The sequence below is a fragment of the Leopardus geoffroyi genome, chromosome B3 (assembly GCF_018350155.1).
Source record: "Leopardus geoffroyi isolate Oge1 chromosome B3, O.geoffroyi_Oge1_pat1.0, whole genome shotgun sequence".
Lineage (NCBI taxonomy): Eukaryota > Metazoa > Chordata > Mammalia > Carnivora > Felidae > Leopardus > Leopardus geoffroyi.
The window spans coordinates 115850427-116138784 of NC_059337.1; the positions used below are offsets into that span (position 1 = coordinate 115850427).

At 43.6% G+C, this 288358-nt stretch overlaps 3 protein-coding genes, 1 long non-coding RNA gene and 1 pseudogene across 19 annotated transcripts in view; 1 reads left to right on the forward strand and 4 right to left on the reverse strand.

The window, feature by feature from the left end:
* Window positions 1–3625: 3625 nt before the first annotated feature.
* SLC8A3 (solute carrier family 8 member A3) lies at window positions 3626–148827 on the reverse strand. Of its 9 annotated transcripts, none has more exons than XM_045448146.1 (8): window positions 147841–148576; window positions 126204–128049; window positions 23688–23794; window positions 15946–15963; window positions 11875–11999; window positions 11234–11333; window positions 9312–9587; window positions 3626–4466 (listed from the first exon to the last, which is right to left on the reverse strand). In XM_045448146.1, exons 2-8 carry the CDS (start codon window positions 127985–127987, stop codon window positions 4456–4458), a joined length of 2421 nt encoding a protein of 806 aa, XP_045304102.1. In that variant the 5' UTR covers window positions 127988–128049; window positions 147841–148576; the 3' UTR covers window positions 3626–4455. The 9 variants fall into 9 exon arrangements, with proteins under 9 accessions (XP_045304102.1, XP_045304097.1, XP_045304099.1 ...); XM_045448141.1 differs by lacking the exons at window positions 3626–4466; window positions 147841–148576 and adding exons at window positions 4844–6951; window positions 148719–148827; XM_045448143.1 differs by lacking the exon at window positions 3626–4466 and adding an exon at window positions 4844–6951 and having other exon boundaries at window positions 9312–9584.
* A 13266-nt stretch (window positions 148828–162093) lies between these two features.
* LOC123581988 lies at window positions 162094–219859 on the reverse strand. 6 transcript variants are annotated; one of them, XR_006704133.1, is made up of 7 exons: window positions 218735–219859; window positions 218360–218447; window positions 217506–217633; window positions 215916–216097; window positions 175348–175478; window positions 163864–164287; window positions 162094–163507 (listed from the first exon to the last, which is right to left on the reverse strand). It is a non-coding gene; the product is annotated as an uncharacterized LOC123581988 (long non-coding RNA). The 6 variants fall into 6 exon arrangements; XR_006704132.1 differs by lacking the exon at window positions 217506–217633 and having other exon boundaries at window positions 218735–219855; XR_006704131.1 differs by lacking the exon at window positions 218735–219859 and having other exon boundaries at window positions 218360–218727.
* A 2431-nt stretch (window positions 219860–222290) lies between these two features.
* Window positions 222291–239161, reverse strand: LOC123581991 (cytochrome c oxidase assembly protein COX16 homolog, mitochondrial). Of its 3 annotated transcripts, none has more exons than XM_045448150.1 (4): window positions 238904–239161; window positions 237124–237195; window positions 231614–231676; window positions 222291–222619 (listed from the first exon to the last, which is right to left on the reverse strand). In XM_045448150.1, the coding sequence occupies exons 1-4, from the start codon at window positions 238970–238972 to the stop codon at window positions 222422–222424; spliced, it is 402 nt and encodes a 133-aa protein (XP_045304106.1). In that variant the 5' UTR covers window positions 238973–239161; the 3' UTR covers window positions 222291–222421. The 3 variants fall into 3 exon arrangements, with proteins under 3 accessions (XP_045304106.1, XP_045304107.1, XP_045304108.1); XM_045448151.1 differs by lacking the exon at window positions 222291–222619 and adding an exon at window positions 228380–228718; XM_045448152.1 differs by lacking the exons at window positions 222291–222619; window positions 231614–231676 and adding an exon at window positions 228380–228718 and having other exon boundaries at window positions 238904–239119.
* A 6411-nt stretch (window positions 239162–245572) lies between these two features.
* On the forward strand, window positions 245573–246580 carry LOC123581989 (annotated as a pseudogene).
* A 6049-nt stretch (window positions 246581–252629) lies between these two features.
* Window positions 252630–288358, reverse strand: part of LOC123581990 (synaptojanin 2 binding protein) — a 37105-nt gene continuing 1376 nt past the window's right edge. Inside the window, exons 2-4 of the mRNA XM_045448149.1 lie at window positions 268841–268977; window positions 259023–259118; window positions 252630–257045 (exon numbers count right to left, since the gene is read on the reverse strand). Coding sequence (XP_045304105.1) covers window positions 256905–257045; window positions 259023–259118; window positions 268841–268977 — 374 coding nt within the window. The 3' untranslated portion in view covers window positions 252630–256904. The remainder of the gene's footprint in view (window positions 257046–259022; window positions 259119–268840; window positions 268978–288358) is intronic.

The following is a 288358-nucleotide window of genomic DNA, read 5'->3' on the forward strand; positions in this document are numbered from 1 at the left end:
TAAAGTATTTTACCACAAATAAAGTGAAAGGAACATCGCCAGGGTGCCTGCCAGGTACTGGGCACTATGGTATTTGCCTTAAAAAAAATGGTTCATTTAATCTTTGCAACAATTGTACATTTGTATTGAGGAAACTGAGGCACAAGGAGGTTAAAGTCACTTGTTTAAAATCCCACAAGTGTAAAAATGGTAGAACCTGTAGCACCAACATGTGAAAAGCCAAAAGGCAGATACTCAAGCCTTGACCCCATAGCAGGTGTCACATGTACAAATACTTACAGGGGCCAGGTGAGTCATGTGAATGATAGAGGTTGGCTGGGAGGGTCTCTAGTGATCTGACAGCACAAGCGCTGTCTACGTGGGGTGGCCGCTTATCAGTTCCATTGGATTTCCACATGATAATGCCCATGTAGTATTTTAAAAAATTTTTTTTAATGTTTATTTTTGAGAGAGAAAGAGCACGAACAAGGAAGGGGCAGAGAGACAGGGAGACACAGAATCCAAAGCAGGCTCCTGGCTCTGAGCTGTCTTACAGAGCTTGAACTCACGAACCACAAGATCATGACCTGAGCCAAAGTCAGAGGCTTAACTGAGCCACCCAGGCTCAGTCACCCATAATGCCCATGTAGTATGGCCAAAGAAGCCAAAGTCCACGTTTTTACACAAAACGTTTTAGTTTCAAAACATTAATAATTATTCCCAAAAAATTCCCCACGTTGTTGACCAAACGTGTCAAGCTTCCTGGCTACCAGGTTTTAACTGCTACCCTATGGTCATGGAAATAAAATTTGATTGAATGAGGATCCAAGCCAGAGGTGTTGATCATAGCAGAAGAATGAATAGTTATCACACAATGTAGAGAAGCAACGCCATTCATGTAATATGCAATTCTAATAAAGGGGACTGGGGAGAAACAGAGTGACAACCAGTTCCACTGATGTGGATATCAGGATGAACCTGAGATACAGCAAAAAGGACTAAGACTAGAAATCAGAATCTGAGGATTTTGAGGCACCAGAATAGTTTCCCTTGGGTCACCTCCTTTCTAGATATTTAAGAAAGAATGATGAGGGGCACCTGGGTGGCTCAGTCGGTTACGTGTCTGACTCTTGACCTCAGCTCAGGTCATAATCCCACGGTTCATGGGTTCAAGCTCCGCATCAGGCTCTGCACTGACAGTGCTTGGGATTCTCTCCCTGCCTTTCCCCCACTCTTTCTCTCTGTCTCTCTCAAAATAAATAAACTTAAAAAAAAAAAAAGAAAGAATGATGAATTCCCTTTGAGTTTATGAGTAAAAGCTAATTTCATTTCTTATAAGACAGTTTGATTCCCCTGTAGTCTTCTGAAAATGTCATTAAGTATCACATGATTTACCTACTAGGGCAGTTTTCCAGGAATCTCTTTGGGGTACTCTTTCCCAAGATGTTTTTTGAATCACCCCTTCTCTGGGGCCTGGTAACTTTCCATCATTAATTGTAATTAGACTCCTTGATCCAAATCACTTTACCATGGTGTAATTTCCCCTTTGGAAATTTCTACCAGTTTGGCTCCTACTGGAACATCAGTCCATTCAGCTGCCTCTAGAGGAAGCTCCTTGATCAGCAAGGATGGAGACAAAAGGGAGGAGAAGGGAACTGAAGGAGAATAAGAGGGCCAGTTGCTGGCTGATTTCTTTTGCCTTCCCTTCCAGACCCTGGCTGCTTCCAAGGGACTCCCTCCCTGGCTAGATCAGCCTCCTGGGGGTCTTGTTCTCTGTTCTGGTGTTTGTCGTCAAAGGCCATGATATTCTGGGAAGAGCTTAGATTGGGAATCAGAAGACTTGTGTTTGTGTCCTGCTTCGATGATCTATGTACTCCTGGCAATCAGTTAGGCACTCAGAACTTCATTGATAAAATCAGAATAATATCTACCTCTGTGGTTCTTATCCAGCTGAAACACATGTATATAAGATACTTTTTGTAAACCATAAAACTTCACATACACATTGGTCAGATTGCTTTTGGCCGTTGATACTATGCCTGGATGGCTCTGTTGGTTAAGTATCTGACTCTTGATCTCAGCTCAGGTCTTGATCCCAGGGTAATGAGTTCAAGCCCCATGTTGGGCTCCACCCTGGGTGTGAAGCCTGCTTAAAAAAAATTCTGCGGCACTTGGGTGGCTCAGTTGGTTAAGCATCCAACACTTGATTTTGGCTCAGGTCACCGAACGTGGTCTCATGGTTCGTGAGTTTGAGCCCTGTGTCAGACTCTGTGCTGACAGCTCGGGATCTGCCTGGGATTCTCTGTCTCTCTGTTTCTCTCAAAAATAAATAAATAAATAAATAAATAAATAAATAAATAAATTTTATAAAATTCTATCTTTAATCACAGAGGGGTTGTGGCAGAGGCACACATTCACAAAAAGTTCATCCTCCTATAAAATAGAGCGGTCACTGGGAAGTGTTTGGCCAGCTAGGTCTGTATTTTCCAGTCTCCTTTGCATTTGGGTGGGATAAAGTGATTAGTGGTTACTAATGGGATATAAGCAAAAGTAAATGAGTGCCGCTTCAGAGCCAAAGGTGATTAGAAGTCTGTGTTCCTTCTTTAATTTTCTTCCCATCTTCCACTGGATGAAGAGGGCTCTAAGGCCTCAGAGAGTGGCCGAATCGCAAAATGAAAGGAAATCGAGTTCCTGAATCATCATGTGGGAGAAAGCCACCTGCTACCTGGGAACATCCTCACTGGATTATCACGTGAGTGAGAAACAAACTTTCATCTTGCTCAGGGTCTGCAATATTGGGGTTTATTTGTTATAGCAGCTACCATTAGCCTAAGAAACGAATCAAGGGAATGGGAATGTGTGTCTCAGGCAGTAAAAAGTGCTGAAGATGGACGTGTGCACAATGGCCGGAAGTGTCTTTTTTCACACTAATACACAGACCATAGGGCCAAGGTATTTCAAAAGGACATCTGCAGTGCCGTCAGATAAGGTGGATAGGCAGTTTGATGTTACACACACACACACACACACACACGTGCACGCACACGCACACATCACTTAGTGTGTATATTCCAGAATGCCAGTGTTAAAGATACAGTAGGCCTCCGAGGCCATCTCTTAGGACCTTATGTGTAGTTCAGGAAGCTGACCCAGATGGAGACAGCGGTGCAAGTCCATGGAACTAAGCAGTGGTGGCATCTAGACCGGCACCCAGGTCTTCAGATTCCCAGGCTCTTCTTCTCAACCCTCTTTCCCATTCTCTCTGGTTTATCCCCGCTTCTCCCTTGACAGAGTCTACCATCGAGATAACCCAGAAATGACTCCAAAGGGGGGAATGATAGGTATGAATGGATTTCATGACGTTACACCTACCATGTAATCAGCTAAAGGGCATTTTTCATTGTCAACGTGGTGGCTGGCAAAGAACGAAGCGAGCCCGTTAGCCAAACCCTTCTCCTCGCCTACTTTCTTGTGTTGTTCTGTGTCCTCTTGAACTCTACCTGCCAGCCATGCCAACCATCATTATTCCAGGGCCACACCAGACCCTGTTCTATCCCTGTGCCCTGGAGCGTGCCGCTTCCTTCTGCCTCTCCTTCAGCACCAAACCCCCTCACCAAGGTAATCACTGTACTCTTCCTTCAAGACCCTACTTAAAGGTTATATTCTCCGTATGATTTCCCCAGTGCTTCCAGGCTGAGTTGGTGTTTCCCATGGCACCTGTTTATGCCATTCCTAGAGCACTCATGGCATAGAAAGGTAATTTTTATTTCTACCTTGCTGGTTCATATGCTTCAGAGGCTCCTTCCCATCACTTCGCTTTTCAGAAAGGGCAATAGCACATACAATGCTGTCACCCCTCTTCTTGCCTGAGTTGTTCAGACCAGGAATTCGGACAAAGCTACCAATCCACAGGCACTCCAGCCCCATGATGCAGCCGGCTACAGAGGATTCTGCCTTTTGGGAGTGGCCCTTTGAGGATGGGGGTGGGGGGACTGGTCACATTCACTCCATTGAGAATTCACGCCCAGAGAAAAAGAGGGATGTCCCAGTCGGTTGGGGGAATGGAGCTGTACATTCACGACACAGTGTCAGGACTGGTGGCGGTGCCTGACCCCGTGTCAGACAAGCACAGTAGAGGGAGCACCTCAGAAGGGAGGGGAAGCAGCTGGGTCTGATGGAGAGAAGAAAGCGAGGACCGGGGAGACGATGCCACTTGGGGAATGGGGAGAGCGGACTTGGTTCCTGAGGGCTTTCAGCACCCCATCACCAGCTGTGGTTCTGCCTTGGCTTCCACGAGAGCCCCCACCGGCCCTTTGCAGCACTGCCCCCCTCCACTTCTCGGGCTAAGTTAATGGGCTTCTGTTTCTCATAACCAAAAGAGTCTTGGTTAAAAAAGTGTTACCTCCCCCTCTGGACTATGAGTTGCTTGAGGTCTTCCTTGTATCACCAGAGCGTAGATCGGTGCATAGAAGGTGTTCAAAATCCACCTGTGGAATGGGCGACGAGTAAACGCATGAACGAATGTGCCTCTTGGTAATCAATGCAGGGCGCCGTTTGTCCGGCTGGACTCCTGCCCCACCATGCCTCTCTGATTCAAAAGGCTCTTTCCTGTAATCACCACAGTTCTGCTACCTCTGTACCCCAGTGTCCAAACGTCTAGCTTCTGACAGGTGGCATTTCCCTGAAGGATTTTTTTGCTTTAAAAATACTGGGTCTGGCACACTGGCATCTGAGGGGACAACAGATGTCAACAGGAGATACAAATAGGAGAAGACACTTTCACCTCAACCACATCTGCTCCAGAAGAAACCCCACGTGGCCCCCTGGACCTTTTCCTGAAGAAACATGGGAGAAGCAAGCTGTATTTAGAGAGATATAAGTATAGCTTTTATTTTTTTTTTTTAAACCAACCCAACATTTCCACTGGCAACTGTCAACATAGCTTATGACGTGAGCACTGTTTCTTTTTTAGTTATTTTTTTCTTAAAAAAATGTGTTTAAAATTAAACAGGTGTTTTTTAATTTCTTTTTTTCCCCCCTTAAAAAATGTATTTATGTCAATGCAGAAAGCCTAAAGATCTGTGGGCAGTTTTGTGATGATTTCATATGTGTGTTCATGTGTGTGTGTGTGCGCACGCGTGTGTGTGTTTTAAAGCCAGGTCCTTTTCAAATTTGTTGGGAAAAGGTCTGTAGGCCACGGCAATCTCTTTTTCTATAAACCCAGTCTCCATGGGATGACAACAACTAAGATTCCTCTTTACTGGGGCAAGAAACAGCCCACAGGCTGGAAAAAGAGCTTCATGAGGTTTAAAAACAAGCAGGAATGTGGGAGAGATGAGAAATTCCAGTTCTTCTCTTGAGAAAATGCTCTCAGACGTGACCGGAGGGTCCAGGAGAGGTGGAAGGAGCCCCTTGTTTTCTTACCAACCTCTAAGTTTTTGCATTACCTCGAGAAATACAGTCAGACCTCTTGATGTGGCATGTTAGAGAGCAAGGGGGTGGTGAAACTGACATTTCTCCGAAGCACTGACATTTTAAATACAATCTTTCCTCTTAAAGATCTCGCTAGGTGGACAGCTCTTCTCTGCCTCCCATGCGAAGCCAAAGATACTCAAGAAGCCATCTACTCCTTTTGTTTCCCCAGCTGCCCTCCTCTGTCATCACATACCATTCCTATTTTTGTCCCGCATCTCCTGCTTGGCGGGTCTTCCTGCAGAAGGATAAACATAAAGACACGGACAGAGCAGACACAGCGAGGCGGACAGAATCAACTGGAAAGGCAGGGAAGGGAACCATGACCTTGTGTTTTAGACTGGATCTGGACATAAGCACATAAGGCTCCTCCTGCCCCCATCTCAGGCCGAGCCCGTTCTTCCGCGCCCTGCGTAGGTGTGCAAACATACTTCCACCCAAACACTCTCACTCTCCAAGAAAAGGAGCCTGGGGGGCAGGACCCTGATGAAGCCGAGAGACCCAGAAAGAGGGAGAGACTGAGGGTGAGAATCCTTGCCTCTACCTGTCGGCTCAGACCGCGAGCTCCTTCACAGCACCTGTTACTGACTTCGGAAAGAAAAGACACAACGAACAAACAGTGAGCAACATCTGCCGGGAAAATGAAAACGAAAGCAACCGCAACAATACCATGAAACGAAAAGGGAGCCCCAAAGCAGCCACACGGATAGGCCTCGTTTCCATCCTGGCCAGCCGAGTCAGAGAGCAGGGATGAGCGGGACCGGACAGACAGGGGACGCCCTATCCCCGGGGAAGGAGAAGCAAAGGAATAATCCAAAGGCGGTGAGAGGCTCTGACCTTTGCGGTGGGTCAGGGACACGGGTGGGAAGATGGAGAGGCGGTGGATTTGTTGCTGTTGTTGGTTTGTACTGAATTAAATACTTTGTAAAGTGGGTGTTTCCTCCACTCTGTTCGGTTGGTCAAGACTCTGCCCTTTCAGTCCGCGGCCGGGGCCTGGGTCGGGTGAGCTTCCTGGGGCTGGGCCCCTGCCTCTGCGGGGGGCTGCTCACCCGGAGAGGGGGGCGAAGCGCCCTTCTCTCAGGAGGAGTCCGGGGCCTGTGCTGCGGAGGCCCCGCGCTGTGGCTCAGAACCCCCTGATGTAGCAGTAGGCCTCCAGCGTGGCAAAGAGTATATAGAGGAGCCACAGGCTCACAAAGAGCCACGTTGTGGCCAGCTTGCAGCCACGAGGGCCGCCCAGCTCCCCGCCCAGGTGGGGCCGCCGACGGTACAGGAGCACACTGACGCACACGAACGCGAAGATGGTGAAGAGGGTGACGGAGAAGGCCAGCGTGCCGGCGGACACGTAGAACTCCTGTCCCTGCAGGGCCCAGTAGATGGCGGCCACGGACCAGGCCAGGCCGATGCCCAGGAAGACGTTGATGGCGTTGCTGCCCGTGACGTTGCCGATGGAGGCATCTGAGTACATATCCTGGATGGCAGCGGCTTTGCTGGCAAACATATCTGGAAAAGGGCAGAGACAGCAGGAGCTGGAAGGAGCCTGAGATGCGGAGGGCCCACCTGTGTGTCCAGAAGGCTGAGCTCAGGAAGGAGAGGCAAGGGCTCTGTCATGAACAGGCTGTGTGGCCTTGGACAAGTTACCTCACTTCTCTGGGCTTCAGGTTCCTCATCTGCTGGAGTGTGAAAGGTCCCTGAGGGCCTGCTGGTGCTGATATTTACTGAGTGGGCTTGCTGTTCCTTTGGGGTTATTTTTTTAGTAAGGGGAGTTTGCTATCCCACCATCTCCCCCAGGGAACCTTGGCCTCCTGGGAAGCTGCTTTGTGTAGATGCCTGATTATAACCATCACGTGGGGCATTCTCACGGAACACAGTCGTGACCCGATGCCCCCGGACTCAGCAGTGTGTTAGGTGCTGGATTTACGGGGACAGAGGACACGCCAGGGAACCGTGAGGTATGGGCTCAAAGAAGACAGGGCTCTGCCTTTGTAGTTAGTATGTGGGGCACAGAGCCCCTCAAGCTGTTTGACTTCAGATGCTGGCATGGATTGTAGGCATTGGAAGGACTGTCAGGGACATCTAGCCACCCTTTTACTGCACAGGTAAGGAAAATAAGGGTCAAGGAATCTACCCAAGGTCACGTGGGAAATTAACAAGACATTTGGCCCTAAAAACCTCATGGAAGGGTCCTCTGTCTATCGTCATCCTTCATCCAGAGAGTTTTAGGCCAAGCCACGAAATCAGCGAAGCGGACCATCACATAACCTTTTTCAAGCCCCTAATGCTGCCAGCTGCTCCCTGGACCAACTGCAAGGACTTGGAAGTGCCCCAAGCTCCCTCCTTGCCTGCTTGTCCCAGCTTGCCTCCTTGTTGCCAATTTTCTCAGATCTCCTAGAGAAAACCTCTTGTCTTTTCTTGCCTATGACCTTGATTTTTCACCTCTGATCCTCTGCACTTTCTTCCCACATGTGTTCCTTTTCCCCTGTGATAGTTCTTCTCCTTCCCCTCTGATGGTTCCAGTCCCCAGAGGCCCGGAGAACAGGAATCACAGGGCATCTCCTCCACAAAGCCTTCCATGGATCATCTGTCTAATTTCTCACCACCCAACACATTTCCAGGAGAGCCAAATCTCTTGCATCACTAATGTAGACATAATCCCACTGCTCTGTGCTGGGGCTTGGGGAAGAGGTTTTCCCGGAGGGTGGTGTCAATTTAGCTACCCTCCAAAAGGATGTGTTCTCTCAGTCCGGGAAGGGGTTCCCTAGGTCCAGCCAGCAGGGTCCTGTCTGATGGGACTCAGCCGAACCCGCTTGTCAGAGGATGCTCTCTCTTCCTTGCTGTGGCAGTGGGGAGGCACCCTGGCAGGAGTTCAGGTTCAGATGCCTTGGACACCCAACTGAACCAAGTAAGAAGCCGAAGCTAACACAGCCCTCTGCCTACTAACTGCTCCTTGTCATTCCAGCCCAGCTTCCATAAGCCTCTCTTGGAAGCCATCCCTGATCCAGCCCAGGCCCCCTGTTTTATGCTTGCACAGCACCTCTACTTGTCCTTCATTGAACTTATCGAGATGGTTTCAATTGCAGTAGTTGAGTGTGGTTTCTGTCACTAGCTGACGGACTCCACTCAGAGAGGGGAGCACGTCTGCCCTGCTTCCCACGATTGCCTCAACAACTAGCACAAAACTGCATCGGGCTCAGTAAATATTTGTCTACTGAATGAATAAATTCATGCCTATTCCTGTTCGCCTTTGGGTGTTTATAAGAGAAAAAAAGAAGGTGTAATTCATCACATGCAAGGACAACACCTCACTAAAGTTGCCTCTCCTGTGCCGCCAGGAGACACTTTGTACCCCACAGGTGTCCCTCGAAGGGAGGAGGCCAAGAATGCTTGGAAACATTTCGAACGTGGCATCTTCAGCTGGGCCAAACTTCTGTCTCAGAGACCGCCAGAGGGAAATGGAAGAAGAACAGAATCTATGTTCTTTGAATTACGTTGTTTGTGGCGCTCCTACAACGTGGAGGTTAAGAGAGTGGACCACTTACATGGGCAGTTGACTTAACTCTGTGCGCCGCAGTTTTCTCATCTGTCACGTGGGGATGACAACTATGTCTAGTAAATAGGGTTTTGGTGAGCATCACAGGGATAAAACATGTCAACTGCTTAGCATACACATCAGAAGTACTCAAGCAATGTTAGCCCTCGTTGGCAATATCATCAAGAATACCTTTGACTTTTGTGCACCTTAGGGGGCAGAGGCTCTATTAAGCTCAGATCTGAGACAGCAAGGAAGATAATGAGGCAAAGTGTAGGGGTCACCTGACCCTGGTAATATCCTCTTTGCAAACCCGAGCACCCCTCACTCTTACCTGGCACAGAGGTGCCGAATGCCACAAACACAACAGCCGTGACTGAGTCCTTGAGGCCAATGGTGCAGCCGAAGTGGGAAGCCAGGTCCCCGATTATGGCTGTGAGCATGCCAATGATGAGAATGGACACAACGAAGCAGGCCCAGCCATGGCAGTACTCTGTGGGGGGCACGCAGGCAAACAGCACCTTCCAGAAGACCGTCAGAAAGTGCATGACGTAGTCAAAGCAGGATGGCAGCCTCTCCTCTCCTGACTCGTCCTCATCCTCGTCCCCTGCTGGAGACAAGAGAAAACAGGCCCAGGAGAGGGCAGCAAGGTCAGATCCCCACTCATGAGGAAGTCGAGTCAACCCACATGACAAGCATTACTGGCTGGCAGGAGACCTCAGCTCTCTCCTGAGGAGCGGTGTGGGCCAGGGCACGGGCACCAGAAAACAGCTGGGAAACGGGACCTGAGTTGGGGTGCCCCACTGGTCAATGTGAATGCAGGGCACCGCGGGAGACTGGGAAACAGAGGACAGGGGAATAGGGAGAAAAGGGAGAGAGAGAGAAAGAGACTGGGGAAGAACACAGGAGGGCCAAGGCAATGAAGCAGAGGAGGGTGGAGCCGGCTGCGTCAGGTTGCCTGCGTGAAGAACAGCGACATCAGCTGTGTGTCCCCTCTTCGCTGGACTGCTGCAATAACCTCGTGGTTCTGGTTGTTATCCGTCCCTAGAGGGGCGGCTGTCATTCCAGATCATGCAGGCATACCAGAGAGCCCGCGCCATCCTCCAAATATCCCATGGGACAGAGCAGGCATGGGCCCCATGGTCCTTGCCAGGAAATGTGGGCAGAGTTGCCCATTCAGCAGTCTGGGAGAAGAGGATGCGCTGAGACACGCTGGCACCTTGTCCAGGGCAACCTCTGTAAGGTTTTGACGCCATCAGAGGAAGCTGGGTTGTGAAAGAGCAGGAGTTAGGACACTTGAGTTCCAGTCACAGCTTTGCCAGGAAGAGCATCCATAAGCTGGGAGTAAATCACCTCTTGTTTCTGAACCTCAGTTCCCCCGTCTGAGAAAGGAGGGGGTTACATGACGTGGCCTATACTCTGTTTATTGTCTCTGTAGGGTCAAAGCAAGGTCACCAGAGAGGAAACTGGGAGTATCTGAAGCGGGCGACATGAAAAGTGGGGCAGCCGCAGCCACAGCCACCCTGTCTTCCTGGCCGTACTTCTGCTCTGGCTCTGGGGCCTTAGGGATATGACCCTGTGGGTTGTTGCTATGACAGCAAAGCCTCATGAAAGCAGACAAGGCTGGTGGAGCTGGGCAGTACAAGGGGGCCTTGGTGATGCCAGGAGGCGCTATTGGCGGTGGCGGTGAGACCTTGCCTGGGACCCTGGCTGTGCTGTGGGCCACCACTGAGGGAATCTGTCAGTACATGCCAAAGGAGAGGTCTGGAATCATCCCGGGTGGAGGTCTGTCAGAAATCAAGGCATAGATTTTACAAACTCCGGACCCCCACATGTCTAATCAAAAGAGTCCCCTATTATACAGAAAAGGAGGACCAAAGTAATGAGAGGAAGTAATAATGGAAACAGGATTTTAATCAGTTTGTGTTGGTACCAGATGCTATCATTCTATTTACTTTGCTGAGAAAGGTCGAAATGGTTCCTTTTTCGAATGAGGGAATTGTGGTTCAGGGAGGATAACTTGTTCCAGGTCACACAATGGAGCCAGGATCTGAAACCAGAAATAGCCATGCTTTTTTAGCTACCCCATGATTCTTTTCCAAAGTGACCCAGTGAAACAGGCGAACATCAAGGACTAGAGCTGGGGCACAGAAGCCTTCCCAGAAATTGGTAGCTGCTGATGGGGCTGTGTTCTCCCTTCTCTGGTGTTGCCTGCTTCTCCCAGTGAGGCTAGTGCCCGTCTTGAGACCCTCTTACCTGCGCTGACAGTGATGGCCTCCATGAACTGGTCCCTCCAGGAATGGGTCCCCACAACCATGGCCAGGTTTGTCTTCTTGATCAGTTTGTCCACCGTATTCTGTCAGGGAGAGAAAAACTTGGAATCATGAGATTAGAACGCTCAGAACTGTTGAAGAGTCTGGTGCTTCAAGGGAATGGAAAATGTCTTGCATTCCAGGCATGTCCACATGGATTCTCAAAGTAATGGCCTTGGATGATATCTGCTGGGTCAATCTTTCCACTTCCCTTTTCTTTGGTTGTGATGACGGATATTGGATACTTAGAGCAATACAGTAGAGCGTAACGGTAATGAGATCAATAAACTTTGCCCCGGAGCAGAAAATTTTAGAATTTCTGTTTTTAAAATGCAGTTAACAATAGTGATAATACATCCAGGGGCTTTATAGCCCATTTATTCTATATGTTGTTTCCTCCCAATATTCCTAGGATCTAAGTGGCCAGCACTATTCATTCCATGTTACAAATGGGGAGACTGGCCCTGGGTGGTTAAATGATTTGTTCAGTTTCAACTTCACACATTCAGTGGTGAAACTGGAACAGAACTTCTATCTCCCACCACATTACCCTATTATTCAATTTGAGCTCACTTATAGCCTGACCTTGAACTCAAAGGACTCTTCAATGATGACCTCTAGTTTGGGGTGTTCGCCCAGTACTGGCTTTCCCATTTCTGCTATCCTCTTGGCCTCCTCTTCCTCCACAGTCAGCTTCCTGTCTGTCACCTCTGCAACAAAACAAAATCAGACTAGCTTTAGCACATTCGCCACTCCCTAGGAGTCTAAAGGTCAGAGTGTGAGGCATGGGTAGTGGGCACAAAGCAAACTGCTCTTGAGAATGGGTCCTTTGTGTACTTTTTAGTGACTCTTTCTACACCATGCTGAACATTTTAGAGCCATCAGACCATGAGAGGGTCCCTTTCAGGCCTGGGATAAACATTCCTATTTCCATTTTATACCGGGGTGAGCAACCTGACCCAAAGACCTTCGGAGAAACAGCACCTAGTAAAGTCACCATGTCATCTGGTGAGATATTGGAGAGTTGGGAACAAAAGGCTTTAACAATTTTGTATTACTGGGCCTGACCGTTCAACTACTTAATGTAAAAATTCTTGGGGGTCAGAACCACACGTTAATCCAAAGGGTATGTCTACTGGTTCCCATTAACATCGGTTTCCAACACCACTGGGGTTGTGCCCTCTATAAAGGAGAAAGGAGGAATATCTACACTCCATACAAGTGAATGTCATCCTCATAATGAGAACTTGGAAGATTTCCTGAAAGATTTCATGATTTTCCAATGAAAGATCCCCAGGATTTCTGTAGGAACCAGGCCCATTTCTTCTGGAACAGAAATACTTGTTCAATCAAAACCCAAAGGAAGCTCTTCCTTTACTTTCTTTTGAGGCATTCCCTGTATCCCTCAGCATCTTGACTCATTTACCAGTGGTCCCTTCTCATGTTGAATGGTGGGAAAAATTTTCCACTTCAGCTGGTGAGTCCATTTTGAGACCACTTCACCATGAAGACATGTTTTCTGGATTAGAGTGAAACAGAGATTGAATCTTTTTATTCCCCTTTGATTAGGAAATTGCTCTTGGCAGCCTGTTTCTTTCAGAGATCATTTCAACATCTTTCCTTCCAAGTCCACATTCTTACATGCAATTAATTCTTTTATTGAGTTCCTTAATTGCTTTCATTCCACACAGTGAATCTCCTACGGAAGTCCTTTGGTCCTTGGATAATCTCAAGGACAAAGTGGGTCAGAGGCCAGGGAGGTCTTCTTTTCTCTCTAACTTGGGAATCGCTGAAGCGTAGGGACAGGTGAGACTCGAGCTCTTGAAGTTGCAAGGAAAGGAATTCACTGGAAAGACGATAAGCCAAGAGTATAAGTTACCAGAGAGGCTGTTTTACATAAGGATTTTCTTAGTTGTCGTGAATGAAGATGGTAAGAAAGTATGTAGACGATTCCTGAGCTGGCTGTTTTACTCAGTGCTTCTGGCAACAAACAGAAGGCAATCCCAAAATGTTTGGGAGCTGTCCGTGGTGCTGTCCTCCCGGTAGTGTTGGTGACGGCTTTCGGAAGCAATTATTTCTCCAGGATCAATGTCCTGTCTATTTCTAAGTAAACAGACACCCTCTAGCAGCCTGATTTTATTCAATTCATTGATTCTGAGTTTTTAATGAGTTAATTATGAAGGTAAATCTGGGTGCATCCAGGGTTCTGGCTATGAAGTCAGTGATCGTAGAAGCCAGACTGCAAGCCACTCTGAGAAAAAGCCTTTAGGAAAAGACTTACAGATTCTTTAAAACCATGGGTACTTTTTTTCCCTCGACTTTACATTTTGGCACCATATCACAATGGCTATCCTAGCAGTGACCGTATTATTCTATTCCTCCCTCCCCAATTCCCCCATGTCATACTTTACATGTGCCACAAGAACTTTATTATACCAATATAATGAGCTCTCCAGTGACATATAAATGTACCTGTCTAACCCCTTGTCTACCTATCAATCTGGCACTACATCCGTCTGGCAGGATATTGATCTACCTACTGACCTGTCCACCCCTGTGGTGATAGTCAGTTTTTCCATCTAGCTTTTTGCAAAAATCTCTTTGACAAATAGCAATCCTTTATCTTTGGCTCTCCCATAGCTCCACAGAGGTACTCCATATAGATCGGTTAAGTGATTGATTCACATGCCTTTAAATCAACTCTGATTTAGTGTCTTGGTTTGGTAGTAATTCCTGCCTTTTCCTATTTTTATAATTATCATTCCTTTACATTTAAATTCATTTCTTGAGAGAGTGATAAGTCTCAAATCTAAAAGACCATAATGATTCTGATAATTTGTTTATGTAATTACTGAGAATTTCAAGTGAAGAGAATAAATGATAGGTGATTTTGACATTTGGGCTGACTGAACAAACTCTCAGATCTCAGAAAAGGGGGAGGGGGAAGAGAGAGAGAGTGATAGAGAGAGAATATGAATAGGATGAAAGATTGAACAAATATTGGAGGAACAAAGAGCTTGCCAGGCCAGACAAGAATAGATGTTGTGAATGCTCTACAGGCATCCTCAGGAAGAAATGGGGCGATGAAACTAATGCCCTCACTCCCAGGTTCCTGAGCTTGGCGGGGTAGCTCAGAACGAAGCGTATCTACTCTCCATCTTTCACCGCCAGGCATTGTTAACCATGTTTGCCTGTCCACCCAGGAAAATTGAAACAAGAATTGGAGATTTACCATGAATGTTAAGTCTAACCATGGGCTCCTAAATGAAAAGTTTACAGACTGAAAGATCTAGAAAATGACACCTTCTTTTCCTATTTCAGTTTCTACTGGTATTTTAGCAAATATGTTAAAAGTACAAGAAAGCCTAAATTAAATCACAAACTTTGTTGTGTGCGTATGTGTGTGGTTGGCGGTGGGGGTGCACAGAAGCAAGAGTTGTAACAAAGAAGCTCAAACACCTTCTCAGGCAAGAAGGTAAGTGGAGAAGTAACTCCCAATGCCATGGCATTAATACCCTGGGGGACTGGTGAAAAATATGGAGTCAGAGGTAGTTCTTATCCTGTTGGTCTAGAGAGGAAGCAAGTGGCCAAGGAAGCTAGAGTCATTTTTTTTTCCAGAAAGTAAAAATGTAGGGGTTTCCCTATTTATATTGTTATTCGTGTATAAGGCTGCCAAGAAGGCAAATGTCCTTACTATATACACTGCCCCTTCTCAAAACCAGGCTGCAGCCTGTATGTAATTTTGAATACTAGCGAATTCTGTAAGTTGTTTTGCTTCTCAAATGCTCTTAAAATTTTTTTGCATGCTCAAAGAACTGATGAAATTTAAAATGCTATCTTAACTTACATTGAGACATCTGGTATAGCTCACGCTGTCTATACTGAGAGTTAGAGTATTACTGATATGCTGGAAATGCTTGTCTATCTGCTCGCGAAGTTGGATGTTGTTTATGATCTGATTCCACTGACGCAAGCATGCTCTCAAAGAAGGTGTATGTCCTACAACAGAACCCAGATTCTGCATGCGAATATGTCCACAGTAAATTCTCCAAGATTTCTATTTTCAGCCAGATAATTGTCCCCACCACCCATCATATCCTAATTCTTCTTCTTGTTCATGGCACCTGTGACTTCAAGGGTAAATGACAAATGAACCAAAGTTCTAGCAATTTAGGTCTCAGCTGTAATGAGATGCAACATCTCCAGGATCAGTAAAATTCCAGATTCTTCAAAAAGTGCGTTTCATGTTCTCACAGCAGCTCCTGGCTGTTTTTCCCCGGTTCCCTCAAGATCAGAGTATTTTCTTTCGAATCCCATCATGACCCTATCTGCTCCTGCCCCACAACATGAGATGACAGATGATTAAGACTCAGAAGTCTTGACCCACTATCTCTTTGGTAAGTTTCAACTCTCTTCCTGGTCCTAGAGAAGACCAGCTATGCCTTTACCCACATCCGCTGACAAAAGTGGTGCTCACTGAATTGTCAACTTCCTCACAATTACTTCAAGTAGGGAAATAAACCTCTCAGTCCTTAGGAGAACTTGTCAGGTTAGCTCGAGCCCGCAGTTCCTATTAAATAAATCAAAGGACATTGGTCTTAAACTAAATAATGGCACTGGCAAGAAGTAGAAAAGATGGGGCAAGACACCTCTTACCTGGAGACAACAGGAGCGCTGTTTGCAAATGGATACCAGACAAGGGGAAGAAAGAAAAGGAAAGAGCATTAAGGTCCCATCCTGAAAGTGTCCCCAGGCTTTGTGGTTGCAGCAGTATAAGGAAAGCAGTGAGCTTAGTGGGTGAGAGCTCTGCAGCCACATGCAAAAGGCAGCATTTGGAGCATGCGCAACAGCAGCAGCAGCAAGAGGTATGAGCCACTGGAGGGACTGCTGAGCACCAGAGCCCTGCAGCCTGACTTTCCCCCCGGACCTTCCCTGTAACTCTTGGGGACTAGGGAAAAAGCAATGAGGATGGGAGGACCATTTGAGTGGAGCAGGGACAGAGTTGGTCATTCATGATCTTCTAAGGAATCAGGTTATCATGTCAGGTTATCAGGCTATCATATCATATCATACCATATACCATGTCATATCATATCTGTGAAGGAATGAGAATCCAGTTACCAGGAAAACTGTAGAGGTCGCAACCTTGCCAGCGTAGCTGGCTTGTCAGTGGAGAATATGACCCTGGGGCTTGAACAGGAGTTCAGCGTGGGCAGTGGCATAAAATAGTGAACAGTGCTCAGTCCCGCGGCTTCTATCCCTAACCTTATAATCAGATCATGCTTAGCTTCTCAGGGACTGTAACATTTCCATGGCCATAAATAGCTTCCTAGCTACCACACTGGCCAGAACTTTTGAGTTCCCCTCAAAGAATGACCTAGTGAAAAGCTAAGTTCTGCAGAGTATTTTTTTTGAATGGTTTATCTTTTTGTAGATACAGCCTGGAGGTTAGGGCCATGGACTCCTACCATTTGTATCACGTGTGCCCAGCAAAGTCACTGCAACTAGGAGGTGTTCAATAAAGCTTTGTTTTTTGCCACATATTTTGGCAATTGTAATAGATCCAGTGGTGCTGCATCTCTGGATGCTGGTCTTTTCGTTCCAGAAAGGATAGGCTAAACCAGAGTCATACTGAAAGCTATTTGTAGATGAAAGATGACAAATAGCAAGGCCCCTACATGGACTGGGAAGCTGGGTTAGACGTACCTAACACAGGGCATCCCTAGCCCCTGCACTGTACTTATGTTAAAAAATTATTGTGACATACCACATTTTCATCTCATTGGTGTCTTAGCACAGCCCCACACTCCCTAGCTCTTATCAAATAAAAGTCTGGGCACATCCTACCACATAGTCTTGGTAGAGCTGGTGACTGATGGTGCTGAGGAAGGAGTGGGGCTGGTGTCTGTGAATTGTTTCCTCTAAAAATCTCTAGGAAGGCAACTCAGGTCTATGACCCATCATCGCACAGTTGCAACCACTGAAGACACATGTGGATCAAGAATCTCTACAGTACATAAACAGGGCAAACAGGTTGACTTTCTGCTTTCTCCCATATGGAAGTCCAAGGGAGTAATAGATGAGTGAATCTCCTTGCTATATTGAGATAGATAGAAGGATGACAGATAGATAGATAGATAGATAGCAAGAAAGCTTGTTCATTCTGCTCCTTCTATGGATCTGCATGGAAGAGCCTCTCCTGGCCCCCAAGTTCCAGTGGAAACCAGAAACCTGAACACATTAGTGTACCCATGTTGGCAAGACAAGGGGTAGCTCTTCCAAAAAGGTCCCTGATGCCCTGGTTCTCACTCAGATGTCCCTCCCAACACCAGGCTCATCTCTACCACAGTGAGAGGGCTTGCAGTCAGCTAGAGCTGTACTACTCTCTGGTCATTGTCTACATGATTTGAGACTTTCCATTTAGCAGTTATAGATGGGTCAGCAAGATCCAGATAGGCCAATTCTGAGTGACATAATACCTCCAGGGTGTTTTTCCTGCTGCTGCTGATGAGAGAATCTGCAGCTGAACTTTCCCCTGTATTGATCCCCAGGGTCAGGTGAGCATCATTTATCCCTGCTCACATACCCCAGGGACATACAGGAAATAGCATAGTTCTGTGAGTAATTGGAAGCATCTGGGCAGCTTGTCAGGGTGAGCCCATTGATGTGGTAAGAGAGGGCAGGAACAGGCCCTATGACTGGGGGAGAACGCTATCCTTTCCACATGAGGCTTTCAGTGTCCAGGCCCAACAGCCTTGACCATGCTGCTCAGTGTTGATCTCAGATGCCTACTTCTGGACTCGGGTGTTTACTCTATGCCAGGGCAACCGTGTTTCCTATTCATCCTCCCTTTTCCCCTCCTCTAGCTCGTCTAGAGCATTTAATTTCACCTCTCAAGTCTGTTTTGTTTGCCAAGAATAGAATCTGCTATTTCAAATACAGGCTTTTTTTTTTTTTTTTTTTTTTGTAATGCAATTGTCATTTTGACCATGCAAAGTCTATGCTGTTCTGAATGCCTGAGACTCTCCCATGCAGCAGTGATAATGAAAAGCAATTTCTACTGTACAGCTTCTCACCCTGAGAACACCAGGAAATTCTGAAAATCAGGATGGGTTTTCATTTGATTCTGAGTCTAGACAATCAAGTTGTATGACCTTTTACCTTATGGTCTAATGCCAAAATATGGGAAAATCTGAAGAAACTGAAATTAGACAAGAGACCACGTCTGGAAATGCACATATTTCCTACTGGCATCTTCCATTTTGGCCTCTTGGTCACCGGGGAGATCTGGAGGATACCTGCCTGCTCACCTACTCCCTCTCCAGGACTAAGCTCCACTAAGCCTTTGCTGACATCTCGTTGGACAAAGAGCCCAGTTCAGAAAAGGGGGTGGGGGTGGTGGGAGAGTCTCAAATGGAGAGTAGACAAAGGCATTTTTGCATTTGGCTGAGTCTCTTGAAGAGCACAAGGTGTATCTTGGGTCACTCTCTGTCCTGCTGTTGATCAGGGTTTATTGGGGAGGCAGAAAAGAAAAGTCTCTTTAATGGTGGAATAAAGTCACGGGTGGACTTGTAACCCATTCTTCTTGTCTGGAGCCACTGCCTTCTTTCCAGCTACCCTGATCATTTGTGCTGCTTTCATTTGCACCTAGGTAGCAGAGACTGTGGAAATTGATTAAGCTAGTTTACAATGGCCTTAGATGTCTGCTGCATCTAACCAATCATGAAGATGCAGCAGACAGCTAAGGCCATTGTAAACTAGCTTACAATGGATACAAGGGAGGTGGGAATGAGGTAGGGCAGGTATTGAGACGATTTCTGAGAATATTCTCAGAGGTAGTAACTGGAGGATCGGCAGGAACATAATCTAAGCAATGGAACTAGAGATTTTTTTTTTTTCCTACACTCTGGAAGTCAGGTTCATGGCGACATCTTATCAGGTGGCGAGGGGAAGATGAGTAATGGAAGATGGAGATGGCTTTTGTCTCTAGAACACTAGGCATATCCAGACCTGGGTGGACACAGAACTGGTCAGATTTGCAGAGACAGTCCCCAGAAGACAGTGAGAACTGATCAATCATACCTGTCGACAGCCTTCAGGAGTACAGTTGCTGGATTTTTTAGCAACTGTCCTTGAATGAAAGGCTTTATGCTGCTCTCTGTCATGTGAATATGAAATAACTGAAGAATAATCATCCTTTTTTGAAAAACAAGTGGGTCTCACTGTTCCATCTTCCATGAGGGTCCCAGAAGCATACCTCTTCTGAAGGGGAGTGTGAATGTCCTTCTCTTGGTATTTCCCAAGAGCACCCTTTTCCATTCCCACATAGATTCCTCCAACACTTCTGAAGTAGTGGTTTCCAATCATTTTCTTCAAGGGAGGAAATCTTTCCTTACATCTTCCTTGGTTGCAACATAATCAGTCCCTGAGTAATGGAGCCCTAGCAGGTATTCCAAGATGTATGTCTTGAGGAAGAGAGGAGATGAGGCCACTTCTCTGGTGTGGGATGAGGGTTATCTTGGGATCTGGGTGACATGCCTATTTGCAGATGCCAAGCAAAGGCAGACTCCTGTGGGCCGTCTTGCTTCTCAGGGATCAACACCAACTACACCATTTAGAGGCCCTTCTATTAGAAAACCCATTGAGTCAACACTCTGGGCCTGCTCAATATCATTCCTTTTCCGAGGCCCTCTGGCTGGGGAGATTCCCATACCTGGAATTACTTCCTTCTTTTTGCAGACTCTCAATTTTCTGCTTTAGGGATTGCACTGTCCTCAAGTAGTCTAAATAAAGTTCTCTACCTTGGGCTAGGAATAGAGGTGGAATGAGACGGGATGGCTATCAAGTGGAGGAAGAATAGTTCAGGACTCCAGATTGTATGACCACCTCAGAAGCCAGCTGTCTCTCAGAGAGGTCTCAGAAGCTGTGGGCTCTGACAATTGGTATACCCTTTCATACCATGGTCTCCCCAACTGTGAAATAGTCAGATAAAACACTTACCTCCATGAAGGGCAGAGGGGCCTATGAACCCCTCTGCAAGTGAATAACCTGCCAAGCACTCAAGGAAGGTTGGGGAATGCAGCAGAAAACTGTCAAAGCATCATTGCAACATGGGCCCCAGCCCCCAGCCCAGACCCTTCCCCATTCAATCCAGGCTCGAGGGTAAGGGGTGGGAGGGGAAGAAGGCAGGGAAGGGGCACAGACATGCATGGCATCACATTCCTTTCTTTTTCTTCTCCTCCCCACCCACCAAGGAGTTTCCACATTTACAGGTTACATGTATGTGTGGGGGCTGTGGGGGAGAGTGCAGGGGACAGTGGTGATCAGATCATTGGAGCACAAGGCGGAAGGAAGTAACTCAGTAGGGTAATGAGGAGTTCAGGCTGCAGCGCTGTCCAGAAGGTGGGAAAGGAGGACTTGGTAATCAGCTAAGGCTAAGAAGGCAGAGATGACACCGAAACAGGGTGAGAGCGAGAATACAGGAGGGAAAAGAATAAAAAAGTCCATTGGTCAAAAAGAGGAAAAAGGAAAAGGGAAGAAAATGGGGGGAGAAAAATAGAGTTGCTTTTTGCTGCTGTTGCTTTTCAGTTAAATTTTTTTTATCTTTCTTTTTGTTGTTGTCGTTTTATTTTGTTTTGTTTTTTAAAGAATCTCACACCTGATATTCCACGTTCCATCCATTTCGGTTCACCAAGGACAATGAAGAAATTCTCTTGCCTTTCGTATTCCTCCTCATCTACTATTTTAACCCTTATGGTTTTCCTGTAGGGACAACAAGAGAGAGAGTGTGTCGACTGGGTCGGTAGGTTGGTTTGTCATTTGGAGCACAGCCTTTAAAATCATTCCCCATCACTCCTGGTACATGCAGCCCAGTCCCGCCATGGTGGCATTTGACGGGACTATGGTGGATTGTATATTTCTCATATAAAAAAAAATGGTCTCAGCTTTTCTTGTCTCCTTGGTCGTAGTTGTCCTTCTGGGTATGAAGGAAAGGGAGCCAGGGGACAAGGAAAAGTGGGCAAAGGAAGGGTTCCAGGGGGACAGGAGGGAAAGGGGAAGGACAAAGGGGGTGATGGTGGGAAGGAGTCAGTTTAGATCCTGCTGATAGTTAGTAGGAGGTGAGTCAGGCAGCGCATTCCATTGGGTGTCACATGGTAACTGGCATTTCTTTGGGAAGCAGGTAAATTACCGACCCATTGGAAATGATTCTTCTACAACAGGAAATGTGTCAACAGTGCCTAGCTGGGGTCTCGTTTTCCTTCCTTGTGTCTATACTCACTTCTTATGTGAGACTCATAAAGAAAATTTTAAAGTATTTATGAGGAAGGGAAACGAGAGAGAGAGAGACAGTGAGAGAGAGAAAGGAAGGCAGACTTCTATTATCTTTGTCACTCTTTACCTCAGGGCTTCAGTGGTGGGAACTAAAATAAGTATGTATTAACTACAATATGATATAGGACTGCTTTAATATTTATGGCTGATGCACTCCTGGGAAAATGTAAAGAAAATGATAGAAGTCATCAAATTCTAAATCACCTTTATACTTCTATCACATAGGGTGATATGTCCCAAGGCTGGCTTCCTTAAATGCTGATTATCTGGGCTCTGGGGGAAAAGGTGATGGAGGTTCCGATTCATTTCTGGGTTATCTCAACAAAGCATGTTGTCTTTTAAAAACAAATCATTCAGGGAAGCAAAGTTTCCTTGAAAATCACTCCCCTCCGAAGACTGGCATGACGCTGGTTCAGCCCTGCTGTCGTGGGAGAAGTTGTTATGGGGCCTGGATCATCCCCATCTTGGTCCTTCATGGAACCACAGTGGGGCTGGCGGGTCTCAGTAGTGAACCATGATTTTTCTTTTCCCATCTTGGTCCTTCATGGAACCACAGTGGGGTTGGCAGGCCTCAGTAGTGAGCCATGATTTTTCTTTTCCCATCTTGGTCCTTCATGGAACCACAGTGGGGTTGGCAGGCCTCAGTAGTGAGCCATGATTTTTCTTTTCTGCTTGCTTTGTTTTTGGCCTGGGACCTAAATGCTCTCTAAAGGGCAAAGAGGTGCTAACAAACAATAACCTAAGATGTCTAATCAGAGCCTCTGATGTTCCCCTTCCATTCTGAAGACGCGCTCAGCTTTGCCATCTATAAAGTGGTAGACTGATCTGAGATGGTTTGTTGAACACAAGATTTGGTGTGTGTTTGTGTTTTGTGTGTGCGTGTTTCACAAGTACATTTTCGGTCACCCTTTTTGGTACTATTTTGGGACATCTTTACATACCTTGCTGAGTAGACAAAAGACAAAGCTAAATGACTAACAAGAAGAATTTTCTAGGAACCTCTCTCTAGGCCCTAGATATGGGAACCTCGGGCTGTCTAAGAAATAGGAGCCTGGCAGTTTTTCCCCTGCAGGGACTCTGCTGTGGGTTGGAAATGGGGTGCTCTATGACCAAGGGCATGGCCTGGAGGGACACGATTGATGGCCCTGCCAGGGAAGGAATGCTTCCCCGAATACTGGCCGCTCCCCTCTACATAGATGGTCTGTCCAGAAGAGGATGTTCTGACCTGCCCATTGGAAGACCGGGATATGTATGTGGTCATTTACATTGAAGTCAAAGGCTCCATCTACTCTGAGAAATCCTGTGATCTTTTGGGAATGCTTCCACTCAAGTCAGAATCCCCTCTCCCACTATTCTAGCTCGTCTGCCACCTGTCTACCTGGATGCTCTTTGCAGGGAAAACAGAGTCCAACAGGTAGGCCTGCGACCTAGACCTGGAGCTCAAACCTGTACTTTCAGCTCAATCAAGGTCAGAGAGAGAAACACACCTTGACAAAAGGACTATGGTGGAAAGGATGGCTCCTAAGGGCTGCTTTGGGGAATGGGATGAACCACAAATAGAACCCAAGTCCAAATACATTGATTTTCAATGTCTGCCCATGGGCATCTGTGCTGAGCATCTGGGCCAGTTTCTCAAGTGCTGCCCTCCTGCTGGTGCTGTGCTATGTGGTCTTTTTCTTTCCCATATATAAAGCCATCCAGGAGAAGCAGAGAGCCGCACATATAATGCTCTGGGCTCTGGGGGACTTTCTCTCTCTCTCTCCCCACTCTCTGTTTTCCCCCATATCCATTTCCCCATCCCACAAAAACTACCACCGACTCTTGAACATCCTTCTTATGGATACCATGTGACAGGCTGGCAGGTGTTAGGACAGAGCTAGGATCAGAGAGAGGAGAGGGAGAGGTGGAAAGAAAGGAAAAGAGAGAACAAGAAAGAAAACAAAGGAACGTGAACCAGAGAGGTAGAAGAAAGGGGAAGAGAAGACAAACGGATTGGAGACAGGAAGAACCAGAAGAGGAGGGAAGAGAAGAATGTTAACGTTAGTGTGGAGGACAGGGTACTACACCTTTCTGAAAACTCATATCCACCATGCGGGGGCCCATCATCTCAATGAAGTAATTCTTGTTTTTCTCATACGCCTCATCATCAATTACCTTGATGTGAATTGTTTTGCTGTGGATGGAAAAATAAGTATCATAAGCAAGGAGCACAGTGGGGGGGGGGGGGGCAGCCAGCTGGGAGAAGGAACAGGAAGAGAATGAAAACAGTGAAAAGATCCGGAAAGGTCAAAGTGTGTCCCCAACACCACGAGGGCACAGAGTAGAGGGGCTGCCCCAGACCCCCTTCCAGGTTCACTGGGCTCCTCTTAGGCTTTGTGTGGCTTCGTGGCATGGTCAGACTCGAAGACTGGAAAGTCAAAAGTTTTGGGTTCTAATCTGAGATATGCCACATAACCCTGGACAAATAACGTAACTGATACACAAACAGGCTAAATAATGCTTACAGCATCCCAGGGCAGTCATCAGAGCACTGAAGTAAAGATATATCACAGCTCAAGCACTTAGGTCCTCTGTAGTGTTTGTTTCCTTAGCCCTCTTGCTTTGAGGACAAGAGAGAATTTTTTTTTTTTAAGTTTTTGACTTTTGAAATGAGCAGGTGTTGCTCTGAAAGGCTCATGTTATAGAAAGGACACGGATGGGGGGGCACGTTGGCCTGTGGGAGTCTTGCCTGGAAATAGAAGGACTTTTCCCTTTCTCTGTGGCAGTGACTACCACGGGGAAGCCAGGAGGGCCATGTGGCTCAAGTCACGCATTCTGGTAATTCATAACTGGGTGCAGAAACTACAAGGCTACCTGCAAATGAACGCTGCAGCCCCAGGGGTGCGCTGACTGGATCACATTAACTCTAGGACACTCTGAATCACGGCTGCCTTATAAATCCTACAGTGATTTTGTGACTAACACAATTATATTGTTTTTATGTTAAAAGATGTTTCATTAATTTAAACATTGAAAAATATAAACCAATTTAGTAGTCCTGATTTGCATTTTTCTCTTTTCTTTTCTCCCTCCCCCTTTCTTCCTTCCTTCCTTCCTTCCCTCTTTCTCTCTTTCTCTTTCTTTCTTTCTTTCTTTCTTTCTTTCTCTTTCTTTTTCTATTAATAAAAGCTTTAAAAACAAAGATGGACCTGGGCCTCTCCCAACCTTTGCTTAATAATGGGGACATTTCAGGACCAGACTCCACTTGAGGCCTTTCGCAGAGGGTATGGGACACTGGTGGAGGGGCGCGCATGCAGCTGAGTCTCCCCTCAGCAGCGGGATGAAGGGATGCACACAGGAACCCCTGGGCATGCGCTCTCTCAGACTTGGGAGGCCTGAGGCCTGCCCTTTGTTGAGGAGGCTGAGGCCTTCAGCACCTGCCTTTATTTTCATATAAAGTAGGAATATCTTTATACTCTGACTTGGGACAACCTCTCTGCTCTCCCAAGCTTTCCTGAGTCACTGTTAAGAGTGCTGGATGTCTACAGAGCTTCCTCTGTCCACATTGTGGATCCTACAGAAACAAATGTAGGTCTGTCATTCCTGAAGTGAATTAATAGCAGTTACTAATACATCCTGGCCCCCTCCAGCCCACTGTTTCAAAATCAAAGACTCCAAACCCACACCCATCCCTATCCCATACAATCCTGGCTAGTCACCACAGAAAGCATGAACGTTCAAGCTCTGAGAGGCCTCTCTGGCCTTTCTTCCTTGAGAGCAGCGGCACTGGTATTAGAGACGAGGACCTGAGATCAAATCCAGCCTCCAATTCTCACTAGCTGGGTGACCTTGGACAACTTGCTAAGGCTCTTCAAGTCTCATACGTAAAGCAGAGTACGAATATCTACTTCAGAGCGTTCTTTTTTTTTTTAATATGAAATTTATTGTCAAACTGGTTTCCATACAACACCCAGTGCTCATCCCAACAGGTGCCCTCCTCCATGCCCATCACCCACTTTCCCCTCCCTCCCACCCCGATAATGCATGTGAAGTGCTTGGTGGGGTGCATGATCCTTAGTAAGTGTTTACTAAATAGCAACTATTATTCCTTAAAAGTAATATGACCCCAATATGGTGTCTGAAAGTATTATATCTCCAATCATTAAGGCAGAAAATAAGGGGAAATCAATACATAGAACTGGTGACCCAAGACATGGTACAGGTTGGAAACAGAAGTCAGGTCAAGAAAGGACTGGCTAATACAGGATGATGGACCCCAAATGAGCTCTTAGAGGGGCTTGTAATGTTAAGGGTGAGAGCATAGATACTGACTCACATTTGTCAAATTGTGGCCTTGTCAGCGACAAGCTCTGGGCTGGACAGACCACATGTCATAAGACATTGTGCTTGTGATTTTTAGTGAATGGATAAATAGAATAAGAGATGCCATCGACAACTCAGTGGAAGACAGGGCAATGAGGAAAGACATTAGTGGTGGCATAAGGAAGTGAGGGTAGCTGGCTGGGGCCACTGGCTGGAGGGTGTAGTGAGGGGAGGAGATGGGGTGTGAGACTCCCTCACTCAGATCAGTCACGGGGAAGGCATCACATCTGTTTGGAGTTAAGGCGTTACCTTGCCTGGAAGCATGAGAAATCCCTTCCAGCTCTAGAAAACCAAGTAAGCTTTCGGTTCTGCCCAACCCAAATGAAGCCACAAGAACATTTAAACTGAGTGAGAATCACCAGCCAGGTCTTGAGTTCTCTTTCCAGGCGTGTTCTTCCTCATTTCAGTCAACAGCAACATCGTCTATCCAAACCTGGGATCACCCCTGATCCCTTCCTTTTCCTCACCCTTCCCTCTCGACCCCACCTCAACCCTAATACATCTGCCACCATCTTTCCCTCTGCTACCAAGACCTAGAGCAAAACAACATTGCCTCTCCCTTGAACTTGGTAATAGCCTCCTAAGAGAGATCCCTGCCTTTGCCGCTTCCTTCAATTCCTAACCCCATAACAACCCAGGATTGTCCATTAAAAATGCAATCTGGGGGCGCCTGGGTGGCTCAGTCAGTTAAGCGGCCGACTTCGGCTCAGGTCATGATCTCGGGGTCCTTGAGTTCGAGCCCCACGTCGGGCTCTGTGCTGACAGCTCAGAGCCTGGAGCCTGTTTCAGATTCTGTGTCTCCCTCTCTCTAGCCCTCCCCTGTTCATGCTCTGTCTCTCCCTGTCTCAAAAATAAATAAAACGTTAAAAAAAATTTTTAAAAAAATGCAATCTGAGTCCCATCACACCCCTGTAATTGGAATAAATACGAAGTCCTTATCATGGTCTATAGTATCTTAGATCATCAGCTGCTGGTGACCTCAATGATTCCATTCATAACGTTCTCCCCTTGCTTGTGAGACCCAGATACACTGGTCTTTCTTCCTGTTCCTTCAATTTTTAAAAAAAATTTTCTACGTGTATTTATATTTGAGGGGGGACGAGGGGCAGAAAAAGACAGAGACAGAATCCAAAGCAGGCTGTGGGCTCTGAGCTGTCAGCACAGAGCCCGATGCAGAGCTCAAACTCACAAGCCGTGAGATCATGACCTGACCTGAAGTCGGATGCTTAACCAACTGAGCCACCCAGGTGCCCCTGCTTCTGTTCCTTAAATCAAGCCCCTTCCCACTTTGGGCATCGTCCTTGCTTGTTCTCTGTGCCTGGGTCTGTCCTTACCCTCAATCTTTGGGTCTCCATGTAAGCATGGAAGGCCTAGGAGAGGCCTTCCACGGTCATGTGACCTTCTTCAGTATCTTTCCTCCCCATCGTCTCTACCTCCCCGCCACAGGTCACTTTCCCTCGTGTCCCACCTGCTTGTTTCCTCCAGTGCACTAATCACAGCCTGAAGTTAGCTGGTTAGTTTGTTAACTTACTTGCCCACAGTCTGTCCATACTGGAAGGTAAGGGCCATGGTGACAGGGAGCCTGTCTCACTTGCTGCCCCCGTCCTAGCACCCGGCACGGAGGAGGCCCTCGTTCATGACTTGCTGAGGGACTAAAGGTGGATTTCGAACACGCCTGAGAACACATCTGCCTCTTTGCAGCAAAAACTCATTAGGATCAACAACAAAAGGCTATTCTGATAGAACGCCTCAGGATTTCCAGAGGGACAAAGAGACCAGAAGCCCAATGTCATCCATCTAAACCCTCAGCTGACTAGCCCGCTCCATTTGTCTGTCTATGGGAGAAGCTCTACAACAACAAGCCGGGACTGAATGCATGGGGTGAGGCTGGGCAGGGCTCTGACCTGCCCTGCTTCTCCTTCCAACTTTCTGCTGAGGGAGGAGCCAAAGCACTTAGCACGTCCAGCTAAGACTGGGCTACACTGCTCGGAAAAGATGTCCCCGGGGGAATCTCCCACCAACAACAGAGGGATTAGGAAACCCACTTCTGGGCTGCCTGGCTGGCCTCTCAGAACATTCCTTTGCCTTGAGGACACCCAATTCCAAATCAGGCCTCTGGTCCTCAGGGTACTGCCAAGGGAAAGGCGCTCTTTAGCCACTGAGTTCCTTTAGGGTGAAAGGGAGAGGAAGCAGCATTTCTTTGTTGAATGGTGAATACTGTATTGGAGAAGGGCCCTGTGGATTTGGCTTTATACAAGGAAAGAATCTAAGATAACATATACATTTACAATCTCAACACCATGGGAACTTTCTTATTTCATTCCCACGTCAGCCGAATAACATAGGTATTATTGCTTCCACTCTAAAGAGGAGAAAACAAATTCTCAGAGAGGTTCAGTAACTTTCCCAGAGTCACACAGCTCGTACCCAGCAGAACTGGGATTTTAGCACATGTACCTTATTACTCCTACAGTTTGTTTCCTACAAGCAGGTGGATCAACTCTGGATGCCAGCCCTGAGCTGTGGCCACAGTGAGGAACCACAGAGGTCTCCCATTTAAATCCAAGCGGCAGGTGAGAATTAAGGTTAACACGCGGATCTGCATTGCGTTGGTGAGTAGGTGGCTTCCTAACCCTTTGGCCTCCCTTGCTAGAAGTAGTCTCTAAATAGTCTCTGACTTGGTGACTTCTTCCCTTCTGATTTCTACTAAATGACTCTTCACCACATCGAGAAGGGTCCTTTTTCATTGTTTCTAAATGTATCCTGGCTGCTCCAGGCCAGCTAATGCTCAGAAAGCTTCCTTGAGCCGGGGCTGTGGGACAGAGCTGACGGTGGACCTTTCAGCTTTTCTGGGGCAGCATTCAGAAGCCTTACATCTCTGTGTTGAGATATTTTGAGTCTTCTTTCTCTCTCTAGTTAGGCACCAGAGCAGACCCCTCCTCTTCCCCTGGCAGGTTTCTGGCCCTGATTTGGGGCAGAAAAGCCCCTCCCATCTCCAACCACACCCTGACAGCCCAACACTGACATTCCCCTCGCCCTTACCAAGGTCTGGGGGAAAGATTCCTTGTCTCATGAAAAGGTTTATAGTGCCCTGATTGATTTCCTCTTGAAAACAGGTGTTCATAGGGTCCCCAAAACAGTGCTTCTCAAATTTTGACGTGCCTATGCATCATCTGGGATCTTGTTAAAATGCAGATTCGGATTAAGTAGGTCCAGGGTGTGCCTGAGATCCTGCGTTTCTAACAAGCAACCAGTACACCCCCATGCTAGTGTCGGTCTAGGGCCCAAGACTCCTTGGAGGAGTCTCTCTGATTCTATTAAAAACTTTGGGAAAATAAGAGAGCTTCTCAAATGTTAGTGCCAGTCAGGGAGAAGGAGGCTGGAATCAAAGGCTAGCGTTTCAGCCAAAGGCTGGAGTTATCAGGTCCATTTTGAGACTACATTTTGAGGGGTAAATTGGAGTGCACCCAGAGTAGGGTGACTAGTATGGTGAAGGGTGTAGAAACCAAGTTTCAAATTAATTTACTAATATTTATATGGTGCTCGCCTCATGCCAGGCACTGTCCTATTCAGAAACTTTACTTATATTAGTAAATTAATCCTCACGACAAACCCGTAAGATAGGAACGTGCCAGGTAAGGCGCTATTCTCTCTGCGTGTACTATCTCATTGAATGTTGACCATAACCAATGAATTAGATACTATTTTTATCTCTATTTTATAGCTGAGGACCTGGACGCTCAGAACAGTTAAGAGACTTGCCCAAAGCCATAGCTAAATAAGGGGCAGACTTGGGATTTGAACTCAGTGTGGGTCTCAAGACTGTGCTTCTAAATGAGGTCTGATGTGTGGACCCATGGGAGAGAGGTCTGTTGCAGAAGATGACACCACTGGGGCTGTCACAAATACTGTTTCCAAAGCACCGAGGCCGTTGGCAGGGAGGCAGGCTTCGACTCTACCAAGTATCATCACATCAATAAGATGAACTGGCTTATAAGGGAGTGGCTGCCCCATTCCTGGTGGTATTAAAAAGTAGGTTGGTGACCATGCATGAAAATGGTCCTGGAAAGGACTCCTGCATGCTATAGAAAGTCAAGTAGATGACCTGTAAAGGTCCATACCCAGTCGTATACTGGTAAACCAGCTGTCTGGGGGAGAAAAAAAAAAAAAATAGGAACTCTGATTTGAGGCATACGCCTTCCATAGTGTAAATACTCCCACTGTAGTCAATTTCAAGCTACTAAGTTTTAATAACCAACTTGCAAAATTCCCAAACATTTAACGATAAGCTCTTATAAACTAGTAGGATTTCGTTCCAGCACACCACTGACAGTGTCAGAGTCTACTAAAATGTTTAAGAGATGTTAGGATGACAAAAGGTGGTTCTGATTGATTTACAAAAGATTTTACCCATGCTAGTGTTTCCTCAAAACGGGTAACTATCTGATAAAGTATGGTATGACTGGGTTTATTCAAAGAAACCTTTGGAAAAAAGACTCGAAGATTTGGCTTTTAAATGAAATCTTGCCATTTACACTGACATGGATGGAGCTAGAGTGTATTATGCTAAGCGAAACAAGTCAGAGAAAAACAAATACCATATGGTTTCATTCATACATGGAATTTAAGAAACAAGACAGATGAACTATAGGAGGGGGGAAAAGAGAGGGAAACAAATCATAGGAAACTCTTAATGATAGAGAACAAAGGGTGGATGGAGGGAGATGGGTGGAGGGATGGGCTAGCTGGGTGATGGGTACTAAGGAGGGTACTTGTTACGATGAGCACTGGGTGTTGTATGTAAGTGATGAATCACTGAATTCTACTCCTGAAACCAATATTGCACTGTATGTTAACTAACTAGAATTTAAAAATTTGAGAATAAAACAGAGATTTGGCTTTTAAAAGGAATGTGGGTGGGTGAGGAAGCTGTGGTAGGTCAAATTTCTAAAAGTTCCATTGAAGATGTTCTGTCCTAATCCCTGGAACCCATGAATAAACTCTGGCAAACTTCCATAATGTTACATGATATAGTATATTATATAGCACAGTTGAAATATCACTCCCATAATGTTATATGATATGGTATATTGTTGACCTTAAAATAAGGAGATTATCCGGGTGGGCCTGGTTCCATCACATGGGCCCTTAAAAGCAGGGAGCTTTCTCTGGCCCAAGAAGAAGGGGAAGCCAGAGATTTGAACCATGAGAAGGACTCAACACATTGTTTCCAGTGTAAAGATGAAGGGTGTCACATGAGCGGGAATGCAGGCAGCCTTCAGCAGCAGAGTGGTCCCTGAATGACAGCAAGGAATGAGACCTTCAGACTCAAAGCCCCAAGAAATAGGATTCTGTCAACAACCTGAGTGAACTTGGGAGGCAGGCATTTCCTCAGAGCTTCTAGACAGGAGCCCAATTCAGCCAACATCTTGATTTCAGCCTTGTGAGACCCTGAGCAGAGAACTTAGCCACACAGTACCAGAACTTCTGAACTACAGAACTGTGAGATACTAAATGGATATTGTGTTAAGCCTCTCAGTTTACGGACAACGTGTTACACAGCAATAGACAAGGAATATGGGAGGCTTGCTTATTTTACAAAGTCAGGAACTGAGCCAAATGATCTCTTGAAACTGTCTTACTGTATCTATTTTGTAATCAGAATACTTCGTCCTGATGGCAGGGCCACTGCTAGGCTCTACAGCACCTTTGTACAAAATGGAGAAAAGATACAGCCCTGGAGATAACACAGCCTGGCAAGGGCAGGGCGCCTTCCTCTGGCTTGCATAGCCACACATGGTGCTGGGCTTGGCATGGAGAGAACTGGTTGGATTTTTAGCCTCCATTCAAGGGTCTTTATGCAATGCACAGCCTGCACAACTGTAAGCAGCAGCCCTGCTTGGCAGACTCTTGTGTGATTCACTCACTACTCCACACACATACCGGAACCAACAGCCACATGGGACAGGCTGAGGCAGAGAGATGGATTTTGCTGAAGAACTTACTACAACTTGGGGGGCGGGTGGTCAAGTGGGTGGGAGGGTGGGCAGGCAGGGAGGTGCAAATTGGGAGGGAGGGGGTTTGGGTGTGCATGGAGGAGCATGCACATGATCTCTGCTCTTTGGCATCTATTCTGGACCCTTCCAAGCTGCTTGTAGCTTCTTTATAGCTATGACTACCTGAGCTGATCAGAGAAAACCCACAAAGATACAGCTTCCCCTAGGCAAAACTGTAGGAACATTTTGTCTCCACTTTTAGTTAACTCCTGACTGCTGGGCATGTCCATGGGCACATACCCACAAGTTTGATGATTTGGTGGTCATTCTGTCCATTCTGGAATGTCTGGGCTCATAACTGGGCACTGTAGCTCATGACTGATTCACTTGCTCTCCCAAATATCCACTTCCCCAATGCCTGAAGAGCTTCTTACCTGTGGCTAAAGGGAAAAGCACATCTGAGATGACTGTATGATTACAGATCTAGGCTTTAGGATATGGTCAGAGGCAAAGCGGTACCAAAGTCTCCAAAGGGCCCACTCACTCTGTCTCCCAAAGGTCAGGGCAAAGTGATGGAACTTTTATTTCTTAGAAAAAAACATTTTTTTTTAATGTTTATTTATTTTTGAGAGAGAGAGAGACAGAATCTGAAGCAGGCTCCAGGCTCTGAGCTATCAGCATAGAGCCTGGCGCACGGCTCGAACCCATGAGCTGTGAGATCATGACCTGAGCTGAAGTGGGATGCTTAACTGACTGAGTCACCCAGGCACCCCAGAAAAGCAGTCTTCTAAAATAGGCATCCTTTCTTCTGAAAGCTGTCATGCCTTGTAGGGCAGCTCTACGGTAGAAAATATTTTACATAATAAATTTTTATTCTCTCCATTCTTTCATAGAGGATAAAGACTGAACCCTTCATCCCAGGAATTGAAAGCTCTCTGTAGTGTCCGTCCATCCATCCATCCATCCATCCATCCATCCATTCCTTTATCTTCTCACATTTCCCCACACAAACTCTACACTTCAATTCTCCTCATTATGCTCAAAACATGCCATGCTTCTGCTCACCCTGGAGATATTCCTTCTTCTCTCCCTTTCTCCCTTCCTTCCTCCATCCATCGCTCTATGGACCCATCTATTCATCCGTCCATCCATTCCTTCATAACGATAACACTGAATAATGAAACCACTTAATGAAACTGCACTAAACTGCATAATAAAATACTTCACTCAGCAAGTATTTATTAAGCACCTAATGCATGTCAGACATGATTCTCAAGCAAGAATTTCTTCCTTAAGAGTTCTGTGTAATGGGAATTAACCAAATGATTACAGTAAAATGTGATCAGTGTGATGATACGAGAAAAATAGAGCTGAGGAAGCACATGGTCTAGAATGGCCTCACCAGAGGAAGGGATATTTCAGCAGAGTCCTGAATGAAGATTCAAGTTGGTTTGGCCAAGAGGAGGAGAAAGAGTCTTCCAGAGAGAGGAGATGCCATGTGCAAAAGCTTGGTGATGAAAATATACATGGTGGCTTCAAGGTGATGAAATGAATTCAGTTTGGCTAAAGCACCAAGAGTGAGAGGGAGGAAGTGGGAATAGATGAGTCAGGAGAGAAGGCAAGGTCAAGGACATAGAGGGCCCTATGAGCCACATTAGGGAGTTTGGGATAGCCTGCCCTCCTCTCTACCTATCTAGGTTCCCCTTATTCCATTAAATATTACCAAGGTACCGCCTAGATCTGGAGGAGGCTCTTGAATATCCAGCCCATGCTGGGCTCTAAGGTTTTGACTATTGCACTAGACTAATCATGTATTGCCTGATGCATTTCCTGGCAGCTTCACAAGTAATTATCTTGCCTCCCAAGCTAGGCTGGATTTCAAGGGCTCGGAATATGTCCTGCTCCCACCTCCTTCTTTGGTTCTTCTTCAGGGCTTAGCTCAGGTCTGGGTACAGAGTTCCAAAATGCTTGCTGGATAGATGGCTCCTGATTTATCCATCCATCCATCCATCTATCCATCCATTCACCTGTTAGAGTAGGCAATTAAATAGACATGAGGAGGAGGAGAGAAAGGAGCATAACACATGGACAACTTCCAGGCACCACCCAGTCTCTGCCCAGACACAGCCCCATCTCCCTTATACCAACCCCTTTTGCAGTTTAGCACAGATTGACAGGCAGAAGATACAGGCTACAGAGACCTGCCCAACTTTGGATCATGCACACTTAAGAAAGTTATGCACACATATCCACTAGTAACCCTGAGGCTATTATATCATTACAATACCATTTGCATTGTGGTTTGGCCTCCCAACCCCACCCAGAGGGTTGTGCTTAGGAGGCTCATGGGAAGATGACACAAAAGGTTGGAAGGGAAGAAACCAAGGCAGATTCAACGGTGGAGCAATGATAACAAAATGGGGGAGAGGAGACCAAAACAAAAAACAAAAAAAACAAAAAACAACCCATAAAAGAACACAATGAGAAACTCTGCAAGCTGCCACCCACCCTACGGTCAGCAAGCTTCTCTGCTTCTGGAGTGTACTATCGCTTTCTGCTAAATAAAAAACCGTTTGCAGGGCACCTGGCTGGCTCAGTTGGTTAAGCATCAACTCTTGATTTCGGCTCAGGGGACAGCAAGGAGCCTGCCTGAGACTGTGTGTCCTCCCCTCTCTCTGCCCCTCCCCAGATTGCACACATGCTCTTTATCTCTCTCTCAAAATAAATAAACTTTATGTATTTTTTTAATTTTTAAAATTTTTCTTCGATGTTTATTTATTTTTGAGAGACAGAGCGTGAGTGGGGGAGGGGCAGAGAGACAGGGAGACACAGAATCCGAAGCAGGCCCCAGGCTCTGAGCTGTCGGCCCGGAGCCCGACATGGGGCTTGCACCCACGAACTGTGAGATCATGACCTGAGCTGAAGTCGGACGCTTAACCAACTGAGCCATCCAGGTGCCCCAAAATAAATAAACTGTAAAACAAACAAATAAAAACCCTTTGCTACTTTAATTCTCTGTTGAGTCTCTTGACTGAATTCTTTCCTTGGAGAAAACCAGGACTAAGGAATCCTACCACCCACCACCCCCGGGAACACACCCACTCATTATTTATCGGAAGCATGTTCCTGCTCTCATGAATCTTACACTCTTGTGATGTGAACGTGCACAGAAAACATCCCTTTTGCTGCTTCCCTTTGCTTGTGTGGAATTTCCACAAGGTAGGGGGTGCTGTTCAGCTCTAGGAAATGTACTATCTCGATAGAGGAAATCAGCTTACTCACGTGCCACAGGCAGCCCCAGGTCAGTCTTGCTTTGACCATATCACAGACCTCAAGGAGGCTCCTAAGCTTGACTACTTCTCACGGCCACCAGGCAAAGATGACAGTGTGTGGGTGTGCGCGCGCACATGCTCGCATACTGGGAAAATTAATGTGTTCATGCATTGTCCAATTACAAGAGTGCTCTCATCTCTTTAAGTCGTGAGACAGATTTCTCTCCCTCTTCGCTGCGCTGTGGCGGGGAGGGCTTCATGTTCCTGATTGTGCGTGTGTGCAGGTGAGTGGGAGCATGATGGGGTGGAGTGAGGGTTAGGAAGTTCCACTGTATGTTAGGGGGAGAATTTGGCCTTCTTGAAAGTAGTCTCTGTAAGGGCCTTGCCCAGTTACTCTCACGAACTGTGAGATCATGACCTGAGCCACAGTCCGATGCTTAATGGCTGAGCCACCCAGGTGCCCCAGGGATCTCATTTTATTTTTTTAATTTTTTTTTAACGTTTATTTATTTTTGAGGCAGAGAGAGACAGAGCATGAACGGGGGAGGGGCAGAGAGAAAGGGAGACACAGAATCGGAAGCAGGCTCCAGTCTCTGAGCCATCAGCCCAGAGCCCGACGCGGGGTTCGAACTCACGGACCGTGAGATCGTGACCTGAGCTGAAGTCGGACGCTTAACCGACTGAACCACCCAGGTGCCCCTTATTTTTTAAGAATGATTCTGATCCGGGGTGCCTGGGTGGCTCAGTCGGTTGGGCGTCTGACTTTGGCTCAGGCCATGATCTCACGGTTCGTGAGTTCGAGCCCCGCGTCAGGCTCTGTGCTCACAGCTTGGAGCCTGGAGCCTGCTTTGGATTCTGTGTCTCCCTCTCTCTGCTCCTCCCCCACTCATGCTCTCTCTCTCTTTCTCTCAAAAATAAATAAAGCTTAAAAAAAAAAAATGATTCTGATCCAAGCAGAAAAGAGAGAAGACTATATTGTATGGACATGAAACTTCAGATCCAAGAAAAACCTTCTAGTAATTAGGAAGAGAGAAGGGCTGGTTTCTAAGGACCTGAGTCAAACATTGTCAAAGCTCCTTACGTCCTCCTTAATTCCCTGTCCACTAGAGCACATATAAAGTCCATACTGTTGGTGGATAATTTCTAGAGATCCCAGTGAATAACAAGTTCTGGGAAGATTACCGTCCCCGGGCTGGGGGGAGAAAATCCTTCAATTAGAGACTTAACTACATGGAAGATCAGCTTATTCTACAGATATTTTCTTGACTGAATCAATCAGGGACTAAACTAAGGCGAAGCCGCAGCCTTGAACAACGGCGGTGGCTCTGTTCACACACAAGGCAGTGGGAATGCCGCCCCCTGGGGTTGTGCAGTGTAGCAGTGGCTCTGGGTGAGGAAACAGCACACCGGTGACATGTCAGCCATTGTCACCGTGTGAGTGTCTTGTGTTGTGGGTCCCAAAGGAGTTGTTAGAAATTTCTGCCTGTAAGACTTCTGAATGAACTGTTTTCCAGTTCACTGGAAAGGGCTCTTCCCTTCTTCTGCCAGCCAAATGGCAAATTCTTGTTTTGTACCACGCAGAGGCAAAACGGGGCCCAGGCTGTCAAGGTTGGGAGCCAGAGGGCCTGAGTCCCAGCTTCATCTCAGCTGCAGGAGTGCTGAGCACTGTGTCCCCTGCTCTGATGTGACAACCTAGCCTGCTGCTAATTTCACAGAACCTGGCGATCTTGTCAGGAACGTAGTAGGCAAACTTCTTGGAGGACAGAGTCTAAAGGCGGAAACTGAGATTTTCACAAGGGTAAGGGGAATAAAAATCCTATTTGCTTTGTGTTTAAAGCTCTGACATTCTGCTGATGGTCAACAGAAGAGGCTGATACAGAATAGAGAGTAACAGATCCAGGACCAGGACCGGGTGGGGGGGGCAAGTGAGGCATGGTGCAGAATTTAAGGGTACGCCAAACCCTTGATCAGCAATCAGATAAGTGGTAGTTTTTTTTAACCTTTATTTATTATTGAGAGACAGAGAGAGACAGAGCATGAACGGGGGAGGGTCAGAGAGAGGGAGACACAGAATCAGAAACAGGCTCCAGGCTCTGAGCTGTCAGCACAGAGCCTGACGCGGGGCTCGAACTCACAGACTGCGAGATCACGACCTGAGCCAGGGTCGGACGCTCAACCGACTGAGCCACCCAGGCGCCCCTGGATAAGTGATATTTTAATGAGCCGTTTTAATTTATTTATTTATTTGTTTTTTATTTTTTTAATATGAAATTTATTGTCAAATTGGTTTCCATACAAACACCCAGTGCTTATCCCAACAGGTGCCTTCCTCCATGCCCATCACCCACTTTCCCCTCTCCCCTGCCCCCCCCCCCCCCCATCAACCCTCAGTTTGTTCTCAGTTCTTAAGAGTCTCTTATGGTTTGGCTCTCTCCCTCTCTAACTTTTTTTTTTCCTTCCCTTCCCCCATGGTCTTCTGTCAACTTTCTCAGGATCTACATAAGAGTGAAAACATACGGTATCCTTCTTTCTCTGTATGACTTATTTCACTTAGCATAACACTCTCCAGTTCCATCCACGTTGCTACAAAGGGCCATATTTCATTCTTTCTCATTGCCACGTAGTACTCCATTGTGTATATAAACCACGATTTCTTTATCCATTCATCAGCTGATGGACATTTAGGCTTTTTCCACAATTTGGCCATTTTAAGAGTGCTGCTATAAACATTGGGGTACAAGTGCCCCTATGCATCAGTACTCCTGTATCCCTTGGGTAAATTCCTAGCAGTGCTATTGCTGGGTCATAGGGTAGATCTATTTTTAATTTTCTGAGGAACCTCCACACTGTTTTCCAGAGTGGCTGCACCAGTTTGCATTCCCACCAACAGTGCAAGAGGGTTCCTGTTTCTCCACATCCTCTCCATCATCTACAGTCTCCTGATTTGTTCATTTTGGCCACTCTGACTGGCGTGAGGTGGTATCTGAGTGTGGTTTTGATTTGTATTTCCCTGAGGAGTGATTTAATGCACCATTTTTCAAAGTCAGAATTAATGCAAAAGTCCACGACGAACAAAATATCACAATCCACTTGCAGGACCCACCTCACCTTGACCCTAATCCAACGTTTATTTATTTTTGGGACAGAGAGAGACAGAGCATGAACGGGGGAGGGGCAGAGAGAGAGGGAGACACAGAATCGGAAACAAGCTCCAGGCTCTGAGCCATCAGCCCAGAGTCCGACGCGGGGCTCAAACTCACGGACCGCGAGATCGTGACCTGGCTGAAGTCGGACGCTTAACCGACTGCGCCACCCAGGCGCCCCGACCCTAATCTACCCTAGTGGTCATTGGGTGCCTTCTGGTGTGACGGAGAGAATGTCAGCTTGAGAAGCAAAAGACTGGAGTCTGAGTTCAATGGTTTAACTTACTGCCCTATCTTTACTGCTTTCTCCCTAGCCATGCACGCTCTCTGCGTGTATCCGAGGGCAAGAGGCCTCATTTCTCTCCTGGGATTTTTTTGTGGGTCATGATATGAGCATAAAAACACAACCCTTGCTTTTGGAAACTGCAGGTCCCACTCAACTCAGTGTGTATGTATGTGCGTGTGATGTCAAGTAGGGCTCCTACTTCACTCTCCGGAGCTAACAGCTTTAGGCTTCCGGGAAGCCAGCCAACTTCCTCAACCTTTCAGAGTCCATCACTTCATCACAGCTCCCCCTCACCTGTCCTTCCTTAGCTGAGGAAGCACCTGCCCTGTGGGACAGGCTGGATCTCCACAGCGCTCCCTATTTTTAGACAATAGGGAAGGATGGGGGGGTGGAGGGTGGAATGTCTTCTCTGAGAACATTGCCTTTGCACTGGGCTCTGGACAGATGGCGGCCAGCTCTCCGTGGCCCCCCGCTTCTGCCTCCCTGACCTTGTCGGTCCTGGTCCACTTTTCCTCTCTGCCATTCTGCCCAATGCAAACCACCGTCACATCTGGCTGAGACCCTTGCAATAGCCATCCAACCCAGCTCTCTGTTTCCATTCCTCTTGCCCTGTTGCAGTCCATTCTCCCCTCTACAGCCAGAATAAACTGTTACAAATTTATTACAGAAAATCATAACATTCCCTCCTTAAACCTTCAATAAGTTCCCCTTGCACTCAGCGTAAATTAAAATTGCATAATGTAGCCCATGAGTTCTGAGACACCAGCATACTCAAAATCATCTAGAGGGCTAGATAAAACACAAAATGCTGGGTTCCATCCCCAGAGTTTTGGATTTAGGAGGTCTGGGTCAGGGTCCAAGAATTTGCATTTCAAACAGGTTCCCAGGCAATGCTAACCGCTGGGCTTCCTGCTCCAAAACCACACTGAGAACCTAATCAAGCCTGGAAAACTCAACCTTGCTTCCCCACAGCTCACCTTCTACCGTTCTTCCTCCAAGACAGTTGACACTCTATCCTAGCTGTGTTTGCCTTCTGCTTTCTCAAACCCATCAACCTCATTCCTGCTCCAGGGCCTTTGCAATAGCCGTTTCCTCTGGCCTGGAGCTTTCCTCCTCCAGATATTCAGCTTAATGTTACTTCCTTGTCCACCCAGTGTGACTGGCTCTCCAGCTACTACCCATCAAATCACCCTGTTTTGTTTCTATCTTGTTTATTTATTTGTTTGTCTGTATATGGCCTGTTTCCCTCAACCTAATGCAAGTTCCATGAGGGCAGAAACTGTGGCCATCTTATTTACCAGCACCTGAAACTATCTTTGGCACATAGATGGTACCCACTATATGTTTGTTTGTTCAGATGAATGAATGAATGAATAATGGATACTACCAAGTGGGGGAGCCAGAATTTGAGCCAAGGACTGACTGCAGAGCCTATACCCTTAACACTTGCCATGTGATGACACTCATCCAAGTGCTGTGACAGAGCTAAGGCTGGTCTCCCTGACTCCTTCTTGCCCATACAACTCAGTTCCCTTCAGAGCACAGACACTGGGATATTCTTATGAAAAGGTCACTTTAATCACTCTCCTTTCCCTTCCCAAGCAAGTCTAAACTCCCTTCCTGGCCTTCAACACCTGCATGAAAGGAGTCACCTTGGCTAGAACCTGGCTCTGCTGTCACTTCAATTACTCAGTCATGACTTCATTTAAGTATATTCTCCATTGTTCCTTCCGGTGACTGATGCCATGAAAATAATCATTCATTCTGTCATTTAGTGGTTCGGAGCATGGGCCCTATGGTCAGAGATACAGTAAAATCTTAGATGGCAAGTAACTTGTTCTGTGAGTGTTCCGCAAGACCAGCAAACATTTCTAATAAACTTAAACTTGATAAACGAGCCATGTCCTGCAACAGAAGTAGTACATGACGCCGAATGTCACATGATCATAAATGAACCAATGGTTCTCTCTCTCTTGCTGCAGAATTGTGGGTGATCATCAATGCAATGTCACATTTCCACAAAATCCTCAAAAGAAGGCAAGACCAAGTGTCATTGGATAAGTTCCTTGTTAAAGTTGCATGAAAAGAAAGATTCCTTTGAGCCAATAGATAGCAGTGATTCTGTGACAGTGAAAGCTGTCCTACCCATAATCCCTCCTGTCTCTTGTCTCTCTCACACCAGCCACGAAGCTTTTCAAAGGTAAGTACTCGTTAATTTATTTTTCTTTATATTTTGTATTATATTACAGTATTGTCATCATTTTTACATGGATATGGTTGAGTTGTAGAATGAATCATCTGAGTTTCCATTATTTCTTATGGGGAAATTCACTTTGATATACAAGTGCTATGGATTATAAGCATGTTTCCAGGATGAATTATGCTCACAAACCAAGGTTTTACTGTATCTGGATTCAGGATGCAAGAGTTTTAGGACCTGGCAAATTACTTAGTCTCTATGAGTCTCGGTTTCCTTGTCTGAAGTGGATATAATAATAAAACCCACCTCATAAGGGTTTTGAGAGGATTGAGACAATGAAGTAAAGCTTGTAGCATGGAAACTGACATATAATAAGCAGTCAGAAATGTCACTTAGTATGGTGATGGTCTGTTGTTTAAGTAATAACTGGAGCGACCAGTAAAAGGATTACTCTTTCCCGGGGCACCTGGTGGCTCAGTTGGTTAAGAGTCTGACTCTTGATCTCAGCTTAGGTCATGATCTCACAGTTCGTGGGTTCGAGCCCCGCATCAGGCTCTACGCTGACAGCATGGAGCCTGCTTGGTATTCTCTCTCCCTCTCTCTCTCTCTCTCTGCCCCTCTGCTGCTCGCGCACTCTCTCTCAAAATAAATAAATGAACATTTGAAAAAATATTTTTAAAAAGGATTATTCCTTCCCTAGTCTCCAGGATAAGGTCAGAAGAGGGTGCGATGGTTGGAAGTTTGACAAGGGCAGGGCATTTTCAAACTCCATGGTTGGCCTGAGGAACAATTATAGACAAAGGAGAGGACTGGAGAGGACTCAGCATCCCCTCAATACCATTCGTCACTTCACATCACTGCATATTGATCTCAGCCTGTTTTAGGAAGGCTGTTCACAAACGGGGATCATCTCGCCCCAGCACCTGCCCTCCCCAGTGTTACTGAATGCCTTTCAGAGGGCAGCCTTGCCTACTATCCAACACTGCTTTTTGTTCTCTCCTGGGGCTGAGGCTGTTCATTTACATATTTTTATCCCACCCCATATTTCATGAAGAGAGAGGGTCTTGTTCGAGTCCCCACGGGAGTTTGTGTGGAGGAAACAATTGTGTCAATCTGTCCTACTGAAGGCTCCTCAACCTTGGAGAAGTTCTCCACAAGAGGTCAGGTAAGTGGAGGAAGCATTTCAATTCACTTCCACCTAGCCTGATCCTGGCTGTTCCTCTTGACGGCTAAGCCCCTCATCCACACCTTTTCTTTTCCCAGAGATGCAAGAATTTGACCTTGTAGTCCCAATCAGTGCCAATTTCTGAAGCCCCCACTCCAATGACTTCTCCTGATTGCCCTCCCTCACTCTGTTGGCCTGGCTGGCTGGCCCAGCCCAGCTTGGCAGTGGGAGAGAGTCTGCTTCCCTCTCACCGCACATCTGTTTTGCCTCCAAATGCCGCCTCTCAACCCTGTTCAGGGCTGGAAGGTTTGCCGTCAATACGCATTTCGAGCACAACACGTGCACCCTTCTGTCCCGGTGGTGGAAATAAAATGCGCTTGGGAAAGCCTGGCCTCACAGAGGCACAAGGACCAGCTGACAGGAGCCAGCCCAGAACACCTCTGGAACCCTCGGTTAAAGACACGTTTGTTTATACCGCACATCTGTGGGCAGCTGCCTTTCTGATGACATTCGGGGCACGGAACAGTCAGGCAGAGTCGTTCACCTGAAACAGAAGGCGGTGACACTCTGGGGTGATCAAAGAAAACATACCAACAGTGACAGTAATATAATACATTTAAGATTCTGCGTCTGCCTGGAGGGCCTTTCATCAAGGATTCCAAAGCACGTTCTCCAGATCTTGCCCATTCATCTGTATGGCATCCCTGGGAAAGAGCTGGCAGGTAGGTAGGAGCACACACTATAAATAGAGTACCGTATCATTATCTTTGATGCGAATACTATGTATTTAGACAGCATTTCTCTGAAGAGCTAAAGGGCTCCACACACATTAGATTATCTAATTCTAACTCATTCATACGGCAGCCCCCACACTGGCTGCCTTGCAGGTAGTCTGGAAAAGCTCTGGATCCACAGACACTCACCACCTTGATCGCTTCTCCCTCCTCCCTCGCCCCTGCTTAATTCACAGGCACTTCCCAGCGCCGCTCCCGCTAACGCTCAGGAGCCAGTACCATAGCTTGACTCACCCTGTGTACGTGCCACACGCTTGGTCTTATGCCAGTGATGCCAAGGGCCGTAGGAAGAAGACGTGATACGTGTTCTTCCTGTGGGCTTTCATTCGGGTCCAGTTTGTTGAGTTTTGAAAGGCTCATGTGTACGGACTTCGTGATTACTATGAAGATACAAGTCAGGGAACAGGGGGCGCTGACCACACAGGCCCCCGGTCGAGGCTAAGCTACGAGGATAGCCCCTCTGTTCACCTTGAAAATGCACATCACCTTTAACACTGATCAAGAGGGAAAACAAAAACAAAAACAAAAAAAAAAAAACTGATCAAGAGGACTTTCTTCCGTTGTAAGAGCATCTATATTTCCCCTCCACTGATACCATCAGGGACGTCAGGTTCTTTGGTTTACGTACTCGTTGTCCACATCACCGTCGTGAAGAATCAATCAAGCGTGTCATTATTGCCTCATTTGTCTTCCCCACTGTCCTAAGCAGTAGGAGGGCAGGGCGGTACTTGTTTTAAGTACAGGCGCGTAATAGAACTATTTGTTGAATGACTGAATGAGGGAATGAGTGACGGTGTGAATCCCAGCGAGCATTCTAATCATGCCCTTTGTTGTACTGGTTTCAGTTCCATTTTAGGGCATCATAAAGGCCTCCGCTCCCACTCTGTGTCGTCACGCACCGGGGAAATGCAGTCTCACCAACGCTTGATCCCCTCGGCCCTCAAGGAGACAGAGGGGCTGCTTGTGAAGAAGCCAAATATTTTCCCTCTCCTCTCTGTTCCCACCACACTCAGACGAATCTCACCTGGCCTCAGCTTGGTTATATGACTTTCTCAAAAAGCCCACTGTCCCCAGCAAGCTCTCCCACCTGCGCCTGTATATGTAGTGTGGTGGGGAAAACACATGACCTCTGGGGTCCCAGACACCGGAGTTAAAATCTTAGCTCTAATGCTTACAGCTGTGTGACCTTGGCCAAGTTCCTAAGCTCTTTGAGTTTCTGTGTCTTTAGCAGTAACATGGAGATGATAACATCCACATCGGGTGGTGTGCAGGCTAAATGAGAAGACACAGCAGCAGGCTCAGTAAATCACTATTCCCTGCCCTTCTCTTCTATCCTCGACCCTTCCTTTGACTCATCCTCCCTCCTGGCTGCCACTCATCCCTTGGATGCTTCTAACTGTCACCCCCAAGGTTTTAGACTCCATGCTGGAAGTGTTGAGACTCAGACTATATTTAGACGCCTTAGCTCTTTTATCTTTTACACCACTGTGTTGCTATGGTGATGGCTGGGAGGGAAGGAGGAGGACAGCCTGAAAGGGAAGATGGAGCTCAGCCATGAAGATGGGTAGATCTGGCTGGGGACTGCTCCCAGTGAACTGGTGCTCTCCAAGGACCCTTACTGTGTATTCCATCCTCAGGAAGTGCACAAGGAGACAGGAGGAGGCCCTGCCTCGTAAAGGTTCTATAAAGAAGAATGACGATTGAAAATTGCTCGCTCTGCTGGCCCCGTCACAGCCTTAGCTTCTGGAGCCTTCCTCAAATGGTTTCTCTATCAAACAAGTCCAGAATCAGAAAATGGGTTTGGCAGGAGAGTGGCATCATGATGTTATAGTTTGGAAGATGCTCAGACCAGACTCCTTCCCAAGAAGAAAGTCCCCTTTCTTGCTGCTGAATGTGGGGAAACTCTTGTCCCGCTCAGCTCTGAAGAACTGGTGGAAGAAACAAAGAGATCAGTGGAGCCACATCACAGCACGGGATTGTCATGGATTCGGTTCGTAGGGGGAACTAAAGTCACACAAGGGCAGAGAAGGATCCTTTATCCATAATCAAAACTCTACGTGCTCATTGGATTTGAATGTGAGCGTGGCAGGCCCTAAGCTGATGACAAAAGCTTACACTGTAGAATAAGCCAGTTTTCATAAAGGTACTACTCACACATCATTTCACTGGATCCTAAAAACGGCCTGATGAAGTAGAATTATCTTTATGTGAGGAAATGACACAGAGAGATTGGCAACCTGCCCAAGTCACACTTTTAATCACACAAGATTTTAACTCCGGTGTCTGGGACCCCAGAGGTCATGTGTTTTTCCCACCACACCACATATACAGGTGCAGGTGGGAGAGCTTGCTGGGGACAGTGGGCTTTTTGAGAAAGTCATATAACCAAGCTGAGGCCAGGTGAGATTCGTCTGAGTGTGTTGGGAACAGAGAGGAGAGGGAAAATATTTGGCTTCTTCCCAAGCAGCCCCTCAGTTTCCTTTGAGCTGGTAAATGGCAGGGCAGGGATTTGAATCCAGGCCACCTGTGCTCCAAATCCAGTGTTCTTTCCATACCAGTGAATATCACAAACAATTTCTTAAAGCTGAAGAAATTTGTGTCAGGAAGGAAGCCTACAGTGAAGTATAACCAAGCATAGCAGTCAAATCAGAGGTGCTGCTGTTGAAGTGGGGTGGGGGGGGTACCTCTTGGACAATCTCTCCTCCCAGCCTCACATGCTGGGAGAGAAAGTTTTCTCAGAGTGCAGTCATGGAAGCACCCATATTACAAACGTCTGGGGTAACTGTTAAAAGTGCTAATTCCCAGAGCCCAATCCCAGATTCTGATTCAGTAGATCTGGGGATGATGCCTAGGAAACTACATTTGGACAAACATCCCAGGAGATTCTTATAAACCACTAACTTAACTGGAGGTAGACTAGCAAACTCTTGAGCCAAAAAATTGGGAGATGGGACATAACTGTATGACCTCTTTCTCTTTTCCTATCTGATTTCGCAAGTGCATTTATAGCAGCCTAGCCTGAGGCATCTCAAAACAATCAGGCTGGACTGTTTTTTGGTTTCCAACTGCCCTTTGGGCCTCCGCCAGTTGCTAAGCCCTGGGCTCTAGACTACAAGCTGGTCATCAGGGTCCAGATGAAATCATAGCCATTGTCTGACCTTGGTGGGTCATCATTGTGCCTAACACAGCAGATATGCATCCAAAGAAGCTCTAGGTCAGGGTAGGAAGAATGGGTACCACACGCAAGAGCACACAAGTAATGTTTATCAGGTGAAAAGTCCCAAAGGAGCATGTGAGATTTGGACTACAATATACTTATTGGCCAAGAGCAAAGTCTGGAAAAATATACAGGGATGTGAAAGCTCACTCGTTGATTTTTCACTCACTGAAGGGTTGAGAGAACTGTACAACAAAGGAAGGAAGTTCTAATGATGCAGCTGAAGGAGGAAGTCAAGATTAAGCTAAGGTTTTTAGCTTCCCTGTGTTCTAAAGACCTAATGATGCCCCCCTCCCCTATAAGTAATGGCTTCCTCTGCTCCGGACACTATGGTTTACACAAATAAGTCATTTAATCCTTCCTAGTGTCCTATGAGGCACTATTAGAGTTTCTAGTTTGCAGGTGAGGAAACTGAAACTATTAGAAGTTAAGTAATTTTGCCCAAGGTTATTCAGCCATAAGTGACAGAACCAGGGTTTGATCCCAGTGGTCTGATGCCAAGGCCTGTGAATACTCTTACCCAAAACTAGCCCATAAAATAAGTGTAAGTCCAATTAAGTTATCATGGTGAGGGTCTTTTCAATCTCAAATTATTTCAATTTTTCCCCAATTTTTGGGCGGGGGGGATGATCCCTATTTAGCTGATATTTTTGAGGAATCCGGTACTGGGTAAGTGAAGGAATGTCTCCAAGAAGGTTATTTTCCCAATTTTCCTCCCTTTCTGCTTCCTGGTCTTTCAGTAGATTGCATTTAAAAAATTTTTTTAATGTTTACTTACTTTTGAGAGAGAGACAAAGCACAAGTGGGGGAGGGGCAGGGAGAGACAGAGACACAGAATCCGAAGCAGGCTCAAGGCTCAGAGCTGTCAGCACAGAGCCTGACGTGGGGCTCGAACTCACAAACCGTGAGATCATGACCTGAGCCGAACTCGGACACTCAACCGACTGAGCCACCCAGGTGGCCCAGCAGATTGCATTTTTAAAGCTGTCTTTTAAAAAATGTGTTTTAAAAAACCCCAACAACTAAGGACTACAATACATTTATTATATAAGTCCTGCCTGTAAGGCAGAGCCACTGTCCCATCTGCCCCAGAAACTTTCCCCAGTGACTTGGCCCACACACCGCCTCCCATTTCTAGTTTGTAGCAACCACTTGGCATCCAACACCCACAACCTCTCTTCTCCCATCCTTACTGTCCTGTGAGCTCCATGGGGGCATGGCCAGGTTGTACATCTCTGTTTTTCTAGCGTTTGGTTACAGTGAGGTTAACTTGAGCCACTGAGCATTCATAAAGGAACAGGAAGTTGAACGAAGGGAAACCAAAATTGAAGGAGGCCAAGGAATTATGGGTACAAGGGGAGGTGAGAATGGGTAGCCTGAATTCACCCGCTTCCTGCGCAATTTTAATATAGGTGGAAACACTCTTGAATACATCTTTCCTTTCCCATTTGTATGATTCTCCGGGATCATAATCTCCTCTACTTATCACTTGTCCTGGGGTTAAGAAGGGATAAGTAGGAGAGAAAGGAGGATAAGGACTGAAGGAGACATGACCTAAACTGAAATCATGATCCCAGCTTACGATCCATAGGAAGTTGGCTGATTCTAGTTTTAAAGCACTCCTAAATTCATTCGGCAGCTAATGGACATTTAGGCTCTTTCCATAATTTGGCTATTGTTGAAAGTGTTGCTATAAACATTGGGGGTACATGTGCCCCTAGGCATCAGCACTCCTGTATCCCTGGGTAAATTCCTAGCAGTGTTATTGCTGGGTCGTAGGGTAACTCTATTTTTAATTTCTTGAGGAACCTCCACACTGTTTTCCAGAGCGGCTGCACGAGTTTGCATTCCCACCAACAGTGCAAGAGGGTTCCCGTTTCTCCACATCCTCGCCAGCATCCGTGTTGTATGGAAACCATTTTGTCAATACATTATATTTAAAAAAATAAATAAAATAAAGCACTCCTAAATTCAGATGCAACATGACTGGTTTCTACTGCGCCATTTTGGAAACTGACCTGGTTCCTCACCCCAGCATGTCCCTCAGATTCTGGCCACATACATACAGTAATTCATTTTTTCAAGAATTCATCCCTCAGGCATGCGGCCCTCTGCTTGAGATTTCTTCTCTCTGGATAGCCCTTTACAGTTTATGAAATGCTCTTTTATGTATGACCATTCAAGAGTTTCCCAACTACCCTGTGGGGTAGGCAGGGCAGTTATCAGGGACCGCACCCTGCTTACTGCTGAAAATGGAATTGTGGGGTTAGTTTGGGTCTATTTCCTCTCTCCCAAAGGAAAACGAAATCCTATTAGAAAGGCAGCTGGCGAATGTCTTAATTTGGGGAGAAAGAAGAGAAAGAGATGAGCCAAAGTTAGTGATAATACCAGACAGCAGACAACTGACCATGTTTTGCATCCCTAGCTGCCTAAGTACCAACTTCCAACACAGGAAGAGTAAGGAAGGAATGCCAGTAATTCTTTGCATTTGCACTGGGTGCTTCTGTTTACAGAGTTATTTCATTTTATCCTCACAACAACCTAGTGACATCTGTGTAGTTACCACCACTCACATTTGAGGGGTGTGGCAATTGAGACCAGGAAGAAGGAAGAGATTTACCCGAGGTCACACAACTGATAAATGGCACTGCTCGGATTAGGCTCACATCTTCAGATGACAAGCCAAGGATCTTTTCAATACTCTATTTTTCCTTCCTCCAAAGAGCTCTACCCAAGCCATACCTGGGGATTCTGAAGGTAACAGAAGCAGTGACAGCAGCACTGACAATTAGTTGCTGAATCGGTTTTAATTAAATGATCCTGAATAAGATCATCTCATCTTGGTTATTTTCCAAGATGGAGGTGGTATCCCACATGCTTAGGCATCTTCTTTATTTCACAAACTTCCCTGTCTTGCTTCCTACAAGTGGCTGTAAAGTTGCCTTTTTTTAACCATACCCTCCATTAAGAGTAGTTTCAATGCTTTTCGCTGCCAACTTTCTTGGGCTGGAGGATAGAAATCCTGTGGGTGGGTTGTTATCTTTTCTTTTCACCCTGTTGGTCATTATTCAGCCAAGCTTAATACATTTCTGCCTTTTCATTCCCCACCCCCCACCACACACACACACACACACACACACACTCTGTCTAGTCAAGTTTCTAAAAAAGCAAACTTGTCATTGAAGCCATCAGACAGAGAACTTAGCATTTTCCTCACATGCACACACTTTCAAAGTATTTTTCCATCTCTCTCCTGGGTTCAGTCTCTAGAGGAAATATGGTATCCGGGAGTGTGGCATTAAGAGAGCGGAACATGGAATATTTTCTGGAATTGCTAATGCCTAATTGGGATTCATCAAATATTCACTGAGGAAGACAAGAAATGGAGTTGGGGAGAGACATTAGGGACCCGCCTCAGGTCAGAAGCTGGACTGCGTGGTGTAAAGAGCCCTCGATCTCCAGAGTTCTAGAATTCTGTTTCCCAAATGACACTTGAAACGTTTGAAACGGAAGACAAAGAACAGTGGACATGTTAGTACAACGATGGAGGAAGAAGAGGCACTGACATGCTTTATAAGGCAGACAATGGAAGGGAAGACATGACTAGACAAACTTGGGGTGGAGGAAATGGGGGAAAGTGAGAGCTTTCCTGGGCTCCAGAAACTTAGTCCATTTACACATGGCTATGAGCGTGTTATGGGCAAAGAGTGTGATAGGTTAGGGGCTGAAGGAGTTACAAGCATAAGTAAGACATTGTTTTTTAGCTCAAGGAGCTTGGCATGAAGCAGAGCACAAATGTAGAGAAACTGGCCTAGAAGATCTGGCCAAATTCAGAGTTACGGACTCCTGTCTGTGGCCCTTTCACCCAGGCTCTAATTTTAGGAAAGAGAATGGATTGGCACCCCATTTTCCATGCGTGAAATGAAACATACAACACATACACAAAACCACAGAGTAGTAGTAATAGTAACAATAATAATAATAATAAAACACATAAAAGCAGATTATAATTTTCTCTTTCTTTCCACCCACTCTCCTAGGCTCTTTGTGGTGTTGACACTGAAGATGAAACACAGACCTGATTTCTCCTGCATAACGATATTTGTAGTTTGTGTTGGTGACTATTTAGTGTGATGTCCCTGAGGCCCTTCTCTTAACTTTAACCTGCCCAACTCCTCACCTGCGTTGACCCACATTGACCGAATCCCTACAACAAGGCCAGTACTGTGTTTGACACCCAGTCAAGCATCATAATATGATGGTAGAGATAAATAAAAAGAGTCCTTTGAGAATTCACAGTCGAATGGGGAAGGCAGACATGTAAGCAGATACTTACACTGCAAACTCAGTCTGATTACGAAACTGGGAAGGACTCGGAAGTTCCTATAGGTCTCAAGCCACACATCATTTCATAGTAACACCTATTACTTACATATCATTCAATAGTTTCCAGGCATCGTTTCACATGCCTTACATGTGCTGACTTAACAAATCTCCACAATCCAACAAGGTAGAAACTATTATTTTATTCACTATCCTTTCAGAGATGAAATAATGGAGGCACAGGGCAGTTAAGCCACTTGCCTAAGGTTGCACAGCTAATAAATGACAGAGACGGAATTTGGACTGAGATAGCCTAGCTCCACAGTCCCTTAACTACCATACCATACTGATGAGATAATAAAAGTTGCTCTCCAGGGGCGCCTGGGTGGCGCAGTCGGTTAAGCGTCCGACTTCAGCCAGGTCACGATCTCGCGGTCCGTGAGTTCGAGCCCCGCGTCAGGCTCTGGGCTGATGGCTCAGAGCCTGGAGCCTGTTTCCGATTCTGTGTCTCCCTCTCTCTCTCTGCCCCTCCCCCGTTCATGCTCTGTCTCTCTCTGTCCCAAAAATAAATAAACGTTGAAAAAAATTTAAAAAAAAAAAAAAAAAAAAAGTTGCTCTCCAGTGAGACAGAAGGAGATAGTGGCCTCTGTCATCCGCTATCACCTTTGGGTTTCTCTGGCTTCTTTTCAACCAACATTTATCGAACATTCCTGATGTGCCAGGCACCATGCTAAGTGCTTTCAACACATCTCACTTAACCCTCATTACAACCAAGTGAGGCAGGTGCTAACACTATGCCTTGTCACAGACTGAACATTTATATGTCTACCCCCAACCCCCGCAAAATTCTGGAGTTTCAAGAACAGTAAGGTAAGATCTTCCGGTTTCCTTGGCTTAAGACCAGCCACACCACATTCTTCACCCGGGGAATGTGTTTGTATCCACGTCTTGCTGAGACTGACTCAGAATGCAAAACCCAGGCCCCCTACTCCACCGAGCCAGTGCTGAGTTAGGAGAGCTGGAGTCCCTTGTGGTTCCCAAGGTCCTGAGTGACTGGAGCCTGGGACTGCTGCTGCGGTCACCTTCCACAGGTGCCCACCGTCCAACGCACAGGCCTCACCCACCATCTTTGATCATTATTTAAGAAAACAAAAATTCTCCAAGGATCGCTAGCCACCTAACAAGTTTTTAAAGCCATTACAATTGCCCAAGGGGAAAAAATTCAGGATCATTCCTATCTCCACATGTCCTGGCCAAAGTCCAAGCTAGAGTATTATTAGGATAACCATCATAAAAATGAGAAAAGGAAGATAGGTTAATAAAGAATAAGGAGCCGGCCGACAGGCAGATGATACTCTGAAGGAGTACTGCCTTCCTAAGAAGGCTCTTGGGTTGCTGTGCAACTCCCGTTCATCTCCTGAAACTTCCTGGACCACTGGCTGCGGGTGCACGATATCTACTGATGGCCCAGCAGTCACGTAAATGCTGTCCATCAATGGCCATAGGGGCTTGTGTCCAACAGGTTCAGGCACTTGCCACTTGATCTCATTTATCTTCACTTTTTTTTTATTGCTTTGCTCTAAAAAAAAAAAAAAAAAAAATATATATATATATATATATATATATATATATATATATATATATCTCCTGAGTGCTACAGTCTCCTCTCTTTCCCGTCTTACGCAGCTACTCTTTATCAAATACTCAATTCCGTTTTCTGGGTGCACAGAAAAATCACTTGAGCTGCCATTCACAATTTTGGCTCTTAAGGCAAATCAAACAAATTCAAAACAATTGCTACAAGAGCTAAAAGGCAAAAATAATTCAGCACCAACTTTTACACACTTTGGCTTCATGGAACTTGAGCTCCATGTGCTGTCATCCCCACTTTATACAAGAAACACAAGGGTCAAAACTTTGCAACCCGTGTGATTTCCACGTGGGAAATTAACTAACCAGTCTTCCAAATAGTCATGGTTCATCTACATTTGCAAGGAAGTGTGCTGGAAGCTGACAGAGTATAAGTCAGATTTTGTGCTCACCAAGAGATTACAGTATATATAGTACTTGATAGTTATAGAACAGCTACAGCAGGAAATGTGCAGGCCGTGCGGAGAAGGCTTACTTGGTAGGTATGAAAATGTTCTTGGAGAACTACCCTATGACCCAGAAACTGCACCACTAGGCATTTATCCAAGGGATACAGGGGTGCTGTCTCGAAGGGACACATGCACCCCCATGTTTATAGCAGCACTATCAACAATAGCCAAAGTATGGAAAGAGCCCAAATGTCCATCGATGGATGAATGGGTAAAGAAGATGGGGTACATATACACAATGGAGTATCACTCGGCAATCAAAAAGAATGAAATCTTGCCATTTGCAACTACGTGGATGGAACTGGAGGGTATCATGCTACGTGAAATTAGTCAGAGAAAGACAAAAATCATATGACTTCACTCATATGAGGACTTTAAGAGACAAAACAGATGAACATAAGGGAAGGGAAACAAAAACAATATAAAATCAGGGAGGGGGACAAAACAGAAGAGATTCATAAATATGGAGAACAAACTGAAGGTTACTGGAGGGGTTGTGGGAGGGGGGATAGGCTAAACGGGTGGAGGGCACTATAGGGAACCTACTCCTGAAATCATTGTTGCGCTATATGCTAATTCGGATGTAAATTTAAAACATAAAATTAAAAAAAAATTTTTTTTTAATGTCCTTGGAAGAGCTGGGATGGAGCTGCTCGTTAGAAATACATATGATTCCTGGGGCGCCTGGGTGGCTCAGTCGGTTAAGCGTCCGACTTCAGCCAGGTCACGATCTCGCGGTCCGTGAGTTCGAGCCCCGCGTCGGGCTCTGGGCTGATGGCTCAGAGCCTGGAGCCTGTGTCCGATTCTGTGTCTCCCTCTCTCTCTGCCCCTCCCCCGTTCATGCTCTGTCTCTCTCTGTCCCAAAAATAAATAAACGTTGAAAAAAAAAAAAAAAAGAAAGTTTTCCCAATTATCCAGATAATTCAGGTCTAAGCGAGTTTTTCTCCCCCTTAATTTTCTGAATAATTGTCTCCGTTGCTTCTGACTTTGAAGATCTGCTGTGTGGTTTTTTTTCTTCTCCTAATGACTATTTCTCCTTTTTTTGAGCATATTTTCCTAACTCCAGCTGTTAATTACCTCATCACACAATCAGGCCATTGTGACTTCTGCAGGCTGCTTTATGCAGCAAGATGCTTATTTTTCTATTGGCTTCTACTGTTTTCCCCCAAAAGGTCATTTCTTTGACCAACACATTGACTGGCTATTGATCCATCCACATTTTACCAGATACATTCTTGCTTACTCTCACTCCTGCCTCCTATAAGTTGATTTTCCATGTAAAGTCTGTGTTCTGAATTTTCTTCTCCTCCATTTCCAGTGACTCTTTGTGAGTCCTCAAACATATTACATAATATGGACACATCCTTACACCTGCTTGTCGAGTCCAAAAGCACTGGCCCTTCACAAGGACTACCTTTTACCCCTCGAACCTAAAATCAGCCAATATTTTCCTAATTGGAGTGTAAAGGTTTATTTAGTGAAATTGCAATTGTTTTTCAGGGTTGAAATATAAATGCATGAGCACTTTGTGAATCTCAGAATGTACTTTCCTATTCAGGACAGACTCTTTGGTCTTTGGAAAGAACGTGTTGTATATAGTGGTCCTTACTCTAAATACATCCCCTGTACTAAATTTTTGCTCCTTATGGAATTACCACAGGGGCACCTGGGTGGCTCAGTCGGTTGAGCGAGATCAGGTCATGATCTCGTGGTTAATGAGATCAAGCCCCGCATCGGGTTCTGCGTTGACAGTGCGGATCCTGCTTGGGATTCTCTCTCTGCTTCTCTCTCTGCCTTCCCCCACTCCCACATGCTCTCTCTCAAAATACATAAGTAAACATTTTAAAAAGGGAGCGAATGACTACAATACATCCCTGATGAATTTGTACAGTTGGAAGTAGATTTGCCATTGAAGTGTGAAGCTGATCTCAGTTGCTTGAGTTGCCCTGGTCAATTCTGAAAGTCCCTACGTGTAGCAAAAACTTCCTTCGTTCCAGGGAATGGGTCTTTGCCCCTTGAGGGGTCACGAACCGTGTTGATAATTCAGATGCCTTTTACCAGAAAAACGTACTCTTACACACAACGTTCCGTATACGATTTCAGGGGGTTCACGAGATCCTATGAAAAACCAGCCACTGATCCCCTAAAGGTCCCTGGGCTCCAAGTTAATAACTCCTAGACTAAGGGCTACAGTTCAGTTGCTGATGGGTGAGGATTTCAGTAACCTCCGAACGTGCAGAAAACAGCTGCAATGAACATGTGAACGGCTGGGCGTTAGCTACAAGTCCCGGCAGGAGCTGCACGGCTTGCGTACCGTCATGCCCAGCATGGCATTGGGTGAGCTGCCATCCTTCCTTCTTCAGGGCATCAAGCGCTCTGCTCATTCCATTATGAGGTTTTATTTTATGGCAGCAGAGCTCTGATTTGATGATGGGAGTCAGCACAAAACAGCTCCTTTTTTTCAAACAAAAATTTGCCTCCCAGCCACTTCAGCTAAAACAAATGCACTTTATAGCAAGAGGGAGGGGAGGGGAAAAGGAGGCTCCTGTGTTAGGACATCTGTGCTTTCTGCTAATCCACCTCTTGTTCCCCACAAACCTCTAGCTCCTCAATTTCTCTAATATCTTACACTCCCTTGACTGCTACTCACCTTTATTAGATCTCATGTCATTTTCTTGAGGCTGGTGTCTGAAAATCCTAGATCAGTGCCCATCTTCTGAACGTCTGGTATTTATCTCACTCCATATTGCTCGGCACATATCTGATCTCTGAGCCGCACACCATTCCCTTGAAACCTAAGCGGCAGCTTGGTGCTTTTGATCATTCGAGTCAACATCTCCGATGTTCCTTCCCAACTTGAGACAACATAATCTCCCTCCTTCAATATTTTTTTTTTTATCTTAGCTGACCTTTAATTTTTGAAAATATGTTTAAAACTGTGACCTGAAGGACATACCAACTTAGTAACCACCGGTTGCAAACTGCACCATAATCTAGTCTGTCTACCTCACCATCACCCTCAGAACTGCATCTACTAAGATTTTGTATGTACAAGGAAATTCATTCGTTACTGGGATGACTTGAGATTTTTCTCTCTCTTCCCAAAGGACAATCATCTAAAACACCATCAGGTTAGACTGTTTTCAAGCCACCGTTTCTCACCACGTTGCTTGCTTCCCAATACTTCCTAGCCCTCATACTTCGTTCAGGTTAGTCTTTGATTCTACTCCCAAGCAAATTTTTTCAGAGTTCTTATGGTCCTCATCCCACAAATATTTTTGAAGAACTTTGTTCTTCAATCCTTAACATCAGGGCTTTACCACCCTCCCTCTGTGGATTTTTGCCAATGTGTTTGTTCCTGGCTGGAATTCTCTTCCTCCTTTGTACATCTGAGTGATTCCCAGTCATCAAGTGTCCCTCAGCTTTCCTGATGTCCTTCCTCACTCCAATAGAGACCCACATGGATGCCCCTCCTCTGGCTCTCAAGGCTCTTATGTCCTAGGGCTTAGGGTGCTGTGTCATAGCTATTGACTTACTTGTCCAGAACCACACTCCCCACTAGAGCAAGAGCTCCTTAAGGTCAAGGACTGGGTATTATTCATCACCTGGAGTATCAACCTCCTTCTTCCAGCCCTCTGCTTTGGGGTATTGCTCATTCCTCTACTTCTAACCATGTAGTTGAAACGGAAGCTGCCCTCTTCTTACAGATCCTACATCCCCGGCAGAGTGAATGGTCTGAGTCGTTTCTGACACAAGAGGGACAGCCTGTCTCCAATATTTAAGCTAAAGATGTGAGCCTGCTGGCTGCTTGCAACTGTCTCCAACTCAGTGAAGGGAGCCAGTCTGAAAGAAGAAAGCTGGCATGAACGGAGAAGAAAGAAAGAATTCCAGAGGCATCTGAACGCCTGGTGGCGGTCATCCCTGGGACTGCCATTCTCATGCTTTGCTTGTGCGAGCCAATGAATCTCCCTTCCTCAACAACAGAACAGCAAGCTGTGTTTCTGTTATTCGCAACCAAGTAACATTCCCTGCCTTTTTCATCTCTTTATCTCCAGTTGCCAACTCAGGATTTGGCATTCAAAAGGGACTCCATAAACTTAGCTCTTGTTAAGTTTAAAGCCTGAAATCATGTTCGTTGCCATGTGAAACCAAAGACTAAGGCAGGAGTCAACACACATCATACTATGCTAGTGTATCAGGGTCACGCCTTAGAGCTATAGTGATGACTCCATACACATTCCAAGCATCTGTTTGGGTCTGAGTTTGTTCTCTTGGTATCTGATCAACTGGCCTGAAGAAATGTTGACTGCTTATTTGTTGTCCAACCAAGAGTAGTCAGCTTTTCTAGGATACAGCCCTGAAAGACAAAATGAGGAAGACTGCGTGCATACATTTACAATAATGGGCCACGTGACTGCTCAAATGGCCTTCTTTTCTTTTTTATTTTTTTTTTAATATTTATTTATTTTTGAGAGAGAGAGAGAGAGAGAAAGCATGACTGGGGGAGGGGCAGAGACAGAGGAAGACACAGAATCCAAAGCAGGCTCCAGGCTCTGAGCTATCAGCATGGAACCCGATGTGGGGCTCAAACCCATGAGCTGTGAGATCATGACCTGAGCCCAAGTCAGATGCTCAATCGACTGAGCCACCCAGGCGCTCCCCAGTTGGCTTTCCATTTGCATGGTAGGAGAGAAGACAGTTGAGATGGACACTGTTTACCAGCTGTGGGGCTCTGGAAAAGCAATTTTAATTCTCTGGGCCTTGCTTTCCCCATTTGCCAAGTGGAGGGACTTGCCTCACATACCTCGTGGGACTACTGAGAGGATGAAACGAGAACACACACCTGGTGGCATTTTGTTGTTGTTGTCAAATCCTTTCGATGGGAATCATGTCAGGCCCTTCTCTAAACACAGAGGCCACTGCAGGGCTGACAGGGCTGCTTTGATAAACATATGGCCTAAGGCAGGGTCACTGCTTCAAGAGCAAGGAGCTGAGGTGAGCTATCCCATGTCCAACATATCCACCTTCTTTCCTCTCCTCTTGGCTCAGTGGTCATACAAAGCTTCTACACACTTCCCACTCTGCCACTGCTCAGAAAGCCTCTCAGCTCAGCCTGTGGCCATGAAAATGGATGCTGAGTCTCCTGTCTCCAGGTTCTGTCCCTTGGAATACACTCGTAGGTATCTGAGTTGGGCTGAACCTCAGTGAAACCTGACAGACTGTTTCCTCACAGGCTCCCATCAGCCTCCGCAATGTCCAGGATGCCTCTGCAGAACACAGCCAGCACAGTCTAAGACCCGGTAATGACAGCTGGCCAGACGGTGTGGGCCAGCATGGGCAAGCTGCCCGGGAGCCCCATCCAGTTCTGACTCTGCTTCCTTCCTTGCTGACCTCTGCAAAAGTAGTTTCCAGCAGCTTCCCAGTCTGCTTGACTGGAAAGGGACATCTCTGACACCTATTCCATGGCCTCCCCTCCAATAGGACGCGGTGGTAGAAAGACAGAGCCTCTGGAGACTTGGGTTTAAATCCTAGCCCTGCCACGACTGTGAGAACTAGCATATGGAACACAACCTTTCTGGGTCACATTCCCAGTCTGTAGAATGGGGATAATAAGGCCTGTATTACACTGCAAGAATGACCAGCCATCACATAGCTGCCCAGGATACAGGAGGTGCTCAGTAACCGAGGTTTCTTTTTCCATCCTTCAATTATAAGAGCCCCCATCATTGAGAGACCGTCTATCTCTTGCAGAAACTTGCATGCAAACCTGAATCCACAAATAGAAATACTTTGAAATAAATTTGGGGGGTGGGAATCCATTTCCCTCAACCTGCTGAGACCCAAAAGCCATGTTCTGCATTCCCGTGGCAATAAGAGAACAGACAGTATGAGCTATGCTCCTTCCAGGCATGGGAAGGGGGCCGGAGGGGTAGTGGGGCTCACTTTGTCGGCATTGCTCGGGATGGAGACAGTCTGCTGCTTTTGGTGGGGAGGAGATCTGAGCTAGGTACAGCTCAGCCAAGCCCTGGGGGCTGGCAGTGTGCGACAACAACAAAAATAATTCCCATCTGCACAGGCTGCTTACGCTTTCCAGAGCACTTTCCCTTCTTTCATCTGTTTTTCCCCTACGATATCCATGTGAGATGGGCATTATCGTTCCCATCTGACAGATGAGGAAATGAAGCAGAGAGCAGAGTATCACAAGTGGCTGTTGGGAATCAGAGCGCTGCTCACATCCTGGCTCAGCTGTGCGACCTTGAACTCGCTGCTGACCCCAACTGCTCGTCTGTGACATGGATCTGAAGGCACCAGTCTCACAGGGTTGTTGCGAGGTTCGTGAGGGTTTGTCACATGGGAGAAAGGCCAGAGATCTACCCCCCTCCCCCACCGCCAGCCAGGCTCGTCCTGCACCTCAGTTTCTCCATCTGTCAAAAGGACCTTTTAAACCATCACTTACCCCATGACAGCCTCCCTGTTTGCCAGAGGCCTGGCCACCATGTCTTTGTTTCCGTTTCCGTGCCCTTCGGCTGGGCCCCCGACCCACCGAATGTGGAGTTGTAAGGCTACTGTGGCTGCCTGAAATGAGGCTATGTCAAGTTGGAAGTGCTGACGCAGGTTTTTCCATGTGCAAGATGAAGCAATGAAAGACAGTCTGCAGACATGGAGAGAAAGGAGGCGAGATGTAGGGAAGCAGGTGAGAACCCATTGAGTTCCAGAGGAAAAGACAGGGAGGTGCTGGCAACATCTCAGTTCCTATTTTCAGTACCTCAGGAGGCACATTTGCCCTAACTTGAGTTCTGCAAGATTCCCTTATCTATTAGGCACTCAACTTCTTATTTTTTTTTTTTTCAACGTTTATTTATTTTTGGGACAGAGAGAGACAGAGCATGAACGTGGAAGGGGCAGAGAGAGAGGGAGACACAGAATCGGAAACAGGCTCCAGGCTCTGAGCCATCAGCCCAGAGCCTGACGCGGGGCTCGAACTCACGGACCGCGAGATCGTGACCTGGCTGAAGTCGGACGCTTAACCGACTGCGCCACCCAGGCGCCCCAACTTCTTATTTTTTTAATGTAAGCTAGCTTTGGTGGATTCCTGCTTCTTATAACCAAACAAGGATAATATGTGTGTGCTCTTCCCACCTTGCCCTTAAAGGGCTACATCGCTGATGAAATGATAGCCATCGGCTATTCTTGGCGGTGCCCAGCTGTCACAGCACCCAAGCACAATCCTGGACTTTAGGGGCTACAGCTGAACACAAGCCACTGACAATGAACAATGAGGCCAGTGCAGCTCCTGGACAGTTGGCCTCTGCTTTATTGGGCAAGAAGACTGCAGCTAAGCTCTCTCAAACATTTCCTTGGGCATTTCCAAGTGGGAGGCAATACGGAGTGGTGATTAAAAGCACAGGTTCTCAGGGTGCCTGGGTGGCTCAGGCGATTAAGTGTCGGACTCTTGATCTCGGTTCAAGTCATGATCTCCTGGTTCGTGAGTCTGAGCCCCACGTCGGGCTCTGCACTTGAGATTCTCTCCCTAACTCTCTGCCCCTCCCCCTCCAAAATAAATAAATAAACAAACTTAAAAAAAAAAAAGAAAGCATATGTTCTGGAGCCACACTGCCCAGTGTTGCATCATGGTTTCAACCACCTACTGGTTGTGTGACCTTGAGCAAGTTACTCTATCTCTCTGTGCCTCAGCTTACTCATCTGTAAGATGGAGAATATTTGTGGTACTTAGCTCATAAGGATATTGTAAAGACTGAGGTGCACAATAAATCGTCAGTATAGGTCCCCTATGGTTTTCAAGTCCTACACAGAAGACAGAAAGCACTTGGAGGAGAGGCTGTGGCAGGTGGCCCATGAACGGGTTTTGGTTTCATCTTCTCCACTTTGGTTTTATGAGGGTTGAGGAGGGAAGCTGGTAACTGCAGAGAAGACCAAGAGGGCAGGTTGAAAAAGAGATACTCAAAGAGACTGGCTGGTGAAGAAGGGAAGCAGCTTGCCAAGTTCAAGGCAGGACCCCAGAGCTCTCCCCTGGGAGAGGAGTACAAGGAGAGAAAAGGGAAATGAAATGCTGTCCTGAGACAGGAGAAGCAGAACCATGGGGCCAGACGAAGAGAGGAACCCTCACTTCTGGAGTAGGAAGGCAGGGCTCAGTAACACAAGCAACTTTAGGGAGCCATGAGGGCTCAGGAGAGATAATGCAATAAAACCAGCTGGAAATTCAGGAAGAATGGCAATGCAGGAGAGTCAGAAGGAAGCTCATGGAAATCTTGATCGTAAAGATTTTTATGAATTTGGATACCGCCCTCAGAAAACCTTTGAGAAAAAAAAAAACAACAACACCTCTTTGAGGATGAATGAAATCCCAGCAGCACATCCGCAGACTACGTCCAGCTCATCAATACAAAGTTGCTATAAATGGTTCTGTGCACAGAGAGTTGTGGAAAATGTATGACAGGCCGATGACACGTTACTGATTTAGGACTGCAGACTCTCAAATCAGGCTCCTTGGGTACAAAACCTGGCTCTGCCACTCATTAGCTGGACGAACTTGAGTAAGTTTCTCTACTCTGTGCCACAGTTTCCCTGTCTATAGAATGGAGATGGGAAGTGTCTAGGCATTAGAAATGCCTAAGAAAAGGAAAAATGAGTTAACATGTATACAATGCCTAAAACAGCATGTAGCCACATAGTAAGGGCTCAGTAAACATCAGCTGCCATCTCTCTCTGGGTGTTTATCTCTCTATGCTATACATGGATATGCACTTGTACATCTCTCTCTCTCTCTCTCTCTCTCTCTCACACACACACACACACACACACCCCAACACACACCAACAGCTCCAATGCAAACAACCAAAACAGTTATTAAGAGCTCTCTCAAGTGCAAGGGCAGGCTGAGGGCATATTACGGCCAAAGGGCAGAAGCAACAGTTCTGAGAACCTCAGCAGCCAAGGGATGGACTTGGTTTCAGGTTCCCATCACACTCTATGCCCTCTCTCACCCCCAAATCCTGTCTTTGGGTGGAAACCTGCAATGAGTTGAGATGTCCCTCTGCCTGCTATCACTCTGGGGCCATTCCACACTATAGACCCCAAGGGCACCAGCCCTCCCCTCTGTTGTTATTCCTTCCCTGCCCCCTCCCCTCCCTGGTAGGGAATCCCATGAGCAGCATCTCAGTCAATCACTACCCACCCACCCCCCCCACCCTGGTTTAAGTGACACCCTGGCTGGGGCCAACTGAGCTCATGGAAAGGGAGATCAGAGGTTCCCCTGACATGTGACCAGTACAGCTGTCATGGCAAGTGTCCACAGGCTTCCAGTGGGATGGAGCTCGCCAGGAGCAGTAGCCCCAGCCATCCAAGAGGAGTGTTCCATCCTTCCCACCCTTGGCGAAACCCTCTCCTCCTTGAGGTTTTCTTTCCCTTTCTGCTTTTTTTTTTTTTTAAATCTTCTCTCTGTCCATACTGTCCCCTCTCTCTCTCTCAATCCCTATCTCATTACGCAACTGCATGGACTAAAAATACTTCTGGCAGCCGTGATCAAACCCAAACTGAGCAAGATGCAGATTTAATGAGGCTTCCATGGAAACAAGGTTCCTTTTGCCAGGCAGAAGAATGTGTCTGAGCCAGGGAAAAGGGGTGGGCAGGGAAGCTTGTTGTGAGGAGACAGAGATGTTGGTTAGATGGGACAGTGGGGAGTCAAAGACAACCTTTTGGCCCTGAAGCCTTTTCTGGAAGGGGTTCAGTCCCATAGTCGGGGACTGCACCCACTGGAGATGGTCAGCTGCCCCATCAGCAGCAGGGGAAGAGCCACACTGTGTGAGCTCAGCAAAGGGAACCTCAGCCTCTTCTGGGCAGGAGTTAAATATTTATCACGGGAGTTTCTGAAGCAATCAAACACTTGGCAGCTGAAAAAAAAAATAAAACATAAAAATAAAAGCTGCTGACTCTAGGGTTCCTGATAGTGCTCTGATTATAACCAAGAAAATACAAAGGAGAAAAGTTGAGAAGGGTCAGATGTGAAGACAGTTTCTTCCCTGTACATTTCCTTCTCCCAAGAGGAGGCATTGCCGTCCAGCCTGCGTGTCTCTGTGCTGCTGGAGGCATGAAGCTCCTGAAGAATCTAGAAGGGAAAGCTCAATCCATCCAGGGCACAGCTGCCAGGTGGTTAAATGACCCCTGTCTTCATCTCTCCAGAGCAGGGGTAGCACCTACTGTAATCCTGCTACCTCTCCTAGGCCCTTACTATTTTCTCGCTATTTTCCACTGGAAACACTGAGTTTCATATCCTGAGAAGCAGTGCGTGCACTGATGAAAAGCAAAGATCAGCAAACTATGGCTGTGGCCCAAACCTGGGCCAAATTTGGCCCATGACCTGTTTTTGTGTGGCTTGTGATTTCAAAATAACTTTTACGTTTTTAAGGGTTGTAAAAGAAAGATGACTATGTGACAGACACCATATAATCCCTGCAAAGACTAAGATATTTACTATCAATACTTTACAGAAGCAGTTTGCCAATCCCTGGTTAAGAGCAAAAACTATGGAATCAGACAAACAGATTTACGCTCAAATCCCAGCTCCCCTATGGACTAGGCTCAATGAATTTATGGACTTTATCTCTTTGCCTCTCAGTTTTCCCAGTTGGAAAATGGACTAAAAGTACCTATCTTACAGAGAATGTAGGTACCAGCTTAGTTGCATATAATGCTGGTTGCATAAATGCTTATAATGCTCCCTTGGTTTGCACTAAGTATCAGATATGCATCATCATCATTGCTTCAGGAATTCAAATTCCCAGAGTTCTAGGGTATTCCATGTATGCAGGGATCCTGGGCTACAAGGAGTCTGACAAAGGCTCTGATGATACGCATTTAAAGCCAGAACTTGCTGCTCACCCAATCACCACCTTACCGGCTGTGCTCTAAGTCCCGTCCCATTATGCACAAGACCTACTAAAGCCACTGTCGTCATGTTAAGAATTGTGTGTTGACCTACCTGTGGTCTTTGGAATTGTGAAATGGGAGAAGAGTGGCAAAGAACATGCAGTGAGAAGTCGGACAATCTTTCACAGTGCGAAACTTCTCGGGCCTACCTTTTTCTCATCTTCGCCTTTCATAGGAGATTGAATAGGTAAATGAGTTCAAAACCCTTGAAGAGACACTAGCGCTGCATTCAGTCATTCCTTGGAAGAAATAATGAAGGTGCTGAGTCAAAGTGGTGCTGAGAAAGTAGAGCTGATAAGGTCAAGGTTAGACCTAGAGCGGCCACGCAGCTTTGTGTGGTCAAAAATTCAGATGGTGTTCCCAGCCAGCTGTCCTGTGAACCCCCGCGCTGGAAAGAGAAAGTGGCTAGATAGAGGATGTAGACCTCAACATGTTCACTTCTACCCAAGGACAACACACAAATGACTGCAGGCTTTCTCTGGACGGATGGTTGACTTTTGGCACAGTCTTTGTTCGCTTTTCTAAAAAGAGGCATTCGAATTTTTGAAATACATAATTGCAATGAAAAGGCCCAAGCAACTTTAAATCATAACTGAATGGCAAAGAGCTCTATAAGGCCAAGAATGGGAACAGAGAGACTGCTCAGCGTGGGAATGGACAGGAACACAATGACTGCAAACCTACACAGAGCATCCTCTGTCCTCACTGATGGTTTTGAAGGGCTTAAAAAGCCAATTTCCAAAAGAAGATTATACTTTATACACATTTTCCCCTATGAAGTTAGAAAGAACCCTAGGAGAATGGGAGACTAAGGGGTCTTATGAAGAATTCCAGATTAGATGCCAGGAGGCTCTTCTAGTCAGCTTTCTGCCTCTGGCAGCATAAGCCTAGCATATTATATGGATTTTCCATGTCTCAAAATCTTTATCTGTTAATGGTCACAAACCTTCCTTATTGGGTTTTGTGAGGTCCAGAGGCGTCATGCAGGAACCCCTTCTTTGCAAAGTAAAAAAAGACTATAAGAATGTAAGGTGTTATATTTATTATCAATGATGAAGCGAATAGAAGATTTCAAAGACAGAGGTAAATTCATTTACTCAACAAGTGTATATTAAGTACCTACTGGGTGTCAGGCACTAATAAATACTGGGGATGTGGAATAAATAAGGGAGATGGGATCTCTGTGCTGCTGGATCGTGCATTCTAGAGGCAAAGACGGACATCAAACAAATAACCACATAATTACAATTTTAATAAGTGCTTTGAAGGAAAAATACAGGGTGAAACAAGAGCACATAACAAGGGATGTAACCTAGACTGGCTGGGTCAGAAATGGCCATCCTCAGGAAATGACATCTCTCAGATGAAATCTGAGGAAGAGTTGCAGTGACCAAGGCAAGAAGATAGTAAAGCATTCTTTTTTAATTTTAATTTTTTTTTTTTTAGAGAGAGTGCCTGCATGAAAGCACGAGTTGGGGGAGGAGCAGAGTGAGAGGGAGAGGGAGAGAGAACTTCAATAGGCTCCATGCCCAGTGTGGAGCCCGATGCAGGGCTCAATCTCACAACCATGAGATCATAACCTGAGCCAAAATCAAGAGTTGGACACTTAACGGACTGAGCCACCCAGGCACCCCAGTAGAACATTTTTAAGGTGGAAAGAACAACATGTGAGAAGTGCCTGGGGTAGAAGTTCACGGAAAGCAAGAAGACTAACAAGGGGGTAGTGTATATGGGGGGAAGAGTGGTACAACAAGAAACTAAAGAAGCAGGCGGAGTCCATGTCATGTAGGGCCTTGAAGATGATGTTATGGATCACAAATGTATCCTAGGAGCAGTAGAAAGCTACCAGTGGGTTTGGGGCAGGAAGTGATATGGCCCAATTTGTATGTAAAACAAGATTCAGGTTAAATTTGTGTGTCTGGCCATGACACAGTAACTGGAACAACCAGACTTGACTCCCACTGAAAACAACCATTAAACTGGACAAAATATTTGAAGAAACTCTCTTTACACACTGAATGACAAACAGTACAGAAATGTGATCCTTGAAAGAAAGAAAAGACATGAACCAAGCACCATAATCGCACCACAGTCGTCCAGCCTTCCTTTCTGGGACTACTCTCCTGTTGTGGAGCAAGAAGATGGAGCCCAAAAACTGTGGTAGTTTAGCTCAACTAAGGAGTCAGAGATTAGAATTCTGGGTTGCTGAGGTGGCTGAGCTCCTCAGGGCAAAGTCCCTGAAAAGGGGGAGTTATACAAAGGCCGAGGGCCCAGAAGTCTGCATGGAGGTTTTGTGCAGGTCCCTCGCAGAGAATTGGGCTGCACAAGTATGTGCAAGATTCCACAAGGCCTGAAGGGATCTTCTCCTGCAGGCCTGAGAGCTGAGTAACAAAAACTGAGATCAGGCCACACTGGGAAACACTGCAGCTCCAGCCCAGCCAGAGTGGTAAGACCCTACTGAGCATCTCAGGCGTTAGGAATAAGTGTGGTAGAAGAAAGGACCATACCATAGATCAAGGGCCATACCCTGGGGCTAAATTTAAAACTAAAAGAGGCCCATCCTAACAAAAAAATAAGACTAAGCTTGAGAGGAACAAAAGTTACGGCAATGTAACTACTTTCCAAACAAAATTCAATACTCTTTAAAGAAAGATGGCATTATTCAAACTGTTTACAATATCCCATTTCAATGTCTAGCATACAAAAAATGATTACTAGACATGCAAAGAAACCAATAAATAAGAAAAAATCCCTCAAGATAACATAGATGTTCAAATTAGCTGACAAGAACTTGAGAACAGCAATTACAAATATGTTTAAGAGCTTAAATGAAAATGTATTATAATGAATCAACAGACGAAGGATCTTAGCAGAAAAATGGAAACTATAAAAAAGAACATAGAAATTCTAGATCTGGATAGCTTTGATATCAGATTGGAAATGGCATAAGAAAGGATAAGTGAACTTTGAGACAGATCAAGGTTAATTTCCCAGTCTGAAGAACACAGAGGAAAACCTTGAAGGAGGTAAGATAAGAGGGAAGGAAGGAAGGAAGGAAGGAAGGAAGGAAGGAAGGAAGGAGAAGAGGGAGGGAAGGAAGGTAGAATTTCAGTGATTTGTGGGACAACATTAAGTGGTATAATCAATGTGTAATTGGAGTCCCAGGAAGAGAGGATAGGAACTGGGAAGAAAAAAGCATAAAATAATGGTTTATGATGGTTTAAACTTTCCCAAATCTACTGAAAAAAATTATCTTGCAGAGCCTAGCGGTTCAGTGGACTCCAAGTAAAATGAATGCAAAAAACAACACTTAAGCATATCAATGCACTGATAGCCATAGAAAAAGAGAAAAATCTTCATAGCAGCCAAAGAAAAGCAACATGTTATACACAGAGAAGCAGAAAATAATGGATAACTTCTTTCATAAATAACAGAACTCAGAAAACAATGGAACTCAAAGGAAAGGAACAAAACTGACAACCTAGATTTCTATGCCCAATAAATATATATTTCAGAAATGAAGGCAAAATAAAGGCTTTTTAAGATAAATGAAAACAGAAAATGTTGCCAATGATCCTGCTCTAGAAATGCTAATGGAAGTTTTTCAGACTGAAAGAAATGATACCAAGTGGAAAGTCTACAAGTAAGAGTGAAAAACATGACAAATATGTAGGTAAGAACAAAATACTATATATTTTTTCTACTCATAAAATCTTTACAACTCACATGAGGGCTTAAAGCAAAAGTTACAACACCATATTGTGGGTTTTATAAAGTATGTAGCTATAATATGTATCACAACAATAGCACAAAGGATGGAGGGATGTAAAAGGGCATAGACTTCTGCAAATTTTTACATTTCAGGTAAAGTAATATATAGTAACTCTAAGTTGACTATAATAAGTTAAAGATTCGTATTGTTATCCCAGAGAAACCAATTAAAAATAATGCATAGAATTATAGCTTTAGGGGCGCCTGGGTGGCTCAGTCAGTTAAGTGTCCGACTTCAGCTCAGGTCACGATCTCGCGGTCCGTGAGTTTGAGCCCCACGTCAGGCTCTGGGCTGATGGCTCAGAGCCTGGAGCCTGCTTCCGATTCTGTGTCTCCCTCCCTCTCTGCCCCTCCCCCGTTCATGCTCTGTCTCTCTCTGTCTCAAAAATAAAAATAAACGTTAAAAAAAATTAAAAAAAAAAAGAATGATAGCTTTAAAGCCAACAAAGTACCTAAAATGAATACTTAAAAATGTTAAAATAAGGCGATAAATGAAGAACAGCAATGAAAAAGATGAGAGAAAGGACAAATAAGAAAATGGTAGACTTAAATATAACCCAATATATTAAGAAGCATGTTAAGTAAAAAGCAGAAATTGTCAGGAGTAAAAATAATCAAGATGCAATAACTATATACCGTTTACAGGACAAGCACTTTACATACAAAGACAGAAATAGTTTGAAAGTAAAATAATGGAAAATATAAACTATGCAAATAATAAGCACAGGAAAGATGAAGTGACAATATTAATATCAGGCAAAGATTTCAAGACAAAGAGTATTACCAGAGATAAAGAAGGACATTTCATAAATAATAAAGAGTAAATTCATCAGGAGATACAGCAATCATAAATGTATATGTGTCTAATAACAGAATTTCAAATTACATGAAATAAAAGTGATAGCACTAAGGAGAGGAATGGCCAAATCCATAATCATAGATGTAGATTTTTAACATACTTATATTAGTAATTCATGAAACAAACAAAATTCTATAAGGATATAGATGATCTATAGATTATCAATCATTTCATTGACATTTATAGAATTCTATACCCAATAACTATGGAATACACTTTATTTTTAAGAGCACATGAAATGTTCACCAAGATAAACCATCTATCTGCTAGGCCAAAAACCAATTCTCAATAAATTTCAAAAGGATGAAACTTTTTTTTTTTGAGATAGAGAGAGAGGGCTCAAGTGATCAAGGGGGAGAGAGAGAGAAGAGAGGGGGCACGAAAGAAGGAAAGAGTCTCACAAGGGGCAGAGAGAGGGAGAGGGAAAGAGAGAGAGAAGCGGGGCTCATGAGAAGCAGGCTCACCTGAAGCGGGGCTGTGTTCACCCTAGGCGGGCCTCGAGCTCACTTGAAGTGGCACTCAAGCTCATCCAAAGTGGGGCTTGAACTCACCTGAATTGGGACTCAAATTAACCAACCATGAGATCATGACCTAAGCTGAAATCAGATGCTTAACTGACTGAGCCACCCAGGCACCCTCAAAAGAATGCAACGTTATAGAATATGTACACTGACCATAGCAGAAATAAATTATGTATCAATAATAATAAGCTGTGAAAGCTCCCAAATAGTTGGAAATTAATATCATACATCTAAATAAGCTATGGGTAAAAGAGGATCATAAAGAAAATTAGAATATGTTGAATTTAATGATAATGAAAACACAGTGTCAAAATTTGTGAGAGGGAAATTTATCAGTTTAAATATACTTATAAAAAAGCTTCAAATGTACTTGTTAGAAAATAAAGTTTCAAAACCAATGATGTAAGCTTCCATCTCAAGAAGCTAGAAAAGGATGAACAAATTAAACCCAAAGTAAGTAGAAAGGAGAAAATAATAAAGATAAGAAATCAGTATAACATAGACAAATAGGGAAAATGAACAAAGCCAATGGTACTTCTTTGAAAAGATTAATAAAATTCATAAGCCTCTATCTAGCAAGAATTCTTGAAACTAAATGAGGGGATATCACTACAGATCCTACAGACAATCAGAGGATACTGTAGGAATATTATAAATTTAACAACTTAGATGACATGGACAAAATCTTTGAAAAACACAATTAAAAAACTGTTACAAGATGATATAGAAAACATAAGTACTATGTATTAGAGAAATTGCATTCTTTATAAAAAGCCTTCCTATAAGGAAACTAAGTTCAAATGGTTTCACTGGTATATTCTAGCAACCATATAAGGAAAAAATAATTCAAATGCTACACAAATTCTTTCAGAAAGGGGCACTTGGGTGGCTTACTCAGTTAACATCTGACTCCTGATTTTGGCTAAGGTTATGATCTCATGGTTTGTGAGTTCAAATCCCACCTCGGGCTTCACTGACAGTGAAGAGCCTGCTTGGGATGCCCTCTCTCCCTCTCTCTCTGCCCCTATCCCACTCACACACACACACACTCTGTCTCTCAAAATAAATAAATTTTAGACAAAAAAAATTCTTTCAGAAAATAAAATGGAAGAGTACTTCTTGACTTCTTTTGTGAGGCCTGCATAACCTTGACACTCTAAGCACCTGAAAAACTTTACAAGAAAACAGCAGACTGATATCCACCATGAAAACAGACACAAGAAAATCCTTAACAAAACAGTATTAGACTGAATCCATCAGCATTTAAAAGGGACAATATATCAACGACCAAGTACAACTTATGCCCATAATATAAGGTTGGTGTACATGTGAAAATCGATCAATGTAATTAAACCATATTAACAGCTTTAAAAAGCAAAACCAGGGTGCCTGGGTGGCTCAGTCAGTTGAGCCTTCAACTCTTGATTTTGGCTCAGGTCATGACCCCAGGGTTGTGGGATTGAGCCCTGCATTGGGCTCTACACTGAGTGTAGAGCCTGCTTGAGATTCTCTCTCTCCCTCTCTCTCTCTCTCTCTCTCTCTCTCTCCCTCTGCCCCTCTCCCCTGTTCATGTACTCTTGCTCTCTTAAAAAAAAAAAAAAAAAAGCAAAACCATATGATCATCTCAATAGATACTGGAAAAAATTTGATAAAATTTTTAAAAATGCCAATGGTTAAAATGAATTATCAGTCAATAGAAATAGAAGGAAAATTCTTCAATTTAATAAGAGGAATTTATGAAAAACTTATAGAAGACATCATATTGAAGGAGACTGGGAACAAAGTTAGGATGTTCATTCTTATCACTCCTATTCAACATTATACTAAAAGTTCTAACTGGTGCAATAAAACAAGAAAAAAATAAAATTCATGAAGATAGGAAAGAAGTAAAACTGTTTGCAGACAACATAACTGTTTATATAAAAACCCTAGGAAAAATATAAAGCAACTATCAGGTGCTAATAAGAGAATTTAGAAAGGTCATAGGACAAAAGGTCAATAGACAAAATTCAATTGTATTTTTATACACTAGCAGCAAAAAATTGGAAAATGAAAATTTGTTTAATTTAAATTTTTATTTAACACAGTATCAAAAGCAAAAATACTTTGGAATAAATTTAAGAAAATATACGTAATACATCTCCAGTGAAAACTATAAAACATTCCTGAGGGAAATTAAAGATCTAAACTAATGTAGACACACATCATGTTCCTAGATTAGAAGCCTCAATCTTTTTAAGATTTTAATTCTGAAAGGGACCTATACATTCAACATCACATTTCCAATTATAATCATAACCACTTTTTAATAAAAATTGATGAGCTGAGAGGCACCTAGGTGGCTCAGGTGGTTAAGCGTCCGTCTCTTGATTTCGGCTCAGGTCGCGAGTTCACAGTTCATGGGTTCAAGCCCTGCGTGGGGCTCCTCACTGACAGTGCGGTATCTACTTGGGATTCTCTCTCTCATCCTCTTTCTGCCCCTCCCTTGCTTGTGCTCTGCCTCTCTCTCAAAACAAACTTTAAAAGAACTGATAAGCTGATTCTAACATGTATATGGAGATGCAAAGAACCTAGAATAATCTTTGAACAAGAATAAAATTGGGGGATTAACACTTCTTACTAAAAGGCCACAGTAATTAAGCTAGTGTGATACTGGCAAAACGACAGATCAATGTAACATAATTGTGAGTTTCTCATTTCCACTGAGGACAAATGGATAGAAAAGGGATCATAACTAAAATTGTTCTAAGAAAATTAGGTTACCTGGAATACAAGAAGAAAATGCATGTGAACAGTTTGTACTCTGTGCAATAATTAATTGCAACTCTTAATACTACAAAGAACAGCAACACTGAAAGAGAACTATCAATTGTATGGATAACATTGACCATCACTCTTTCTACTCTTAACACATATGCATCTCATTTCCTATCTGACTAAATCAAATTTATTTTGCAGCTCCTTTGTGCTAATACTCTCCCATGCATTTTCTTTTTTTTTTTTAATTTTTTTTCAACGTTTATTTATTTTTTGGGGGACAGAGAGAGACAGAGCATGAATGGGGGAGGGGCAGAGAGAGAGGGAGACACAGAATCGGAAACAGGCTCCAGGCTCTGAGCCATCAGCCCAGAGCCTGATGTGGCGCTCGAACTCACGGACCGCGAGATCGTGACCTGGCTGAAGTCGGACGCTCAACCGACTGCGCCACCCAGGCGCCCCTTAATTTTTTTTTTTCAATTTTTTTTTTCAACGTTTATTTATTTTTTGGGGGGACAGAGAGAGACAGAGCATGAATGGGGGAGGGGCAGAGAGAGAGGGAGACACAGAATCGGAAACAGGCTCCAGGCTCTGAGCCATCAGCCCAGAGCCTGATGTCCCATGCATTTTCAATTTTCTTTTATGAAATAAATATCCATGGAAAAACAGACTGTTTTCAGTATCTGTAAATTGAACTCAAGTTTTATCATAGAAGGAATTTGAGTAGAGATGCCTTTAGAAAATAATCATCTTTATAATACAAATAATCATCCCATACATTGTTGATTTAGAAAATTCATGTATTGGGGTGCCTGGGTGGCTCAGTCAGTTAAGCATCCGACTTCGGCTCAGGTCATGATCTCGCAGTCTGTGAGTTTGAGCCCCGCGTCGGGCTCTGTGCTGACAGCTCAGAGCCTGGAGCCTGCTTCCGATTCTGTGTCTCCCTCTCTCTCTGACCCTCCCCCGTTCTGCTGTCTCTCCCTGTCTCAAAAATAAATAAATATTAAAAAAAAAACAACAACAAAATTCATGTATTGTTAACCCTGTTTTAGTAATTTGACAATCATGATGGTGGTCAGGTTGCTGCAATCGTAATGAGAATGGAGATTACTTTGTAGAAATGTGGCCAATGTGCCTTGGAGTGTGCCGGCGTAAGATCATGACACCACTGGAGCAAACTGGGAATTTCATAATGATGGACGATCCCTATGTTTGATGTGATTCAGTTCTTTATTCGATATCTCTTCTTCTACCTCTGTTATAGGAAGCTGCACATTGTATATCTCTTTGTGTCTGCAGCCCTATCAGACTGTGAGGATTTACTTGACTTTGAAATTTTTGTTTTTATGTTTATTTACTTTTGAGAAAGACAGAGACAGAAGGCGAGTGGGTTAGGGGCAGAGAGAGAGGGAGGCACAGAATCCGAAGCAGGCTCCAGGCTCCAAGCTGTCAGCACAGAGCCTGACATGAGGCTCGAACTTGCGAGCTGTGAGATCATGACCTGAGCCGAAGTCGGACGCTCAACTGACTGAGCCATCCAGGCGCCCCAGGATTTACTGGACTTTGAATCCTCAGTGCCAAGCACAGGACTTGACCTATGAGAACCCAGAAGAAAGATTTCCAGTAGGACAGCAAGAATGCCAGCAACAAAGATTTCAGCTGGGTCATAAAGGTTAGGAGAAAATTGCCTAGAGCCTTCCTGGTGAAAGGACCAGACAGGACAAAGTTGACAAGAGGCTACAAGTAGTTTGGTTTGGAGGAGCAAGCATAACAAAGAATAGGTAGGAGCTGAGGCTGGAAAGTTTAAGTTGGGACCAGCTGTTCTGACATCAACAGAACACTATTCAATCTGATCGTTTTGTATCTCTTCCTACAGAAAACCAAATAACCACGCCCTGATGACTAAAAAGGGACAGCATTTGGTGAGCAGCTTCTTGCTTCCTCTCCAGACTAAAAGCGGTATATAAATAGGAAAAAAGATAACCAATCAGTCACAGTGGAGCCAGCTACCTTATACATCCACTACTGTGGCTGACAAATTTTATCAGAATCCTTGAATAGAATAGAATGTCTCACACTCAGGTTGTAATAAACGTTGCCAGCAGCCACTGAGTGCTTGTAGACATGCATCTATACATCAGATCTTATCAGCAAGGGCACCCAAGGCATTTTCAGTCTCAGCGTGGGGAGATATTTGGCTGGCCCAGTGCATAAAGCCTTGGGACATTTCCAGTAGAAGTCAGCCTTTTGATTTGTAGAGATACTGCAGTAGATTAATTCATGCCAATGCTGTTCAGTGGGGTCCTAACATTCTCACAACAGCTCAGAAAGCCAGAGCACATCCTTTTATGTAAGCTGCTTTCTACAACAGGGGTGCAGGATGGGGAAGTCTGCAAACTCAGGGCAGAAGTCATCATTTCTGCTCATTTGTTTATTCCAGAAGTGAGTCCAGCAGAGCTCCACCTGGCAATCCTTGCAGATTTGGGGCTGGAGTGGAAAAGGATTAGAGAGAGGATGAGGGACCATAGTGGACAAATTTTGTCACCCAGATAATTTCCCTTGTCCTTCCTCTCTATTTTCCTTTCCAAAAACCTCCTTTGCCTCATTCAGGTCAGGTCTTAAAATTCTCTCTCTCTCTCTCTCTCTCTCTCTCTCTCTCTCCTCTGATAGATGTTTGGCATCAATGGATGTGTCTGTCCTTAGCCTTTTTTTTTCTTGGCTGTGCTTACAATGACTTCCTAAAGGTCTGTTTTCCACCCCCTCATGTCCACTGCTATGGAGGCTCTCTGATGGCAACAGCTTTGCCCGTCAGGTTCATTGTCATCTCCTCAGTGCCTGGTACAGCCTTGCATGTAATAGACCCTCAATAAAAATCCACTGAACAACTGGATGAACAGGCTGTTGTTTTTGAGATTCCTTTCCAGTTCTCTCCAGCCATCACATGGACGTAGTGAAGACAGGCTCCACTGTGTGACCCAACTGAAGGTTGTGGATTAGGGAAAAGGGCTCAGCACCTCCATTCCTGTTTTCACCCTTACAAACCCCTATCCCAACAGGTTGTCTTCCCTTGCTGCCTTGTCTCCTTCTGTAGGCAGATCGCTGGGTTCCTCCCAGGGAAGAAATGCCCCCGTTATGAACCAGAGGTCTGTCCCACACAGTGTTTGGCAGGAGGACCCGCTCTGAATTAGAACAGCTACTGCTTATGTTGGCGTAGTACAAGTTATACAGGAGTTTATTTACTTTTTAAAGTTTATTTCAGAGACAGAGAGCGTGAGTGGAGGTGGGGCAGAGGGGGAGGGCAGGGGATTCGAAGCAGGCTCTGCACTGACAGCAGAGAGCCCACGCAGGGCTCAAAGAGATCATGACCTGAGCTGAAGTCGGACACGCAACTGAACCACCCAGGCGCCCCCGAAGAGTTTTGTTTTTTTTTTAATGTTTTATTTATTTTTGAGACAGAGAGAGACAGAGCATGAACAGGGGAGGGTCAGAGAGAGAGGGAGACACTGAATCCGAAGCAGGTTCCAGGCTCTGAGCTGTCAGCACAGAGCCCGACGCGGGGCTCGAACTCACGGACCGTGAGATCATGACCTAAGCCAAAGTTAGACGCTTAACCGACTGAGCCACCCAGGTGCCCCCCGAAGAGTTTATTTAAGAAGCTGCCATCCTTAGATGAATCACCCTGTAAACAGCAATCATATTATTTAAAAAAATTTTTAATGTTTATTTATTTTTGAGAGAGAGACAGAGTGTGAGCTGGGGAGGGGCAGAGAGAGAGGGAGACACAGGATCCGAAGCAGGCTCCAGGCTCTGAGCCGTCAGCACAGAGCCCGACATGGGGCAAGATCATGACCTGAGCCGTCAGATACTTAACTGAGTCACCCAGGCACCCCCAATCATATTATTTTAGAATGTGTAACTACCTTATGATTTTCCCTGGTTTCCTAGTGCATTGAGAAGAAAATCTGAACTACTCACTGTGATCTCAGAGGCTCTGTCTAGGTCTGTACCTAAACCTTTGTCCTGCCATACTGGCCTTCCCTCATTTTAATTTCTTCTCCAGGCTCTTCTCTGCCTCGGGGCCTTTGCATTTGATGTTTCTTCTGCCTGGATTGCTGTTTCCTCAATAGCTGCCTGTGTAACTTCTGCTCTTTATAAGCTGCTTTCGAAGGGTCTTCTCAACATAAAGTGCCATAACTGTCATCTTAGTACCCTTTCATTTTCCTCATAGCACTTTTCACAAATCGCAATTTTTACACCTATTTATTTCTTACTTAAAGCAGCCTTTTCCGGTGGGCCGGAAGGTCCTCAAGGGGAGGAACTTTACTTTTATCACCTAGCACTCTCGTCACGCAGCACAGTGACTGACAGACGGATGATTCTTAAGGAAGTGGGTGGGGGACAAGCCAAGGCGGGGGGTTTCTGGTTCTGTCAGTTTGTTCTCATGTGGCCGCTCAAGCCTGGTTGTATTCGTATCCTAAAGCTGTCATCATAAATTTCCACACATCGCGTGGCTTGAACAGACAGAAATCTATTGTCTCAGTAGTCCCGGAGATCAAAGGGAGGCGGGGCTGGGATCCCTCCAGAGGCTCTAGGAAGGTATACTTCCTTGACTCTTCCCACCTTCTCGGGGCTGTGGCCCCCACGTTGCTAATGTATCACTCCAGTCTCTGCGTCTGTCATCACATGACCTCATCCCGTCTGTCCGTGTCTCTTTTCCTCTTGTAAGGATGGAAGTCAGATTGGATTTAGGCCCCACCCTACTCTGGTGTAACCTCATCCTAACTTACTGCATCTGCAACGACCCTATTTCTAAATAAGATTACATTGTGAAGGGGACATAAACTTTTGGGGAACACTCTTCTACTGAGCACGCTGGTCTTTGTGCTCAGGGCGAGTCGAGCATGGGGACGTGTTGGAATGTTGTGTCTACAACTGGACTCCTGCGGCCGTGATGACTCGTGTGGCAGGTGGGGACAGCCTAAGGCACTGGCTCACTGCAACAGAGAGCAGACCCTGCCTGCTTCTTCCTTTTATACTCTCATATTTATAAAGTCATTTGTATTCCAGAAAGGACTGTTATTTAGCCATTCTTACCTCAGTGTTAATCCCCCAACACAGAGAAAATGATCCTGCCAAAGGGAAAGGGAGATTAAAAATGAGGCGAATTAGTAAATTGTTAGCACCATAACCACAGGCTAAATCGACATGCACAGACAGAACCAGGATCGCTTAAAATTGGTTCAAAAATCCACCTCTGTGCTAAGGGAAGCAACACATTTTAAAGCGTGCCATTAGGTCACTTGTCCATCTTGTTCAGTTATAACAAGTTCAAGGTCAAACCAGAATACGGCAGCCTAACCTGACGGTGGCACAGGGGACACTTACTTTTTCTGATGTTCCTAGGTGTTGGTGGCATTTTCCTCTCTGAAGACTCATGAATTCCTACCGCTAGAATAACTTAAACTCTGCCCTTCCTAGATGGTCCTCATAACGCAGCGAAGTCTTCTACCTTTGTTGAAATCAAACACAAACGGAGGCCAGACAAAAATTTCCTGAGCAGACCAAACCAGTTTAGTCATACAAGCCAAGCTTAATTTAGCTTATTTTGCAAGACAAGTGAGGCTAACTTGACCTGGGTGCTTCTTGCAAGTGGAATTTAAATTGTTTCCCCAAATTGACATGAGGTAACCACTAACCAGTTCCCTCTCGTTTAAGAAAATTCTCATATAAATCAATTACTATGGAGAATAAACACTCAGTGCCTCCATAATACAGAAGCTGCCTAGAACAATACATCTCTGAGCCTCATTCCATGTTTTGGTTGGAGTGTTCCTGTCTTTTCAGCGTGTGCGCAATAAACTTATGCTAATTATTACGTCAGTGATTCACTGGTTTTACTTCCGGCTTTTTTCTCCCCCCTAAGCTTTTGATACCTTTTTCTCCAAGAGAGTTTGTAAACGGAGCCCTAGGTTCTTGGATACTTGGTAGGACAGGCTAGGCTGTATGAACAAAGATAAGTCTTGGGGGCAGCAAAAGAGTTCAAGCAGGAAGAACTTAACCCTTTGTGGACCAGATGACATTTCGCACTTGTGGGGCGTTAGCACTGCTAATATCTGAGGATCATCTAGGATTTGAGAGCTGGAAGAGACATTTAGTTCAACCTTCTCATTTTGCAGATGAGGAAACTGATGGGGGAAGGAACTAACTCAAGAACACATTTAGGGCTTTTAGCTGAGCAGGGAATGGAGTCAGGTCCCTTGTCACCAGTCACCTTTCCACTGTGCAACAGCATCCAGAAGAAAAATGTAGGTGCAGAAAAGTGAACACAACTCTCATATATAGCTGCTATGATTTAATTGGCATTCTCTAATCCCTGTCCCCCACCCCGAAAAATCAGGCCCAATAATGCAAAAGGCTAAGATTTTGTGAGACTTATTGGCTTGAAAAAGCATTCTCTAAACATCTCTTCTCCCTGCTCCCATCCCTACCATCCTTTGGCAATTCCATTAAAAATAGCTTTGACTTGAAATTGGCCTGGAGATCATCACTCTGCAATTATATAAGCCCTCAACTGAACGTATTATCATACCAAGCAAACCCCAGATGACTATGGTGGGGCTGTGCTGTCTGAGCCCAAAGCCAAATCCCTGCTGGGTCTGCAGATGCGATGAGGATTTCTCAGACCTACAGACGCCTCACCTAGGCAGGAGTGTGTGTATGCATATGTGTGTGTGTGTGTGTGTGTGTGTGTGTGTGTGTAGATGTTCCAAAGTCCAAGAGGTGGAGCTTCCTAATCTCAGCCTCTCTCTATGTGTCATGGCCAGGCAGGGCTGATATGAAGTGGACTTTGCAGGCTCCACAGGGGGCTGATGAACGAGGGTCTGGTTCCCTGCAGGATATGACCAGGAATTCTCTACACGGAGATGACTTGAAAGATGGAGTCACAGATTCTGGAGATGCTTGTGCTCTAAGAACATTCAAAGATCTTGTCTGTAGACCTCTGCCCTTTTCTTCTCAGATGAAAGACCCGTGACCCCATGGGATAAAGTGACATCCAGGAAACAGCAAGAGAGAGGCAAGAGTTAGGCCTAGACACCATGGCACTTCACTCCGTGCCCAATGTGCTTTCCTTATACCAAGCTTCAGGATGTGTAATCTTTTTCCCCACTCCTCCCCCACCAAAATTTGAGAAAGGAGCCCCTTCCTCCAATAAGGTGCTAAACAATAAACTTTTGCAAAAAGTAATCCAGACACCAGCATTTTCATTGCTAGCCACTTGTCTGGGGTAGTGAGCTGGTTAAAAGAAGGGATTCTTTCGGGGCACCTGGGTGGCTTAGTCGGTTAAGCATCCAACTCTTTTTTTTTTTTTTTTTTTCAAATTTTTTTTTTTTCAACGTTTTATTTATTTTTGGGACAGAGAGAGACAGAGCATGAACGGGGGAGGGGCAGAGAGAGAGGGAGACACAGAATCGGAAACAGGCTCCAGGCTCTGAGCCATCAGCCCAGAGCCCGACGCAGGGCTCGAACTCACGGACCGCGAGATCGTGACCTGGCTGAAGTCGGACGCTTAACCGACTGCGCCACCCAGGTGCCCCAGCATCCAACTCTTGATTTCAGCTGAGGTCATGATCTCAGTTTCATGAGTCTGAGTCCCGCGTTGGGCTCTGCACTGACAATGTGCAGCCTGCTTGGGATTCTGTCTCTCCCTCTCTCTCTGCCCCTCTCCTCCTCCTCTCTCTCTCAAATAAATAGATTAAAAAAAAAAAAAAAAAAAGATTCTTTTGATTTGAATCCCAGTGCCTCAGTCTTCCCATCTGCAGAACAGGGTCAATAATGCTCTTCCTTCACAAAGTTCTTATGAGGAGTAGGTGGATTAACTCATGTGAGGCACTTGGCACAATCCCTGGCACACGGTGGTACTGACCAAGCCACGCTGCTCTTACTGCTACTAAGCCCAGACACGACAAGGAGGGAGACTAGAAGAGCAACAATCAGGAACTCCAGCAGGAGGAGGGAAGGGTGTTACAAGAGAATATGAAAATGACAGGTGGTTGCAGATGAAGAATAAGTGTGGCTTCAAACAAATCACATTTTATTTTATTTTTTTTAATTTTTTTTTCAATGTTTATTTATTTTTGGGACAGAGAGAGACAGCATGAACAGGGGAGGGTCAGAGAGAGAGGGAGACACAGAATCGGAAACAGGCTCCAGGCTCTGAGCCATCAACCCAGAGCCCGACGCGGGGCTCGAACTCACGGACCGCGAGATCGTGACCTGGCTGAAGTCGGACGCTTAACCGACTGCGCCACCCAGGCGCCCCAACAAATCACATTTTAAAACAAGGCATCGAAGAGAAGCTTCTCCAAGCCAGCGAAATGTCTCAGTCCCTGTGTACATCCTGCCCTTACAGACGGAGGAACCTTCGGGAAGACATCAGGGTTGGTCATTCCCCAGCAAGCTGCCTGCTGCCCAGTAGCCCAGCCTACAACAGGCAGATCACAAGTGCCCATTGCTTCCTACCCTGCTTCCGCTGACATTTGACTCCTTACGTTCTTCTCTTATTCTGGAACAAGGATGGACAAGAACCGCTTACTGCAGAGGAACCACCCAAACAAGTTCTGGGGTCTTCCGAAGTTGCTCTTGACTCCTCCCTGCCTATAGCTCAGTCCCCTCAACTCTGGCCACTGGTAAGCTCTACGTTCAAGTCTTTATTTTCTCCTCGCTAGCTTCTTGCAGATAATCCTTCCGGGGGCACAATTCATTCTCAAGAAAGGATGCCTGTTCCTTAACAACCTTTCCAACATGTCACCAAAGAAGACTCCAAAAGACATCATAAGAGGCCTTTTTGAAGGTTCTCCCGCCCTCAAGTCTGGGGCTCTCAAGAGGAACCTGGGTTGGGGCAGAGATGATGTGGGTGGGAGCAACAGGGCGATGCAAGTAGAAAGAACATATGCACGTGTACACAGATACACACACACACACAGACACACACACACACACACACACACACACACAACTGGTCTTCTCGGCACACAGTAAAATATAGCTTTATTGGATATAGCCATTCAAATATTATCCTTCCCTTAAATATTTGAACCTGGAACGAGTTTAGACTTACTCTCCTACCATATGAAACCTCTAAGGGAAAGGAATGCTGAGCAGTTCATGCTATCTCGAACATTCAAGAGCTGTCAATGCAGGGATCCTACAGGACACTGCTCAGTAAAGTCCTGAAGCTCCACTCTCTTATGGAAGTGCAAAGGTTTTTGTTGGGAATCGTTTCCATGTGACACATTTTGCTTTTGGGAAATCAGCAATCTGGGCACAAAACCAGTGTTCTTCCCTCCACTCTAGCGACAAGAGCCCTGGACAAAAAGCTCGATTTCCAAGGATGCCCTTAAGTCACTCATGCCTTAGGGGTAAAAGCACTCTCAGTTTTCTGAATATTGATTCCTTCACTAGGTAAATGGGAATAATTTGACCTGCTGTCCCCTATACGGGTCCCCTAAGCCTTCATGTTTCTATAGGGAATTAGGGAACTTTGTGAGGGCCTTGTTACAGTCAAGCAACACTGGGGATCCCATTGTTATGGACTAGATTGTGTTCCCCCTCAAAATTCGTATGTTGAAGGCCTAACACTCCCCGAAGTGATATTAGGAAGCGTGTGATGGGGGAGAGGGTGGTAAACTGGGTTTAGATGAGGTGATGAGAGAGGAACATCCATCATGGGACCAGTGCCCATATAAGAAGGGGAAGAGACACCACAGCTTTCTTTCTCCACCATGCAAGGGAACAGCGAGAAGGCGGCTGTCTACACCTCTGGAAACATGCTCCCTCCAGACATCAAATCTGTCAGCACCTTCATCTCGGGCTTCCCAGCCTGCAGAAACGTGAGAAATAAATGTCTATTGTTTAAACCATCCAGTCTAGGGTACTCGGCTCTAGCAGCCCAAGCTAAGACATGCATGCATCTGATCTGTTCACCCCAAGAATCATACAACGTCTTAGCTGGCAGACTACCTCAGATCTCATCCAGTTGGACTTTATGAAGGATGAAACCAAGGTGTAGAAGGGAAACGTAAACTGCTGGAAAAAAAAAAAAAAAAAAAAAACCACACAGAAGCTCCCAACGGTGGCACGTAACCATCATGAACGGAGGGCTCTTGAGTTACGGCTTGAATTTTGGATTTGCCGCCCACTGCTGTGTTATGCTTGCACTAGCCATGTTATGCCTCACAATCGATTTTTCACCCTTTATGGGTTGTTGTGAACAGTAACTGAAATAATACTTAGCACACTGCCTGGTAGATAGTAAGTGTTGCATAAAGGCTAGCTACATGTGGTAGAGACCGGTAAAGACTCAGCCTCCCCTTCCGGAGTGTAGAGCTGTTGCTGGAACATGGCTGACCGGCCTGGAGTTACATTTCCCAGCCCCTCTTGCCTCTAGGGAGGGCCACAGGACTGCATGATCACCAGAGGAGTGCAGGTGGACGCGATGTGTGCCACTGCTGGGCCAGCTGGGTAAGCAACGGGTGCACAGGCTGCCCGCCTCTACGGGTTGGATTATGCCAGAACAACCTTGCAGCCCCAAAATGGAGGCTGTGAGATGGAAGCTGTGAGATGGAAGCAGCTGACATCCCTGAGTAGTGGCTTGGAGGAGCACTACCCGTCCAGGACATGAGACGTGGCTTGAGTGAAAAATAAACTTTTACTGTGTAAGCCAATGAGATCGGGCACTGTTAGTGCAGCTAGCATGAAGCACCCTGACCAATATGCTATTGCTATGATCACTAAAGTAGACAAATGCTCGGAAAATGAGAGGGCAACCGGAGGGTCTAACCAGTGTGACTCTTGCCTTTAACTTCTAAGGGTGGGAAAGGTGTACATTTGCAACACCCCTACTGACACTAATCCTCATGCTCAAGGGCCTACATTCTTCGGCTATTAAATAGCAGAGGGCAAAGCGGCAGAGTCCAGTCTGGCTCCGTCCTGCCCGGAGACTGACAGCCTTCCTGGTGAGTGATAAGAGGATTCTAAATGATCTCAGCCCTGGTGGCACGCTCCTGTGAAACCCCTGGCAAGACTGGTGAAAGAATTAGAAACACCTCAGGAAGGGCAACGGCAGGGAGGCACTCAGACAGCCCGGTCTTCCCTTCACCGTGAGCTTGCTTATAACCAGCGACATAATTGAGCCTCAGTTTCCTCATCTGTAAAACGAGGCACTGAAGGCCCAAGGATCCTTTCGGCTCTAATGATCTGGGACTTTTACAAGTTCACCCATTCAACAAACATGTATTGAGCTCTGAGCTGGGTGCTGGACGGACAAAGATCTTTAAGATACGGTCTCTGACCTCAAAATGTTCACAGTCCAGAAGATGTTCACAAAATGTTCACCGTTCACAGCGCCTGTCGTGCGGTCAGGCGTGATGGAGGTGGCCTTTATGCTGTGTTCTCTGCCCATGTGGCTGCTTACAAGCTTCGTTTACCACCTTTATATAAAATACAAAGGCAGAAGGGGAGAAGGTCTATTTACAAGTCAAGTACCCTAAGAAAGGTCTTCATTCTGGAGCAGCCCAGAATCTGCAACATGGCAACAATTCAGAAAAGTCTCTTTTTTTCCCCCTAGCAACTCCCGAGCACTGCATTTTAGACGCCCCCAAAGGAGCCCCTTATCTCATACTCCCTCATCAAATAAAACTAAGGCCTAGAGAGATTAAATAACTCATCTGAGGCCATTTACCTGAAAATGAGGTCAGGTCCAGGCTCTCTTTGCCCATCATCTTGATCATGGCCTTGGAAAAGAAGGGAAATTTGAAAAAGCTTCCCTGCTCTACACCCATGGGAGTCCAGGTGAGCGTCTCCGCTGCAATGCCACCCAGCCCCCTTGCTTGGAAAAATCTCTGGATTTCTTTAATGGACGCCCATAGTTCTGATGTACGGTCGCTGAGAAAACTTGAGACCAGTTGCTTCTTTAAGTCTCCCAGGCTCAGTTCCCACATACTATACCTCTTTTGATTATGTTTAAAACTCCAGAACTGCAAAACTCGTCCTGCAGCCCAACAAGGGTAGGGGGTGGAGTGCAGATTGTGAGCCAGAGCCAACAGTCACCTTCTGGTTGAAAAGATTCCACCCTCTGAGGAAAACAAAAAGCCCCTTCCTCTGTTGCCATGGGAACAGTTCAGCAATGTTATGGATGCTCTGCAGGAGGCCACCGTGGAGCAGAGCTGGGGAGAGGGCTTTCTTGCCAAAGAGCCAGGAAGGCTGTTTGTGAAAAAGCAATTCCGTCAGCACTCCCAATCTTGTGGGGGGTGCTGGGAGTGGTTCCCCAGCCTCTGGCCTGAGGGCATCTTCGTACATGGCATTACCCAGCTGGCAAGAAAAGGGGCCAGGACCCAAGGCTCACTTCAAATGACTATGGAGTAGGGTTCTCTGTGTAAAGACTCAAAGTCACTGAGAAGACGTTTCCTTATCTCCACTGGTACAGCTGCATCCCTGTCCCACCAGCACAAGGTGACTGAGCACCTCTCATCTGAAGAAGCCAGAGATAACCAGAAAGGGAACCATGTTAGAGACAATTTGGTGGAGCAGGGGGAGGGGGGCATAAATGGAGACAGTGGGCAGCCTCGAGCCTCCCGTGCGACTTTAGAATCCTTCGTGACTCCCACACCACACCACACCACACATTCACACAAAGGTTGACACTGATTATTGTCTCCTGACCCATATTTCCTTTTGCTCTGTTTCACAGAAGACTCATTTCTCCGCCTACTGCCAGCTGTTTATGACTCAGACACACCCCTGGGGAGCGCATCCCCTGTCCAACCCTCATGAAGAGCTCCGGCTTTCCTGGCCAAGGGCAGGAAGGGGGCTCTGATTATGTCAGATGGGCCTGGGGCTCTTTGACCTCAGTCAGGATAGTAAGCCTCAGAGTCTCGATTTCCTCATTTGTAAATTGCATGATAATACCACCTATCCATAGGATTACTGGGAATAGTATCTATTGCATGGATAGCCTTTAGCCAAGAACCTGGAGTATAACCCATATTTAATTAATGTAGATTTAGCAGCAGCTGGGTGGCTCAGTTGGTTAAGTGTCTGACTCTTGATTTCGGCCCAGGGCATTATCTCACGGTCTGTAGGTTTGAGCCCCATGTCGGGTTCCTTGCTGGCAGTAGGATGCCTGCTTGGGATTCTCTCTCTCTCCCCCTCTCTCTCTGCCCCTCTCCTGCTTGCTGTCTATCTCTCTTTCTCTCTCTCAAAATAAATAAGTAAACATTAAAAAAAATAACTGTAGACCTAGCCAAAAAAATAAGTTTAGGCTAAATAAATTTTATAGTTTTCCCAATTGCAGGAAACTGTGATTTCTTTCCCTACTTCTCTAAAAAAAAAAAAAAAAAGTATTATGACTACCCTTCATGGTTAGGATTATTTCAACTATTTTTTTAATGTCTTACTCATTCTCTCCTTTTCTTTTTTTTTTAATTTTTTAAAATGTTTATTTTTGAGAGAGAGAGAGAGAGAGAGAGAGAAAAGGAGGAGCAGAGAGAGAAGGAGACACTCCTTCTGAAGACACTCCAATCTGAAGCAGGCTCCAGGCTCCAAAATGTCAGCACAGACCGCGACGTGGGGCTCAAACTCACAAACCACGAGATCATTACCTAAGCCGAAGTCAGACGCTCAACTGACTGAGCCACCCAGGTGCCCCTCTCCTTTTCTTATTCTCCTTTATTAATATTTATGTATGTTGAAAACAAAACAAAAAAAAACATGGAAGAAGGAACTACAACAAAATGTGAACAGTGCATATGATGGTAGGAGACTATGGAGGCTTACTTTTTTGTGATGGAGATAAGATAAAATATTTTTAAAAGTGGTGTTATTCAACATTCTATGTAAACTCCACCTCTCTTTCCGCCATCTATTTAAGAGGTCTTAAACATCGCCTAACTTTAATCATCTTTCCCACAGCAAATTTATTTTCAAGTCTCCACCTCCAGGCCTGGCTTCCCTCCCAGACTTTGGGCCCCTGGGCCAGCATACATGCATGTGGATGAGCCAGAAGAATCCATAATTAATCAACTGCTCATGATCTATTACTGTTTACAGAGCCCTACCACACGGGTCTCACTTGATCCTCAAAATAACCCTGTGATAAGGAAACGAATATCATCACTCCCATTTTACAGAAGAAACAACCAAGACAAATTAGAAGGCTTACGTATTCCATTGCCATTTCAGTCGCTAGATAAATGGGCGAACTAGAAGTGTGAATCCAGGGGTGCTGATTCCGCTTCAGCACAAGTTTCTCCCAGAGTAAAACACCTGGACAGCCACGCTGATTACCTACCTCTCCCCCATATCCGGTGGCTCCTCCAGCCTCTCTGTAGTGATGGCCTTACCATGTCCCCACTCACCTGGTACTCGTCTGACTTCTCTCGTGCTCTTCTCTGCCACCTCACTCTGTCAGTCATGGAGCCCTCTCACTTCTTCTCTTTCAGTGTCTCTCAAGTTGTCCCCATCCCTCCATTTCCACTGTGACCCCTCACGTGCTGGCCCTGGATGCCGTCATATATGCGCTGAGGACTCAGCTATGCAATAGCCTTCCAATTGGTCTCACTAACTCCAATCTCTGGGTCCTTCATGGTAACCAGGTTAATCTTATTTACTGTCTCTAGTGCAAAAACCTCAATAGCTCTGAATTGCCTACAAAATGAAGTTGAAAATCACTGCCTGACAGACAAGACCCTTCTCTAGCTCCTGAATCTACGGATCCTTGGTTTAATCCTTATGATTCCCCCAAATCAGCCATCCAACTCTAACCATATACGTATGAGTTGCCCCAAAATGATAAATGGGTTTCTTCTAGGATGCCAAGAGATCAAAAGGTGATGTCTGCCTAGAGCCCTGGGTTAAAGAGGCTTATTATAAACATATTTGGGTCAGAGAAAAAGGGTGCCAAAATCAATTAGCAATATCTGCCACCGTTAAAAGGAGGAGAGGTGGAAGAAGGTGGCATTTCATTTGTATCCCTGGTCTTTTCTATTAGAATGAAGCTCATCTAGGCCATAACTTTACTTTTCTCCCCCAATCTAATTTTCCCTGCAGCCACTTAACAGTACCTTGCACACAGTAGATACTCAATAAACATTTTTAAATGGACTCATAAATTTTTCTGAACTCATTTTGACCTACAATAAAGCAGAAGCCCCATAGGATAGAGCAGTGGTTCTCAACCCTGGGGAGCTATAGATTAAAAAACAAAAACAAAAACAACAACTGATGTTTGGGCCTCACCCCTATAGGTTCTGACTTAATTAGTCTGGAAAGGATTCAGCACAAATAGTTTTTTAAAGCTCCCCAAGGTTGGGAACCACTGGTTGAAGGGAAGGGCAATCGCACTCAGAAGTCCTGCTTTTCCTGAACAGCATGTGATCATGAACTAATCACTGGGTCTCCATTTCATCCGTTTGAAAATAAAGTAGTGCGACTGTGTTATATCTAAGGCGTGTTCAAGTTCTCCCAGTTTTCTCTTCCACTTCCTAAAGAATTTCTCTACCAGTAGAGTCCAGCTCTTATACTAGGGATCCAAAAGCCTCCATCAGATGCTCCTAGAATCAGAAGAAATGGAAAGCCTGATGTATTCTTTTTTTCCCCATTTTTCCAGCCTGCTCTAGACATTGGAAAGATTGCTTCTTATATCAATCAACCAACCAACTCTATTAATGATGATAAGTAACCTGGGGGACCTGAAACCTCACCCACCCTTAGATGTGCACGACTGACATTTTCGCATATTTGTGAAAAATGCTTTAAGAAAAATTCCTGAACTTCTCTTGCAACCAAGTTGTTGGCTCTAAGACTTCCTATGTAGAAAACCTAGAGCTGCCGAAATTAAGGACTTGAATGGATCCCTATTATTGTTTAGAACTATGCAAGGAGCTGTCTGGAGAAATACAAAGCAGCACAAAACTTGGTCCAGAGAAGCTTAGACTATAACTGAGGAAAGAAAATCAACACATACGTGCGTCCACGCACACACACACATACACACACAATTTAGAACTAAATACAGGACCCCAGAATAACAGTGTTCAGATGGCACCCAGGGGAGGGAAAGTTCTATGTTCTTCCCACCATTTCCAGCAAGGCCTCTTTGACCTTAGAGTGCTGGTATCATCCCAAACCTACTATCAAGTTTATTCATGCCATGACTAATTCCTGGCAATGGGTGGGGGTTCCCAGAATGCCTCCTAATTGCTGAGCACAGCAGGAAGTAGCAAGAAACATCTACTACCCTTCCCATCGTCTCTGCCTTCTACTCCCCTAGTAATGGCCCCCAAATTCATTCCCAAGTAATTTACATGCAAATTAGATTACAGGGTCACAGAAAGGATTGGGGTGGGGGAGTAAATTGTATCCCAGACACTTACAATTAAGGACCAAATGTCTGATTCATTGAAAAGTGAGTCTGGGTGGTGCAGAGACTAGGTTCATGGAGGACGTGGTGAACGTGGACCTGGTATAGGTCAGACATCTGGGCATTGTGTGGTAAGTGCACCGCAAGGCGGATATTTTGAACTTGCCCAGTAGCATTTCATTGACAGGTCTTGCAGACCAGTGTTCTTTGGCCATCTCCCAAGGGTTAACTCTCAACTATAATTGTTTCTCTTCCAGTGAGTGTGGCCAGTAGTAGCCGAAGGCTGCTGATTGTGATGGTGAGGAATTATGCTGGGTCCTGCCTCCCTGGGACCAGCACCAGAAAGTGTCTTCCCCTGTGGTGGGCTTTCTTGGCTTAGTTCTGCCTCAGAATGTCCTTCTCTGATAGCAGCTGGTTTGTTATGTTCTCTCCAAACATGGCTTCACAGAACATGGACCATCCTGTCCAACCGCTGATTTTACAGATGAGGAGCCAGGCCCTTCCAGAGTAGGGACTTGCCCAGGGCCACCCACTAGGTGGTGTCAAGCATCATGACACTCTGATGGTTGGTACTCAGGTCTGAAGGGTACCATGAGGAGAAAAGACACTACACACTTAGCCTTTGGACTTGTTTTCTTCATTCAAAACTCTCCCGTTTGGTGATCTCATATACCTCCAGGTCTTCAGGCTCATCTCCACTCTCACCTCCCTCTAATCTGTGTCCCTCGCCCTGAACCTATCCTGAATTCCAGGACCATATTGCCATTTGCCTACATCATTTTCACATGGGTGTCCCATTACCATCTCAAAACAACATGCTGTAAGTGGAATTCATCACTGACACCCCCAAATACCTCACAAGCTTATTCCCCATTTTCAGATACTCCAACCTATTTGAAGGGCAGTCCTAACCATTCTGCCATGCAGAATTGAAACTGGACAGTCATCCTTGGCTAACTCTTTATTTTCCCTCCATAGTGCCATTCAGTCTCCAGATCTATTGGTTCTCACCATAGAATGCCTTCTTACCCGTCTCCTCCTGTCTATTTCAGTGGACACAACCCAGGCCCCATCATCCGCCACCTGCATTACTACGACAGCTATTTCATTGGTGGTCCTCTTTCTGGATTCTCCCCATCTGCCCCTTAGCGGTCTTCCATATCCCTGCCAGACTAACTCTTTAAGAACACTGATCTTTCCTGTCATTCTCTTACTCAAATGAGCTCCTATGGTCACTTTATTGTGTAGCGAGTAATGTCCAAACCCTTCTACGTATCATCAAGGCTCTCTACAATGTGGCCATACTCCACTCCACCCTGCTCCTCCTTCCACAGGCCCTGCGATTCCTTCTCTTTTTTTTTTTTTTTTTTTAATTTTTTTTTTTTTTCAACGTTTATTTATTTTTGGGACAGAGAGAGACAGAGCATGAACGGGGGAGGGGCAGAGAGAGAGGGAGACACAGAATGGGAAACAGGCTCCAGGCTCTGAGCCATCAGCCCAGAGCCCGACGCGGGGCTCGAACTCCCGGACCGCGAGATCGTGACCTGGCTGAAGTCGGACGCTTAACCGACTGCGCCACCCAGGCGCCCCAACGATTCCTTCTCTTGAACAGACATGCTCTTCCTCCCATATTATCTTGACAAAATGCTACTTCTTCTTTAGGACTCACTTCTTTAACAAAGCCACCCCCACCCCACACATTCTCCCGTTAAGAGTTTAAAGTGAAATTGACGACATGCTGGCTATTGGCTTGGTATGAAGATATTAGAAGAAGCTGTACAAAAGCAAAACCGTGGCAAATCTGAAGTAGTTATGGGGTGACACCTTTTAACATGTTTTATTTCTCCCAATCAAGGGCCAGGCCTCAGGCTGCTAAAATCCTTCTCCCTCCAGTCACTGCACCTCGTCGTACCTCCATGTTAGCTCTTACTATCCATCTCTCAAGACAGGTGTTGGCCAAAGAGTTTTCCTTCCCAGTTTAGAGCTCATACAGAGCACCAAGGAGTCTGAACTTAGGGTGCGTTGGCATTTGTCAATGTTATCACCAGGTTAATTAGCCTCTGTTGTAGTTATGGGCATAGTCCTCATTATGGTGCTAGTAGGATGCGGTTGCCTGCATGAAGCAGACCCCCTTCTTGGCTTGGGCTCTGGGCCTCAATGCCCATGCGTGACTCCTCCACAGAAGGCCAAACAGACCTTGGGAAGGCACATTTTCCTCTACAGGGTAGACCCGAATAGAATCCCCCTACACTCAAACTCATCTCAGATGACACCCTGCTCGAGACTGGGCAGGCCACACTCACTGCCTGTAGGGAGAGGAAGAGAGTTCAGATGATGATGGGGCGAACCTGAATAACCTTATCTAGACTCCTAGGGAAGTGCCTATAGAAAACATGGTGTTCTGGAATCTGACCATTCTGTTCTGGACTCCTTTTTAGGAGGGGTAAACAATACTGAGAAAACTTCCTCCCAAAGGCTACCATTACATAATAACTACCGTGTCACTTAAGTCAGGTGTCTATGCTAAGAGCTTTATAAACATCATCTCCCTTAATCCTCCCAGGAATCCTATGTGGGTATTATAATTATTATTATTCATCCTTATTTTACAGAGAAGAAAAGCAAAGTTTAGGAAACTTTAAAAGCATTAAGTAAGCTTCATTAATGTTTTAATGCATTTATTGAACGCCGTGCTCCAGCCACTATGTTAGACACTGTGGGAGATACAGGGATAAATCAAATACCCTCCCTGACCCAAGAAGTTCACAGGCCAGTGGAAGAGACACTTAAGCATTCAAGTAAGCCTGATTTGTTAGGGAGATGGTGAGGTTGGCAGTGACTCGGTGGTCTTAATTAGAGAAAAGAATTTGGGCCAGTGGAGTTGCAAGACAGGTCAGACTTCAAAGGCAGAGATAGGAGGGCGAGTGCTTTCTGCAAACTGAACTGAACTGTAAACTGCTTGAGGGCAGAATCTAATCTTCTGTTTATAATTCAGTGCCAGAGATATTTATCAAGCACCTTCAATGTACCTGCCAGGGTACAATGTATCTGCCATACGGAAGGGGGGGATAGAGAGAGAAACAACACAGAGCTGTTGCCCTCAGACCTCTGGGCAAACCTCCCCTTAGTCACTAGTGGTATGCCTTCCTCTAGACACCCCTGGGATCCCCTTGCCCTCTTTCCCTCAATGAATACTTGACTGACTTCTTTGATGGTCTTCTGCTTCCTCTGGATCAGACAACCCAGAACAGCATCTGGGGATGGAATTCTGAGACCAGAAAGACCCTGGGAAAGACCTTCACAGCCTAACGTATATGAAGGTCACTTACCCAGCCTGTCTACACACACATTTCAGAGGAAATGTAATAAACTTCCTTAATGATACTCAACTCACCTGAGGTTTATCTGCTGCCCCACATGTGCCCACCCTTAATGGACGTGCGACAATGCTGATGACTAGGAAGTCAGAGATGCTGGGTTCCTGCGTTTGCTTCTGTGCTGTGTGTGCACATCCTGAGGGTGTGCACGTGTGAGCACGCACGCGTGTGCGTGTGTGTGTGAGACAGAGAGACAGAGAGATCGACAGTGCGCAGGTAGGTGCAAGCGATACTTCTCAGGATCACCCTCCACACTGAGAGCACCCAAGTCTGGCTTCCCCCGGCTCTCTGCAAGGGTAATGAAACCTATATCCAGGAAAACACTGGCAAGCCTAGCTAATTGACCCGAATGGCAAGGCAAGTCCTCTGGGGATCCTCAGGGGCTTGTCTGAGAAGAGCCATGAACATTCATAATAACAAAGGCAGAAAACATAACAACAGTCCATCTTGGCGCCCTGGCTGTAAATGGCTCATTTACTCTGGCAAGAGGAATGGAGTTTTAATGACAAATTGAAATGCCGCACAGCAGGCTTGGTTTTGTGCTGTAAATTATTTTCGAAAGAGGCACGATGCCTTCATAAAAGAGGATTGCTCTCTGCTGTGGAGTGAGGGTGACTGGAGTCCCCCCCCCCCCCCCATCCTCACGTCCCCACCCCCACCTCCAGCGTTTCCCTGCTCCATCCGAAGGCCTACTTCTTCCTGCCTTTTGGACAATCAGGGCAGTGCATTTCATAGTGGGTTTCATAGTGGGTTTCATAGCATGCATCCTCTCTCCTGGGCATGCAAAGGAATAAAGCTGAATTTCACAAGACCAGGAGCCAGAGGGCACAGGGTTCAAGGGGCATCTGCTAATTTGCCCGGTCGGGACTTCCTGGTCTCCCTTCCGCACAGGATTCGCTTTTACAGAGGAGGAAAGAGGTCTGAGAACGGTGCCGCAACGATTCCACACCTCCACGCCCATACCATCAACATCTGTTCACAAAGCAACACCGTTTAACAGCCCGTGGGGATAAGAGGCAGGTACCCCTGAAGCACTATGGTAAAGCTAGTGCTCGCTCAGCAGCCACACCCTCTGCTACATTTTCCAGGTTCGCTGAGCCACACCCTCTGCTACATTTTCCAGGTTCCCGTGCAGTTGCAGCAGGCCACGTGACCCGTTTGGGCCAATGGACTCTAATTGAAAGCGCAATGTGTCAATTCAAGGTGAAGGCAGTCCAAAGCCTGTGTGACCCCTCCCTCTTTTCTCCCCCTCCGTCCTCGCTCCCCATCTTTCCAAGTGGAGGAGCCGCCAGATGAGGGAGGGCAATATGTCCCGCCTTGGGGGTTGTGGTCTAGTGAACAAGAGATAAACTGTATGGTATGAAGCTAGTGAGAGTGCAGGGGTTTTTGGTTACCGCAGGTGCACTCGAGACTAGCCTGCCCAACGCAGCCAGCATCTCAAGGGCTCATACTCAGAATCGAATTTCCTGGTACAGGGAAGCTCATCCCCCTCACCCCCCATTGCGCAACCACGCATTAGCCCTGTCTGCCTTGAGGCCTGACTGTGGGCAACGTCAATGCCATCAGACTGGCCTGTCTGGCCCACTCTGGCTCTGCCACTTGCTAGGCAATCTCAGACAAGGAGCCCAGCCTTGCCGAGTCTTGGTTTCTCCATCTGTAAAATAAGAACACCTATTTTGTCAGGCTATTGTGACAAGTGAGACAATCTGTATAAAACCCCTAAGGCACTTCTTGACACATACTAGGTGCTCAAAAAGTATCAATTCTTACCTTTTCTTTTCCTTTCTTCCTTCTCAAGATGCAACGTGGTTCTGAGTAAAGCGAGGCTAATTGGCTCACGAAAATCTACCTGCAGAATTGGCTTCATCAGCGATTAACGCTATCTAAATATCCGAATATCTATATGTGCCACTTATTGGTTACGTTGCCTCGGACAAGCTACACAAGTTCACTGCACCTCAGTTTCCCCATCTGCAAAATGGGGGAGCAAAGGGACCTCACTCACCTGGTCATTCTGCAGATGACGCAAATTATATTAACTATGTAACTTGCTTGATACAGTGCCTGGCACATGTAACCACTACATCTAAAGGCTTTCTATTATCATTATTAAAGGTTATCTATTATTATGATTACTCTACCCCTTGGCTAAACTCACTTTTCCAAAGCCATCTCTCAGGAGGGGCTCATCTGCGTATACATGAATTTGAGAAAGCCAAAGATCCAGAAATGTTGCTCACGTACTAACAGAAAACAGGTGACATATTTTACCAGGCCCTAGTGTGTTTCAAAGTACTCTTCACCTGTCTCTAGGCTGGCTCTCAAGATTGTTTGGTCTAGTCTTCTCAAGCGTTTTGGTTTAATTGGAATGAGAGACAAAGGTTAAAAGAGGAGAGAGGAAAAGGAAACCCTATCCAGATACCCGAGCTAAAAATCTGCTCTGCACTTGGTGCGTCCACTCATTTATCCTCCGAGCATTTATTCGGTGCCTGCTGGGTTCCAGGCATTGGGTCAGGCACCCGGGGTGAACGAGTCATTGTCTTCACACTCTGATCAGGATGAGAGACACATGAACAGAGAGTTGTACAGGACTGTGAGTGGGAGGGTGGAGATTTGTACAAAAATTTTTTTATTTTTATTTTTTGGACAAAGAATTTTCGAGAAGACTGAGAAAGGATACCCAAAGCAGCCTGGTGTGTGTGTGTGTGTGTGTGTGCGCGCACATGAAGTTTTCCCAGATGAGGTGACCTACAGCTGAGTTTTATAGGGTAGGTAGGATTTTCCTGGGCAAGAAAAGGGAGAGGGCATTTAAGGCAGATGGACCGGCTCAAAGGCACAGAGATGAGAAACAGCCAGTTATGGGCAGGGACCAGAGGCTGTCATGTGCAGCTAAAACATAAAGCCTGAAGCAGCGTGAAGGGAGATGAGGTGGGCGGGGTAGACACGACCAGGTCACAGACAGTACCATCTTTCGGATGAGAAGCCTGTGTCTCGTTCTGTTAGTGACTAAAGAACTTCAGGAGCAAGGTTTACTTTGGTGACCGTGTGGAGGATAGACTTGGAGGGGGAAAGACTAATGACACAGACCACTTAGGAAGTGATGGCAGTACAACAGAATGAAGATGGTGAAGGCCTGATGTAGGGGCGGCGACAGGCAGACGGCCAAAAGAAGGGGTGGATTACTCAGACCCCTCTGTGAGAAAAAGTTGTTAGGAAGAAGGGCGTGGGGTTGGACGGAATGCAGAACAGAGCAAGCTTGGCTTGAAAGAAACTCAGGTGAACGACGGTGTTAGCAGCTGAGGAAGAGGCAGCTCCCTGGGGGGCGTAACTGTGAGGCACACGGGTGGGGCGTTTGGGCACAGATGTCCAGCAGGCAATGGGACACGTGGCTAAAGGCATAGATCTGGGTCTCATCGATCCAGAAATTGTGGACAAAACCTGAGTGAATGAAATAGATCAAGAAGACTATACAGCAAGGAAGCAAAGGTGGGACACTGAGGAGGGCCATATTTAGGGGTATGATGGAGAAAAAGCTACCAGTGAGACAGATGGAGACATAACAGAAGAACCAGGAGAGTGCTCTGTTCTGGAGTGCATGGGGGTACAGAACTTCCAGAAGACTAGTGATCAGCACCATCGAATACAGCAGAGATGTGATCTCACATGATCTCAGAGAAGTCATACTGCGGAGGGCCGAGGCGTGAAGGTACACGGGGACACAGGGATGGTGAGACGCCTGAGAAGTCTGGATGTGAAGTCCAGGAATTGGAGGTGGAAGAGGGAAGGAGCTGAAGTGATATAGGAGAGGAGGCAGAGGATGGGGCTTCCATGCTTTGGAGCCATACAAGGCTTAACTAGATGCTCAGCTTCCATTCAATTGTGTGGCCCAGAGTAGATCATCTCACCTCTAAGCCCGTTTCTTCATCAGTAAGGGGAACATAATAAAAGCTAGACCATAGGGCATACAGTAGGTGCTCAATAAATGGAGCCGGAGGAGGACGCAGGGTCATAGGAAAGGTTTTTTTCAAAGATAGGTAGATCAGAAGTGATAGGGATGGATAGGTAAATTCAGACACCAGCCCTAGTATCATCAAATGGTGTCATTGAAGGGCTGCTCACTTCTCTTGCTGAAGCGGGGAGAAATCATGAGTTTCCTAGGTCCTTGCACTTGATGACAGGAAATGTGTCGGTTACAGGATGTGACAGCGTCCGTAATTGTTTATTTAGGAAGGCACTGTATCTGTGTGAAAATCAGGCGGAAGTTCAGGGACAGTGGAGAGGAAAGGTCACAGCGATAGTTTGGAAGTGATAAGTACAGTGAGAGAACAATGGAAAAAACGGAAAGAAGATCAACCATGAAACAAGGTCCCGGGGAAGGAAGGAGAGGCTGAGGCCGAGGGCTGACTCTAAACAGCAGGAGGGGCCGTGAGACACCCACACAGCCTCCTGGGAAAGTTCCCGAGGGAGCAGGTTCTCACCCTGGGAGGGGAGGGAATGATCTGCCGTCACCGGGTTGCCCGTTGGCCGTGCAAAAAAAGAGCTGGAGGACGGAATGGCTGATCTACATATAGTTAATGGTAGACCTAGAGCTAGAACCTGGATCCCTTGGCTCTTTCTACGGCATCTGTTGGGTTGAAATGAGTTAAAAATGGAAGAATTCGCTTGTCTTGTTTGGGTGAGTTCCCCTTATGGTGATCACTTCTTGATGGACTTGAATTGGAAAGAGGAAGCCAAACTGAGAAACAAAACGCCTCCGGTCAGAGAAAGTAGCAAATTTGGGAAATGCTGCAGGCTTCACCGTTATATTTAGGGGGCCACCCTTTTGTACTACACACTATTGGAGCTTATTAGCGAGAGTCCTAGCGTCTCAGCACCAAAAACAAAACCAAAAACAATAAGTTACCGAAGAGCAACTCCTTTTACAGATGAAGACCTCAGTTTGCCAAGCACACAGGGAATCCATGGCCAACCTGAGGCTAGAGCGGCCGTGCTCGGACTCCCAGCGGCGGGGGCAAGCGCGGCTCTGGCAGCTTTCACTTGTGGCTCTAAGTAGCTCAGAAGGCAAACGGGGAAGAGATAGGAAGCTCCTTGTCCCATTCCCCAGTTGCGTCTCAGGGCAGCCTTTGGAGGTGGCCGTCCTGGCAGTGTGGTGTTCCCGAGAGGGGTATCTAGATTGACCAGATAAATTCAGCTCTTTGCTTTGCTGCTGAACACCCGGCCTCTGTGAGCAAGTGTGTGCTCTTTGTCAGTTCCCCAGGGAGGTGAGAGGAGCCAGGAGCTGCAGGAGTCCACGGCCCATGCTCGGGCATCCGGGGATTCACCACATGACACAATGAGACCTTCAGATCCTTTTAGTGGGGCCAGCCAGCAACTCACCTTTCTCTGCTACCTGGCCCAGGCAACATCTCTGGCCCTGCCTATCACTGGCTGCTGTCTTCTGATTCTAATGTATTGCCGGGATCTGCCGCTCAATAAAAGCCACAAAAACGCGAGCTAGGAAATCCTTCCTTCCTCTAGCCACCGCCCCCTCCTCCAATCTCCCAAACCAAATAGATGCCTTTTGAAGTTATACAAGGGGGAGGGGGGCTCCCTTCCCCACCAGCATGGCAATAAAACTGAGGCAAGGTTGGCTTGGTGCCTTTGATGGCTGCCTCTGCCATTTGTTCAAGCTCAAAACAATGAGACCTTAAAGGAAGAGAGGAAAGAAACAATGAAATAGGATGTTAAGTGATGTCTCAAATGCTTTTGTGCTCCCAGCTCCGGCTGAGTAACCTCCACTCAACAGGCTGGACAAGTGGTCCTGATGCCAGGTTCTGAAATAGCAGACCTGCAGCCACCCTGCCTCCACCGTCACTCAGAAAAAAAGCAGCAAAAGGGCTAGGGACTCCTTTTGGCAAAGGCAAATGCCCTCATATGCCCTTGGGTGGTAATATCCTATTCAGAGCAAGGTGCCTGGAGGCTGGAGAGGAGTGGACGCTGAGCATGTCTTTTGGCGAAGTCCAGGCATGGGTGGGAGAACCCAGGATGGGGCCGCAGCACATCAAACGTTGGGAACCACTGGGCCCACCATGCCAGGTCCCAAAGCCAGCATGCCACTCTTGATGGTTAGCATCCCAAATGCCCAAATTTCACTGATCTGTCAAGAATTCAAACAAAAAGGGATAAGAGAATACAAGCTTAAAGGGATGCTGTGATGAAAACAGCTCTGGTAGACACAAAGCTTCTGGAGCTTGGAAGCACTATTGCTGGGAGGGCAGAGGCAGCTGAGGTATGGAAAATGATCGGGGGGAGAGAAGGCCATGGAGATCAGTGGGGGGGGGGTCAAGCTCAGGGAACAGTCCGCTTTTAAAAGGCTGGCATTTAGCCCACGTTTTACTCCAAGCCCTATCCTGTCCTCAGTTTCATGTAGTTCTCTTACTGCCCCATCGTCCCCCCCCCGCAACCCCCCCCCAGAATTCCCCTCTGTCTTACTTTCTTCCAGCTGGTGCCTATGAAGGGAACTTGCAACTCCCACTCCCTAACCCCATTTTGCTGGCATTTTTGGCTATCTCCTTTTGGTTCTCCTCCAGCACGGAGATGGAATTAAATTAAGCACACACTCCTACAGTCTAAGGAGCAACTGCGACACTGGGACACTTCGCCTTGGATCTCCATCACTCTCTTTCCCGAACACGTTCTCTCTGCTGTCTTATTTGCTGCCTGTCTCATCTCCCAATCAATAGGTGCTTCTGGGAAAGGTGCTCTGGCTGGCCGTGTTTCCTCTCCCAGGGATGTTTGCATTGTAACAAGGGATTGAGCCTTCTCACAAAGAAAGCTTTCTTACTTAACGATATTTTAGACAGAAGCAAGATGATGGTGACCAGGAGTGGGCGAGGCTTTCTGATTTTCATCCCTGCATTTTTTTTTTCCCCGTTCTGTGATTCCCCATCCAAACCACTTCCGGCCCCAAACCTGGTCCTCCCCACGTTTGCCTGAAGAAAGTGAACAATATCATCGTCCCCTTACAATGAAGTAAGAAGCCTGAACACCCTTCCCATGACCTTCTTTTTCCTCATCCCACATCCAAGCCATAGGCCCAACTTGTCATTCTTCCTGTTCTTTGATATCTAGGCTCCAATCACTGCTGTCACCTTGGTCCATGCCATCATCACTTCTCACCTGGAACAGCTCTTACAAGTCACTGACTAGTCACCAATTCTTACCTGCACCGGCCCGTATTCCACGAGCAGCTCACCCTCACACAGCAGCCTTTCAAACACCCGTCACGTAACGCCATCCACTTGCATGAGACCACCCAGGCCTTGCATGCAGAATAAAATCCCAACCTCTTACTATGGTGATATGGGTTGAACTGTGCCCCGCTAAGATTTAGATGTTGAAGTCCTAGCCTCTGGTGGCACAGAATGTGACCTTATTTGGTAATAGGGTTGCTGCAGGTGTAATTCGTTAGGTTATAACGAGGTCGTTGTGGAATAGGCTGGGCCCCCAATCCAACATGGCTGGTGTCCTTATAAGAAGACGGCCATGGGAAGACAGGGAAAATGCCACGTGATGACGAAGGCAGGTTGGAGTGACAGAGCCACAAGCCAAGTGACACCAAAGATTGCCAGCAACCCACCAGAAGCTAGGAGTAGGCAAAGAAGGATCCCCTACAGTGGGATCCTGGCTCGGCCGGCATCTTAATTTCAGACGGCTGGCCTCCACAGCTGTGAGACAGCAAATTTCAGTTGTTCGAAGCCACCTGGTTTGTGGCACTTGCTACAGCAGCCCAAGGAAGCCAAGACACGTGGCTTCTAAGAACCTGCGTGAGGAGGACTCTGCCCCCTCCACTGAGCTCATTTGATGAGCTGTCCACATTGGCTTTTTCTTCAAGTTCTAGAACACAGGAAGCCCACACTGCCTCTAGGGCCTTTGAGTGCACTAGTCCTTTGCCAGAGACATCGCTCTTTTACCTCTTCACGTAATTGTTCCTTTTGGTTTCGCTTTAAATGTCAGCACTTCAGAGAGACCTTTCCAGACCATCCAACCTACGTAAGTTCAGAGCACCCTGCTTCTTTCCTTCACAGCATCCATCTCAACCTAAGATTATTTAATATTGTTAGCTACTTTACTCTTCCACTAGACTATTGGCTGCATCAGGGCACGGACCGTTAAAATGGGATTGCTGTTTTAAGCCGAGCTCGCCGTCATGGTCTTGAAAGAGTTAGTTCACCAATACATCCTTCTCACACTGCTTGGCACATGGGAGGTACTCAATAAATATGTTTTCAGTGAATGCTACACTCAGGGCACATCGCCCTTAAATGAAGGCAGGAGCACCCACTATGAAGCACAGAAGGGCTACTCAGCGTAGGTGACCGCAGGCCTTCATTGGAATTAGGAACAGAATCGGAAACCAGGCCTCTAAGACTTAAAACTCATGCTTGTTTTTTTTACTCTCATGCTAAGACTAGCAAGAAAATCTGTTCCTATGTCAAGTTTTTATCAAGCAAGTCACGTTTTTAAAGTACCGAGCAGGCTGGCCACTTAAAAGGAATCCTGACGCAAACTAATTCGCAAAATGCGCAACAACTCCCGAAGTCGTAAGTTGTGAAAATTCAGCTTTGTGCTTAAGAGGTGGCTCGTGTCGGGGCACACCCATGGGTCCTGCCTCTGGAGACACAATGGGGCTTATCTGTACCACCTGCTCAGAGGTGGATGAATTTTTCATATAAACTCCTTGCCTTCAGTCCACTTTCAGGGTTGGATGCCAAACACAATGATCTGTTCCACAAAACAACCCATCAGTCTGTCTGGTTTGAAAGCTCCCCTGCTTTGTTTTTTCTTTTCTTTTCTCTTTTCTTTTCTTTTCTTTCCTTTTCTTTTCTTTTCTTTTTTTTTTTCTTTTCTTTCTTTCTTTTCTTTCTTTTTCTTTCTCTTCTTTTTTTCTTTCTCTTTTTCTCTTTCTTTTCTTTCTTTCTCTTCTTTCTTTCCTTTCTTTCTCTCTTCTTTCTTTCTCCCTTCCTTCCTTCTTTCCTTCCTTCCTTCCTTTCCTTTCTCTCTCTCTCTCCTTCCCTCCCTCTCTTGCCAATTTGGAAATCTCTCAGCATCTCCTTCCTTCCTTCCTTCCTCCCTCCCTTCCTTCCTCTTTTTCTTTTGTCTTCCTTCTCTTTTTTCTTTCTTTCTTTCTTCTTCCTTCTTTCCTCTCTCTCTCTCTCTCTCTCCCCCCTCCCCCTCCTCCCTCCCTTCTCTCTCTCTCTCTTTTTTTTTTTTTTTTTTTGCCAATTTGGAAATCTCTCACATCTCATCGATTTCATTCTCTGGGGAAAATGGGATCTTCAGTTCACCTCCACAGGGGCAGAGGACAGATGACTTAGCATGGCCTGTCCTCGTTCTCCATGCTGGGCAATGATTCACATCCACGGTGCCCCAATCCATCACACCTCTGAGTCCCCTCATATGCCTTCCCCGGTGCAGACGTGGAGGGAGGAGAAATGGGTGGCAGATGTTCCTGGGATCTGGCTTTCAGGCGAGGGGAGGCGGCAGGGTGGGGATGGCCCTACTCACACTGCCAACAGCTGCAGTCCCTGCCCTTGAGGGAGCCTGTGGCTGCAGGGCTTCCGATGGCCTGTGTGACTCTGTGGAATAATCGGCTCTAGGCTGAGAGGAGAACAGCCTGTGGTTTCTCAAATACAGACAGCAGCTGCTGAGAAAGAGGCTTCCAATATCTAGGCTGTAGACTCCATGGAGCAGGGATTTTACCCGCTTTGTTCACTGTCGCATCTTCAGTACCTAGAATAGTAGGGCTTAGGCATCTTTGTTGACTGAGGGAAAGAATGAATGAATGACTGGCCATGCTTCCCACCAACCATAAAAAGCAGCTTCGATGTGACGAACCCTTCCTTGAACCAATGGTTTCTTCCCGCTCTGAGCGCATAGCTCTGCCACCGTATCACCCACCTACATCAAGCAGGTTGAATCTTGGTTCAAACCTCTCCTGTCATTCACTGGCTGGAAGCTGCCGGAAGGTAGGGGCTTAGAGCTCCGCTTACAACAACCATCTCTTTCCTTGATCCCCCAAATTGAAGCGACCCAACCACGTGCCCTGAATTGGAGTTCAGAAAAAGCGGGCTCTGTGGCTCAGTGCAGTGCTTTGCATAGAGCAGGCTCCGGTAAACACTTGAGAATGAGGGTGTCCAGACTCCTGGGTAGGATAAGGACACAGAGCAGAGAGCACCACAGTCTCAGTGCTCTGCTTGTCTGCCATGTGGGGACAAGCAAACAGCCACCTCGGAGGTTAAGCAAAGAGGAAAATAATACAGTAAACCTTGCATTGGCTACCACTTAGAAAACACTCGCCCAGTGCCAGGCACTATGCTAATGTGCATTACGTATTTAACAGGATGTTGGACAGAACTTTCTCTGCTATCCCAACACTGGCAGCTGGAGCGCAGAGCTGAGGCAGAGAGGTCTTAAGTTTCCCCAGACTTAAAGACAGAGCCCACAGCTGACCCGACACCTCCCTCAGGACTTGGCAAAAGGCCACTGAATTGGCTCTGCCCACCCTTTCCCCTTCTCTCTCCCCTTGCTCCAGCAACCCCCCTTCCCAGTCCCTAACACAGAGAAGAAGAGAGGGAGGGGTGCCTGAGCTGTTGAAGAGTGGGATTTTCGGCCTTTCCCGCTCCTTTCATGAAATAAAGGAAAGAAGACCTTTCTCTCACCCCCACCAAGCCAAGCGAAGGGGGAGCCAAGACAACTGCTCAGAAACATGGGGCTGCCTCCGAGAAGGGGCACTGGCATTCCACTCCCAGATGACAGTCTGCACCCTCTCTGGTGCCGCCATCAAAATGAGCAGAGCAGAGTACTGAGAGAGTCTTTAAGGGAGCCAGGGTGAAACCCCAACATTTCGGGAGCATATGAGAACGCAGGGCTTCAAGTCTGCTGCTTCTTGCCAGGCAGGAGGCTGCTGGATGGCTAGAGCCAGCTAGCTGAAGAAGGATGGCAGTGCAATGTCCCAATGTCCCACTCCTTCCTCCAGGTACCTCTGGGCCTCCGAGGGTATCAAAGAGGAACCCAGAGGCTCCCATGGCTACACAAAGGAGAATGTCAAGGTAGAGGGCAGGAATGAGCCGTAAGGTGCCCAGGCAGCTTCTGGATCAAGCAAGGTGATGGGTGAGGGGCTGGAGAAATGGGCCTGGCCTAAGGGAAATATAAGTGCCTCTCTCTCAGAGGGTCCACAGTGACTACAGGCTATGTCAATAGAGTGAGTGACAACCCCAGACACTTCTCCTCTTCCTCCTCCCTGACCCAAAACATCAGAGGAGTTGAAATGTAGAAGTGGGCCAGGGTGGAGGTGTCCCAGAGGCAGGCCCCGCATCTCCAGTGGTACCCCCAAGAACCACGGTGGAAGTTTGAGATTGGTGTTTTCAACTAGATGGACAGAATAGCTTTAACAATAGAGGTTGCCAGGAAATCATGGATTCTGTTCAAGACATCAATCAGTTTAAGGCATATGCCCCAGGGGGGGAGGGCAGTCAGTGTAATGCTTTTGGAGACAGTGAGTCAAGAACAATAAAACTGTCCCATATACCGAGTCCAGACTGCCTAATGAACTAGTTGCACGTATGTTATGTCACTGCATACTTATGGCAGCCATGTAAGGTGTGATACACAACCCCCACTGAACAGATGAGGAAATTGGGGGTTAAGAAGGTAAAATAACTTGCCAGAAGAAGTCACACAGGAGTAGGAATCGGTGCTCTTAACTTTTGCAGAACACTGCCTCCCCCATTCCTCGCTGTGCACTGAGCCCTGGACGTGTTTGCAGGCAGAAGCCATGGGGGATTTAGAGCATGGATTCGGGGCAAGACAGCAATGGATTTGTGTCATGGCACCGCGGCCTCACACCTTGGGATTCAGGACAAATGACTTCATGAGTCTGGGCTGAGGTGCTATGAGGGTTTAAGAACACTTTTGCATACGGCTGGCAGGTAACGTAGGTATACTTGACTAATTCTTGCAGCCATTTCCTTGAAAGCCTAGCTCAAGGTGCACCCTTCTCCTTTGATCTCACATGGCACCAGTAAGACCTTCTCGAAGGAATCCTTTATCTGCAACACTTGGCACTTCCCGTGACCTGCTCTGCATGTGTTTAGTGCCCTTTCCATTGGATTACATCTCTCCTTAATTAGACTCTAAGCTACTTAAGGGTGAAACCAAATCCACTCTTCTCTGTGTTCTAAAGCATCTAGCCACACACATTGTAAGAGCTAAATCCTAAAGCAATTCAATCTATGCTCTGCTGACATAATCACCTGGGTTTTTTTTAATTTTGTAATGTTTATTTATTTTTGAGAGAGACAGAGCACAAACAGGGGAGGGGAAGAGAGAGAAGGAGACACAGAATCGGAAGCAGGCTCCAGGCCCTGAACTGCCCCACACAGAGCCTGACAGGGGGCTTGAACTCACAAACCATGAGATCATGACCTGAGCTGAAGTCGGACGCTCAACCAACGGAGCCACCCAGGTGCCCCTGACATAGTCACCTGTTAAACAGCTGGGGAGACCTGAGGCCTATGGAAGAGAAAGATGACGACAATGATACTGAAAAGAAAAACAATTAATTTATTGAGCACTTACTGTATGTCAGGCATGGTACTAGGTGCTTCGAATGCATTCTCTTGGGGACTCCTTCCATCAACCCTGGCTAAAAGGTTTTGTTTGTTGCTGGGTCAGTTAGTTGGTTGGCTTAATTAAGAGTTATTAAGAGCTTACAGTAAGCACGGACACTGTTCAAAGTGTATTCAACATGTATTATCCCATTCAGACCTCCTGAAAGGCTATATGATAGATACCAGCATACCCATTCTGTAGGTAGAGACATAGATAGGTTACATAGATCGTTTCAAGTCACAGAGCTAGAAAATGAAAGATCCAAGATTCAAACCTTTGAAGTTTGCCTCCAAAGCACAGTCTTAATCCTTGTGCTTTAGTGCTCACAAGTTACAGGACTTTCCAAAGAGTATGTAGCTAATGATTGACAATACGGAGATGGGATCCCTCCGGCTCTAGAGCTCAGTCAGCTCCAATACATGGTAGCAGAAACAGGACTCCAAGCAGCAGTTCATAAACACAGCACTTGTTTGTTTCAACCTGTGGAGCCCTTCCCTAGGACAAGATGTCATGGGGCCCGCTTCTAACCACTTGTATTGTCAACAGGACAAGCTCTCCCCAGATCTAGTGGGAGGAATGGTAAGGCTTTGGATGTGACACCCAAGGAAATAGTCCCAACTTTCAACTGATCAGAAATCAATTAATGCCCCACCAAAACCTAAGTGCTATAATACAGGAATATTACCATCCCAGAGGGCTATCTCTGACATCCTCCGCTAACACTCCCAGAGACTCAGTCCCTTTCTGAGATCTGTTCTCTCTCTTTCTCCCTGGCTGACCTCTTTCATCTTGTAAGCCACTCTCTCTGAAAAGGTGCTCACCTAGCTGCCACCCCTGGGATCTACAGATCTAGCCCAAGGGTCCCAGTGGCCTCTCTCTCAACAATGACAAGAGTCCTGCCACAGAACCCAGCTCCACAGAGCCCAGCCCAGCACCTAATGGCCAATGCAGTCCCATGTGAGCCAGAGCGAAAAACTGGAAGGGCCAGTCACTTGAGTTGGACTGAGTCAGAAACCCTACTCAAGAAACAACAGGTCTGATGTATAGGGTGACGTTTTAACTGATTGACCTTACTGCTATGAGCAGACAGGCTTCCAATCTCTCCTGGACAAGCAGCCAGGGCTTTCTTGAGAGATGCTGTACCCTATTCTTGCAGAATCCGGAAAAGGAGCTAGAAACCTTCAGAAACTCTGGCTGACTGTGATCATCCGGATTCACATAAAAGTCGGGTGGGATAGATAAGCGTGGCAATGCAGACGATCATCAGTTTATCTGAAAGAGTCTTCATTTGAGTACAGGGCTCCCCAAAATATGATTTAGCTTCCATCAGCTGTTCACAAATGTGTGTAAAATAAGGCATTTGGGTAATTTTTTTTTTTTTTTTTTTTGCTAGAATTAGTGTAAAGCTACATTCTTAGACCCAACTAATCTTGCATAGGCTGGTTGATTTTTCTCAAAGACAAACAGGAATGATCTTCTCTTGGGAATCACACTTAAGTCCAGTATTGACTTCCAACGATTGAATGGATAGAAAACTACTCATTTCTGAGTGCAACCTACTCTCCAAAAAACACCACTCAAAAGCAGTTAGCTAAATGTTACCATTTCAGTGGAGGATTCTTTTGTTCTTTCTCTAATTTGACTTTTTTCCCCATCTAGTCTAGAGGGTAAGACTCTGTCTGATGCACTGATTTGGATTAAATGTATCCTAGATTCTTCTGCTAAAAAAAAGAAGTCACAATTCTAGAATTATCCCTCAGTGGATGCAAAATTAACTCATTGCCTTTGCCTCACCAACAAAGTGTTGGTCTGGGGCCTGCACTCATTTTATTATTCACCACTGAGCACAGCCATGTGTGACACTCTAGTGTTTTCCTGAAGAACTCCATTCCTTTCCCAGGTACCTTCACATAACCCCACGGGGCTCATCCTTCCTTCTGCAGCTCGTATGTCCCCTAGATAAGAGCTGTTGGGGACAAGCTTTTACTTCTCAATAGTGGTCATGGAATTTTGACTTGGTGGCATAAATTCCTTACACCTTGGATGTTCACTCTGGTTTCAAACATTAAGTGTTTTGGGCCTTAGCCCCTAGGACCTGTGTGAGTGCTTATTTATGAACACAGTAAAGCTCACAGTAATCCCTCGAGGAGGTGCTATCGTTGTCCTCATTTCACAAATTAAGAGTTTTAAACTTAAGACCGTTTAGCAATTTGCCTAAGTGGCAGCCATTAAGTGGTAGCATAGAGTCTTAAGCCCAGGTGTGCTTGGTTCCAGAGCCTTGGCACAGACCTCTCTCCATCTCCTACTGCAAAAAACCTGTCCACCCACGAAGGGATGGGTCTAAAAGCACCTTTGGAGTGTGGACAAGTAATCCGGAGCAGCAGTTCTCAACCCCAGCTATATATTAGAACCCTCTGGGACGCTTTTAAAATATACTGATGCCCAAACGCCACCTCAGCCCAATGAAATCAGAATTTCTGGAGGTAGGACCCAGCTATCGGTATTTTTTTTTAAGCTCCCTGGGTAATTCTACTGAGGAGCCAGGCTTAGATCCACTCACCCACAGGAAAGGACTGAGTTCATGCCTAGGAAAGTGTTTTGATTCTAGACCCCAGAGCTGATCTGAGTTCTAACAGCAGCAGTAACTTGGTGGTTTTGCTGCTGCTATTCTAGAATCCCACACCTCTCTACCCCTAGAGAGCCAGCAGCCCTACCTATGCCCTTCTGAGTGCTGAAATGTAACATGGCTGTTAGCTGTACACACATTTCACGGCACCCAGGTGCTTACTTATCCTCTGTGAATTCTTCCCCCCACCCGTGCCCCTCTCCCTGTCCTTCGCCCATGGTTGGCCATTCCCTCTTGGAAGTTCCCACGACACCATGATCACCCACCCCATACAGGACTCATCTCACTGTTCTGTCAATATCTGTAAGTCCACCCTCCACCAGACTGGAAACCACACGGGGACTGAGGCTGGGTCTGGACTCTCCCTGTATCCCTGCCGTGTGACGGAGCATGGACGATGGACTCGAACGAGGTTGGTTGAAAGAATACATTCAGACCTGATACCGGAAAAATCTGTAGAGAAATCTGTCTCTTTCTGGTGCCACAGCCTCTCCTTCCATTCACCTCCATTTGATACTAAGACTTTTTAGAGGAAGCAAAAAACAAAAGTAACTCACCCTTCAAGATTTGGCTCCAAACCTACTTCTAAAAGGAAGTCTCTTGGATCATCCCCAGCTCATAATGATCTCTTTTAGTGAATTTTTATAGTCATTAGAGTCTGTATAATTCAGTTGTCAATTGCGTTCCTCTGTTACTGTCTTCAATGGTTGTGTTTTGTTTTGTTTTGTTTTGTTTTAAAGCTCACAGGTTTGTATTTTACCTTCCTAAAAAGAGTGTAAATTCTGCGAATTTAGGGACTATCTCTAAAACAGTAAGCCATTTTGTTGGCTCGCTTGTTTGATGTCTCCTGACAAACGGTCCGCTCTTTGAGGCCTGACACTCTCTGACATTACTCTTCGTGGGGGCGGGCCCTGGCAACGAGCTGGCACAGGTTAAGGGCTTAGCGGGACTTTGTTAAATGAAGACAATTGGTAACCCCTTTTAGCCCGATGCCCTGAACTCACTAGGTTCCCACTAATCATATTCGCTGACTGGGCATGAAGAGGAAAAGCATAATTCTTATTGTAAGACGTGGTTCGTATGAGGCCTGGAAATTCTCCGATTAAATCCTGTTTCAACTTCTCGTTTGCTTTCGGTAAGTGCTTGATTACCTGGCTCCCAAACTGAATGAGAAGTATCAGGGAAGAATCCCTCATCTGCTTCCAAAGCCCTCGTGGATCAATTCTACACCAAGCCTCTAAAGCTGCAATTCGACTCCCTCTGGATTTCATACCTCCCCATTATGAAATTCAGCAAGTCGCTCCGGAGGAAAGCGTGCGGTGCCAGCTGGGTTGCTTGGTGTCTGCACACCCACAGTTGCACCTACGTGTGATTTCTAAATATAGAATCAGGTCTGCTGTTTCATTTCTTAATGAAGGAAATGGATACCCTGGTCCCCTCAGCAGAGATGGTGCTCCCCTCCATCAGCTGCAAAACACAGGGCTCTCCTCTGTTCTGCCAACTGACGATACAGAAGGGTTCCCCGCAGATGGCAGGCCTGGTACCCAAAAATAGCCACGTTGCCAAACAGATCATTGGTTTCTGTCTTCCTTAGGTTTAGTAAAAGGGGTGAGGGAAGGAGAACAGAAGAAGGACAAAGGGAACAAGTGAGCTCACCTGCCCCAGAAAACCTCTGCACCACCCTGAATCCCCAGACCCATTTTTGGCCCCACAACGGTTGCCGCCCAGCTCATGCAGCTGTGGCTACTGGCTTCGAATAAGCCGCAGTTAGCATAGCGAGAAGGGAAGGGTTCCAATGTCACCAATGAAGAGGTGCAGAGACAGGCACTCAGCAAAGCTGGTTTCAGAGCTGATGAGTATAAGGAAGGAAGGCAGAACCGAAAGACAGTATGTCCCAAGGGTCCGAACTACAGGCTCAGTGTAAGATTTCCTCTGGCACGCTATGCAGGTGTCTCAAAGCCACCACCAGTCAGGGCTGCTCGCAATCCTTCACCCCGTGCAAAAGAAAGAGAGACAAGGCATTTTGCTTGGCCAACCCACACCCAGCCCTAGCCACTTGGGCTTCGGCTCTTCGACCTTCTTGGAAATGTAACGGCCACTGTGGGTGCTGCCCCACCCTGGGCAGTGCAAGATCTGTAGCACCCAGAGTGCCGTGTCCAGGAAATCCAAGCCAAAGCTCCTTTGGCAGGAATCTGGGTCTGCAGCAAAGCCTAGGGGCTAGTCCTTGTCTTCAAAAGGCCACCCAATCACATTTCGCCTCTTACTATCGAGCAACAGGCAAATGGGTTTTTTTTTAAATCAGCAGTGACTCAGTTTCCCTCTTTTAATGGTACCTGAGAAAAGCTGTGAAATGTATTAAGGGGATGAATGCTCTCCAAAGAGGCCCAGCAAGGCAAGAGGGGGAAGGGCACTTGCTTCTGGCCTTGGCTCCCACGCCTCCATCTAGCCATGAAAAAAAAACACACACACCTGTTACACATTAAAGAAGGTGTCTGTAAACAGAAACACACTTAAAATAAAGTTCCACCAGCTAATGAAAATGTTGTTATCAGAGAAAGGCTCACAGGAACGAACTGTATTTGGAGCGATGCTTTAGCGTTCGCTAATTCAGTGTGTGCGACGACTTTATGGAATCTAACTACTACAAATAACGAGAGTCAGCTATACTTTCTGGCACAATTTTCACTACTCAAAATGGTTTTCTACAGTATTTCAAATCACAGAGACACCAGGACAGATGAACAACAAAAGGAAGGAAATCATGTGCTTGTGCCTACTGCCTGCCACTTTTTACAACATAATATACGTCGCTTAGTCCTTGTAATAACTCCATATGGCTGGTTTTGTCATCCTTTTTATCCAGGTAAGGAAACAGAATCTTAGAGAGGTTAGGCAATTTACCTAAGGTCATGTAGCATGGCAGGCAGAATCCTAAAGTGGCCCTAAGATACTTTCTGCTCCCTCCACACATGCCCTGTAGAATCCCCCAAGTGTGAGTGGGTTCTGTGAACATGGTAAAGGTTTTGGTACAGGTGAAGGCAATCTGCAGATATAATTAGGGTCCCTGATCAGTTAACTTTTAAACCTTGATTTTAAGGGAAATGATCCAGGGTGGGCCTGGCCTGATCAGGAGAGCCCTTTAAAAGAGGTGAGAGTCTCTTTGTAGCTGGCCTTGAAGAAGCAAGCCATGCAAGGAAATTAATTCCGCCAATAACCACTTGAATTGGAAAAGGATCCAAGCCTCAGGTAAGACAGAAGCCCCAGCCAACACCCTGACTTCAACTCAGCTGTGTCTGGATTTTTGATCCACGGAAATTGAGAGATAATACATCAGTGTTGTTTGTGGTAATTACTTATGCAGCAATAGAAAGCTTATATACACAGCTAAGGAGCTGCAGAGTCAGGATTCAAACACAGGTCCACTTGTCTCCAAAGCTTGTCCTTTATATTATGTGAGACCACATCTGGTTTGGTTTTTGTTTGTTGGCTTCCTTGCTTGGTTGGCATGGAGGAAGGTCTTAGCAGAAGGAGATATGAAAGACATTCAGACACCACGGCTAAGGTCTAAGCTCCAACACAAAGGACTTGAATGATGGCAGTAACAGTGACCACTTAAAAAGTGGGGAACCTCCAAGTGTTGGGAGATGAAGGATGGGAATGGACAAGCATTTTATCTCCTCTTGCCCAGGAAATAGCTTGTGGGAATTTCGAGGCAGCAATGTTCATACAGAGACAAGCTGATCCCTAGTGTTGGATGAGCCACATGAAATTGCCAACGTGATTGTTTTTGACATACACAAATGCAATTACATATGCTTCAACAAGTACATGCAAGGACAAGATTTAACCAGCAGTTAGGAAGTGCCAGGTCAGAGACCAGACGCTGGGAAGAAACCAAGAGCTCCGCAGGGAAGGTCTTCTTGAGGGGGAAGAGAGATGAACGGGGATATGTCAGGGCAAGGGTTCAGAGCCAAGAGGAGCAATGTCAGCGATCACATTCGTGCCCCAACCATGGGGAATTTTAATTGAAGACTCTGCACAACTGTGGGAAGGATGAACACCTTATAAAACCCAAGCTTAATCTTCGAATATCTGACTTCAATTTAGTAATATCCTGTGCATGAATGAGGAAGCACAGGCAGAGTGTTCATGGCTGGGATGGGGTTATACCAATATGGAATTAATACAAGGGTCATAAAGAATACATGCCACACACCTAGTGTAATAGTTGGCATGTGGTAAGTACTAAATAAATGGCAATCTTATTATCTGGCACTTATTTGGCGACAGAAAATTGCCTTGCTACATAAGATGAAAGCAAGGGTGAGTCATTTCCAAATACAAGGATAAAAAGGAGACGTATGAGGCCCTCACTGAGAAAGCCAGAATCAGGCTGGAAAATATTTAATTCTTTGGTCAGTGAACTTCCTCTTTTGCGTGGCACGGGAGAAAGGCAGCACCCTGGACAGCACTACAGGAGTCATGGCGCTCTTACTCCAGATCACCTGTCCATCAAGAGCAGGGTTCTCCATCTGAAGGAGTCCAGGACCCACAGGCGTGTGGTTTTCATCACAGGAGCCCATAGACGGGACTCCACTCTGGAACAGTAATTGTTCTGTTCAAGCCTCCTGATCAGCAACAGGATCTGGGTGGATAGTGTAGCATGAGGCCCGGGGGAGCAAGTCAAGGGAGAGAGGCCTCGACACTGCCTACATGCCAAGGACCCTCAGGAGCCTGTACTATAATTATTGTAGTTGTCCCAGCCCCAGAATCCCACCGGCAAGTAATTTCACATGTAGTTATGCTTTCGGCCCTTGCTCTCCTTTTATTCTCCACCTTTCTCCACGTTCCTTCTTTCCTTCCCTCCATCTCCCAAACAAATCCCATAAAGTCCACCTCAGGATGCAGAGGAATCAACCCCAAGGTCACCTCTCACCCCGGCCCGAGGCTGCTCTCCAAAGAGAGAGCAGCCTGTCATGTTCCCTGACATCGTCAAAGAAATCCCAGATGATGATATTTCCCTCCACCTTCCTCCAGACAAGACTCTTTGACTTTCTATCTTTAGATCAACTGTCTCTTCCTAAAAGCTCACCTTGGGCTCAGAGTGGGAATATAATTACTAATAGGAGAACCTGAGCAAAATGCTGGTCCACATAGGTCAGAATGGCTGTGATATGGCCAAGGTTCTATTCATTAATTACTTAACTGATAACTAGCACAATATGCCTGATGAGTGATTTAGACTAGGCACCGTGTTAAATGTTTGACAGTCGTTTCTAATCCTCATGTCAACCCTACGAGGGAGGTACTATTATTATCCACATTGCATAGATAAGAAAAGTGAAAGGTTAGGTAACCTGCCCCAGCTCCCATCACCAGGAGGTAGCCGTGCTGGGACTCCAACTTGGTCTGTGTGACACCTGGTCTATGCACTTAATCACCCTGCCCTATTACCCTCCTATGTGTATACGGGCTTCTACCCACACTGTTGCTCTTACACCTGTCACTGGCAATCTCACTGGTGATAAAGCAAAGTCCTGTCTTCCAACTCCCAGATGCTCATCCTGTGCCCCCTACTCACCTGAGTGCCACCCTCCTTACATGACAGTCATGGCTCTCTTGATGTTAGGCTGTCCTGCCCCAGCCAGGCCTGCCTCATTTGAAGAAGGAACAAGGTAACATGTCCGCATTTCAGGACAAGCAGGTGACACACCTACATCTCAGGGCCAGCCGCAAGGCACCAGGGGACACCAAAGGGAGAGAGGATCGGGAGAATAGGCCCTTCTGTTGTCTCCCAGTCACAAGATGCGAGGGTCTTGACCACACGGGGGGGCATTGTTGTCAGTGGCCCAGAGTTTAGCCATTGGAAGGGTGGGGAGGGAGAAACGAGCATGCAGTTCATAGAGCATCACCTAGGGCCTCTGGGCAGTTCTTTAAGAACTACCAATGGACCAGGACCAAGGAGACCAGAAGACAAAAGAGGAGGCCATTATAATAGCTGTAATAAAGTAACTAACCTGACTGGGGTAAATGGCTTAAAGGAAGTGGCCTTTATTCCCCTGGTTCCTCATATAATTTACAAGCAGGAATCCAAATTATATGGACACTTATAGTCCATATACAAGCTGTTAAATGAGGTCTGGTCTCCTTTGCCCTGGGAGCTGTGGGTCAGTGGCGTAAGGACAGTTCACCCCACCAGCACTGCTCTCCCCTGCACCTGTCCTTCAGCCATGAGCGCGAGGTCCCTCACTCCCTGAAGTGTAGAGTATGCATTATGCGGGGCTTGGGTATCAGCTTCCTGCAGCTGCTATAACAAACCTGGCAGCCTCAAACAATAGAATCGTTTTCTCTCGTGGGTCTGAAAGCTACAGGTCTGCAAGGTGTTGGTAGGGTTGATGCCTTCCTCGGCGGTTCTGAGGGAGAATCGATTCCATGCTTCTCTCCTAGCTTCTGGTGTTGGTTGACAATGCTTGGCACCCCCTGGCTTGTAGCTGCACCCCTCTGCATCTTTGTCCTCTGTTGTCACATGGACTTCTTCCCCGTCTGCCTTCACATGGCCTCCTTAAAAGGATGCCAGTTGCAGGATCTAGGTTCTGGGTAGACATGAATTTCAGTGGGTCGGCAGCGGGGGACTCTCTTCAACCCAGTACGTGTTGCCAATGACGTTTTTGGCAGATCCCACATAACAGCAAGGAAGGGATGTGGGTTCCTCAAGAGGAGGGTTCAAGATGCAGGTGGGGAGGTAGAAGGAGGAGGCCACCTTGAGTAGTCAATGTCCACGCCACCCTGAGGCACCACCCCACTGAAAACATTTCACAGAAATCGAGCCCAAAGGAGCAAAGAAAGTCATGCACAGAACTAAGGCAACTCCCCCGACAGCTCGAAACAGCAGGTGTCCTCCCCCACAACGGGCAACATTTGAATCATCCAGGTAAAATGCCAGGTAACTCAACCCATCTAACCTCCCCTCCCCACAAGCTACCATGGAAAACAGGCAAATGCCTTCAGTCTCCTTTCCTCTCCCTTCTAACCCCCAGGAGGGCTGGAGGACCCCAAGGGGCTCTGACCATGAAAGGAGAACGGGGCCCCCAGCCTCCCACTCAGCTAAGAACAATCCTGGGCAGGAGGGTTCGTGGCAAATCACAGAGCAGAACAGGATCGACCCCCAGGTTCCCTCCTTTCTGCTGGTGCGGCCTCTGCAGAACTGCATCCAATCTGGGCTAAGCAGATTAGTTCCCTCCCAGTGAAAAGTTCTGGGCAGCTGAGCAGGGCAGCTCCCTGCACAGTGGCAGGGGGCTGTCATTACAAGGCCCAGATAGGACATAATTACATGCTCCCCGGAGGGAGCTCCTAATCGAATTACAGGGTGTCTCCTGAGCAGGATAGGCAGCCCGTGCTCAGAGGTGGCCGAGCAGTCCAGGAACAGACCCTGCGAGGAGCTGGTGCCAGGCAGGGGTTGGGCCGTGGAGAAGTTCAGGCACGCGCAGGCCCAGAGGGCTCCATGGATCTCGCCGAAACTGGGAGAGGAGAGGAAGTATGCGTGGAGAGCAGGGGACCCCTGGTCTTCGTGCCTTAGAAGTGAGTTCCAGTCCCATGTCCCCCTGGGCTTGCTGCAAACTGGAAGTGGTACAGAGCCAGAGGAGATGCCAGGAATTCATTCTGTTCGTTCGTTCGTTCATTCATTCATTCATTCAATGGACATTTTTTGGTGTCTCTGTGATATGTGACAGGCAGGGGGAAGAACTGGCTGCTGTTCTGGTCTGAGGACATGGCCTGGCTGGATACCATTTACTCCTGAGGCCAACCTGTACTTATATCTGTGTGTGCCCCACAAGCCAAGCCAATTAGCCATTCTTCTTCATTTTATTTTATTTTTTATTTTGAGAGAAAGAGAGAAAGAGAGAGAGGGGGAGAGGATGAGTGGGGGAGGGGCAGAGAGAGAGGGAGAGATGGAATCCCAAGCAGGCTCCATGCTGTCAGCACAGAGCCCAACGTGGGGCTTGAACTCACGAACCGTGAGATCATGACCTCAGCTGAGATCAGGAGTCAGGTAATTAACCGCACTCCAGCCATTCGTAATTAATGGCGCTCCAGCCATTCTTTCTAACCAGCCTTCCTGGGGCGACTGCAGGAGGAGGTCACCTCTAACGCCTCCAAACTGAATCCCAACAAAGGCCGGTGGCAATGCCTCTGTGAGGCCACCGCCTGAGGAGGACCCCTCTTCTATAGAAACTCTAAACTGGATGCGAACTGATTACTTTTTATTTCAATTCTAGCTCGTTAACATCCAGTGTTCTACTAGTTTCAGGTGTACAATCGAGCGATCCAACACTTGCATACATCACCCAGTGCTCATGACAAGAGCACTCCTTCATCTCTATCCCCTATTTCCCCCACCCCCCCACCCCCCACCCACCTCCCCTCTGGCATCAGTTTGGGCTCTATAGTTAGGAGTCTGTTTCTTGGTTTGTGTCTCTCTTTCTCTTTTTTTCCCTTTGCTCATTTGTTTTGTCTCTTAAAGCTCCACATACGCAACTCCTTCAACACGCTTCAAATCCTTCCAGACTGGGAACTCCCTGAGGACAGGGACTGGGTCTCTTCTCACTGTGTCAACTCACAGTGTGAGCTCACCAATGTCTGCTGGCTGTACCCGGAGTGCTGGACACCGGCCTCCTGCTTCCACTCTCCTGTTGCTTCCAGCCTCACTGATTGAGCCTCTCATAGGCTCTTGGGGGGCTGTGGCGGAGCCCCTCCTGCTCTCTTTGATCATCCCTCCCTCTAACTCTTGGTCCCAAACGCCCTCAGACACCTGAGGCTGATAGGCACAGCCTCAGAGGAGGCGCCCCCGGATCTGAACACGTGGTCCTGTGCCAGCCTTGCCCTGTTCCCCAGGCAGCAGGCCAAAGCATCATCTGTTGGTAGCTCCTGATGGTGCAGTGGCACAAATAAGAATCCTCTGTGCACCGGCCTGGGCACGGGTGGGGCTGAGCCAGCAGTCAAGGGTGACGAGTCCAGACTTCTGAGTTGGGCGTTAAGGAGTTTATTTGGCCCTGGCCAACTTCCCTGAGCCCAGCTGCCCCTGAATTAAAAGGAAAGCAGCCAACTCTTGCTGTTAAGGAAGAGATGGGGGGATGCGCCCTTAGACTCTTCCATAGGAGGAGAAGAAAGCCCGCTTTCAGCTTCATCACCTTATTCTGATGCTAAAATGTGGGACATAGTAGAAAGAATATGTGATTTAGAAACAGAAGATCTAGGTTTTTTAAAAAAAATTTTTTTAATGTTTATTTTTGAGAGAGAGAGAGAGAGAGAGAGACTGAGACAGAGCACTAGCAGAGGAGGGGCAGAGAGAGAGGGGGAGACACAGGATCCGAAGCAGGCTCCAGGCTCCGAGCTGCCAGCACAGAGCCCAGCGTAGGGCTTGAACTCATGAACCATGAGATCATGACCTGAGCTGAAGTTGGACGCTTAACCGACTGAGCCACCCCGGTGCCCCAAGATGATGTAGGTTTTGATACGTCCTTAAATCCCTGTGTTCTAGGGCAAATTACTTCATGTTTCTTAGGACTCTGTTACCTAATCTGAAGAAAGTGATAACGTTAACCCTAAAGTATTACAAAATCCTTATTTTTTTTTATATTTTCAAGTAAATATTCCAAGTTTTATTGTGTAAGAAAAATAATAACAATAGTAGTCTTTTCCCCGCAGGTCTGAACGGTAAAGCCTAAGTAGCCAATACTATGCCTTATAGTCTGATATATTCTGATATATTTCTAGTACCTTGATCTTCCCATGAGGTCACCTGCATCGAAATAACTTTAAACAGTTAGTGCCTAATATTTTTAGAGCATTTCACATCAGACAGTTACTTTGAAAGTCAGCCCTTGGCTATGTTCATTCTACTCACTCCCTGACCCCCAAACTAGAAAGTGTATTTTCTACCAGCAGTCCACATGGGTTAATTAAAATGCCATTTCTCTTTGCTTTGGCTACGATCAAATTAACTCATTATAGTAACGTGAGTTATCTTTTGCTATGTTTTATGGGGGAAAAAAATGAAAATCTAATTAATTTTCAGTGAATCTTCTAAAACCATGGGTTCTATGAGGAAGGACAGATCATTAAAATGGCCTGTGATGGGGAGCTGGCAGGGAACCACTGGTCTAGCTGATGAAACCCACTAGCTTAGCAGGGGTTCTGAAAGATCATAGTCTGACAAGTAAATTATCTGCTCCATGTGTCCAGTGGGCATTTGTGGATCTATCCAGGGAACAGGACAAAGTTCTGCATTGTGTAGGATGAAGAAGAGAGCGGTTCCTTGGGACTGGCCCCCTATCAGAGACAGTGGCAACTTCACACTAATGCAACTCACTGAAACGGAGACTCTCGAGCTTCTTCATCCCGTGAAGCTCCTTCCGTTTCTCCACCCAGGACTAGCGGTGGTAGATATTTGGCCTTCCCTTCTCATAGCCACAGTTGGGTCCGGCCACAGCCTCAAAACTCCTTTCCAAGATGGCCCCCTGGAGAGTCACTATGAACTGACTGCAGCTGCCACAAAAGGAATCCTATCTTACACCCCAGCCCGGTGCCCAGGAACACAGGCAGCTGACAGAGTCAAACACTGTGTCACCTGGGGATGGGAATACTCTGGCTTCCGGGGAGTTCCTGGAAACACATCAAGTTACAGCTCCAGACACAAAGAGGGGGTGCCTGCTGGCTCCGGCTAAGTCCAGCTGACCAGCTGTCGGGCAGGGGAGGGGTGGCAAAGGAAAGGCTGTCACTCTGTCCCTGGCGGGCATGGGAGGTAGGAAAGCTTTCTGTCTTGGTCTGGAACACAAGCCAGTCTGGAAACCCAAACCCAGGAAGAGGCTTTGAAAGTGACTCAGTACCCAAATAACACACTCGAAAATGACAGCAGCTCATCTGCTGACGCTAGTCTCCTGGAGAGGACAGACCAGAAGAGGATAAGGGGGAGGCGGGGGAGGGGGGGATGACCCTGGTAGCCTTGAGATTTGTGCCACTGAACATCACCCACTAGGAATGCTTTCTGTTGATCCGAGCAGAGGCCAATTTACTCTTGGCTACTGAGGCTGCGGTCAATGTGAATTTGATCCGGCTGGGGCCTCCAGAGGTGGCTATTTCTCCCTTTCTCCAGCCTACCGCCCCAGCACAGACCACGGTAAAATCAGTGTTCTCTCTGAGGCACGGCAAACCTCGTTACGTGCCAGTTTTGAGGTGACAGATGATTGTCACACCTGGGACGTTTTTCGAAGTGACACTGCCCCCACTTATAGACACAGCTGCTCGGGTAGCTTACCATGGAATCCGCACGGTAACTTCGTTTTTCCACTCCGCCATCTGGTTGTGGTAGATGAACTGCTGGGGCGAGGAGAGCTTGGCTTGACTCAGGGCAACCAAGACAGATCTGGCCAGTGGCCTCTGACATGGCCAAGCTGGCAAAGTATGGACCCGTTCGATTCCCTCTCTTGAGAACCTGAGGTAGAAGGTCTTTCCAGATAGGAGCCAAGAGCCACACGGAGAGAGGAGCCATGAAGCAGGACGGCTGATCTGTGAGGTATCACTACAAGCTAGGAAGCAGCGCGGGAGAAGGCCACAGAGAGAAGCGGAGATGCCTGGAGACAGAGACCACGTGGTCCAGAGGGGAGAGCATCAGAAAGAGAAGGTAGCCCCCAGGGCTCCCCTGCCTGCCTGACAGCTTTCTGCTACCAGTTCTAGTCTAGGCTGATCCTTACAGTTCAACCCTACTGTCTCAACATACAGTCAAGGCAAAGACTTTGTGGGTAAGGGAAAAAGAGCACCACGGTGAGTGGTGTGCTAGCTGGGGGATATCAGTCTTCTGGGTATTATCGTGAAGCCCGTTCTCTCTGTGCAAATGACAGGCTTTCGTAAGGGATACCTACAGCTCATTCTCGATCACTCGAAGACATCGCGGATCAGACGGTAGACACGAGGCAATCCAAGTACAGATGCCAGCAGTGTGAGGGATAAGAATAAAGAAGAAGACTTAAAGGAAGCGAGGAGGAAGGTGCTGAGTGTGACAGGGGTAGGAACCACAGCTTTCATGGCGCCAGTGCCTGGAGCATGTATGATAGAGAGAGAGAGATGATGCACCACAGGGCGTGTAGAAGAGACGGCGAGCATTAACAACAAAGTATTCCAACAGGAAGTAAGGTGTGAGCAGGGGAATAAGGCAAACACGTGAAGATTTGCAGCCAGGGCCGTGAGCCCTAGCTACGGTGGCGGAGCACATCCTAGATGACCACGGCTCAGACAGAGAGGGTCCGGCGACAGTGGGGTTCACAAGGAGAAACCGTGTGGGATTCACCAGGACAGCATCTAAAGGTAGACAGATCAAGGCCAATGGCTCTGGAGAGAGATGGACGACAAGGGAAAAGCAGCAGTATTAGTCATCCATAATCCATAATTCGTTCTGCACTCATATTCTGAGTTTGAGTTATTATCAAGATGTCACTCGTTTTGGGGGCACCTGGGTGGCTCAGTCGGTTAAGCGGCCGACTTTGGCTCAGGTCATGATCTCGCGGTCTGTGAGTTCGAGCCCCACGTTGGGCTCTGTGCTGACGGCTCAGAGCCTGGAGCCTGTTTCAGATTCTGTGTCTCCCTCTCTCTGACCCTCCCCTGTTCATGCTCTGTCTCTCTCTGTCTCAAAAGTAAATAAAAAAAAAAAGTTAAAAAAAAATTAAAAAGAAAAAAAAAGATGTCACTCGTTTTGAAAGCACCAACTAAAGGACCCAAGACAGGGCATGGTCTATGTCATAAAGAACTGGTTCATGAGCCTCCCCACCAAGTGGTGACCGGCTTGGGCTCAGGCTCAGGTTAAGGAGGCTGCGTCCATTCATGCTGACTGTTAGCTAGAGGGGCCCAGGAGAGTGCACATCCGTAGCTGAAGTCAAATGTATACACGTACCTCATGGTGACTCCATTTTCAGAAAAGCAAATTTCTCCATAATGAGTAAGTTCCTCCTTCAACTTTACCTTCTTCTCTGTGTATACAGGTAATTTCCTACTTGGGTACCTGGTAGGTGGTACGGATGGGAATATAATTCCTATGAATGATAACTACCATGCCACCTGAGAATGTTTACCTAGTGCTTTCCTTTGTGGTCATTTAGTAAAACTCTCAAAGCATTTGATTCCTGCAAAATGTTTCTGGACTGTCAAGAATTTAAATATGAGGACTTTGCTCTATTTGCAGATCAAGGAGTTCTCTCTTTCCAACTGTCAATTATATATGACTGGCTCTAGGCCAGGGCTTCCTATTGCTTCTAGAAGTGACGCTTAGTTTCTCTTTTATTTTATTTATTTATTTATTAAGTTTACTTATTTACTTGAGAGAGAGAGAGAGAGAGGGAGGGAGAAAGCGCGAGTGGAAGAGGAGCAGAGAGAGGGAGAGAGAGAATTCCAAGCAGGCTCTGAGCTGTCAGCACAGAGCCCAACACAGGGCTTGAACTCACGAACCATGAGACCGTGACCTAAGCTGAAGTCGGACGTTTAATAGACGGAACCACACAGGCGTACCTACTTTCTCTTTTAAAAAACAAGAAAACAATAATACATCTGGGAAGGCGATGAAAGGCTGGACAGTTAGAAAGTCCTGCCCATTCACCCACCTTGCTTTGTCCCTTTCTATCTCTCTTGTGAATGAACAAGGAAACTTTGACCTTAAGAACCAGAAAAGCCAAAACAAAATAAACAAGGCTGATGGCAGTACCTTCACTGGTATTCCTTTATTAATACTGCCCAAAGCCCAACTAGCTCCTCTCTAAGAAAGGAAGCCTTCTTTGAGGAGAAGTCTATTTCATTTCCTGACTGGCCAGTCAGGTGATCCTCTCGAATCACAATATTCCTTTCCCCTCAAACCAACCTAATGTATCCTCAACCCCGCAGCACTGAGCTGTCTCATACCAGAGGGCAATCCAATGTGAGAAGAGCACGGGTGGCCGCACAGGATGCTCTGCTACATAGGGTCTCTGACCAAGTGAGGTACAGGGAATGCTGACCGATCCAAGGTTGCCAGGAGACCCTGTACCTTAGACCCCAAAACAAATTAACCAGGAAGACTCTGGACTTCCAGAGATTTTTATAAACATGTAAAGTTTAAGTAGACTTTGGGTGCTTTGTGGATCCTGGAGTTGGGATATGTCCTTCTTTTTTTTTTTTTTTTTTTAATTTATTTATTTATTTTGAGATAGTGCACAAGTGCGGGAGAGGTGGCGGGGGTGGGGGGTGGAGGAAGAGAATCCCAAGCAGGCTCCAAGCTGTGAGCGAACCCATGCACCGTGAAATCATGACCTGAGCCAAAATCGAGAGTCAGATGCTCGATGACTGAGCCACCCAGGCACACCAGAATATGCCCTTCTTTGACATAATCTTTGACAGTTTCAGTAATTAAGATGAAAAAATATAGATCAGGGCCTTTCTGGGCACAATATCCAAAGCTTCTGCAAAGAAAGCCACATAGCCACATAACCTATAATCGTTCCTTTGGACCCAGAAGGAAAAGAGCTGTAGTTGAACAACCCTATTTGAAATGTCCACTGTACTGTTAAGAACCCCATTCAACTACAGGCTTAGATACGGAATCCCTTCTCCAGGACTACTTGGAGCCAAGTACATAGCTCCGCTGTGAGTTCCACAAAGCCACGGGTCCTGGTGACCGACTGTTTCCCTAAAGCTGGAGAGAGATCTCCTTACTGGAAGTCCGGCACTGAAGGCAGAAGAAAAGAGAGGGGAAGGGACGTCACCTGATCCCACCCTCACAAAGTTTGCAGCCTGTGACTTTTCTCAAGCACAGGAAGGGCATTCTCCGGGCAAATAATCTCCCTTGCTGGCACGGGAAGAGTCTATTCTAACACCAAAGAATAAGGAAAAAGCCTAGTATGTTTTAGTTAAAGTGTAGGAGGGGCAGATTGTGTCCTGGAGCAGTCCAGAGTTTGATGGAAAGATTCCCTGAGGTTGAAACTTTATAGAGAAAGCACCTCTGGAAGGGAATGGCCTGCATCATTTTGAAAGAAAAAAAAAAAGTCATTATTTCATGGAACAAGGTCTTGTCTGCAATTTACCAGCATTGCCTAAAAGATGTCCCAGCTATGCTTGTCACCTTTTCTCAGTAAATCACTAAGATGGTTTTTCCCCCGCCTTTGGGCCCAATAGTTTTCTTCCTGAACAGTCTCAAGGTGAACCAAGAGATTAAAAATAGCCCATAATACGTTATTATTCCCAGTTAAGATATTAGTCACATAATACTGTTGGATTTGTACTTCCCAGAGCACCTTTCACCCAAGAATTTCTATACACTTTCCAAAGTTAACATTGTTCTGATGGATAAAAACAAGAAAGTCCAGACTGGGAGGGAGAGACATTAAATCAGTAGCGTCTACAACGTCCTTGCCAACTCTTAACTTTCTATCCTATCTAGCTGTGTGATATTAGACAAGTCACTTCCCCTCTCCGAATCTCAGCTTCATAATTTGTAAGTGGGAGGTCAGGTGCTTTCTGGCTTTTACATTCTAATTTTGTTGGAAACTACGTGGCACAGCTAATACTCCATTCTTCTTTGAAGGAGGCCTATGCCATTTAATTACAGGAGGTCTTGACATTTGCCTGTCTGACGTCAGGGACTCTGACTATTCTCAGAGACCCCAAAGGTCTATGAGCTGCAATATTCTATTATTTTGCAGAAGCGTGCTGTGAGCCTGGGATACAGGTGCAGGCACACTGTTTAGTGAGTGAGATTAATGTGCCAGCAGCACGCATATATATCTCCACGAGGTTTTGTGATTGTCTGCAGTAGGCTCAAAGGCCATAATTCTAAGGATGTGCTTTAGTGGTAGCCACAAAGGTGGGGATTCTTCTAGATCATGAAGATGTCAATCGGATCCCTCGCAACTGTCGAGAGTTTATTGTGATGTGGGTTTAAGGTCGTCACGTACCCCCCCCCCCCCCCCCCGCTTCATCTGCTTCACTGCTACATCCTTGGTGAAGGCTGCTTTCGAAACTTGAATGGTGTCACACATACGGCAAAGAGCTTTCATTTCTCTTTTACTGAGCTTATCTCAACCACAGCACTTCTCCCATGTGTTTTGATTTGTCTATATGCCTAGTACCCTCTTCACTGGAGAAGATTCTTGAGAGCTGAAATGCCAGCTTGTCCTACTCACTTATTTATCTCCAGTACCTCGTAATGTATCTAGCATGTGGCAGACATTTAATAAATGTTTGTTGAATGACCGAGCACCTTTTCTGAGCAGGCACCGTGCTGCAGGTGCATCTTCTGCGTATTTGTATATCGTACTTATCACTCCCCTGCAGGATAGATACTACAATTCCTGTCATCCCAACAAAATATCTGGGGCTTGGCCAGGTGAAATGACTTGTTCAAAGCTACACAACTGGTGACGGATTCACATCGGTTTGTCAGACTTCAAAGTTCATGGTTGTCTATCCTACCGTGGTGCTGAGGATATCAATGAAGAAGTAAAGCATAAAATAAAAGCACACGAGTGAATTCATCACCCAATAGCATTGATAGGGCGCAGGCCTGGCTTCAACCTGAATAGGTTTTTGGAAGAGTGTAATGAGGGCAAGATCGACGGTGCTCCGGAGCTGGGTAGGCAAAGAAAGCTGCACAGAGAGGGAAGGATTGGAAGGCGGAACTGCTCCAGGCATCACACAGCTTCTGTCTAGGTACCCTGAGGGTTTCAATTTCAGTTTCCAGATTGGCATTGCAATTAGCAAGGTCTCAGGGTAGGAGCTGGGTTCTAGCTAAGTTGGAGTTGCAAGCTGGAACTGGAAAGCAAGCCTTCTTGATTCAATTAAGCAGGTCATCTGAAAAGCCACTTTGCTTCCTGGGTCTCATGGTTTGGCTAAGAGCTCTTAACGCCTTTCAACTCTAAGTTGGGACCAACAGCATCAGGAGCTTATTAGAAACACGGGATCTCAAACCCTACTCTCGACCTTTTGAATCGTAATCTGCAAGGTTCCTGGGTGGGTTCAGAAGCACGTTAAAATCCAAGAAACATTACTCTAGAAGATATTCTAAGGTCCTTTCTGGCTCTAATATTTTGGGAGTTTAGATTAGGAATCTTCACAATAACCAAAAAACTAACATGTTTATTAACTAGGGTTACGTAGAGATTCAAGAAGCCCGATCACCTCAACAGCGTCTTCTGAAGAATACTGTTAAATTCACTGAGACTGTTATTAATGGCCTCATTTACTGAGCACTTAGCATATACAGACAACACTGCATATGGTATTTTGAATCGTAACAGCCCTCCAAGAGAAACATTATTATCCCTTTTTTACCGATGAGGAAATAATCTCACAAATTAATAAAATGTCCCCCAAATACCTGGTTCCATCAGAACTAGAGCCAGAATCTTCACCCAAAGTACATAGAGCCCATGGTTTTTCTGCTACATCATACTGCCACTATTTGTAAAATTACAATCTACAGGATCAAGGGTAGGGCTACGATGTGAAGACAGACTAGCAGGTTATGAACTCATCCTTCCGCAAGGAAGAAAACCAGAAAGGTAGCCCAAAGTCTACCGAAGTCTAAAAACTGATGGGGAGGAAGAGACAGCGACACAGCTTGTTCACGAAATCCTGGAATACCTGGACCAGAATCGGAAATGTGTGGAGGCTGATATACATGTAGAACCGATATCAGAAGTGATCACTCATGAGGTCCATTTACACCAGGATATTATTCAAGCTGAAAACACAAAGAGATTTGAGGAAGGGTTAGTCATACTCAGAGATCCAAAGTGCACAACTGATTCTTAATGGCACAAAGAAACCGGGAGCCAAGCCTCTGATCTGTCAAAAATTACTCTTCAGCGCCTTTGGTAGATAGGCACTGAACTGGAGAAATCACTAGTCCGTCAAATCACGGCCAATGCTGTGGTCTCGAGAACACCGAGTGCCCGACCAAAACCTCTTATATACTGACACCGCCGTAAGCACGTGAAGTTGCGTGGCGTCTGTCTTCCCAGCGAGAGCCTGTCCTTCATTTGTATGTACAAACACTCTCTCCAGAGCACACATAAATGGACAGTATTCTCTAGAAGCACAGGTTTTTACTTAGGCTAACGAATGATTATCCCTCCCAGCAAAATGACTAAACAGAGCTCTAATAAATCAATTTGTCAATGCCTATTTCATTGTGGGAGACGATATCCCCTGTTCCATCTTTGGCTAGTGCACACAGGACCTAATTTGAGTGCCCGTGTCTACGGTTCCGAAAATCCTGGGGCTGGCAGGAACTGCAAAAAGATCTGACCCTGCCTCCAGGCAAGGAAATGACCACTGTTCTCACTTTGCAGATGAGACGGTGCAGTTCTAGAGCCGAAACTAAACGTCTCGCCCAAAGTCACATTAGTAGGAAGGAACTGAGGGAGGACAAGAACAGAGTCCCCGGATGGCTGGTCTGCTATCAGCAGGATCCAACCCCTTTTGAGCCCTGTCGCATGACTGGACCTGGGAGGAAGCACTTCCATGACACCTCTCCTTCGGTTCTATGGGCTCCCTTCTCTGTGCCCTCCTTCCTTCACCCTCTTACAAACTATGTGTCTTCATTTCCCACTCAAGGTGTTTTTAGCAGGTTCTCGGAGCAGTCTGACATCCCCCTCCCCTTCCTCAATGCCCCTTTTGTCCTTCACGCCTCCTGTTTCTGCTTATTGTTTGTGGACATGAGCAAGAATTCAGAGGCAAGTTTACCCCTTACCACCCCCACCTTTTCGGCCACCCTGCAAATCCTGGGGAAAGTCATTCTGTTGCTTCTTCAGAGCTATCCATCTGAGAAAACAGAAACAAAAACGGAATACCCAGCACAAGAAGGTTCAATGGGGAGAGCCCTTATAGTGATCAAGGTGACAGAAGTGCAATAACCACGGTGTCTGAAGGACTCAGTGGACCTTCACTAACCAGAGAAGCGTTCCAGGAGCATTCTAAACTACGAAGGGAGACGACCACACTGAGGATGTATTTTCTCCCATAGTTCCTAAGAGGGGCTTCCCTATGTTGCTCAGTCAGATCTTGGAGCTCACACCTGTGACTAAAGGCAGGCAGCCACTGCCCTGGGAACTCTGCTTCTGCAAGACACCTCCAATACCCAAGCTGTATTGACTCATCTCACCTAGACTGGGCCGGCCTCACACCATAAAGTAGCCTACGGGCATGTACGGTGATTGCCAAATTTCAACCACCTCAGCAATCTCCAAATTGAAGGAGAGACGCCTGGAATCTGGCTATACAAGACAACTGCAGTGTGGTCCCGGGTGGGGGGGCGGGGGGGAGCCAACGGCACTTGCTTCCCTGAGGATGCCCCCGACTGAGCTGGCGCCACCTCAGAATGGAAAGGAACAGCCTCGAGGTTCTTATGAGCCTTCGGCATGAGGAGAGGAGGAGGAAGGAGAGAGCCCACGGGTCTCCCAGCTCCTGCTTAGTCACGAGAACTCTCCAAAATCAGACATCAAAACTTCGGTCACCCCACACCTCCACCAGCCATCATTCTGAGTTCCCCTGAGGAATGTTCTGTGTCCTTAGATCCTGCCACAGGATTCCCTGCCCAGAAACACTGTAAGGTGAGAAAACCGAAGGAAGGTTTGGAAGTGGAACCAGCCAGGAGTGCCTGCCGATCCTGCGCACCTGTGCTGGAACCCAAGTCTGACATTAACGCGCCACGAGGAAGAGTTTTAACGACAGAGGAGATGACAAGGGATGGAGGGGGGCGGAGAGAATATGGAAAGGTTACTTACACAGTTTCGTCATTCTTGAACTCCAGCTCCCCGTACACGTCTTCAAAATCCTCACCACCACCCTTGGCTGTCCCCTCTACTGTCCTAAAGGGGACGATTACTGTGCCCCGGGCACCTGATGTCCGCAGAACCTTGACTTCCAGGACACCAATACTCTCACTGACACGAATAGTGTCACACTCAAAAGTGAAGATGCCTGCGTGATCATCATCCAAGATGGTGACTGTGGCCACATAAGGGGACGCCAGGATGGCCCGAGGCAACGGCAGACTATTGAGTACTATTGGAGGAATCCCTTCCTCTGGTTGCTCCTCCTCCATCCGGACGTTGCTCAACCTCACGAAGAAGTGTTCATCCTCCTCAAAAATGTCATCATCAATGATGCCCACAGAGAACTCCTTCTGGGTCTCTCCTGGCTTCAGAACCACAGTGCCCTCCGTGAACTCGTAGTCAGCCCCTGCATTGGCAGAACCATCCTCTGTTTTGTAGTCCACGTACACGGTCTTGGACATGTCCCCCCCTTTCCTCACCACTGTCAGGAGTACAGCCCCGCAGTTCTCCAGGCACTGGTAAGAGCATGGGTCAAAGAAGACCTTTGAGACGAAGTCCTCGGGCTCATTGGTGTGCACCTCGCTTATGCTGGAGGCCTTTTTGGCTTGTTCTGCTGCATGCTTCTTCAGAATATTGCCTGCGCCGGTCATCATACGGGTCGCTTGGATCCGGTAGAAGGCACGGCTCTTCTGTTGATGGGAAAGAGCATAGTAATTGGCCATCTCTACCAGCTGATCTAAGTCCTTCTCTGGGTGTTTTTGCTTCAGATCCTTTAGAATCCGGATCATCTCCCTGCGGGACTCATCCACTTCCTTCCCTTCCAGGGGCACCAGGTTCCCATCCAGGAAGTGGGAATTCATCATTTTCCCATCCATCTCAATGCCCTTGGGGTGGTTACCCTCTGTCTCTATGATAACCCCTCGGTGTTTATCGGTGCGGTACTTTTTGTGCATGTACTTGTAGAAGAGCAGTCGCCTGTCTGCCACCCAGGCCAGAAGGACACACACTGGAAAGAAGAAGAGAGTGAGAAGGCCTTCCCAAACCTGAACCACACCAGGAGAGAAGACCGCCAGGATCATATAGAGCCAGATGTAGGCAAAGATACTCCAGGCAGCAGTGATGAGGAAGACCCGGAGGTGCTTGATCTTACGAGTCTCTCCGTCAGGGATCACGGAGACGCAGATTCCAATGATGATGAACATGTTAAAAGCTGCACTACCTACGATGGTAGAAGGTCCCAGATCCCCAGCGATGAAGCCATGACCACACACCTCAATTAAAGACAGAAGGATCTCCGGAGCAGAGGAACCCAGGGCCATGAGGGTCAGGTTGGAGACAGTTTCATTCCAGACCCGAATTGTCGTCGTGCTGGTCTCTCCGTTGGGCTTTTTGACGGTCACCTCTCTCTCTTGAGAAGTGATGACTTCAATAGATGCCATGAAGCGGTCAGCAATGATGGACACCCCAAGGAACATGTAGATCAGGGCCACAAAATAGACAATGACCCTGGCAATCTTGTCCCCAAGGGAAGGGTTCTCCGGGTACCAGATTGGTAGGATGACACCCTCCTTGCAGTCCGAGGACTCTGAGCAGGACTCATTGTTCTGTCCTGTGCTGGGCACATCCCCTGAGCCACCAGCCTCCGCCCGGAGACCATTCAGGAAGAGCACAAATGTAATCAGCCCAAAATGGAGGAAGGCAGAGGTGAGAGGCTGTAACCTTAACCACGCCATACACAAGACTTAGCCGCTGGCTTCCACTGCAGCACCAATGGTCCTCCCGATGGGCCAGAGACCTAGAAAAGACCAGAGAGGCAGGAAAAGGCATGAGGAAAAGGGGGACAGCAAATGGCGGGTTCCCACCAATACAAACCGACGTTTCACCTTGAGCGACATATTGCACTAACATATGGGGCAGTCTCTCACTCGGAAAAAAAAGATGTCAATGGGAAGCACGAATAGCTGCTCTGTCCACAGGACCATCTGGTGGAGACTCAGTTGAAGAATGGCTTAAAATAGCTGGGAATACTGGTAATGGAAACATAAGTGATACCCTTCTAGTCCTGTCTCAGGCCCCACTGTTATCTGTGAGAGTTAAGAATCAACCGAAAATAGGCCAAGCATGACCTGAATCTTCATCCCCACTTATACTGTTTCCAGGCTTCTTCACCCCTACCATTTCCACACTCAAGAATTCTGCATGGCATACGTGCGCCAGGGTATACACCGAACTTTTTTCACGGATGACTCCCCCAAAATAAAATACGTTGCCCTTTGTGCAATTGAGCCCACCTGGGAAAACTTCCTTCCCCAAATGCAAAACTTCTACAGGCAAGCCGTAATTCTGACATTGCTTGGGGAATCAAGAGGGTTGATCGGGTGGCGAATGCTACCTGCAGTATAGCTAAACGGGGGCCCTGAAAGCTGTGCTCAAGCCCCAATACCCAGCAGCTCTTATGAAAACTTGCTTACGAAACAGCTGAGGCATCCAGTTACAGGAAGATGAAATCAGTCAGCCACTCAAACTCCACACCCAAACACTGGAAGGGCCGAGTGATAGAGATCACCATGACTGAAACGTTCAAGTGGCTCTCAAATACTTTTTTTTTTTTTTAATCGTAGACACGATTTGGGGGTGAAATGCAGCCTCATCCGCCGGCCTCAGACCAGTAAGAGCGGAGCACGAATTCAGAAGGAAAAGAAACTCAACAGAAACTACGGATTCATCTTTCCACTCATTGCCTCATTCAGACGCAAGGAGAATGCAAATATCCATGTGATAGCTCTAAAAAAAAAGAAGAAAAGAAAAAAAAAAGGAAAAAAGCTATTTGCCTATTTTTCCACCTCTGCTGCGCCCGTGCGGGGTACCTTTAGTAACAGAAGAATGCTAATTTGCGTCTGTACAGTACCTTAAAGGATTCAAAGTCCTGTCCTCCACATCTGTCCCCCTTTCTCCACTGTTTCCCATCTCAGAATATGGCACCTTCATCCACCCTGTTACTCATGCCAGACAATGGGTATGTGTCTGCAGGCCTTCCCTCTTGCTCCTGTCCCTTGTGCACCCAGCACTGAAGCCTAGACTCTCCCCCCACCTCTACCAAAACCATCACAGCCACCATTACTCCTCACCTCACGAATCTACTGCAGTGACCTCCTGACCGAACTCTCCACTCCATTTCCTCAGACAGCAACAGTCGCCTTTTCTAAAAACTCCAAACCTACACTGTCACATCCCTACGTGAAGCCCTTCCGTAGTTTCTGCTTATCCTTAATATAAAGGTTCTTTACCATCACTGCTCGGCCTTTTGGCTAAGATCAAGTGTACTATCGGTTCTCATCAGTTTCAAGATTCTTTACCATGACCTACAAAGTCTCCCCCTTTATCTTCTGCCACTCTCCCTCTTAACTGCATTTCAGCAGCAATGGACTTCATGTCTGGCCCTGGATGGCACCAAGTTATTTTCCACCTCGGGACCTTTGCACACATGACATCATCCACACACACCTCAAATGACTATTTCTTCTTGGTGCCCCTACTCTTAACAAGGCTTTAGATCTTAGCTTAATATCACGGTCTCAGAAAAAATTACTCTCACTCCTAGAGACGGTCAACTTTCCCTGTTATGTCTTCTCATCACACTCTCCTTTTCCTTCATGGCACTTATGAAACTTTGAAATTACATGTTTATTTGTGGGGTTATATAATGAATGTCTAACTCATCCATTAAACTGTGAATAAAATCAAGGCAGAAAGACTGCGTCTATTCTGTTTATCGTGGTGTCCTAAGTAGTCAATTAGTGCGTTCTCAGCAGCTGTATGTTTTTGGAATAAACAAATATAGCCACTAAGGAAGCGTCCTCAGTGCTATGGACTGAACTGTGTCCCCCAGACCCCGCCATTCATATGATGAGCCCCTGGGCCCCAGTGTGACTGTACTGGGAGGCAGAGCTTTTAGGAGGTAATTAAAGTTAAGTGCGGTTATAAGGGTGGGTCCTACTCTGATAGGATTGATGGCTTTATAAGAAGAGGAAGAGAGAAAGCACTCTCTCCCCACCACATAGCCAGAAAGTGGCACAGGTAAGCCAGGAAGAGAGCTCTCTCCAGAAAATGAAATGGCCAGCACCTTGATCTTGGACATTCTAGCCTCCAGAACCGCGAGAAAATGGGATTTCTATTGTTTAAGCCACCCAATCGGTGGTATTTTGTTATGGCTGCCTGAGCAGACTACTACACTCAGACATCAGCCTTCTTTAAAGCCATTGTATGACCTGGATTATAGCCATTTGCTTTAGAAAACAATATAGAGATCTCATAGACATATCCTGACTAGATTTTAGAGGCTATGTATGACCTCTTTAAATTGTACTCAAAGAGAAATTCCCTTCAGGACACAGTACACCTTGGTGCATACTGTAGTCATGAAGGCCTCCCTTCCAAAGAGCTCCATGGATTAACTTGGTTTCATATTCCCCAGAATGGCAGCCAAGTGCTGAGGCCCACATTCCCCACGGCCCAGGTACTTGGGGTCATCACAGCAGGTGCCTGGGGCTCTGACCGCCCTCAGAAAAGAGGATATGAGGATGACAGTGGAGGAGTGGGGCAGCTGGAGGTGTTCCGTATCCGTGTTCAAAGGTCGAAATGCCTCTCAAAATCTGCGATGAACACAGATCCCCCCACCCTGGAGAAACGTGGACAGAGAAGGATCTTGGCACTTGCCTTGACCTCTGAAAACCCTCCATTTTGTGGATTCTGATAAGCCCCATGCAGTAGGAGACAGAAGGTGGGCACAGCTGGAGCAGCTCTTTGATCAGAAGCCAACATGGTGACCGGAGGAGGCAGCTGCGTGGGCCAGCCAACCTGAAGGAGGTGGGCTATCCACAGGTTAGGGAAGAGGGCTGGCTTTCTGAAGCCAAAGGACATGGGACACTTAGGTAGTAGAGTTTTCCTGATTAACAGGGGACAGGGCTTCCTCTGCTCCCACCCGGCAGGGAGATAAGGATCGTGGTCTTTGCTCTCCTAGGTCTTGCAAACCACCTGCGACCACTGGTTTTCTGGAGAATACGCTGTCATGTGGTCAGAATGAGGGGCCACTCTAGAAAGACTGTTCCCTGGGGGCCCCTGGGGGGCTCAGTCGGTTAAGGGTCCGACTTCGTCTCGGGTCATGAGCTCGCCGTTCGTGGGTTCGAGCCCCATGTCGGGCTCTGTGCTGACAGCTCGGAGCCCGGAGCCTGCTTCGGATTCTGTGTCTTCCTCTCTCTCTGCCCCTCCCCTGCTCATACTCTGTCTCTCTGTCTCTCTCTCTCTCTCAAAAATAAACATTACCAAAAAAATAATAAAGAAAGAAAGAAAGAAAGAAAGAAAGAAAGAAAGAAAGAAAGAAAGAAAGACTGTTCCCTGAGAAACAAATAAACTGAAGGCAAAGATGAAAGAAAACAAGGCAGGAAGGTAGGTAGTAAATGCCAGCACTAAGTTCTTGGAATTGACGGTGGAAAATGATCTGTGAATTCCCAGTTGTTCCTTCCGGCCCTGCCAGGAAATGGTTTCTGCCCGAGATGTCAGGGGGACAGTGGACACGGTGGACAGACACAGCCAATAGTCATTTTTGTGTGTGTGCTGTTACCCCAGCCCCAGACACAACTGAGGCAGCTCCCGACCTACTGGGGACCCACCCCAGCTCCTTAGAGAACCAAATATCTCCTGTGGTTCCAGAAGGCTCTTAATCAGCCCTAAAGTACGTATACTCAGGTATCTGACTCCATTTGAGAGCCCCAACACCTCCCCAAATAGTGAAGATGTTAATAACAGTAACTAACATATCTAAGTGCTTCTCGTGTGCATAATGCCCAGTACTTACTTCCTCACTTGATCTTCAGAGCAATCCTATGAGATTAGTACTATTTTTATCCCTGCTTTATATTTTGGGAAACTAAGCCTTAATTAAGTCATTTACTCAAAGCATAAAGCAAGGAAATAAAAAAGCCAGAACTCACACACAGATGACATAAAATTTATGTTTTTAACCACTCCATTTTACTAAGATGTCCCACTTTGTTGTACAATGTCCATGGCCCCATCAGCTTCCACTTTTCTTTTTTTTTAATTTTTTTAATATTGTATTTATTTTTGAGAGAGAGAGAGAGAGAGAGAGAGAGAGACAGAGTGAAAGTGGGGGAGGGGAAGAGAGAGAGGGAGACACAGAATCCAAAGCAGGCTCCAGGCCTCTGAGCTGTCAGCACAGAGCCCGACGCGGGGCTCGAACTCATAAACGGTGAGATCATGACCTGAGCCGAAGTCAGATGCTTAACCAACTGAGCCACCCAAGTGCCTCTCAGCGTCCAGTTTTCTGTGGACTTTGAAGCAATATGACTGACCCATGGACCCTGATGGGGGAGACCAACCATGTGGCAGAGCTACCTAGTCCCCAGGCTTACTGGTGCACCCTGGCTGGCTGAGGCAGTCTCCCACCTGAATACTCTCTTCCCCTTCGGTTCAGTGTGACAAAATTAGCCAACGCCTATGATCTGTCAGGACTCTACCAGATGCCAATGGGCAAAATGAAAAGTAACACACAGGCTTTGTCCTCAAAGGTACAATCCAGCAGGCCCGGACAGCTGCACAAATAGGCATTTTTACTGTGATAAGTGAAGGCGCAGGCAGAATGTTGTGGGAACATGAGGAAGGCACTGAGCCAGCTTGGGGATTCAGGGAGGCGTTCTGAAGGAAGTGATCCTTGAAATGAGTCTTCAAGCCTGAGTGAGCTGTGGTCAAAAAGAAGAAGGAAGAGAGAAAGAGAAAGAAAGAAAGAAAGAAGTGAGGAAGGAAGGAAGGAAGGAAGGAAGGAAGGAAGGAAGGGAGGGAGGAAGGAAGGAAGGAAGGAAGGAAGGAAGGAAGGAAGGAAGGAGAAAGAAGGGAGGGAGGAAGGAAGGAAGGAAGGAAGGAAGGAAGGGAGGGAGGGAGGGAGGAAGGAAGGAAGGAAGGAAGGAAGCAGGCGTGATGGAGGGAGGGAGGAGGGAGAGAGGGAAAGAAGGAGGGAGGGAGGGAGATAGGGAGGGAGGCGAGGGACGGAGGGAAGGAAGGAAGGAAGGAAGGACGGAAGGAAGGAAGAAAGGAAAGAAGGGAGAAAGAGGGACATTTGAGTCAAACGGATAGACCAAGAAAAGACATGGAGACATGGAAAAGCCTGCTGTGTGCTTGGATTTACAAGGAATTCAGTGTGAGGGGCACCTGGGTGGCTCAGTCGGTTAAGCGTCCAACTCTTGGTTTTGGCTCTGGTCATGATCTCACGCTTTGTGAGCTCGAGCCCTGCATCAGGCTCTGTGCGGACAGCGCGGAGCCTGCTTGACATTCTCTCCTTCCCTCTCTCTCTGCCCCTCTCCCACTCACTCACTCTGTCTCTCTCTCAAAAATAAATAAACTTTAAAAAAAAAACAAGGAATTCAGTGTGAGGCAGGAGAGGCGAAGACGAGTGGCCAGAAGACTGGACACGTAGGAAGGACTCGGTTCATGGCAAGTCTTATATGCTAGGCTGAGATGACGGGATTTCAACCCAAGGTCAGTAAAAGGCCAATGAAAGGATTTTAAACAGGAGAACGACATGGTCTGATTTGTATTTCAGAAAAACCAATTTGGCTAAAGGGTTTAAGATGGTTCTTCTGTTTAGAAGAACCAGACCGGAGCAGGATGATCAGTGAGAGATCTCTTGGAAACACAGCAGATACAGAGAAAAGAGGGTGGGCCTGGAACATTTTCTGCAGATGATGACCCTCTGTCCCCAAGTCACATTCTTCTTCCTCAGCCGAACCAATGCCCCAACTCAGCCCATGGCTTCTCATCCCTTTCCTGGATTATTTTCCGAACACCCCCAGGGCCATCTGCAAGGTGTCTGTGTCCTCAGCAGTGGCTCCTGACATCTTTTAATATCACTGGCAAATTTAATTAAAGTCACTGTTCCTCTGCTCTTCCAGATCATTAATAAAACAGTGCCACCAGGCCAGACTGAGCAAATTCTCCCTCCTGCTACGCCCTCCACTTTCTCCAATGGGAACACTGCTCCAGGCCTGTCACCAGCCTGGGTAGAGTCGTCCTGCTCTGCTTCTAAATCTGGGCCCCTGCACAGGCGTCACGGCCAATTTACATTAAAGTTTTAGTGCAGCCGGGCTGCACTGGATCCAACGTGTCACCGGAGTCCCTGAGCACTGCATCTTCTGTACCTCCTCTGCCTACAGGGATGACCGTCGGTACAGAGTCCTCTCTGGTAGTGCTCCCCAGAAACACAGGAACGAAATCCCTTGCACCCGCAAGAGTGGGAAAGATGTGACCTCGGCTGCTTAGGTAGTTTGTCACACTGGAGCTTGGATCCAAGGAGGAAAACATAATGGTGCTGGGTTTTGTGCATTATTATCTCTTTGAATCTTCACGGTGAAGGAGCTGCTATCATCATCGTGCTCCGTTTTGCAGGGAAGCTAATTTGAGCTCCCAAAGATTAAGTGATTTGCCTAAAAATCACAGTAAGTAGAAAACTAAGCATCTGAGTACTGGCAGCCCGACTCTGAGATATACGGTGTCCACCACTGGCTTGGGACGGACCCTGGATTGGGGGACCCCTTTGAGCAAGGGCCCAGGAAGGATGGGGTAGGCCTTTCTGGGTGTGCATGAGCTTGGCAGTTCTCCATACTCCAAGGCAGCCTGGAGCACTGACAGCGCCCCAGATTTGAAAGCAGGCGACAAGAGCTTTTTCCACAAGCTGTAAGAATTCAAAGAGTCAGTGAACCTCTCAGGGGGTTAGCTTCCTCGTCCAGAAAACTCACGTCGGGTGGGATGGTCTCCATACGTCCTCTTTGACAAAGGTGCCCCGACTGCAGGCAGGCCTGTCTCTCCACGGGCAGGGAACCGAAGGGACACATTCAGGTTAGGTTGGCCCATAGCCCTGTGAGAACCAGGCACAGGATTCAGACTCCCATGGAGCCCTGAGAGTATAAGAGGGTAGGTTGAGGGAGGACAGTAGGAAAGGGGGGGGCCCAAAGAAAGAGTCAAGGAGAGCCTACCTTCTGGATCTGCCAAAAGCACATTGGATCAAATCCATTTTGTAAACAACTGCTCTCTGAATGCCCATTTGGGGCCAAGCTCTGTGCTAGTGCGTGGGAGTGCAGCCACGAATGAGCTACACCACCTCTCCACCCTTACAGAGTTTTTATCTTCTGGTGAGGGAGGGAAGCAAATACGCAATCACAAGAGCGAGTGATTGCAACGATGCCACGGGAACGAAGATCTTTTACTTGTGCTGCTCTAAGCCCTCAGGTTGGTCACTCCCAGCTGTCTCAAACCACGAGGGCAGTGGCTGCAATGCAGCACGGCTTCATGACAGAGAGAACCTCGCAGTAGTACGTGGTATGGCATCTCACCGTTCTTGCTTCTCCGATCTCCTGAGCTTGTCGTATTTGCCTTCCCTGAAGACCGTCAAATTCGTAATAACATCCAAACCACAGGAAACCCCATGGGACCCTGCTGACGCTCTCCTCGGTGCTGTCGCACCAGAAGTGGGAGCCTCCCCGGGGGGAGTAGGGCACCAGCAGGCCCTACGCACCTCATGCTTTGCACACACCATCTTAAAAATGCCAACAAAAACAATAATCATATCTATCCATCAAGGACCAGCTCTATGGCCAGAACTGCATTAAGTGCTTTTATGGCTGCTATTTCATACCCAAGCACCCCACGATAAGACACGTATTATTATCTGTGTTAGAAATGAGGGGATTTAGGGGCGCCTAGGTGGCTAAGCTGGGTAAGCATCCGGCTTCGGCTCAGGTAATGATCTCATGGTTCGTGAGTTCGAGCCCCATGTCGGGCTCTCTGCTGTCAGCACAGAGCCCGCTTCAAATCCTCTCTTCTCCCCACCCTTCTGCCCCTTCCCTGCTCACTCTCTCAAAAATAACACATATAATTTTTTAAAAATTTAGAAATGAGAGAGGATTTGGGCTCAAAGATTAATAACCCACCCAAAGCCCACTAGATGAGCACTACTAGGCTATGAAATTTGGTATGTCCAATGCCCAAATCTGCTTTCCAACCCCAGGGGACGAGAGGGATGGTGGAAAAGCAGGGTAGGAGTCTGGAGCCCATAAGTCAAGAACCGCGGGTCCCAGAACCCTCAACCTCCTTTGGAAAACCTTCCCCGACAAAGCCCTCTTCCTCCACCTTCTACACCTCATGGAAACTCCCTGAGGGACGTCAACTCTATACTGGGAAGCCTTATTTTTTTACTTTTCTGTCTTAGGACAAGTGGTCACACTCAGTGAAACTCTACTAATAGGACAAAGAGGTTGGACGTGACCTCTGACATCCTCTCTGCCTCTCTGCCTAAAATTCTACGACTCAAGGGCTCATTGATTCTACGATTCTAAGGTTTACCGGACTCTGTAGCAGCCAGAGGTTTTTGCCCTCTGCAAGTCTCTGGCAGGTCTAGGATGTCACAAACGATGAGAGTGGGCCGGAGACGTGGGAAGAGGAAAGGCTTTGCCCTCCGAAATTCTGTTTCTCCCACCGCTGGATCTACATCTGCCTTTAAGTCACCCCCCAGCCCCCCACCGAGCTGGAGGCAATGATGGAACTAGGACCACATGCTGAAGAGGGATGTGCATTAGAATAACTCTGGAGCTCTAAAAAAAAAAAAATACAGACACCTGGATCCAGCTCCAAACCTAAGTTCTGGACTCTCTGGGAGTCCTAGATATTGAAGTGCCTTAAAATTTCCTTGCCTGATTTTGAGGTACAACCAAGGCTGAAAATCCTGGAAGAGAAGACAGGAATGCAGCCTGACCATGACATTTGTGTCTTAGGGATTCTGACCATGAGAGACTTTCTTTGGACCAGGAGAAGAACTCTTGGTGTATGTGACATACACTGTGAGCTGTGACGTACAATGGGTAGCACAAAGTCTTTCTGTGTCCCGGACAGATACCCCACACTCCTGGACTCTTGCCTTCACACCTTGCCAAGGATTGCCTACCCATCCAAGTAGACTTTCCCTCTGTGGCTCCTGAAACCTGCCGTCTGCTTGGTTTACACGTCTACTGAGGAAACAGAAAAGATCCAGAGGTCCCTCCCATTTTCATAGGAAAAAACGACGCTGCTCTTCCATTGCCAGCAGGACAGATTTCTAGTTATTTTCCCTTTCAGCGACGATGGCTTACTTGGCTTGTCCACACTTGTTTCCTCATGGTCTCTTAGCTTGCTCATTCATTTATTCTTTCATTCACGCATGCATGCATTTTTTATGAAACCCGGTCGGCGTGCCATGGGCGGACTTTCACAGAGTTATGAAAATTACTCTGATTTGTGCCCACCTCGTTTTTTTTTTTTTTTTTTTTGCACACTCCAAAAAATTAGAATAAAATTTCCTAGAGGGTAGGAATTTTTATCCCTTTGGTATTTCTATATCCTCAGTGCCTATATCAGTGCCTGGCATATAGTAGTTACTCAGTATATATTTACTGAATGAATAGATACATTCGAATAATTGTGCGAAAATAGAAAGCATAAGATCCAGTCATTTCTCCCACTCTTGGCAGCGTTCGTATGGAGCATCCCATCTGTCGGGGATGCTGTGAGAACGGTTTCTCAAGTCTGAGTAGTATGAACAAAAAATAATCCCCTGTGAGGAGCACCCACTTCACTTGAGGCCCGTGACAGAAAACCAAATAATTACAACAAAACAAGTACTAGATTTGGAAGCCTGTGCAATGTGCCAAGACAGCACGGAGGAAGGGAGGCCTCATGCTGTGCCCGGAATCATCAGGGCCAGTTTCATGAACCAGGCCACTTGAGATGTAGGATTTGAAGAAGGAACAGGAGTTAACTGGGTGGAAGCCAGCGTGTCTCAAAGAAATAGCAGAAAGCCTGTGCTAACGAGCACGGCAGCCTGAATGAGGGTGAGCAGTGTGGCTGAAGGAACCGGGCACCGGAGCAAAGCTGCGGAGATAAGCAAGAAATCGTTCACAAAAGGCCTTGTACACCCGGCCGAGGAATTAGAGCGTTATCCCGACGGCAACGGGGAACCGCTGAAAGTGTTTCGATCACAGGAGGGACAAGACTGATGTTTTTCCTCGGGATAGGAGGCCTAGCACGAAGACAGCGGGGAAACCAGGTAGGTGAACAGAAGCAAGGAAAGACCGGAGGAAGGAAGACGAGTCCAGAGTCTCCCAAGGCATCTGAGTATGAGGGGGCCAGAACCCAAACCAAGGCAGTGAGAGCGGGCCTGTGGTGGAAGGTGTGGACCTGTGAGCTCTTTAAAGTAGAATCAATACGTTCTGGGGCGCCTGGGTGGCTCAGTCCGCTAGGCGTCTGACTTCGGCTCAGGTCATGATCTCATGATCTCACCGTGGGTTCGAGCCCCGCATCGGGCCGCATGCTGACAACTCAGAGCCTGGAGCCTGCTTCGGATTCTGTGTCTCCCTCTCTCTGTCCCTCCCCTGCTCGTGCTCTCTCTGTCTCTCAAAAATAAACAAACATTAAAAAAAAAAAAAAAAGTAGAATCAATGCGTTCTGGAGACCAACTGAAAAGAGGAGGCCGGTGAAAGAATATAAATGAGGCACGGCAAAAACCAAACCACATCAGACACCCTCTTCCTCCCCTGGGCCCTGCAGAGCTCCTCCCGCGTCAGGGATCTCCACAGTGCCCAAAGGCACAGAGGCCAAAGGAATCAACACAAAACCACTGAACTGAGATACACATTTTGTGTTAGGGACATCCTGTAGCAAATGAGGCCAGCGAGGGTCCTGGACTCTCCAGGAAGGAAGTAGGAGGGCCCTGGAATTCAACCAAAGCATGGGGGTGCTCCCTAGTCTGGTCACCGTCATCGCCATTTGCTCATTCGATCATCCAGACTGTGATAAACTCTGGAGACGCAGCGATGAAGCAGGTCTGGTCCCTGCCATGGAGGACAGCAGAGAAAAGCTCCCAAGATCAGGATCCAAATGCGAGCAAAGGATTTGGGGATTTGCGTACACAGAGCGGGCGGAGTGGGATTTCTCACGTCTGTCTCGAATGAGCGCGCAGTGTCACAGACAAGAAAACAAACTCATGAGCACATTGCCCCTGTGAAATACTGCCAGCTAGAAAAATTAGAAGTATTTTTTAAAGATCCAAAACATTGGGAGGAACTCAAATCCTAGAGTGACTCCGAGAAAAGCCTGACTCTGCTCGTGGTTCGTGAGAAGAGTCTCTGTGTGCCCATCACAGCTGCAGGTTTTTGGTTCGGCCCGGGTTTGTGTTCCCGAACGTACTGCCCATAACATGCCACGCTCTGTTCTAGCTACTGGAGATTCGCTGTTAGACCTCTCGCCTGGACTCCCGCCGTAGCTGCCGATCTTGCCCCTTCTCTTGTAGTCTACTTTCCACAAGACGGCCCAAAATGTCTTTTTAAAACCTCAATCAGACCACGCCATCCCTCGCAACCTTCTCTCCCTGCAGAACTCCTCACCCCCTTTCTGCCTTCACCTTCTAACTTACTGCCCTTCCCTCCTGCCACTCTGTTTTGCTGCCTGCGTACTCCCCTGTAGCGAAGGCGGTGTTCTCTGAGGTTTCTAGACCACATCAGCCGCGCACCTGCCCTAAGACCTTTGCATTTACTGTTCTCTCCGCTTCGAACACCCTTACCCTAAAGATCCCCATGGGTCACTGTTTCATATCACTCAGGTCTCAGATGCCAGCTTCTCAGAGGCTTTTCCCCTCCTCGCCTTATCCGAAGGGGGTCCCAGCGTCCCTGCTGGCACTCTCTGGAACACCATGGTTCGTTTTCTTTACAGCACGTATCACCTGCTGAAATCATCATTGTTCCTGTTAGCCTATCTACTGGTTTATCGTAGACTATAAACCCCATGGTAGCTGGAAACCTGTCCCTCTTGTTCGCCTTCTTGCTGACAGCGTCTTCAGGACCTCGGCCGGCGCCTGGCCGAGTGAGTGTCGTGTTTGCTGAGAGGATCAATGCTGCCTCTGCAGAACCGAGCAAATACGGGAAAGAGGCACCAACGAGGGGGGCTTCAAACCTCCTGGGAAGCTGGAGGGTAGAGAGGTAAACGGTTAAAGCCACTGGCCGCACAGAGCAGTCTGTTTCCTTCCTTCAAAAGAACAAGGGCACACAGTGTTTGGACAGCAGTTCTGAGGCTATCCCTAAACACGATTTCTTCTCTGCGCCACGGCCCCCCCGTTGGCACCTTATCCCACAGTGTGTAGCATAACAATAAGCAGCATGTGGGGTGCATCAATCGCCCTACAGATCTTAAGCCAACACTACATGCCAACGGTTTACAAAGGCCTCCGCACTCACCTGGCCTCACGTAATCCTTTTGTGAGATCGCTCATACAGATGAGGAAACCGTGTGGGCTCAGGTAATTGCCAAGAATCTCTATGCCAATTAATAAGGGAGCCGGAAGCAAACCTTGGTCCTCCGGCTCCCCGAGGGCTCCTTCCACGAAGCCTCCGGGAGTTTAGTCATTTCAGAAAGGACCAAGAGAAAACCTCTCCTGCCAGGGCTGGGTCAAGGGAGTGAGAAGCCCAGGGCGGCCGGAGGGGGTATTGCTCCTCCCTCTCTCTGTTCCCCAGAGAAAGCCACCCGTGCTCTATCTTTTGGGGTTGCCCACGGAGAGAGGAATGCCACCCCTGTGCCCTGCTGCCTACACACCAAGGGGAAGCTGGTGATTAGCTGCCTTTATGTACCTTTTCCCCGGCTCGTTCTCCAGAAGCCTGATTTATTTTAATGCCATTTAATTTCTCTTAATTTTCAAATGTTGAAATATGGAATTAAATCATATCATTGCCTGAATGGAGAACAAAGGGGCTCTGGCAAGCAGTCAAAATCATCTCTCTGAGCCACGGCTGGGGGTTCTCTTGTACCATCAGCTCTAGGGCACTCTGGGCCTCCTTCAACAAGAGGGTGCCAGGGGCAGACTCCGAGGATGGGAGGGGGGTCAGCTGTGCTCTCTCCCCACTCCTGTCACGATTCCCCTCAAAGCCAACTCCCCCACTGCTTCCTCCTGAGGGGCCAGAAGGCACAGGCTCAACTCAGCTCTTCCAGTGTCATAGGGGAGAGAGGACGCTGGTGTGGCAGGGGGCGGCCAGAGCCTCTGGAAAGCTCCCAAGCAGAGCAGTCCCACAAAGACCCTCAGCAGAGTCTGCGTGGCTCCAGACACAGCCTTCCTGGACGGAAAAGGAAGCGGGGCGCAGTGCAGGAGCATTTGGGGTCTAGAGCATTACTGGTCATTCTGTGAATGCCCCGCAGTGTTGTAGGGGGAGGGGACTCCGTGCAGGAGTGCCAGCCGAAGGCCATCAGGACACTCAACCAGCTCGGGGCCCGGTGTAGGCCACACACCCAGAGAGTTGAGTTGGCTGGCCATGCTGATCTCTAGAAACCCAGTGAGATAACAGACACAGCGGGGACTTCACCACTGGCTTCTTTTATGATAAATGGGACAGATCCCCTTTCCTGACCCCTCAAAAGTCAGGGAGGTTATTCATTTATTCACTCCTTCCTTATTCGTTGAAACGCCCACCGCAGCATGTGACAGAGAGCGGGAGAGAGAAAAAGCACGTGGTCCAAGAGGGGTGGGAAGCCACCTGGAAAAACAAAACAAAACACCTGCATTTCAGCATGTCCGCAGATGCGGTGTTAAAATCCAGAGGAAGGGACTGCTCTCCGCTGAAGCCTTCCCATCAGGAAGAGGCACTGGAATGGAACACTGAGGAACAGGTGAGAAGGAAGCCATGAACAAAGGCACAGAAGAGGAAAGGACAGGTTTACTGAGGTGCTCACACAGGAACTGTGGGGCGAGAAGCTTCACATGCAGTGGCGAACCAGGCCGTGGAGAGCCTTGAGTACAGGCAGGTGGACAGCGGCCAAACACAGGAGGCCCCTCAGGGTTTCTGTGTAGAAAAACGGCAGGCAGGCCCAGAAGGGTGTTTTAGGAGGGGGTTCTTGTACCAGTCTTTTTTTTTTTTTTTTTAACGTTTACTTATTATTGAGAGACAGAGAGACACAGAGCGTGAGCAGGGGAGGGGTAGAGAGAGGGGGAGACACAGAATCCGAAGCAGGCTCCAGGCATCTGAGCTGTCAGCACAGAGCCCGACGCGGGGCTCGAACTCACACACTGCGAGGTCGTGACCCGAGCCGAAGTCGGCCGCTCAACCTACCCAGCCACCCAGGCGCCCCGATCCTGTACCAGTCTTTTTTTTTTTTTTTTAATTTTTTTTTTCCAACGTTTATTTATTTTTGGGACAGAGAGAGACAGAGCATGAACGGGGGAGGGGCAGAGAGAGAGGGAGACACAGAATCGGAAACAGGCTCCAGGCTCTGAGCCATCAGCCCAGAGCCTGACGCGGGGCTCGAACCCACGGACCGCGAGATCGTGACCTGGCTGAAGTCGGACGCTTAACCGACTGCGCCACCCAGGCGCCCCCCCTGTACCAGTCTTAATGCGAATTGGAGGGTGAAGCTGGGAAGGCGTCAGGAAACTATTTTATGTAGTTTAACAATAACAGCCACTACTTCACGGGGTATGGTAAGGACTGAATGGGAAAATCCAAGTCAAGCATTTGGCAACCGAGTATCTGTCAGGTGGTAAACTCCTAGAACAGTAACTATCCCCGGTACCGTTACTATTTCGTAAGAGCTTATCAGATGTACTCAGGTGCGGGTGGTAGGGATAGAGAAGATGGGGAGGGACTTCTAGGACACTAGCAATATTCAGGCAAATAAGGCAGAGGAGTCAAAGATAAACTTGGGGATTGTGAGCCAAGGTGACTGGAAGTCGGATGGTGCCATCAACAGAAAGTGGGAAGTCAAGAGAAGCAGCTTCTAAGGACAAAGACAATTTCAGTTTAGCAGAAACTCGGTTTGAGGCGCCGAGGTAGCACCTTGTCAGAGATACTGTGCAAGTGGCTGGAAACAAGACACTGGGCGTGGGGAGCTACAGTGACAGGGGAGCCACCATCACGGCACCAACCACTGAGGGAGACTGCCGAGGGCCAGTGGGGGAGGGGAACGAGAGGGAGGAGAGACCCCTGGAGAGGAAGAGCAAGGGGGCCGCCTAGAGAACTGAGGGTCCTGGAGAGCTCAGTGTGGCGGAAGCCAAGAGGGGCGAGTTGTCTGGAAGGAACGGTCGATCTTATCTGATGGCGGGGAAAGAGATCAGAAACGAGTTCCTATATCTGGGGAAGTGAGAAGTCCTCGGCGGACGGCAGTTGAGCAGAGGGTAGCGAAATAGTGGGAAAGCATGGGGCTAAGTGAATGAGTGAGGTGACGAGATGGAGACAGATGTTTACTCTAAAATTTCAAGAGTTTGGTGAAAGCTGGCTGGAAAGGGAGCAGGAAGGGGTAGGAATCGGATGAGGGACATTCTTTTCCAGATGGCGCTTGCTGAGCATTCTAAGAGTTGGAGGGAGGGGATCCAGTATGGAGGAGAAAGTGCACAAGGCAAGCTGATGAAGACAGTGCAGGGGCGGCCGCCAGGCACCATTGCAGGAGAGGAAGGGAGACCTTTTCTACTCCGAGACTAGTAGCAGGGCAGGTGAGGAACGAAGTGGGCAGGTCCGGGTGCAAAGGAAGAATGCTGACCAAGTGCACACTGCCTGGCTTCATTCTGTAGGACGAGCGTAGCAGTGCCCGGCTCTAGGGGCCTCTCTTCTCAAACGGTTTCAGAAACGACCACAGGGAAGCCAGGGCAGGATTTCAGTTTCCAGTCCCACTTCGGGATCCAGGCCCCCCACGAACCAGCGCCCCTGCATACGACCAGGGAGGCATGATTTGTCATGGCAAGTATCAAAGCAGTACATTTCATCCAGGATGAAACAGAGCTGTTGTCTTGGGTAGACGTGATTCTGTATACCATCTGCAAATATGCTTGATTCTGGAATTAGTCTTCATTGACTCTCCATGTTATCAAAAACGACACATATACATACACATACACATATACATACACACGTACATATGCATATACTTGTGGTTCTCTCTATCTAAACATCTTGCTCAATAGTCTCTATGGATCCAAATACGGATCTGAATCCTCCTTACCCTTCCAGACCTCAGAGATCTCAGGTCTTTGGCAGTTCACCTGGCTTTGCAGCTCAGTAGACGAGGAAGTGTGTTTTACATCTGCTGGAGCCACTTTTCCTTCTCTTTTCCCTAGGGCGCCTTGTCAGTGTGGGGTTTAGAGCGCCCATACAAAACACAGACAACCAAACACAAGCCAATCTCATTGAAGAAAATGGGGGAATGTCTTCCGAGAAGAGCAGCTCCGGCTTGTGGGCTAAAACAGAATGAGGAACCCATACCCCTCCCTCACAGGCCACCCAGAAGATGCCCAAGAGTTTCTACTGAGGCCTCCCAACTCCCTGCCTTGGTCTCTCTCCCTACATTCCAGTCTCAACATATCTTCCCAAATGCAAATCTGAGCAGGCAGTTCAGTGCTAACAACCTTCCTAAAGCCCCCACTGGAAACAGTGAAATTCCTTAGCACGGAGTACAAGCCCTTCAATGTTTGGCCCCTAGGGTCCTCCAAACCCCTCTCCCAGAATTGTACCCTCTGTCTTCAGTCATTTGGAAGAGCCATTATCCGTGGTAGGCCTTTGCATATGGATCCCCTGGGTCATAACACTTTCTCCCCACTCCCTTCTCTGCTTTCACCAACGCCAACCCCTACCCATCCTATGGATCCCTTGGGTCATAACACTTTCTCCCCACTCCCTTCTCTGCTCTCACCAAAGCCAACCCCTACCCATCCTTTCTTTGTGGGATGGCTGTCCCTAGAAGTCCTCCTTAAGCCCCCAGAAGAGGTGATCTCCCTACATGTTTCCACTACACCCAGGATTTACCCACCACTGAAAGCAATCACTTTATACGGTAACTGCAGTTAACTAGTTGATGATCCCTGCTGGAATGAAGGTGTGTTTATGAGGAAAAGGACCATTCTATTTTATTTGCCTCTGTACCAGGCAAATGGCTGGCAGAGTAGGCTGTCGTTGAATACTTACTGAACAAATAACTAACTGAATAAATGAGTGCTTTTTCCTTTCGGAGACCGATACATTTCGGAACTTCACCAAATATTTGAACCTCTAGGCAAAACCCCCAGGCTTGAGTAAGAAGGGGGTTGCCCTCTCTTCTTACCTAACCTTGGTAGCTTAAGGGGAAGCCAAGACGTGTGACCCATTTCCCCAAATCCAGATTGTGAGCAGGGATGGACCAGGGAACAATGCCCCAGTGACTACCATGGACAATACCAGCAACTATGCCCAAAGACTGGCTCAGGGACAGGGCAGGGATGGGGCAAGAACACACTCCCCCAGCTTCAGGGTTCCAGCCCAGGAAGGAGCCTAAAGGAAGGAAATGTTTTTTTTACAGGGTGAGTTTGTTATCCTTGTTCTCTTTTCTCTGATCAGGAGACCACGGAAGGCAAGTACAAGAGACACCAAAGTGGAGATCAGAGGACCAGGAGCGGAGAGGAGGGATAACTTGGCTCTTCAAGTTCATTCGTTCATCCAGCATTTACTGAGAGCCTACAGCATGCCAAGCACAGTGCGAAGTCTTGGGGTTACGATGTGAATAAACACAAGCCATGTTCCCTCTCTTCATGCAGCTTCCTGTCTAGAGGTGTGACTAGCATTACTCAATCACGTAAGTAAATTTAATGTGCATCTTTAAGAGACTTCAAAATCATAGGTTCAGGTTATGAGTGTATAGAGAGGCTGGCCCAGTCAGAGAAGGTCTGGAAGGCTTCCTGGAAGAAGTAACCAATGAACTAAGAGCTGGAGGTGGAAGAGGAGTACATGAGACAAGAATAGGGTTGGAGTTTAGGGGTGCTGGAAGAACAATAAAGCATTCTGGGTACAGAAAACTGCATGAACAGCCTTCCTATCTCCATTAAGCTCAAGAAGGACTTCAACCAAGTTCATTTCTTTACACTCCATCTGCTTCTTCTCAGCCCAATACCAGTATTTTATTTAAAGGAAAAGGCTAGGAAGTGGACCTGTGGGCGGGGGCTGCGGGTAGGACTTGTAGATGGTAAGCTGGGGTGATCAGCCCCCACCTAGTCACCCTAAGCTCTGGGATCAATCATTCTGGGGCGAGGAGGTGCAAGGCACAAGAACGCAGGTTCCTCTCCAACTTGGGAGGCCGGCACAAAGAAGGGCCGGAGGAAGGCCAGCGCCCCAAGAGTGCACGGGTCCCCCTGTTTCAGGAAGAGCATGGCGCAGCAGCTATATTTGAAAATCGAGGTAAACAAGCGCTCAGCTCAAGTGGATGGGGCACAACAGCTGTGGAAGATTAATCACACGCGGCCGCAAGTCACGAGGTCGCCAGAGGCCCTGAGGGTTCCCTTTCGGTGCCCCACCAGCAGGCCGGCTGCTCGCCCATCACGTACCCACAACTCCCCAGTCTCGGGTGTTTCTTGACCATCATGGGGCTTGGAGCCTCGCTGCCTGCCCTTCTGAGGAACTGCCCCAATTTCTACCCTCTGCCCAGGAGCCCCAACCACCAAACGTTCAGGGTTTGTTTTACACTCGCCAGAAAAGACCAGCGAGTGAGTGAGTGAGAGTGAGAGAGAGAGAGAGAGGCGGGCAGCAAGCGGGTAAATTTATGGCACTGCATTAAAGGCATTTGTTCTATTTAAACCCCCCCCCCACTCCCTCCACGGTTAAAAATAAAACACACTGAATAAAGACGAAAAACTGCTTCCCACCCCCCACCCCCGGAGTAAATCGCTTTCTACATCTCCCCCAGTGGCTCAGGTCCTCGGAGCAGGTCAGGCAGGGTCTGCAGAGCAGCGCTAGCCTCCGAAAGAGGGCCTGTGTGCGTGCGTGTGGTGTGTGTGCGTGTGTGTGGTGTGTGTGCGCGCGTGTGTGTGTCTGTGTTGGGGGGGGGGGGTAGTTACACACCTCCCTTCTCTCCACCTGGCCGCGGCCCGCCCAGACCCCCGCGGTCGGGAGGGCCCAGGACCGGAGAAGCCCTCTCTCTCCCCGCCCCCTTGGCCGCGGCGGGCCGGTGCGCCGGGGCTGCGGTTCCCGACCCGCGGCCGCGGAGTCCCGGGGTTGGGCGCGCGCGTGCGTGTGGGGCCGCGGGCGCGCGCCGCGGGGGACCGCTCTCGGCTCCTAGCCCCCGACCCCGGCCGGCACTCACGGCCCGGGAGCGCCGCACGCCCCGGCACGGCCGGCACACGGGCACACACGCAGCCGGCCCGCGCCGCAGCATTCGGTCCCCCCGCTGTGCACCCGCCGCCCGAGCGCACACACATGCCCCGGCGTCTCGTTCTGCCCCCCCACCCCCGACCCCCCCCCCCACCAGACACTCTGCCACAATACCACCCCCACCCCGGGCTCCGCAGACAAAACGTTCACTTTCCGGGGCACCCTCCCCCCACCTCTCCAGGCACTAAAACCCACAGGAAGGCAGCCCGTATGAATGATCTTGAGAAATAACTTAATTAACACAAGCATTCCCAAGCGAGAGCCCTCCGGGGAGGGGGGGCACCTCAACCCCCCAGCCTCGGCCGCCCGCCGAGGGGGAAGGGCAGGAGGCTCACCCCATTACTCACCGTTTCCTCCCGGTCTCCGGAGCGGAGTGGCCAAGCGAGGGGGAGAGGAAGGTGCGCGACGCCCCGCCGCCCGGCTGCTCAGCGGCCGCAGCGGCTCATCGCCCCCGCGGGCTGCCCGCCGGCCGCAGCCGCGTCCGGGGCATGTCAGTCGGCCGCCGCCGCCGCCCGCGGGGCTCGTGGGCTCGCAGCCTTCGGCGGGGCGCGCGGGCTGCGGCCAGGGCAGGGGGCCTGGAGAGGAGCGGGGAGACCCCCCCCCGCCGAGGACCCCCGGAGGAGCCCGGGCCGGGGCGCGGGCTCGGGAACTGAGCCCGGGGAGGCCCGGAGTCCCGGCCGCCGGCAGCGGGGGGATCCCTGCCGGGAGGGGCGGGAAGGCGGGCGGCCCGGCGCGCCCTGGCGGCTCCGAGGGACCCCGGCTCGCGGCCGCGTCGCCGGGGCTTTCCCGGGGCTGGGCGCGCGCCGGCTCTCCGCCTGGCACGCCGTCACCGCGGGGGACGTGTCGGCCTCGCCGCGCGGAGGGTTCGCGCGGAGGGGCTGGTTTCTGGGCGAGCCGCGAGCTTTGCCCATTAAGCTGCAGCAAGAAGCCAAATCAAAAAGCCAATCTCCAAGCCTCCCAACCGAACGTCACCCTATCAGCTGGGAGCCAGGGAGCCGCACCGAATGACAAGCCGCGCATATTTATCCTCGCGCGCCGAGGGGGATTTTCAGATAGCGCCCCGAGCAGCCGCGGGCGAGTGGACCTGCGCCTCGCGGCCCGAGGGCCCCCGGGGGGCCGAACGCGGGCGGAAGCCCTCGCCCGCGGCCACCCACCCAATCGCCGGAGCCCGGCGCCCGGGCGCCTCCCGGCCGGCGGCACTCCCGACACGGCGGCGCGTCCTGACCTGGATTCCGCGGAGTCCGGGGCTCCGGGCGGCGGGCGGGGAGGGCGGCCAGGCGGGCGCGCGGCACCGGCTTTCCCCTTGTCCTCAGGAGACGCCGCCTGCAATTCCGAAATGAAGTCTCCACCAACACATCTGTGGTTTTTAAATATAGCAGGGGACGATTACCCAGGCAGGGTCCACCCAGGCCTAAGGGAGGAGTTGAGGGGGGATGGAGGTTGGCAGGGGAGGGAAAAGAAAACTCCCTTTTTCCCTCTTTTTTTTTTTTTTTTTTTTTTTTCCCCTTCTGTTCTTGGTGCAGAACTCTGTCATTTTCTCAACCCAAATCAAACAACAGCTTGTGCGAGACGCTTGGGTGAGCGCTGGTATGTTGGCTTTTGGGTTTTTAAGGCTAAAAATAAGAGGGGGCTGCGTCCCAAATTGCTGCCTACCCTGGGCCTGGAGCCTGGAGGAGAGATGGTCTTTTGATGCAGCAGCAGAAGTAGGGTTTGGGGCTTGGCTCAGACAAAATGTACACACGCAGCCTGAAATCGGATGCCTGTAATTTCTTCTATATTTGTCAGGCGTGGTCCTGGAGGCAGGAGGGATGGCCAGGCCTCCCCTAAGAATGAGGTTTCATCTAGTTTATCGGTGGCCATTAGGCAGATCTAAAACGAGCTTGGTGGCTGGCTGGGCCTTTGTAGAGACAGCAGTAGGGGTGCTGGGGCAGAACAGAAAGGTGGGAAGTTGTTCACCTCAGGTCTCTGCAGCCGGAAGCAAGTACGAAGCAAGTACGAGGGGCCAAAAGAATGATACTTAGCAAGTATGGGCACCTCCTTAAGGCCAGGCGCCTTGCTAATGAATCTGATTGCATTATTTTATGTCATCCTCGTGAAACTCTGTGAGATAAGTAGAATTATTAACTCCACGTTTCTGTTGAGGAAATTGAGCCTTGGAGAGGCCAAATAACCATCCCCGGGGCCACAAACAGCAGAGCCAAGGATTGGAATAAGGTGGAACCAACTAGAGTTTTCACTGATAACCACAGCAGTATGTGCAACTCCCAGGATCCCCAGCTCCCCTGAGTTCTAGAACAAGATTGGTCCAAAGAGACAAGTGGGCATAGGAGTTAGAAAGTGTCTGAGCCTAGGACGACTTGAGTTCTTTTCTGAGCCCTTGACTCAGTGCTCCTTCAGCATATCATGGGTGGCTTCCACCCTGAGTTGGGTCCTGGAGGTGCTCCTAACTGAGCCTTGTGATCTCAGCCCTGCACCTTCATGGCCCTTGAGTTCGGTGGTTAGGGCTGAGACACTGACTCTGTAGGGTTTCAATAATTTCTAAAGTTTGAGGATTTTAGGGTATGTCACTGGTGGGATTTTCTTTGTGTCTGTTTCCATGGAGATCCACAATGTTGATCTGTCCACAGTCAAGACCAAGAGATGGCCAGCGGGCGCATAAATTGGTGTAGCTTTTAGGGAAGGGCACTTTTGAAAGATATATCTAATTCCTTAAAAAATGTGAACTTCTTTTGACTCAGTAATTTTACTGGGAGAAATTTATTCTAGGGCAATAGTTAAGGGTGTGCTCAAATACTTACAAGGATATTAATGGTAGTGTTTAGAATAGTGAAAAATTGGAAACATCTTAATTTTTCTCCCAGAATTGGTTGAAGTCGATCATGTTATGGAATGATGTATTCTACCATTATAAACATGCCAGTGCAGCATTCCACGTACTGACATGGAAAGGTTTTCATGATATGTTATCGAGAGAGAAGAAAAAACAGAACATGGAGTGTGTGTGTGTGTGTGTGTGTGTGTGTGTGTGTGCACGCACGCCCCAGCAGCATAAACATACCAAAAGGGTAATGGTGGTTGTCTTTGCGTGGTGAGATGCCTACTGGTTTATTTTTCTATTGAAATCAAACGTGCGGAGGCATAATTTACATACAAAAAAATTCACCTGTTTTAAGTGTACACGTCGATGGATTTTGACAATAGTACATACAAGGACAACAACTGCAATCGAGATACAGAATGTTTACATCTCCCCCCTGAAGGCTTCTAGCTCTTTTGCAGTTCTCCCTCCTCCCCACCCCCCCCCCCCCCCAGCAACCATTGATCTGCTTTCTGTCCCTGGAGATTAGTGTTGCTTGTTCTAGAGTTTTCTTCTCTTTGTGTGTTTCGAGCTCTTGCTCTTTCTTCGAGGAACATTACCAATTCACTGAAACAACAACGGCAACAATACAGACAGAATGGGTCTTGTCCTTTTTTTAGAACTACCCACAAACTGCCAGGAGCCTCCTCTTCTTGTCACCTGTGGCAGGGTGCGACTGGGTAGAAAGGTAGGAGGTGAGGGAAGCGACACACGTTCACCCACTGCTGTAGGCAGAGCGATGCGTGTGGGTATATCTGACCTCTAGGTACACGGAGGCGAACAAAACCCAGCCCTCCCTTCTGAGCCTCTGTGTTCTCACCAGTTCCATGGAAGAAGTAATAATAACAATAACATCCACCTCGTGGGGTTGACGTGAGGATTCAGTGGCTCAGCAAGGACTAAACTGTTACGGGCTGAAGGGTCGCCCCCACCCCCACCCCCAAATGTGTAGGTCGAACTGGTAAACCTCCTGCGCTTCAGAACGTGAGGTGAAGAGGTGGTTAGTTAAATGAGGTCATGAGGGCGGGTCCTGATGGAATGACTGACGTTCTTATAAGAAAAGGAGATTAGGACACAGACAAGGGGAGGGAAGACCACGTGAAGACACGCCAGGAAGCAGCCATCTGCAAGTTGAGAGAGAGGCTTCGGCAGAAATCAAAACCTTCTGACACCTTGATCTTGGACTTGTAGCCTCCAGCGAGGGAGAAAACATATTTCCGTTGTTTGAGCCACCCAGCCTGTGGTATTTTGTTATGGCAGCCAGAGCAGACGAATTCAGAATCCAAGTATTCTGGCTGATTCTATGTGTGTTTGCTATATTCCAACTTTAAGGAGTTACCTGAGGTTATTTGGAAGCTTGAAACAACCTGACTTTTAGAATTTAAAAAAGGGGGGGGGGAGGGGAAGGAGACCAGCTTTTACTGAATGCACGCTATGACACTGTGCTATACACTTTTATGTGTGTTTTTTCACTCCGTAAATATTTGTGGAACACCTTCGATGTGCCAGATACTATTCTAAGTGCTGGGGATACAGCTATGGATTGTGAAGGTAAAAATCCCTGCCCTCATAGAACCTACATTCTCAAGGAAGAGACAGATGATAAAAATGAATGAACACAATACACGGGGCAGTGGAGAAAAAAACAAAGCAGAGAAGGGTAAGGGACTGCTGAGGGAAGGAGGGGACACCGTTCGGCTTCTTCACTGAAGCGGCTTGGGGAGTTTGTCCCGGAAGCTTCATTGAGAAAGTGGCAGTGGAGTGACAACTCAAAAGGGGAGGGGAAGGGAGCCATGTTGATGCAGGAGGCGGTGAGGCCCTTCTTTCTCCAGGGGCTGGCAGCCCAATGGGGCAGATGGTGAATATTGAGAGTCTGCCACGTGGATTCTCTCTTATGCCCCATTATTTACCATGACGCCCCAGGGCTCCACAAGTTGGTGGCACATCGCAAGGAACAGCGCTGCCTGCCTTTGCTGCCTCTACCTCTGCTGGTTTCAGGCACCGCTGTTTCTAGGTGCCAGCCTTCCGCGGCCCTGGGACTCGAAAATCTGAGAGTAGCTGAGGAGAGGAAGAAGCAGACAATCAAGTTGAAGCTTAAGGTAAGTCCTGGAGCAGCTCTGTCAGAGAGAGAAAAGTTTCATAAGGAATTTTTGACAATAGGGTAGTTTAGTAAGATCTAATTCTTCCCTGTGGGTTATATAATTTGTAACCTTCTTATAACTTACATTTCCAAAATCTTTCACTGAATTATTTTTCTTCGGATTTCCTTTAATGAAATTGTCTACTGAAGTAGAACACGCATATAGACAAGCGCACAGGTCGTAAGTATAAGCTCAAAGAATTTTCACAAAGCGATTATAGTTCATTGAATCATCACCCAGAACAATAAATATTATGTGTCCCAGGTACTCCTCAGGTCCCACCCAGTGACACTTCCTTGTCTTCAAAGGTAGCCACTCTCCTAACTTCTGAAACGGTACCTGAGTTTAATGTGATTTGGGGATTTTGCGCAAAAGGAAGCATAATGTGTACTATTGTGTCCGCTCACAGTATGTCTGGAAGGTTCACCCAGAGTGTGTGTGGCAACTGTTTGTGACTGGTCTTTGCTGTGGTGTTTCCACTGAACGAATATGCCACAGTGCAATTTTTTATTCTGGTCATGATTGACATCTAAGTTGTTTCCAGTTGTATGTATCTTTTGGCTATTTTGAATAATGCTGCTATGCACACTTTCATACGTGTGTTTTGGTTCACATGTGTACTGGGTTCTCCTGGGTGTTTACCTCGGAATGGACTTGATGGCTCGTGAACATGCAGCTATAATGGATAATGATGGGTTTTAGCTGCTTGTAGCCGTTAACACCTGACCCTCCCCAGCATTGCGGCATCACGTTGCTGGCAGTGCTTAGTATTATCAATCTATTTGATTTTAGCCATTCCAACGGGTGTGTATTTCCCTTTAATTGTGCTTGTCATTTACATTTTCCTACCGACTCTGGAAGTGGGAACTTTTTCATACAGTCATTCGCTTTTGAATATCCTCTTTTGTTAAGTGTCTGATTGAGTCTGTGGCTTATTTTTCTATAAGGTTGCCTTTGTCTTACTGACCTGTGTGTGTGGGGGGGGGTGGTTCTTTACATATTCTGGATATGAGACCTCTGTCTTTACATGCATTGCAAATATCTCCTCCCAGTCTGTGGCTTGCCTTTTCGTGCTCTTCATTGTGTCTTTTGATGAATAAAAGTTTTTAATTTTTAGTTTTGTTGTTTTAATTTTAGAGAGAGAGAGAGAGAGAGAGAGTGTGTGTGTGTGTGAGCAGGGGAGAGGGGCAGAAGGACACAGAGAATCTTAAGCAGGCTCCATGCTCAGTGGGGAGCCCATCATGGTACTTGATCCCACAACCTGGGATCATGACCTGAGCCGAAATCAACAGTCAGAGGCTCAAGTGACTGAGCTGACCAGGCACTCCTAAAAGTTTTTAGGTTTCGTGTAGCACAGTTATCATTTTTTTTCCTCTATCCTAAGTGCTCTCTGATCCTTTGTCTGTCCAAGGTCATCAGGATATTTTTCCGTGTTATCTTCTAGAATTCTTAATTTTTATCTTCAAAGTTTGGCTCTATAATTCTTCTAGAATTGTTTGGGTTTTTTTTTTTTTTTAATGTTTATTTATTAACAGAGACAGAGCATGAACGGGGGAGGGTCAGAGAGAGAGAGGGAGACACAGAATCGGAAACAGGCTCCAGGCTCTGAGCTGTCAGCACAGAGCCCGACGCGGGGCTCAAACTCACGGACCGAGAGATCATGACCTGAGCCGAAGTCGGCCGCTCAACCGACTGAGCCACCCAGGCGCCCCCAGAATTGTATGTTTTAAACGTTTTCATTTGAGTGTAGTTGACACAAACATAAGTTCCAGGTGTACCATGTCATGATTCAACTTCTGTGTACGTTATGCTGTGCTCCCCACAAGTGTAGTTACCATCTGTCACCGTATAACACTATTACAATATCATCGACTATATTTCCTACAGTGTGCCTTTTATTCCCGTGACTTATTCATTCCATAACTGGAAGCCTGGATCTCCCATTCTTCCTCACTTATTTTTGCCCTTCCCCTCACTGCCCTCCCCTCTGGCAACCACGAGCTGGTTCTCTGTATTTATAGGGCTTTTGATTTTGATATCTTTTTTGATTTAACGTAAAGAAGGGGTGAAATTTCGTTTTTTTTCCCATGTGGACATACAAATGACCTGGAACAATTTGTTGAAAAGAGATCATTTCACCCGCAATGTCACCTTCTGATACAAACCAAGTATTGGTGTATGTATGGGTCTGTTTGTGGACTCTCTGTTTTATGGGTTTATTGTTCTATTCTGTACCTCATATGTCTTAATTTCTGTAACTTATAAGAAATCTTGCTATTTAGTAGAGCGAGTGTTTTCGCTTTGTTCATGAGTATCTTGGTTATTCTTGTATACGTACAAATATGTATTTATTTGCAATTGCATATAAATTTTAGAATCAGTTCATTGATTTTCACAAAAATGCCTGCCGGATTTTTATTAAGATGGCACTGAATCTATAGATCAATTTGAAGATAATTTACATCTTTATAATATTGAGTCTTTTGACTCATGAACAAGGATTAGCTATCTATTTATTTACATTGTCTTTAAATTCTCCCAGCAATGTTTTGTTTTATTTGTTTGAGAGTAAGAGGGCAGAAGTGAGAGGCAGAGAGAGAATGCCAGGAGGGACGGAAGGAGAGAGTGGGGAAGTGGGGAGAAGAGAGAGAAGCAGGGCTCACCCCAAGTGGAGCTTGAGCTCACCTGGAGCAGGGTTCCAGCTCACGAATCGCGAGATCATGACCCAAGCCAAAGTCAGCAGCTTAACTGACTGAGCCACCCAGGTGTCCCTATTCATTTCTGAGAGAGAGAGAGAGACAGAGTGCGAATTGGAGAGGCACAGAGAATGAGGGAGACACAGAATCTGAAGCAGGCTCCAGGCTCCAAGCTGTCAGCACAGAGCCCAACGTGGGGCTCGAGCCCATGAACCATGAGATCATGACCTGAACAGAAGTCAGATGCTTAATGACTGAGCCACCCAGGCGCCCTCCCAGTAAAGTTTTAAAATGTATAGGTCTCACACATATTTCTTTAGATTTATTCCTAGGTATTTAGGTTTTGTTATACCAGGCAAATGGTATTGTTTTCTTTTTGTTGTTAAACAAAATTTTATGTTGTATTGTTTTTATGGTAAATGAAATTCAACTGATTTTTGTGCACTTACTTTGAATACAGTGACAGCACTAAAATTTTTAGTTCTAATAGTTGCAGACTTTGCTTTGTTCATTTTCCTCATACATGATCATGTTTACGAATTTCTTCCTTTCAAATTTCATTTTTGCACTGGGTAGGATATCAAATACAATGGTAAAAAGAAGTGGACATAGTGGGAATCTCTCTGTTTTTTTCTTTATCTTAATGTAGTTCCATTAATAATGGATAACAGTTTCGATGTTTTTATTAATATATTTCTGCAATAATAATATATGTCCATAATAGTGGAGAATATTTCCCATATTTCAATATTTTCCCATTAAATATGATGTTTGCTGTATGTTCTTTCTAGAAAATCTTTATATTAAGGAAGTTCCCTTCAATTCCTAGTTTCTTAAGGTTTTCTGAAATATCATAAACTTGTATTGAATGTTATCAAATGCTTTCTTTATATCTATTGAGATGACTGTATGAAGTTTTTCCTTAATCTGTTAAAGTGGTAAATTATATGGACTCATTTGCTAATGTGAAATATCCTTTTATGTGTATTAATGGATTTGGTTTGTTTCTAATTTGTTAAGGATTTCTGTATCTGTATTCACGGTAGAGATTGGGCTGTAATTTTCTGTTCGTGTAATGTCCCTGTCGGATGTTTCCCACACATTTGTCTTTTCACAAAACCGTGTAGGGTGTTCTTGGTCGTTAGGATTCCCATTCATCCAGGTTCCTTTGTCTCAGTTCAGAGCTCACAGCTTCTCCCTTCCCTCCCACTGCACCATGACCTTGAGAATGGTCAAAGGGATAGAAGAACGGTTCATCTTCTGTGCAAGAGAACAGGTCTCTTTAAGAGGAGCTCCTGATTTTCATGCCTTTGAAGTTTGGAGTTGTTGTGTTCTTCTAACCCAAATGGGCCTCCCTAAATGTCTATGGCAGATGGAAAGAAAGGGCTGCTCTTGGACGCACTTCCTGCCAGTAGCAGGTAGAGGACAGTTGTGGAATAAAGAGAATGGCATGCCAGCATTAAAGCATTCTCTTCGGGGCACCTGGGTGGCTCAGTTGGTTAAGCCTCTGACCTCGGCTGAGGTCATGATCTCGCGGTTCGTGAGTTCGAGCCCTGCGTTGGGCCCTCTGTGCTGACAGCTCAGAGCCGGGAGCCTGATTCAGATTCTGTGTCTCCCTCTCTCTCTACCCCTCCCCTGCTCACACTCTGTCTCTCTCTGTCTCTCAAAAATGAATAAATGTAAACAAAAATGGTTTTTCATTCAAAAATAAAGCATTCTCTTTGCCCTCTCCTCCTAGACACTCACACTTTCTTTTCTAGCCATAGGTTACAGTAATTTGCTTGATAGTTAGTGATCAAGCCCCTCATCTAATATCCAGCAGCACATCCTTTTACCTCTTACGTATTTTCCAGATTTGTTTATAAAGGTTTTATTGCGAGACTGTGAGTTGCTGGAGAGAAAATATTTCCATGGCGGAATAAGCAGGCCTCATTTGCGGATTGACTAACAGATGACAGAGAAGGGGAGTCTAGCACGACTTCCAGGTGTCTGGCTTGAGCAGCTAGATGGATGGCTGCGCCCGCTTAGAAAATACAAAAGGGAAAACATATTTGGAGAGCAAGGAGGAAGGTGTCATTTTGCACCTGCTGAACCTGTGATGACGTTCAAATAGGAAATCTCAGAGGCGGCTGCAGAGACATCTCTGAAGCTTAGAAGACAAGTCTGGCTGGACACAGATTGGGAGCCATCAGCACGTAGGTAGTCACCTACGGCCATGGGAACAGAGAACACCCAGGGAGCATGTGTGGAGCTTCTTACACACTCTCTGAATCCTTTTTTTTTTTTTAATGTTTATTTATTTCTTGAGAGAGAGACAGAGTGTGAGCGGGGGAGGGGCAGAGAGAGAGGGAGACACAGAATATGAAGCAGGTTCCAGGTTCCGAGCTGCCAGCACAGAGCCTGATGCGGGGCTCGAACCCATGAACTGCGAAATCATGACCTGAGCCGAAGTCGGACACTTAACCAACTGAGCCACCCAGACACCCCTCTGAATCATTTTTAAATGATTATCCTAGAGCGGAGCTTAGCAATCTGTGGCCTATGGTCTGCTTTGCAAGTAGAAGTTAATTGGAACACAGTCATGCCAGTTTATGTATTGTCTACAATTGCTTTTGCTCTACGACAGCAGAGAGGTGGCAACAGACGCTGTATGACCTGTAAAGTGGGAAATAGTTCCTATCTGGCCTTTTACAAAAAAGTTTGCTAATCCTTCGCCTAGAGGTTACAACATGCACCCTTGCTTTATTAAATTTAATGTAAATTAGGCACTTGAGAAGTCAGTTGTCAGTTTACTGCTGCTCTTTCGCAGCTAATGAATCTTGCTCTGTCGCTCTTAAATTTTCTCTTTGGTTCTTATCCATTTTACTGTCATGTGCCTAGGTGTGGCTTTCACCGAGTTTATCTTATTTGGATTTTATAGAAATTTTTGAACGTGTCACTTAATGCCCTTAAATGATTTTGGAAATGTGGTAATTATCCTTTTAAATAGTATTTCTGGGGGTGCCTGGGTGACTTAGTCGGTTAAGTGTCTGACTTCAGCTCAGGTCATGATCTTGCCGTTTGTGAGTCCCAGCCCCGCATCAGGCTCTGCGCTGACAGCTCAGAGCCTGGAGCCTGCTTCGGATCCTGTGTCTCCCTCTCTCTCTGCCCCTCCCATGCTCATGCTGTGTCTCTGTCTCTCAATAACAAAGAAACATTAAAAAAAATTTTTTTAATATTTCTCTCCTGTTGTCTGTCTCCTTTTCTTCTGGAACTCGTTACAGTAATGTTCAACTGTGTTACTATGCCCCACATTTCTTTTATGTCCTCATCTGGATTTTCTATTCCTTTTTATCTCTATGTTTTAGTCTAGTATTTTATGCTACCCTATCTTTCAGCTCACTAATTTCCATCTGCTCTTTTTCTTTTTTATAGATTCTAGGTTTTTGCTGAAAATTGCCATCCTGTTATCTATTCATCACGGCTATTTTAAAGTCTGGGTATGATACCTCCAGTATCTAGATCTCCTGTGGGTCTATTTCTAGATTTTATTCTCCTCCCTTCCTCCTTCCTCTCTCCCCCTCTCCTCCCCTCTCCCCCCTATTCCCCTCTTTCTCCCTCTCTCTCCCTCCCTCTCTTCTGTTTTTCTTGTCCCTGGGAATGCCTGGGTTTGTTTTTGGTTTTTGTTTTTGTTTTTACTGAATACTAACATTACGTGTGAAGATTTGTACACATTTTGAGTGTGCAATTTGAGTCTCTGGATCATATTAGCTTGTTTAGAGAGGAATTACTTTTCTTTTGGGTAGGCGGTTAGGACAGAGATGACGTATCTTAATCTTGTCAGCATGTGAGTTTATTCCAGACTGTTCCATGCAGTTGTGAGCAGCGGTCTGTTTCCCGTCACCCCTGTTTCCCAAGGCTCACTTCTGTAGTGAGCCAGAACTCCAATTTTTTTGTCTCTATGCCCATCAGACTGCTCAAAATTCTACTTAGTATCTCAATCTCTTAGTTGCTACGTTCTTCTTAGCTTTTCAGTAGACCAGAGTTTATGGGTGGGTCTGCAGGTGCTTCAAGGAGTAAAGCACTAGAGAATTTCAGCTTCCTTCTCAGTACTTTCCATTCCTTTAGTTTTTTGATGCTTCAGGTCCTTACTGCCTTGGTAGCTCTGTTTTCGTCAAACCATAGCCAGAAGTGCACATCACTTATTTTTTTAAACACAAAAGAAATACATGCTTGTTCTATCAAGTTAAATACACACACACACACACACACACACACGGAATAGTTTAATAAATCCCCTTCCCCAATATGTCTCCTTTATTGAATTAACTAATGTTAAGGTCTGATGAGTTTTCTTCCATTTTTTTTTTTTTTTTTATGCTCATGTATACCAATATAGAGGTTGCTGAAGACAATTAGTTTGGGTTTGTTTTACAAAAATGGTATCACAGGTACACATGATTCTGCAATTTGCTTTTTACTTAGAACTACATCAATGCATTAAAAATGCATTTAAAAAATTAACTGCGTAATATTTCATACTATATTTGTGTCATATTTATTAAATCGGTCTTCTGTTACTAGACATTCATATTGTTTCTATTTTTTTCCAACCTCACAAAGACATTACTACTTTCTCAATTTTTGCCAATCTACCATGTGAAATATGTATTTAATTCTACTCCAAGATATTTAAGGTATTTAAAAAGTGCTTATTGGCCTGTGCATAGACTCCTTTGAAAACTCTTGTGTATACCCTTTGTCCATTTTTCTGTTATCAGATGTGTAAGAGCTCTCAATATGATTCATGATATAAACCCCTTATTTGTCACATATGTTGCAAATACCTTCCCAAAGTCTATTTGCCTTTTAAAATGCTCCTTACAGGGGCGCCTGGGTGGCGCAGTCGGTTAAGCGTCCGACTTCAGCCAGGTCACGATCTCGCGGTCCGTGAGTTCGAGCCCCGCGTCAGGCTCTGGGCTGATGGCTCGGAGCCTGGAGCCTGTTTCTGATTCTGTGTCTCCCTCTCTCTCTGCCCCTCCCCTGTTCATGCTCTGTCTCTCTCTGTCCCAAAGATAAATAAACGTTGAAAAAAATTTAAAAAAAATAAAATAAATAAATAAATAAATAAATAAAATGCTCCTTACAGTATCTTTTCTCATGTGAAGGTTTTAATTTTTACATGTGTAACATGCCCATGTTTGATCTATGAATCCTGGCCCTTGTTTTCTTTAAGGCTTCCCCACTTCAAGTTTCTACAAATGTTTTCCTAAAGTTGGTTTCCTAAGATTTTATATTCTACATTTAGATTTTTAATTTATCTAGAATTTTTTTTGTACATGGTATGATGCATGGGTCTAACCTGCTTTCCCTCCGGATGCCAATTCTATCAGCATAATTTTCTCAATAATCTACCCTTTTCCACTTGGTCAAACATTAAGACTCATATCTACTTGAACCAATTTTGGATTCTGTTTCGTTAATTTCTTTGTCTATTATTGTACCAAGTCCATCATTGTTTTAAGTTTATTTATTTTGAGAGAGAAAAAGAGAGAATTTGAAACAGGCTCCACATTCAGCATGGAGCCTGACATGAGGCTCATCTCACGAATCATGAGATCATGACCTGAGCTGAAATCAAGAGTTGGTTGCTCAACCGACTGAGCCCACACAGGGGCCCCTTTTTTTTCACATTTTAATCAGGTTTTATGGTTGTAGTTATTTAGGCCTTTTGCCTTTCTTTGAATTTTATTTCTAGGCATTTTGTCATTTGATTTTTGTATTAAAAATGAGATTTCCGGGGGCACCTGGGTGGCTCAGTTGGTTTAGCATCCAGCTTCGGCTCAGGTCAGGATCTCACGGCCCTCAGGTTCGAGACCCGCACTGGGCTCTGTGCTGACAGCTCAGAGCCTGGAGCCTGCTTCAGACTCTCTGTCTTCCTCTCTCTCTGCCCCTCCCCCACTCATGCTCTGTCTCCCTCTCTCAAAAATAAATAAACATTAAAAAAATAATAAATAATAATAAAAAAATGGGATTTCCGGGGTGCCTGGGTGGCTCAATCAGTTAAGTCTCCAACTCTTGATTTTGGCTCAGGTCATGATCCCAGGGTTGTGGGATCGAGGTCCATGCTGGGCGCCGCACGGAGCTCAGAATCTGCCCCTCTCCCCTTCTCGTGATCATTCTCTCTCTTTCCCTCTCTCTCTCTCCAAATAAATAAACATTAAAAAGTAAATCTACTGGAGCACCAGGGTGGCTCAGTTGGTTAAGCATATGACTTTGGCTCAGGTCATGATCTCGCGGTCCGCGAGTTCGAGCCCCGCGTTGGGCTCTGTGCTGACAGTTCAGAGCCTGGAGCCTGCTTCAGATTCTGTGCCTCCCCCTCTCTCTGCCCCTCCCCTGCTCATGCTCTGTCTCTCTCTCCCTCTCTTAAAAGTAAATAAACATAAAAAAATTTTTTTAAGTAAAACTAAACTTTGCATTTTAATTTTGAGTCTAATTACTTTATTCAATTATTTTAATAACAATAGCCTAGCAATAACAAGAACTACCAATGGGCTAGGCATTTGTCTAAGTTTTTTATGCATATTAGCTCATTTAATCCTCAATATTTCTAAAAGCTAGATACTATCACATCAGTTCTACAGATGAGGAAACTGAGACCTAAGGTAGAATTTCTTAGTTTTTCGAGGAAAACAATCTCCTAATCTGAAAATGAAAATTTTACTATTTACCAATATTTATACTAATTGCTTCATTTCATTTCCTTATTGTATTGGCTAAAACTTACAAAATGATATTGAATAGAAGAAGAAATAATAGGCATTTTTTCTTCTGATTTTAATAGAACTGATACAAACAGAAATTACAAGTAAACCCAAATGTACACTAGAAATATGATAAAGAATTATCTATTTACAAATAATGATATAATAGTAATAACATTATTATTATTATGGAACAAAAAAAAATAAAGGGCTTTATATGTACAAATATCTCCCATCCTTAAAGAAATTCTTGCTCAATCCCACACCCTGTTAGGATTTCTTCCTCTGTAAGTAACAGAGTGCCCGCCCCACAGCAGTTTAAACTACAAGAAGTCCAAAAGAAAGTGATCTCAGGGCAATTTAGCAGCTCAGCAAGGTCATCAAGAAGGCAAGACCTTTCTGTCACTTCTGTCCAACTGTCCGTGACACGTTTGACTTTCCTCATCATGTCTGTAACTTCAGGAGCATGAGATGGTAGCAAACGTCCACAGTTGGTAAGAGGGTTTAATTCAGGACTACCTGTTCCATTTTGTTAGAGGCGAGGAAGTTGTCACATTGAGTGTCAGGGATGAACTAGGCCTCACGGGAGCTTCTGCAGTAACAAGGATGCTATTGTGGGCTTTTCTGGGTCACTGCCCTTGGACACTAGTTACAGTCTCTGACATTCAGAGGCTAGGTCCAGATGGGAAAGAAGGTGTTTCTATTATGATAAAGAGTGAAAGGGAAGGAAATCCTGCCATTTGCCACAACATAGAGGAACCTGGAGGGCATTATGCTAAGTGGAAATAAGCCAGACACAAAGGCAGATACTGTATGGTCTCACTTACGTGTAGAATCTGAAAGAGTTGGACTCACAGGACCAGGCAGTAGAACAGCGGTAGCTGCGGGCTTGGGAGATACGGGGAAATGTTGGTTAAAGGGAACAAATTCAGTTATAAGAAGAATAAATTGGGGGGACCTAAGGTACAGCAGGGTGACTACAGTAAATAAAACTATAGTGTATGCTTGAAATCTGCCGAGAGTAGATCTTAAGTGTTCTCGCACTGAAAAATGTATACATATATGAAGTCATCACATTGTACACCTTCAAAAAAATCACACTGTATAACCTAAACTTATACAACTTCCGTTTGCCATTTCCACCTCAATAAAGCTGGCCAAAAACATTTTTTTTTTTTTTTTTAATTAAAACAGCACAGTGGAGATGCCCAGAAAAAGGCTGAGGCTCTAAGGGCACTCCCCAGAGGAAAGGTTGAAGGAAATGACCTAGACAAAGTGACAGCGAGTGACGCGAGCGGGAGGCAGTGCTGCTGGGCAGTGATCATGGAGGCGGGCGAGGGCGACCAAAGGGAAAGGCAGTGACACTGGACTCAAATAAGGGAGTTACGGCACCTGAGTGAGGCGCAGTCCAGCTGCCACAAAATCACCTTCACGGCGCGGGGGAGGGCGATGACTTGTCCGTTCGTTCACTGATGGCCCAACTGTTTACCGCAAGCCAGCTATACCCGGCAGTGATCCACGTGAAGACTAACCACCGGTCAACAGGACGGGTTTCCTTCTTTCCGGGAGCTTCCCTCCTGCCAGAGCGGAGGAGATAAGCAACAAGCGAAATAGGGCGCGTTTTTATAAAACTTCAGAGGAAGACAGGCGGTATGAAGACAACTCAAGCCGGGGAAAGACCGGAGAGTGGCTGTGGGGGGGCCGTGCCCGCAGCAATTTAGATGGACTCCTCAGGGCAGGGCTCTCGGAAGAGCAGCGACTTCAAATCAGTGGCCCAGAGAGGCTGGTGTGGGTTGGAGGAATGAGGAGAGGCCACCCAGGCCAGAGCCCAGTCAGTGATGGGGGAAAGGGGCACGAGGTGGCGCGGGAAGCCAGGCAGCCCGGAGTCCCTGGGGCCTTCAGCTTGGTCTCATCTTCTCCAAAGACCTCCCACCTGAGATACCCTGCCATTCTTCACGGTGGGGTGAGTACTCCTCTTCCCAAAGCAGGGCTGTTTCCCTTCGCGGGGCTCTCTTGCCCACCTGCAAGGTACTTTGTCTAGTGCATGGTTGTTTGCAGACAGTTGAGAAGTCAACAGAGCTAAAAATAACAGTCTGGGCTGGAGCACGGTGATTAATCTGCTAAATTCTGCAGAGAGCCAGGAGCAGCAGGGAGACAGGCAGAACAGGCCGCAAGCACCCTGGGCAGTCTCTTCCCGGAGAAATCATCACAAAACTTCTGGTCCTGATCTATTGATTATTCGCTCACCAGTGAGAAATGCACTTCTTGATGTAAAGAAAAACAGCTCTTGGAAGGTTTGCTCCTTCTGAAGATGGCGAACAGCACCAGCTGTTGTAATAGCATCTTCCTCTGTGACGCTGATTAAAAGAGAGAGAGAAGAAAAACAATGATATTTACCCAATTATGAGAGCAATATTTATGGTTGGGGAATTACACATGCAGAAAAGTATGAGGAAAAATCACCCAAGTATCACCACCTAGAGAGAACTATTATTAAGGTTTCTAATTTTATATAACTGTACAGTTAATATATATTTGGATATACCTGAGATCATTTGGGAGCTACAGTTTTGTATCCTAATTTTAAATTTGGCATTACTTAGCAATCGCTTTCCCACTGACAGTATCTTTTATAATTTCTCAAACTGGGCTCCAGGCTCCAGCCATACCAAGGGAAATAAGGCAGAGAGAGAGAGAGAGAGAGAGAGAGAGAGAGAGGTTGGGGTGGGCAAAAGCCAAAAATATGTCCCATGTGGTTGTTTTCTGAGGTAACACCATGGTGTTAAGTCTTGGCAGTTTCCTGGCTTTCCTCCCCAGTTCGTAAGAGGATGTCATACAAAGAGAACAGGAGAGACTCAGAGACCCAGGGACTGGTTTTTAGAGCAGATGATTTTATTGGGCGTATAGTGGTCAGACTTCTTGCAATGCCTAGTAGATGCATTGCTGAGGACCATGCACAGACACACGCACACAAATGGCATGTAAACAAAATTTTCACCACCTGTATCGTGGCATATGTCCTGACTTTTGCCCTGCTAAGCGGGCCTTTCTAACCAGGGAAGCTGGCTGATTTTTAGTCTTAAGACGTAAGGAGAGCTGTCTTCAGTGAAGATACTATCGGAGATGAACTGTTGTCTGCCTAACTCGGAACCACAACTCCAACTGCCTCCTCATTTTTGGCCCACGTGAGCTCCTTAATGGTATTTGTAACGAGTTTGGCCTATGGAACATTTTTTTTTTTTTTTTTAATTTTTTTTTTTTTTTTCAACGTTTATTTTATTTTTGGGACAGAGAGAGACAGAGCATGAACGGGGGAGGGTCAGAGAGAGAGGGAGACACAGAATCGGAAACAGGCTCCAGGCTCTGAGCCATCAGCCCAGAGCCGACGCGGGGCTTGAACTCATGGACCGCGAGATCGTGACCTGGCTGAAGTCGGACGCTTAACCGACTGCGCCACCCAGGCGCCCCTATGGAACATTTTAATCAGCTTTTGCATTCTTACAATTTTGGTGTCTTTGCTGTAGTTTTCATTGCTACTGTTGGCCAGGCTAAAGCAGGAGCCGAGCATAAACCCAACTCACTTCTTGACCGGCCCTGTCACAGTATATATGTAACTTTATTGTCCTTTCTTACTTATCAGAGTGCAGAGGGTCACGTGATGAACCATTGTCACTTGAGGAACAGGCACTGTTGGCTGCCTGTCCAATAGTCATTTCCTCCTTTTGCAGCCTTGACCACGGTAAGAAAGAGCTAAAAAAGCACTGAAAAGGTAGGAATAAAAACGCTGAATAAATATAAACTGTGACTGGTCTAAGCCAATCATGGGAGTCTTAAACCTCTTTGCCAGATAATCACTTTTCAGCCTGCCTTGCTGTTTGACATGGCCGTGTGATCCAGCTCCCATGATGGGCAGAGGAAAAAAATCTGGAAAATATTTCCTTCCTGATGAATAGGATCCTTTGCCCCCCTTTTCTCATCTCTGAATGTAGTAGGAAGACCTCATGCCTAGAGCTGAGGGAGGCAGCCTAGCCATCTGGTGACGGGGAGGTGACAGCATGAGGGTGAAAAGCTACTGTGCTCAGGATGCCTATGCTGAAGGGCGCAAAGGAACTGGATCCTTGATGACATTTTTGAGTTAGCAGTCAACTCTGGAATTGCCCACTTGGGGAATCTTTCTCAAGAAACAAGAAAGTTCCTTCCAGTTTAAGGCACTCTTTCTTGCAGGTGAACCTATCCTAATTGATACATGCCAATGGTGGCCAATGCATGAGAGGCTCAACTTTTCTGAAAGGCGGTGTTGATACTGTAGTAGCTGCGAAACTACAAACTAACAAATCCAATGTCAGGAGCTGACCAGGTGGGTGAATAGGATGCATTTTTCTTTCAACTGGTGGAAGCCGATCTTTCCAGAAGATGGACAGATTAAGATGAAAGAGTGGGCAAAAAGGAATCATCCAGAATCTATATTCCACAATCCTTGAGTACAGTTAAGGTGGCATAATTTTTAACTGTGTTTTCTGTTAAGCCTAAAAACATATATGTTTTTGACAACATTTAACAGACGGAAGTTAACCTATATGGTCTAAGAACAGGGAGTCAGACTCACAAATGGAGACCTCTCAAAGAGCTTGGGACAGGTGCTAAGGAACGACATGGGGTTTAACTTGAGCATGCGTTCATCCCAGAGCAGATGGCACAAAATAATGTGTATTCAGGATCAAAGGAAATTAGAAATGCCTCTTAATTTCAGCTCTCTTACAACCATACATTTTAGTTTCTATCAATTTTTAGTGAGTGGTTATTCATTTTGCAAATTTGTTCACTGACAGTTTTAAATGGCCATCTTCCACACAGCATCTAAAATACTGTTGGATCTATACAAAAACTGAATTATGGAATCTCTTCAGGAATATGGTGTTAACGAAAGTTCCTGAACTTTGAAGTCAGACCAACAAGAATTCAAATTTTCTGCTATTAACTAGCTGTGACCTTGGACATATTACTTTACTTCTTGAGCCTCATTTCTTAAATGAGGATAATAATATGCATCACAAACGTCTATTGGGTGATTGAAGCAAAGAATTTAAAGTACAGGGGCACATGGGTGGCTCAGTCCGTTAGGCAGCCGACTATTGACTTCGGTTCAGGTCACGACCTCACAGTTGGTGAGAGGGAGCGTCACATGGGGCTCTGTGCTGGCACCAGGGAGCCTGCTTGGGATTCTCTCTCTCTGAAAATAAATAAACTAAAAAAAAAAAAAAAAAAAAAAAAAAAGAATGTAAAGTACAGAACATGCAGATGATAAGTAATAGCTTCTCTGTCAATTAGGGTCTAACAGGAAATAGATGGAATATGCAAATTAGGATGTTTTAACATTTTTTTTTTCTTCCTTACAAATGGAGTTATTTCCAAAGGAGGGAAGTACCGAGGGGAACCACATCTAGGAAAAATTTCCAGGTTAAACAAACAGAGCTGCTGTCCAAATTTAATTTACAAAGCTGTTTATCACCTCATTGTTGTCTTATTGAAAACCAGGAAACAATCCAGATGTCTGAGTATGGTGAATTGATTACATCCGTACAGCTGAATACCATAAAACTACTAAAAATAACATTGTAAAAGTAAACATCTTGACACCAAATATATTAGTAATATAGTGCTAAGTGAAACAATAGTTTTTAAGATATTATAGAATCTATTTTGTGAAAATTACATTTCTATTATATTTATAATCTAAATTTATATCTAGATATAATTATTTAAAGCCAGACCCTTAAGATTCTTTGGGGATCTTTTATAAACTTCCAGCCTTTTTTCAGTCCTGAAAGTGGTAGAGAGTTGATTTCACATTTTTTAGGGGACTGGGGGGGGAGTCATCCTTGATTCACAATACTTGGTCAGTATTGTGTTTGGTAATAGGCCCTCTCAAGTGTGTTTGAACCAGAGCTGTCTCTGAGTCTCTGTAACTTCTTTGGGGTGGGGCTCAGGGTCAAGATGGAAAAAATGCTGTCGTTTGCCTAGTGGATTTAGAAAGCACTCCCTTGCCAAGTGTTGCTTTTTTTTTTTCTTTTTCTTTTTCTTTTTTTTTTTTTTGGTTAATTACGTGCAGGGTATCTGGAGCTAGGAAACCAATCTTCCCTTTAGAAAAGAGACTCTAAAAAGTCATTGGACTGACCATGGTTTAGCTCCACATGGGCCAGATGACTGATGTCCATGTGTGGAATTACTTAGGATAGAATAACCCAAAAAGTACAGCTGCCGGACTATTGTGATCTGTTTTCATTGTCTGGCTGGAGCCGTACGTCTGAGGGTGGAGGGATGAACTTTCCTCTACAGCAAGGGAGGTGAACTGAAGTGGTTACAGTGTGACAGGTAGTAATGATATTAATAGGAAACATACATGTCCAAAAGTGTTCTAAGGATTCTACTTGAATCCCCCCTTTAAATCCTCAAAATACCCTGTGGAAAAGATACTATTATCATTGTAATTTTACAGAAGGAAGGAACCCATATATAGAGAGGTTAAGTACCTTGTCCACAGTTAAAGAGCCAGAAAATAACAGAGATGAATTTGAACCTCAGTTTGGGTGCAGAGCTGGGTTCTGACATTATGATCTGTTGCCTCTGTGAAGTGTGTGTAATGTCCTTGAGTGAAGCTGGCAGGACATAAGCAAATGGGAGAAGGGGGAAGTGGGCAAACTGGAGATGAATGTCCTGCCTGAAGAGACAGCTACCAGTCAGCAACTGCTGTTGTAGAGGAATGTGAGCTCAGTGTTTCCAGATGATGTGAGTTTTCAAGAGAAAACGGAAATCTGGATTTTTAAGTAAAATTCCTAATTTAAGTTTTTAAATTTTTCTATTTTTTTAAAGTTTAATTTTTTTTTGCAAGAGAGTGGGGAGGGGCAGAGAGAGAGGAAGAGAGAAAATCCCAAGCAGCCTATGCGCTGTCAGCACAGAGTTCGACGCGGACCTGGATCTCACAAACCGTGAGTTCATGACCTGGGCCAAAATCAAGAGTCAGATGCTTAACTGACTGAGCCACCCAGGCACTCCAAGTAAAATTCCTAATTTTATTTTTATTTTTTTTATTTTTTTTCAATGTTTATTTATTTTTGAGACAGAGAGAGACAGAGCATGAATGGGGGAGGGGCAGAGAGAGAGGGAGACACAGAATCGGAAGCAGGCTCCAGGCTCTGAGCCATCAGCCCAGAGCCCGACGCGGGGCTCGAACTCACGGACCACGAGATTGTGACCTGAGCTGAAGTCAGACGCTTAACCGACTGAGCCACGCAGGCGCCCCTATTTTTATTTTTTTTTTTTAATGTTTTTATTTATTTTTGAGAGAGAGAGACACAGCATGAGCAGGGGAGGGGTAGAGAGAGGGAGACACAGGATCCAAAGCAGGCCCCAGGCTCCGCGCTGTCAGCGCAGAGCCCGATGCAGGGCTCAAACTCACAAACCACGAGATTGTGACCTGAGCCGAAGTCAGACGCTCAACCAACTGAGCCACCCAGGCGCCCCTAAGTAAAATTCCTCATTTTAAAGTACACTGCTGGCCAAAACACACACATATGTAACACACATTCATACTACCATGGATGAGTAATTTCTGAACCCTGCATTAAAGAGGATGGACATTTCCATGTTCAATTATACCCAAAAAAGAGGATAGCCGAGTTAATGGACCTTAGATGGGAGGGAGGAAAAAAACTCCACCATTTATTATGTTGTCATTTTAAGTAAGTTAATTTATGTCTCTGTTTTCTCATCTATAAGTTGGTGTGGAAAACAGTATTATCTCATAGGGTTTAGGTGGGGGTTAACTGGGATAACCAACTTTTTAGAGTACCAACCTGGGACACAGCCAGGCCAGACTAAAATATATGTAATATATAATGTATATTATAAGTGCATAGAGTAAATGTATTACATACAATATATAATTATGATTAACATAAATATGCTTTATTAGTTTAACAAAAAATTTAGAAGATAGGTGTTTATTTGAAATTATACATCATTCTGTATTATTTACTTTTTTTAGTTTACTTTTAAATACTTTTCACTTTTTTAAATTTTTTTTAATGTTTATTTTTGAGAAACAGAGTGAGAGTGGAGAAGGGGTAGAGAGGAAGGGAGACACAAAATTGGAAGCAGACTCCAGGATCCGAGCTGTCAGCACAGAGCCCGATGTGGGGCTCAAACCCACGAACCATGAGATCATGACCTGAGCTGAAGTCAGACACTTAACCGACTGAGCCACCCAAGTGCCCCATACTTTCAAATACTTTTAAACAATAGCATGTTGGGGCACCTGAGTGGCTCAGTCAGTTGAGCGTCTGACTTCGGCTCAGGTCATGATCTCATGGTTTGTGGGTTTGAGCCCCACATCGGGCTCTGTGCTGACAGCTCACAGCCTGGGGCCTGCTTCAGATTCTGTCTCCCTCTCTCTCTGCCCCTCTCCCACTCATACTCTCTCTCTCTGAAAAATAAACATTAAAAAAATTTTTAAAAATAAACAATTACATAGTGCTACTATTATTAACATAATTATGTTAATTAGAACAATAAGAAGCTGTCCCAGAACCATTTGTTCAAAAGACTCTCTTTCCCCCACTGAACGGTCTTGGCACCCTTGTTGAAAATCAGTTGCCCATAGACGCATCGGTTTATTGTGTATGTTAAGACACGTAAGACTTTTTTTTTAAAGAAGCATGTAAATCAATTGGACTAGACAGGTATTACCTATTTAACTTTTTAATTTAATTATTTAATTAAAATAATAATGAACTTTATCTTTCTGTCCCATATTTTACTGTTTTCCTTTCCCAATAATACTTCTCTGAACTCCTTACAACCTTTAGAACCTGCTTCTCTTTTTTAACGTAATGGTAAAATTGAGCGGTAAAACATAAAATTCACTTTGACTTGCAGTTTTGTTCTTCTCAGGCCTGCGTGACTCAGAATCTAGGTATGGGTCCAATGTGATGACATCAAGCTAAATGTCATTGTAACAAAATCATGTGAACATGGAATACTGAGGATTTTACTTCCAACCAGCAGATTTTCAGACTCGTAGAAATTACTTTCCAGTTCTCCAGAAATGTCTATCCACATGTTTCCATAGGGCTGTTTTGACAGATTAGTTCTTTGTCAATTAATTAGGTCCTTTACATCTATGGATTCATTATATAGGCGATCCAGGTCTTAAAAATATTCTAAGCGGTGCCTAGGTGGCTCAGTTGGCTGAGCAACCAACTCTTGATTTCAGCTCAGGTCATGATCCCAGGGTCATGGGATCAAGCCCTGCATTGGATTCTGCAATGAGCGTGTAGCCTGGTTATGATTCTCTCTCCCTGTGCCCCTCTCCCCCGCTCGCATTCTTTCTCTTTAAAATAAATAAATAAATAAATAAATAAATAAATAAATAAATAAATAATAAAAAATATTCTGAAACACATTAAATGCTATCGTAATTTTAACCTCTCTTTCTCAGGAAAAATAGTTTAAAATCTGTTTCTTTAATGTTTTTATTTATTTTTGAGACAGAGAAAGAGCATGAGCAGGGGAGGGGCAGAAAGAGAGGGAGACACAGAATTTGAAGCAGGCTCCGGGCTCTGAGCTGTCAGCACAGAGCCTGATGCGGGGCTTGAACTCACAGACTGTGAGATCATGACCTGAGCCGAAGTCGGACACTCAACCAACTGAGCCACCCAGACACCCCTCAGGAAAAATCATTTTAAAGCACTGAGGTAACTTAACTTGTGAAACTGAATTTGGAGTCCACATAAGTTACCATGTAGTAAAGAAATTCAGAAGTCCTGTTTAACTCGGTGTCTTTTTCTGGTAGCATTTTTTTCTTTTGAATTGTGGAGCAGTCTTATTTCCAAAACATGAATCATTTTTCACAGTATTAGTTTTTGTCACAACTAACAAACATCAAACTCTGGTGGCAATCAGTTTATTCACTTTTAGGCCTCGTAGGGCCTCTTCAGAGATCATCAAACAATTTTAGAGAGCAGCATATACATTTCTGTTTTATCGGAATCCTTGTTTTCTTCAACGTATTTCCAAATTAGAGAAGGATATTCTTCTCATCCCACACTTTGAAGATTTGATTTTATGGTAGGCCAACATTTTAACATCTTTTATATGGAAGGCAACAATGATAGCTGTCTTACAGGCACATGCATAATGAGGCTATCTCCTTCTGTTCTGTAAAATAAAAAATCTCATTAAGTGCCTTTGTACTTTTTGAGAACTGAAAAAAGACTAAAATTTTTCATGATGAAAATCTCAATTTCACAGGTAAACAAGCCACCTCTTGTTAGCAGTGTTAGATACCAAATGTACAGGCTACTTAGAAGCTATGATATATTCATTTTCTTTGGTAAGATATTTATGGACTGAATGGAACTCGGCAAAACTTAACTTTGCACTGTCTGGTGAATGTGTAGCTAGACGAACAAGTCTAGTTTGTATTTGGATAAGATACCAAGAATCTTTTGTCTTATTTTTTTTTTTTTCAACGTTTATTTATTTTTGGGACAGAGAGAGACAGAGCATGAACGGGGGAGGGGCAGAGAGAGAGGGAGACACAGAATCGGAAACAGGCTCCAGGCTCTGAGCCATCAGCCCAGAGCCCGACGCGGGGCTCGAACTCCCGGACCGCGAGATCGTGACCTGGCTGAAGTCGGACGCTTAACCGACTGCGCCACCCAGGCGCCCCTCTTTTGTCTTATTTTTGTGTGTGTGTGCTTCCATTAAAATCTTGGTAGAAATCAAGAAGATGAGTTGAAACTCCAGTTTTGAAATCAAAGTACACGAGAGCTGAAGGGGACATTTTTTTACACTTCAATGATTCGAAGCATCATCTGCTATTCCCTAGAAGCAGGATCTTGATGAGAACTGAAGAACTGACTCTACGCTGTAAGGCGCCAGCACGTCTGTCGTGAAACTTTGCCCTTTTGTTTGCCCATCGGACTTTCTAGCTGCAACTTTTGAATCAAGAAACGTAACTTCACTCAATTTCATGGAGCAGTCAAGGGAACTATAATGATAATGTATTTGTTTTTTCCCATGGGGCACCCAAGGCAATTCAGCAGCTATACTTTTCAAGTTAGCATTTGTGTCTTTTGTGGGAGGGACAATAAAGTTTTTATTGATTTAGAAGTACTTGCCTACCTCATCCCAGATTTGTGAGATCATTTCTCTATGTGCTTTCACTTCCCATCTCCACCATGCCCAATCCCAAAGACTGCAGTATGTTGTTCTGGTTTTGTATCTCCCTAACCCAGTTGTATGTACGTCTTTCCATTTATTATTTAAGTAACACATTTTGCTTTATTTTTTAGTGAAGTTTGGGACATGCTGGCTTTGGCACTATAATCATACTCATTATCTGAACTCTTAGAAAACATGGTCACAATATTCACAATGTGAAACAACAAACTAGTGCTACCTTCATAAAAAGCAAAACGGTCCGGAGGCAATTGAGCGCAAACCGCTAACAGTCATGGTTACAATGCACTTGAGATGCACACTTCAGCTGCATCACTGGGAGTGACCAAAATGGGTGATCCATTACTGTGGAGTGCAAATCATGGTTGCCCATCGGTGGACAACGGGAAATCAACAGTGGCTACAAAAGATGGGTAGTCTATGCTGTATCTCTTTAACACTAAAAAGCAATGTTGCTTTCAGCCTCTATTCTTTGGGCCACTCTATGAAGTTTGTACTTTTCCTTCAACCTTCTGTACTCATCACTGAAAATCAGGCCTTTTTTCTCAGGGAGAGGGTCTACTGAGACCAGGACTTACAATACTAAAATTGAACACTTGACAGCAAACCGAGAGGGTTGGTCACTCTAGCCAACTAAATAAGATAATACACATAAAGCACTTAGCACGATGCCAAGGACAGAAGTGTTCATTAGGGCCTCAAGGAAGTTGAATCTGGAGTTAGGGCACAGAGATGCTCCGAGGTTTCCCAATGATGGGAACGAACTGGTCCTGCTATATGGAGGCAAGGAAGGAGACTAGGAAAGAGGTGCCCAATAAGGACTCTGAGATGGGTCTAGGTTGGTAGCTTTATTTTATTTGTTGTTTATGATTCTCCAGCAAGCTGCATATAAAGCTTTAGCTAGGTTTTTTTATGAGGTCCATTGGCAAGGGAGACAGCAGTGGGGCGGCTAGACGCCAGAGAAAGACCACGCTGGAGCTGTTCCTTAACAAATGAAACTTAGAAAAACCTGGGGTACACTATGAGTGTATTAAGTCCTTGCATGGTAGAACTGCCAAAAAAAATTCGGGACACCCTGTGAAATATGAATTTCAGACAAACAGCACTTTTTAAATATAAGTACTTCTCAAATATTATATGGGAAATCAACTAAGCAATTATTCATTTCATTTGAAATTAAAATTTAACTGGGGATATTGTATCTTTACTTGCTAAATCGGATAACTCTATTGCACTGGGCAAGTGGGACCTTATGAAATGTAACTGATTTTTTTTTATCACAATATGGGAAAGCCCAGAGATAGAGTGATCAATTGACAGACAACTGAAAAGTTAGAAACTAAAGGTTAAAAATGGTTATAATTGAATAGCAGTATTATAGTGATTTTACTGTACTTTTCCTAAATTCTACTTTTTCTAAATATTGTTATATTAATGTATGATTCAAATAGTATAGTGTTTGTGTTGGGGAGATCTAGAGAAGCACCTAAAGGATGCATTACTCAGAACTAGCTAGCTGTTGTAATACACAATCCCCAACTTCAGTAGCGAAACCCAATGAAAACTCCTTCCTCACATAAAAGTCAAAATGGGTGTTTTATTTATTTATTTATTTATTTATTTATTTATTTATTTATTTAATGGACTCATGGATATTAATTTTATACTTTGAGCTACAATCTTATAGTACATTATTTACTAAGCTGCTCAAATATTTCAGCTTTGGCCATTGGTAGTTCTTTCCGTTGACTCCTGGTGCCCCTTTGACATACCCATCAATGTGAATTTACATTTTTTTATTACTTAAATGTTTATTTTTATTATTTTTTATTTTTAAATATAATTAATTGTCAAATTGGCTAACATACAGTGTGTAAAGTATGCTCTTGGTTTTGGGGTAGATTCCCATGGTTCATCGCTTACATACAACACCCTGTGCTCAACCCAACAAGTCCCCTCACCCTCAATGCCCATCACCCATTTTCCCCTCTCCTGCACCCCCTCATCCACCCTCAATGTGTTTTCTGTATTTAAGAGTCTCTTATGGTTTGCCTCCCTCCCTCTCTTTTTGTAACTATTTTTTCCCCTCCCCTTCCCCCATGGTCTTCTGTTAAGTTTCTCAAGATACACATATGAGTGAAAACATAAGATATCTGTCCTTATCTGACTGACTTACTTCACTCAGCATAGTACCTTCCAGTTCAAGCAGCTCTCTTCCAAATGGGATTCAGGGACCCAGGTTACTTCCATATTGTATGGCCTTCATCTTTAATCCAAAGTTGTCATGGGTTGTTTCTACCTCCATTCCTGCCAGATCAAATGGGAAAATGAGCATGAAGGATTTTAAGTGAAAGAATTTTGAGTGGGAAGATTTTTATGAGCCCAGGCTGGTTAACCCACATTCCACCGACCAGAATTTAGTAGTTTATGCCACCAGAGACATGAATGAAAAACTTGAACTGAAGGAGTTACATGTTCCTAGAATGTTTCATGTTTTTATGGCCCCTTGATAAAATTATTCTGAAAGTTATCTAGAAGGAAAAATAAGGGCGAAAACAGTCAAAAACTTCTCAAAATATAAATGATGATGATGGGGGCGCCTGGGTGGCTCAGTCGGTTAAGCTGAGTCCGACCTCAGCTCAGGTCATGATCTCACGGTTCGGTTCGTGAGTTCGAGCCCCGCATTGGGCTCTGTGCTGACAGCTCAGAGCCTGGAGTCGGCTTCAGATTCTGTGTCTCCCTCTCTCTCTGCCCCTCCCCTGCTCATGCTCTGTCTCTCTCTCTCTCTCTCAAAAATAAATAAACGTTTAAAAATTTCAAAAGTGATGATGACAAATAAGTGCATGGAGGGGGTATTTTCAGTATCATATATAATATTAAAAGTTTACAATATTGAAATCAGAATGAAACTCATATCAAAAATAGACACACACACACACACACACACACAGAATAGAGTTCAGAAAGTGACTTAAGTATGAATTAGAAATTGCTTTGAGTAGAATAAATGGGCTTTGCTTCCAAAGCCAATATATGACATGCATTCCCTTTAAAGGGTCCTACCTGGGGTTTGCACTGACTTTGGCCTCAATGAATTGTTGATGTTTTTCATTATCTGCTAGCCAACACCTCCATCCAGACCTTACTGCCCTTTTATTCAACAATAGGAAGAAGCCACCCGCTTATACTTGGGTGAAGCATGTTCAATGTCTTTGTCTGGGTAGTGGTTACACAGGTAGTTACCCATGTAAAAATCCATCAGGCTGTACATTTAAGATTCGTCAAGTTTATTTTATGTAAATTATACCTCAAAGAAAGATATTTTAAAAAGAAAAAAGTAGAATGACCTTTGAGCATTTATAACCAGGGGATCTGATTAAGCCTGGATAATTAAGAAGGCTTTGCTGGGCAAGTAACATATGAGCTAGAATTTGAAATGCAAGATGCTGTTAAACAGGCAGAGGGCAAGGCAGACCATTCTGGATAGAAGGGCCAGCATGTATGAAGGCCCTGTATTGTAAAGTGTCTTGTAGAGGCATTCATCTATATGGTCTTTTAGAACTTTTATAGAGTTGTCTTTGACATTTAGATTCTTAAACCATCTGATATTAATTTTTGCGTATAATGTGAGGTATGGGTATAATTTTATATTCCGTCATATAGATAACCAATTATGCCAGCCCTGTTTGGTAACAAATAATCCTTTTCTACTGATCTGCTATGCTAACTCTATCATATACCACGTGTCAGTATTTGTGTCTCTTTCCAGGCTTTCATTTTATTCAACTAGACTCTTTACATCTCCACCAATGTCACACCATCCTTAATTACTATAGCTGTATAAAAACTCTTCATATCTTGTAGGTATGTCTATTCATCTCTAAGCGTTTCTGCAAGAGTGTCTTAGTTATTCTTGGCCTTTCCATAAACATTTTATTTTACTTTGTTTTATTTTTAAAGACATTTGGAAGGAAATTTATTATATTTACAAGCAAAACTGGTGGCCTATGTTTTCTTTGTTCTGAAACAAAAATATTCAAAGTTTGGCATTAGCATGTAATGAGTAATAACAAACCAGAATTATACTGTGATAGGAGTCTCAAAGCACGTTGATCCTTTATACATCTCAGGTTATAGTTTAAAGCTGTGGACGTTTTTCACTAGTTCATTATGAAATTACTACTACTTCCTTTCTCTGCATCTCAATTGCCCTACAAATGTGAAAAAAAAAGAAAGAAAGAAAGAAAAAAGGCAATACAGACCCCAACAGTAGCTCACAGAAATCTTGAAGACTTCAGCCATCTATCCACGTTTACCTATGGCTATTCAGTTTTGCAAAAGAATCAAATAACCTCATTTACCATTACAAGAGAAACATTAGGTAATTTTATACCTTGGAAGATATAAATTAACTGTGGTATGATTAATGTGTTAGTGGTTTGCACATTATACAGTTAAATGCTAAAACAGAATGGGCATATAATAATTCCACTTACAGAGAATTTCAAATGAAGAGGAAAGTTTCAGAAGCCATATTATTTAAAGTGAAGAGAAAACCCCTTACATTTTAATTTCTGCAAATCTCTCAACAACAAAAAAAACTATTTCTGAAGAGTCTAACAGACCAACTAAAAGCAGAAACAGCTTCTTTTCACTCAACCAAGGGGACACGTCTTCAGAAAAAATGAAAATGTAGACAATTACAGCCAAGACTCTGATCAAGATCTATGCAGGGAAGTAATGGGGCATAATTTAGAATTATATACTTGGAGCAGTTTGAAGAAGTTCTCTTGGGAAGAGCTGGTGAATTGGCAGATGAAATGTATGCAGTGATGCACAATGTGGAGCAGAAAAGCTGAGTAGACCCCCTCCCCTGAAGATTTTTTTTTTACAACCAGAACAGGAAACCTGAATAGCTGTGGTTGAAACCGAAGGAAGTATTTTCTTCCTACCAGATGATGTCAGAGAAAGCTGAATGAATGCCTGTAGCCAACTGTAGAGTGTCTGAAAACGTCGTGTTTATTTTCAGTTCATTCTCCTAAGTTTGGGGCTGCTGGGCTTCACAACACTCCCGAGCACTGTCAGCTTCTGTCTTCATTTCATCTAGCTGCCCCAGTTGTGGTGCCACTGCTTTGTCATATTCACCAACTATCGGTGACTCTTTTATCTTAGTATGTGATGCAAAGGAATCCTCCAGTTCCAAACTAATGAATTTCTGCTTGGGGGATAGTATTCAGGTTCCAAAAATAAAATATGAATTGATTGAGAGTCTGATTTTAAAATTAGTCCTTTTAAATACGGTAATTTTCTGGAAGCACAAAGGGACCTTCAACAGCTTGGACTCAAGGTTCCTTCACATACCAACACTGACTTTCTTCCCTTCATCCATTATTCCCCAACAGGGCTGTGCTTTATAATTCTCTGGTAGACATATCTCTGTGCTTTCTTCTGGGACCAGCCTTCTCCACTTCTATTTCCCCAGGCCTGACTATAGCATAAGCTACCAAACCCAAAAGTTTACTTGTAACTTATTAAACAGTCTTAGAAAATGTAAAGTCTTCTATCCAAGGTTAATCCAAATATCTGTAATCACTACCTCTCCCCGACCCTAAACATTTTAGAATTAGCTTTTAAGGGGTGCCTGGATGGCTCAGTTAAGTGTCCAACTCTTGATTCCGGCTCAAGTCATAATCTCAGTCGTGAGATAGAGCTGGCGTTGGACTCCACGCTCAATGTAGAGCCTGCTTAGGATTTTCTCCTTCTGCCCCTCTCCCACTTGCACATGCACTCACTCCCTCTCAAAAAAATAAAAATAAAAATAAATAAAAAAAAATAGAATTAACTTTAAATTTTTTTTACTTATTTAAGTTTATTTATTTACTTTGAGAGAGAGTAAGCACAAGCAGGGGAGGAGCAGAGAGAAGGATAGACAGAATCCCAAGCAGGCTCCACACCATCAGTGCACAGCCTAATGTGGGGCTCGAACTCATGAACCGTGAGATCATGACTTGAGCTGAGATCAAGAGTTGGATGCTTAACCAACTGTGCCACTCAGGATCCCCGAAAAAGAATTAACTTTTAAGATCAGAAAAACATTTATTGGATTTTGACTGGAATTGTATTGAAAAAATACAAGTATTTGAGAGAGAACTGACAGCTTTATGATAATGTTTTCCAATCCACAAACATAGTGTATCTCTTGTTTTATTTGGGCAACTTTAATTCATTAAAGGCTTATCATTTTTTTTTTCAGTGAAAGTGTTGTGTGTCTTCTGTTAGCTTTTCTTAGGTATTTATATTTTTGAAGTTTCCATAAATATTATTTTTACGGTTTCTTGTTGCTAAATAAAAATGTAATAATTTGTATAATTACATTTTACCTAACAGACTTGCTAGATACTCTTTAATAATTTGTCTTTAGATTATTTTGGATTGTCTACAAAGAAAATCATGTTGTTTCTGAATTATGACCATTTTATTTACTTCTTTACAATACTTATAAATTTATCTATTTCCTTGCCTTACTGTGTTGGCGTGGGACTCCAGAACAATGATTAATGGAAGTAGCAATAGATAACCTGTGTCTTCTAATAAATCTTAAGGAGAATGCTTCATTTTTTTCAGAGGTAAATATGATATTTGTTGTAGGCTTAATTTTGTTCCAGCAGGAAGTTTCCTTTTATTTTTAATTTGCTAACAATGTTTTTTAAAAGTCATGAAAGAGTGTTGAAATTTAACTAAGTAGTTGTATAACTTGAACTGGTTATATGGTCTTCTTTAATCTGTTAATGTTGGAAATTTTATCAATCGATTTTCAAATGTTGAACCAATGTTGCATTACCAGAGTAAATTAAACTTAGTCATAAGGTAGTATGTCTTTTATATGTTGCTAAATTCAGTTTGCTAATATTTTATTTAAAAATTTTAAATCCATGTTCACGATTGAGCATTACCTATAATTTTCTTTCTTATTTTCTCTTTCTTGGATTTTAATTATCATGATTATACCATTCTCTTAAAATAAATGATAGAGTATTCTCTCTTTTATAAGTTTCTGGAAGAGCTGGTTTAAGATTGGAATTATCTATTTCTTGACTGTCAGGTAGAATTCAACACAATCATTCAATAGGATCTTGTTGATTTTCTGCCTGGTAGTTCTATCAGTTTCTGAGATGGGCTGTTTAAGTCCCCAGCTGTAATTGTGGTTTGTCTATTTCTCCCTTCAGCTAGATCAGTTTTTGCTTCATGTAATTTGAAGCTCTGAAGTTGAGTGCATACACATTTAGGATAATTATATCTTCTGTTAAGAGTTGAATTGTGTCATCCAAAAAGATATGTTGAAGTCATAACTCCTGGTATCTGTGAATTTGACCTCACTTGGAAATAGATGAAATCAGGTTATAATGAGGTCACGTTGGATTAGGGTTGGGTTTATAAGAAGAAAAAAAATTGGACACAGACACAGGGAGAAGGCAGCTATGTGATGAAAGAGGCAGAAATTGAAGTGATGCATCTACAAGCCAAGGAATGCCAAAGGTTGCCAGAAAACACCAGAAGCTAGAAGGCAAAAAGAAGGATTCTCCCCTACATGTTTCAGAGGGAGCATGGCCTTGCCAACACCTTAATTTCAGGATTTTACCTTCCAAAACTGTGAGATAATAAATTTAGAATTGTTTTAAGCCACCCAGTTTGTGGTACTTAGGAAACTAATGTATCTTCCTAGTGGACTGATCCTTTATCATTGTGTAATATTCCTCTTTGTCTCTAGTAATATCCTTTGCTTTGAAATCTACTTTATCAGATATGAATATGCCACTCCTGGTTTTTTAGATCAATGTTTGCATCGTAAATCTTTTTCAATCATTTTTTTCAACCTACCTATTTCATTGAATTTGAAGTGAATTTCTTGTACACAGCATATTTTTAAGGGATGTTTATTTTTCCATCCCACTTATCTTTGCCTTTTAACTGGTGTATTTAGACTACACTCAAGGTGATGTTGTTAATGCTTAAGTCTGCAATTTTATTATTTGTTTTTGTTTCCACTAGCTCTCATTCCTTTGTTTCTTTTTCTTGCCTTTCTGTGGGTTATTTGAACATTTTTTTTAGGATCTTATCTTATTTGTAGTGTGTTTGAGTGTGTCTCTTTGTATACTTTTCATAGTGGTTGCTCTAAATATTACAATATAAATATATGACTTATTATGTTCTACTGGCATCAACATTTGAGCATTTATAGGGAAGTTCAGTAACCTTACTTCTATTTAGGTCCCTTTGTTTTCTCCACTTTCAAATATCATTGTCTTGAGTATCAGGTGGTGTTACAGTTTTTGTTTCAGTCATCAAATATGACTTCTAGAACTCAGGAGGAGAAGGACAGTCTACCGTATGTACCCATATTTCTAATCTTTCCATTGTTCTTCCTTCCTGATGCTCCAAGATTCCTTCTTTTATCATATCTTGTCTCTTTGAAGACGTTCCTTTAGCTAATAAGGGTAGGTCTGCTAGAGACCAATTCTTGGCGTTTTCTTTCCTTCAAAAGTGTCTTTATTTCCTCTTCATTCCTGAAGGATAGTTTCACAGGAAATAGAATTCTTGGCGTTTTCTTTCCTTCAAAAGTGTCTTTATTTCCTCTTCATTCCTGAAGGATAGTTTCACAGGAAATAGAATTCATGGTTGACAGTTCTGTTCTTTCACCACTTGAAAAATGCACCACTTCCTTCCGGGCCTGCATATTTTTTATGAGACATCTTCTGTCATTGGAATTAGTGTTCTTTATAGGGAATGCATCATCTGGAAGCTTCCTTGGCCCTTCTGGCCAACCTGGTAGTTCTCAAGCCTCAGCAAGTACCCGCAGCCTGGGTGATTAAATCTTTCTTCATATATCTATAGATCAGGCATTCTTTTCGAAACCAAAGCCCATCTACACATCACCAAATTCTCTTGCACAAACCTCCCTCCCCTCTGGGCACCAAGGAACTAGACCCCCTTGCACAACCTCCAAGCTGAGATAACATCTGTAGCTGGCACCATCAAGTCTCCATGCAATCAAAAAATGCTATGGATTGGGGCACCTGGGTGGCTCATTCAGTTAAGCATCCGACTCTTGATTTTGGCTCAAGTCATGATCTTATGGTAGTAAGCCTGCTTAAGATTCTCTCTCTCTCTCTCTCTGCCTACCCCCCCTCACTCTCTCTAATAATAATAAATAATAAATAAAAAGAGTAATGTTACAGATCAATGCACTCTCTTTACTGATTAACTGCCCTAAACTCCTTTAAAAACCCCTGCACCAGGCAGAAACCTTAAAGCTGGCCTTTGGACAAGATTCTGCCTTTTCCCCAGATTGCCAGATGCCTGAAAAAAGCTCATACTCTTTTTCAAACAAAACTCTTGAGTATTGGCTTTTTGAGTAATGGGCAGTCAAACTTGGGTTTTGGTAACAATTTCTATTTTCAAGATTTTTTTTCTTTTTCTGAAGTTTCCGTAAGTTTAATTATGCTGTGTGTTGGAGTAGACCTCTTCGGATTTGTTCTGTTTGGGATTTGTTCATCTTGAATATATAGGTTTGTGTCTTTTGCCAAATGTGGGACGTTTTCAGCTATTATTTCTTTGAATACTCTTTCAGTCTCACTCTCTTTTTCTGGTACTCTGATACGAATGTTTGCATTGTCTCACAGGTCCCTGATCCCCTGAAGCTCTATTCTTCTTTTTCCCTCAGCCTATCTTACCTCTTGTTCATACTGGGTAAGTTCTATCAATTTGTGCTAAAGTTCACTGCGTCTATCCCCGGTCATCTTCATTCTACTATTTAACCCAGCAATATAAAAGAAATTTTTAATTGTATTTTTCAGTTCTATAATTTTAATGTTTCTTTTTATATAACTTCTGTTTCTTTGCTCACATTTTCTGTTTTTCTCTTGTTTGAAAAGAATTTGTAATGATTGTTAAAGCACTTTACAATGGCCTCTTTAAAAATCCTTGTCAGATAATTCCAACATCTGATTCATTTCCATATTGGTATGAGATGATCGTTTTTTCTCATTGAAGTTGTGATTTTCTTGGTTCTTGGTATGATGAGTGATTTTCAATTATACCCTGGACATTTTGCCCATTATGTTAAAAAAAACAACAACAAAAAAACAACTCTGGTCCCTATTTAAACACTTTATTTTAACAGGCATTTACCTAGTTTAGGTTTAGCATGCAAGTTCTATCCAACTTTTGTGAGCTGTAGTTTCAGTGACAGTTTAATTTTCAGAGCCTTTGTGGTATTATTTTGGTCTACTTGCTTTTTATCAGGTGACACTGGGATTCCCACTTGTTCCTGCTGTTGCTGCCTAAGAAAACAGAAGGATTTGTGCAGACTGGGCCATTTAGTGTCCTCCAGCAAGGAGAAGGGAGCCTTAGTTCTACAGGGACAAAGAAGCTTCCTGGCTGGGCAGCCTGTTGTGGTGGGGTCCCTCTTGCTGATCACCTGTCCTCCCACCCCAGTGTCTCTGGATGGAGAAGGGAAATCTCAGGCCCATGAAGACAAAAAGGTGTGCCATGCCTTGCTACTGTTGTGATAGCGCCTCTCCTGTTCATGTTATGTGGCCTCTCTAGCGTCTCTGACTAGGAGAGGGCAGTCCCAGGCCCACAAGGACAAAGTAGACTTTCCTGCTTGGGATGCAAATTGTGATGGGGGCCAGCGGTCCAGTGCTGCTCAGCTGTCCCAGTATCTCTTGATGGGGGAAGTGAATCTCAGGCCCAGAAAAGTGCTATCCCTAACCACTAATCATTAGCAGGGCTCCTTGCCAGTGATGCCAGGCTCGCTGGGTGGTGTTTTCCTGTTTGATACTGGTGGGGAGACGGCAGGGGGAAGGGGAATGGGAAGTGGTGAATGAGCCAACCTGGGCTACTTGCTGTTACTAAGTTGGGTGTTCGGAAACACTGGGTCCGAGGTGCCGTTGGGTGAGGTGTTTGTAAATATGCTGCTGCTGGGTATTGAGATTCCAAACTAGTTTGCCATCTTTTTACAACCTTTTATTAGAGTTCTCCTTTGGCTACCTTTTGTGTTACTTCCAGGGTCTATAGATGTATTTAGTGGGAAGGAGCAGGGAGAAACAAATCTACACCATCTTATGTGAACTGGAAATTATTTACTTATTCAGTTCTCTTACCATTTGTAGACTATTCAGGTTTTCTATTCATTCTAAAATCAGCTTTGGTAAGTTAAGTTTTCTAGGACTTTATTAATTTCATCTAAGTTTTCAAATGTGCTGTCAAAAAGCTTTCATTTTATTCTCTTTAAATCTCTATAGTTATAGTTTTATTTTTTTTTTTAATTTCTTAGTGTGTTTGTTTATTCTCTTTTGTCCCCCCCCCCCCCCCCGGTAATCTTTGCTAAAGAATTACCTATGTTTTTTAAGATTTTATTTTTAAGTAATCTCCAAAACCCAACGTGGGGCTTGAACTCACAGCCCTAAAATCAAGAGTCACATGCTCCATCAACTGAGCCAGCTAGGCATCCCAAGAGTTATCTATTTTATAAGCCCTTTTTTTTAAATGTTTATTTACTTAATTTTTTAATGTTAATTTATTTTTGAGAGAGAGAGTATGAGCAGTGGAGGGGCAGAGAGAAAGGGAGACACAGAATTTGAAGCAGGCTCAGAGCCTGATGCGGGGCTCGTACTCACAAACCATGAGATCATGACCCAAGCCCAAGTCAGTAGCTTAACCGACTGAGTCACCCAGGCGCCCCTATTTATTTCTGAGAGAGAGAGACAGAGTGCAAATTGGGGAAGGGCAGAGAAAAAGGGAGACACAGAATCTGAAGCAGGCTCCAGGCTCTGAGCTGTCAGCACAGAGCCCAACGCCGGGCTCGAATCTACCAACCATGAGATCATGACCTGAGCTGAAGTCAGAAGCTTAACCAACGGAGCCACTCAGGTGCCCCGTAAGTCTTTTTGAATTGCTAGTTTATACCTTTGATGAGTCTTTCAACTTTATGTTAATTTATTAATTTCCTCCACTCTGCCTTTCTTTGGGTTTGTTCTCAATTCTTTTCCAAATTTCTTAAATTGGAGACTTAGCTTATTAATTTTCAGCCTTTCTTCTTTTCCAATATATGTATCGTTTAAGACTATAAATATCCCTATAAACCTAGCAGTACTTACATAGAAAGTTGTGATATATAACATGGGGTCTCCTATAGAGGGATGCCAGCTTCACCCAAAGTTTTGATGTGGAGACTGATGACACCACACATATACTGAGAGTATGAAAAAGTTTATTCCTGACATAATAAGGTTTTTCTGGGGAGTAAGGTAAGCTTGAAAGCAGCTCCAAAGATGGCTTGAGAGAGCAGGAAGGGGCAACTGGGTTGGGATTTTATGGTGGTTAAGGGGTGGGTTTGAGGTGAGAGTTCCCACAGGTTGACCAGAGCTTGTGTGGCTTGAATGTCTTACTAGTACCAGAGGAAGGAAGGAACATCCAAACTTTCTTATCTCCTTGCCCAGCAGTGAGACGAAGGCGAAGGAGTGGTGGAGCCTGAAAATTATCAGCAAACATCACCGATGGAGTCAGACTCTTTATGGCACATAATATTACCACTATAATTTATTTCTAAATATTGTTAGTGCCATCATGACTTCTTCTTTGACTAAGAGTTCTTTAGAAGTATGTGTGTATATTCTAAAGTATCTAACTACACGGTGTTTTCGCTGTATTTAAAAACTTCTAACTAGAGGTGCCTGAGTGGCTCAGTCAGGTAAGCGGCCGACTTCGGCTCAGATCATAATCTAGTCATTTGTGGCTTTGAGCCCCACATCAGGCACCACGCTGACAGTGTGGAGCCTGCTTGGGATTCTCTCTCTTCCCCTCTCTGCCCCTCCCTGGCTTGTGCTGTCTCTCTCACTCTCTCTCTCAAAATAAATAAACTTTAAAAAATAAAAATAAAAATTTCTAACTAAACCGCATTGTGATTGGAGAACGTGGTAGTATGTTAATTTTGATATGTTTCACAAGAATTTTAAAGGAATTTTAATTCTCAAATTTAGAATGTAATGTTTGAGTTACTTTTCTCCGCTTATTTTAAAAATTATCCTTTTCTTTGCTGTCTACGATTTCACCATGACTTGTCAAAGTTTTCTTTTATTTATTTTCTTTTATTTATTCTATTTGTGGTACATGAAGGCTTTGTGGGTGTTTCTCATAAAATGTGGAAAATTCTCTGTCACTATCTCTTTGAAGATTGCCTCTTCCTCCTTTTCTGTTATTTCTGTTTTAGACTTTGAATAGATACTTCTTGGAACTTGTTGCTCTGGCCTCCTTATCTAATATTTCTTTCATTTTTCCATTTTCTGGATAATTTGAATTCTGGGTAATTTCTTCCAATGTACCTTTCAGTACACCAATTTTCTCTACACTGTTCTAACTTGCTCCACTGAGTTTTATCAGTCTAATTATTTTATTTTTCATTTCTAGAAATTCTTGCTGGCTGTTTTCCAAATCTTAGTGGTCTCCCTTCAAATTCTTTTATTCTTTGAGCACATTTTGAGCTTTTAAATTTTTCTTTAAATATATTAAGTATGTTTATTTTATAATCTATGCATGATAATTTGAATATATTAAGTCTTTTGGGGCCTAATACAACTGCTGTTTCTTTGGCTGTCACTTATGGGACCTTATTTCTGTCCTATTATCTGTTTTTCCTAGAGCTGTTTATTTGTTCATTCGTTCATTCATGTATTCATTCGTTCATTCATTCATTTTGGAATCTTTGGGAATGCTTTGGGATTTCGTTGAAGTCGCATTCCTGCAAAGAAGATTTGCTTTTGCTTAAGGGCACTATATCAACCTGGATAAATTAAATTATCTAACTGAAAGTTTTTAGAGATTTCTAGGAGTCACATAGATTGTATGCATTTGGCCTCAAACCTACTTTGGGCATGCCTGTTATTATAAATTCTCATGGGAGATTACCTACCTCTCCTTTGTTACAAGTTTGAGACAAGTAATTTTCACCCCTCTCCTCCTTTTTTTGTAGAAGGTTTGTTTCTCATTTTCCTTTTGGGTTCTAGCTTTATGAAGAGATCTCCTGTTAGACTTCTGAGGTCCGACTTCACTCCTGTTCCCTGGCATAACACAGGCACTGAAACCCCCAAAGATCAAAATCTCCAGGGATTAGGAGAAATCCCTTTAGGAGAAATTACGGATTAGGAGAAATTTCCCATTAGGGAAAAAGCAGACCTGGGTGCTCTCTTACTTATTGGGAGTTCCTCCTAGTATTACTTTTGGCCTCTAAATCCTTTCATTTGTCTCAACTCAGAAAATCTTTAAACAAATTTTTTAAAATAGACTTTTTTTTTTTAAGTTTTAGGTTCACGGCAAAATTGAGCATACAGTACAGAGAGTTCCCACATACCCTCTGCTTCCCTCCCGTGCCACAACCTCTCACTTCTCTGATGGATCTCACTAACGTTGTTAATTTTTCAGTTTATTTAGCGTTTCCCTTGTTGTTGAGACAGAATGCAACTTCCAAGCTTCCAAGCTTCCTCACATGGGAGACCAGAAACCAGAGTTTTACTTTTCTTTTTTATGGTTTCTCAGTGGTCACCCCTCATCTACGGTCAACAATTTTTAAAAATATCTTATTTACAGTTTTAATTACTTCAGTCTAAAAGGGTTATTCCAGGTATCTAGTTGGCCAAAGTATCCAAAATGGAAATCCTTATTATTTTCTTTTGAATCAGAATTGTTAACTTTCTAATTTGGCAATTTATATTGCAACTATCCAATTTATACTGCAACTATCACTTTGAGAGTTCTTGTTTCTCCTCACGCTGACCTAGGCATACCTTGAACATAGTCTGAACATCTTTACCTATATTACCTACTTCGTTGTATCTCATCTTTATGTAAATGCCTATCGTTACTAACATTTTATTGATTTGTAAGAGTTTATTATTATAAACCTCATTTGCCATATCTTATCTATTGTATCTTTTCCCCAGGTACTCAGTTTCCTGTGGTTTGTTTTTTTTTTTTTTACCTTAAATTTGATGTATTTCCTATTCCTAAGTTCCAACTCAAAAATTCTAATTCACCAGGTTTGAAGTAAGCTCTAAGAATATGTATTTTATTTTTTTTTATTTTATTTTTTTTACGTTTATTTATTTTTGAGACAGAGAGAGACAGAGCATGAACAGGGGAGGGTCAGAGAGAGAGGGAGACACAGAATCTGAAACAGGCTCCAGGCTCCGAGCTGTCAGCACAGAGCCCGATGCGGGGCTCGAACTCACGACTGCGAGATCATGACCTGAGCCGAAGTCGGTCGCCCAACCGACTGAGCCACCCAGGCGCCCTTAAGAATATGTATTTTAAAGAAATACTCAGCTGTTACTGTGAACCACATCCTGCAAAAATACTAATAGATACTATTAGTTTCATAGATCATTAGATAAATCAAAAAAAAAGGTACCGTGACTCCCAAGTCTGCTATTCTTCACACTATACCAGTTATACCTTTCTGACCCCATTTTGGTTCTTGCTTCCTTCTTTCTCCATCCAATTTTCACAAGACACTACCCATTACTACAAACATGAAAATCCTGTGGCAGATAAGAGAAGTATAAGCTGCTTTTCTAGTAGACATGAAGTCATTAAAACTGCAGACCTTGGGGCGCCTGGGTGGCTCAGTCGGTTGACCATCTGACTTCGGCTCAGGTCATGATCTCCCAGTTCACGAGTTCGAGCCCCACATCGGGCTCTGTGCTGACAGTTCAGAGCCTGGAGCCTGCTTCGGATTCAGTGTCTCCCTCTCTCTGCCCCTTCCCCACTCATGCTTTGTCTCTATCTCTCAAAAATGAATAAACATAAAAAAAAATTATAAAAAAAAAAAAAAAAAGACTGCAGACCTTAACACCAGACAGATCTGGGTTCAAGTCCTGGCTCACAGGATTATTTTTCAGCTGCTGTGTGATCTTAGCCATGATTACATAAGAAGGTTACTTAATCTCTTTATGCCTCAATTGTCTCATTGGTAACATGTAAATAATCAAGACACTTAAACTCACAGTCAGAATAGCGATTAATGGAATAGTATTTGAAAAGCAGAGGCTTCGAAGCATAGTAAGTGACCGATCACTAAATAGTAGCACTTTTGTGTTACTATTTTTTTGCTGAGCTTATAAGAATTTGCTCTAATTTTTGTACCAAGGTCAGGGCTACAGTTCTGCCTCAGATGCAGGTAATAAAGAAATATATTATCTGGAAAGAATTAAAAACCAACTGAGTAAAAGTCTGCCTGCTTTTTAAAAAAATTAATTATTTCATTTTTTTTTTTTTAATTTTAGAAAGAGAACGCACGAGTAGGGAAGAGGGGCAGAGGGGGAGAGAGAGAATCTTAAGCAGGCGCCAAGAGTCCAAGAGTTGGACAGTCAACTGACTGAGCCACCCAGGCGTCCCAAAGTCTGCCAGCTTTTTATCGTTACTACATAAATCTGGAATTCTAAACAAAGTACTATTCCCCGAATATTTTTTGTTGTTGTTGGACTAGGTTCTAAATAATTGCCATGGCTACTGTTAAGTTTTTATTATATGTGACCTTCAAGGTAGCAATTTTGTTGCTTATTCTTCAGTAAACATTGCATTCTACATGGAGGTTAAGGATGAGAGCTCTGGCCCTTGCCATTCAGACTAGCCCCATTCATTCATTCATTCATTCATTCACATCCAAGTTAATTAGCATATAGTGCAACAATGATTTCAGGAGTAGATTCCTTAATGCCCCTTACCCATTTAAACATCCCCTCTCCCACAACCCCTCCAGCAACCCTCTGTTTATTCTCTATATTTAAGAGTCTTTTGTTTTGTCCCCCTCCCTGTTTTTATATTGTTTTTGCTTCCCTTCCCTTATGTTCATCTGTTTTGTATCTTAAAGTCTTCATATGAATGAAGTCATATGATATTTGTCTTTCTCTGACTAATTTCGCTTAGCCTAATGCCCTCTAGTTCCACCCACGTAGTTGTAAATGGCAAGATTTCATTCTTTTTGATTGCTGAGTAATACATATATACACACATACACACACACACACACACACACACACACACACACACACCACATCTTCTTTATCCATTCATCCACTGATGGACATTCGGGCTCTTTCCATACTTTGGCTATTGTTGGTAGTGCTGCTATAAACATTGGGGTGCATGAGTCCCTTCAAAACAGCACACCTGTATCCCTTGCATCTGCTGGGTCGTAGGGTAGTTCTAGTTTTAATTTTTTGAGGAACCTCCATACTGTTTTCCAGAGTGGCTGCACAAGTTTGCATTCCCACCAGCAGTGCAAAAGAGATCCTCTTTCTCTGCATTCTCACCAACATCTGTTGTTGCCTGAATTGTTAATGTTAGCCATTTTGACAGGTGTGAGGTGGTATCTCATTGTGGTTTTGATTTGTATTTCCCTGATGATGAGTGATGTTGAGCATTTTTTTTATGTGTCGGCTGGTCATCTGGATGTCTTCTTTGGAGAAGTGTCTATTCATGTCTTTTGCCCATTTCTTTACAAGATTATTTGTTTTTGAGTTTGATAAGTTCTTTATAGATTTTGGATACTAACCCTTTATCTGATATGTCATTTGCAAATATATTTTCCCATTCCATTGGTTGCCTTTTAGTTTTGCTGATTGTTTCCTTTGCTGTGCAGAAGCTTTTTATTTTGATGAGGTCCCAATAGCTCATTTTTGCTTTTGTTTCCCTTGCCTCTGGAGACGTGTTGAGTAAGAAGTTGCTGCGGCCGAGGCCAAAGAGGTTTTCGCCTGCTTTCTCCTCAAGGATTTTGATGGCTTCCTGTCTTACATTTAGGTCTTTCGTCTATTTTGAGTTTGTTTTTGTGGATGGTGTAAGAAAGTGGTCAAATTTTGGGGCGCCTGGGTGGCGCAGTCGGTTAAGCGTCCGACTTCAGCCAGGTCACGATCTCGCGGTCCGTGAGTTCGAGCCCCGCGTCAGGCTCTGGGCTGATGGCTCAGAGCCTGGAGCCTGTTTCCGATTCTGTGTCTCCCTCTCTCTCTGCCCCTCCCCCGTTCGTGCTTTGTCTCTCTCTGTCCCAAAAATAAATAAAAACGTTGAAAAAAAAAAAAAAAGAAAGTGGTCAAATTTCATTTTTCTGCATGCCGCTGTCCAGTTTTCCCAACACCATTTGCTGAAGAGACTGTCTGTATTCCATTGGATATTCTTTCCTGCTTTGTCAAAGATTAGTTGGCCATACGTTTGTGGGTCTATTTCTGGGATCTCTATTCTGTTCCACTGATCTGAGTGTCTGTTTTTGTGCCATCCATGCATTCATTTTGAGAGTAAGTTTGTAAGGGTTCATAATCATTCAAACTAACTTTGGGTGTAGTTTGTTTCTCCAATTCATATGATACCACACATTCTGGTGTTCAAACAAAAAATTCAAATAATGATAGCACAGTGATTGTAAAGACAAAGATACATTACTTCGACTCTGTCATTGTATGTGATAGCGAGGTTTTTATTTGTACTTAAGGGGTGCTTGGTGGCTCAGTCAGTTGAGTGTCGGACTTCGGCTCAGGTCATGATCTCGCAGTCTGTGAGTTCGAGCCCCGTGGCGGGCTCTGTGCTGACAGCTCAGAGCCTGGAGCCTGCTTCAGATTCTGTCTCCCTCTCTCTCTGCCCCTCCCCTGCTCATGCTCTGTCTCTCTGTCTCTGTCAAAAATAAATAAAAATTTATTTGTACTTAAAATTTTAGATTATAGAGATATTTAAAAGTTATTAGAATTGATCCTGAAGAAATAAAGACATGGCAGTTTGCCAATTTTTGAATTTTGTTGTGAAATTGGATTTTCATGAATCTCTGCTTATCCTTTTGTTTAAAACTTCTCTTGGGACGCCTGGATGGCTCTGGCGGTTGAGCGTCCAACTCTTGACTTCAGCTCAGGTCATGATCCCAGGGTTGCGGGATGTAGCCCTATGTCAGGCTCTGTGCTGGGCCTGGAGCCTGCTTAAGATCCTCTCTCTCCTTCTGCCCTCCTCCCCTACAGCCACTGGCTCTCTTTTTCAATTTAAAACTTCTCTTAGGGGCACCTGAGTGGCTCAGTCAGTTAAGCGTCTGACTCTGGCTCAGGTCATGATCTCATGGTTTGTGGGTTTGAGCCCCACACCAGGCTCTGTGCTGACAGCTCAGAGCCTGGAGCCTGCTTCGGATTCTGTGTCTCGCTCTCTCTCTCTGCCCCTCCTGCGTTCATGCTCTCGCGCTCTCTCTCTCAAAAATAAACATTAAAATTTTTAAAAATAATAAAAATAAAAAACAAAAAAATAAAACTTATCTTACTAGTTTATCTTGCTTCATGTGAAAACTTTTAAAGTGAAAATTAATAAGAAATTAATAACAAGTCTTGCTATACTGTCCATTAAACAACAGTATGTGAAAATGAATTCTCATAAAGCCATTGACAAATCTGCAGAAGTCAAGGCCCAAACAGAAACTGTAATGTTGTTATTCTTTACTATGATAAACTAATATGAAGGCACAAGTTTTACTACACACATACACACACACATATATGTAACAAGTGTTAACCTATTCTTTCTCTCCTTTTTCTGCTCTCTATATATTTTACTTTTTAAAACTTTTTCAATTATATGATTACAAAGGGAAATTCAATAAAAGAAAATTTCCACTTTTTTCAAAGCTTTTGAAATGGAATTTTCACTTTTATTTATTTTTACTGACATGACATACTGTAAGGTTCAAAAAAAGAAATGTTCACTGTTTACATGTTTTCTGGCCATTATTATTATTTACTTCAGCTCATGATTATTCCTAAAAATAACTTTGTCCTCAAGAGGAAGAAATGTTAAAAAAAAAGAATTAATCTACGCCAGCTGTCAAATACCCTAGATAGAACACTGGGTTTAATCCAAAAATAAGTGGAGTCTACTTCCAGAGCAGTCCAGTTACATTTTTCCCTGTCAAGCATCAGGGTTCCCACCTCACCTTCCTGTCTCCTTTCTGTTCATTCTTCTCTCTCCTCTTTCTCTTCATTGCCTCGCCCAGCTCTGAAGTGCTGTTTTAATATGATGGACCCAGTGATAGTGGAACTGGCTCTGTGGTGAATTCATCAGAGAACAGGCTGCACAGGAAACTGAATGAAAGCCTGTGTATCACAAACCAGAAGACCAGGAAAGGTCAGAAAAGGATGCTTTATTAGGTAGCAGAGTACTGGGCTCAATTTCCTGTTGTGAGGACTCTGAATGGGGAGCATCTAGATGTCTCCACAAACTGTTTAAAGGAGCAGTCCTGTGATGGGGAAAGTGATGTGGTGGGGGAGGCCGATGACATGGGGCGGAAAAGAGAACCTAAACAAAAGGCACCACAAGAAAGAGAAACACTTTTTCAAAACCACAATGATAAAATTCCTTTTTTTTTTTTTTCCGCCAATGCTTTCTTGTCCTGAGAGTTGGTGGGGGTGCCATATATCCAAACAATACCAAAATGACAGAAAAAGTCAATAGGTCTGGGTCAAAAATACTCATGGAAAATTCAAAAAAGAAATTTAAAAAGCAATAAATATATAAATAAAACAATGAATGTTATAATGCTAATAAAATGAAATAGTCACCTCACTACAATTTAAGAAATATGAATAAATAGAGAATCAACTTGCCAAAGATTTAAAAAGTCACCAAGTGTTGGCATGGTAAGACAGAGAAATAGAAAGCTAATCCATTATTTGTGGAGTATAAATTGGTATCCTGGAGAATTTAGCAATATTTATCCTCAAAAATCTGTATTCATTGTAACCTACCCCTTTAATTTGTACAGAGGAAATAACTATAAATTCTGATAATGATTTAACCCTACATAAATTAATTACATAATTATTATTTTTTTTTTAATTTTTTTTTTCAACATTTATTTATTTTTGGGACAGAGAGAGACAGAGCATGAATGGGGGATGGGCAGAGAGAGAGGGAGACACAGAATCGGAAACAGGCTCCAGGCTCTGAGCCAGAGCCTGACGCGGGGCTCGAACTCCCGGACCGCGAGATCGTGACCTGGCTGAAGTCGGACACTTAACCGACTGCGCCACCCAGGCGCCCCTAATTATTATTTATAATATAGAAAATCTGGAAATACCTCAACTATCCAAAAATAGTGGTTGGTTAGATTATATCTTTTGAGTGGAAATTTATCCAGTGATTAAAAATTATGTGCTATCAGATATCTAAGGACATGCAAAATATACTCTTAAGTAAAAAAAAACAAATTACTAAACATTATTCCCTATGCTTAGAAATGTAACTGGAAAATATCTATTGAAGTAGAAAAAAGAATCTTTATTCCCTTCTTTCACTTCACTCTCCCTACTTGCTCTTCCCTAATTCATCCCAATCCTGAGAGGGAGTTGCTAGCGTTTGGGCAAATTCCGGGATTCTGTTTGGTCCAGTTACTGACTGGGAGCCATTGTGTATTAAAAGGTCCTATGTGTAGCTCCCTCTCTCTTGCTTCCTACTGCCCCCATGTGGTAGGATTGGTAAATTGAACGAAGATCCACTTGGACTAACCAACTTGCAAGTTCACCTAGTGTCTCTTTATACTCATCATTGCTTAGCCTCCTGTACCTTGTGGTGATCTAGAGAATGGAAGATCGCAAGAAATGGAATCGGGCTTGGGAAGAAGTGGAAACTCTGCTAGGCTGATAGGGAATAGGTGCTACGGCTATCCTTCAGGGTACTCAAGGTCCAGGCTGCCTGTGTAAACCACAAAGCAAGGGAGGGGATTAAAAGACACAATCGGTTATTCAAAGGCATAGGAAAAGAAAGCTTAAGGGGTAGAAGCCCCTTCTACCAAATCCTTTTGTAGCCATTGTCCAAATCACAGTAAGAAACGGTAGCAAACATCTGTTTTTATTTGTCCTGTTTTTCTTATTCTGATAAGAGTACCATCATTTCTTCCACCAAGGTTTTTAACCTGCATAAAGCTGAACCCTTTCCTGGCTTTGGGAGTTTTAACATGGCACTATCCTGGCTGAGAACAATGCATCTCTCTGTCCATGGTATTTTATTTGGAGATGAATACGTGCACACAAAGGGAAGATGTTTCCTTGGAACTAGATGACATGTTTGGAGCACTGAAATGAACTGCAACTCTAAAGCCTGGAAAATCTGTGTGAATAAAAGCGAAGAAGTCATCCAGGAGAAGGAGAGAACGTTTGCTAAATGTGATGTCAGCAAATCAATACCTTGTACATAATAAGATATGCCATAATATTAATACCAACACAGTCAGTAGTAAAACACAAAATCTTAAGAGTATATTTAGCTTACATACCAAAATTTGATCAGTCAGAAGAGTGGTCACAAATGAACTGAGGTTATCTTTTCCTTCTTGACTGTTTTTTGGGTTCTGTTTTGTTTTGTTTTGTTTTGTTTTGTTTTGTTTTGTTGAGTGGGGACATACTTTTCCAAGGCACAAGATGAGTGGCTAATAACAAGAGTGTAGGATCTGGTAAAATGTAGTAATTCAGTTACGACAGTAAAAATGCAGAAAGGGCGATGATGTGAACAGAGGAAAATTCTAGGGAGTATCAAGATACAAAAATTCAGAAGGCTAAATTTGTGTTCAAGTCTAAGAGGTCAACTTTGGGTTTGAAATGAGATACAAAGAGAAAGGTCAGAATCTGCCTATACTCTGGTTCCAAGGAAGAAGTAAAAACAAGGAAATGGACAAAGTAGCAAAGGGTCAAGGTAATTTCCTGGAATATAAAATACTGGAGGGGCATCTGGGTGGCTCAGTCTGTTGAGTGTCTGACTCTTGATTTCGGCTTGGGTCACGATCTCACAGTTTGTGAGTTCAAGCCCCACACTGGGCTCCATGCTGACAGTGCAGAGCCTGCTTGGGATTCTCTGTCTCCCTCTTTCTGACCCTCCCCTGCTTGCTCTCTCTCTCTCTCAAAATAAACAAATAAACATTTACAAAATTTAAAAATTTTAAAGAAAGAAGAGAAAATACTGGAAATTCCACAAAATAAATGTTGGGGATTCCACATATGGGATGGAAGTCAGTGATAGGTCATTGTAGTTTAAAGGATCATAAATAAACACCAGCCCTCTAATGGTCTTTCTAGTGTACCTGTTTAAAAGTAACGGAATGGGGTGCCTGGTTGGCTCAGCTGGTTGAGTGTCCAGCTTTGGTCAGGTCATGATCTCATGGTTCATGAGCTCGAGCCCTGCATCAGGCTCACTGCTGTCAGCGTGGAGCCTGCTTGAGATTCTCTGTCCTCCTCTGTCTCTGTCCTCCCCCCGGCTCTTGCTCTCTGTCTCAAAAATAAAACAAACCAAAAAAAAAAAAAAAAAAAAAGTAACATAATTAAAAAAAAGAATATAAATAAATAAATGTAACAGAATAAGCAAGCAAAAAAAAAAAAAAATTGGAAAATTCAACTCCATAATTGACAGTTTGGTAAACTATATGTCCAGTTCCAAGCTCACACTGCAAAATAATTTAAACATCTGGATAGTTTTTTTAATCCTCCCAACCTTTTATATGCATATAGGTATCCTAACAAGAAAGTAAGGGAAATTATCCAAGACCAAAATGGAGTAAAAGGCAAAAAGATAAATACTGTACGACAGGTGAAAAATCCCTGGACATTAGAGTAAGAAGACCTATCTTCTATCTAATCAGAGTTTCAAGATGGACTTGGTAAGGCAATAGTCCTAAAGATGGAGGCTGGACGTTTTCCAGACTGATGAAAGAAAAGAACATTCAGATTAAGATTTCCAAACCCCAAGCTGGATAAATTAGACTTCCACACCCAGACACATCACACTGCATTTACAGAAGAGCAAAGAAAAGAAGACTGTAAAAGAAGCTAGAAAGAAAGGCAGATGACATACGAAGTAATGGCAGTTTTTACAAACAGCTGAATTCTCAACAACAATGGTACTGGCCATAAGACAGCAGAATCACACCTTCAAAATCGGAGAAGAAAACATAGTATCGAATACCCAAGAAAATAAATTCTCAGGAGAAAAGGGATGAAGTGAGTCTTGTCTTTTCTTTTTTTTTTTTTTTTCCAACGTTTATTTATTTTTGGGACAGAGAGAGACAGAGCATGAATGGGGGAGGGGCAGAGAGAGAGGGAGACACAGAATTGGAAACAGGCTCCAGGCTCTGAGCCATCAGCCCAGAGCCTGACGCGGGGCTCGAACTCACGGACTGCGAGATTGTGACCTGGCTGAAGTCGGACGCTTAACCGACTGCGCCACCCAGGCGCCCCGAAGTGAGTCTTTTCAAACAAAAATAATTTGCTATTAAAGACTCAGTTGAAGGACTCTAAAGTCTTTATGTCACACACAAAAAGAAACTGAATTTAGTAAGAAAATGCAATGTAGGAAAACAAAGGAGTAAATGTATGAATGAATCAAAATAAATACTGACTGCAGAAATGGTATTAAAATAGTATCTAATTTGGGAGAACCATTTTCAAAAAAATAATATCCTGGGAAATATATAAGTTCGGGAAATTAAAGTTTTTTGTGCTTATGTTATTTTAGAAAAGGCTAAAGATAATAACTTTGTATTTTGTTACAGACAGTAATGCTACTCTTCAGTATTTATGATTCTACTCCCCTTTGGGAAACGATGGGGGCCTGTACCTCCTTGCCTACTGGAAGTTAGCATTGGCCATGAAACTAGCTTTGATCAATGAAATATGAACAGAAGTGTCACTTCCAAGAAGTATTTAAGAGTTGGTTTGAGTATCCATTCTCTCTTCCCTTTGCTGCTATGACCAGTGACTAGTACTATTCCTGTTGAACCCTCAACAGCCTGTAACCCACAGTGAGGATGAAATCTTGGTTCTTTCTGAAATTTTCAGATTGTTCATACAACAATATAAATTACTTTATCCCAACAGAAACAAGCATTGGTACTGAGAGCAGTGGGTGAAATGCATATGGAGGTGAGAACATGTAATGCCAAAATGTTTAGTAAAAAGTCATCTGCCCTATGTTGGGAGACATATCATGTACCTAATAAAGTTATGTGTGGGTCTAAGGGAAGAAGCTGGAAAACAACTTTACTAGTGAGTGTTGATAACTGTCTGCATTTGACCATTTCCTTAGTTCAGGAAAGAATTTGCATGTTTACAAACAGGAATCAGAGGGAGCAGAGAGAATATGGAAATTCAGGGACTTTCAGAAATGGAAAAGAAAACTTCCTCACCACCCCAAATGTCAAAGCTATATGTAAAAACTATTTGAGCAACAAAGGCTAATTATAACTCAGCCTTGAGGCAAAAGTCAAAATAAAGGAGTGCTCATTGTAACTTTATGAAAACTACTGGATGGATGAAGAACTTCAAATTGGGAAAAAGCCAAATAAGGGTGTCGTATCCAGCAAATTGTTCATTTAGATAAAATAACTCAAAGTAAATAGCTAAAAGTATGTGTTCTTCCCAGTGACATCGAGTAGACTCAAGTTACCTGATATTAAAGGGGATAGGGATGTAGGGATATATGTGTTAAAGAAGAGAAATAGAACACTCTAAAAAAGCATATTTATTATAAAGAACTGCAGATATGGATACTGGTACATACAGCTGATTGAAATCAAATAGAGAGCAAGTCTATTAAGTTTGGGGGAGTCTTACTGCCAGAGGAAGCAGGGCAACAAAAGGTGGAGAAAGCTGCATGGCCCACAAGGAGGTTCTATTGCCCTCGTTTTCCGATGAGACCAAGAAGAATAATACAAAAGGAAGAACTTTCCAGAAGGTAGAGTCAGGGCCACAGCGAACAATGGAAAAAGAAGTCCTTTCACTCTCTAGAGTAGACTTAATCAGGAGATATTTCCCACCCCAAAGAGGGAGGGACTTAACCATATGTGCCCACCAGAATTTCAAAACTGCTACGGACCAGTGACTGCTATGTTTCACGGAATTTTTCTTTTCCAAATGGGGGTACTTTTCTCTTTATGCTGTGCTTATTTCATCATTGTATACTGGGAGTGTGTAACAAACCAAATTTTTCTTTTCGAATTAAAAAAAAAAAGTTTATTTATTTTTGAGACAGAGAGAGGCAGAGCATGAGCAGAGGAGGGGTAGAGAGAGAGGGAGACACAGAATCCGAAGCAGGCTCCAGGCTCTGAGTTGTCAGCACCGGGCCCAACGTGGGGCTCAAACTCACAAGCTGTGAGATCACGACCTGAGCCAAAGTCAGACGCTTAACCTACTGAGCCACCCAGGGGCCCCCCAGTTTTTCTTTTTGGCTCAAAGGCCTTGCATCAAGAGCAAGTATATCAAGATCTGTTGTAGAGATTGCTATGTATCCATCCTACCCTACAATACAGAGGAAACCTGATCCTGAGCTAACCTTTCTCACTAGACGGGAATTTGGGGTGGCTCTCCTTTGACATGGGAGTAAGCTTAACCTACATTTGGTGAGCAAAAGGGCAAACTGTGGTAGACATTACATCTCTTCACCAGTATTTCAAGTTTTCCTTTCCTTCTACTCACACAAGAGGAGTGCATTTCCCTACTCCCACTAATTTGGGTGTGGTCCCGTGACTTGTGTCCAATGAAATATGAGAAGTGATCCAAGGAGACGTATTTAAGCACCGCTACAAACTGTCCATTCTCTGATCTTCCTCCTACAACTGATGCTCCCAAATGGTCAATCTTCCATCAGCCTACGGTGCAGAGGGGGCACGGAAACCTTTACAGTTGTAAGCCACTAAGAATTTGGGACGGTTTATTCCCGGTGCATAATACAGTCTATCCTAGTGGATACTGGTATACAAGTTAAAATATAAAGAGAAATAAAAGAATACAGAATATAATTCCAAACTGTTAGGGGAGAACAGGAATGGAAAATTAAAAATAAATCAAGAAGACTCAGAATAAAGAACAGTCCTCTACACTGAAGAAATAAAATCTTAGGAAAAGCTTGCTACATTGCCCTTCTCTTACTTCACAATAGACCGTTAGAAACTGTCAATAACAATCAATCAAGAAGAAAGTACATTAGAATAAAAAAAGGAAAACAGAGAGAGAGCAACAGAGCGCAGCAAATAATATGGTAGAAATCAATTTAGATGTACAGTTGAACTTCAAACAACATGGGCCTGAACTGCATGTGTCCACTTATATTTCTTACAGTACAGTACTGTAAATGTATTTTCCCTTCCTTATGATTTTAGTAACATTTTTTTTCTTCAGCTTACTTTATTGTAAGACTATAGTATGTAATACGTATAACACACAAAATATGTATTAATTGACGTTGATGTTATCGGTAAGGCTTCCAATCGACAGTAGACTATTAGTAGTTAAATTCTGGAGGAGTCAAAGTTACATGTGGATTTTCGACCACGTGGGGATCAGCACCCCCAACCCGTGTTGTTCAAGGGTCAACTGCATTAATCGTATCTTGGAAGGTTTCTGCATTAATAATCTCCAAATCTCAGTGACTTACAGAATCTGTTTGTTTTTCACACACAGTGCATTCCAGTCTTTGGTTGGCCTTAGCTATTCAATCTGGAACCTAGACTGAAGGAATGGCTTCAGTCTGCCACAGGTATGGTGGCAGAAAACAACTCGTTAGAACAACAATGACTCTGTATATACAAGCTTCTACTGAGAAGTAGTACATTTATTTCTACTCACTTCCAATTAGTAAAAAACAAAAACAAAAACAAAACAAAAACACAAAAGAAATCATTAAGGCCAAGCATCTTAATAGACTTAGATGTCAATGGGGTTATAATACTTTAGTAGGGACAGGCTTAGAAGAGACAGGGATTGTAAGGAGGGGCTGTTAGGAAGGGTCAGGGACAATTTTGATAATAATCTACTATACCAAATATAAAACTGATCCCAATAAATGGAAATTGTCTAGACTATCCAATTTGAAGTCAGTGATTATCACACTGGATTAAAAATAATCCAACCCTCTGCTCTTTATAAGTGCCTCACAAAACACAAGGACAGAAAAAGTGTGAAAGTCAAAGCGTGGGAAAAAAGAGACTAGGAAAATATTAAAGAAACTTGGGGTAGCTATACTAATGCCATACAAAATAGACTTTAAAACAAAAAGCATTTCTAGAGATAAAGATGATCACTACATAATGATAAAGGTCTCATCAGAAAAATATAACAATTCTAAACTTTATGGCTTAATAACATAGTCTCAAAATATATAGACAATTTCACTATCATAGAGGAGGATTTTAACTAATTTCTTATAATAAATTAAATAGAGCAAAAAATAAGGATATAAAGAATCTGAGCAACACAATTGACAAGTTAAATGGAAAGCAGAGAGAGAGAGAGAGAGAGAGAATACTGCACTCAACAGCTGTAGAATATATTCTTTCCAAGCACAAAATATTTATGATCATGCATACAAATGTCAGCAAATTTTCAACAATTAGTATCACACAGAACACTTACTTAACAACAATAAAATTAAGTCACAAACCAGTAACAGATGAGTAAAACTATTCGTACGTGTTTAGAAATTTTAACATTCATTTGTGGGTCAAAAAATGTGGTAATAGAAATCAGAAAATTCTCAGAACCAAATAATGAAGAATGTCATATTCAATATTTGCGAGTAGTCAATATTTGCGAGATGCTGCTAAAGTCTTAGTTTGGGAAAAATGGATAATTGTATGTTCCTAAGTAAACACAAAAGGCTCAAAAGTAACGAACTAATAAGCATTCCAACCTTAGACATTATGGGAAAAATACAGAACAAACTTTACAAGGCACAAAAGATATAATCAAGTTTTTTATTAAGAGAGAAATTACATAATTACATAAGAAATTTGGGGCCAAACACATGCCCCTGGATGCCTGTTTTAGACCAATCAGCATATCAACAGTATCTTTTAAGGTCCAAACTTATAACTGTGTAAGAGAAGAAAAAGGGAAAACCCGTAAGGAAGGAGGGGCAGCAGCAGAAGCGAACGGAAGAAGCAAAGCAAGACTGTGGTTTCAGCTGGGTCTAGCCTCAGCCCCACATCTCCAGGAGCTCTGATGCACACAGCACACCACAGTCTTTCCCACCTTAGCAGGGGAGTGAGGTTTCTGTATCTCCATAACAGGCATTAGGCAGTCACTGTTTGCAGGCTGTAACAGGGATAAGTAATGCATAACTTCCAGACACCTCCTGGTGATGTTGTTCCAATCTACCAAAGGCAAGCCTCTTGAAAATGTTGCAAGTGCATTAGTAGCGTCGCGTGAAGCAGCTGGAGGAGAATGCGTACACCAAGCCAACGAAAGCAAACTCAGGACGTCTGGACACAGCACCAACATTGTCTGCTGTGCTCCACCCCTTGAACCACTCAGGTCCACTTGCTTTACACATTAGGTTCACTCCATTCTTTGGCAACTTCTCCAGGATTCTGGTTGATTACAATTTCTATGAAAACTTAAAAGAGAAGTTAGTGGGATAAACTATAGCCTCCACAGCTGCCGTCAGTCCTGAGGTCAGAAGTGACAAGGATGATTTCCTTTCTTTACTAGCCAGTCTACATTCCCCTCACCCTGTGCTTGCATTTCTGCTGGTCTAGGTGGCTTCCTGTGTGGTACTGTCACCTGAGGGGTCTGAGACTTTGGTTACCATGCTGTTGTCTGGCCACAGTTAAGCTCTGCTTTCCAATTTACAAGGTCTGGATTACCAAGAGATACGCCAGTGGCTCACATGAGTGCTACATATAAATCTTCCCTGCTACCAGTATGTAGCAGCAACCTTGCCTTCCCATGAATATCAAATTCAATTACCTCTTCAAGTATGGTAACTCTTTTCTCCTCTTGCTGGTCTACTGGCACAATGAGCATAAAATGACCAGTGGCAGCCAACACCTTAAGTTTAATGGAACTATTAATGTTTCCCTTATTGGAAGTGTTCCCTTTCTAGAAACCAGGACCTCTAGTTCTTCAACTGAAGAGCCCTAAAGTTTCAGAAACTGGAAGCAAAAGTTTCCCAAGTGGGTTGCTGGAACAGAGCGATCCTTCCCAGTCCTTGGTTCCCAGCAGTTAACACAGAACCATACAGCCATCACTGATTTAAGGGGAAAATGGCAAACCTTTTCTTTAAAGTGCCAGTCGGGGGGCGCCTGGGTGGCTCAGTCGGTTAAGCGTCCGACTTCAGCTCAGGTCACCATCTTGCGGTCTGTGAGTTCGATCCCCGCGTCAGGCTCTGGGCTGATGGCTCAGAGCCTGGAGCCTGCTTCCGATTCTGTGTCTCCCTCTCTCTCTGCCCCTCCCCCATTCATGCTCTGTCTCTCTCTGTTCCAAAAATAAATAAACATTAAAAAAAAATTAAAAATAATAATAATAATAATAATAAAGTGCCAGTCGGTACATATTTTAGACTTTGTGGACCATACAGTCTCTGACCTGACTACTTAACTCTGCTGACGTAGCCTAACAGAAGCCACAGACAATATATAAATGATGAGTGTGCTTGTGTCGCAATGACATCATGTTTGTAAAACAGCAGCAAGCCCGATTTGGCCTCTGAACCAGTTCGCCAACCTCTGCTTTAACATATACATATACTGTATCCTGAAGGAATACCTTTGTAAGACATCACCTTCAAACTGTTGCTTCGGCTGTGTTTCTTTGAGGCCATTCCATTGCTCTTTCAGGCTAGCAGCTTAGCAATGATGTGGGATGTAGTGGGATCAGTGAATCACAGAGACATGGACCCACTGCAGAACCGCATTTTTTTCATAAATCGAGCCCTTTGATCTGAAGTGCCAGTATGTGGGAGATCCCATGTCAGTAAATCAGATACTCTGTGAGTCCTTGAATAGAGGCGCTGACCAAGTTGGTAACAGGCAGGAAAGGTAAACGCACACTTAGAAAACATGTCAATCTTAGTCAAAATGAATTGCTGCCCTCTCCAGGGTGGAAAGGGTCTCACGTAATCACTAAGTGACTCCTCAAAGATTCGCACACTAAAAGGGTCCGGCATCTGTCTCCGTGGCTGACAGGGAGGGTGGGAGCAGTAGCAAGGTCAGCTTTGATGAGGGACGCCATGCTTCTGTGCCCAGGAGGAGCCTTCATCTGTCCACCATGGCTACTCCATTCATGAATCCATCACGTCGGCACTGTGGTGGCCCAAGACCAGGGCAGACTGATATCTGCACTGCAATCTGGGTACATGGCAGCTGTTCAGTGATCTGTTTGCAATGATCTCCTGCCCCTTTACTATCCTCTTTCCAGGCAAGCATCAGAGCAGCCTCGTATACAGGGAATAATCGGTCAGGACCTAGACACCAAGTGGTCTACGTTTAGGTGCCAGTCAGATTACTGTCAGCTGCTTTATTGTTTGTTTTTTTAAGCAGCCTCACTGAGATGTAATTCACATGCCATAAAAGTCACTCATTTTCAACGTATAATTAATTTTATTATATTTCCAGTTGCAAAACCATTATCACAACCTCATTTTAGAACATTTTCATTACCCTAAAAAAACCCTCATGGTCCATTTATACCCATTCTCCGTTATCATTCCCAGCACTAGAGAGCCACCAATTTATTTTCTCTCTCTTTAGATTTGCCTTTTTTGGATATTTAACATAAATGGATTCATACAATATGTGTTCTTTTGTGACTGGCTTTTTTCACTGAGTATGATTTTGTAGCTCATCCACGTTGTAGTATGCATCAGTACGTCATTCCTTTTTATTGCCAAATTATATTCCATCGTATGACTCTACCATATTTTGTTTATCCATTTACCAGTCGAGGGATATTTAGATTCCTTCCACTCTTCAGCTACTGTGAGAAATGCTGCTATGAATATTCACGTTCAAGTCTTTGTATCAAGGTTATATATTTTCATTTCTACTGATGATCTTAAGGAAACTGGATTCAGGCACCTTGAGGAAGGAAAGCCTCCAGTCCTATGTGAAGTTAGGCTTAGGTTTGTCCCCTGCTGCTGAGCTGAAGAGGCAGTATCCTCAAGTCCCAGCTATTTCATTTTTAGGCAACTAAGGAGCACTCCCAGGATCACCATCAGCAGTCAGGGCAGGGCATCTACAAACAGCCTACATACCTCCTTAATGGTGACACCTTCCTTTTTACAGTCAGGAACAAGACATTTCTATATAACATTGCACTGGAGGTTCTAAGCCAGTTAAAGGCAAGAAAAAGAGTTAAAAATTACAAGAACTGGAAAGGAAGAATCAGAAGTGTTATTCAGAGATGTGGGGAAAAATCAAAATAATTTACAGATAAATAACTGGAATGAGAGGTGACTGTATTTGGAATCAAAACCGAGACATACTACTCAAGTTCTTTTATATATGCCATCAAAACCCAGCTTTTAAAAGATAAAGCCTAATCTAGAGAGAAGATTACATCTACAATAGTATATAAAAATGAGGTAGCTAGGAATAAATCTAACCAAAAAGGTGTGTGCCCTTCCTGAGGAAAACTGTACTACCTTCTTGAAGGACATTGAAAAAGGCTTCACCCGGCAGGAAGATGTGCTATGTTTATGTGTGTGTATGTATACATACACATATATATATATGTGTGTATATATATACACATACACACCCAATATTGCAAAGAAGTCAGTTTTCAAATTGACTTATAGATTCAATTCAATCCAGTTTTGGTTTTTGTTTATTTTGTTTTCTTGGTTGGTGGCTCAATAAACTGTTTCTAAAATTTCTATGAAAAAACAAAGGGCCAAGAATAGTTAGGACATTCATGAAGAAAAAGAATAAAGTAGGAATCTTGTATTAAATATCAAGGCTTATAACTAAGCTATATTCATGAGCCCAAATGGTACCTGTACAGAAACAGACAAAAACAGACTGACAAATGGGAACAGAGAACTTGGACCACATATATATGCAAACTTGATTTATGTCAGAAGTGATAAAAATGGATCAGTGGGTTAAGAGCCTTTTGATAAATGATGCTGAAAAAATTGTTCATCCAAATAGTTTGATATGGAGTCTGGTTGGCACAGTCTGTATAGCATGCAATTTTTTTTAATGTTTATTTATTTTTGAGAGAGAGACAGAGAGAGAGAGCAAGCAGGGGAGGGGCAGAGAGAGAGACGCAGAATCTGAAGCAGGCTCCAGGCTCTGAGCTATCAGCACATAGCCTGACGCGGGGCTTGAACCCACGAACTGTGAGATCATGACCTGAGCCGAAGTCGGACGCTTAACTGGCTGAGCCACGCAGGCACCCCTGTATAGCATTCAACTCTTAATCTTGAGGCTGTGAGTTCAAGCTCGACATTGGGTATAGAGATTACTTAAAAATAAAATATATTTAAAAAAAAAACCAAATAGATATGAAATTGGAAATCAATTTGTCATCATCAGCCACAGCTAAAACTGTGGATATTGTATAATGCAGAAATTCCACTCCTAGGTACACCTGCTGAAAAGATTTGCACATTTTCACCAGAGTTTACGTAGAAGAATGTTCACAGCATTTTATACATAAGAAAAAGATAAGGGGGAAAATCCAAATGTCCACTAAGAAGAGAATCCACAAGTTACTTGTAATATATTCACACTATAGACATACACTAGAGAAAATTAATGCATGCAGCTCTATGAATCAAAACTTCTAAACATTAACTGGAAAAAGTACCCAAATAGTTTATACAACATGATTTCATCTGTATTGAGTTAATAAACACATAAAACAATATACAATTTAGGAAATCTTACATCTGTGGTTAAAATATAAAAATAAGGGGAGTGATAAATAATCAAATATCTCAAATGCCTTGATGAGTGGAGGTAGGGGACTGGTTTATGCAGGGTATGTCATGAAATCAGGTAAAGCACTTCAAATACAGTGGTGATGTTCTGTTTCTTGGTTGGGTGGTAGGTCTAGAACTTTTTTAAATTGTTGCTTCTATACTTTAAACATATTAACATTCCTTCACATGCATTAAATTCAATATTTAATAAAATTGTTGCATACACATTGTAGGGTCAGGATGGACCCCAATTCAAATCTGATTGAAACGTGGACACAGACACCAAGACGGTATGAAAAGATTTATTAATCATATAATAAGGCTTTCTGGGGAGAACAGGGTGGTTCCCAAGCAGGCCCAAAAATGGCTTGTGAGAGCAGGAAAAGATTGGCGTAAGGCTTTTATGGTGACTAGGAAAGGGGACTAGAACAAGGGTTCCCATGCTTGCTGTGACGTTCCACAGGCACAAAGGAAAGATCACTTTGGCTTTCTTATCAGTTTGTCCATGTGTGGGACAGGTGGTGAAGAAGGAGAGGGGAGGTTTAAAAGATGTCAGTTAAACATTAAAAAATGGAGTTACATTTTAATATAACAAAAATATTTTAAACAAAACCGTAACCAAAGGAAACAAAAGGGATATTTGCAACTGTAACAAAGGAAACAAAAGGGATATTTGCCATTTTGGAAGTAATAGATCTGTGTTGGAAGGAATATTACCTCTCCCTTCTAGATACCACTTCTCCCATTCTTCTCCCAGGAATATCCCACTAGAGGAATAACTATGGTCAAACAAACTTTGTAGAAAATTTAAATTCTTTACTATTCCACAGAAGAAACTCAGTAGCAAGAGGAATTATTATAATAACATAAACTTAGATATCAAGTCTTGTGGAGTGAAAAGAATGAGAATTGCTCATGATGTTTAAAAGTTCTTGAGATTATACAGTATTGTAAGTATCAGCTGGGCCTCTCTGGTACCCGAGCTGAGCCCAAAAGGAATCATTTGCTTCACCACCATGGTAGTGAAGAAATTCTGCAACTCTTAACCCACTAATTGCAAACGAGTACCAAGCTTGAAGCCTTCTCCCCAAGTAAAGTATTTCCTTCCTACTGAAAAGATATAGACAACGAATTATAAGTACGTCAATTTTTGAGACACCTACTGGGTACAGCTGCAGACATAAAGATGAAAAAGATGTAATCTATGCTCTTTAGGGGCTCACAGTTTCTTGTATTACTTTTGTACCCTAAGGTGTGAAAATGTAGACTTACAGAAAACCTACGGCCAGGTTGATGGCTCAAATGATAAAATAATTCATCAGATTGCTTTCAACGTACTTCAATACTAAGGAATACACGAGAACCATTACAAATTGTATCTACTGCATGATGAATGCTCGCAGAAGGAAATATACATGCTTAAGAAAATCCTTAATAAACAGGTTGGGAGTGAATGATAAGACCCTGAGAACACAGGTCAGTGGAGCTAAAGGTGAAGGAACAGATAGCTAAATTTCTCTGCATTTACAACGACGAAAAATGTGGGATGGGCAGAGAACAAGAGGAGAGTAAATTTAAACAGGAAATGTTTGAGAAGCTTTCAGGAACAGAACTGTATACCCTGAAATTGTAAGCTGTGGGCACAAATGAAATGCAAATCCCTCCATTTCCCCCATCTTTAGTACAGGGTTCTACACACCCACACATACCCATAAAACTTTTGAGTAGGGCTCTGTTGGGCAGAAAGAAAGAAGGGCCAAACATCTGGTTTCATCTACAGTATCAGGTGAGCACAATTATAATATTGTAAAAATACTTATGGGCCAAGTGGTATCCTAAGCTCTCTACATACACTAATATATTTAAGAGTTCTATAGTAACTTATTTAATAATGCTCAAGGCAAACCTATAAGGTAAGCAGTAATATTTTTACCATTTCCTAAGTGAGACATCAAAAGCACAGAGAAGTTAAGTAATTTGCCCAAGGTTGTAGCAGCAGCTAAGAGACAAAACTGGCTCTGGGTGGCAGCAATATGGAGAGCAGGTATCCAAATCCTAACCAGAGTTGGAGCTTAACAAGCCAGCTCCCCCGCAACAGGAATGTTGGGAGAGCTGGCCGACTGAGGACCAAAGATGTGCAGAGGAAGGTGAGAGGAGACAGACTCAAGATGACCACTGGACAGAAGTGCAGAGCAAAGGCCCCATGAGCCCAGCAGTCTACACTGATGTCCCCCAGAACAGAGGGCCAGTTCTGACAATGTGTACCATGGCCCTGTCCTTTTGGGAACACCTGAGGGGCATGACTGAGGAAAGCCTAAGGTCCTACCATTTACCAGATGGGGCTGTTGAAGACCAAGAAGCAAACCGAACAAACTTCTCAGACGATCTCTACCCAGGACCCTTAACCATGGTGTCCTCCAGTACACTGTATGCTCCCGGTGCACAAACGTATAAATATATGTGCGTACATTTAATATCATTTCTTTCCACCTAAGACGTATGCCTTAACTCCTTTCTTGGGTGTTAGTTTCCTTTTAGATTCCTTTCATGTCCACACTTTTGTCTCCAAGCAAGTGACTTGGGTATTTTGCTGAAAATCTTTCAGCAAAGATCACCATTTTTCTAAAACAGCTTTCATTCCTGTTTGTTCATTTCTATCCTGGTGGCCACCACCCAGGTTCATATCCTTATCCCCTTATTCCTGGACCATCTGCTCACTGGTCTCTCAACTTCACCTTCTCCAAGTTATTACTGCCCCTTTTGCCCTACACGTTTAGTGAATTTTCTGATTCTGAAATCTTCAAGGGTTTCCACTGCCAATGTGAAAAAGGTTTATGACCTTAACCAACTTAGCCTTCTCTCTCTAATTACCACTCCATTCTCTACCTCCCTTAACTGCAAAATACTTCTCAGAAGTTTTCCACATTAGCTGTTTTCACTTCCTTACTTCCCATTCTCTCTTCAATCCACTCTAACTCGCCCTTATCTCTATTCCTCCTCGGAAATGACTTTCGTAAACCCTGACAACCTTCACATGGCCAAACTCAATAATCAGTTCTCTATTCTCTTCTCACATAGAGTCCCAAGCATCTGGCACAGGTGGATACTGTCTTCTTGAAAAATTTTCTTCCCTTGCGTTCTATGTATGATGCCATTTCGGGATAAAACCTGTATGGGTTTTGGTTTTACTCTGATTTTTTTACCAAGCCTCCTTTGAAGCATATACTCATTTGTCTTCTATCCTCTTCATACTTCCACCTTCTTAAGAATATTGATCTTGCCTTATATTGCAACATAATCAGCTGCTTACTAATACAAACATGCAAATACCAAGACCTCAGAAAGTTTCCTCTAACACAACAGACTGTGGTGGCTCTGTGGCTTAGTTAGACCTGTTATCTTTCCTGAGTATCTGTTCAGTTGTCCTGAAAGTAACACTACCCCTTTTCAAGGTTAAATTCCCAGAACTGATCACTTCCTCCTCTGTGCTGCCTATGTCATGCCCTTATGACTCTCAAAGCCCCCAAACCCTCCATTTCATTCACTGGCCTATAGATCTGCCTTTATCCACAGATTAGAATTTGAGAGTTCCTTGAAGGCATACAATGTGTCTGTGTGTGTGTGTGTGTGTGTGTGTGTGTGTGTGTGTTTCTGATAATTTGCTCAGTGCCCACGACTCAATAGCCATCCAAATAATTGATGGAAAACACTTGGATGAAATGAACCAGGCCAGGAGGAGCAGTAAGAGAAGTTGATGGTTGCTACAGAAGCCTGAGAAACAGGAGAGCTGGCTGGTCACCCTGCCCTGGCTTGCCTCCAGTGAACATAAGCTTGTTCATGAGCTTTGAGTATCTGGCTGTTACAAGCACCTCTGGGGTGGGGAAATGTGCTCCTCAGAGGCTTCACACACTGTTCTCATCCACATCCTCTCCTCATTTGGCTGAAGAAAAAGCGCTGAGGCAAAAAGGCTTGAGTTGAGTCTCAGATTCACCATCAACTAGGAGGACATTTCAGAGCCACAAAAGCCCATCTGTCAGATGTAAATGACTGTCTGGATTCAAAAGGCCATTGTAAAGCTCAAATGAAGGCTCAGCTGACTGTGCACTCTTACTCACAGTTTATTTCCAGATCCTAGCAGAGTGCCTAGGATATAAATGGTGCTCAGTAATGTTTGTTAAACCTACAAAATGAGATCAACCTGTTCTGTCTTCTATTTCCCCCATACTGGTGACCAGCACAACTCAGAAATCTTGGAACCTCACTCACTGAAGTTTCACGCTCTTTGTCAATGCCACTTCTAACCTGTCATCCTATCTGGTTAGTTTCATGTTCTACTCCAGCTCTATATGCCTCAGTTAGCATCCTCACCCTTCCTCATGTGTTTTTCATTCTACTGATAGTAGAGTTTTTGGCTGATGCTAGTTTTTTACTGCTATGAAGTATGCGGCGATGAACAATCTCATTCACGTATCTTGATGCACAGGCACGTGTTTCTGTTTCCAAATTGATTGTGCCAATTTATACCCCATCAGCAGTGTGTGAGATTTTTAGTTATTCCACATCCTTGCCAATTCCTACCATTTTCCTCTTTTAAAAAAATATTTTAGCGATTCTGCTACATGTGTAGTGGTATCTCATTGTGGTTTTAATTTGCATTTCTTTCTCTGATTAATGAGGCTGAGCCCTTTTCACATTTGTATTGGCAATTTGGATATCCTCCTTTGTGAAAGCTTTGTCCTTCTACTTTTGATTCATAATTCATAAGTCCATTTTATATTATGGACACAAGCCCTTTATTGACTTTATGTGTAGCAAATGTCTTCTCCCAGTTTAAAGCTTGTCTTTTCTCTTCCTTAAAGTTATCTTTTGATGAACCTAAGTTCTTCATTTTGGTATTACCCAATTTATCAATATTTTCCTTTATAGTAAAATGTTTTATACCCTATTTAATAATTATTTTTCTAGGGGCACCTAGGTGTTTCAGCCAGTTAAGCATCGGACCCTTGATTTCAGCTCAGGTCTCGATCTCACGGTTTGTGGGTTCAAGCCCCATGTAGGGCTCTGTGCTGACAATGCAAAGCTTGCTTGGGATTCTCTCTCTCTGCCTCTCCCCACCTCGCATATGCGCTCTCTCTCAAAAATAAATACACTTAAAACATTATTTTTCTGCTCTTAACTAATATATTACCTAATATTACCTAAAATTTTAATAATCCCTTACATGGAGATGTATAGCTAATGAAATACTGATTTTATGTGGTAATAGGATAGGAATCATTTTTTTTTTTTTTTGGCATGTGCACATTTCTTTGTCCTAGCACTACATACCTAGAAGTTCTTCCTTTACCTTGTGCTCTATGTTTTTAATTGTTTTCATAAATCAGGTATTGATATGTATGGGTCTTCTCCCTGTAATCTGCATTATTTTTTGACCTTGGCTATTTGTCTATCCTTGCACATATACCTTAATTACCGTCTTGGGCAAATCTCAGCCCTTCGAATCTCCATCATAAACTTTAGAATCATCTTCTCAAATTTCACAAAATAGTTGCTGGGAATGTCACCAGTGTACATTGAATTTATAGATCATGCTGGATTGAGATATCTGTATGATTTCGAATCCTATAATCCATGAAATGGTAGGTACGTCATACATTTATTTTAGGTCACTTTTTAGCCTCAATAATATTTTCTATTTTAGTTCTTGAATGCCTTTTATTTGATGCAAAATACTGGGTATTTTTATGCTAATATATATGTATTGTTTCTAAAACTAACTTTCATTTTTTTACCCTGGTATATAGAAATACAATTGATTTTTGTCTTTTGATCTTGAAATGCAAACTTGTTAAACTCATTAATTCTAAAAACTCATTTGTGGAGCTTTTTGGATTTTTCACACAATCACATTCAAATAATAACATTTAAAATTTTCTTTCCAATCTTTTAACAATTATTTTCATTTTCTTGCTTTACTGGATTGGCTAGGACTTCCAGTACATTGTTGAATATAAGTGGTAGGGATAGTGTGGGAATCCTTGATCTAATCTCAAAGAGAATGACTGCAACATTTCGCCATTAAGCCTGACATTTGTTGTAGGTTTTCTTATAATCTGGCATCAGAAGAAAAATTCTCCCCTCCATTTTTAGTACTATTGGTAGCTAGACAACCTAAAGATATTCTGTTTTTATAGTTATTTTCCTTATCATTGGTTTTCAGCAAATTGTTTGTGATATGCACTTATGACTATTACTGCTATTACTATTCTGTATGTAGTTTGTAACAATTCTTGAATTTGCAGCTTGATATCTTTCATGAGATTTGGCAAATTCTTAACCATTAGTTTTTTCAAACGTAGCTTCTGCCCCATTCATTTTGGACTTGCTTTCCAGAACTTCGGTTATGAACAGGGAAAGGGTTAACATTAGGCGAGGAGAGATAAGGGAGCCTCAGGGAGGCAGACTGCAGGTTCAAGTGGGAGGCTGAAGAAGCGGCATATTCCAGACCTGCCTGGGCTAGGCGCCATGAGTGGAGCCTCACAAACTCTCTGATAAGGTCAGGGACAAAAATCCTTGACGGCTACCCAGTCAGGACCTCTCTCACTCTCGAGAGCTTTATACTTTCCCTCGATAAACTCTATCTCTTTGTTCACTCTCTGTTGTCTGCGAGATTCATTCTTCCACTCCTTCCACTCGCCTTTAACAGTTATATGTAGATTAGACATTCTCGTGGCATCCTCTTTGTATTTTGCCTTCTCATCACTATTTTTCATCATTTTGGGTCTCCATGTTTTATTCAGGATATTTTTTTCAGAACTTTCTTTCAGTTCGGTAATTCTCTGTTCAGTTGTGCTGTGTTTCTCATTATTTTACCCACTAAGTTTTAAGTATTTGTTATTATTTTTTCATATTACAGTATCTTTTGGCTCTTTTTCAAATCTACTATGTCTTTGATAGTTCCAGTTCTCTGCCAAAATTAAAAATCTTGACTTTTATCATCTTAAATCTATTAACACAGTTTTCTAAGTCTCTGGCTGGTAACTCCAACAGCTAGAGTCCTTATGAACCTAATATTTGTTGTTTCTGCTGGTTCTTGTTTATGTTATATGTTACCTTGTCTCTTTGTGTGCCTAGTTATTTCTTTTCAAATTTTATCTAACATTACATTTCCAAAATTAGAATTAATCTGTGACCTAACAGTGTTAACATTCTCCAGAAAGAATTTCACTTTTTCTTTTCCTGCCAGTGGCTAGAGGCAACAGTAATCCAAAATACCTTGATCCAAATTCAGGGACTGAGATAATGTGTGTGTGTGTGTGTGTAAGTTTATTTATTTTTGAAAGAGAAAGAGTGAGCGAGGGGCAGAGAAAGAGGGAGACAGAGAATCCCAAGCAGGCTCTGTGCTGTCAGCGTAGAGTCGGACGCTTAGCTGACTGAGCCACCCAGGCACCCTGAGATAATGTTTTTTAAATTTTTTATTTATTTTTATTTTTTGAACGTATATTTGTAATTTATGAGAGAGAGAGAGTCAGAGTATGAGCGGGAGAGGGGCAGAGAGAGACAGAAAGAGAGAGACACACACACAGAATCTGAAGCAGGCTCCAGGCTCTGAACTGTCCATACAGAACCCAACCCAGGGCTCGAACCCACCAACTGTGAGATCGTGACCTGAGCCAAAGTCAGACGCTTAACCGACTGAGCCACCCAGGCGCCCTGTGGGGCCTTTATAAGGGCACTGATCCTATTCATGAGGGCTCCACCCTCATGACCTAACCACCTCCCAAAGGCCCCACCTCCAAAGACCATGATCACATGAGGATTATGTTTCAACGTGAATTTGGGGGGAGATACGAACATTCAGCCTATGGCAGAAATACTCCCAGGGGAAAAACAACACCAAATTCCATACTCAGCTCTCTGGATCCCTTTCTTCTCTCCATTCACAGCCTCCAGTAATCCTTTATCTTATTATATCTTTTATGCCTCAAGTAGATTTTCTATTGTAAAATCGACCTAGATTTTCTGGTTTTCTCAGAGTTTGATCTGAATTACCTGGTCTATCACTATTGACTGTGGAAGCCCTGTAGTTATTTCTTTAGTTGTCGGTTTTCCCCCACTCCACTGTAAATTCCTTGGTCATTTCTGCAGCACCAGATCCTGTCAGCTAGCAGATGCTTTATAAACGTTTATATCAGTCTAGGTTACTGCTTTCAAGTGTGAAACAGATTCTTAGTGATCTAAGCTGCTCGCACAATCTGGGAAGGTCAGAGAGCCAACCACAGTCACTCTGAGGCCAGAACAAACCTGGCTCCACAGATGGTCCAGGGCAGATATGGGTGTTGCTGCTGACAGGCCCAGGCACTGCAGACTGTATCACAGATCTCACTCACCAATACTGGATTCTGGGCACTGGTATTACAGTATTGCTGCTGCTAAACAGGAAGACCCGCAGGGAAATGGATGGAAATAGAGAGTGGGGAAAGCTGAGGAAGGGAGGGCAAGACAAGGGCATGACGTTTTGGACAAACCTGGCTTTGTCAAGGAATTGACAAGGAATTCGATCTCTTTTCAAACACTGAGCTAGAAATCCTGTAGAACTGGAAAGTAGAGGTTTACTGATGCCAAAGTGAATTATACCATTTCCAAAGACTGAGCAGATGATACAAATGAATAAAAGGGCCCAGAAAGATAAGATTCCACTGTGACCACCCCAGCCCTCCTCTTCCTTGCCCTGCAATGCCCTGCTTGAGAAGACCATGATCTGTTTCACATATTCTTCTTTTCCAAAGTCCCCATACCCCTTACCATGGTCTGAACAATTTAAATTCCACTGCTTTTCAAAAGGATTTCTTCAAAAAATAAAAATAAATAATAATAAAAGGATTTCTTCAGAAACTGCTATGTGAGCCAAGGGTCCCAACAACCTCTATGTCAGTGCCTTTCAAGAAGACTAGACTTGTTAATAAAAATTATTATATTTCTCACCTGCTTCGATACAACTTTCATAATAAGAGTGTTTCTTCAGAAGCACAGGACTCTGCAGGGACTATCCTCTGGTTTTCAGCCATCCTGCCCATAGGGCATTCATTCCAAAAAGGAAGGAGTAACTCTCAAGAGGCCTAGGATGCTCTGACTTCGCCATAAAGAACTCCTTTTTGTTGTTGTTGCTGAGAGACAAAGAGAGAGAGAGAATATGAATCTCATGGAGTCGTAGGCTCCATGCTTAGGAAGGCCCGACATGGGGCTTGACCCTGAGATCATGGCCTGAGCCAAAATCAAGAGTAAGACACTCAACCGATTGAGCCACCCAGGCACCCCAAGGACTTTTTTTTTTTTTTAATACACTTCGCTATTTGCCAAAAGATCTGTGAGCAATAAGAAATGAGGGAAATATCCGTTATCCCAAAGCCAGAAGACCACTTCATCTCATTGCTTAACTGAGTTTTAGGAGGTTCCTAGGCAGTCTGGCATCTTCTTTTCCCGTTTAAAGTCCTTCTATAATTGTCTGCTATATTATGTCCAGGGATTTTAGTTGTTCAGAGGGAATACTAGGGGACACTCACGCTCCGTCTTGGTCAGAACTAGAAGTCCTCTCCCCATATATTTTTAAAGTGATATCATCCTAACACATAGATATAAATAAACAAAGGCCAAAGCTTTCTTTTAGATAAATAAACTACCTCCTTTTTTCGTTTCTTCAAAATTACAAATAACAGTGTAAAGAACATCTGATAAATATTTACTTCGCAGAGGCGGAAATGTGAGGTCAAAAGGCATACCCATTTTAAATTTTGATAAGTGTATCAAATTCATCTCAAATTTATTAATACCAACAGTGAATGCGCATATTTGTAGACATCTTCACTAATCATTTCACTAATTATACATTATCAAATGTTTTAATCTTTGACAATCCAACACATAGAAAATACTATTTAAATTCTCACTGACTCATATTTCACTAAGTTTGAAAAGAATTTAAGTGTCCAGTGGTACCTTGTGGATAAGTTTTATCTTATTATTTAACAATTTAAAAAGGTTTTTTTAAATGTTTATTTATTTTTGAGAGAGAGAGCACGCGAGCAGGGGAGGGGCAAAGAGAGAGAGAGAGGGGGAGACACAGAATCGGAAGTAGGCTCCAGGCTCTGAGCTGTCAGCACAGAGCCCAACATGGGACTCAAACCCATTAACTGCTAGTTCATGACCTGAGCCGAAGTCAGACGCTCAACCGACTGAGCCACCCAGGTGCTCCTTAACTATTTTAGTGAGATGATGTATATGATGATGTATATGTAAAAGCTTATCATTTGCTTTTCAAACATATTTAAGATGTCTTATTTTTTTAATGGAAGATTATGATGATAATGTAGATCCCTATTTGTGAGATATTTCTACCTTTTTTCCTATCACACTTAGATAGGACTTCCCCAAAACAATAAAAATATTCTTGTGGTAAGAAGGATGATCCCCCACCACTCCTAAAGATATCCACATTCTAACCACTGGAAATTGTGCATATATTTTCCTACACAGCAAAAAGGAATTAAGGTTGCAGATAGAACTAATGCAGCTAACAGGTTGGCTACAGATGAGAAAATACTAGATTTAGAAAGTAGCAGGTCACTGATGATCTCAGCAAGGGAAACTGAGGAACAGAGAAGAAGCTGAAGCACCAAACTCCGTTATGTTTTCAAGAGCATTATCTGAGAAGGAAAGGAGAAAATTATTAGTGTGTCCCTGGTACTTTAAAACCCTCTTCTGAATGTTGTTCCATAAAGATTAGCAACATTTATCAGAGGATATAATCTACCTTGAAGATGTTATAATAATTATGGGCTTTATGTAATAACATGCTGCTCTTTACATAATACTGCTACAAGGAAAAGTGGATGCATGACTTGAGTTCATTCCAGTAATTTTGCTACGTTTATGAGCACTCAATCTAATATTTTCTGTCTGCCTGACTCCAACTATGCCAACAGGTTAATTAGTATATTTGACACACGACCAAAGATTTTATAATTTTATAATCCTTCCCAAACGCACACCATGTTGTGTTTACAATTAAATGGCCTTTGTCCACGGCCTAATTAGTATAATTGGACTTAACTCGGATTGGAAGGCCTACCTCGCCGCCCACAGCTTTAACCAAATTATTGTGTTTATGGACAAGGCGGCCACGGAAAACAACCTGCACAAGGTCACGCAGCAAATCAAAGGAGTGGTGTGGATTCCAACTGAGGTCTAACTGGTTCCAAGGCCTAATCGTTCCATCGTTATACCAATGTCAACTTGCACTCCCTGGAGCAATGGAACAAAGTCCTCATTCTCAGGGCACTCGGTGTAGAAGGGAACACAGAACACAAAAGAGTATCATGTGAGCAGTACTGACACAAAGACAACATAGCCATCACTTTGGGAATCCCTACCATTTGGCAGGTTGGGCTGAACGCTTCATATACATCGTTTGGTCAGCTACGTGAAATACGTATCAAGTCCATTTCACAAACCAGGAGACTGACGCAGGGAGAGGCCGAAAATCGCACAATTATTAAGCAACCGCATCGAGTCCCCCGTGACCGCAGTCCGCAGGCTTGGCAAGTACCCACACCGGGGTTAAAATCTGGCTCTGAAGTACGTTAATTTTGTTACCTCCGGCAAGGGTCACCCTCGACGCGGGCTGCCTTAAAACTCCCACTCACCGGACCATCCCTCGAGCGCCAGGGTCCGGCTCTTCCGCCCGCTGCGACACCCGTTCCCTGCATCCGCCCGCCCACCTCTTCCTCACGTCTCTCTGCTCTCACCTCGCCACCTCCATCACCAACAAGGGGCCTCGCACCAGCGCGTGTGCAAACACGACCGAGCCGTCCGACGCGGGCCCAGCGCGCCTCCCGGATCTCAGCAGCTCGGGCTCCCCCGCGACGACGACGCCGTACACCGCCAGGCTGGCCCGCGGTCGCCGAGCTCGCCGTCCTCTCCGGACAGACCCCCGCCAGGCAAAAGCAATCGATCCCTCGCCACAAACTGGCGCCTCCGCCCGGAAATGAAGCGGCAACGCTTTGGTTCCGGCGCCTTGGCCCGCAATTGGGATTTAGAGACCGGAATTGGGTTCGCTGTCGCGTTCAAACTGATCTGGAAAGGATACTTAACATACCCCAGGCTAATTCTTAGAACACTCCCTTGCACATAGCCTCCGTGGATACTTGTGGGATGGAGAGCTTGCCGGCTTCATTTAAAAAGTAAAAATTTTTAAGTGCTATGAAAGGTTAGGTCGAATGGTAATCCGTGTAGTATCTTGCTATCATTGAGCTTTCGGTGGTAGTGCTTTTACTGCCAGATGGCCTGTAATCCAGTCACCTATGAGTGGATTCAGTAACCCTCCAGCACACCCTTCTGTGGGTCATCGGAAGGCTAACGGAACAGAGATGAGAAGATACCAAGGCTGGCAGTCCAACAGGCACACGAACATGTGCTTTCCGTAGCTTAGGAAGCAGCCCCCACATGTACCATTTGCCAGGGTGGGTCAGAGAAAGCCTCACCTATCAAGTACTATTTGAGATGACATAATAGAGCGCAAGTGGCACGGAATAACATTTCCCACGCTATCCCTGAAATCTTCCCATCTGTCCCTGCTTCTGTTTTGCCACTGAAATGTCCCTGGTTTAACCCTTTATCTTCCACCTATTAAAGTAGCCCTTAAGTGGTCACCAGAGGAGAAAGTCCTGAACTCCTGCTTTTAGGGCTGCTCCAGTAACACTCACGTTCACCGGACTACAGGGTCAAATATGGGGTGGGGGAGAGGAAAGAAACTCCATTGTGATTTTCAAGTCCATCTTTGACAATGCTGAACGTTATTTAAGATACAAAAGATGGTGGGATTCTTCTGCCCTTGCCTGCAGTGTTCATTCTGATTTTCTTAGCAAGGAATATCAATCAAGCCTTTTGTACTACAACTTTTTTTTTTCAACGTTTTTATTTATTTTTGGTACAGAGAGAGACAGAGCATGAACGGGGGAGGGGCAGAGAGAGAGGGAGACACAGAATCGGAAACAGGCTCCAGGCTCTGAGCCATCAGCCCAGAGCCTGACGCGGGGCTCGAACTCAGGGACCCGAGATCGTGACCTGGCTGAAGTCGGACGCTTAACCGACTGCGCCACCCAGGCGCCCCTTGTACTACAACTTTGAGGTCAAAGGCTGCCTTCCTGCCTGTATCTCCTATTTACTCCATACTCCATCTAGAAGAGACAGCATTCCCTGAGTATTCTGTGAACTCCCACAACTACAAAGCGCACCTCCAGGGAAACCAGGTTCAGGAAGCCTCTAGACGCCACAGGCAGTGTTGAATTAATCCCCCCTCAGCACCTGGGACTCATATATATCACAAAGTACTCATCACAGTCTATTATTTTTAATGTATAAAGAGTGCCTTCACTATACAGCTGACCTTTGAACAACACGGGGGCTTAGGGGTGCTGACCCCATGTAGTTGAAAATCTGCATGTAACTTTTGCCACCCCTCCCCCACAAAAAAACTGAACTATCAATAGCCTACTGTAGACTGGAAGCCTTACCAATAACATAAAGTCAATTAATGCATATTTTATATGTGTATTATATACTGCATTCTTACAATAAAGAAAATGTTAAGAAAATCATGAGAAAATATTTACAGTACTGTACTGTAAAAAATTAGCATAGAAGTGGACCCACACAGTTCAAACCCATATTGTTCAAGGATCAACGCATGTAAGGATATAAGCAACATGAAAAGAGGAGAGTACTACTGTTTGAATCTCCAACATCTATACAAGTCTCTAGTGTATGGCAAGTGCTTAATAAGTGTTCAATGAACGAATGATGATGTAAGTGATTTCAGTAAAAGTCTTCTCTGCCGGTCCCTTTATCAAGTTGGTGCTGTGAAGGAGTTCTGTGGCACACTTCGTTCGTTCAAAAACACTTTCTCCCTTGGTTTGGAAGAAAAAGCAGGTGGAGTGAGCCAAAGAATTGAGCTGTTTTAAAGCTTCTGGCTCTGTGCCGCCCACTAGAGGAGCCTGAACTATACCAAGTGGAGCCTGTTTTAACATTCTTCATTGAATAAACATTTTTTAGCATGTGTTCACCTAGCACTGTTACAAATGTCAAAAACAGTGTCCCTGCTCTCAGGAGCTTGTATCCTCACACATAGTCACAAATGGAGATATGCAGGCTTTATGACCTTCAGAAAAAAATAATGGTCCCTACCCGACCCTTTGAACTGCGAGTGAACAGGAGGGTTTGTTCAACTGGTAGTCAGGATAACTAAAGTTCAGCCCAGAATCATCTACTAAATCACCTGGGTGACCTTGGGCAACTCGTCTCTTTTCCTCTGGCTTCATATTCCTCTTCTGTAAAATAAGGATCTTATTCAAAGATGGGTGATCTTTTGAGAAAATTTCACATTCTCTTATTCTGACACCTTAATAAATGCAGGCCCTACATCAATTGTAGGAGAAACGGAGGCTTTTAGCTGGCATAAACTGATGAAGCGTCTAGATTTTTTTCTAGCAAAGAGTAGATGTTATTTTCTGGGGCCAACTGTGGCCTCAGCGCATGGATTGGCACTTGGCTATCTATGGGCTTCTCTGATCTTTACATACCAGAACTTAAGAGAAAGATCATGGTAAAAGCAATTAGCAAAGGAAAAGGGGGAAAGAGGGAACAAGACAACTGTGGTGCTTCTTGATTTCCTTAATGGGAAAAGAAAGAAGCAGGGGACAGAAGGCTGCCCTTGGGGCCTTCACAATATTGTAAAGTCCAAGGAACTGCTTAGGAGTGGACACCTTTACACCACTTTTTCAAGATGTTTTCCCTGTGTGCTTCCCAATATAGTCTGCTCGCCCAGGCCCTTCCCACAAAAATCACCAAACAAGCCCGAAGAACGTCCCTGCTGGGCCTTTGTTGGTGAAGAGCTGGGATTTCCGAAAGTGGGGTTTTCTCACACACAGTGTCCAGTGTAGGATTTGGGAGTTTCTTTTCTTGTTCCTCAATGCCTGAGGAAAACTTGATTTGCCCAGAAGAAATTCTCTAGATCAAGGAAAAGGTGATGTGCAAGGACATCATCCCTTTATGGCACAGGACTAAACATGCCCCCCGGCGATGACATGGACTGGTGACTCAAGCTGCTGAGGGCAGACCTCAGAGCTACCTGCCAGGGCCACTGTCCCAGATGGTCCCTCCCCACTCAGGTGCCCACCATGTGCGTCTGGGCATGTGTACATGTGTCTGTGGGGAGCAGGATGTTTGTGAAGCAGCAGGTGCAACGGCCCAGCAGGAAGCTTTGATTATTACTGCCTGCAGGCATCTGATGCTCAGGAGCCCTGGTTTCTGGTGTCAAGGTTTATGTTGGCAAGAAAAGGGAGGTGAGAAAAAAGTAGGAGAAAGCGGAGCACAAAGCATGAAGGCAGAGGGAATAGCTGTAGAAAGGGAGTAGAGCCCAGCTGGTTGGCAGCTCCTCAGAAGACCAGATGTGGAAGATTTTCTCGTCTGTGCTTTGTTAGGACTCCTGGTTGTGGAGTGCAGGGTTTATGTGGTTCTGATGCGCTGAAGGCATCAGCCGGTCCTTGGGGAGCCAACTCTGCACACAGAGGACACAAGTAGCTGAGGTGGCCGAGGCGATTCGCCCAGCCTGGAATCTCCTGGCCCCACGGGATCTAAAGGGAGAATGCAGAGGGAGAACAGTCAGGATTCAGGATTATGGGACCCCCGTAGAGAGAGCAGCCCTACGCCGCCGGGGCTGGGCTTCACTGAGTCAGAGCTGCCAAATTCAGTCTTGTGTGGTCTTAGCACGCCCTCTGCTGGCGTTAGGCAGTGACTCTAAGGCTTTCTCCCACTGGATGGGAGCATCACAGACGTCTCATGCCTCTCAACTCTGTCGTCCTCGAATCTAGTCTCCACTCTCACAGTCTAAAAAATCCCACTGCAGAAATCTGTCGTCCACTTTCCCCCTATCATTTGCTGAGGCATCTAGAAGGTTTAAACATTGTTTAAGGGTCAAAAGGCAGAAAACCAGTTAAAAAAAAAAGTTTTTAATGAATTATTTGAAGCCATGACTTCAGACAGAATGTCTATCATCTGTAAGCAAACCATTTTTCATCTACTGGCCAATGATAGTACCAACCACTCCTTTATCACCTATCTTCTCTGCCTGTTTCTTTACTGAGTGCCTCGCATACTCCACTAGGTTAACTGGCTGAGACAACTACAAAACTCCCAATTCACAGGCAAGTTAACGGAGACTGAAGTGGGTTATGTAATCTGTGTAAGATGTGTAATCTGTTTGTCATCTGACAAACTGACAAGACTCCAGTTCAAGTCTATCAGTTTGTGTATTTTCCCACTGCTTTGCTGTGTGCAGAAGGGACATAGATCATGCAGATCTTTCCACACAGGACTGTTACTGATAGATGTCTGTGCAATGTTATTAAAATACTGTTTTAGATGTGACATTTTGTGAAGAACTTCGTTATTACTAATAATTGTTACCTATTTAATAGCTAACATCTGTCGAGTACTTCCTCTATGCCATTGTTCTAAGCTTTACATAACTAACTCACATCAACTCTATGATGTTGCTACTGTTATTCCCATTTTCCACATGAGGAAACAGGGCCACCTAGTTAAATATTTTTCCCAAGACTATACATGTATATTTAAATTATAGAATGTAATGTTCCTCACTATGGTTCCTCACTAGTTCCCTGTGGCAGAAAAGAGCTTATTTTCTGTCAAGTGGTTTTCTGCATCTTGATAGGATTATGTGGTTTTTACTCTTAATTCTATTCATGTGGTATTACGTACTAATTTTTTAATGTTGTCAATCTTGCATTCCTGAGATAAACCTCACTTGATCATGATGTATAACTCTGTGTTATTGGATTCTCGTGCTCATATTTTGTTGAGAGTTTTTACATCTACATTCACAGGAGGTATTGGTCAGTAACTTTCTTGTTATGTCTTTGCCTGGTATTCTTATCAGGATACTAGTTTCATAAAATGAGTTAGGAAATGTTCCATTCTCTTCTACTTTTTTGGAAACGTTTGTAAAGAATTGGCATTTGTTCTTCTTTTGAATATTTGGTAGAATTCACAACAAAGCCATCCGGGTCTGGGTTTTTCTTTGTGGGTATTTTTTTTTTTTTTTTAAACCAATTCAGTACCTTGTTATAGGTCTATTCAGATTTATATTCCTTCTGGAATCAGTTTTGGTAGTTTGTGTCTTTCTAGGAATTTGTTTATTTAACCTAAATTACCTAACTCATTGGCATAGAATTGCTTATAGCATTCCCTTAAAGTTTTTTTAACTTTTAATTTCTGTAAAGTTGCTAGTAATGTCCCCCTTACATTCCTGACTTTAATAATTTGAGTCTTTTCTTTATTTTAATCAATCTAAAGGCTTGTCAATTTTGTTGCTCTTAAAAAAAAAAGAACCTTTAGTTTCATGGATTTCTCTATTGTTTCTGTTCTCTTCCGTTTACTTCTTTCTAATCTTTATTTATTTTCTGTTTGCTTTAGGTTTTATTTGCTCTTCTTTTTCAAGTGTGTTAAGGTGAAAGGCTAAGTCACTAATTTGAGATCTTTTCTTGAAATAGGTGTCTATAGCTACACATTTCAATCTAAGTGCTGTTTTGATGCATCCCATAGTTTTGGTATGTTGTATCTTCATTTGGATTCACCTCAAAGTATTTATTATTTCCGTTTTGATTTTTTCTCCAACCAGTTGGGACATTCAATTACATTTCATTTTCATATACATGTAAATTTCCAAAATTTTCTCTATAGTTGATTTCTTACAGTCCTAGAACATGTTTGAAATTAGTATGATTGAAATCCTTTTAAATTTATTGAGGCTTGTTTTATGGCAAAAAGTCTATCCTGGAGAATGTTTCATGCGCACCTGAAAAGAATGTCTTCTTCTCTTGTTGGGTAATCCATAGATGTCAGGTCAAGTCGGTTTACAGTGTTGTTCAAGTTTTCTATTAACGTAGATAGATGGTCTTCTGCCTAGTTGTTCTATCCATTATTAAAGGTGGAGTACTTAGGTCTCCCACTGTAATTATAAAATTGCCTTTTTCTACATTTTTGCTTCTTACATTATTGGAATGTGTTGTTAGTTGTATATATGTTTTCTAATCGTTATATCTTGACTATTGACCATTTATCATTATAAAATGTTCTTCTTTGTCTCTGGAATAATTTTTGCCTCAAAGTATACTTTTTCTGATATTAGACAGCCAAAGCAGCTCTCTTTGGTTACTATTTGCATGGTATACATTTTTCCATCCTTATACTCTGAACTTACAGTTTCTCTGAATCTAAAGTGAGCCTCTTGTAGACAGCATACAACTGGATCATGTTTTTTTATCCATTTTGTCAATCTCTGCTTTTAAATTTGTGAATATAATTCTTTTCTACTTAATGTAAATTGATAGGGGCACCTGGATGGCTCAGTCGGTTAAGCATCCAACTTCAGCTCAGGTCATGATCTCACGGTTTGTGGGTTCGAGCCCCACATCAGGCTCTGTGCTGACAACTCAGAGCCTGGAACCTGCTTCAGATTGTGTGTCTCCCTCTCTGTCTGCCCCCTCTCCCCCCCCCCCCCCCCACAACCCATGCTCTCTCTCAAAAATAAACATTAAAAAAAATTTCATTAATGTAAATTGATAAGTACTCTTTCGTCTATTTTTACTATTTTCTACCTGTCTTTTGTATTTGTTTCTTTTGCTTTCTTTTGTATTAGGAAGATATTTTCTAGTGTAACATTTAATGCCTTTTATGATTTTTAACTACATTTTTGAGTGATTTTCTTAAAGCTTACTCTAGGGCTTACAATATACATATTACTTACCAGAATCTACTTCAGATTTATACTAACTTAATTCCAGTAAGATATGAAAACTTTCTTCCTATTTACCCTGATCTTTCCCTACTTTCTTCGTGCTATTATTTTTATACATATTATAGCTATGCATTTCACAAACCCAACAAACGTTATAATTATTGATTTATGCTCTTCTATGTATTTGGAAGAAGTTTTAAAAAATTATTTATAAACTTAAATACTAGCCTTCTTATTTATCATGTTTGGTTCTCTTCTTTGCTTCCTGTGGATTCAGTTATCTGGTATCATTTCCTTGCCCCAATAAAGCTTCATTCCCACTCCATTCTTTTACTGTATTATTGTCTAATATATTACATTTCTATATGTAGACCTCAAAATACATTTTATAGAAAGGGTTCTACTTGTTCTTAAACAAATTAAGAAGGGGAAAAATTGTAATCGTACTTTTTTTTAAAGTTTATTTATTTATTTATTTTGAGAGGTGGGAGGGGCAGAGAGAAAGGAAGAGAGAGAATCCCAAGCAGGCTCCATGCTGTCAGTGCAGAGTCTGATGCGGGGCTCGGACTCACAAACCGTGAGATCATGACCTGAGCCAAAACCAACAGTCGGATACTTAAGCAACTGAGCCACCCAGGTGCCGCTGTAGTTGTACTTCGTAAAAAATAATTACCCAGGGGCGCCTGGGTGGCTCAGTCGGTTAAGCGTCCGACTTCAGCTCAGGTCACGATCTCACGGTCTGTGAGTTCGAGCCCCGCGTCGGGCTCTGGGCTGATGATGGCCCAGAGCCTGGAGCCTGCTTCCGATTCTGTGTCTCCCTCTCTCTCTGACCCTCCCCTGTTCATGCTCTGCCTCTCTCTGTCTCAAAAATAAATAAACGTTAAAAAAAATTAAAAAAAAAAAATAATAATTACCCAATTACCTTTATCAGTGCTCTTTTGTCATTTCTTATGGATTTAATTACTTCCTGGTATCATTTCCCTCTCTCTTTCCTCAGTCATGTCTATTCTTTTTTTTTTTTTTTTCTTTAGTCATGTCTATTCTATTGATGACCCCATCAAAGGCATTTCCGTTACACGGTTTTTGATTTCTAGAATTTCCCTTTAATTCTTAAAACTTCCATCTCACTGCTTACATTACCCATCTGTTCTTGCATGTTGTGTATTTTTTCCATCAGAACTCTAAACATCTTAATTATAGTTATTTTAAAGTATCGACATGATAAATCCAATATTCCTACCATATATGAATCTGATTACAATGCTTGGCCTTTTCAAACTGTGCCTTTTGTATTTTAGTATGCCTTGTAGTTTCTTTGTTCAAAGTTGGACATGATATCCAGTTGGACTGGATACTCCAGTGAAGAGCCTTTAGGGATGTGGTGGTAATGTGAAGGGGGAGGGGAACATTCTATAATCTTATGATTAGGTCTCAGTCTTCTAGTCATCGTGGTCCCACATGACCTTCACGACTACTTTTCAGTCTTCCTCCCCACATCCTCACCCCATTTAGGTGAACAGGAAGGCTAGAAGGGGCTGATGTCGGGTATTTCCCTTACCCCAGAGTTGCTTAGACTCTGGTAAAATCCAGTGTGATTAGTCTCTAGCAAAAGTCTCCTTTGAGGCCAGGCTTTTGTTAAAGAGAACAAAATTTAGGGGACATATTTCAGAATAGTTAATTTTTCCTCCCCCTACTGAAACCACAAGATTTTCCTCTAATATTCACTGCAAGAACCTGGTGGGGCCCCAGGAAGTAAACCTCGTAAAAGTGGGCCCCTGGCCTGGTCTCTAGGAGTTTTTAACTCAAATTAGTCCATGCTCAGTCTCCAGTAATTAGGCAATTGCCCTTTAAGCATTCCTACCTGATGCGGCTTCCAGGTGGCTTCTCTTCCAGGTAACCTGTGATCCTCTGTATTTGCGTGTCTCAAATTTTCCAGTGGTGGTTTTGTTCTGTGTCCTCAATTTTCTCATGGATCAAAGAATAGTTGTTGATTTTCAGTTTTTTCAGCTTATCCTTTGTGTGAGGATGGGAGGTGTGACTTCCAAGGTTGCTATCTGTTGGACCGGAAACTGAAGTCCCCTATGCAGTTTTTAAAGAAACTGCCAAAGAATTTTCCAGACCACTTGTACCATTTTACATTATACCAGCAATGTGTTTGAGATCTAGTTTCTCCACATCTTTGCCAGCATTTGCAATTGTCCCTTTTTTATTTTAGCTGTTCTAATAAATGTGTAGTGATTTCTCAGTGTAGTCTAAATTTGTATTTCCCTAATGACTAGTGATGTCAATCATTCTTTTCAGGTGCCTGTTTGCCATTCATATACCCTCTTCAGTGAAATGTCACTTTATGTCTTTTGACCATTTTCTGATTGGATTGTTTGCTTTTTTACAATTGAGTTTTTGGGGCTCTTTATATATTCTAGACATGAGTCTTTTAGCAGATATGTGGTCGACAAATATTTTCTCTCAGTCTGGAGAGGTATTTTCTTAACATGTTCTAATGGTATCAATGCAATCATCAGGTTAAGACTTTGGAGACTGATTAGTAGTATTATAAGCAAAACCAAAACTCTTATCAGCCTGTGATTAGTATTATTTTTCTACATAGGTTTGACATAAAATCACTGTGTGATGTTACTTTGACTTTTATCAAAAGTATCTGTCATCACATTGCTCGCATCCAGGCTTCTGCAGGTCTGAGATTTTCTTCCCACTGCATATGTAGCAAGAATTCCAGCGGATGGCATTTTTGTCAAAAAGAAAAAAAGAAAGAAAGAAAGAAAGAATCCACTTAGGTTGTTTTAGTCTTAGTCTTAAGGATTTCTGGATTTCGTCCTTGGAGGAGGTCAGGATCTTCCCAAGGCCTGGGTCCTCGAATATTCTTCCAGTCATCAAAAGTGGAATCCTTTATTTTCTATACAGCCACAAAAATTAAAGCATATATATTAGTGTAGGAGGCATGTAGCTTTGCTTAGGACATTACTGATTCATCAATGAATAAATGAGTGGAAAAAATCCAATTTTAGCAAATAAATCAACTGCATATCATGCATAATAAGTGAAGAAATGGCATATCTCTTAGGGTTTGGAAGTTTTCTTGCTTGCTAGTCATGTTAATTAGACTATCTTTCCCCCCCATCAGAATAAAATTATCAAATTATAGAGGGTCTACATGCTTTATTTCTGAGAATACAAAGAAAGGGAAGAAGCTGGGAAAACAAAAATCCAACTCCGAAGGTTAAACGAACATAATAATGACTAGCATGGGTTAGCATGGGTAATGGTAATAAGAGGGGAAAAACAAAGGTAGAGACCCTAATGCCTGCTAGAAGGAAGAAAAAAGGCCAAGATGATTTGTCCTGCACATGAGAAATGAGCCTGAGCCAGAGAATGAAAAGACATTCCCCAGAGCTGCCATGAGCCAATCCCTTTCAGTCAGTAAAACCTAGTTTCAACCAGTCTGGATCACTGTACCTTCAGTGAGTGTGAAGTATCTCTCAGCACAGAGGTAGGATAAAGGGAAGAATATAAAGGTTTCTTCACCCTTCAACACCACTCTGACAACAAGTTTTCTACAACTGCTTTACCTGTTCTCGAATTACTGCTGAAATAATATAGGAAAAGAGACTCACAGAACACAGAATAGCTTATATCCAAAGATAAGGAAAATGACGTAAATTTACATGGACCCTTGTAACAAAAATAAAAAGGAGCATTTCTCTTTTACTAAGAAGCTGTATAACCTTGGGGCACCTGGGTGGCTCAGTCAGTCAAGCATCCGACTTTGGCTCAGGTCACGATCTTGCAGTTCACGATTTCGAGCCCCGCATCAGGCTCTGTGCTGACAGCTCAGAGCCTGGAGTCTGCTTTGGATTCTGCGTTTCCCTTCTTCTCTCTGCCCATCCCCCACTCACACTGTCTCTCTCTCTCTCTCTCTCTCTCTCTCTCTCTGTCAAAAATAAACATTAAAAAAAGAAAAGAAGAAGCTGTATAACCTTGGACAAGTGATTTAAGCTGTCTGGGCACTATTCCCTCCTAAGTAATAATAAAAAGGCTTGACCAAATGGTCTACATGGTATCTTCAGTTCTCAAATTCTATGATTTCCAAAATAAGTAAAGGAAAATTTATCCCCAGACAAACCCTCCAGAGCCATCACTACTGACATAGTGCTTATAGACTGAGAAGGAGCAAGTTATAGGTTTTGAAAAACTAGTGGGGAAGCAGAGAACTGAACCACTCTCTAAATTTCACTTATAGGATGTCTGTATTAAATATATGTGGATGAACAAGATTGTACTAATTTAAGGTGCAGGAGAGTAAATTATTTTAAAGTTTAGTTATGAAATGATTCAGTTACAAAAAGGTCTGAAGAAAGAATAATGGCCTCTACCCAGGTAACGTAAGATATATGCTCAAGAGAACTGAAGAATAATTCTTCGATGGGATGCAAGTTGGTAGAACAACTTCACGCGAGAGGGTTCCAAGTCTTCAAAGATCTTTGGTGAATGAAAGAGTCTCTGTGGAATTCTGCAAAACATGTACAGTCACTGAAGACTACACCGTACACGTGGTGGGCAAGACCACTTACGGCTTACCACTTAACCAACTGCTACAGAACTGAGTACGCAACGGAACCAAGAAGAAAGCAGTGTCAATACTGATTTTCAGCCCTGCTGGTGTGGGACCTCTCTTTAACACCGAGTTGCTCCTCTGGCATACAGCTGAGGCACGAAAAGCTAGTCTTTAGAAATAAGGATCATGCCAAGAGGAAGACCCGCGTTAGACTCAGTCCAACAGAGCTTAAGGCCAAGCTCTGACAAGATCCTCTGGGGAGGCAATTTGGAGAATGAGTCTCATAGGGTTACAGCAGTTTAGGGAACGCCAAAGTCTTTCCACAGATCCTCCCTCAAAAAGACAAAACCGAGCTCAAAATGATCAGCCAATAATTGAAGTGCCTGCTAAAATGAGAGTCAACGTTCTTCAATGTATTATTTATAATGTTCACCTTTCAAGCAAAAATGATCAAACATGCAAAGAAATGGGAAAATATGACCCACAGTCAAAAAAACGAACGGACTCCAAGAAATGGAACACACCCTCCTCACCACATCCTATATTAAACACTTTGGTTTCTGATCAGATGGGTGGAAAATGACACCTCATTATAACTTTAACTAACATTCCTGTAAGTTTAGTACCTCTTTAAATGTCTAAGAATGATATTTATTTCCTTTTCTCTGTAGTCTTTACACGTTTTGCCCATGTTCCTATTGCCCACCTAAATTGTTAAACTTTTCTGTATTGATCTGTAGACGCTCTTCATATTTAAATTAATTCATGATGATAAGATAAACAACAGTTTTAGGATGTCTCATTTAACCAGTGACTTTATATACATTTTTTAAGGCTGAACTTTTGAATTTTTATATATAAACTCATCAATCTTGCCCTGTAAAGCTTTGGAATTTTGTATCACATTTAAATCAGCTTTTCTGACTCAAGACCACAGAAAAGAATCTCCATTTTTTTTTCTCCTAGTATTTTTAGCATTGCTTTTTTATTTTTAAATTCTTGTTCCATCTAGAATTCATCCATTTATAGTATATGAAATATAGATCCATCCTTATTTTCTTTCCAAATGACTACATAGTTAGTTGCCCCAATACCATACTGTTTAAGGTAAATAATTTTCTTCTGCACTGGTAATCATTTCCGTTAACCTGAAGAGAGAGCGAATCAGTCACTGACCGGGAAGACGGTTACAAAAGAGAGGCTGTATTAACATACAATACATATTAACGTATGTACCTCATACTCTGATTCCAATGACACTTTATTCATTTTCAGCTTTTTTTCTAATTCAGGATCAATCTGTAGAAAAGAAAGAGGAGCCGTAAGTTGTTCAAGTCTCTTACATTCAACTGTGAATGTAAAAAGTTATATAAGGGATGGCTGGGGTGGTGTGGCAGATGACAAACACACGACAAAATCTCTCCCACCCGATCGCGTAATGACAGCTAACGTACTACCACCACTACTGTCATTATCAGCAGCCTGTATTCGCCAGCACTCTTCATATGCCAGGCATTCTGACATACATTATCTCTTGTAATCCTCACCAAAACTTATGAGATAATTATTATGATGATGATCACAAGTGAAGATAATGGGACACAAGGAGTTCGAATCACTTGTTGAAGAGGAAGAAACTGGCTTTGAAACTTGGCCCTCTGCCTCCAGAGTCCATGCTGTTAACAACCACCCTAAATGATAAGTAACATAAAATACAAACAAAATACCATAAAAATACTAATAAATATAGTGCTGCTCTTGAAAACAAAAAATAAGACCTTCAATACACCTGAAATAAAGAAGCATCGAAGAAAAAATTCAACAGGAGTCCACAGTAGTAAACAGGAGCTGATGCCATGTTACCTATGCGTGGCAAAGTGTTGAGGAAAGAAGAATGTGGTCACTGAAATTGATAAACAAACAACAGAACCCAAATTAAAATAAATGGAATAGCAGAATAGTAACTGAACACAGCTTAAGACCATTAATACACTAGGGTGCCTGGGTGGCTCAGTTGATTGAGTGTCCGACTTCAGCTCAGGTCATGATCCCAAGGTCATGAGATCGAGCCCTGTGTCAGGCTCCACATTGAAGGTGGAGCCTGCTTGGGATTCTCTGTCTCCCTCTCTGTCTCTCTGCCTTTTCCCCCACTCATGCTCTCTCTTTCTCAAAATAAACTTAATTAAAAAAAAAAAAGACCATTAATACACTAGAAATACCATTAGAATAATGCACAAGAATTGGGATGAAGGAAAGAAAAGGCCTATGATGAAAGCTACATCTAAAAGCCCCAATATAGTTCTGTTAGGGATTTCAGAATTAGAGAACAGAGAGAATGGAGGAAGGGATATAATTAAATAATTGACCAGTAATTAACTGAGTAATATTTAGAAAAGCATGAGTCCTCAGCCTGAAACAACACAAGAAAAAATAACCACAACAAAACAAAAACAGCTATTCTTAATTGAGTAATAGTAAAGTGTTAGAATATTAAGAATAGGGGCGCCTGGCCTGGGTGGCTCAGTCTGACTGTCTGACTTCAGCTCAGGTCATGATCTCGCGTTCAGTGGAGTTCAAGCCCTGTGTCAGGCTTTGTGCTGACGGCTCAGAGCCTGGAGCCTGCTTCGGATTCTGTGTCTCCTTCTCTCTCTGCCCCTCCCCAACTTTTGCTCTCTCTCTCAAAAATAAATAAACATTAAAAAAAAATAACACAGTCATTTCGCTTCCTTTCAGTGATGTTTGGACCATGCTGGCATTGGTATTGTAATTGTTCTCATTCTCATTATCTAAATCTTAGAAAACATGATCACAACATTAACAATGTTAAGAATTAAACTAGCTCGGGGCGCCTGGGTGGCGCAGTCGGTTAAGCGTCCGACTTCAGCCAGGTCACGATCTCGCGGTCCGGGAGTTCGAGCCCCGCATCGGGCTCTGGGCTGATGGCTCGGAGCCTGGAGCCTGTTTCCGATTCTGTGTCTCCCTCTCTCTCTGCCCCTCCCCCGTTCATGCTCTGTCTCTCTCTGTCCCAAAAATAAATAAACGTTGAAAAAAAAAAAAAAAAAAAAAAGAATTAAACTAGCTCTATTTCAAAGGAAGAAGAAAGACTTAATACTCAGGATTATAATGCACTTATATGCACCCTTAGGTCATACTACTTGGAGCGATGCAACAATGGATGGTCCATTATTGTAGTTCCATGGTTGTTAGTATTAAGAGTCAGGAGAACAAAAAAGAACCACCACCACTAAGAATGGCGTAGATAAGGGGTGTCTGGGTGCCTCAGGTCAAAATCTCACAGTTCGTGAGTCTGGGTTCTCTGTGTCTGGCTCTCTGCACCCAGTTCTCTACGTTGAGCTCTCTGGTGTCGGCACAGAGCACATTTCAGATCCCACTTCAGATCCTCTATTCCCCTTTCCCTCCCCCATTTGCGCTCGGTCTCTCTCAAAATAAATAAGTAACCTTAAAAAAAAACAAAAGAATGGCATAAACTATGCCCTATGTATTTCACACTAGAATTGAAAGCTAGTGCTTTCAGTTCATTTTTTTAGCCCACCTCTTGGATTCTGTACTTTCCTTTCCACTTTCCTCACCAATGACTGAAAAGCAGGAGTTTCTGTGTTCTGGGATGCCAGACTTTCAGTACTAAAATCCGGACATTTCCAGGCAAACTAAGATGGCCAGTCACTCCAAATCAATACTGTCTTTCTCCACCCTTCTCAACACTTCTCAGCTGAACTTATCCTAGTCTTTCTCAACGACATTTGCACTCTCAACCTCAGACTTGACCCCCCCTTAATCTCAGCAATTCTGTCCTTTTGACTCCCCCTTGCTCTTGGTCTCTCAACCCTAATAACCCCAGTTAACCTCAATGAATCATCCTGTTAATCCCTCTCACATTCAGTCCACCTTATCCTCTTTATCTTGTCTGAACTCAATCTCACCCAAACACTGACTCTTGACTTCATCTGAGTTTGACTTCTGAACATCAACCAACCTGGACTTCTCAATCTCAGGTCTTGTCCTCTGATCCTTCTCACTTGAACTCTGTCCACTCAGCCTCCTCCCATAGACCTTGACCAACCGCATCCTCTTAACCTTGTTCTCATCAACCAACCTTGTCCTCTCAATTGCAATGAACCTCATTCTATTTCACCTTTCTTCTCTTTACTTTAAGCCCATCTTCTAAACTTCTCCTATTAATCCAATCTCCCTCATTCTCTCTCCTTAACTCGGTGAATGGCATCACCATTTATCCAGTCCACAAAACCAAAACCTCAAGCTGTGCAAGACTTATTCATTTTTTTATATTATACACATCACATTAGTCATCAAATACTATCAATTAGCTGTTAAAAATTTTTTTTCTGGAACCCATTTATTTCTAACTTCATTGCAAATATTTTATTTCAAGTTTCATTACTGTCCATGTGTACTACTGCCAAAGCACCCTAACAGGTCTCATCTCTCCCCTTCCACCTTGCTCAATCCCCATCCATCTTGTCCCATCCATGGCCAGAGGGATTTCTAAAATGAACATCTGACGATATGCCCAATACTCCTCCTGTGTTATAGAATATCATTTTCAGCATTTAGCTAACACTCATCCAATTTTTTTTTAAGTTTATTTTGAGAGAGAGAGAGCATGCACATGTGCTCAAGGGAGGGGAAGAAAGAGAGGGAAAGAGAGAATCCCAAACAGGCTCTATTCTGTCAGCATGTGGAGCCCCACATGGGGCTCCAACCCACAAACACTGAGATCTATGAGATCTGTGAGAAACTGTGAGATCATGACCTGGGCTGAAATCAAGAGTCAGACTGAGCCGCCCAGGTGACCCAACACTTACTCATTCGTAGGGTCGTAATTCAAAGGTTAATGCCTCTAGCAAACCTTCTGTGATACCCCTTTCCCAAGTCTAAATTGTATGTCTCTAGTAATGTTTTATGCAAAACTCTAATATAGCATTTTACTGGGCAATGATGTAATTTGTTTGACTACATTTTTTTTTTTAATTTTTTTCTTAACGTTTATTTATTTTTGAGACAGAGAGAGACAGAGCATGAACGGGGGAGGGTCAGAGAGAGGGAGACACAGAATCCGAAACAGGCTCCAGGCTCTGAGCTGTCAGCACAGAGCCCAACGCGGGGCTCGAACTCACGCACCGCGAGATCACGACCCAAGCTGAAGTCGGCCGCTTAACCGACTGAGCCACCCAGGCGCCCCTGACTACATTTTATTTTTTTTAATTTTTTTTAATGTTTATTCATTTTTGAGACAGAGAGAGACAGAGCATGAACAGGGGAGGTGCAGAGAGAGAGGGAGACAAAGAATCCAAAACAGGCTCCAGGCTCTGAGCTGTCAGCACAGAGCCCGACGCGGGGCTCGAACTCACAGACCGCAAGATCATGACCTGAGCCGAAGTCAGACGCTTAACCGACCAAGCCACCCAGGCGCCCCCGACTACATTTTTATACTGGATGTCTTCCAGCCTAAATTATGCCACAAGCTTTGTAAGAACTAATTTCTTGAATCTTTATCTATAGGATCTGCCACATGATAAATACATATAACAAATATTCAATTATTTTTCAAAATGTATAGTCATCCCACTTCCAAAAGTCAGATTATTATAATTTTCATCTTAAAGGGAAAGGGAAAAAAATTCCTTAATAAAATAAGTAGGATGCTAACAGACACTTTTTAATACAGTTGATAATTGCTCTATTACCCCACAGAAATCACACATTCTTTTTACATTTAATATTTACTCTAATATCTAATATCTTTAAGACTAGTTGGAATTGGTGTTTCTCTTAAATCATAAAATTAACTGAGAAAACTAAATAGGCCTTTACTCTTTATTTTCCTATCGATAATTATTAATTAATATTATATATTATATATATTTCATTAGCAGACCTCAGTAATATTGGTAGTAAATCATATATATATTTCATCACACATATATATTTATATTTATATATAATATGAATATTAAATATGTTATATATATTTATCATATGTAAATAACTTGGAAAAAACTCAAATATCACAAATGGCCACAAACAAAAACTACATACTTCTGAAAGAATTAACCAGGGTTCTTATGTAACACTTGGCTTGAATTTTTAAGTAACCGTGTAATCACAGAAGGTGAGAATCCTAACACTACCTCAAAATAGTCATGTAACCTTAGGCAAGTTACTTAAGTTCTCTGAACCTCAGCTTCCTCACCTGTAAATTTCATATATATATATATGTGTGTGTGTGTATATATATATATATATATATATATATATATGTGTGTGTGTGTATATATATATATATAATTTATTATTTATAATGAAAATAATTTTCTTTTACTGTTAGTATATCAGTTTATATATCCATATAATTTATAAAATTACTGGTATTAATATGAAATGGAGTAATAAAATGGGATTGAAACTGTCCCACATTCTTCAGTCCCTCCTAAATCCTAAAAACAACTACACCAGAGTCCATTTTATTGGAGAATACAGTATTGTAAATTTTCCAATGATGAAGAAGATTACTAAATTCTTTACATTTCATGATTCATTTCCAGATCATCACTCATGTTGTCTTACAGAATAAGGAAAAGTCCAAAGATTATACGGCCACCTTGAAAAGCAAGACAAAACTCAGACTGTTTAACACTGCATATACACATGTAAACCAGAACATACATATACACAGACACATGCTGAACACCAATTACAGTCCTTACTTTAATTTTCACAGCATCGTAGCGGATTTGTGAAAACTCACGAAGACCAAAAGAACCTCCAACAATCAGCACCTAAAACAAAGAAAGGAAACAATGAAACAAAATAGAAGCGCAAAATTCAGTCTAGCTATAGATTATTTATCTAAATGCCAACAGTGACCGCTTATATGAAATCCGATAGATTATTTTTCCTGGTGAGTTGCCATTCATCTGTTCAGAGTAAGGGCAGTATATACGATTACAAGAAAACATTTTAGCCCGTTACCAAATACCAGAATCAGTACCCCATACCTTCACTCGACCTGGTTTGGACAAGAAGGGAAGGAAAGTAGCATTAACATACACCTGGTATTCCAAGTCCTCTTCTGTATGCTCCAAGAAAGGAAATAATTTCAGCTTGAAGATAAATGTAGTACAGTAATTATGGCATATTTGACTGATACTCAATGAAAAGGATGTATCTTTTGAGGTCTTTCCAGTAGTGCTGGGTTTCACAGCACTGAATTCAACATCTTCCTCTTCAATATTATTTATATGTTTAGGATTCATATTTTGAAACATGGTCCTCTAGGTCCAGTATAGACATAGAGACAAATATAGAGTAACATGTTTGGGGGAAAGGCTACTATGGTACTTTCCATTCCAAGAAATAAAACAGAAAACCTCTAAGTATCTAGAAGGTACTTCAACACTAGTGGTTTTAAGATCTGGCTTTGGTGATTTTGAAAAATAAGAAACAAAATCATACTGGCATTCACTGGCACATGCAGGTGACCTCAGGTTAGTGGCCACAATCACAATGCTTCTGAATGGATCTCCTTTTTGGGGCAGAGGAATCTATAGAGAGGATGGTTTTTACACATGCCCTGTGATCTACACAAATATAATTACTACACTACCTTTTAAGGCAGTTTTCTTTAAACTTTTTTTAAGGTCACTTCTCTCCTTTTGTTCTGCTAAAATGCACAAAGCTGGTATCTTCACCTACACCAACACCTATTCATTCCAAAGTAATAAACTATTATGTATTTAAAACAAAGTGGCTTTTGTCCACATGCTGTACCGAAATTGTTTCATTTACTATGACATCAAGACTTGCTGAAGCAAAATAACTTGCCAAGGTGGATCAGCAAGGAAGAGGGGTTGTTGGGCTGGATTCCACCTCAACCTGTATCTTCAAAGATGAATGAGATCTTCAGGGAACTCAGTGTAGGGCTGTAGACAAACATATAAACACCACAACTACTTTCAATGTGCCTTAAAATTATCAATTATAATTTAGCGACCTTTTGAAAGCTGTTACAGTGTGGCAGGTACGGTGCTAACCACTCAATTCACAAGGTTTTACTGAACTCCTAACAACAACCCGGGAAGAATTAAACCAGTTCACAAACCAGGAAGCTGAAATATAGAGATGTCCGAAATTGTACAGTTAAAGTAAATACATCTATTTCGACGATCCACAGCATCGTCAAAGGGTAGCAACAGGTTATAAAGGCAAGTTTAGTAATCACCCAGTGCTGGAATAGAAGCTGGTTCTGACCTCGCTCTCTGAAGCATCCTGGTAACTCTTAGGGAGGGTAAAAGATCCCACTACCGGCGGGGGCAGAAGTCTAAGACTGCCTAGAAGCCTCTTCCTAACCCAGGTTGCTGCTCCCCGACGGCCGCATCACAGACCCTCGCAGCCAGGATCCAGCCCACCTCGAGGCTCCACCCCTTTCGGAATCCGGACCCACCCCTTCCGGAATCCCGCCCCACACGTTTTCCTCCCTGCGCTCACCAGCATGGGGACTCCGTAGCGAAGGGTCTTGTTCTTGCGCAGGGCGCGCATCACCGCTTGTGTAGACATGACTGAACTCTCCGACGCGCTTGGACGTCTAGCTCAACAGGCCCAGCGCGGCCTCCCGAATCTCGGCAGCTCGAGCTCCCTCCCCACGAGGAAGTCCTTCACTCGCCTCCTTTCCTTGGGCTCCCGATACTCGGTCCTCCCTTGATAGGCCTCCTCCAGGCAAAAGCAGTCGATGCGTCGTAACACGCTAGCGCGTCCGGGCGGAAATTCGATTGTCGGCGGTTTGGTTCCGGCACTCTGGTTTGCAGTCGGGACTCCGGGGCGTAACCCTGTCTGTAGTCATCAGCAAATGATGTCGAAACCCGTACCTCCCACGTTTGGGGTCTTGGCCAACGTCTTCTTACCTTCCCAAGCATATAGCCGCTCTATAAAGTCAGCTAACCAAAGAGAAAAAAAAAAATTGAAGCTAGTACTACAGTTTCTTGTACTCTGGCTATTTGTAGGATGGGGAGTTTACCGGCTTGATAGAGATTTTTAGAAATAAATAAACCGCCACGAAAGGGTAGGTTGAGTGGCAATCAGTGTAGTACCTTGCTATCACTGAACATTTAATGCTAGTACTTTTACTGCCAGATAGCCTGTAATCTTCAGCCGTTTATGAATGTCCATTTTCCAATCACTCCGCAACCCTCCGGCACACATTTTTGCAGGTCATTCGAAGGTTCGAAGACAACAGCGATGAAAAAAATAACAATCCCTGTCTTAAAGAAAGAAGCTGGCAGTTTAATGGGCAAACAAATGAACGTGCCTTAAGTACGACGGTTGCTTAGGAAACAGCTCCCACGTGCCATTTGCCAGGTGAGTCAGAGAAAAAGCCTCACCTACCGAGTACTGTTTGAGATGCCATAATAGTATAAAATACAGGTGACACGGAGTAACATTTCCCAGGCTAGCCCTGAAATCTTTCCATCTGCCCCTGCCTCTAGTGCCACCGAAACGTTCGTAGTTGAACCCTTTGTTATCTTTCCACATGCTGAAGTCACCCCTGAGTGGTCTTCAGAAGAGAAATACCAGCTCTGCCTTTCAGCTGCTCTAATAATAGGCCCATGGGGTCAAATATGATAAAACAAACAGAACCCGAATGGTGGTTCTCAAGTCTGTCTTCCACACTGCTGAATCAAAAAGCATAAACAATGAGATTCTCTTGGTTGGCTTTGTTCTTTGCCTACAGTAGTGACTCCAGTTTTCTTAGCAAGGAACTTCAGGCCCTTTGTAATATAGTATGACTTTGGCCTGCATTTTCTACCGCTCTTCTTCACTCACTCCATACTCCATCTTGGCAGAGATATTATTCCATGAGTATTGCATGAACTTCCACATCTTCAAAATGCAGTTTCAGGGACACCAGTAAGCCTCCCTTACTCCACAGGCGATATAAATTCTTCCCTCCTTAGAGCTGGAGTAGCCTTTGACTAATACATATCACACAGCACTATCACACTGTATTACCAGTCTTAGTGTATGAAGTCATTGTTGCTCTGAATAGCATAAAAGCAAAATGAAAACAGGAGAGAAGGAAGGATACTTCAGAGTTTGATTTTGAACCTCGGGATTTACTTTTTGGTTCTGAGGCTGAGGAAATTAGTCAAACCTCTCCACCCCCTTTTCCCTAAAGAAGCATCACATGAACGAATCCAAGGGAGAGTTTGAAGTGATCAGGACAAGCTTTATTAAAGGGAGACTGAAAATTCCTCACCCCTATTTCTCCAATCTTCTATCACCCCAATCTGTCCAAGGAAGAAACTTCTTGCAAACTGGGGAGCATTTAGCCTGAGAGGTTAAGTCAAACTACCCAGTGGGGAGTGCTGGGGAAAAACTATGTAGATTCATGGGAAAGAGTCTGGAACAGTTATAGAATGCAGGAGAATTTAGGATTGAAGGGATGGCCTTATAGTTGCTATGTTTTATGAATAGGGTCTCCTTCAATGTGATTTTGTTGTACTTTATTTTGAATTGTTTGACTTTTGCTGTTTGTTGTATATTTGTTCATTTAATTCATCTCTCTGCAGAGAAGGAACCAGATAGGGCCATGAGATTTCTTACAGGATGTATTGTGAAGTATGCAAATTTTGCATATAGCTTTCCTTCTTTCCTCATTCACTTCCTTTCAGTATTTCAGAACTCACAGAGCATCCAGGTTAGTTCCGTATTATTTTTCCCACTTTCCCTCATATCCTAGATGTGAAGGGCATTCCTCTAAAGTCCAGGCCTTTTCTTACCTTCTCACTATATAAAACCTCTCCCTACTGGATCAGACATCAGTAAATGCTTACTGCATTAAGCTAGTGGTTAATAATGGATTAAGTCGTACACATATATTCTAGGTAATGCTGTAGCTAATAATCTGCTACCCTTTTTAGATAAAGTATATATCCAATTTAGGTAAATATAGGTCTTCAGTCTCTCATTTGTTCCATTATTTAAGTAAGCATTTATGAGATGGCTCTGAAGGAGCAACTAAATAGTAAAAATTATAAGTATGCTGGAAGATTGTCAGGGAGCAAAATTTGGAGCAACGGGAAATTTAAATGCCTAACAAATAATATTATATAGGTAGTAAACTCCATTGTCTGTGTTTAGTGCTCACCTTAAACATTACTACGGTATACCTCAGTTTCTCTGTTAGATCCAAATAAGTGATATTTGTCACCCTTTTTATAATTCTTACAAAACCCACAAAATTCTTCATCAGTACGGGCTCTGTTGCCTTCTCAGAAACACGACTCAAATCCCATCTGTGCTTTCAGTGTTCATCAACAGTCACAGTGTTGATTCAGCCGTCCCAACTGTCATACTTCCAAGGGGGAGGATATGAAAATGCACATCCAGGAAACAAGGCATCTCCACCACCCATGCCAGTCTTTTAGGACTCATATGTTTTTGATATGTAGGCAAGTTATGTTTTCCTCCAGTATCTGCTCTACCATCACTTAACTCGTGCCAGTATATAGGAGCATTCGTATCAAAATGACCAATCTTGAGAGCTTTAGCACTGAGGTTAAGTTTTAGAACTGTGGCCAAATTTAATGGCTATGGGTACCAAAAGATTAGTTACTTCATGAATCTTTGTTTGCTTTCCTAATTGACATCTAATATCTAAGTTGATTCACTCAAAAACCTTACAAAGTTTGGAAAAGCACGATTCCAGATCCATTTTACAGATGAGCACATTGAGGCTCAGAAAAGTTAAGAGGCTTGTACAAGGTCAAAACTGTGTGATGTAGCACAAATGCCCCGACTAGAACTAAACATCTGTAGCATTTGACAATACTGACTAACTGATTCTTGAAATTTCCTCCGCCTGTGGCTTCTGTGGATGTTTGGCTCGCGTGGATCCTTGCCAACTTCAAGCCTTATAAATAAAAACTTCAGCCTTAGAAATCTTAGCTGGAGTCGTCAGCCTATTCCAGTTTTCTTCTCTATCTCAGTGACTCTCCAAGTCTAGTGTGCACAGAATCCTTGCGAGAGCTGATCAAAACACAGATTGCTGGGCTACATCCCAAGCTTCTGATTTAGTGGGTCTGGGATGGGACTTGAAAACTGGCTTCTCTAACAAGCTTTCATTCGTGTGATCCTTCTGCTGGTCTGGGGACTACTCTGTGAGAAACACTGCTCTGTCCTTGTTCCCATGCTCTATCCTCTTTCCCTAGGTAAAGTCAATTATATTGGCTTCAAATTTTATCACACGGTGGATGACTTCTGGCACATTTCCAGCAGCATAAATGGTTTTCTAACACTTCAAAGTCAACATGCCACAAAGATTTCTTTTCCTTTTTTTTCTTTCTTTTCTTTCTTTCTTTCTTTCTTTCTTTCTTTCTTTCTTTCTTTCTTTTTTTGTCCTTCCCTCCATTCCATCTAATTTCTCTGGCTATAACCACAGTGGCTGATAGTTGGCTACTCAGTTTCCAATCCAGTCAAATGTGAAATCAGTTAAAAGGAAGCCTTTGGGGGCGCCTGGGTGGCTCAGTCGGTTGAGCGTCTGACTTCGGCTCAGGTCATGATCTCACAGTTTGTGAGCTCGAGCCCCATGTCAGGCTCTGTGCTGACAGCTCAGAGCCTGGAGCCTGCTTCGGATTCTGTGTATCCCCCTCTCTCTGCCCCTCCCCTGCTCATGCTCTGTCTCTCTCTGTCTCAAAAATAAATAAAAACATTAAAAAAAAATAAAAAATAAAAAAAAAGGAAGCCTTTGACATTATTCAGCTAGGAAAGAAATTGTTTCTCCCTTAATGCACATCTCTCTTGTGATAGTGATCATTAACATTATAGTTTTAGAATTATTCCTGTATTTGTCTTATTACTTTTTACAGAATATGAACTATGGGATGAATGTGACCATGTCTAATACACTTCTGTCTTCCCTGACTTCCTTTGTAGCCCTAAACCACAGTCCATGACTTTTGGGAAAACAAATAAAATGGCCGCAGCAAAGGTGACAAGAACTTCCCGTACCATGCTTTATAGCGAAGACTCCCTGAGTAGTGATTCCTAAACTAAACACAAATCTGCTCTACAACACTTTGGAGAGAATCCAAGGTAAGTCTCCTGTACAAAAAAAAAAAAAAAAAAAAAAAAGTGTTGGAAATCTCTTCTGTACAGATTAATGAAACCAAAATATTAACAAAATCCAAAGTTAATTACATTGTCTCAAAATGCAGTATTAGCTAGATTACAGCAAATTTCATCATGGAGAGCAAATCAGGAAAACTTTAACCTTCCAATTGCCATGGGACTAAAGCCTATCTGAAAGCTTTCTAAATATTGTCTATTAAACTAAGGCTTCCTTTCTGGGTAGACGATTAGGTGCTTTTGTGATATAAGTCAACGGTGAAATGGGATTTTATCTATTGAAATTTATGTTCAAAAAAGCTTTGTAGAAAAACGTCTATTGAGAATTGTAAAGACAAATGTTTGAATAAAGAGCAAGTAAAGTGTACTTTTATCTCAAGATAAATTTTTTGAAAAGGAGACCATTTAAAAATGGCCTGTCTATTTGTGTCTTTTAAGTGTTTGAGTAACATCTTTGTCCACCACTGGTTTAAAACCACCACTGGTTTTAAAAACATGGGGCGCCTGGGTGGCTCAGCCGGTTAAGCGTCTGACTTCAGCTCAGGTCTGTGAGTTCGAGCCCTGCATCAGGCTCTGTGCTGACAGCTCAGAGCCTGGAGCCTGCTTCAGATTCTGTGTCTCCCTCTCTCTCTGATTCTCCCCTGTTCATGCTCTGTCTCTCTCTGTCTCAAAAATAAATAAACATTAAAAAAAAAATTTAGGGGCGCCTGGGTGGCTCAGTCAGTTGAGCAACCCACTTCGGGTCGGGTCATGATCTCACGGTTTGTGAGTTCGAGCCCCGCGTCGGGCTCTGTGCTGCCAGCTCAGAGCCTGGAGCCTGCTTCTGATTCTGTGTCTCCCTCTCTCTCTGACCCTCCCCCACTCATGCTCTCTATCTCTCTCTGCCTCAGAAATAAATAAACATTTAAAAAAAAATTTTTTTAATAAAAAAAAATTAATAAATAATAAAAAAACACAACAGTTAAAAATCATTGTACATATAAAGTTTCCTATAAATCAAAACATAGTGTGCATCCAATAAAACTAAAACTTGACACTCAAAAATGAACCTACTTCCTAAAGTAACCACTGCAGTCAAGTAACACTGTTTTTCAAATTTAAATTTTCCCAGCTTTACTGATATATAACGGAGATAGAACATTGTATAAGATTAATGCATATACCATAATGATTTGATTAAGGTGCGTATTGTGAAATGATCACCAAAGTAAATTTAGTTAAGATCTATCACCTCACATAGTTACAAAATTTTTTTCCTTGTAATAAGAATTTTTAAGATCTCCTACAACACTATTAATGAGACTATTAGTAACACTATTTTGAATAATCCCTAAATCATGAAGGATATCAAAATAACAATTATAATTCACATGGCAATTAATAAAAAGGAAAAAACATCATATGACAGATGACAGAAAATACACTTTTGACTTGTAATGAAGAAGAAGAACCAAAAAAAACAAAGTATAGAAATTAGTGAAAATGAAAGCTAAAATAAAAGAAATGGAAAACAAACAAAACCAGAAAAATGGATTAATATAAATCCAAAAGCTGGTTATTAGAAAGAATCAATTCAAAGATTAAAGAAAAAATATTTAAATCTGTTAGGAATGAGACAGAAAACAAAAACAGAGATCTATAAGAAAGGAAAAAAGATTGCATGAGAATTTCAAGTTCTATTACCATACATTGAACAGCAAGAGAAATTGATGGTTTTGTGATAAAACATAAAAGTCAAACATACCAATTACTGAGGAAATTGGAAACTTACCATTAAGAAGGACTAGACCCTTGGCTGTGATATAGGAAAAAACATTCATCTTAACTGAGTCCAGCCATAACTGTCTTTCAAAAGTCCAGTGAAAAACTGGTCTTTCTAGCAAACAGCAGTGTGAGTAGATTGGGCGAGGTTTAACAACAGTGGAAATAAAATATATTTTACTTACTTCTCAACATCCATCACAGCACAAGTTCTTTTTAAAAAGGATAGCTGGGGTCTGGGTGACAGCGGCCTGCAGGTCCCCTATTGTCATCCAGAATTCTAAGGCTTTCTGCAGAGATTTGAAAAACGGCAACAAATGAAAGTATCAGCATCTTTAGTTCAGCATCCTTGGCTGTGGAGTAGATAGATTCACTTTTACCTGAGAACCCTCTACAAGAACCATTTAAAATTGCTTGGAACTATATAGTGAATAATTACACGTAGTTCCAGATTGCAACATGGGAACCTTGATAGTTCATGAGGCCCTTTATTTCTTGTTCTGTCTACCTGGATTTTTGTTTCAATTTATACCTTACATGAAAAAGTACAAAATTCAGAAAAATAAATCAGAAACATGGGAAAGCCAATAGAAATGTTTTAAAGTACTTCTCTTTAATCAGTTTTGTATCCAGCTTCCTTTGATTTGTGGAACTTATTATTTTACAGAGTATTTTAATATTCCTTATGATTGGGAAAGAATGCCAAGACGGTATATGCTGTTGGGAAGATGCGTAGGCTGTGCGGTGATTGAGGACACCTGGCACCATTTTCTGCATAGGCTCTTACATCACAAAAGAATACATAAAATATATTCATAAAATTCATCATGAATTTCAGGCGCCATTTGGGATGGAAGCTGACTATGCATATCCGTTGGAAACTCTGATTTTCGGAACTGGATTTTCCATTAGAATCATGCTTCTGGGTGATCATGTCATTCTTCTTTGGGCATGGGTGACCATTCGTTCGATAGACACTATTGATGCCCATAGTGGTGGTGACATTCCTCTCAACCCTTTAAATCTGATCCCTTTCATTGTTGGTTCTCAACACCATGATTTCCACCACATGAACTTCATTGGAAATTACGCTTCAGCATTTACATGGTGGGATAGAATTTTTGGAAGAGACTCTCAGTTTATTGCCTACAATGAAAAGGTGAAGAAGGTTGCAAAAAAAGACTGAGTAAATATCTCTTCTAAACCTTCCTGAAGGTACTTTTCCTGAATTGAAGCGAGTAGCTGACATTGCTTCTGTGGAGCAGAAATGAACAAGCAGAAATGAACAACGGATACAAAGGACATTAACAACCTTGAACTATCTTCCTAGTGGGAACTTTTTCTACTCTACATAAAAGTTCTGTGTGTGTAGAAATAAGTAAATAGATATCGAAGTATGATTTTCACGAGGAAGTTTCAAAGGCCACATTGCTAACCTTACAGAAAGGTTTGAAGTCATGGAGGAAGTATTCATCTGTGTCTTTCCCCCAATAATACCATATTCCTGAAGTTGAAATTGGTCTTTAAAATCTTTTAAATATATAGTGGTCATTTCAAAAACTCTTAGCAGGGTGTTGGTCTCATATTGAACTTTAAGCATCTTTTAGAATTTGCCTAAACATCAAAGTATCACGGGTTGAATCACATCAAATGACAGTGTGAGTGAGGCTGCCAAACCAGGAAGAGCCAGCACCAAGAACCTCCACTCTTGTCCTCAGCTGACCAGTTTGAGGTGATTCTCTTTCTTTGAGAAGTCCTTTTGGATTGCAAAGTACTACTGGTTTCCATAAACGAAGGCCTTTCTGAATTGTTGTAAGTGGAATATTTTAGTCTGAAGGTTTTCGGGTTACTTGAATTTTTTTTTTAAATTGAGCCCTATTTCTGCTGTTTACCCTTTCATTTTTGTAGGTTAAGTTTTCATTATACCTAAAACTGTATCTTGAAACATTGTGAACCGACTTGCTGTATTGCACTTTGAACTATTGAAATAAATGTGATTTTTTTTGTCTGATTATCTTGTTTCCAATTTTGAACATCAGCTGTCATTTTTATTCTTATAAGGAAAAGTACAGAAACCATTAAATTATTAAATTTTGTAATAAAAGGAATAATTCTTTTAAAAATAAGGATAGTAGGAAAAAGGACAAGGTAGGAAATAGGAGACTAGGAGAGAGGATAACATCTCCCTTGAAAAGACACTTTATGGTCTTATACTCATTATCTAAAAGAATTAACCTCTACTTAGCACATCCACAGAAAAGCCAGATTTATTTAAAGTCTGAAATAAATTTCCTGACCCCCTAAAGTAATACTGAGATAGAGAAAAGCTTTTAATACTTTCCCCACATCAGCAGTCTGTCATTCACTTTGTTCTAGCCAAGACCAGCTTTAAATGAGCCCTGTAGTGATGCTGTTAAATTTCCCTATACTTGTACTCCACACCCCCCACCCCCACCTGCAGCCAGAGCCAGATTAAAATACACTTGTTTCCTGTATCCCCAGCGCCCTGAAACATTGTATTCCTCCTCTAGTCAATTCTTCTTGGGGACTGTTGTATAGGTAGTTTTACTGGTACTTTAAAGGAATTTGCCATTTCGTGAATTCAAGGGCCTTTTCCTTCTGAATGTATGATCATAGGGCTTATATCAACTTCCTCTGACAGTTGTTTAAAAGTTTCTGAAAGCATCTGAGTTCTTACGGCCGGTCCTTTGTGTCCTCCATGGGAGGAAAGCTTTTTTACTGTCTCTATATATTGGTGTCCGTCAAACAAACAAACAAAAAATACTATTTTCTGTGCAAACCCAGAATTGATACCCAGAGAAAATATTAGAAGGACAAGGGGAAGGATTGGAGACTAGAGCACTGAGGAGAAAACCAAATTTGAAAACAAAACGTAAATGCAGAAGAAGTTGGCATTAGGGTGGGCCGAGGGATGGAGAAGCTGATGTTAAAGGGCTAATTTGTGGAGGCTTCTGTGGCCAGGCAGATTGGGTTACAGGGAGTAGGTGCCGGATGGAGAGGAGCAGTGCAGGATGTAGCTGGTGCCCCCAGGACCAGACCAGCTTGAAAACAGAGGCTGAGAATTGACACAGAGGAAATGACACAGAGTTAATCTCACTAGAAAACAAGTGGAGGAGAAAACACACAAACTTTAAAGTTTATAGGAAGACCCTGAGGGGAAGAGTCTGACATTTCTGAGTAACCAAAAAGTTGGGGAGGGGAGGGATCAGAGAGAAAGGGTGGAGTGTGGGGTGAAAAGGGTCTGAAGAAGCAGGTGGGAACTAAATTGTGCAGTGGCCTTCGAGTATTTTGGACGGAATCCTAAATGCAATGGGAAACTTCTAGCGGTTTTTAAGCAGAGGAGAGACATGTTTGAGATTTGTTTTTACCAGAATCTTTGGTCTAAGATAAGCAAATTGGAGGGAGACACAGTGGCTAACGAAGAGGGCAGTTAGAAAGCTAATGCAGTGGTCCAAGCAAAATTGGATGGTGGTTTAGACTACGACTCAAGGAACAGTGTGACAGGCTGGGAATGGTCAGTACGAGATGGAGTAAAACGTGTAAAGCGACATGCCACTGAAATAAATGGGCACAAGGACTATAGGGTACCCAGGGTCATTTGACATGGCTGGAGATGGACCATTTTCCTTTGCCTTAGATAATAGTTGCCCAGAAAAGCGAACTTAAAACTTCCTTTTCCATAAAGTGGTTTCTAATTAACCATTGACCTCAGATACAAAGTTTGAAACACCATCGCACTGTGGTTGAGGGTGGATTAAAGTTGTGATATGAGAGAATCACTCCCCATTAACTACTTGGGGCCCTGGAGGGTATATATTGCCAGACCCTGCAGGCAGTGGAACTAGCCATAATTTTAACTAGTAATTTATTATGGATTAGGAAACCAGCTAACCGAACTTGTTAGAAAATTATATAAAATAAAACTGAGGACTTTTTGCACATGGATTTGGTGATATTTAGTTGTTTGGGTTTAAAAAAAATCTTGCTGCTTCCGTCCTTCTTGGTTATTTTCTAGATAGTTCAGATTACCTTTGGATATCTCAGTCACGTCTGTAGGTTTGGGAGTAAAGGTAGAAATTAGAGGGACAGAGAGCCCACTATAGTAGTAATGGTAGTGTATTCACTATGTATTTTATTTTCTGTATTTTGATGTTTTGACATCTGGGGCCTTGCTGACCCAGAAGGGACTGCTCCTCCCAGGGTTAGCCGGTTTTTACAGAGAGTAAACAGCTGACTCTCTCATGAGCCTACTTTTCAAATACAAACCAACCAACCCGGAGCCTACGCTCCTTTGTGGAGCTCTCACACTCAGGGTCATTTATACACATGCCCTAAACACCCCAAGGCCAGGTACCAGAAAACTAGGGAGAGCTCCTATGCCACACAGGCCACTGCAGTTGTTCAAACTAACCAATCCTAACCCTATATATCTGGTCTTGCCTGTTCCTTCCCATGCAACCATCGTGAAGGTTCTTGTCCATACTTCCTCCCTTTCCCTCTGCCTTATGCCCAATGCTAGTACTTCCCTGTATGGTCCCCATGGCATGGTGTGTCCCCTTCTCTTGGGAACTGTGCGTAATGAACTATCTTTTCAATGTCAGCGGTCTCCTGATCTTCTGGCCTTACTATACCTTAATTATTCTATTAATACCCAATATCTAAAACAGGAAAACTACCAACCCTTTCTGATTCCCTATCTTCTATCTGCACCCAAATAGGCTTCTAGCAAACAAATTTCCCATGAAAAAGTTATTATTCATTCTTCTACATTCTTCATTATTACTCATTCTTATATATTACTTATTATATATATTTTTCCTCTTAAACACACAAGGCAAGAGCAATGTGATGGAGTATAAGGAGCACAGAAAAAGTTCTGGTCTGGCTTCAAATCTTGACCCCTATCCCCCATACTGTGAAGAGCTCAATCTAGCCTATTGGAAGATGAGAGGCCATGTGAAGAATCAAGGCACCCTAGCCAATGGCCAGCACTAAACGGCAAAATAAGGCCATTCTGGACTACCTACTTCTGTTCCACCATCAGATGGATGAAGCTGCATGTGACCCAGGTGTTAGCAGAAAAAACACTCTGAAACCCACAGAATATTACTAAAATATTGTGTTAACCCACTAGGTTTTGCAGTGGTTTATTACGTAATTGACAACTGACATATCTCCTTAGCTCCTCAAGGGAGAAAAGCCATTCTGTACACACAACAACGAGAGACTAGTCCTTGGACTTCAGGTCTGAACTTTGTTTAAGCCATGTGACAGAGCAATGATGACCAAGATAAACTGCCTTTTCTCTTCATACCAAGGTCAGCTACATGCAAAGTAACTTGGACCAAAGGTCAATATTCAGTTTTGACAAGTCCTTTCTCATTCTGTGGCACAAACCTATTTCTGCCTTCTACGTATCTTGTCAGGCTTTGGGGGAGTAGAGAGGGTACAAATAAGATAGTAAATGTTGGTAACTGTATGTGCCCTTATCCTTATCTCCTGTTATCAAAGCTAAGCCCCAAACTGGTCATCTAGATTTCTTCCTTTCCTCTTTCCATTGTTCTGTCAGAGATGCTATGCTGTTAGAAAAATAAGGACGTATTTATTCAATAGCCTCCAGAATAATGTGGAAAAAATATTGTAAAGGTTCACTGACAAATGCAACAAGCTTTTGTTGAATGCCAATAGGGCTAGGCAGTTAGATCTACTTTTACTTCATTTGCTATACCTGGTATCAATAGCAAAGCTTAGGAGAGATTATCAGCTTTTTAATGGCTTCCTTTACACATTTAATCTCTGGTGATATTCCCTAGGGACTAGGGTTTCATGTCCATGTGTCTTCCATTCCAAGTTGCAACAGGGCATCTATTTGATCTGAGAAACCGACGGCTGCTCAGATCCAGGCATGCAATGTGACATTAAGACCAAGACAGAAAGGAAGCAAAATAAGGTTCATAAGGAAAATAATCTTATAAGAACTAACATTTTAGCCTGTGGGTAAAATGCACATATATTCAGGAATAAGAAACTCATATTCAAATCAGCATTGCAAATACAGAATTAAATTGGAATTCAATTCAGAAATCTATAAACTAGTAAGAAGGGTCATCCCATTTGCCTGTGATTGGTTAATAAATTTAATGATTACAGTAAATACAAAGTTCTTTTGAAAATGTCTCTGTTAATGATTGTCTTGCATTTGAAAACACACTTCAGGGGCACCTGGGTGGCGCAGTCGGTTAAGCGTCCGACTTCAGCCAGGTCACGATCTCGCGGTCCGTGAGTTCGAGCCCCGCGTCGGGCTCTGGGCTGATGGCTCGGAGCCTGGAGCCTGTTTCCGATTCTGTGTCTCCCTCTCTCTCTGCCCCTCCCCCGTTCATGCTCTGTCTCTCTCTGTCCCAAAAATAAATAAACGTTGAAAAAAAAAGTTTAAAAAAAAAAAAAAAAAAGAAAACACACTTCAGCCTTCTCCCCCTGAAAAAAGAACATGAACAGTATGGAAAACGTCTAGGAACAAGACCTAATGTTTGTATAACTTCTTTAGACACAGCAATACTTTCTTTATAATATAGGCTGATATGGTCCCAAGTGCATCAGGTAAGCAGACCAAGTGCTTTATAGTATGTGTGTGTATATATAAACGTCAACATCAGGCAAGAGTCTATGGCAGTTAAGAACCTGGTTCCGATCAGAACAGAATTCCTTCAAATACTGTCCTCCTTCTGATCACAGTTGTCCTTTTGGATGTGAATGCTGGTCTCAAGATCTGCAGACAAAAGAGGAACAGCAAAAGGGCCCTATTCCAGGACAGTAACCAAGTCTAAACCCATTATAGGTAAGAGGTTGAGAGCTTCGTAACTTAATCACCTACTTCTAGATGATGTTAGCAAAATACTTTAACATCAAGATCCCCAACAAATACTCCCCCACGATCGGGTAATGGGCCATTTCAGCTTAGAGTGACTGTATCTTATTTATCTTTGTATCCACCACCTAGTGCACACTAGACGCTCACTTGTTGAAAGGAACAACTCTCGGGGCGCCTGGGTGGCGCAGTCGGTTAAGCGTCCGACTTCAGCCAGGTCACGATATCGCGGTCCGGGAGTTCGAGCCCCGCGTCAGGCTCTGGGCTGATGGCTCAGAGCCTGGAGCCTGTTTCCGATTCTGTGTCTCCCTCTCTCTCTGCCCCTCCGCCGTTCATGCTCTGTCTCTCTCTGTCCCAAAAATAAATAAACGTTGAAAAAAAAATTTTTTTAATAAAAAAAAAAAACAACTCTCATCCGTCCAAAGATAAATTCTGACTAAAATCGACTACAGTAAAATCTTTATTGGCTCCACGTGAGATTACATGAATACCACTCCCCCTCCATACTTGACAGCCTAATGGTTATGTTCCGTTACTTTACATATTCCGTTTAAATTGCTATTTACACAATAAAAACAATGCCCAACATCAAAACACACACACACACACACACTTCTCTAGTTTAAAACTACTGGAATTTGTTTCAGAAGAGCTTGTGTGATTGAATTTGATATTAGAGCTTTCACAGATGATTCTGTGGGATCTCCCAGTTTTGCCCAATGGCCTGCAATACCCTTCAGCTGTCAGCTCTTCCTGTCTCTGTTCAAGGCCCAAAGACAGAAGATACAAGTGGACGGAGATACAAAGGACATTGTCTATGTTCATGTAGTGGATACATTCAAGTCACAAATATGAGATGGAAAGGGCACTTCTACAATAGACTAAGTCTTTGATCTGACTTAGTCAGATCTCAGATCTCAGTCAGTTTCTCTCTCTGAGCTTGGATTTTCTCATCTCTAAGATAGATTAATCCTAGAGTCTTTCTGGTTCCCTTTTAGCTCTAATGTTCTATGATTTGGCTCTAATTTATTTACTAGCTGCACACACTGAATCACTAATAACATTTTGTTGGCCAGTCCTTAGCAAATCAGAAGCCACAGAATGCTCCACTTCTCATTCCACATCCACACTTGGGCAGAAGCTCACAGTTCGGCTCTAAAAGGCCCAAGTGAGGGGCGCCTGGGTGGCTCAGTCGGTTAAACGTCCGACTTCAGCCCAGGTCATGATCTCACAGTCCGTGAGTTTGAGCCCCGCGTCGGGCTCTGTGCTGACAGCTCGGGGCCTAGAGCCTGCTTCAGATTCTGTGTCTCCCTCTCTCTGTGCCCCTCACCTGCTCATGCTCTGTCTCTGTCTCAAAAATAAATAAAAACATTAAAAAAAAAAAAAAAGGCCCGAGTGAAATTCTCATTTTAGACTGGAGCAATGCCTGCATTTGATTTGACTATTCAAGTTATTTAAGAATTTAAATGCCACAGAGCATTGTTTACTGACACTGCATACTGGAATGACCTGATGAACTTTATTTTACTGCTGCCTGAGTCCCACCCCCCCAGAGATTCTATTGAGTTGGTCTAGGTGCTTCCAGGAACCAGAATTTTATAAGCTCTCCAGATGATTCTAGCCTAAGAAAAAGAGGACAACTATTGGCATAGAGCAGCGATTCTCAAAGTTCACTGTCAACCGGTCACCTGGAGGGATTGTTACAACACAGATTACTCAGTGCTGTACTGTTTCTGATGCAGCAGGTCTGGGATGAAGCCCAAGAATTTACTTTTCTAACAAGGTCCCCAGTGATGCTGATGTTTTGACACTTTGATAACCACTGCGAATAAGAAATATCACTGACAGTGGCATCCGATGTCCTGAGTTAAATCCTGATTCTACCACTACTACCTATGTAATCTTAGAAAAGTAATTTATTATCTTTCCTTTGGTGTCTTTTTAAACAATACTTAGATCTCAGAGTTGTGAGTCATAAACATACAGTGTACCAATCAGGATTTAGTACACCAACCAGCACAAAATATGGTAACAAGTATTAATTTCCTTTTCTATTGTACATGGCTAGATGGTGTGAATAATTAAGTTAAATCAATAGCACAGATTAAAACTTGGCAGGAAAAGAAAACAGAGACAATGGAAGCAAATGATGTCTTATTAAAATTATTCATATAAGATAAATACAGAAGTGTTTTAAGTATATTGTCTTAAAATACTTTCAATTTTTAAAACTCGTACATAGTAATTTAGGTAGCAGGACTATTAGACACAATCTATAAAGTGAAAGATCTATATAGATCATGAATTTTTTAAATGACCTACAATGGACTTCAATACTTCATCCAGAATAATAGTTTTCTAGAGAATCAGAAAAGTTGAATGGCATACTTGCCTAAAACTTGAATCATGGATCTTTTAATGCTGTTTAATTCCAGAAAAAAACTAAATTATTAAAGTGCATAAGAATCCCTATTATTAGACAAAGCAAAACTTCTACCAACAAGGGGAAAAGTGTCCTATTTATTTTGAATGTCTCAAGGTCCTCTCAAGAGTTGATGTCCAAACCCTGAGATGAGTCCCGGGAGGTAAGCAGGCCCTTTGCGGAAGCTTCTGCACCAGCCTCCAAACGCAGGGCGGGCACCCAGCGTGGTGCCTCCACAGCGGGACTGGTTGAGGTGAGAACTGGAATACCGTCCGTGCTCTCTGTGGGCCCTACAGGTACAGTCGTCTAAGTGAGTCTCAAAGGTACTGAACAGTTCAGGTGTAAGAGCCTAAGTCCTACTGCGATTGTTTAAAGCAAGTTTCTCCTTAGAGCAATGGTTGGCCCAGAGGAAAGGTCTTACTAAGGTTTTTATTTTTAAAAGCCTTCCCTTTACACTCTGGCCTGATGTCATTATGTGACAGCTTTCTTTTTTGGAATTCCTGAAAAAAAAAAAAAATGTGATGGCTGCCTGCACATCTCTGTTGCTACATCATGTTCTGAGTTTCTTTTTCCATTTATTTTTTTCAACTGTTACTTAACCTGATGATATACTTTTAACTTCTCATCTATTTATGAATTGCCTTAATTAGACTGTGAGCTCCTCAAGGGTCCTCAATTTGTCCCCTTTCTCCAGGGAACTTTCCCAAGTGTTTTGAGTCTCAGGAACTGTTCCCTTTTGCTGTCTGCAGTATAAATTTGACATTCTTTGTACAAGTGTCTTAACAAAGCTGGTGTCCAACCAACAAGTGTAAAATATTGACTAGATTATCCACGCGAAAAGTCGGACACGGCTGGTTGCCTCAGGGCAGGTGTTCACACTATTGCTGTCGGGATCGTGTAAGGCCTGTAGCTGATAGCCAGTATATCTGGAGGGCGGAAATGATTTCTTTTTAAGCTAGAGAATCTGTCTTGGTTCAGCTCTCCTTAGTTAGGGCCTTAAAACCAATATTCAGTAGCACATGAACGGACTGGTTCCTATCTCATTAATGTCTTTGGTATTCCTGAGCATCCATTCATCCATCTCCTTCTCTCAAGGTCTCCCCATGAAACATCCACCAAACTTCCCTATCCACTAAGATAAAACTCTTTTCTTCCCCTTCCCTGCAAAATGGTTTGTTCATTCAAAGCCACAGCCGGTGTTTAGATCCTCTCAAAACTACCTGTGATCTGAACCCTCTCAACTGAGTTGTAAGCAGAGCTGCTTCATGCCTGTCCTGACAGAGCGGCTCCAGCACTCAGAATTTGCCTATTTCTAGAGACCAAAAGTCTGTTAGATGGCCTGAGAGGGTTCAGGTGCCACCTTGGAGGCACCGCCACAATCATGCCAGCTGGTCCTTTAACAGGACTGTGAGGTACCAAAAAGGTCCCTAGGGCAGCCCAGAGACCAGTCAGATTTATCTTTGCATTTCAAAGATTGGGGAACAGACTGACTTACATGAAGCTGGATTATGGCATTTTACCTCCACTCCACCACAGCTATTGTAAGAAGAAATATTGTTCTAAGATTTCTGATTAGTTGGTTTGGTCTTCTCTTTTTCTTTTTGGGCATCTTTGTAAGGCTCACTCCCTCAACTTCTGCTACGCATCGCATTCTTCCATTCAGAACATCCCTTATAACAGAAACCTGAAACCACAGAGCCGCTTTCCACTTCTTTAATTCTCCACGAGGCATCACTATTATACTGTCATATATGGATGTGTATATGTGTGTGTGTGTGTGTGTGTGTGTGTGCATTTGCTTTTTTGAAAAAGCAAAAATGCTCTCCTCACCATCCTGTGTTTGATATAGGCACCCAAGTATGTAGTTAGAAATTAAATAAAGGCCACAAAAACTTCCCAAGGAAGATCATTAAGGAGAAAAATCCTCTCTTCTCTTGCAGCACATAGCTGGCCTTTGAGGCATGCCAGCTAAGGAACAGGTATCACCCGTGCTGATGGGAAGACTGGACCTTTCCCTCTTTGGGTTGTAGCTGAACTTCTATTGGTGGTCCTAGCAAAACAGATTAACTCCCCATTTGTTCCAAGCCAAGTCTTGTCTTCAAACAATGCCTTCACTCTCCCATTAGAATATAAGGACTTGGAGATTTGGGTAGCGAGGTCCTGGCTAGGTAGCAGTCTCTTAAAATGATGTGTTGGCTACGCAGAGAGGGAAGGATATGGGAGAATGGCAGGGGAGGAGGGTGAGAGGGAGAGAGAAATGTATCTTCTATTGGGAGCACTGGAAGACAGCAAGCTTTTCAAAGTCGTTGCCGGTATCTCATGAAGGCCCATGCTGCTACCATGGTGAGGGCAAACACTGGCACCAGCACCAGAGCTATGGGGATACCACTCGGCTCCCCTTCACTTCGATGTCCTATAGGCCCATTCTGCACCTGTAACTGGAAGGAAAAGAAAAACATTACTCTAGTGACCAATGTGTGTTTACCCCAACTGAAATGTCCACGCTGACACATGACCCGGGTCCAGACCACCCAAAGCTGTAACCTCCAAGAACTATCTAGCGGGAGCCCTCTCTGTTTGTTCCAGATTGATACATCAGCGTCATCAATTCTCTGGAAATAAGTCTGATGGGGAGGTGTTTAACCTTGCTGTGCTACTGACCTAAAAGGATCCGAAGGTAAGCAGATAACCTCTTTCTGTTTCTGTACTGCCTCCACCAAGCTCTATGTCTATCATATTAGGACAATGAAGACATAAGCTGAAGCCTATTGATCCTGTGGGGAAGCTAGAAATTATTGGGCGGGGGCAGGGAGTGTCGACCTTCCTAGAAATGTTTACTTAGAAAGATTGCCAGTCATCAGAAAACAGTAAGAGCAGATCTGAGCAATGTTAACACAGGTACGGTGCCATTTTGGGAAATACTTTGCAATTCCCAAAAGGCACCCACTCCCTCCTAATATAGGGTCATGTCCTTCATCTCTACTTTCTAGCACTGGGCACAGTAAAGATGAAATTTATATGAAACAGAAGTAAAAGACTCGGAGGGAAATAAGGAAAAAGAAAAAATCATATCCAAGTGGTAATAACCTTCCACTGCCTAGGCATTCCCTTTTGAGGCTGGTGGCCTTTCTTAATATTAACTTTTAATAGCTAACTTGCAATTATGAGTCATAATACCATCTTGTTTCAGTTCAATGGTATCGACCTCCTCATTGCAACCAGTGAAAAGTCTGACCATTCCATCTGAAAGGCAACACCGCACAAACTACCTTTTCTATCCTCTCTCCCACCTACCTCTACATCTTTCACTCATTTCCTGTTGAGATTTCCTGAGAAGGCATGCCAATAGTAAGATATGGTTTTTAGGGCTAGGCCAATTCTCTGACCAGAAATTTTATCAGGAGTTATTTATGGATGTTTCCTAAAATGTGAACTTTGAAAATCATTTCCCACATGCCTTCAAAAAGCACTAATCATACCTGAAGTGTATACCTGTGTTCGTTACTTGCCTTTATCTATTGCACAAAGCCTTCCATGCTTTAGAAACAGAAGAGCCAAGGCAGAAACAGCTGATTACCAATACTGTCACTTATGGATCTGTTTTCGAATCCATCACATGCAGATTCTGCTTGCAACCATGGCTGTTTTCTCAAGTGTCTTTCATGCCTAGCCCCTTCCAATTTTGTACTATCTCCTGTTAGGGCCTTCTTCAGCCTCTGAAGCCTCACTCAAGAGCTGAGTGAGGCAGGACAGCATTAATTTAAGAGGGAGTAACTTTAAAGGCACACTGAACCTATGCTGTAAACGCACTCTGAAGTCCTTGGTGCTATGGAAAGAATTAGGTCTACCTGGCTTCTCCACCCATCATCCAAATTATAAAACACGAGGAACTAAGACGTGGATGCAAAGATAGGTGCTGCTTTGATGAAACTCTGAAATCCATTTCCTTTTTCCTGGAGTTCCCCTTTGAGCATTATAGCTTTGGTCAACAGTGTCATCAAGATGGTAAGAAATGGGGTTCATGGTGGTGAAAGGGAAAAGCACATAGTGGGTATCAGAAAATCCACCATCTTTCGTTTACACTTTGAGTTTCCTTAATAAGTATGTTCAAGGGCAGACATAGGCTTCCCTCCCTACTAAAAATAAAACTGATGCTGGTTGTATTTTTCCCATTTAAATTTTGTTGTCACGCTTTATATTTAAGGCATGTCACCTCGAAGCCAGGACCTAGGCTGCAAGCATAGTTTGAATTTCCTTTCATGATAAGCAGAAGTCCCTGCAGACCCCTGCCTGTGCCAGACAAGCTCTTTAAAAAAGTGAGAATGGGAGGGGGAAAAAAAGCCAAACGCACTACTGAAGAGGCTTTATTCCCACAAAAGCCTGGTGCCAGCTCGCTGGCTGCAAATAACACCTACCCTGTGCTGTACTCTTAGGGACACAGCATAGCCTGCGTTACGAAAGAGGTCTACAGCATCCTGGTGCAGCAAGTTCTTTAGGTCTTGGCCATTTACCTGTCAAAAACAGCAAGAAAAGTAGTAAGAGAGGGAGAATGTGAATCCTCCTAAGTCAAAGATTTACATTCATGTGACTGGACATTTAAAAAACTACAGAGCAAATTCCAAGGGCTAGGAGAATGGGAATGTTACGTAGAACTCAGAGTAACTTTTGTCATTTTTAAAGCTATGTTTTCCTAGAACTGAGGTTCCATGGGCCATTTGAAGAGCACCAAGGTTAAAAAAAAAAAAAAAAAAAAGTCTCTCTTTCACCTTAGCTCTTACTGCCTGTCTCATTTTGACACTTGGGTTTCTGTTACAGTATTTGTGTGTCTTCTATGAGCATCAGCCTGCTTCCCTACAGCCGACATGGTCTTCTGAGTTATCCTCTATTCTTTACATTCCTAATCCTTGGCATTGCCAGTGTCAACTCCAGAAATATAACTTGATGAAACTCTACAAACGTAACTCTACGAAACAAACCTACTAGCCCATTTTATTGGTCTTGTTCAATTGTGAACAATTTCCCCTGATTCCATGAATACTCCCATCCTTCTCCAATTTACTATTTTTACACTATTTCTTTGATGATATAAAGTCCTAAAAACTGTTTCAGTGTAGGTCAGTCCTACCATTTAGAGGTGAGAGGTGACCGGTGGTAGCAATACTTTTTAGCGTCAGGAGTGACAGTGTCCACAAGTGACATCTATCCTATGCTGTACTCAGTGACACAGCATAGCCCACTCTATGCAAGATTTACGTATCTTTGGTACATGTTGGTGTCCGCAACAGCAACAGCACCAAGAACGCTTAATGTATTTACTTGGTAGGTTCTGTGCTGTATGCTTCACATATACTACGTAATGTACTTCTCACGATAATCCTATGAGGTAGACACCATTTTTATCTTGTCTTCACAATGAAGAAACTCTACCCTAAGTCATAGTAGGTATAGGAGCTAGGGCTAGTGTTTTTAAATACTGGAAGGTTAAAGTGCCCTTGCAATTTACTGTTCCTTCTGTGCTATTATTCTTCCACCTTGACTATTCTATTCCACCTTGACTATTCTTTTTTTGTCCATTTATTTTGAGAGAGAGAGACAGAGAGATAGCACTAGTAGGGGAGGGGCAGAGAGACAGAGAGGGAGAGAAAGAATCCCAAGCTTTACTGCATCCTTACCGATCTAGGAGTTCTTGCTGTCAGCAAGGAGCCTGATGTGAGCCTTGATCCCATTAACCATGAGATCATGACCTGAGCTGAAATCAAGTGCTTTGTTGAAATAACAGCACTTGCTGTTGGTTAAGAGTTGGACACTTAACCAACTATTGTCAGCTGAAGCTCAAGCCATTGACTTATTCAAGCCTCTCATCTTGTTACTATCTTCCTTCTCCAAGAGGTTCTCCATACAATCCCCTGCCAATGCCCTTGGTGAATTAATCTAACTAACAACACTTTGGTGTTACAGACTGTCTACCTTTCCATATTAACAGTTTCCTGCTCTATTCCACTTTAGCCACCAACTGGTGTATGCCTTTGACTTCAGCAATGGGCATGCTTCAGCTCCAATATCTCAAACTCCCGGACCACAATTTATACTCCTTTCACACTTCATATTCCTCTACTCAATGTGCTCATTAACCTCATCAAAATCTTTTAACCTTTTTAGGCTTTACTTGCATCCTTACCCATCTAGGAGTTCTTGCTGTTATTTCAACAAAGCACTTGGTAAACTATTCGAATCCCTAGCCCCTATGATCTTCTGCCATCTTTCCAGACCTCTACAACACACTGCATTTACTTTCCTTGTCCTGAGTTTAATGTTCCTGGGGAAAAATACACACACACACTTTCCAGCACAGATCCATGCTGGCTGACACTTGCTATATCCTCATGACCTCTCTACTAACCTGGTGAAACCCCTAATGAATTCCCAGCGGCAGCTGTTCCAGACCATTCCTACCATCAAACCCCAACTCCAACCCCATCTGTTCTCTCTGCAGATTCCTTTGCCTTATCTTTCTTGAGAATATGGATAACTTTCCACACACTCTCCATTTTCTTTCCACCTCGTTCCAAGTTTCATGACAGCCTCCCACTGCTGCTTTGCCCTTCTTTCTGAGTTAGATGTTTCCTTTACCAAGGCTAAGCTCTTCCCTAGTGCTCTTGGTCATATCCCTTCTAGCCTTCTTATAGAACTTAAGTGGTCCCTTGCTCCTCTTGATTCCTTTATTATTGCTCTTGGCTCCTTCTTAACTAAAATTATCCTCATTTACACAGAAAACAATATAAATATTTCTTGAACCCACTATCACCCTCTTCCCATCTTTTCTCCTCTTCCTTTCATTGCAAACTTCGTTTGAAAGCACTATCCTCCACTTCTTCAGCAGCCATTCACTCTTTATTCCCTGGTACTGTCGTAATATAAGGTGGGAGGAAAGCATATGCTGTCCTGCAGCTCAGCAGTGACTTCCCATTACCAAATCCTACAGCCCTTCCTGTCTTCAGACCTCCTCCCTTTTGCAGTTCTCTCCAATCTCAGCTTATGCATACGTAGCTCTCCTAGTTCTTGAATGATTCCTTTCCTGATGCCTCTTCCCTTCCTTCCTCTTTAAGGCGAGTAAATATTCCTCCATGTCAGTAGTCCTCTGTCTTCTGAACTTCTCTGCCATGATGACCTTTCACAATTTCACCTGTAATCTGCAACACAACTCCCAAATGTTTATCCTTATTTCTACTTCTGGATTTGCCAGTTTCTTGTTGGGTGCCTGAACCCAAATATTCTGTTAGATCCCAATCAATATATCCAACGCCTCCTTTTTTACTTCCCACAAAACCAGACTATCCCAACTTCCCTCTTTTTGCTACTACCATTCCTTCAGACTAAAACTCTGATAATATTTTTAAACTCCACTCTTTGTCAATCTTCACATACAACAGACTATCAAATCCTATAGCCTAACATAGTATAATTCCTTGTACACGATTTTCTTTGAATTGCCTCTCTCTTTAGGCTGTGGTTGCTTTCAGATGAACTATCATGATCACCTTCTCTCTGATTCACTTTCCTCTAGGCCCTCCCCCACTCTAACCTATTCAAACACTATGTCTCCAGATCAATCCTCCTAAAGTACAATCCTATGTATACCACTTTACTGCTTAAAAACAAAAACAAAACTGGAGGCAGGGAGAATGACTGATTTTTCATTCTGGTATGCAAAGTCCTCCAGGAAATGGCTCCAACCCACATTCCCAGTTTAATCTCACGTTATTCCTTTTCATAACTGTGCTCTAAGTCACATAACTCACTGTCCCTAGGACATAAAACATATATTCTTACCTTCATACCTGTGCCCTAGCTATTTCCACCATCTGAATACACTTCCCTTTTTAAAAATTCTATGTATCTAACAAGATCAGTCTTGCTATCTATAATGTAGAAGTGAATATAGTTTTCTAGTTGATGGACTTTAATTTCATGCTACAAAGCCACCTTCTGATTAGTGTTTTGTTTTTTTTTTTTGGTAGCCATGCCACAGGGAAAGAACTTCAGGAGTCCTAGAACCATCACAATGAATTCTCAACAACTCAACTTTCCAGTTAATTCCTGGGGGAGAGAATAGGTGTGAGACTGCTGATTATACTGAGAAGGCTCCTGTAACTAATCTACCCCATGTGATAACTGTATTTTTCATTGTAAGGAAATAAGTGTTTTCTCTTAGAGACAAATAATGAAGCAGTCATGTCAACAAATGCCAAAGATACCAAAGCTCAGTATGAGAGCCAAGTTTCATAATGACATGAATGCAAGTGGGAGAACTGAGTCACTACATGACATGCGATGGCAGGAGTACTGAGGTCAAAGTCATCTTTGCAATCACAGCCAACACTAATTGCTGGGAATCACTGCATATTTATCATCATGTCTGGAGAGGTCTCTTCATTTTACATGTACTAACCTATTTAGTCTTCGCGATGATCCCATGAGTTAGGAACCCCCCATGTTATAGATGAAAAACTTGAAAGGCTATGCAGCTTGTCCACAGGCATAAAGAATGGAAGCAGCAAAGCCAGGACTCAAATAGCCTGGCCGCAAAACCTTCACTTTAAAATGCAAAACCATACGGTGCCTGGATGGCTCAGTTGGTTAAGCAGCCCACTTCGGCTCAGGTCATGATCTCGCAGGTTCGTGGGTTCGAGCCCCGCATTGGGCTCTGTGCTGACAGCTCAGAGTCTGGAGCCTGCTTTGGATTCTGTGTCTCCCTCTCTCTCTTTCTCTGCCCCTCCCCCACTCCTGCTCTCTCAAAAATAAAAAAAACAACAACACGAAACCACAGAAGTTTACATTGTAAGTAAGGATTTTATTTCAGGAACATATCACTATCCATCATATTGATGTTGTTCACTGAATTTTTACTGGTTTTACAGTTTCATTTGTTTCAAATGTTATACATTTAAAAAATTTTAGTTGTATAAAATATAAGTTGTTTATATATTTTTATTCATGTGCATATATTGAAGCAGCATTAAAATTTAAGAAGCTAAAATTTAGTCAAGTGCCACTTCATTGACAAGACCTTTCTAAAGAATTCTAATGTGAGTGATTTACTTTTCTGTATCTCCATACTATTTAGTGATCTTAAAGCTCAAAGCGAACTCTGTCCTATATTACATCACTTTACATTGTACCGTAAATAACTTGGAAAGGCTGTATTGCAAAACTCATCATTATAACTCCTGTTATATCTAAAGAGTACTTTGAACAACACTTGAGTAGAATAAATGTTACGTGATCTCCTGAGGTTTGCTCATAGACTGCACCCTGTAAGAGCCCGACTGACCTATTATCAGTATTATACAATGCTGAAAGGCCTGGACTCTGACAGCAGCTTTATCTGCCAGTGACTCAGTGTGCAACCTTGGTCCTCACCTGAGCCTCCTTCTGCCAATGGGGAAAAAAGACATTGGTAATATCAGGCAAAAGAAGGTGCTAGACAGGGCACACGCCAATTATACCAATTATGCCTTTCAACTCTCCTAGTTAAGCCTAAAGGTATTCTAATATAAAAGGACACTTACTCTAATTACTTAAAAAACCAAAACAAAACCCACGGGGGCGCCTGGGTGGCTCAGTTAGTTAAGCGTCTGACTCTTGATTTTGGCTCAGGTCATGGTCTCGTGGTTTCGTGGTGTCAAGGCCCACTCTGTGCACTGACTGCATATGGAGCCTGCTTAGGATTCTCCTCTCTCCACCCCTCCTCTGCTTGTACTCTCTCTGCCTCTCTCAAAATAAATAAATAAACTAAAAAAAAAAAAAAAAAACAAAAAACAACCAAACAAGAGGCTTTTAGACATTCCAAGGGAATTTCTTTTTTAAACCATTTCTTATCCTCAAGGTAAAACAGCCCCATAAAACAAATTATGATTCTTTGTCTCATGACAAGGCCACCTCTAATCCAAAGCCAAACTGGCTTTCCAAAATTTGCCTCCTCTAAGCATTTTTAGATTCTACCTCATACTGACTAACCACCAAGGTCTGTAGATTTTACCCCTAAATGTATGTGGAGCTCACTCTTTGTCACCACCCATACTAATAAATGGAGGTTCTCGATATGTGATCCCAGAACCAGCAGCATTAGCATTCACTTGGGAACTTAAAAGTTAAAAGCAATCCATGCTTTCACAAGCCATCCACGTGATTCTGAGTTTGAGTTCATTCTAATCTAAACTAACTGAAACAAACTTTAGTGGTCTCTACATCCAGCCTACTTACCCTATTTAATACATATGCTGTGCATACACAGATTTCATCAGTGATTTTCCATTTACCAAAGTAGTGATTTTCAAATATGAGTCTATTGACCCATCACAGAAGATAGTGAGGTCAATCCAGTGGGTCAAGAGCAGTATTTAACTTTAAAAAAGTGAAATTAGAAGAAAACATAACAGAATGTACCACATATAGAAGAGATATTATTTTCTTAAACTTTGCTTCAATTATGTCTGTATGCATGTGCATGTGTATTACCTACTATAGGTCATAACGTGAAACGTTTCAATAACACTTGCCTACAGTAATGCCTCTCAAAATTTATTCACATTTTTTATTCATACCCCAGGGATCGTGTTATAATGAAGATTTTGATTCCAGTAAGTCTGGGAGGGTTTCTGAGACTGCATTTCTAATAAGATCGCAAGTAATGGCCAGATGGTCCGTGGATCTCACTTTTAGTACCAAGCTACTCAACCAAGAAACCTAGAACATTGCTAAACTTGCTACTTCAGCTTCCTTAACTCATGGCATAGTTTTATTGAACTTGAGATATGGCAGATTTGCAACATGCTAGAAAATTTTGCTGACTGAATGTTCGGAGAACTGTAATGGTGGTGTTCTAGTTAACATATAGGGAAACATACATGTTTTTCCCTTTAACTATAGTTGTTAGCAGTCTTCAAAATGGAGTTTCCTATTTTCTGTCTTAGGAAATTAATAAACTGAGTTAAATTTAGTTTTCTTTGATGATTAACAATTTTGAATAGCCTGAAAAAAATTTTTTGAATTGCCTCAAGAGCTCTAACTATAGAACAATATCAATATAAATGTATAAAATGTAGAGAAGAAATGGACTCAATTTAATAAGCATTGACTTCTGATTATACTCTGGATATTTTAATTTCTCGCCAAGATCCTGAAATGAACTCTTTCAGTCACCAAATTAAGAATTATATTTGACAAGAACAAGAAATGGAGCTGACTAGTGGCCCAATCTGTGTGTACCATTTTGTTATACAAGGGGTTTGGTCAAAATGGAATATTCATTTATTCAATGCAAAACTCAGCCACATCACCTTGAGCTCCTGAGCTTCATAAAAATGTAGAGTTGGCCAAGGACTGACTATTCTTGACTATCCACCTCCCTTCATTGAGGCAGACACACAAGGAAAATAAACCTAGGCAGTTTAATTTTTTTCAGAAAAATAAAATTTCCCCAGGTTCCCTGGTAACCTATACAAATATTAAATCACCCTCACTATCACATGCACAAAATAAACTTTGGTGAGGAATCTCCATCTCCAGCCCTCATGTCAACCTCAGCTCTATTCCATCGGTAATATGTTTTTGTTTCATGGTGGTCAGATGCAATAGGGCCTTAAATTGCATGGTAAGTCATGCAATTATTTAATATTTCTTGAAAAACATGGGCATAATCTGGGGAGAAATGGAAAGATTGAATTGTCAATAATAATTCATAGGAAACCTAGATCCCTTCATAATACTTCTATTAGTTATCCAAAATGAATGTGCTAAGGAAGTGACTCCAAAGCCAGTAATGGAGTACTTAAGTACATCAAAGGGATAAAGTGAGTTAAGAGGAGACATAACCATTTAGTGGTTAATGCCTAACAAGTTAACCTAAGGACAGAAAGGGGATAAGATGGTGAGGCAACAGAAGCTTATTTCTTAAGGAACAGGGTCTAGAAAGAAGAATTTTGGAGCAAACTCCTGGAAGGGAAACTGGAGTCAAATAAGATAGCCCCAGAAAGAACAGAGAAGGGTGCCTGGGTGGCTCAGTCGGCTAAGTGTCCAACTTCAGCTCAGGTCATGAGTTTGTGAGATCAAGCCCTGTGTCAGGCTCTATGCTGACAGCTCAGAGCCTGGAGCCTGCTTCGGAGTCTATGTCTCCCTCTCTCTGCCCCTCTCCTGCTCACGTTCTGTCTCTCTTTCTCTCAAAAATTAACATAAAGAAATTTAAAAAAAGAAAAAAGAATGGAGAGAATATACTGGCCTTGTCCTCCTGTACATGCTTTTTCTCTTTCTCCGCTTTCCTTTATTTCTCTCCATATCTGTCTTAAAATTTTGCCTTTTCTTTGCTGGGCATTTCCTCCCTCTTCTCTTTGCCATGTCTTAACTGGCCAAAACATAAACTTGAATCATTCTTTGTTATGTGTCTTACAGATATTTGTTTAATACTTAATATCTTTTATAGATCTTTGTAATATTTCTCATATTTCTTTTACTTTGATAAAGTAAAATCCTCCTTGCTATAAATTTTAAAAAGAAGCAAGTTGAGTTTTTTCGACATCTACTTTTTCTTTTCATGGACATTTATCTCCTACCATACCCTTTTAAAAAACTCGAGCGGACCTTCCAGTAATTTCTTTTCTCCGTGAGGCAATGACCCACGTAAGTAAGGCCCATCATCTCAGCTTATGTCTAATAAATTCTCTCATAGTGAGCTTTATGTCCTTTTTCCCCCTAATTCTATCCCTTATATTCAGTTTTTATATGAAACCATACATAAAATCTATTAATTCACATGCAACTTTCTGTTTAGGAGAACTAGTGTGAGCTCCTCATTTACCTCTTAGGAAGCAGTACAGTATACTGATTAAGAGTAAAGTCTCCAAATTCAGACAGACCAGTTTTAGCCCTCTGCCACCTACTAGCTGTGTGACCTTGGGCAAGCGGCTTGACTTCATTAAGAACTCAGCTTCTTTAGCTGCAAAATCGTCATAATAAACGTATCCACCTCGTAGGATTACCACAATATTAAACAAATTTAAAGTTCTCAGCATATTGCTCAGCATATGGTGCTCAAAAACTAAGCATTCTCATTCTTCAATAATCTATCTTTTACCAAACTTTTTTGAATGACATGGTTGTCCTCTTAACCCCTATACTTTTCAAATGTAACCCAGGCCCCAGTTTCCTGGAGACAATGTGGTAAATGGCACTTTAAAATGCATAGTTTCTAACTACATGCTATACCTTTAACAACTCACTCTCAAATTTTCCTTAATGTACCATTCAAGCTGATTTCATGTATTAGGATATCTTTCTCCACGGAGCCATAGGAAATAATCTGCTTGTAAGCTTCTCAGTATCGTTTTGGGATAAAGGTATTTATCACTGTACCTCTCAAATTAATAAACAGGATCTAGCAGCTCAATGGACTGAAAAGAGGCAAAACAGTTGGTGAGAAGGACGAAAATAGGATGTTACCATCCATGACACTGTATTTATATTTTGGATCAGCCAACCTTTCTGGGCTTGCCTGGATTTCTCAACCTGTTCATCTGTTAAATATATATTGAGCATTGTGCAAGGATACAAAAAATTTAAAAAGATCCAGTCCCTGCCCTTGAGGAACTTCTAGAACATTAAAAAAACAAAACCAAAAAACTAATGCTTACCATGTAGTGTCTTATTACAAAATATATAGCAGAGTGAAATGGGAGCACAGTGGACACATATCCAAATGAGAATGCATTCCAATTTCCAATTCTTAATAACAGGTGAGAAAGGATCTGAGTCTAAAAAGGACACTTTAATTCCTACCTTCCTTTTTTGTCTCTTTGGAGTAAAGGAAGACACACATTAGTGTTTCAATTAACAAAAGGGAGGTGATAAAGTATAACTGAAGAAAGACAACAATTGTGGGTTTTAAGTCCTTTTCCCCCATATCGGTCCCTCACCCTCCCTGTTCCCTGTTTTTTGAACTTGGGTAAGTAGCTTCATATTCTGGACTTACAGGCCTTGCTATCAAGTGAGGTATTATCCTCCTTGCTCCATGGCAGGGCTGGAAAAGGTGACTGATCAAGGTCCCTCCCATCGAATTCTACAATCCAGAAATTTCCAGATCCAAAAAGGCAGGCAGAAATCTTCCCAAAGAAGGGGCCAAGGGTAAGAACTGGGGTCTAGGGAGCAAGGAACAGCGAAGGAGGCCGAAGCCAGTTCTCACCGAGAGGATCTTATCACCCTCCTGGAGCCGCCCATCCAGGGCCGCAGCCCCATTCTCTTTGATGCGGCTGACGTAGATGCCACTGTCGTTGGAGACATACTGCTGATCTGTCCCACCGACGATGTTGAAGCCCAGCCCTGAGAAAATCATGGAGGAGTTGTGAAGGAGAGAGTGGCGAAGAAGAAAGGGATTAGAGAAGAAGAGGAAAAAGAAAGAGGAAAGGCCTAGTGGGGAGGGGAGGCTGGCGAGTCAACTGTGACGTAACTAGTCAATAGACCCAGGCAAGGTCAATGAAAAGTATCATCAACAGAGGTCAACAGTACCCAGAGTTGCCCACTTAGACCAAGCTAGACTAAAAATACAAACAGGGTAATCAACATAGTTTGTTGAGTATGAAAAGAAAAATCTATACTAAATTCAGTGAAAGAATAATGGTGATTCTTGTAAGACGTGCTTCTGTTCACATCTGATTTTGATTCTGCTGGTGGCTTTAGGAGGACCCAATTCTCGACTTTCTCGATATTAATGTAACAGGGTAAGCAGTGTTCATGAGAAGAAGCCATGCATTTAACTAATTAGCAAATGAGCTATTTTTTTTTTAATACTTATTTAAGTAATCTCTACACACAAAGCGGGGCCTGAACTCACAACCCAGAGATAAAGCATTGTGCATGTCGTTCTGACTGAGCCAGCCAGGTGCCCCTGAACTATATTCAATTTAGTGGAGGAGAGATTCCTAACCAAACCTTCCCCTTCATACTTCTCTTCTCCCAACCTTGAGGACAATTTGTGTATAGAGGTGTTTTGGAGGAAATGGTCTTAGGAGTTTCATTTTTTCTTCTACTTAGCATGAAGGGCAGTAGTGTCAGGAACTAGGGAGGTAACTGAAGCTTCATGATGGGACCAAATCACCAAATTCACTCTTGTTTCCTTTTCTACTTTCAGTGCAAACAACTACATATTCAGGTAGTTTGCCAAGTTTTATCCACTGTAGAGAACGGACTACCCACTGATTAGCAACTCTTCATCTTGCCCCTCACCCTCACCCCTGGCAACTACCCTTCGATTCTTTGCTTCTGTGAGTCATTTAAATAGGTATAAAATTTCAGTTATGCAAGATGAGTAAGTTCTAGAGATCTGAGGTACAACATGGTGCCTACAGATAATAACAGTGTTACCATACTCTTAAAAATCAGTTAAGAGAGTAGGTCTCATCTGACCACCAAAGTATCATTTCCATGGACCCACCACTCAGCTGTGGGAAGAATTTCACTTTACAAAAACCACTTTTATAAAGGAAAGAAAAGGAAAAGAAAGAATATAAAAGAAAAGGAAAGAACCTCCTGGGGTTTTCTTTATGTCAGATACTGTAGAATTCATAGCCACAGCGAAAAGAGAAAAGGGTTTGGAAACAATGAAAAAACAAAAGTCTGGCGGCACTATTAGAAGGAATGGCCGTAATCACTAGCTTACTATTGGTTTCAACAGAAAAGATACTTAAGGAGACATACGTGGGCTTTCTTAAAAATTCTCCCCATTGATAGGATGAAAGCTTCCATGTAAAGCTCACAGTGTTAACACAAGTACTAGCAAATCAATCTGTGAGTGAAAGAAACACATGGCCAAAAGGAGAGAAGCAGCAGGAAACATCTCTACATAGCATACCTTGTGCACAGAGTCTCTGCAGGTAGAGAATGAAAAGGATTTAAGATACATGATAGAAAGAGCTACTTCTAGAAGATGACTATTTCAACTTCCTCGAAGGGTAGGGTATGAAAACTTAAGTTATTAAATGGTTTTTCTTAGAACACTCTTAATTTGTTTCATAGTGCGTGGGAGGTACGGGAAAGGGGATGGTGGGTAGTTATGAGAGAAGACAGAAAGGTAGGTGAAGCCTGATTGTTGAAGGCTTTGAAACCACTTCAAAACTGACTGGTTTGAGCAAGGTGGCTGAGGACAACCAGCCTCTCACAATACTAGCACAAACTATTTGGAGCAAATCTTTCAAATCTAACATCTTTACTAAACACTATAGGTGACCGGGGATTTGGGGAATAGGAAGCAAGTGTTAAGCAGCCTAATGCAATATAATTGTTAGAAAAAGGAAGGAATTTGCTACTGTTATTCAAAGCTACAGAAAGTGCCTAAAAAAAGGAGAGTGGGAGACATCTAATCGAAATTTTCTATGAACACGTAAGTACAGTCTACTCTCACCCAGAAGTCACACTTCAATGGCATGTTTCTAAGCGATCACTAGGTCAGTTGTAAATGCGCTACGGCATTTAACATGAAAACTCTGAGGCTGGCAGGAAGTCTCTTTCTTCATTAAGAGCATTTAGAGAACTGAACTCACCCATAATTCGAAGCATTGCTGAAATAAAATGGGAGTCACCAAAGCACTGGGCAGCAGTACTACCAATTCAAACCTGGGCCCCATATTAATCCCCAAGTCATCTGTTCATTAAAAATTCCCTATCATTTACTATGCGTCAGGTGCTGTGTTATGTTCTGAGGAAGACATAAAGCTAAACTGGATAGTCCCTGCTTTAACCACAAACAGAAATTTACCCTCTTGCCTGTCCCTTTTAGACTGTGCAGAGGCTAATTAGAGGCAGAACACCTGGTCATAAATTCAACTCCATAACTTATCACATGTGTGGACTTACTAAGTCAGTGTACCTCTAATCCTCGGTTTCCTTTTCTGTAACATAAGGATTACAAGTTCTGCCCTCTCTACCTCAAAAGGTAATTGCTAGGGTCTAATAACATCAAATCTGAAAAAATCCTTCATAATCTACAAAGTAGTTACTGTAAGAGCAGTTGTCAATAAACAGTGGTGCCTGCTACAGCCCAAACTGGACAGTTTGATGGAAAAAAGATTAAAAAAGACACAGTACCAATGTGGAAAGTCCTAAAATATAAGAAGACAGATAAAAAGTCCATCCAACTATTAGAACAAGACTGGTTTGGAACTCAAACTTATGGAAATTAAGTATATCTATGGTGACCCAGACATCCCCATCATGAAGAGTTTCTAGCAAGGGTGGTATTTAAAATACACAACAGTCAGTCCAGCACACGTACCGATCAACTGCAACAGATGTCAGCTAGAAACAACCAGGAGGAGAAGGGCTCTCCCAGTATATATCTGCTGATTACCAACTGTGTCTCAGGAAAATCTTCCATAAATAGGGTAGACCACCGATCCTAGTTTGTCTGGGAGTCTTGATGAATAACTGTTGTAATTAAAATAGTCCCCTTCAACTTAAAAAGCATCTCATTTTGGACCACTGCGATCATCCTATCTATAAAGGATAATGTAAAAATGTTAACTGCAGCATGTTTTGTGGTAGGGTAAAACTGATGGTAATTTAGATGTCTATACTTTAGGGAACTGATAACTAAAATATAGTTAAAAGTCAGAAGCACTAAGTAATCATATCTAAGGTAACAGGGTTTTAAAATGTAATGTTGGTCATTAATAGCCCAATATCTTCTTATAAATTAGAAACCCATGCACACAAAACAGTATTACCTACTTACAAAAATGCATGTATGTATAGGGGCACCTGGGTGGCTCAGTTGGTTAAGCATCTGACTCTCGATTTCAGCTCAGGTCATGATTTCACGGTTCATGAGATCGAGCCTCAAGTCAGACTCTGCCCTGACAATGCAAAGCCTTCTTGGGATTCTCTCTTTCCTTCTCTCTCTCTCTCAAAATAAATAAATATTTTTTTTAAAACACAAAAGACAAAAGTACATGTATTGTTAAAGACATGTAAAGACATGTTAGAATGGGTACCTATGGGGGAAAGGGTACAAGATGAAGTTTAGGGATAAAGGACAAAAATAAAACCAGAGAGGGACCTTGCATTTACTGATGATGACAATGTGTTATGGACCTAAAGGATACAATTAATTCAGCTCTCAGCATCTATAATCCAAAAGGGGCTGAGGGAGAGGAAAAAAGAAAAAGACTAGGACTCAATGGCTTTTTAAAAAGTGAGTGAATGAAGAAGTATTACATAGTGAACTCGGGTTATAATGTGCCAATAATTTTTGTAAACGTGATAAGATTAAAATGCACTGCTTGGTCTCTAATTTGGAAAAGAAGTCTAAATGCAAGAAAGTAAAGATGGCATAAGAATTACACCACCATAGGACTAGGGGAGAAAGAAAGTACATCTTGTATAGGAGCTTTGCAAAGTCAAACAAGAAATGCCTTCTTGTGGACACCCCCCAACCTGTCTCCAAGTCTGGACCTTGGGCTCATTTATGTATAAGAGCAGTAATAGTAGAAGCAACAGTTAATATTTACGGAGCATTTAATATGTACCAGCTACCATGCTATGCACTTTGTATACATTATCTCATTTAATCTTCTCAACAAACAGGTGAAGTGATTATTACATTTTACAGATGAATTTGAAGATGAGGCATTAAGAGATTAAGTAATTTTACAAAAGGTTAATCTGGATGTTTGATTCCAAAGTGTGAGTTTTAAATCATTTTGCCATACTCTATCATTGTAGAAAATAGAAACAACTGCTTTAGGAAAAAAAATCTGCTAAGCAAGGCTGGCTATCTTGGGAGGCAACTTGCCTTTGGGCTGGCCGAACAAGCAATGTTGGAATAATGCTTGTAGAACAGTTCCCAACAGTAATATATTCCAGAGGAAGAACTGGTCATTCTGGAGTTCTGTCACTTTAATCTCAGTCCCTAGTGCTTACTTTCAGGCCAAAGAAAGAAAAGCCCTTCATTTATTTTAGATTCTTGTCTTTAAAATTTGTAAGTTATAAGGTAAAAAACAATGTTTAACCATATTGCTCTAGAAATAATAATTCTGGACATAATGAAAATGAAACAAAATAGTCCATTAACACCAATGATGGTAGCCACTTCTTGAATTAGGAATACCAGATTAACAAAACACCCTTATTTCCCTCACTATCAGCATGCAGGTGTTTTTTTTTTTTATCCCAAGATAATCTCACTAATTTTCCCTAGATGTCAATCAAACTCACTGTTTGTTTAGTGGTAAAATATATGTAACATAAAATTTAACTTTTTAGCCACTTTTTAAAAATGTTTATTTGTTTTTGAGAGGAAGAGAGAGAGAAAGAAGCAGAGAGACAGAATCCCAAGCAGGCTCCCCACTGTGAGCACAGAGCCGGACCCAGGGTTCGAACTCACAAACCATGAAATCACGACCTGAGCTGAAATTGAATGGATGCTTAACCAACTGAGCCACCCAGTGCCTCTAGCCATTAAAAAAAATTTTTTAATAATATTTTAATGTTTATTTATATTTGAGAGAGACAGAGTGTGAACAGGGGAGGGGCAGAGAGAGAGGGAGACAGAATCTGAAGCAGGCTCCAGGCTCTGAGCTGTCAGCACAGAGCCCGATGCGGGGCTCGAGCCCACAAACTGCAAGATCATGACCTTAGCCAAAGTCAGACACTTAACTGGCTGAGCCACCCAGGCACCCCTAAAAATTTTTTTTAATGTTTATTTATTTTTGAGAGAAAGACACAGCACGACTGGGGGAGGGGCAGAGACAGGGAGACACAGAATCTGAAGCAGGCTCCAGGCTGTAAGCTGTCAGCACAAAGCCCAATGCATGGCTTGAACTCACAAACCATGAGATCATAAACTGAGAAGAAGTGCGACACTTAACCAACTGAGCCACCCACGCGACCTACCACTAGCCATTTTTGAATGTATAATTAAATGGCATTAAGTACATGCACAATGTTGTGCAACCATCACCACTATCCATATCCAGAACTTTCTCATCATACCAAACAAAAATTCTGTACCCATTAAACAGTAATTCCTCCCCTTCACCTTGGTAACCTCTATTATACTTTAGGTCTCTAGGAGTTTGCATATTCTGTATACCTCATGTAAGTGGAATCATACAATATTTGTTCTTTTGCGACTTGCTTCTTTTTCATTTAGCATAGTATCTTCCAGGTTCATCCATGTTGTAACATGTATCAGAATTTCATTCTCTTTAAAGGCTGAATAATATTCCATTGTATGTACATACCATATTTTGTGTATCTACTCATCTCTCAGGGGACATTTGGTGATTTCCACATTTTGGCTACCATGAATAATGCTATGAACATTGGTGTACAAGTATCTGTTTGAGTCCCTGCTTTCAATTCCTTTGGGCAATTATCTAGGAACTGAATTGCTGGATCACATAGCAATTTTTTAACAATTTGAGGAACTGCTCAAATGTTTCCCACAGTGGCTGCATCATTTAAGATTCCAACAAGCAATGCGCAGGGTTCAAATTTCTCCATATCCTTGCCAATACTTATTTTTACTTGTCTTTTAGATAATAGTCATTCTAGTGGATGTGAAGTGGTATATCATTGTGATTTTGATTTGCACTTTCCTAAGGCTGTGATGTTGAATATCTTTTCATGAGTTTATTGGCCCATATGCATATCTTCTCTGGAGAAATATCTTTCAAGTCCTTTGCTTATTCTGAATTGGTTTTGTTGTTGTTGAGTTATAAGAGTTCTTTATATACTGGATATTAATCCATTATCAGATATATGACTTGCAAATATCTTCTCTCATTCTGTGTTATCTCTAACTCTGTGTCTTTTGATGCACAAAATTTTTAATTTTGGCAAAACCCAATTATTTTTTTCGCTGCCTGTACATTTTGTGTCATAGCCAAAAAAAAAAAAAAAAAATCACCAAACTCAAAAATGTAAATATTTTCCCTATCTTTTCTTTTAAGAGTTTTATAGTATTCGCTTTGGGGGGGGGGGGGGAAGGGTGTAGGGGGACAGATAGTCTGCTCACTTGCTTATTTACTTATTTATAAGTTTTTATTTAAATTCCTGTTAGTAAACATACAGTGTAATATTAGTTTCAGGTGTGCAGTATAGTTATTCAACACTTCCATACAACACCAGTGCTCATCACAACAAATGTACTTCTTAATCCCCATCACCTACTTAACCCATCCCCCGGCCCACCTCCTTTATGGTAACCCTCAGTTTGTTCTGTATAGTTAAGAGTCTGTTTCTTGGTTTGCCTCTCTCTCTTTTCCCTTTGCCCATTTGTTCTGTTTCTTAAATTTCACATATGAGTGAAATCATGTATTTGTCTTTCTCTGACTTATTTCACTTAGCATAATACTCTCCAACACCATCCATGTTGTAAATGGCAAGATTTCATTCTTTTTTTATGGCTGAATAATATTCTATTGTGTAACATATATTCCAAATCTTCTTTATCCACTCATCAATCAATGGACAGTGTTAGCTCTTACGTTTCGGTATCTGATGCACTTTTAATTTTTGTATGAGATGTAAGGCAAGAATCCAACTTCAGTGCTTTGCATTTGCAGATCCAGTTTTCCCAACACCATTTATTGGAAACTGTCCTTCCACACAACGAATGGTCTTGGCACCCTTTCCAAAATCATTTAACCATATAGGAGAGGGTTTGTTTCTGGCCCCCCTGTTTTATGCCACTGCTCTATATATCTGTCCTTAGGTCAGGGCCACACTATTTGGAACACTGTAGCTTTGTAGTAAGGCTTGAAATCAGGAAGTTTTGAGTTCCCCAACTTCGCTTTTTCTTTTCAAGATTGCTCTGGCTATTAGGGGTCCTTTGACATTTCATATGAATTGTAGAGTGTGGTTTTCTATTTCTACAAAAAGGCTGATTAGATTTTGACAAAGATTGCATTACTATACAGAATGCTTTGATAGTATTGTCTGTCATTTTAACCATATTAAGTCCATGAATGTGGAATGTATTTCTACTTATTCATGTCTTCATTTTTTTTCAGCCAAAATTTGTAGTTTTCAATGTACAAATTATTGCCCCCTTGGTTAAACTCACAAGTATTTTATTCTTTTTGATGCTACTGTAAATGGAATTATTTACTTAATTTCCTTTGCAGATTGTTCATTGTTAATGTATAGAAACTAAACTGATTTTGTGTGTTGAGTGTGTATCCTGCAACTTTACTGAATTTGTTATAAACCCTAACAGGTATTGTTTGTTTGTAGAACATTTAGAGTTTACTACATGTAAGATCATTTCATCTGTGACTAGAGACAATTTTACTTCTTTCTTTCCAATTTGTATGCCTTTTCTTTCTTTTTCTTGTCTAGCCATTCTGGTTAGGACTTTTAATACCATATTGAACAAAAGTGGTGAAAGCACACATCCTTGTCTTTGTTCTTAATCTTAGCTTTCATGCTTACATAAGTGAGTATGTTGTCAGCTGTGGATTCTTCATACATTGCCATCATCATGCTGAGGAAGTTTCCTTCAATTCCTAGTTTGCTTTTAACATGGAAAAGTGTTGAATATCCTTAAATGCTTTTTCTGTATCTGCTGAGATGATCATGTGGGTTTTTTCCTTCATTCTATTAATATGTTGTATTACTTTGAAGGATTTTTCTTTTAATGAATCATCTTTGCATTCATGGAATAAATCCCATTTTGTCATGGCCTATATTCCTCTTAATATGTTCCTAAATTAAAACAATGTAGCTCTATGATCACCCTAGCGACCTACGTGAACGCAATTTCTGATCACAACCACAGGGAGCAGGACCCAAGCAGAACCAAGTTTATTTCTGGACTCTCTATCAAAATCAATCAACTGAGTTGATGAAATGGGGATTATGGTCTGGAGAGGGTGAGGGCGCTGGAAGCTGCAGGGCAAAGTTCTGGAAAGGAGGAAGGGAGGCAGAAAAAAAAAAGAGATCCAGGTATCTGCATGAGTCTTTACAAAGTACTAGCCCAAGCAGATGCTGAGTCAAACTCCGGAAGACTGGACAAACAAAAACTAGGAAGTTGTATGCTGGATAATTCTCAGAGTTCAAAAAGGGCAGGGAGATTTTCAAGTTCTGTCCAGCCAGAATGGAAATCCTCAGTGATTCACTTGAAAATTCTGTGGATACTCACTTAGAACATAACTCATTTGTAGAGTTGAACTATCCCTGAAGTAAATACGACTTTAGAATCATCCTAGAAAAGGTTACAAACAGGCCTTCAGGAGGTCAAACTGATCTACAAGTTACTTAACTGCCTGCTAACACAAAGTTCAGCACTGTAACATTAACAATGTTCATGTAATAAAACGAAATGCAGACAGGCAACAACGTAATAGTCACAATATCCAGAATCTAAAAATTAACATGCTAAGAAGAAAACATGACCCATAATCAAGTGAAAAATCAATCATGAGAAACAAAACCAGAAACAATAAAGGATGAAACAGGCAGACAAGGATGTTTAAAAGGTTATTATAACTATGTGGAAATAATTAAAGGAAGTTAAACATAATGAAAAAATGGAAGATTTTTTTTCAGGTCTTTAATCCATTTCGAGTTGATTTTTGTGTATGGTATAAGGGAGTGGCTCAGTTTCATCCTTGTGCATGTTTGCATGTCTTTTGCGTTCTGTCCAGTTTTTCCAACACCATTTTTGAAGAGACTATCTTTTCCCTATTATATATTCTTAGCCTCTTTGTTACAAATTAATTGACCATACATGCATGGGTTTATTTCTGGGCTATTTTGTTCCACTGATGTATATATGAAAATGAAAGTTGAAAAAAAAAAAAAAAAGAAAACTCACAGATTTTGAAAACTACAATATCTGAAAGGAAAAATACACTAGATGTGATTAACAGCCAATGTGATACCACAAGACAAAAGATCAATGAGCCTGAAGACATAGAAGGGACCCACAGTAACATGTAGGATAGAAGCAATATGTAACTGGAGTTCCAGAAGGAGAGGAAAAGGGAAACAAAAAACATTTGAAGAATCTACTGACTCAAATTTGTGAAAAATATACACAAGCAGATCCAAGAAGCTCAACAAACTCCAATCAGAATAAACAGAAAAGAAAAAAAAAAAACAAATAGCAAAGTATATCATAACCACACTGCTCAACACCAGATATAAAGAGAATCTTGAAAGCAGTCACAGGGGAAAAGGACAAGTATATGCTAAGGAGCAAAGATGAGAATGACACCAGACTTCTCCTCAGAAACTATACAAGCCGTAAGTCAATGCAATATCATCTTTAAAATGCTAAAAGAGCAGTGGGTGCCTGGATGGCTCAGTCAGTTAAGTGTCCAACTTCGGCTCAGGTCATGATCTTGCGGTTCCTGAGTTTGAGCCCCGTGTCGGGCTCTGTGCTGACAAGTCGGGAGCCTAGAGCCTGCTTCAGGTTTTGTGTCTCCCTCTCTGCCCCTCCCCTGCTCACGCTCTGTCTCTCTCTCTCAAAAGTAAATAAACATTAAAAATATTTTTTAAATAAATAAAATGCTAAAATAAAAATATGATTTAGAATTTCATGTCCAGTGAACACAGCCTTCAAAAGAAAGGCAAAATAAATATTTTTTTTCAGAAAAACAAAAGCAGGGAGAATTTGTCACAAGCAGATCTGCATTATGATAAATGTTAAAGGAAATCCTTCAGACAAAAGAGGAATAATACTGAACAGAAACTGGATCTATACGCAGGAATGAATACCACCAGAAACCATAAATACATGGATAAACACTAGTGAAAAGGAAAGGGATGGACACACACTACGCAGGTGAACTGGCCCTATGAATATTATAAAAAGTAGACTTCAGAATAAAGAATATTACAGAGAATAAAAAAGGACCTTTCCTAATGAAAAAAGTCCATTCACCAAGATGACATTAAAACACAAAATATGACCTGGGTGCCTTGGTGGCTCACAGCGGAGCATCCAACTCTTGATTTTGGCTCTGGTCATGATCTCAGGGTCATGGAACAGAGCCCTGTGTCAGGCTCCGTGCTGAGCATGGAGCCTCCTTAAGATTCTCTCTCTCTCCCTCTGTTCCTCCCCCACTCATGCTCTATCTCCCTCTCTAAAATAAAATAAAGGTTAAAACATTAAATATGAACACACCAGATAAGAGAACTTAAATATTAATGGAGCAAAAACTGAAATGAGAAAAAGGCAAATAAAAAACAGTTGCAGATTTCAACGCTTCTTAGCAACTGATAGAACAAAAAAAAAAAAAAAATCAGTAAAAATACAGAACACTTGAGCAAAACTAAGAACCAACTTCATGTAATTTATCTTTACAGAACAGCACACACAACAACTATGGAATAAACATTCCTTTCTAATGCACAGGTAATGTTCACAAAGATTGACCAAAGGCTGCTCCCTAAGTAAATCTCAATAAATTTCAAAAGACAGACTTAAATTAGAAATCAGCAAAAATTGGGGCACCTGGGTGGCTCAGTCGGTTAAGCATCTAACTTCAGCTCAGGTCATGATCTCCGTTCATGGGTTCAAGCTCCACATCAGGCTCTGCGCCGACAGCTCAGAGCCTGGAGCCTGCTTCAGATTCTATGTCTCCCTCTCTCTCTCTGCCCCTCCCCCGCTTGCTCTCTTTCTCTCTCTCTCTCTCGAAAATAAACATTAAAAAATTAAAAAAAAAAAAAAAAGAAATCAGCAAAAATAATTGTATTAGTTTTCTTGGACTGCCAAAACAAAATACTACAGACCGTATGGCTGAAATTCTGTTCTGGAGGCTTGGCAAGTCCAATGTCAAAGTACCAGCAAGACAAATTTCATGCTGAGGCCTCTTCTCTTGACGTGTAAGTGGCCACCATCTCATTGTGTGCTCACATGACTTCTTTGTGAGTTCTGAGAGAGAGATTGTGCACACATGCACAAGCATGCACTTTCTGGGTCTCTATAAGGACACTGATTCTATAGGATCAAGGCTCTATCCTTAACTTCATTTAACTTTAATTACTTCTGTAAAGACCTTATCTCCAAATACAGTCATATTGAGGGTTAAGGTTTCAACTCAACATCTGAATTTCCCGGGGGTGGGGGGGGGGGGGGCACGGGGACAAACATTCAGTCCATAACAATAAGATACTGAAAAAAATCCCTCAATGTTTGGAAAACAACCCATGAGTTAAAGATGAAACTGTAAAGGAAAACAGAAAACATTTTAACTGAATGACAATGATATCACCATATATTAAAAATTGTGGGATGGAGCTAAAGCAACATTTAGAGAGAAATTTACAGCTTTACATGCTCACAATACAAAAGAAATAATTAAAAGGTATAAAATCAATGATCTTAAATTCTATCTTAAGAAGCTAAAAAAAAAAAACCCCCACTAAGTTAAACCTAAAGGAAGAAAAGAAGAAAATAATAAAATAAAAGCAGACTCAATAACATAGAGGGGAGCCTGGGTAGCTCAATCAGAGTCCGACTTCAGCTCAGGTCATGATCTCACTGCTCGTGGGTTCGAGCCCTGCATCAGGCTCTGTGCTGACAGCTTGCAGCCGGAGCCTGGAGCCTGCTTGGGATTCTGTCTCCATCTCTCTGCCCCTCCCCCACTCATGCTCTGTCTCTAATATAAATAAAACATTAAAAACATTTTTTTTATTTAACAGAGCCAAAAGAAAGTTCTTTGAAAGGATTAATAAAGTTGATGAACTGCTAGCAAGACTAATCTAGAAAATGTAATTTTACAAATTACCAATTTCCAGAATATAAAATGGATTATCACTATACATATCCTAAAGATATTAAAGGGATAAGGGAATATTGTGAATAATTATGGTATGTTAGATAAAATGGGAAAATTCTTTCCAAAAAAATCACAAGTTATCAAAACTGACTCAAGAAGAAACAGAATATCTGAATCTATTAGAAATATCTTCAAGGGGCACCTGGGTGGCTCAGTCATTAAGCATCTGACTTTGGTTCAGGTCATGATCTTACAGTTGGTGAGTTCGAGTCCCACACTGGGTGAGCTTTTGCCCCACTTCTCCCTCCCCCACCCCCACCCCTCCTGGGACTCTCTCTCTCTGCCCATTGCTCACTTGCACCCTCTCTCTCTCAAAAAAAATATCTTCAAGTGTATTAAAGATATTGAATTCATAATAAAAAAGTATTCCCACAGAGACAACTTCAGGCCTCAAGTGTTACATAAGTATGTTATAGCAAACATTTAAGGAAGAAATAATTCCCTTACGTAAAAATTTCCACAATACATTCAGTAATTTCACAAAATGTTTCTCAATCCACTTTATGAGGACAAGGTAATCTTGATACCAAAACATGAAACACAGGTTATAACATAACTACAGAAAAATATTCTGTATATGGACTTAAAAATCCTCAAGAAAATATTAGCAAAATGAATCCAGCAATATATAAAGGACGAATGTAGGGTTTACCTAAGGAATGTAAGTAAAGTGGTTTTTACATTGGTCAATCAAATGAACAAATCCACCAGTTAATAAAGAAAAAAATCATGATTATTTCAGCACATGCAGAAATAGCAGGTGGCAAAACTCAACACCTTTTCATGATAACAATTCTTGGCAAACTGAAAATACAAGGAAATGTCAAGTCTGATGAAAAGCATCTACAAACAGCTAACATCCCTAACACTAGGCACAAGGAAAGATGTCCACTCTCTCCACTAGTATTTAGCATTGTACTGGAGGCCCTAGTCAACACATGGGGCACCTGGGTGGCTCAGCTGGTTGAGCGTCTGACTTCAGCTCCGGTCATGATTCTGTGATTCTGAGCCCCATGTCGGGCTCCGCACTGACAGCTCGGAGCCTGGAGCTCCGAGTAGGTCCCATGCACCACTCCTGTTTCAATTTGCAGAACACAACGAACTTTTCTGACTTTTGCCAAATTGACACATTCTTCCACTTTGGACTGAAACAGAGATACTGTAACACCTGTTAGTTAAATAGCCAATCCTGCACTAGATAACCACTTTAAACTCTGCCAGCACCGTTATGATGGTCTCAAAACAAGTTATGTCACCTTGTGGTTTTTACCTTTAAAAGCCTGTACTCCTGGCTCACAATTTAGGGCACAGTTTCCATTTCAGCTGACTCTGTCTCCCAGTGAAACCCCAAATCAACATCTTGGTTATTTTATAGCCTCCTCTTCTTGAATGACAGCTCCTTAAGTTCTCTCTGAAATACCTATGTAGGCACCTTTAGTCTCTCATTCCAGGATAAGCTTTTGCTCAAACACTAAACAAATGTATATGCCAGGTCTCCACTGGATCATGTCTCCATTTGCCTCCTTGCTTTCAAAATGTTTCAATCTCTTCATTTTTTGCCTTATACTACAATCTGTACACTCCCCCACTACCCTCTTTTCAACTTGCTCCTACTCTACTGCTTCTTGCCCAAAATATGGTAATCTGTATGCTGTAGCAGGCATGAATACACCACAGTTTTGTACAAGGGGGAGAATGATATTATCTACTTTGTTTCCAAAACATTTCCTAAGACATTTAGTATGATCTTGAGTCTTATTCTGTGACTCTACAAGGCACAGAACATATCTTATGAAGGTCCACAGCTATTTTGGTTATTCTACCTCAAGGGAACTAACTTGGTATATGCTTATCATAATTAATAATTATTCTCCTATTGAACTGCAAAATTCTTAAAAATTGGGATCTTTTATTCTTTATTCTAGTATCTATAATTCTTTTTTTAAAGTTTTTTTAATGTTTTTTTTTTTTTTTTTTTTTTTTTTTTTTTTTTTTTTTTTTTTAGGAAGAGAGACAAAGCATAAGCAGGGGAGGGGCAGAGAGAGAGAAAGGGAGACACAGAATCTGAAGCAGGCTCAGGCTCTGAGCTGTCAGCACAGAGCCCAACGCGGGGCTCGAACCCACAAACCGTGAGATCGTGACCTGAGCCGAAGTCAGATGCTCAACCGACTGAGCCACCCAGGCACCCCCTAATATCTATAATTCTTAATCACAGTGTAGGCACATAGCAAACACTAAATGAATGCTTTTAAAAACAGCTACCTTTATTTCCGAGTCTCCTGAAACCAACAGTTTGTTCTGATTCTATCATCTTGGATCTTTTTCCTCAGTAAGTAATTTTGTACTTATTCAAATACACTCAGTGGCTACTTTTCTGCCTAGTCATGTGGATTTAAAAAATACTTTTTTTTTTTTAAGCTTATTTATTTTGAGAGAGAGAGAAAGCATGGCCAGGAGGGGCAGAGAGTGGGAGAGAGAAAGAATCCCAAGCAGGCTCTGCACTGTCAGTATAGAGCCTAACACGGGGCTTGAACTCACCAACTGTGAGATCATGACCTCAGATGAAACCAAGAACTGGACGCTTAACCAACTGAGCCCCTAAAAAATGTTTCTATGGTTTGGCCTCTACCAGCTTGCCTTTCTTCTTCTCCAAGGTAATTACTACATGTTTTCCTTTATATTATTCGTAAGGATTGTCTTGAAAAAATATTAATAAGAATGATCCTTGAAGCAACCTTAGATACTTGTATAATATGCTCTTCTCACTCTATAAGGTTTTCTAGCTCTTGTATCTCCTTGTTTCTTATATCTTAGTTTCATATCCATTGTAACACATTACATCCACATTCTTTCCTTCTTTCTTGGAGTTAGTGGAGAACCCTGTTTGACTTTTTGAAATCTGAAATAGACCATGTTACTGGTTCTCTTTACTTAACAATATTCTATTATATTTTTCTGAGATTTATCAGTTTTCCTAGTCATTTCATGACACTTACTGACCACCCTGTGTCATGCCTGGCAAGGCACCAGGAAAACAAAAGAAGTGTATATCCTTTGAATCGGAAGAGCTCAGAGTGAAGTAGAGGAAGGAGGAGACACAAATAAGGAAGCAAATATAGAAATAAACACTAAGATAGGGATATGCACAGAATCCAGTTGGAGCATAAAGAGAAAAAGAACTTTGTATGATGGTTGAGAGCCTGGATTTTTTTTAAAATTATTTTTATTTTAGACAGAAACAGAGAGAGAGAACACATGTGAGTGGACGAGGGAGAGTGGGGTGGAGTGAACGCATGTGGGGGAGGAGGGAAAGGGAGAGACAGAATCTTAAGTAGGCTCCACACTCAGCATGAAGCCTGACATGGGGCTTGATCCCACAATCCTGGGATCGTGACCTAAACCAAAATCAAGAGTTGGATGCTCAAGTGACTGAGCTACCAGGGCACCACCCCAGAGCCTGGATTTTTAAGTCACACAGACCTGAATCCAATTCTTAACTCGATCCCTCAAAGAACTGTGTGACATAAGAGTCAAGGTTTTCTCATTTATAAAATGGGATAATAACCATTTCATCTATTCCTAGTTGGGAGTACGTGAGACAAAGTGTTTAGTTTGGCAATACATGACAAGCACTCAATAAATGGTATATGATACTCATAACAAGGGGGCAACTAGCCTATATAAAGCTTCCTGGAGGAGGTGATTCTTGAATTCAGTCTTAACCAATGAACAGGAAGGGGAAGGAGTCAAGATGGAACCTTAGAGAAAGGTTAAGTTTCCACACTAGCATTAAGAACTTGTCATAATCCAGTCTCTACCTCAGCAACCTCATCTCCTTAACTCTCCTAAATGAACCTTTCTTTCTATCCAGGCCAGTATAACTCACTGACCTCAGAATATGCTTAACTAATTTTCTTTTTTCTATTACTGTTTAGGCCACACCTTCCCTATGCCTGGCACTAGCCTATAGACTGTCTATAAGACCAACATAAGTTCCATCTTCTTGTAATTGATCAGTCTGGACCTTATCAATGGCTCCATTCTTTGAACTTTTCCAGGACAAGGTCCCCACCACACTTCCTTTGCCCTCTGATGACATGCATGTTCATCATAGTCCTTAACCATCCTTTACACTGAGATTTAACTTTTCACCTGTGACTGTAATGTCTCCATGGGGACATATATTCCATGAGGGTAAGACTTCACGTAAGGAAGAGAAAACAGGGCAGAGATATAGCACTTTAGTCTCAGATCTACTTGGCACATGAATGAACAAATCAACAACAGATCAGCAACAGTCTCAGCGTCAAACCTAAAGCACATGACCAGTCTGCAGAGACTCACGTGCCTGGATTTAACAGGGTTTCTTGTTTTTAGGTTCTTACCTTGATATGCCCTCAGCTCTATCAACAGCAAAGTATAAAAACTTTCCACTGTGGATTGTGTTAGTCATTTAAGATGCCTCAAATCCTTAACGCATGATATAACCAAATAAAGGTCAGGAGAAAGACTGGCAGTCAACGCCTTAGACATGGCTACTATATTGGAAGGTAGTTGATGGAACAGCAGAATCAAAAGATCTAGGTTAAACTTACTGGCTTTAGAACTTGGGCAAATCTTTAACTTCTCCGAGAGATAATTTCCTCATCTAATAATGTGGATTAATCACTTGGCACTCACACAGCAACTCAGGGTTGCTGTGAAGATTAAATGAGTTAATACGTAAAGTAAGTAACAGTGCCAGAAATATAATCCCTCTGTAACTATTCATTATTAAAACATTATACCAACCCATCATCCTCTGCAAAAAAAAAAGAGTAGACACATAGAGATTCTCTTCCTTCTTTAAAGATAATATATCAAGAGCAACCTGCTGAAACCTATTGAGGCCTCAGTCCTGAACTAGGAATCCCAATCCTAACACTTGGTGGGCAACAGAGCTGTCTTTATGGCCAATCTCTACCTGTTACAGTAGCGGGGGGGAAAAGCGACATTCGATTCCTGTGATACTTCTTAGAGTAACCACAGCTTTTCAAAATTAAAAACTCTTAATTTGATAAAGGAAAATACAGGAGACTTAGAGACTGTTACTGAGCTGAACTCCCAAAGACTGAGTTTCTTTGTCATAATTTCCCCAAGACTTCATTCTTTCCCTTGCAGTAAACAAGATCAAACAGAATAGGTTCATTTGCCATCCAAAATGGGCCCAAACACTGAAAATATCCAAGACTCTCGCCCTTGATGGCACACTGGCACAAAAATGCAGAATACACATTTTTGCTACCTGATTAAACTATCAGGTCTCTGCATAGGAAGCTGTACATGAAGAGTGACAATGTTGCCTACAAACAGAAATGCATATTTCGAACTAGAGGCTTTTCCTATTTCTTCTACAGAAGGGAAGAGCTCTATATGACTGCCAAAGTTACTGAAAGTTTCTAGCGGTGATAAGGGACGTCCCCGTGTATCTTCATGACCACACAATAAAGAAAAGCTGAATTAGGCTGTACAACATACCAGGTAATTAGCTCTGAGAGGTGATAAACAGAAACTTGAAACATCCTCTTGATAACCGAAGCAACCAAACTTCAAATGACTGTTTTTAGGCCGGTTCCATCCTAAATTTGTGGCTCTATTCTCCTAAAAACATATGTTTATCAACTTACATGAGCAAGATACGAAAATGCTTAGGAAAATTAAAGAAGTCACCTGGTGAACAAATATTCATTGTGAATAAGGGCACATATACTATAGTAGTTAAACCACTTCTGAGGGAAATATATTAGCTAGATACAATTATTCTTCTAAATTAGTCCTTTGAAGTTTGTCCTAACACCAGTGATTGAGAAAAAAGGCAATACTAGGAACTATAGGTCTGCAAAATTAACAGGATCAGAAATTGTAGCAAATGGTGAGGTGAGCATTAGTCAACCCTACTATGCAAACACCAAAAAAGCTGAAGTGATATTACACTGAACTTTAAAAATATTTAGTGAGTTCTGCTCTGCTATAGTCAGGAGACCCTGGAAATACGGTGGATGCCACAGCAAAAGGATTATGTCAAAGTACGTTAAATTCTTAAGCAAGAGACAAGAATTAAATCCAAAATCACATCAAAACAGTTAATATAATAACTAGGGATATTTAGGCTATAGAGGAAAGAGACAAAACAGGAGAACAACTAGATATCTTTAAATACTTGCAGGACAATCAGGAAAAGAACTAGTATTATTTTAACTGGCTCCAAGAACAAGTACCAATGGATGAAAAGTTACAGGGAAGCAGATTTTGGCTTAAAAACACTTTCCCACATAGCCTCAAAAGTCAATAAATATTAAGAGTGAGAGAAGGAGAAATTTACGTAAAGTAGGAAAAGTGCATCTAAAAGGACTGGGCATACAGAATGTGCATTCAACAAAAGTTTAGGAGCTCACGTAAAGCATGACACTAACACATGCAGATTAGAATGAATTACATTTCCATAAGTTGACTTCCAATCTTCTATAGCAAAAAAAAAAAAAAAAAGTATGGATGATTGTGAAAACCACATTTTATGAAGAATAATCTATAAGTGGTGGTCAAGATATCGCAAAATTCCACATGAGTAATGATGATGGACTGTTCTAGATAGTGGTGAATGGAAAGGAGTGACAGATTTACAGCAACATTTCAGAGACAGAGCTCACAGTACTTGATAACTTATTGGAGGCTCCTGGAATAACAATATTTAGCAGGTTTTACTGTGCTAGTCTAGCTACTCATTTGTTAATAATAACAACGATAGTAGCAAACACACAGTGCTTAAGAGGTGTCAGGCAATGTTCTGAAAGTTTTACACAGATTAATTCATTTCATTCTCATAACCCTATGAAGTATATTCTGTTATGGGGCGTCTGGGTGGCTCAGTTGGTTAAGCG

Coding starts and splice junctions, on each gene's coding strand:
- SLC8A3 (XM_045448141.1), bottom strand. CDS start 127,987: ATGGCGTGGTTAAGGTTACAGCCTCTCACCTCTGCCTTCCTCCATTTT. Junction 11,334..11,874: donor AAGAGTCCTTTGAGTTCAAG/GTCAGGCTATAA, acceptor TCTCCCTGACAG/AATACGGTGGACAAACTGAT. Junction 9,588..11,233: donor GGCCATCACTGTCAGCGCAG/GTAAGAGGGTCT, acceptor TCTTGTCTCCAG/CAGGGGACGAGGATGAGGAC.
- LOC123581991 (XM_045448150.1), bottom strand. CDS start 238,972: ATGTCTACACAAGCGGTGATGCGCGCCCTGCGCAAGAACAAGACCCTT. Junction 231,677..237,123: donor ACGATGCTGTGAAAATTAAA/GTAAGGACTGTA, acceptor TCTTTTCTACAG/ATTGATCCTGAATTAGAAAA. Junction 222,620..231,613: donor CATTGGAATCAGAGTATGAG/GTACATACGTTA, acceptor TTCTCCCTTTAG/ATCCCGTGGGGCCAGGAGAT.